This window comes from Dama dama, chromosome 13 (assembly GCF_033118175.1).
Source record: "Dama dama isolate Ldn47 chromosome 13, ASM3311817v1, whole genome shotgun sequence".
NCBI classification, from domain to species: domain Eukaryota; kingdom Metazoa; phylum Chordata; class Mammalia; order Artiodactyla; family Cervidae; genus Dama; species Dama dama.
The window spans coordinates 36,515,595-36,803,952 of NC_083693.1; the positions used below are offsets into that span (position 1 = coordinate 36,515,595).

The 288,358-nt window shown below is 44.0% G+C and overlaps 3 protein-coding genes, 1 non-coding gene and 1 pseudogene across 4 annotated transcripts; 1 reads left to right on the top strand and 4 right to left on the bottom strand.

Moving 5' to 3' along the window:
- Positions 1-1,564: 1,564 nt before the first annotated feature.
- Positions 1,565-236,783, bottom strand: ENTREP2 (endosomal transmembrane epsin interactor 2). Its single transcript, XM_061159101.1, has 11 exons — positions 236,565-236,783; positions 121,681-121,737; positions 55,917-56,027; positions 36,084-36,218; positions 24,837-24,944; positions 16,258-16,418; positions 15,453-15,588; positions 8,722-8,797; positions 4,524-4,742; positions 2,917-2,991; positions 1,565-1,884 (listed from the first exon to the last, which is right to left on the bottom strand). Exons 1-11 carry the CDS (start codon positions 236,781-236,783, stop codon positions 1,565-1,567), a joined length of 1,617 nt encoding a protein of 538 aa, XP_061015084.1.
- On the bottom strand, positions 61,304-62,803 carry NSMCE3 (NSE3 homolog, SMC5-SMC6 complex component). The gene has a single exon (XM_061158874.1). The coding sequence runs from the start codon at positions 62,705-62,707 to the stop codon at positions 61,850-61,852; it is 858 nt and encodes a 285-aa protein (XP_061014857.1). The 5' UTR covers positions 62,708-62,803; the 3' UTR covers positions 61,304-61,849.
- LOC133068561 (U6 spliceosomal RNA) lies at positions 155,202-155,299 on the bottom strand (annotated as a pseudogene).
- Positions 200,624-200,730, top strand: LOC133068768 (U6 spliceosomal RNA). Its single transcript, XR_009695714.1, has one exon. It is a non-coding gene; the product is annotated as a U6 spliceosomal RNA (small nuclear RNA).
- An 8,576-nt stretch (positions 236,784-245,359) lies between the features above and the next one.
- On the bottom strand, positions 245,360-247,030 carry LOC133068387 (zinc finger protein PLAGL2-like). Its single transcript, XM_061159625.1, has one exon. The coding sequence runs from the start codon at positions 246,842-246,844 to the stop codon at positions 245,360-245,362; it is 1,485 nt and encodes a 494-aa protein (XP_061015608.1). The 5' UTR covers positions 246,845-247,030.
- Between the last annotated feature and the right edge of the window lie 41,328 nt (positions 247,031-288,358).

Genomic DNA, 288,358 nt, shown 5'->3' on the forward strand with positions numbered 1-288,358 from the left:
GGAAAAACCATCAATTTACTTTACCTACAGAGACAGTGGCTTTGGGGACTTCAAAAGCCCTCAGCCGAGAAAAATTAAGAGATTTTCATTTTACAGTCTGGATAAAGTGCTCATAAATTCATCTCTGGGATGTCTCGAGTGGAGAAGTTCCGGCTGTCATCAGAGGCCTGAGTAGATATTGGTACAGTTCTTACCTCTGGGAGGCAGTGATCAATGATAATGTGACTAAAACAAAGTGTTCACAGCTGACCATCACCCGGGCTTCCTACCTCGGGGTCCAGGGGCTCCTCCGGGTGTCTGGGCTGGAAACACTCCCCCAGCCACCCTCTCCCCACTCCCTGACACACCCCAACACAATGGCTCCAGGCTGCTGGACCCCTGGCAGTGGTGGGCGCCTACCTGGCCCAACCCCCACACTCCCCATGTTGGGCCCGTGGGCTCCTGGTTGAGGACTGTGGGATTCAGCTGTCTTGTCCCACAGGGGCCACCAGCCACAGTCGAGGATGATACAGGTGTCCCTGTGGCTGCAGAAAGTTGAGGATGGTGCTACCCTGGGGCCGTGGTTGGGAAGTAGCTGCTGCTGAGGTCACCAGAGCCAGTGGTTCAGGGAGGTGGCATGAAGATCCAGGGTCCCCAAGGAAGCTTTTGCACACTCAGGGTGGTTTATGGAAAGGGATGGACAGCCAGCATCTTCCAAAGCAGATGCAGACGCTGCTCAGCTGGGGAAGGGGCTGCTCTGGGTCATGAGATCCCTTGAGGCCAGTCTGGCCAAGGCGGATGCGGGAAAACCCTGGGGGTATCCACAGGGGCTTACTGTTCCAGGACAAAGTGCTCTGTGCCGAGCAGGTTAAAAAGACAGTGAAGAGGCTGCCAGAGAGGAAGCAGGGAAGATGCTCTGGTTGGTGGTTGGTGGAGCAAGGAGGGATTGCCAAGGAGACAAGGTGATGGGGGTCCCTCAGAGCCCCTAGTCACAGCCATCTGTCCCCCAGGGTGGCCGGGCCACTGGGGTGTCCCTCACTGTGTATGTGCTCACCAGATGTGGTGGCCATGTGGGCAGAAGGCTGAGCCCAGGATGCCATCTGGGCTAGAATTACTTAATTTTCTTAACAATCAGCATCTGAGACAGGGTAGATCATGGATACAAACCATAAGGGAAAATGGACTCACTGCCTGATGCCCTGCTTGACCCGCTTAAACACTAAATTAAGTCAGGGGTGGGGGGGATCCTGCTCCCCCACAGCCCCAACCTTGAAGATACTTCAGTTCAGCTAGATGCATGACCCTGTCACTGGATTCCTGTTGCTCGGCTCGTTCAAGGCGCCATCTGCCTGACAGTACCAAGGATTCACGAGGGACACGGGAGAGTTGTCTGCTATGTCACTGGGCTAAGTAGGAAGTGTCACCCTCAGAGAATAGCAGACGGGGTTCCCATCCAGGGCAGAGCAGCTGTTTCCCGCCTGAGCCACCCTGGGCCGCAGCCTCTCCCCACAGGCCCGGTGCCCGGGTGGGGACTCAGGTACCACAGTTCATCCGCATCTGTGTCCACGCCCAGACAGAGGCACTGTCACAGCTGGCCCAAGACATGGGTGCTGAGGACGGCCTCTTCCATGAGGCACTCCTCGGGGGGCACAGCCGAGCGGGCAGAGCCCACCACGTGCCTCACCTCCACGGGCAGGGAGCTGCTCGAGTGCTCCAAGAACTTGGCCACCAAGACCCTGGCGTCCTCAAAGGCTTTGCTGTCCACTAAGGAGCGCAGCCGCTCTTTGGAAACTGTCTGTAAGGCCTCTGGCGTTGACCGCGGGTCCACTTTCCAGGCGTCTGATTTCCTGGGTGAGAGCTGGTGCCGACAGGCGCAGGCGGCCGTGATCGAGTGAGACAGGGTCGCTGAAAATTGGGGGAAAGACACAATCTGAGAACAACAGACACAAAACAGAAGGCAGCCGTCCAGGAATTCCTTGAAAAGCAAACACAGGGATGCTTTGGACAAATGCTCTGCCCAGATTCCTGTGTCCTAGCCTGGCCCTCACTTCCTATGTCCCTCTGTCCCTGGCCCCTCACACCCCTGAGTTCAGCCTGCGTTAACCTAGAGGGGCTGCAGCCTCCTGGAGCTGAAGGGCTGGGGATGGGAGGGTGGGATTCAAAGCTGGCTGGTGAGATAGGGGCCAGGCAGGGGTCTCAGTTCTCTGCTGGAATTCGCAAGCATTGTGTGTGTTGGGGGGGTGGGGTGTGGTGCCCCTTCTCAGCCTTCCCCAGCTCCATGACCTTTGCCCTTGAGGGCTGGATGGCATCTGGACATGTCTGCCTGGAGAGCAGAGCTGGGGGTGGCAGAGGGCAGTGAGAGTCCCTCCCCATGTCAAGGACAGATAGCAGCCACTCCTCTCGAGGCAGCCAGCCCAGGGCCCAGGGACCCCAGGACAAGGGCTGGGAAATGATACCAGCTCCCAGCAGGATTGCAGCCTTTCTGGATGACCCACAGAAAGAACCCTGTCAAGGAAACCCAGCTCCAGGTGGTCAGCTGTGATGAGTTTCCAAGGACCAGCCTAAGACCTGGCCAGCCCCATCTGTGTTGCAAGTCACACAAGGGAACACATTCTGGGTGGTCTGGGGTGTGTTCTGTGTCAGCGAGCAATCCTGGTAATGAAGCATGAGAAACTGTACAAGACTCACACATGGGGGGTGGGGTCTCTCCCCTCCAAATAGAAACTCATAAATACAGTAAAACCAATGATAAATCAGGTAGAGCGGGGAACGGTGGAGGGCAGCCCATCTTCCAAATCCACAGGGCTGGGGCTTCTACATGCCTGGACCACTCTGGGAGGGGCTGGTTGGGTTTAGACACAAGGCAGCTGAGGACCACTGGTACTCCCGCCCCCTGCACAGAAGTTATCAAAGGGTTTCAGAAAAGGGGTGTCTCACCAGTCCCCAGTGCTGCCCGAGACAGTCCTGCTTCGAGGTCCTGGCTGCAGGATGGGGTGTGTGAAGAGGCGTCACCTTAACCAGAAAGAGAGTTCAGTTAACACACAGCCCAGGGGAAAGGAATTCCCGATAATACTGTAGTGACCCTCCTGTGTCTAAGACAGATATCAGAGGCAAGGCCAGCAGTGGAGACCCCTGAACATAAACCCGGGGCAGGTGGTCCCTGGGCCCGTCACTTCCTCAGCACAGCCTCAGCAAAGGGCAGCCGGCCGGCACCACTGACAAGCCCAAAGCCCTTCATCCCAATCCCCATCCACATCTGGGGGTCCAGGTGCCTGGGAGGCACGTGCTTTTGAACAAAACAGTAACTGTCAGAGGTGACAGCATGGACAGGCAAACACAGGAGTGACAGCTTGTAAGCAAGCCATCGCTGCTCTTCAGATCCACCCCTCACACGTCAGGGTCTGCAGAGCACGAGCTTCACTGGAGGGGTGGGGAGCGGGGACCCCAGTCAGGTGGTGGTAGCCCTAAGGAGCTTAGAAACATCTGAGCCAGGAGCGCGTGAGCAGTTGGTGCATCCTCAGGAGAAGGTTCTGGGGGTGGCGGTGGGTGTGAGCTGGCGCGGGGGTGGTGTAGGAGGGAGGAGAGGGGTGCTCACCAGGAGCGGCAGAGGCACAGCCTGTACTTTCCAGCAGGGCACCTCAGGCAGTGGCCTGGGTAGACACTGGCTCCATGCAGGGATGGAGTTCTCCTGGGGGCAGGATGGGAGCTAATCCACCTGGCGTTCAGCTGGACAAGACCATTGACCGGTCCAGGCACCACTGGCTTCCTCTGACTTCTTTCACTGTGTGGACAAGTCCCCACAGTGATGGCACTTGTGGTCAAGGGCTCCCCAACTTTTAGTGGCACAGACCCAGGAGGAGGTGGGGGTCGTTCAACTTTAGGATATATGAGACCCCCCAGGGAGTGCTGTTGGGCTGCAAGGTGCAGGACCCTGGGGCCAGGTCCCCCATCCTGGGGGTGCATAATGTCACGTGGACAATGCTGACCCAACCCAGGGTGCCCATGATGTGTCTGCTGGGGGTGGCATCAGCTGGTGGACAACCCCGTCCAGGGCTGTCACTGAGATGCAGCCATGTCTTATCTGGCCTCTTGTCCCACCAGACCCCTCAGCAGACACAGGCACTTCCCACAAGTGTGTAACCCAGGCTGGTCCTGGAGGGGAGTCACCCAGGCTGACAGATGGATACAGACTGTGGGCTCTGCCTGACCTGAGACCTTCATGGGCCCCAGAATTTGTGTGAAGCCTGCAGGCTAACACTGAGGCTGCCCAGGCCCGAGGCTGCAGACCTACCCAGAAGGCTGTCATCTCCCCAAACCTCCGCCCCCCTGCCCCTCTCTCTGACTGAGCAGTAAGCTCAGTGGGGGCACAGCAGGAGTTGCAGGCTGGCCACCCCCCTTCCAGGCTTCAGACATCAAGTTCACACTGCCCGCGTGGCCCAAGGCAGGGCCCAGGGGACATGACTCCATTCCCAGGGGACATGAGGCCTGTGGTGTCCAGGCAGAGCTGGGCATGTCCCGGGACACAGGGGCTAGGGCCGCTGTACCTGTCGCCCTGGACGTGCACGAAGTGGGGTCACTGATGGAGCGGGCCATGCGCCTGGGACCTGACCGTACCCGCGTGCCCTTGTGGGGGCCCTCAGGGGACGTGTGGTGGGGATGCGGGGTAGGCAGCGGGGTGCTCATGGGGTTGTCGGGGGACGGGCAGCTCAGGCCAGGAGCAGCGGTGCCCTCAGAGACCAGGAGGCTGGAGCTGTCAGTCAGTGCTGCAAAGAAAGGGACCTGAGTTAGTGCTGGTGACCACCGAGCCCCCCCACCATGAGGGACAGTGTCCCCCAGAGTCTTCCCAGGGGGCAGGCACAGTCCAACCTCCAAACTCCAAGCCTGGAAAAAACCTTGTCATTGTGTGAGGCTGACAGTGCTCTGTGTGGAAAGGAGGGGGACCAGAATCACTCCAGGAGGGGCATGGGCTCAAGAGACTCCAAGTCAGAAAACCTTCCACCCAGAGCATCCTGGGGCGGGGAGTCTGAAGCACAGGAAGGGTCTCTTGTTCCATGGGCAGGGCCTGTGCAGAGAGAGGTGGGGGCTTGGAGGGACCCTTACACCCCCAGCCAGGTCCCAGTGGGCCCGAGAACCTATCTGCCCCCACACAGGCCCAGAGTGCAGCCCCTCGTCAGGCAGGGGGTCAGTCCAGCCCTGACCACTCTGGAGGTGGCCTGGCACCAGGTATTGAACAAGCTGCCCTGATACCCCAGGTGTGAGAACTGCTGCTCAGGCCAGGCTCCATCCCTTGCTTTTCCACAGGTGGCCCTGAGGCAGGACTGGACCAGGATCCATCTAAACAAGGTCCCCAGCAGACCTGTATGCACATCAGGGCCTGAGGACCACCTCAGTGCCCTGCCTCCTGACTGAAGTAGATGTTCAAGTAGAGTAGCCCACCTGGGGGACACATGATAAAAACCACAGCAGCCTGAACTCCTGCAGGGAGGTGAGGGGAGGCTTTGGGGTCTGTTCTTTCCTCTCCTTCCTGTGGGTGCTGGGGGAGCCTCTCTATTCTCAGAGTCCCAAGTGCCCCACATCCATGCATGTCCCATGCCCAGGGCCCACCTAGTCACCCCCAGTCCCTGGCCAAGGACACACAGCTGAGAGAGGGTGGGAAAGAGGTCACAGGCAGCCAAGTGGGAGCTGGCTGAAGTGACCCCGTCCAGCAGCACCTGTGCTCAGCCACCCCATGCCCCACTGTCCACCGCTGCTGCCCAAGAGGTGGTTTGAGACCATCAGTCCCATCTGTCCATTTGGAAGAACAAAGATGAGCCAGACCTCACAGATCACATGCAAAAAAAAAAAAAAAAATTCTTCAGGATCATTAATACTTTCCTTCTTTAAGATAATGTAAGAAGAAAATATGTGAGAATAAACCTGCAGCCATGGGATGGAGAAAGATTTTATAAACATGATATTGACAGAAACCATTTGACAACGAACCAAATTTGACAACAAAAGGGATACATTTGACAACAAAAGGAATGGCAAACTTGTGTATGGTGAGGCCTCATTAACAGGCTTTGAGAAACAAAACCTGAACTGGGGGAGCAAGCCTGTTATAAATAGGAAAACTGTCACTCTTACACATTTCCTTACTTCTCTATTTAGCAAATATTTTTCTTATTTGTTGCTGTTTAGTTGCTAAGTTGTATCTGACTCTGTGACTGCATGAACAGGAACCTGGAAAACCTGAACATAAACTCCATGCCAGGTTCCTCTATCCATGGGATTTCACGGGAAAGAATACTGGAGTGGGGTGCCAATTCCTTCTCCAATTTTTCTTATTAATCTAAAAAAAAAACTGCTAGAGAAAAAAATGGACCCCAAAACAGACCCTTTAAGGGTGGTTAAGGTCCCCAGGAGTGACAATGTCTGGGTAGGGGGGTTTGTCACAAGCACCCTTGGTGGGAACATGAACTTGTAATAAAACCTTTCCAGGACACAGCCTGGTCAATATCCCCAAGTCTAAAACACATGTTCCCCTGGACTTGGCAATTTTCCTCGTTGGATTTATCCCAAGAAAATAACTGAGCAAAGGCCCAAAATCGAGTGTATAAATCTAGGAAAGAAAGAACACTTTCCTGTTTCATTAGAAAAGTTTAGACCTAGACATTGTCATCATAAACACTATCAAAATCTTTTCAAGATTACCCAGCAGTGTATTAAGTCTTTTGAATAGTATTCATTCCTGTGGACTCTTTGATCCCAATTCCCCCTTTCCCTTTTACCGCTTTATTGGGGTGTAATTTGTATGCAAAAGCCCTGTATCTATTTAATGTATATAATTTGATGAGATGGGACATACGCACACAAAATTGATCCCAAGTTTCTCAATGTCAGTGAAAGTCCAAGTGATTGCATTCCTCAAGGACATACAGTCACAGAGAGACAAATGTGACTTATCTCTGAATATATGTCGTTAATAGAAACCTGATAAAATTACAACAACATTGCAGGAAAAACTCATGGTCCAAGGCTGGTAACTCTCATTTCTGCACACCGCCTCCCACTGCTTGGCTTGTGTCGTGTGACTATATTATGGGCTTCCCAGGTGGCTCAGAAGGTAAAGAACCTGCCTGCAGTGCATGAGTAATGGGTTTGATCCCTGGGTCAGGAAGATCCCCTGGAGAAGGAAATGGCAACCCACTCCAGTATTCTTGTCTGGAGAATTCCATGGACACAGGAGCTGGTGGGCTACAGTCCATAGGTCACAAAGAGTCGGACAGGCCTGAAGTGACTTAGCACGCACGCATGCAGTAAGTGCATTCAGCAAGGTCGTCCAATTTGAGGTGAATGCATGAGTGAATCCCCTGAGTCACAGTCAGTCACACATACTGACCATGAACATGCAGAAACCAAAGGTGTAAATCCAGTGCCGATGACAGTTGCTCTAGAGAAATGAAACATGTAACACGCACACCAACAAAACCCTGCCCAGGATCTGTAGGTGAAAATGATACTGTGAAACCACAGATTGAAATTCACAGAGACAGACTGTGTTTGTGCCTTGAAAGACTCAGCTTTAGAAAGATGAACTTACTCTACACAACAGGAGCAGACTCAGATATAGAGATCAGACTTGTGGTTGCCAAGGGAAAGAGGGAGTCAGAGGTGGGAAGGACTGGGAGTTTGGGATTAGCAGATGCAAACTAGTAAAGGTTCTAATGTATGACACAGGGACCTATATTCAATAGCCTGGATAAACCACAATGGGAAAGAATATGAAAAAACAACGTGTGTATATGTATAACAGAGTCACTTTGCTGTACAGCAAAATTAACACAATATTGTAAAAAAAAAAAAAAAAAAGATGGTGATTCTGTTCAAATAGCTGCACAGGTTTAATGTGATTCCAGTCAAGATCCCCAAAAGATACAGGCGAACTGATTCAAAATTGGCTATGAAAAGACTCTTGCTCCTTGGAAGAAAAGCTATGACAAACCTTGACAGTGTACTCAAAAGCAGAGACATCACTTTGCCGACAAAGGTCTGTACAGTCAAAGCTATGGTTTTTCCAGTAGTTATGTATGGATGTGAGAGGTGGACCATAAAGAAGGCTGAGCACTGAAGGATTGATGCTTTTCAACTGTGGTGTTGGAGAAGACTCTTGAGAGTTCCTTGGACTCAAGGAGATCAAATCAGTTCATCCTAAAGGATATCAATCCTGAATATTCACTGGAAGGACTGATACTGAAGCTGAAGCTCCAATCCCTTGCCCACCTGATGTGAAGAGCCGGCCTGTTGGAAAAGACCCTGATGCTGGGAAAGATTGAAGGCAGGAGGAGAAGGGGACAACAGAGGATGAGATGGTTGGACGGCATCACTGACTCAATGAATGTGAGTTTGGGCACACTTTGGGAGATAGTGAAGGACAGGGAAGCTTGGTGTGCTGCAGTCCATGGGGTCACAAAGAGTCGGACATGACTGAGACTGAACAACCACAAATGAAGGAAAGGGCGCTGGGGTGAGGGTGGCGGACAAAGCCCCCGGGAGAAAGTGTGAGGTTCCCAGGTCTGACCACCAGGGCAGAGAGGAGGATGTGTGGAGCCTCCCCTGTACCTAGCAGGAGTGGCTCCAGCAGTTCCCATCCCTTAAAGAGGAGAAGACAGAGGACGTAACAGAAGAAGATAAGAAAAAGAGAGAAGACACACCTGGAAGACTACCATCTTAAGTGTTTCAGACTGAAGAGGGTGTACTTACCTTGTGAGCTGAAGCCCGCAGTGACGTCGGGGTCCCCGGGGCCGGGTTCAGTCACCTGCGGGTCCGCGCTCGGGAGCTGCAGTGAGAAACAGGATGTGGGTGGTCTGCTGTCTTAAGGGTGTATCACAGCCGCCTCTAGAAAGGCAGGTTGACTCCAGAGCTCGTCTTCCCATGTGAGCAGGGCTCCAGTCTTCTCCCCTGAATGTGTGGGGTGGGTGGAGGGAGACGCCATTTCCAAGACCGAAGCTCCTTCCTTGGACCTTCTGCACTCAGAACAGTGTGCTCACCCTGAGAGCCCACCCTGAGCCCACTCGCCTTACACTTACAGGCACTGTCTGGGACTGACGGAGGTCACACACGGTCCTTGCCTCACCAGAGGCGGCAGGACAGCCCTTCCCTCACCCCCATCCCCTCTCTCCCTGCCCTCATTCTGGGAAGAGAAGGACCGTGGCACCAACTCTCATGGCATCGCAGTGCTCTGGGCTGGCAGTCTGCACACGGGTGGGCACTGAACATGCTCTGCACTCCCCAGGGTTGCATGCACCCAGCCCTCTCCTGTGCCTTCTGCTCACACGTGGGGTCAGGAGGCTGCTCCTAAGGCCAGGGGTCCAGGTGTACACGAAGTGTGTGCCAGATTGAGGCAGGCCCCCAAGCCCAGTGGAGAGGGTAGCTGTGAAACACGAATCAGGGTGCACGGTCCTCACACTTTTGCAGCTTTCTTCGTGAATGACTGTTAGGCCCAGAGAGGCCTGGGGAGTGTGAGGGGAGAGACCAGCTTCCTCTGCTGGGCAGGGATGGGGCATGTCTACTTCCTGCCAGCCCCCTTTGGGCTGGGATCCGCCCCAGGCCAGTGCATCCATGCCATCCCTGCTTCAGGGCACAGCAGCCTCTCCCCTCCCCAGCCACGCACCTGAAGGCGTGAACTCCATGTGTACTGACCCTGTGCCTCTCATGAACACCATCTCTGGGTCCTCGTGGTATTTCAGGACTGCTGGCCAGTAATGAGCTGGTGGAGGCCAAGAAGGTCAGGCGGGCTCTGTGGCAGGCCTGGTTCCAGCTCAGTAATTACATTTCTGTCTCCCTCCTCTCAATCGAAAGCTTATAGTGGGCGCCCACCTCTCCTCCGTCAAGCAGGCTGGGGGATGGGCTACTGGCCCCCACCCCACTCCACCCCACCAGAGGGGTGAGCTGCACACCCACAGGGATCGGACAGGGAGGTGCCTCAATGGTCGCTGGGATCCCACGTGTATGTAATACCATCCAGCACTCAGCACTCCCTTTCTACCCAGGAAGGGTTGGTTGGGGCAAATTCACAACATCCACACCAGGTAACCTATGTGGGAAATCTGTGTCATGAATCTCCAGCCAGGGACATCCCTGGTGGTCCAATGGCTAAGACTCTGTGTTCCCAGTGCAGTGGGGCCCGGATTCAATCCCTGTTCAGGGAATTAGATCCCACATGCAGCAACTAAAAGTTCTCATGCTACAACTAAAGATTCCACATGCTGAAACAACAACAAAAAATTCCACATGCCACCAAAGAAGATCAAAGATCCCACATCCGGCAACTAAGACCTTTTTTGTGATTTTTGCAGGAAGCTGGTTTTTTTTTTTTAATATTTATTTATTTGGCAACTAAGACTGGGCGCAGCCAAATAAATAAATATTAAAAAAAAAACACAACAAAACAGCCCCCTTCAAAATCACAAACAAAGGAACAGTGCCCAGAGGTTCGTTTCCTTTCTAACTCTTGCCTGTATCTAACCTTTTTGACTCCCTTTTCTTTTTTTGTAGGAGTGGGTGGCAACTTCAGGCCCGAAAATAAAAAGCTTCTGGCAACAAAGAAATATAAATAAAACAGGAGAAGTAAAATACCCGGCAAGACAAGGTCAGGAGGAAATTGGATTCATGTCATGTTTTGCAGAAGTGGCACTGGCTTCCCTCTGGCTCACAGTCAAACCTGGTGTCAAGAGGAGACAGCTCCTGGGAGCAGGGCATCCATCACCCTGGTGAGCAGGGTGTCAGGGTTGAACTTGGACGTGCCCTGCCCCCACCACCCCACGTCCAAGGCCACCTGGCCACAGCTCAGCTGTGGGGGAACGGCTGCTCACTTCAACCAGCATTGTCGGTGAAACACAGAGGCAGTGGAAGAAATACATTTGCAGCATAGAACTGGAGCTGAAATCTGAGTTTAGCAATAAAGGCTCATAACAGGTCCCACAGGACAGAGGGTGAAAGGGCTTGGAAAGGAGAGGCTGCATGAATGACGTAATGTGGATGCTCCAACGCCTGCATTTGTTTATTCCCAGATGTGTTGTTTTGACCACTTATCGTAACTGAAAAGTCAATCAACATTTAGGCAAATAAGTTCCCCCATCTCCCTTTCTTGTAGAAAACTGGGGCTAAGAGGACATGCATGGAAACTCTACCCTATGTCTGTAACGAGTTTCCAACTCCTGGCTGAGGTCAGGCAGCTGTATCCTAGGTTTACAGAGCACTGTCCTTGCGGGGGCCGGGGGGAGGGCAGACAGTTATCAGCAATTGAGGAAAAGGGGTACTAAGGTTTTGGGCTCATGTTCCAAAACAATCTTTCAAGATACTTGACTTACAGATCTTCAAATGTAAAGTTCATTTTGTCTGAAAATATAAACAATAACTTTGAGGCCTTGGGGTTGGACACAGCTCTGTCATGTCCCTTGCCTTTCTCACAACTTTTGGCCGTACCCACTGTATTGCCACCAAAATCCCTAAAGCCCTGCTGGGTCACATTCACCCCAGATGCCTAGCTGCTCAAAGGAAGCTCTACAGTGTGGCATCCAGGGTCATCGATCTTCATCCACATCATTCCCATGAACCCTCTTCCCACCCCCTAGGCCTCCACAAGGAGCTGCTCTGGCTCACAAGCCCATTCACCCACGATGGCCCAGCTGGCCCTTCCTCCGAGGCCACAGAGAAGTCCATTCATCCCTGTCCTGTGACCCTGAGAAAGGGGACCCCATTCACCTCTGGATCTAGGAACCTGTGAACCAGAGCACAGTCTTATGGACCCCCCAGAACACACGCAGGACATCAACCTGACAAATTTCCCCACTTTCCTGTTGTAGAAAGAAACCCCCTGCTTCCAGTCCTGTCCCAAGCTCAGGCCATAGAGAAGACAGCTCATCGCAGACCAAGTCAAAATGGAACCTGAATGAGGCCGAAACACACGATCAAAACAAACATGCTGAGTTTGGAGGTAGGGGGGCACGTTTCTTTCCAAGTCAAAAATCCATTGAGATGCGCGGCCTCTGCTCTGCTCAGACCTACACGGTGTCTGCTTGTCTTTCCAGGGGCGGTTGTCTTCCTCTCTTTATCCAAAGGAGCACAAATAGGCAATTTATACACATCTGTCCTAACAAGGGTGTAATTAACCTTCTCATCTTCCAGGGAGAAGGGCTCGTGCTGTAAGGGAGTTGCTCCTGACTGTCGAGTTAGGGGGAGGGCTGCACGGGAGACCGGGCAACTGGCAGGCGCAGTGTTCCTCCCATGAATGGGAGGGGTTCCTGGACTCCCAGCTGCCCGCCCCCACCCCCTGCAACTCCCCCTGCTCCCCTGGGGCGTCTGTGGAACTGGAAATTGCTACTAGGCCACAGGGTCAGAGAGAATCAGCCGGCGGCCCCTGGATTGGGAGGAGGAGGGTGCAGTGGCCCTTTCATCACAGATGCTGTCAGCCAGGCCCAGGGAAGGGGGGGCCACATCCAGTGACAACAATCAATTGTACAGGCGCTTGTAATCTGGCAGTCTCTGAGTCAACGCAAGATCATGTGAGATGGGTCTTTGCCCTTGAAAATTTCCTCCCCAAAATCCTGTGAAAGAAATCTCCACTTAGAGAATTCCTCATACTTTTGGAAAATGATGTCATATGGGTCTTAGAACAGGTATTACCATCATCATTCTCGGATACAGTCTATTCTTCAGGGAAAAAAGAGAGTAAAATAGCGATAAACACTCAACATCCTTCTAGGTCCAAGTGTGGGAGTGCCTCAAAGGTCACCCTCAAACCCAAAGCTGCTTCCCAGCCCATGAGCAGGCCCAGCAGGGCAGCAGCATGGCTGGGGCTTCTTGCTGGCTCCTGTCCTGCTGCTGTCCACGGGGTGGTGCACACAGACCTGAGAATCACTACCCGCTCCCCTCCTCTGGACATGGAGGGACTAAGGAGATGCAGGCCGGGGAGCCCAGAGCTCTGTGTGGCAGAGGGGTTGCGGTGCGAAGAGGGAAGTGGAGGGGGAGGTGGCAGGGGTCCCTCCCACCCCAAGGTGGCTGAAGAGAATCACACAGCCCTGTGCGCTTCCTGGGGTGTCCAGTTCCCCAGCCGCCCTGCCCAGTGCCCCTGCTGGTTACAGGCTGAGCTGCCTGTCTGATCCCAGGTCTGCCCCTCCTGCCTTCCAGGACCCTCCCTCCCCAGGCCCTGAGGAGCCCCTGGCCCCATGCTCCAGGCCCTGGCACAACACTTTCGTAACCCCCCTCACCCTGTTCCCACACCCCACCCCCACCCCCAACTATTTCTTATCCGGCCTCTTCTTGAAGCATCTTGCCAGAGCCATTGACCCCGGTTCCCAAATGTGTAGCAGCTTCAGTGGGGATTTGGGAGCCAGGCTGATCCTCAGATTCTCAGCAACCCCCAGAGTGCGGGGCAGGGGGGGTGGCGGGGCGGGGTGAGCCAAGCATCTGCATTTGATTGACAAGTATTCCACAGAGTCAGGAGGCCCCCTGGAGCCTAGAAAAAGTATCCACACTCCTGGTCCCCCTCCTCAGGTGCCATGCCCCCACTCCCCAATGCCATCTGGTCCTGCCCACTCCCCCACCCCCATGGCAGCTGGTCCTGCCAAAGTCACCAATAGCCCTTAGATGGTGAGCCAAGTGGATGGGGCTCAGTCTTTAACAACCTCCAGGCAACACTTGGCTGGTGCCTTCCTCGCTGAGAACTGGTTTCTGGAACCCCCAACCATGCCGTCTCTTCGGTTCTCACCCCCTGGCTCCAGGGCTTCAGTGACCACCTCTGCAGCGAACCCCAACCTCTCTACCCCAAGTCCAGACCCTATCAGCCACAGACATTCCCTGGGATGTTCTGATGATCCTGGTACCCAGCAAGGACCAGCAAGTAGATTGTTGTCCCCCAATCTCACATTTGCCCCTCCCTCTGAGCCTTTGCAGGAGCTGCCCCCTCCCCTGGGAGCACACCCCTCCTCCCTGACCTGCTGGCCTGCCAATGGCTGAGGCCTCAGCTCCCAGGATCCCTGGACCCACCCAGGGACCAGCATCCCTGCCCAGTGCCCCACAGTACCTGGAGCTCCGCTCAGGGCTCTGACCACTCTCACAGGAAGCGGGTTCCCTTGACAATATTGACTGATAAGTTTTTATCATGAAGAGAAAAATAAATCATTTCAGGAAGGCAGAATGCTCTGCTTTGCTTTAAAGGGAAAAGTTCCAGAGAATTTGGTCGTTAATGAGTCTAGAGAAGACAGTCACCCACGTCACACTGCTGCCTCCTCCCTCTGGGGCCGTTCCCCGGTCTGTCCCTCTCCCAGACAGGAAAACGGCCAGGAGACCCAGCCGAGTCCTTCTGCTGGGCCGACAGTCTCAGGACCTCTTGGTGGGAGCAGGCCCTGAGAGAGGCCCTGGGGTGTCAGGAGCCTCTGCCTCAGCTTGGTGGGTGGCACTCACACCCCAGGAGTCTGAGGAGAGCCTGTGGTGGAGACGGCCCCCAGGCGCCGAGCCTCTTCCCTTTTCTTCATGTCACACAGCCACCAGCCTGTAGGACTTAATCCCCTGAAGACAGGACTGTGTCCAGTCACATCCCTAGAGGCTGAGCCCAGCACATGGGGTCCCCAGGGCCACTCCTCAGGGGGTGGTGGGAACACACGGGCCCTGAAGCCTGGCCTGCTCACCGCGGGACCCGTCTCACAGGGTGACAGCATGAAGTTGGGCCTGTACCACCTCGGGGGGGATGGGGGGGTGGCTCCATGGCTGCTGAAGCCTCACGGCCGTGCCCCTAGAACTTCCGGTCCCATCTGTGTCTCCTCTGCCTGGTGTACGGGGCCCAGAAGTGGCTGCAGCCTGCTCCCTGGATGGCTGTGTCCCGCATCATACACACACTGTCCAATCCCTGCACTTCCCCAAGGGGCCACTATGTGGCCCCATCACTACCTCTGTATTTGGGCCAATGCAACCTTTCCCTGTGTTCAACGTGTCTCTGCCCTGGCCAGTGACCCTCGATATTCAGCAATGAGAGCATGATGACAAGGATGGTGATAACAATACCAAAGAAGTGCAAGTAGCTTTTGCCAAGTCAGACCCTGCCATGTGCCCAGCCCTGTCCATTACAACTGTTCTGGTCCACCTGAAGGGCTTGGTACTATTATGATCCCACTTCACAGATGAGGAAACTGAGGCCACACGTCCTGAGAGTGCACCTTCTGGGCTCAGGCCCCTCTCTGGCTGTAGCCACTAGGCTTCTGGCAGGAGCAGGGGTTCAAACCAGCTCTGTCATGTGTCTGGCTGACCATGACAGTGGCCTGTAGCCGAAACAGGCCAGAGCCCTCTGCATACTCAGGGCTCCCTGCCCCTGCCTCCTGCTCAGACAGAGCTGAGACACCAGTGCCCACAGGTTTGCTGAATGGCTGGGAGAGATTCCAAAGAAGGCAGAAAGGCTGGGAACAGGGAACTGGCCTGTTGGAGGGCCAGGGACTCACCTGGTTGGTGGGGCTCGGGCCTACCACGGCCTCATAGGGTGGCGGGAGCTCAGCGGGGTACAGCAGGCCTGGGCTGTTGATGGCGACGCCGTACAAAGTGCCGAATGGGGAGGAAGCAAAGTCCAGGTGGAGGCCCCTGAGTGGCAGAAGGAGGAAGTTCACCCTCTGGGGAGGGAGCCGACTGTTCCCATTGCCCTCAGAGCAACTGGAACAATTCCCACACAGAATTCTTGGGTATGTGAAAAAAAGCCTCATTCACTAGGTGGTTCTAATTCTTGTTTATTGCTCTCAAAGGGTACTGGTACTTTCACCAACTTTATGGCCTTTTCCGTGACAATGAAAACCATATTACAGCTGATTTCATCTTTAATTAAATGTGACTGTAACCTGACAGGAAATAGGCAACCCACTCCAGTATTCTTGCCTGGAGAATCCCATGGACAGAGGAGCCTGTTGGGCTACAGTCCATGGGGGTCACAAACAGTCGGACACGACTGAGCATGCATGCATGTCCAACCTGAGAGCTGTACTGTGTTTTCTGAGAGTTGAATAGGACTAGTCCTGCCTGGGTTTCCCCTCGGATACCCTGCAGTGAGGCCAGAGGAAGCACACGGGTCTCTGAGCATCCCACTCCACCACCACCCCACCCAGGGCTCTGCTGTCAGGACCAACATTCAGGCCTTCATCTGCCTCCCCTCTGCTCACCTGCATGGACAAGGAGCATCTCATGCCTCCCCCATTCCCAGACGGCTTCCCATTTTTGGGTCCCAGCATCCCTTAGGGAGGGGTCCCCAGAAACACCCACCTGTGGGCCTCGGCAGTGGGTGTGCAGGTGTACTCTGGAGGGTAATAGGGCGGAGGGGGCAGCGGGGGCACGAACTCATCGAAATCCAAGGTCTGGTGGAGCACGGTACCATGGGGGGTCAGGCAGGCCGGGCTGGCAGAAGGTGCCCTTTGTGGAAGGAACTGGAAGACAGAGAGGTTCTGAGTGATTGGTCGGCCGGTGTGGCTTGTGTCTCATGAAGCTAATTGCACCCAAGCTTTAATGACACAGTTGGAACTGTGGGACTTCAACCTGTCAAACAGTGTTAGTTGTTCAGTTGTATTCAACTCTTTGTAACCCCACGGACTGTAGCCTGCCAGGCTCCTCTGTCCATGGAATTCTCCAGGCAAGAATACTGGAGTGTGTAGCCATCTCCTTATCCAAGGGAATATTCCTGACCCAGGGATCAACCCACACTGCAGGCTGATTATTTACTCAAGGTAACTGGCTAAACACACATGTGAAACAATGGCTTTGTGAGGATCCCTTCCCTCTGGAGCCTCATCGTGCTCCGTTCCCCTGCTGTTACACAGACATGTGTCTTCTGAGGCAAAGCACAGTCTGGGAAGACATCACTCCTATCTCTGCCACTAACTCGGGCTGTATGTGGCTCCTGCCTTCTCCACACAGAGCCCGGTCAATGTCCCTTTAGCCAGTGTGAGCCGAGGCTTGTGCGTTTAATCATCTGAGACAGAGGTGCTTCCATGGCCAAGGGCAGTGTGGATGTGTCTGCCGGCCCTGACTTTGGAAAGCCACTTGCCCCACGGCCACTGCACGAGGCTGAGCAGCCAGGATGAGGCCAAGGGTCCTGGGGGTCTCATGGGGTGAAGACTCAGAAATTAGAGAAATCAACAACACCCTCAAGCATGAAACGCAAAAGGCAAAGTGCTTTCCTGTGGAAGGTCCAATTCCATCACGAATGAGAGAGGTGAAGAGGGCCAGGTGATCCTATTAGCAGGTTTAAAGGAGTCAAAGTGGTCATGCGAGGGAGGCTTTTTAAAGGTTTAACAGAGGTCTCCATTTCTGCCCTAAAGTCCAGATGGCTTTTCCAGGGGGTGTTGGCCTGTCTTCAATGAAGCATCTCAGACTTAGCAGCAGTCACCCGACTCCTCGGCCTCCGTGGTGGGAATCCCATAAGTCACCCCGACATCTCCCCGACACCTCTCAAATCTGTCTGCCAAGGCAGCATCTATCTGGGAGCCCGAGGTTACTGGCCCTGGACTTTGGTCTGAGACAGGCGAGTGGACAGCTGCACCCCACGGTCTCCCCAGCAGCTGGTGTCCTGTTAGGTTCTACCCACAGGGGCGTGAGAGGGAGTCAGACAAAGAAGCAGTCAGGGAATAGGGGTTCCTCAGACTGCTCCTGCTCCTCCTCCCCTCTGTCCTCTGTTGTTCACCCCTGGGAAGTAACCAGATCCCTGTAGGAGCTGTGATGAAATCCCAAGGGCAAGTCTTTTTCCCTCCCTGGCCCTGGGTCCAGTTTGTGTCTTATCTCTGAGCCTCGCCTGGTACCCCAGGCCCAGCAGATGTTCTATGAGCATCTACTTCACAGGTGAACAATACCTCATGGCTGCCACCTCCAGGCAGCCCCCAGGTTATCTTCTTTCGAGAGTGTCTAACTCACCTCACTGCCTTGGTTTTCTTCCTCTTGTTCTACTTTAAAAAGTTACGTTTAATCCAATGAGATGAGGTTACCCACCTTTAAAACTCTTTTACGCGCTTCTGCTCCCTGAATCCCGACAGGTTTCCAGCCTCCTTACCCACTAACCCATGGGTACCCCCTAATCCTCCATCTGCCCTTTGAACCAACCCCAAATACCAAACAAGGTCTGTTCTCTCTCCCTGGATCCTGTCTCCTCTCACCCTCAACCTCCCAGTTATCCTCAGGATGTGCAGAAATGCTCGCTGCCCACCACTTCTTCTGTGGCCCCAAGTCTGCAGGGTGATGGCCAGGTGTGGAGCTGAGCCTGCAGCTGGGTATGCTGGGGAGGAAACGGGCCCTGAAGAATCACTTCTTTCCCATGTGGTTCTGCTTGCCCTGGGACACCTGTACAAGCCTTGGGTGGTCCGTGTGATGACAAAGGGGTACCTGTGCCTGGTGAGCAGTGTGAGGTTGGTACCTGTCTGAGGTGTTCACATATCTGGCGTGGGCAGCACTGACCAGCTCTCATCATCCTCAAAAGAGGATTTTGCATTTTAGTCTCTGCTGGAGAGAAACCCATACTTCTCATGGGTATGCTCTGGGGGAAGGACCCATGTTAGGCACATGCTTCCCAGGTGGCGCTAGTGGTAAAGAACCCACCTCCCAGTGCAGGAGACAGAAGAGATGTGGGTTTGATCCTTGGGTTGGGAAGATCCCCTGGAGGAGGGCATGGCAACTCACTCCACTATTCTTGCCTGGAGAATCCCATGGACAGAGGAGCCTGGAAGGTTGCGGTCCATAGGGCCGCATAGAGTTGGACAGAAATGAAGCAAGTTAGCATGCACGCATAACCTTGGTAGAAAGAGCAGGATTATTGCCATGGAAAAGGCTTCTGAATGGACCTCTTGTTAGTAAGCTGGAGCTCTCCCTCCCTGCACTCTGGACCTAGGAGTGACAGTCCCCCAGGCATCCTGCTGCTCTCTGGTCCTTCTACCCCTCCCTCAGGTGAGCAGGGACGCCTCCTCAAACAGGTTCAGACCAGTTTTAGTTACTACTGTAATTTACCGTGAAATATGAATGCAGACAAGAAAACTTGCTTGTTCTGTGAAAACTGAGTTGGAGGCTTTGGAAAAGACTTCATAGCTAAGCAGAAACTGCTGCCAACGTGGGTCTTGGCCAAGAGGTCGTCAGGCTCATAAAACATCCATGCAGATGGCTTCACACGGCTGAGTCCAGCTGAAAGGAACTAAATCTGGAAATCACAGAGGGTGTGATTTCCACGAATAACCTGATACACCAAAGAGACCTACAGCCAAAATGAAGAGCATGGCACCATACCAAGACAGGGCGACAAATGCTCATTTGCATTTTTAAAGTCAAAATATAATGTTCCTGGTATAAGTGCACCATTTTTACGTAAGTCTGCTGTAACTGGCTTTTTAGGTCAAGCAGACACCCATCGATCCTCATCTGATAGCTAGGTAACACCTAGGACCTGAAGACCTTTGTGATAAACCCAAACCTCAAGGAGAGTCACTGTGGGTCCGGGGAGGGCCGGATGGGTAGAAGATGCAGGTGAATTTGACTGATCTGGGAGCTCCTAGGGGGCCCTCTATCCCTCTGTATCCAGCCAGCACCTCTTCCTAGCTCCGTGGGCAAGCCCACTGCACCACGTTTGTGAAGGCATGGTACTCTGCCTGCCGCATCTGAAGCAGCGCCACTTCAGCAAGGCACAGGACAAGTGGAGAACATAAATGACAGCAACAAAGGACGATGCTAACAAGCTGGTGCTGAAGGGAGATGCCTGTAATAGCAGACGATGTCACTAAGGCTGGGTGGCAGGCAATAAAATAATGGGGAGGAAAACAGCTTACTGAAAAAATGGAAAACTGAGATTACACGTAGGAAATAAAACTAAAAACATGCAATTATAGGCCTGTGGAGGTAAATGCTTTCTCCATGAAACTATATCATTAAATGGAATTTTATCATCAGATGGTCTTTTGGAAATAATGGTCCACTATCTTCAAATGTATTATAGGAATTAAGTTAGATGAATTCTGACCATAGGCATAACAATTTGCATCTCATGTAGACATGTCTTCATTATATGAATTCTCCCCAAATTATTCATTATTCCAAAATGCTGATCCACAGAAATAAGAATAAAATTGTGGGCTCCTTCCACGTGGGATAAGGCCTTTGTTGTGAGTCACAGTCTGTTGACGGGAGTGCCCCATGGCTTTTCCTGCAGAAAATACACCTGTAAAACATTCCTTAACTTTCTAGGTCTGTGTTTTTACAGCAGCGCCAGAACTTAAACGTACTTGGGTAGCAGTGTGTGTGCAGACAACCCCTAGACTTTTTTTTTAGTTTTTATCCCAACCCCCTAGAGTTGTCTGACCTACATTTAAATTGGTGGCAATATATCTAGTGACCCTCTTTTACATAAATGATAGTACCAAAAGATGAAGTTAACAAGCTGGTGCCGAATGGAGATGCGTGTAATAGCAGACGATGTCCCTGAGGCTGGGTGGCTGGCAATAAAGTAAGCGCAGAGGAAAAGAGCTTACTAGAAAATCTTTTGAGAATCTTTCAAGAAAACTAAATTTTATTGTAATAGAAATAATTCTCTTTTTGTACTCATATTTTTTTTGGTTCACACAGTAGTAGAATATGCACTTACAATTCACATACCCCTGGTATAAACTGGTTTGGGGATAGATAGATACAACTGTGGCTGACTATATTTTTCTGGGCTCCAAAATCACTGCAGATGGTGATTGCAGCCATGAAATTAAAAGACGCTTACTCCTTGGAAGGAAAGTTATGACCAACCTAGACAGCATATTAAAAAGCAGAGACATTATTTTGTAAACAAAGGTCCATCTAGTCAAGGCTATGGTTTTTCCAGTGGTCATGTATGGATGTGAGAGTTGGACTATAAAGAAAGCTGAGCACCAAAGAATTGATGATTTTGAATTGTGGTGTTGGAGAAGACTCTTGAGAGTCCCTTGGAATGCAAGGAGATCCAACCAGTCCATCCTAAAGGAGATCAGTCCTGGGTGTTCATTGGAAGGACTGATGTTGAAGCTGAAACTCCAATACTTTGGCTACCTGATGCGAAGAGCTGACCCATTTAAAAAGACCCTGATGCTGGGAATGACTGAGGGCAGGAGGAAAAGGGGATGACAAAGGATGAGATGGTTGGATGGAGTCACCGACTCAATGGACATGGGTTTGGGTGGACTCCGGGAGTTGGTGATGGACAGGGAGGCCTGGCGTGCTGCAGTTCATGGGGTCGCGAAGAGTCAGACACAACTGAGTAACTGAACTGAACTAAACAACCGCCCCTAGGAAAGCAGAGGACCCAACTGCTGGGAGCAGAAATGGTGAGTGGGTGAACTGCAGAGGCTGCAGGGGAGTGGGTGGGGAAGAAGAAGGTACCCTGGGCAGCGGGCAGCGCATCTTCCAGGCAGGATGGAGAGCCACGCTGGCTGGCCAGATGGTTCAGTGCAGGTTGGTCCAGAGAGTTGTAACTGTATGTACAAGGAGAACCATTTGCAGAGGCAGTGGCAGAAGCCAAATAAAAAATGAGCAGCAACTCAGAGAAATGCCCAAATAACTGATGTGACTTCCATCTCAGGGACCAAAGCAGATATTCAAATACCTCTCTCTCTGTTGACTTAGCTGGATGGCCATGATTGTTTCAGGTTGAAAGATCAAGTCACAGAGTAACATACATTGTGTGAGCCAGTTCGGGCAAAAATACAAGGATTAAATGAAGGAAGAAAGGGAAGGAAAGAGAAATGGAAGAGAGGAGGGAGGAAGGAAAAAAGAAGGGAGAGAGAATATTCATGTATTTTTTAATGTTGTTTAGTTGCTAAGTCCTGTCTGACTCTTTGTGACACCATGGACAGTAGTCTACCAGGTTGCTCTGTCTATAGGATTTCCCAGGCAAGAATACTGGAGTGGGTTGCCATTTCCTCCTGCAGAGGATCTTCCTTATCCAAGGATTGAACCCACATCTCTTGCATCTCCTGCACTGGCAGGCAGATTCTTTATAGCTGAGCCACCAGGGAAGCTCATATGTTTAAGTCCTAAGGTGTAAAGAAAGAAATGGAAGATTCACTGCAAAGCTTCCTCAGGAGGATACAGTGGGTTTAAGGAAATGGTCAGCTTTTTCTTTATCTATCTCTATATTTTCCTTGTTTCAATGATCCTGTTACTTCTTTAACTAAAAGATCTGACAAAATGAAGTAAGAAAATTACAGTCAATTATACCTCAATAAACCTGTGGTGGGGGGCAGTAGGAAACATTTACAAAAATTGAGAAGAGCTTCTGAGGCATCCTCAAGAATAACAGAGTCTCACCTCCATCCGTTAGGATGTAACTGTGACCCCCTCAGGCTGTCCCACATCTCAGAGGATGCAGCCCGTGTGACCAGCCTGGCCGAGCCACGACCCACGTGGTCCAGCCAACTAGCAACGTCACCACCAAGCTTTTTCAAAGCCCACTGACACATGTGATCTGATTTATCTTCTCAGTGGCCCTGTGAGGATGGTAGGATGTAAATGGTCTTATTTAGAGCAGAGAAAAGTGGGCCCAACAGGCAGTGATGTGCCCAAGGTCAGGCACTGGTCCCATGGGCACCATGGTCATAGGCTCCCTGGTGGCTTTGCAGGTCAGCAGTGTAGTGGGCCTTCCAAGGAGAGCAGAACCTGGTCTGTTCCATTGCCCATGGTCACAGAAGGAGAAGGACTCACCAGCAGGAGAGTCAAGGATTTCTGTTTCCAAGCCAAGACTTTGAAGCAAACTTACCTGCCCAGTACTTGGCCAGGAGACATACAGGGGCTCTGGTGGCAGCTGCCGTAAGTGCAACCCTACTATACTTCTGGTTGATAAAGTACATCGGGGACCACTGCCTTCACAGTCATGGCTGCTAGGTCCTGAAGCAAAGTGGGACACATTCCCTCCATGCATTTAAGACTCAAGACACATTCTAGGTATCCAATCAGTGCCCTTTCCAGAGTGAGGAAACTGAGGTTGAGGGAGGTCTGCAGGTGAAGCCAGGGGACCAGACTGAGACCCAGCTGACCTCAGACCCAGGACGTCTGTATGTACAAGGGGAGAACTGTTTGCAAAGGCAGAGACAGGACCCAAATAAAGAACAAGTAGCATCTCAGAGAGATGGCCAAATAACTGACATGACTTCCATCTCAGGGACCAATGCAGATATTCAAACACCTCTCTCTCTATTGACTTAGCTGGATGGCCATAATTGTTTCAGGTTATAGGATCAAGTCTTAGGGTAATATACATGGGTGGCTCATGTCCCCCAGGGAGGAATGACAATGACCCTGTATGTTACAATCCAGTGTGCATGCTGTTACAGCTATGACAGACTTTCTTATTTGGTTGGTAATTTCTATTTTAATTCTGAAAACTAGGAAATGCAAACTTTCAGTGTTTCCAGCCCTGCGGTTCCGTTAGTTTGATTGGAGTGATATTTCCAGATTGACAGGAAAATCTGCTGAGGTGAGTGGACCCCCACGGCACTTAACCTTCCTTCACACAACATACTAGAGAGAAATGTCTACATGAGGGCTCAGCGAGTGAGGCCAGGAGTTCATCGCTGCTGAAGAGATGCTTAATTAGGTGTCTTTTGGAAGACCGCCGCCTCTCGGAAAGGTCGGCAGGCTGTGACAGCTGTGTGGAGGTACAAGGGGAAGAACAGGCCGCACGTGATTAGAGCCAATGAATTTTTAACACCTTGGTGATGATGCTCTCTGGCCCCTGCGTCATGAACTGATGAATTGCTACAGGCTGGGTGGGGAAGAACAAAACACGCAGGCTCCTACAAGAACACCTTGCCTTTTGTTTCGTAAGATGCTTGAAACATTGGGGAGGAGGCCTGGAGGGGCCTGGAGGGGCCCAGGGGAGCAGGGAGGGAGGGTTCCTACCCTTAGCATGAAGAACAGCATCTTCTCATTACCTCCTCTTGACTTGCTGACTTTAGTGGTAACGTACTGAGCAGTGGGTCATGTTCCATTCACATAAATAACGAAGAGCCGTCACTATTACTGATTGTGTATTAATCAGCATGTGACCTCCACTCTTGGCCTCATCCCTCCCCTGGGGACCAGCACTTCTTCATCTCTTAAGACCCTGGCTGGAGGCGCCGATGATAGCCGATCAGTGACCTGCTACTGGATTATGAGCTGAGGTTATTAATGAGCAAGTGTGCAAGGCACAGTGGAGCAGTTTTTTCAATTTGAGAAGAGCTCATATTCTAACAATCCTGCTTTATTACAAGTGAATTCTGGGGGACTTCTCTGGCAGTCCAGTGGTTGAGACTCTGCACCTCCAATTCAGGGGCCTGGGTTCAACCCCTGGTCAGGAAATTAGATCCCACATGTTGTAACTAAAGATTTGCATGCTGCAACTAAAGATCTCACAAAGAAGATCAAAGATCCCACAAGCTGCAACTAAGATCTGGAACAGCCAAATAAATAAATAGATAATTTAAAAAAAAATGAATTCTGAAGCCTGGAGACAGTTGTGTAGCTTGGGAGGCTGTCTCGGGCTACAGGACAGTCACCATAGTTACTCAGGGGCACAAACCTGGGGCTCCCTCCCTAGAGGCAGGTAACAGTAGCTGGACCCCATCAGCAAGGAGCTCCAACTGCACCTAAATAAATACATCAGTGGCATCTAATGTGTGGGTTTCTGTCTTCCAGAGGGCAGCATGGAGGGACCTTCAAGGATCTCTAGGCCCCATGCACTGTCAGGGCTCATTGTCCTGGTGGGAAGCCAGCAGTGTCCATGCTGCATTGCTCTCAAACTGATTGGGGAAGGGGGCCAGAGGCCACCATTTTGAGTGTGCTGGGGGGAGGGGGAGAGACAGGGGGCCACTTACCATCTGCAGGACATCAGCGGAGACCATCTGCATGCAGCACATGGCTGTGGCCAGTGCACACACAATGGTGGACAGGACGTTGAGGGCACACACACTGAAGAGGAGTTCCTGTGGGAAAAGATGCAGAGGGCGTCAGCACTGTCTTGGCAATGCAGACGGCAGGATCCTCAGCACCACGGTTGAGGTCCAGGACAAGGGTGGCCAACTGTTTTGCGGGGCTTTATTTTTTTTTCATTAAAACTGGCCTTTTATAGACACATTTGTGTACTCTCCCACATGGTTGATCAAATTAGATACTAAATGATGTATTTTACAATTTTGATAATTATTAGGTAGTTATAGCCTGGTTCCAAATAGGAAAAGGAGTATGTCAAGGCTATATATTGTCACCCTGCTTATTTAACTTCTATGCAGAGTACATCATGAGAAACGCTGGGCTGGTGGAAGCACAAGCTGGAATCAAGATTGCTGGGAGAAATATCAATAACCTCAGATATGCAGATGACACCACCCTTATGGCAGAAAGTGAAGAAGAACTAAAGAGCCTCTTGATGAAAGTGAAAAAGGAGAGTGGAAAAAGTTGGCTTAAAGCTCAACATTCAGAAAACGAAGATCATGGCATCCGGTCCCATCACTTCATGGCAAATAGATGGGGAAACAGTGGAAACAGTGGCTGATTTTATTTTGGGGGACTCCAAAATCACTGCTGATGGTAACTGCAGCCATGAAATTAAAAGACGCTTACTCCTTGGAAGGAAAGTTATGACCAACCTAGACAGCATATTAAAAAGCAGAGACATTACTTTGTCAACAAAGGTCCGTCTAGTCAAGGCTATGGTTTTTCCAGTGGTCATGTATGGATGTAAGAGTTGGATTATGAAGAAAGCTGAGAGCCGAAGAATTGATGATTTTGAACTATGGTGTTGGAGAAGACTCTTTAGAGTCCCTTGGAATGCAAGGAGATCCAACCAGTCCATCCTAAAGGAGATCAGTCCTGGGTGTTCATTGGAAGGACGGATGTTGAAGCTGAAGCTCCAATACTTTGGTCACCTGATGCGAAGAGCTGACTCATTTGAAAAGACCCTGATTCTGGGAAAGATTGAGGGCAGGAGGAGAAAGGGACGACAGAGGATGAAATGGTTGGATGGCGTCACTGACTTAATGGACATGGGTTTGGGTGGACTCCGGGAGTTGGTGATGGACAGGGAGGCCTGGCGTGCTGCGGATCACGGGGTCGCAAAGAGTCGGACACAACTGAGTGACTGAACTGAACTAATTCGCTCAAGATTCATCCAAGTTGTTCCAAGCATCAATAGTTCATCCCTGCAGGACTTTACTGGAGAGCCAGTAGAGGAAAGGGATGGGAAGGGTGAGGGGGAGTAAGGAGGATCACAGGAACCAGGAGCCCTTATTCTTGTTCATGGCAAAACCATCCATGCCATTGTTGCTGTTGTTTAGTTGCTAAGTCCTGTCCAACTCTTTGCGACCCCATGGACTGTAGGCTGCCAGGCTCCTCTATCCATGGGGTTTTCCAGGCAAGGATACTGGAGTGGGTTGCCATTTCCTTCTCCAGGTGGTGTTACTAGTTAAAAAAAAACGAAAACAAAAAGCTCGCCTGCCAATGCAGGAGACTTAATAGACGTGGGTTCAATCCCTGGGTCTGGAAGATCCCCTGGAGTAGGAAATCACAACCCTCTGCAGTATTCTTGCCTGGAAAATCCCGTGGATAGAGGAGCTTGGTGGGCTACAGTCCATGGGGTCACAAAGAGTCAGACACGACTGAGGTGACACAGCACACAATTGATTACATTCATTAGGACTGATGTCGAAGCTCCAATACTTTGGCCACATGATGCGAAGGGCCGACTCACTGGAAAAGACCCTATGCTGGGAAAGATTGAGGGGAGCAGGAGAAGGGGACGACAGAGAGTGAGATGGTTGGATGGCATCACTGACTCAGTGGGCATGAGTTTGAGCAAACTCAGGGAGATAAGGGAGGACAAGGAAGTCTGGCCTGCTGCAGTTCATGGGGTTGCAAGGAGTTGGACACAACTTAGTGACCAAACAACAAATTATTGGTTTATCAATTTTCTAAGAATTTTTTTTTTGAAACGAACTGAACATAAATTAGAGTGAACATAGTTTAATTTTGGTGATTCAGAAGGTATTAATAACTGTTTTCTCGCTGGACTTCAGCTTGTTCTGAGTGTGTGCATCCACTGTCCTGTGGCAAGCCATGGTCCTGGGTAGCATGCCTATGTGTCCACTGCAGATGGTAGTGGGAGCTGGCCAAGAATCTCTGATCCACTGTAATGACCTGCGTGACTTTGGGAAGCTGTCTCATTTCACTGTGCCTCAGTGTCCTCATCTGTAAAATGGAATAACAGGGCTTCCCTGATGGCTCAGTGGTAAAGAATCCACCTGCCAATGCAGGAAACATGGGCTTGATCCCTAATTCAGGAAGATTCCACATGCCATGGGGGCAACTAAACCCTTCGCCACAACTACTGAGCCTGTGCTCTAGGGCCTGGAAGCCGCAACTACTGAAGCCCCTACACCCTATAGCCTGTGTTCTACAAGAGAAGCTACTGCAGTGAGAAGTCTGAGCTCCACACCTAGAGAGTAGCCGCTACTCACTGCAACTAGAGAAAAACCCGCACAGAAATGAAGACCCAGCACAGTCTAAATAAATAAATAAATGGAATAGCAATATACCCAGCTATCTCAGGGCTGTGAAGGTGAAATTAGTTCACAAACATGAAGGGCTCAGAGCAAGGCTCAGCACACAGTGAGGTTCAATAAACACCATCTACGATCCCATGACGGATGGCCAGTCACCTGGGGACTTTCATCTGCTCACAAACACTGGAGGATGAATTCAGTAAAGGGCTTTAAGGCCTCGTCCACAAATGCTTAAGAAAAACAGTCACAGAAATGACTGGATGCCCACTCCACAATGCCCTTCCGTGGCCTAAACAAATTCTATATCATTGCACCTACCGTTCAACTGAGGCGAGAGAAAAATTCTGACGTCCACGCACCTTTTACTGCTCTGCTGTGGCTCTGCCTCTGGAAGGTTCTGTCCACTTGTTTGAGTGACAGTAGTTTGATTAAAGCTCAGGAATATAAAGAATGAAGCCAAAAAGAAGGAAGAGGCACTCAGGAAATACACACAGAAGTAATTTAAATGATCTTATTAGCCTTTAGCCATCTAGGGACTGGGGTACTATTTATAATAAGAAGTAACATTTCCAATCTGCATTTAACTTATATTAAAACATTTCCTCATGTGCCCAGACTAGACAGTGTTCCTTAAATGCCTTCTAGGATCTGTTCAAAGATAAATGAAGGCACACAGAAGCTTTTGAGAATTTTGAACATACAAATATTTGGATTGAGGAGCCACAAGTGGCATCACCAACTCAATGGCCATGAGTTTGAGCAAACTCTGGGAGACAGTGGAGGACAGGGAAGCCTGGTATGCTGCAGTCCATGGGGTTGCAAAGAGTTGGATACGACTGAGTGACTGAATAACAACAGCAAGGCGGCTTCCATGAATGAGGCAGGTGAGGATGAGAAGCAGAGAAGGATGTGATGGATAGGGGACTTGGTGATTAACAGGAGGGAGTAATAAAGGAGAAAAAACAGTCACCCCATGGCCTGAGCAGGGGCAGCTATTCCCGAGATGGGCAGGCTGCATGGGGTGTGGAACTGCTGGGAACAGTGAGGAAGAATTCAGTGGGGTTCATCGAGTCTGAGAGGGCTGCGGTTCTCTGCATGGAGGGAGCTGCATGGGCCTGGGCTGGACTCTGGGACATGGATATGGCCAGTGCAGGGGTGGGGACAACACCAGGGATGCAGCTGAACTTGCCCAGCGAGGGTGTGCTTGGCCAGGAGAGATGAGAGTCTGAATCAGAACCCAGAAAATGAAGTGAAAGTGTTAGCTGTTCAGTCATGTTGGATTCTTTGTGACCCTGTGGACTATAGCCCGTCAGGCTCCTCTGTCCATGGGATTCTCCAGGCAAGATCCTGGAGTGGGTTGCCATTCCCTTCTTCAGGGATCTTCTTGACCCAGGGATTGAACCCAGGTCTCTGCATTGCAGGCAGATTCTTAACCATCTGAGCCACCAGGAGAAGCCCTGAGAACCCAGAGCTGGGTCCTAATGCAGAAAGAGTTTATAAAGAAGGTCTAGATGAGGATAGTCAGAGAGAAGGGAAACCAGAGCAGTGGGCATATAAATGCGCAAATGCACCAGGGCATGAGGTTTCCACACACCTGGCCCAACACGCCCAGCAGACAGTGACGACAGGGATGACACCACGTCTCACAGATGTGTGCCAGAACCTGGACTCACAAGATGAATGGGGCTTTACAAAACTTGCTTGCAAATTGGTTGCAAAGCAAAGGTCAACAAACTAAGACACAGGCGTATGGGATTATCCAACCACAGTGCAGTTACGTTTGCTGTGAATGACAGGAAAACAACTGATTAAGCCCTCTCTGCCTCTGCAAATTCACAACACACGGTGGAATGACTCAGGGATTAAAAAGTGAATCATAATGAAAATGAGAGAATCCTTGGAACCACATAAAACATAAAACTTGTGCTGGCTCAGTCGTGTCTGACTCTTTTTGACCCCATGGACTGTAGCCCACTAGGTTCCTCTGTCCATGGAATTCTCCAGGCAAGAATACTGGAACTGCTGTTTCCTTCTCCAAGGGATCTTCCTGACCCAGGGGTTGAACTAGAGTCTCCTGCATTGGCAGGTGAATTCTTTACCACTGCACCTGGAAGCCTGTGGGTACATATACATATATATTTATATATTAAATTAAATATATATTAAAGAGTAAAATTTTAGCAAATGCTGCATCTATTAAATATGCATGCATGTATTTGTACATACACATATGTGTATGTATATACAAATATATAAATACACATAAATTATAGCATACACACATCTCAATAGATGTAGTATTCGTGCTAAAGTTTAAAACTCTTTAATGGTAAATTCTAAGCAAAAGAGTAATAAAATGGGATTCCCTAAACCTGGAAAATACTATTTAGTCCCAGAAAATTTCAATAAACATTATCCCTAATTATTGAATACATTTCCTTTGAAATCAGGAAGGAATAAAACAGATAAACAACAAGGACCTAATGTATAGCACAGGAAACTATACTCAACATCTTGTAATAACCTATAGTGGTTGAAAGAATTTGAGTCACTTTGCTGCACACTTGAAACTACATTGTACACAACATTGTAATTTACATCACACAACACTGTAAATAAACTACACCTCAATAAAAATAAAGTAAAATAAATCAGGAAGAAAACAAGATGTCTGGCTCAAGCCCTATTCAATACTGTGCTGAAGAGTCCTTGCCAGTTCGGGAAGATAGGGAAAATGAAGAAAAATCAATAAGCAATGTAAAGACTGGAAAGGAAGAAGCATACTGCCGTTATTCCCAGATAAAGTAACCCACTAAATAGAAAACCCCAAGCAATCTATGGGCAAACTGTCAGAGTAAATGGAATTATCAGTAACTGGACGCATGATCAATGAACAGAAGTAAATGCGTTTCTCTATACAAACATTTTAAAATCAGAAAATGTACTTCAAAAAACTCTACCTTTCCTGTAGTTGGACAAAACTATATGACATCTAGGAATGTATCAAACAAAAATTATACCAGTTTTCTTGAAAAACACAACAGAAGGATAAATAAATGGAAAGATACACCAAAAATGATCATTCTCAGAAAACTAACCTAAAAATACAATGCAGTTACAAATGCATGGCTTTGTGTGTCTAAGACAGAGAGAGAAATGGGTAAGGGGGAGGCAGAGCCAGGGGAGAGTCCACAAAGGACAGAGAAGAGCCAAGATCACTTTGAGAAGAACAAAGAGGGGGCTGATCCTACCAAACACACGCTTAATAAAGAAACAGCATTTAATATAATGTGCTATTGACACTGAGTCAAGCCGTACACCAACACAGAAGAAAAGAGACCCCAGAAATAAATGCCTTCAGATACAGATACTCAATATATAGCCACATGACTAAATGACCACTAACCTGAGCTGTAACAGATGATGATGATCTATCAGTGAAAAACAAAACTAGGTCATATCTCATGCCACATGCATAACTAAGCCCCAGGTGGATAAATGAACTAAACATGAAAAGCAAAGTTTTAAAACTTATGGGAAAAAAATCCAGGAAGTTTGTCTGACCTCAGGATGGGAAAATATTTGTTAAATGCAATATAGAAAAGACACTCCCAACAGGAAATGAATCTGACTGCACTGAAACTGAAAACTTGTCTCTGAAAAATGACATCCAAAATGAAACGAAATGACATCCCGAACAAAACTGAATGACAAGTCCCAGAGTGCATGAGATTTTTATGACTAAGGTCATTGTTTAGAACAGAGAACCCAACAGGAAGACAGACAAAACAGGTGATTCACTGATGAGAAACACAAATGGCCAATACACTAACAATACAAGACAAGTCAAGAAGAATCTATGGCAAGAACTCTTGGCAAGGATGTGACTGAAGCAAAGGTACCTCTTCCACCATGAGAATGTTACCCCTTTGTAGAGAAATGGGATGTTTTGTCAAAGGGAAGATGGACCCTCTTTACATCCTGGCAGGTGTGCCCGCTGAAAAGACATAGCCCAGGCTGATGACTGCATGACTAATCATTCTAGTACTGTTATAATAGGCTTCCCTGGTGGCTCAGTGGTACAGAATCTGCCTGCCAATGACACAGGTTTGATCCCTGGGCTGGGATGATCCCCTGGAGAAGGGAATGGCAATCCACTCGAGTATTCTTGCCTAGAGAATTCCATGGGCAGAGGAGACTTGCAGGCGACAGTCTATAGCGTTGCAAAGAGTTGGACACAACTGAGTGACTAACACACACAGGTAAATCAACTATACTTCAACAAAAAAATAAAAATAATAAATAAATAAGTAAATAAAAAGACTGTGCAAAGCAGGTGACAAAGGATGGCCCTCAGAAAAGCCACATTGGGGTCAAGTGTAAAAGACCATTGTTAGGTATCACTCCTCTACTGAGTTGTCTCTCTGGCAGGAATTCTGCTCCCTCAGTCAAGGTTCTGTCCTGTGACCCCTCTGATCTTGGGCTTCTCTGCAAGGGCCTGGGGACAGTAAGCCCCTCCAGACAGTTATGCTCAGTTCAGCCATGGTCATCTCCTCCATTCCTTGAGCTTCTATAACCAGTGTGTGTTGATTTCTGAATGAAGTCAGATCCCTAAACGCATCTCTGAACGCCTGCACGGGCCTGTCTCCATCTTTCTGGTCTTGCTTTCACGTCTTTCTTCACCCACCACTCATCTGTCACATGGACATTTAACAGCTTGAGGTACTGATGTATGACAGACGAATGACAGAGTGAGCATATTTTAAACACAGAATCCAATGAGTTTTGACACATGTGCACACCTGCATAGCCACCACCACGATCAAGGGAGAGAATCTACCCATGACCCCAGGATTACTTCCGGCTCCTTTGTTACAAGTAATTCTCTACCTTCACATTCCCTTCTGCCAGTTTTACACGTTCTTTCAAATGGCCTTGTCATTCAATTATTATTGAAACATTTCCCATCCTGCATACTTTCCTCTTAATGTCCTCTTCCCTGCAGCATATCGGTGCTAATTCAGAGCCCTGAAGATAACTAAGTGCTTTAGATACAACCTCCGGTCTCAGGGAGTGGACTCCGCGCTGTCTCCTCCAGGTTGTGTATGCAAAACCATAACCTGCTCTCTGCCCCCCACTCAAGGCAATGGGGCTCCTCTGAAGCCCCTTGTTTTGTCTGGGGAGTAGAGTGAACATCAGGTCTATTATTATTCATCCTGGGACCACCCCAGACCAAACAGTGTGGTGCCGGCCCTCTTCATGATCTCCTCTTCTCAGACCCTGACATGGTGCCTCGAAAGATCCCACAGTCGAGGGCAGAGGGCTGGGGTCCACCTGCTGTGGGTCCTTATCTGAATGTGCTGAAGGCTGGAGGGTCCTCGTGTGAGGGGCCCACCCATGTGGCCCAGTACTCAAGCCCTGCAGCCTCCACCCCCACACTCCCCCAGCTAACAGAAAGATAACTTTCATCAGCTATATCACAGCACATCCCCTGCCAATGGCTTCAGGGTGTCCACTTGGGGAGGGTCCAGGGCAGCGGTCTGGGAGGAAGAGGGGTGCATCTTGAAGCTGTGTTTGACGAGCATGTTGCTTTAGACATTAAAAATGTCCACTGTCAGGACATCCCTGGTGGTTCAGGGTTAGGACTCCATGCTTCCACTGCAGGGGGCTGTCCTAGCCTGAGGACTGGAGAAACACCGAGTGATGGAGAGGGGCTCATTCATCCAGGTGAAGGCTTGACCCTCCACCCCTCCCTACCAGGAGAAGGGGTTCTGCCTGTGGGTGAACTGCAGCATCAGCTCTTCCCTGATGTCCAGCCTGCTGCCCACCCTGACCATTCTAGACTTGTTGGCCTCCACACTCTGTCACAAAATATCAATGTTCACTTATTCTCAGGAGCATTTTTATTTCTTCAGTATGGTTAAAAACATACTCAAGATTAAACAATCAGTCTATTTTTCAGGTCCCTAGGTTTTTAGGAAACTGTCTTGCTGGGTTTTTTTTTTTTTTTTTTCTTTAACTTCCTTAGCGACAAAGAAAAGAATCTTCAAGAGAAGTAAGCTTATAAGCTCAATAACTGATTGATTCCTGGAAAGTTTTATTTCCTTATCCATTGATAAGGTTTCTTTGGATAATTTGTTTTACTATAGCTCCATAAATTAAACCAGGTACTTGAAGCAAACAAACAAAAAAAGATCTTTACCTCTGTTTTCAATTAGAAATACATCATTATAATATAACTGTAATGATAACTGGGGATATAGCAAAGAATAAAGTTAGGATGGATATAACATCAACCCATGATGAGTCATATTCCATCAGTTATGATTCCAGTTTTTGTAACCTTTTAAAACTTCTGTTAATATTGATCAGAAAATATGTCACAATCTTGTGTTGGATTTGACTTGGCAAAGACCACCATTAACCTACCAAAACATCTTTTTATCATTTATTTTGTCACTTAATCTTCCAAAAGCCTAGACATTATTAGGAAGTGAAAGAGAGTTAGTCATGTCCGACTCTTTGTGACCCCATGGACTGTAGCCCATCAGACTCCTCTGTCTGTGGCATTCTCCCTGTGATCTGGGGTTTAGACGTGGTGGGAAAGCTTCAAAGAGACCCAGGGAGCAGGGGGTTTCAGAGCCTCCAAACCCCCGAGAACAATCTGAGGGACCAGAGAAGCAGCACTGCCATCATCTTCCGGGCTCCAGAGACATTCCTCTTCAGACTGGAAGAAGAATCGGGGACCACACTCCTTGTGACACAGGGCAGGGGCTGGGGGCCAGGTCCCTCCCACATCGGGCTTCAGGTACCTCCTCTCTCTCTGTGGCCACTGCTCTTTTTGTCAGCCAGTTTCCCAGAGCATGGGAATTCACAGAGAGCTCCCTTGACCGACTGGTCACCATTTCCGGCATCTGAAATGTCACCTACAGTGGACCCACCACAGGCCCCTGTTCCAGACAGTGACACTGCCCTCTGTGCCCGCCAGGTGTTAGGTGGTCCTCCAGAGCCTCCAGACCCTCACACACTGCGTCCCCCACACACATACTACAGGGCCCCTATTATATACTGTAGCGCTAGTGGTAAAGAACCTGCCTGCTAATGCAGGAGACACCAAGAGACTCAGGTTCGATTTCTGGGTAGAGAAGATCCCCTGGAAGAGGGCATGGCAGCCCACTCCAGTATTCTTGCCTGGAAAATCCCATAGACAGAGGAGCCTGGTGGGTTACAGTCTGTGAGGTCGCAGAGTCAGACATGACTGAAGCCACTTAGCGCGCATGCACCATAGTACCACCCATCAAGGGCTCCTTGCACTGTAGACTTATTTTTCAGAAAAAGTGTAGCAGTTTAGTTTCAGGGAAAAGAGGAGAAGAATTGGGTTCATTGTTCAGATGCGTGTGTAAGTGGCCAATTTTGATTTTCAGGAGCAGGAAAAACTTGTAGTGAGAAAAAGAAAGAAATAATATAAACAATTTTCCATGCCATTAAAGAAAAATCAGATGCTGTACATAAGAATAGACTTCCATGGGAAACTGTAACATTTCTTGCTCCAACTATCTTTAAAAAGGCAAAATAAGTACCCATCTGTTCTCTGATGGTATAATAGCAAAAATGTTGGCTCAGCCATAAAAAACAATGAAATAATGCCATTTGCAGCAACATGGATGCAACTAGAGATGATCATACTAAGTAAGTCAGAAAGAGAAAGACAAATACCAAATGATATCACTTATACGTGGAATCTAAAATATGGCACAAATGAACATATCTGTGACATAGAAACTGATTCACAGACATAGAAAATAGACTCGTGGTTGCCAAAGGGAAGGAGGAAGGATTGGGAGTTTGGGATTAGCTGATGCAAACTATTATATATAGGATGGATAAACAACAAAGTCCTATTGTATAGCACGAGGAGCTCTACTCAATATCCTATGATAAACCATAATGGAAAAGAATATGAAAAAGAATATACCTATAACTAAATCAGTTGGCTGTACAGCAGAAATTAAACACAACAGTGTAAGTCAACTAGAGTTCAATAAAATCAAACACTGGAAAAGCAGTGACACGTGTCATATCAATATTTGTGACGGCCTCTTTCAACCATTCAGCAGTGCTTCACAGAGTTTGGAGGCAGAAAGTGAAATGGTGAAAATGGAAAATTCAAAACACAAAACCTTTAAAGCGGAAACTTCTAATTGTTTAAGGGGCTTCCCTGGTGGCCTAGATGGTAAAGAATCTGCCTGCAATGCAGGAGACTTGGTTTGATCCCTGGGTCAGGAAGATTCCCTGGAGGAGGAAATGGCAACCCACTCCAGTATTCTTGTTGAAGAATCCCATGGACAGAGGAGCCTGGTGGGCTACAATCCATGGGGTCGCACAGAGTCAGACATGACTGAGCGACTTTCACTAACTCTTTACAATGCTCTCCAGAAAGATGTCCCCTGTTGCATGTGCTCAGCTGCAGGGACCAAGAACTGAAAGGAACACCGTTAAAGGAATCTTCCCAGGAGAAATCTCAGGGATGGGGTGGGAGGCGGGAGCAAGTGAAGCCTGGATCACCTTCAAGGTCAGTCGCACGGCGTTGCAGTCCTCGCGCAGCGGGTTCAGCTTCAGCGTCTCCCCGAGGTTGCTGCAGCCGGACACCTGGTGCTGGGTCTCGCAGCAGACACATACCTCCACACTGTCGAACTTGATCTGGACGGGGGAACACAGATGGAGCTCAAGGTTAGAACCTGGTGTGTGGTTCCTAATGATGAGGAACATGGGACAAGCATCCTATCTCATTTTCTTTACATAATAAAGTCAAGATGAATTTTTAACAGACAAAATCCACCAGAAATACCATTAGGAATTACTTAAAATTCCTATTTTCAAAAGCAATTAATAAAAAAATAAATTTGAAGAAACCTAAGCTATAAAGTTAGGGTTTCCCAGGTGGTGCAGTGGTAAAGAACCCACCTGCCAATGCAGGAAACATATGTTCGATCCCTGGGTCAGGAAGATTCCCCTGGAGGAGGAAATGGCAACCCAGTCCAGTATTCCTACCTGAAGAATCCCATAGACAGAGGAGCCTGGTGGGCCACAGTCCATAGGGTTGCAAAAAGTCCGACACAACTAAAGAGACTTACATAGTAGAGATTAAAAGAATATGGGTAACTCTAGAGCCATAAATTTGAAAATCTAGAGGACACAGATAATTTCCTAGCAAAATACAAGCTATGATACCTAATCCATAAGTAAACCTAAAGATCAATAACCATAAAAGAGATTAGAAAGTCCAAAATGGTATTTCAGGCTGAGTTTGTTCTGACCTTTAATGAAAAGATAATTTCTATGTTTTAAAACAATTTCAGAGCAAGAGACAAAGAAGAAAATACCACAGTTACCTTATAAAGCTAGTTTCACCTTACCCACAGTTCTGAAAAGGAAAAACAAAAGCTCCCCACTCCTACCACAAACCAAAAGGTCAGTTTCTCCTTTCAAAAATGAAAATATTCTAAGCAAAACAGTGGCTCCTTAAACCCAAAGCAGTATTAAAGGAATTATATTCCACTGCTGTACTAAAAAGTACTCTTGAATGCAAACTATACAGCCCAAGTCTAAATGCCTTAAACAAGAAAGGGAATTTATAGATTCATAAAACAAAAGAGTCCAGGGTTTGGAATTCAGGCATGGTGGCAAGCAGGTACTGAAATGCTCTCAGCACTTTCTCAGTCTCCACCTGCCCTTTCCCTAGGGTTGGCTGTGTGCTCAGAAGGAATCTCCTAAAAATACATCCAAAAGCTGGAAGCTTAGCAGCCTTAGTGGTCAGTATGTACGTTCTAAATGCTACAGCCCCAGGCCTGGCTGGCCGTGCAGCATAAGGGAGAGAGGAAAACTTAGTTCTGTTAAACATCATGTATTTACTTGTTCCCAAAACCTAGGTTACCCTGAAAAATATCCAAATTTCATTTTAGAAATAGGATTCTGGAAAAGTGGTAAATCAATCAAGAAAATCTGTTTCAGGGACAAATCAAAGGAGAAAAATCATACGATCTTATAAATAGATCTCAACCAGTGCCTCAAATTTAGCAGGCATTCATGGTAAAAACTCTCAGTCACTTTTTAGAATAGGAGAAAATGACTTAAAGCTGATAAGGCTTTTACCCGGCAAATATCAAAAGCAAATACCATTTAAAAAATATTTATTTATTTGTTTGGAAGGGCTGCTCAGGGCCTTTGTTGCTGTGCATAGGCTTCGTTTGGTACTTGTGATACATAGTCTTAGATGTGGGATCTTCCTGGACCAGAGATCGAACCTCTGTCACCTACACTGTCAGGTGGATTAACCACTGGACCACCATGGAAACCCACAAATACCATTTTAACTGGAGAAATATGAAGGCAGTTCCACTAAGATCAGGAATGACACAGAGTTATCCACACCCATGGCCACAATTCTGCACTGTTTTAGGAGCGCTTGCTAATTTAAAGATAAGAAATGACTGCAAACTGTGTAAATACTGGAGAAGATAGAACTGTCTTTCCAAAGGCAATCGAATATCTAAAAACAATCTAAGAGACTACACTAAAAATGATGGGAATTAAGAGTATTTGTTAAAAAAAAATCCAGAAGAAATGCCCCATGTAAGTGATTTAAACAACCATGAGGAAAGAGACACAGATGTATAGAACAGACTTTTGGACTCTATGGGAGAAGGCGAGGGTGGGATGATCTGAGAGAACAGCATTGAAACATGTATATTATCAAGTGAGAAACAGATCGCCAGTCCAGGTTGGATGCGTGAGACAAGTGCTCGGGGCTGGTGCACTGGGATGACGCAGAGGGATGGGATGGGGAGGGAGCTGGGAGGGGGGTTCAGGATGGGGAACACATGTAAATCCATGGCTGATTCATGTCAATGTATGGCAAAAACCACTACAATATTGTAAAGTAATTAGCCTCCAACTAATAAAAATAATTGGGAAAAAAAATAAAGATAAGAAAAACTTGAAAAAAAAAAACTACAACAACAACAACCATGAGGGCACGACTTTCTGAGTCTGCTTATGAGTCTATCCACAACTCTACTCTTTTTCCATCTAACAAACACTTTACTTGTTTCACTAAAGAGTATTTGTTGCATTGGTTATAACAAATATGATACTGTGCTGTGCTTAGTCACTCAGTCCTGTCTGACTCTCTGTGACCCCATGGGCTATAGCCCACCAGGCTCCTCTGTTCATGGGTATTCTCCAGGCAAGAATATTGGAGTGGGTTGCCATGCCCTCCTCCAGGGGATCTTCCCAACCCAGAGATCAAACCCAGGTCTCCTGCATTGCAGGTGGATTCTTTACCACCTGAGTCACCATGGAAGACCAAGAATGCTGGAGTGGGTAGCCTATCCCTTCTCCAGGGGATCTTCCCAACCCAGGAATTGAACTGGGGGGGCTCCTGCATTGCAGACAGATTCTTTATCAGCTGAGTCCCCCAGGAAGCCCAAATATGATACTAGTAACAACCAACTGAAAATAAAAATGGCAAAAATATTCTATTTAAAGTAATGATAACAAATAAAAGACAAGAGATTAAACATGGAAATTTAATGACCTATGTGAAGCTATGTATAAAATGTGATTAAATGGCAAAAACTCAGGTACAGGAAATGTGGGTCATTCTCTCTGGCACCCATACTACAGAGCCCTCCTCCCAGACTGGAGAATCTTTTTGTGCATCTTCCACTTTTCCCAGAAAGGGTTCCCTGGCCAGCACTCCAGAGAGAGAGCAGGTAGGTGTCCCAGGCTCCACCCGTGGGACGTGATACATCTACAGGGCACTCTAAGTGGGAGCTTGAGGCGTGCACTGAACCATTTTCAGCCCAGCTCTTTAAGTAGCAGACATGAACTTCCAGAAGGGCAGGAGCTGGACTCTGGGGGCAGAGTCCAGAGCCCATGGTCAGCTTGGCCAGCCACAAGCCCAGGGCTGATGACAGGGTCACTCCCAATAGCAGCTCCTCAGTGTGGTTTGGAACACTGCTCCTTTCCTGGCTTTGTAGCCTCCAAATCTGAATTCTGGTCTTCCTGGAGACTGACCTTTAGGGGGTCCTATAATAACTCCTTCAGAAGGATAACAGCTCCAGTTGTTTCTTTGAAACTCAGAACTGGAACTGATACATATGGCCTGAAACTGTGGAGGGCACAGTTGGCTCCCACGTGGAAATATGTGACATCTCCGAAATGCTGGTCCTTGCCAGAGACACACAGATGGCTCAGTGGTAAAGAATCTGCCTGCCAATGCAGGAGATGCAGGTTTGATCCCTGGGTTGGGAAGATCCCCTGGAGAAGGAAATGGCAACCCACTGCAGTATTCTTGCCTCAAGAATCTCATGGACAGAAGAGCCTGGCGGACTACAGTCCATGGGGTCGCAAAGAGTTGGACACGACTGAGCACTCACCCACTCTGGAGTCCAAGCAGAGTCCCAGGGGAGTGGATGTGCAAAAGTGTTTTAAAGACTATTTGGAATAATAACCATTCAATAATTAAGCCCCCAAATTGGGAAAGAATGATAACCGGAGAAGTGGATGTCTTAACAGACATAAAACTCAGCTGAGGACATCTAGGTGGCTTGAAATAGTTGCCATCTCTTTCAGATGCTCAACTGGACTGAGGTCCCTGGTCTCCCTCACCCACCGGTGACTCTGGTAAAGATTCCAAGACCTGGAGAGAAAAGTCTAGTTGGAATAGCTTGGCTGAGCACCAATGATGCACATATCGGGGCGGAGGTAAGCTGCCTCCAAGAACACAGGACAAATATCCTTCCAAAAGCTGCTCTGGCTTAGAGTCCAATCAACCCATAAAAGTAAGCTATAGGGTCTTCCCTGGTGGTCCAGTGGCTGAGAATCAGCCTGCGAATCAGGGGACACAGGTTCAATCCCTGGTGAGGGAAATAAAATCCCACATCCTTTGGGACAACTAAGCTTACAAGTCACAACTACTGAAGCCCATTCACACCCTAGAGCTGTGCTCCCCAACAAGAGAAGCCACTGCAATAAGAAGCCTGCGTACCACAACTAGAGAGCAGCCTCTGTTTGCTGAAACTAGAGAAAGCCTAGGCAGCAACAAAGAACCAGTGCAGCCAAAAATAAATAAATAAATAAATTTAAAATGAAGCCACAAGGAAAGCACCAAGCGGGTGTCTTCCTCTCTCCTTCCCATGGAAACATACACGCCCTGAGCTCCCCCTGAAGTTGGCACAGCCCTCAAGCAGGAGTCAGTGCCTGGGGCTCCACTGAGTCCTTGAGCTCTTAGCACCGGGACAAAGTCTGGCTCTCCTGAGCGAGCCTGTGTCCCCACATCTCAAAAGCCTCGAGGAATGATTGCATATGAACACAGCCCCACCTAGGCATTGACACGGAGGCTACTAACATAAATGGCTACATAGCTTTCTGGGGAGGGAGAAAGGAGAGACTGGGCTTGGGGGGCGGGGAGAAGGATGGTTCAGCACATCGAATGACCCGTTATCAACCCCAGGGGATGGACGCTGGCATTAATCTTGTCCTTCCGTTACTTCACTGAGGCTGTGATTAATTCTGAGACAAATTCTGGAAGCCTTCTGATGAGGTCCCTGACCTCCGCATCTCGGTGTGTGGGGGCTGGCAGATTTATCTCAGGATGTCCCTCCGTGCTCGGGTCACTGGAACTCACATGACAGAACTCTGCGGTGATTTTGCATGAATCTCTTTGCAGCATTGAAAAGCCAGCCTGGCCCCCCACCCCCCTAATTTATGGCCCGTCAGCCTGACAGGGAGGAGAAAGGGCCCAGTGGAAAGGGAAGGCCCAGGGGGCCATGTGTGTGATGCTTCAGCCATGCCCAGCCTTACACTGAGCGGGGTGGGGGTCCTCAAGGCTGGGTTTGACCAGTTTTCCTCCAGCACCTGTGGCTTCAAACAGGCCAGGACCCTGAAAGTTCCCACTAGGCTTGTTCTTCCGTTGTTGTTGTTCAATTGCTAAGTCATGTCCGACTCCTTGTGACTCCATTGACTGCAGCAACGCCAGGCTTCCCTGTCCTTCACTTTCTACAGGAGTTTGCTCAAACTGGTGTCCATTGAGTCAGTGATGCCATCCAGCCACCTTATCCTCTGTCGTCTCCTTCTCCTCCCGCCCTCAATTTTTCCCAGCATCAAGGTCTTTTCCAATGACTCGGCTCTTTGCACCAGATGGCCAAAGTACTTGAGCTTCAGCTTCAGCATCAGTCCTTGAGTTCTTCCCAATTCATTAAAATTTAAATTTCCATCTTTAAACTGACAGATTTTTTGTCCTCATATTGCTTTCATGATGCTGCTTTCCTCTGTCAAGGAAGCTTGACAGTGATGGTGGACCAATGTTTCTGAATCCCACTTTGCACATAATTAAGTGCACTGGAACACAGGCGTGCTGCTGATGACAGCAAAGCGCTGCTCTGTTCTCTGGTTCTCATTGCACTTTAGAACATGCACCACAGGATCAATGGGGAACATCTACTAACAAAATTTCCTTAAAACCCAAAGTCTGTTGAGGATCTAAGGTTCTGTGTGTTTTTTAAAATTGTGTGTGTGTATAAAACATCTAAGGCAAACAATATCTAATTCCCCGAAGACAGAACTTTTATTATAAAAAGCATACAATTAAGCTTTTAAACCTTCCCTGACCTTTCGGGGAAAACTAGGACCTGCTTTTTATTCAGATCATCAGACATATCACCTTTATTTTGGTCTTGATTTCATCACAGTCTATCTGTTTGCTAATTTAGCTGTTGTCTCTGCAACAGATGCTCAAATTATTTGTGGAATAATAAATCTAACAGAGGGCACAGACTTTACATTTTTCATCACATTAGTGCCGCTGCAAGAGAGACAGGGAGAGAGAGACAGACAGAAACAGAAAGACAGAGAGAGATAGAGAGGGACAGAGACAGGGAGAGACAGAGAGAAAGACAGAGACAGACAGAGACAGGGAGATAGAGAGATAGAGATAGAGAGTGACAGAGACAAAGAGACAGACGGAGACAGACAGGGAGAGACAGAAAGAGAGAGATAGAGAGGGGGGGAGAGAGAGAGAGACAGAAGCAGAGCAAAAGGGACAAAGAGACAAGCAGAGAAAGAGACAGAGATAGGAGAGAGAGCACTAATCTACAAGTGGAGAATCTGAAGGGGCCATTGTAACCTTCCTGTCAGGGAGCCAGTTGTCCCCATAGGACATGGCAACAATTTCTGCCATCCTAGGAGTCTTTACAAGATCTTTTTGTTCAAATGACACTTTCAAGGGCAGCAGAAGTTGATAAATTATGAATGTTCACAGCAGCCTCCCTGCTGATCAGGGAAACGAGGCTGCTGGTCTTGAGATGTTCCCACCACAGGAGAGGCCTGGAGCCAGCTGGACCGCGGGGGTGGGGACTTCATCTCCTCCCTGCCTTTTGTTAACGATGCAGAAGTGTGTTTTGGGGGCCAGACTCTGAGAAGTCATTAGTTAGCATTATAATCAATGCAGAGCCCTGCTTGGCCTACAGAAGCGGAGAGAGGGCAGAACACAGTTAACAGGAACACAAGGCGCATTTAGCATTTCTGTTCTGCAGAGACCCAAGTGAGGATGTTTGGAATAACAGAAACATCATAAAGAACTAAAATGAGGTTCTGGGGCCAAATTAACTCAGGAAATAGTGGTTTAGAAAATGAACCAGGGGCTTCGCTGGTGGCTCAGTGGTAAGGAGTCCACCTGCCAGTGTAGGAGACACGGGTTCAATCCCTGGTCTGGGAAGATCCCACACGCCATGGAGCAACTAAGCCCATGCACCACAGCTACTGAGGCTGTGCCCTAGAGCCCGTGCTCTGCAACAAAAGCAACCACAGCAATGACAAGCCTGCGCACTGCAACTAGAGAACAGCCCCTGTTCGCAGAAACCAGAGAAAGCCCGCACAGCAACGAAGACCCAGCACGGCCAAAATAAAATTAATTGTATTTTTTAAAAAACAAAACTGAAACGGCCTCTCTCCTGCGTGGCTCATCTGTCAATCTTCCCCTGCTTGTCACCACCACATGGGAGGGGACCAAGGACCCAGGTTGCCTGTATTCTTGTCCTCCCCACCACCCCAACCTCCCTCCTTCTTTCTAAAATAATCCATCCATCACATCGTCCACACCAAACACTCCCAAGAGCCACCAGGAGAAAAGGGGGAGGAGGAGTGGAGGGGCTGCTTTCTCTCCTGGGCCCCAGCTGTGGGGGTGACCACAGGGCGGTGGGGTTACCCCGGCTTGGCCTCCCACCCTGGGACTGCTGTATGACAGACACAAATGCCTGTCAGCCTGTGTTGGTTCATTCTTTGAGCGTAAGGAACCATCCATCAAGAAGAGCATTTTCATTGTTTTCTGGTCTCTAGTCCAACATAAAGGTATGTGACCTTCAGTGGTGACCTTCAGAGTTACGAAAAAGTCTTGCTCAGAGTGCCGCCGTGCTTCTCTGGGTGAAACTGGAAGCCTCCCTCAGCACCAGAGCTCCGGCGAGTCCTTAAGGAACGACTTCTGCTCATTGTTTCAGTGGTGTGGACACACCAGAGACAGGGCTAGAGATAAAATATCTTATCTTCAGGGGACAGATAAGAACCAAGATGGGAGGACGTGAGCAGGGCACATGGACACTGAAGTTTTCAAATTTCATTTTAATCTTGGGGTGGGGGCAAGGGGAAGAGGATACTCACCTAGTGTGAGGGTGAAACTGGGGAATGGCACATAAGAATTTCAGTTCCTGGCTTTACTTGAAGTTTCCCAGGGTTCCCAAGGCCCCTGGGTCCTGGGCTGGAGTGAGATTGCTTCTGGCTTCGTCCTCAGTTGCTGAGGGAAGGGGATGTGTTTTCTCCTTTCTGTGAGGTGAGGGGCCCTCCCCTCTGCTCTCCATCTGCTACAGCCAGACTCCTCACCTTGCACTTTGGTGCCCATGCCCTTGGTCTTGGCGAGTTTGCTGCTTTGACAGTGGGCATCTCACAGGCTCTGGGGGATGTGGTCACCAGAGTAACTGGTGCTCCCATCAGGTAAGTCACTAACACCCTCAAGAATCAGCCCATCTCAAGTACTGTTTTTCCTTCTAGAGAGCACGCTTCTAGCAAATATTGGTGACATTCTTGTTCTGTGACTCAGTTATGTCCAACTCTTTGCAATCCCATTGGCTGCAGCACAGCAGGCTTCCCTGTTCACCATCTCCCAGATTTTGCTCAAACTCATGTCCATTGAGTCAGTGATGCTATCCAACTATCTCATCCTCTGTCAGCCCCTTCTCCTCCTGCCCTCACTCTCTCTCAGCATCAAGTTCTTTTCCAATGACTCGACTCTTCGCATCAGGTGACCACCGTATTGGAATTTCAATTTCAATTTCAGCATCAGTCCTTCCAATGAATATTCAGGGTTGATTTCCTTTAGGATTGACTGGTTTGATCTCCTTGCTGTCCAAGGGACTCTCAAGAGTTTTCTCTAGCACCACAGTTTGAAAGCATTAATTCTAGCAGATATTAGAGGTCTGCTAACTGTGATACTGGCTGAGCTGGCCTGGCTGCAACAGGTGCCCCTGGGGCCAGGGTGAGGTGTGGGAGACAGAAGGGTCACCTGGGAGGCTGGCCCTGGAGCACATGGACCTCAGCTCCCTGCCAGGCCAGCCCCCTCCATCTGAGGGCACATGTTCTGGAGATGGTGTGGCTGACAGCACTGGGGAGGATGCTGGAGGGGGTTCATCACAGCTGATGCCTGCCCCTCCCAGCTCCCTCCCTGCCCTGTTCCCTGACACATGCAACCCCAGCTCAGAAGACAGATGGGTCCACACAGGAGAAGAAGCTTACATTGTGTTGATACTTGGGGGTCTCCTGAGGAGTGCTGGGTGATGGACCAGGGTCCCTGTTGTCAGGACAGACATGGTTAAGCTCCCAGGAAATGCAGCAAGTATGCTGCATTTCCATGAGCGGTCATGGGAGGCAGGGCAGTGAATCAATCTTGCCCATGGCTTTCACTCAGATCTAGGTATTGGAATAAGGCAACATGATCCAGTGGTGGCTGGAGACTGGAGGGATGTGAAAAGGTCCCCAAGCGTCCCAGCCATGAAGTCACATGAACAGAACCATGAGAGGACAGTGCCAGGCAGGTGTCAAGTCCAGCGGGCAGAAATCCCTGGGTCTGAGTCCTTCCAAGTCCACAGAGGCTAGGGACACACGGCCAGGGCTGAGATGGCCAGCTCCGTGTACTGCACGCCCCTGGGCTTCCTGCTCTCAAACTCTAGTTACCCTCAGACCTGGTCTCTGCTGCTCCCCAGCATCACTCAGGCCCCAGCCCACCTGTCACCTGCCCAGAGAAGACTGGGCTACCTCCACACACCAGACTGCTCCTTTTCTTATAGTCCTTCCTGTTACCTGTTTCTTCTGTTAGCTCCTCTGTCACCCACCTCTCTGCCTATAACGTGAGCCACACAGAGGATACGGAGCCAGAACTCATTTGACTTGTCACAGCACCCAGGACATTTCAGACATGGGGCTCTGCTTCTGTGTTTCTGTGAAAATATATCATCCAACGAATGTAAGAGGAATGGATACAGGACAGGTGAGGATTTATATGGAACCACTGTTGGCTGGGCTTCCCTGGTGGCTCAGGGGTAAAGAATCCACCTGCCAGTGCAGGAGATGTGGGTTCAATCCCTGGGTCAGGAAGATCACCTGGAGAAGGAAGTGGCAATCTACTTCAGTATTCGTGCCTGGGAAATCCCATGGACACAGGAGCCTGGTGGGCTACACACCATGGGGTCACAAATGAATCAGATACAACTTAGTGACTCAACAATAACTATTGGCTTACTTTAAACATATCAGTTCTTGTTTCGCTGAGAATGTCTTCTTTGCTGGGGAACTTTGGGATTTGGACTTGACTTTCAAATTGCTGTGTTAGCCATGACATCCGTTTGCTGATGATAATGACAAATTCACATGCAGATGAACTAAAAGAGAACTGTGTTACTACAGAGGGGACAATTCTGTGTCAAGTTTTCTTTCATCTTTAAAGCCGGGCATTTTCAACAACCCCAGCCGAAGGCTGTATCCTCTCCTCATTTACTATTCATCATGATGAAGCTGAATCAGGGTTGCCCTGGTTACGGTGGAGCTCCTCTGAGGTCTGTGGCTTCGTAATTAGTGTTGGCTTGGTTACTGGGTGCTTTCAATTTTGAGATTAGAGTGCTGGTAATAAATGCGGCTACAAGCATCATGAAAAAATTCTAACAGGCTCTGGAAAGAATAAGATAGTCATAAAATCAAGGTCCTCCTCCAAAATGGACCATTGAGGAGCTGTGGTCCTGACAAACTTAGTAATGAGAAATAAAATGGTAGAGGTTTCCCAGGTGGCTCAGTGGTAAAGAACCCATCTGCCAATGCAGAGACATGGGTTCGATCCCTGGGCCGGGAAGATTCGTTGGAGGGATAGCAACCCACTGCAGGATGCTTGCCTGGAGAATTTCATGGACAGAGGAGCCTGGCAGGCTGCATTCCATGGGGTCACAAAAGAGTTGGACACGACTGAGAGACTGAGCATGCAAAAGTAACAGAAAACTTTTTACACACTGCTATATTTAAAATGGATAACCACAAAGACCTACTGTATAGCACATGGAACTCTGCTCAATGTTATGTGCCAGCCTGGATGGGAGGGGAGGGGTTTGGGGGAGAATGGATACATGTATGTGTATGGCTGAGTCCCTTTGCTGTCCACCTGAAACTATCACAACATTGTTAATTGGCTATGCCCCAATACAAAATGCTTCTGATGTTAAAAAAAATTAAAGAAGTAAGAAAAAATAAAAAACAGTAACTGAATCATGAAACCATTAATTAGATGACTTCCGCTAAATGAATTGGGCTCTTACACGCAGAATGTTAAGTCTGTTATCAAGATCCTGCTTGGACCAGCATTCCGTAAATGTTCTTTGAGTCCCTGCCATAACCTCATTCTGGACCCCAGGAGAAGGTGGGGTCCTGGGGAGCGTGGAGGACTGGCAGAAGGAAGGATGACAAGGGATGTGGCCTAAGAACAAGGGTTTCCAGAAAAGAAGACAGGGTGGTGCCCTGAGCAGGCAGGAAGCAGACTGGATGGTCAAAACTCAGTCTCACCAGGCTGAGATAAGGGTACCCGGCTGCAGGAATCCAAAGTGTCTGTGAGCATCTGGGGACAGGTGTCCTGTGTCCGAAGCCTGGTCTTTAAGTTGCCTGGAGTTGAGGTTGGTCTGCTGCCAGGGGGTGAAAGGGACGAAGGGCACATTTAGGGTGGGAGAGTCTGAGATGTTATCCCCGTGCCTACACTTGTAAGGGACATGCAGAGTGCGAGGGCCTCTAGGATTCGTGTGTGCCCCAAGTGGTCCCTAGAAGAGCTAGGAGAACTCTGAGCAGCTGGATCTGTAGGGGAGGTCCCAGGGAGGATCTCAGACCTCAGCAGCTAGTGTCAGCCCAGGCTACAGCAGGGTTGGCCAGGAGCCAGCACAGAGCAAGTGCCACCCTGCCCACTTCCCACTTCCACTGCTGTGATGCCCAAGTCTGGGCCCCAAGACCCAGATGCCACCAGGGATGGAAAAGTAGAAGATGGAGAGGGGAGAAGTGCTGAATACGTCCTGGAATGAGGCAACATTAACCCTGGAAAGACTGTTCTCAGCTGATAAGAGACCAATATCACAATGCAGTGATAAGGGTCATGTTTATTTTTCCTACATCAAGGGACACAGGCCAAATCAAAGGGAGGTATAAAAAATGAAGAATGTGTTTCTGCAGTTCTGAGGCACCCTGTAAAAATGTCAACACACCACGTAAAACATAGGTCAAAAGAATTGAGACCAAACATCGTTCATAAGCATAAATATAAATAGGCTAAACTTACCAATTAAAGGAAACAGAGATCTTTAAAACATTAAGCTATATGAAATCAGCCAGACACAAAAACACACATATTGTATGATTTCACTCCTTGTGAGGTCCCTAGAGGTATCAAAAATCTCAGAGGCAGAAAGTAGATGGTGTTTTTCAGCAGCTGGGGGAGAGAGGAGGCGGGTAGTTAGTGTTTAGTAGAACAGTTTCTGTTTGGGAGGACGAAAAAGTTATGGAAACGGACAGTGGTGACAGCTGCACATCAGTGTGACTGTACTTAATGCCACTGAATTTCATGATTACAAATAGTTAAAATGGTACATGTTATGTTATGTGTATTTTACCACAATAGAAAAAAAAAGAGGAAAAGGACTTCTACCTTTATAAGCTGATTAAAATGCCACTTAATTATTAACTCATATGTGTAATCAAGAAAAAAATCAAGATGAGATGTTCTCCCCACACCTACACTCATAAGGGACCTGTGGGATGAAAGTGGCCCTAGAATTTATTATCATTGTTACCATTGATATAATAGACAAAACTTTTCTTACAGAGAAATATAAACTTTTAAAAATATTAGACAATATTTATGGAAGAATACTAAGAACTATTTTAACCCACAAGGTTCCTAAGTCCATAGGATTCTCCAGGCAAGAATACCGGAGTGGGTTGCCATATCCTACTCCAGGGGATGTTCCTGACCCAGGGATCAAACCTGCGTCTCCTGTGGTTCCTGCACTCAGGCAGATTCTTTACTGTTGAACCACCAAATTTCCTATTTATACTCATGGCTTTAAAATTGTTCAATGCCCAAAGAGATCACAAACATGAAAAAATGAAAGATCTGCTAAATAACTAAGTATCATTCAAATATCAGCAACCCCAGACAATTTGATTGATGAATCTTTTCAAAGAGCCATGAAACAGATAGTCCCCTTGGCATTTATATCATTGCATGTATGTTAGTCCCTCAGTCAAGTCTGACTCTTTGTGACCCCATGGACTGTAGTCTGCCAGGCTTCTGTGTCCATGGGATTCTCCAGGCAAGAATACAGGAGTGGGTTGCCATGCCCTCCTCCAGGGGATCTTCCCGACCCAGGGATAGAACCTACGACTCCTGTGTCTCCTGCATTGGCAGGTGAATTCTTTACCAAGAGCCCACCTGGGAAGCCCTGGACTCTGCTGACATTAAAATTATGGTAAGGGAATAATATGAACTCTACACATACAAATTTGACAATTTAAATGAGATGAATCAACTTATTAAAAATCACAAACTACCACAACTCAGGAGAGGAAACAGACAATTTGAATAGCCTTATACTATTAATGAAGTTATTTTTATAATTTTAAATCTCCCCCAAAAGAAATCTCCAAGCCTAGATGGTCTCATTAGAAAATCCTATCAAATGTTTAAAGAAGAATCAATACCAATTCTAAATAATTTCTTCCAGAAAGAAGACAAATGTTTGTGTGTGTAGCTCATTTTCTGGTTGACTTCTTTCTTTCTTCATATACTCTAGATACTAGTCCTTTTTCAGATATGCCACTGCATATTTATTTCTCCAAAGTGTATATACAGATGGAAATGAAACCCATGAAAAGAGGTTTAACATCATTTGCATCATGAAAATGCAAAATGAAACCATAGCATATCACTACACATCTCTGAGAATGGCTATATATATATATATATACTGTCAATGCCAAATGCTAATGAAGATGTGGAGAAACTGAATCACTCATACATTGCTGATAAAGATGTAAAATGTACAGAAGTGTGGCTGGAAAAGTCTCTTAAAAAACTAAACATACAGTTATAATATGGAAATTGTGTTCCTGGATATTCATCCCCGAGAAATGAAAACTTATGTTCACACAAAAATACATACGTGAATGTTCACACCAGCATTATTCATAACAGACAAAACCAGAGGTAGTGCAGGTAATTAGTTAAACATGCTGTCATCCTACATACCACGCAGGGCTACCCAACAATGAAAAGGAATAGACCACTGATATACACAACAACACCTTGGATGAACCTCCATGGAATCATGCTGAATAAAAAAAGCCAGTTCAAAATGGTTTCATACTGCATGTTTTCATTTACACAACATTTTGGAAATGTTGTTTTTTTTTTTTTTAGAAATAGTGAACAGATTTGGGGTCTCCAGGAGTTAAGAGTGGGCAAAAGGGAAATGAATGTGGTTATAAAAAGATCAGCATGAGGGATCCTCACAGTATTGAAGCAGTTCTGTGTCTTGACTGTGGTGGTGGATACGTGAACCTACATGAGTGACAAAATGTCATAAAACAATAGACACACTCTCACACCCATCCAGACAAATGAATATAAATAAAGATGAGGAAATCTGATTGTATCAATGTTAGTATTGTGGATGTGATATGTTATCATTGGAAGGAATTTGAAAAAAGGTATAGCAGATCTCTGGGCTTCCCAGGTGGCTCAGCGGTAAAGAATCTGCCTGCCAATGCAGGAGATCCAAGAGACGATGGTTTGATGATCCCTGGGTTAGGAAGATACCATGAAGAAGGGAATGGCAACCCACTCCAGTATTCTTTTTTTTTTTCCACTCCAGTATTCTTGCCTGGGAAATCCCATGGACAGAGGAGCCTGGCAGGTTACAGTTGATGGGATCACAAAGAGTTGGACAGAACTGAGAACAACACACAACAACAAGATTTCTATTATTTCTAATAACTTCATGTGAACTCACAAATGTATCAGTAAAGATAAAAAATTTTCAATTGAAAATTTAAAAAATTTTATATGAATCCTAACTCTTCCATTTCTATTCCAGAAACAAAAGCATTTTTGGGTGACATTTCTATAGGTGTTCATTGTGCTTTAAATAAAAAACAAGTCTCTGTGTCCGTTTTAACATGGCTTTGAGAAGAGATTTTTTTTCAGATCCAACATATAGGATGTAAAAGTAAGGATTTGTGGGATTCTGGTTTATATAAACTATCTGATTGATACAGACTTTCACTCTTCGCCCATTTCTAAAATAAGAGGCTTAGCCATGGATGATTTTTAAATTCCACTCTTGCTAAGTCTCTGTGTCCATAGTCTTCAACTTACCCATTCGTTATCCACCATGAAAAGTGTTTTTCTATTTTAAAATTTTTGTATCTATGTGAGATGATGGATGTTCACAAAACTTACTATGATAATCATCTCATGATATAACTCAAATCACGATGCTGTACCGGGAAAGAAGCTAAAAAGAGTCAATATATGTATATGTATAACTGATGTACTTTGCTATACAGCAGAAATTAACAAAACATTGTAAATCAACTAGATTCCAATAAAATTTTTTTTTAAATCACTATGCTGTACACCCTTATACAGTGTTATATGTAAATTATATCTCAATAAAACTGACAATAAAAAAAGGTCTGCCTAGAAGGGTGGGATGGGGGAGGAGAGGAAGGTTCCAGAGGGAGGTGATATATGTATAATTATAGATGATTTGTCCTGCTGTATGGCAGAAACCAACACAACATTGTAAGGCAATTTTACTTCAGTTAAAAAAAATAAATTTTAAAAAGCTCTATTGCATCACAAGGTACTAAATACTGATTTAAATCCATATCAATCAATGTAAAAAGTTAAGAAAAAATATGCTCTATAATATTTGTCACAAAGGGAAAGCACCTTTATTTTCTCAGCTTATATGGCTGTCCACCTGGAAACTAAAAGGTAATTTTGGGAACAGTTTTAGAGTCAACAAAATATTTCAAAATATGAAATATTAAAAAATCAATAGCATTTTGGCTTCCAAGAAGATGATGGAGCTGTGCCTTTCCCTACTCTTCTGAGAACAACTAAAAACACTGGACACTGTTTATAAAAATGCCGGCAGCAGTTCAACACAGCGCCTGACCTCTCAGAAATGATGGCCAGTGCATGGGGAGCTATGAGGACATTGTTGTTGTTCAGTCATTCAGTTGTGTCTGATTCTTTGCAACCCCATGGACTGCAGCACGCCAGGCTCCCCAGTCCTTCACTATCTCCTGGAGTTTGCTCAAACTCACGTGCATGGAGTTAGTGATGCCATCCAACCATCTCATCCTCTGCCACCCCCTTCTCCTGCCCTCAGTCTTTCCCAGTATTAGGATCTTTTCCAATGAGTCAGCTCTTCACATCAGGTGGCCAAAGTATTGGAGTTTCAGCTTCAGCATCAGTCTTTCCAATGAATATTTGGGGTTGATTTCCTTTAGGATTGACTAGTTGGGACTCTCAAGAGTCCTCTCCAGGACCACAATTCGAAAGCGTCATTTCTTTGGGTTCAGCCTTCTTTATGGTCCAACTCTTACATCCATACATGACTACTGGAAAAACCATAGCTTTGACTACACTGACTTTCATCAGCAAAATGTCTCTGCTTCTTAATATGCTGTCTAGGTTTGTCAGCTTTTTTTCCAAGGAGTAAACATCTTTTAATTTCATGGCTGCAGTCACCATTTGCAGTGATTTTGGAGGCCAAGAAAATCAGAGGCGTGGCTCTAAGTTAAAGAAACAAATGCCAGTGCCCCATACTCTGCCACCAGGGTCACATCAGGGGTCACTTGGCACTTGCACCGAATGTCACGGGACACATATTGATCTCCACCCCAGCCACACACCACATACCACATGCATGTTTCAATACAACCAAACCAGAAGCCAACTCATGATAAAAAATAACGGTTTCATTCAACAAACAAAAATCACCCCCTCCCAAGTCCACAGCAGACCATCTACAATTTTCCAGGATTGAAAAGATAATTCTCTTTTTAAATTGGAAAATGAGAACTAAATTGTTTGGATGCACTCATTATCAAGCTTATATGTTATCTCAGCACTTAAAACAGACTTACAAAATTGATTTTCAAAAATTTAGTGGAAAGAAAAATCAATGCAACAAATGTTAGAATATAATCACTACTTCAGTTCAGTTCAGTTCACTCAGTCTGACTCTTTGTGACCCCATGAACTGCAGCAAGCCAGGCCTCCCTGTCCATTACCAACTCATGTTCATTGAGTCGGTGATGTCATCCAACCATCTCATCCTCTGTCATCCCTTTCTCCTCCCATCCTCAATCTTTCCCAGCATCAGGGTCTTTTCAAATGAGTCAACTCTTCACATGAGGTGGCCAAAGTACTGGAGTTTCAGCTTCAGCATCAGTCCTTCCAATGAACACCCAGGACTGATCTCCTTTAGAATAATGGTTGGATCTCCTTGTAGTCCAAGGGACTCTCAAGAGTCTTCTCCAACACCACTAAAAATAATCAATTCTTTGGCGATCAGCTTTCTTTATAGTCCAACACTCACATCCATACATGACTACCAGAAAAACCATAGCTTTGACTAGATGGACTTTTGTTGACAAAGTAATGTCTCTGCTTTTTAATATGCTGTCTAGGTTGGTCATAACTTTCCTTCCAAGGAGTAAGTGTCTTTTATTTATTTATTTAGTAACTGCCTTTTAATTTCATGGCTGAAATCACCATCTGCAGTGATTTTGGAGCCCCAAAAAATAAAGTCTGACACTCTTTCCACTGTTTCCCCATCTACTTGCCATGAAGTGATGGAACGGGATGCCATGATCTAAGTTTTCTGAATGTTGAGCTTTAAGCCATCATTTTCACTCTTCTCTTTTACTTTCATCAAGAGGCTCTTTAGTTCTTCTTCACTTTCTGCCATAAGGGTGGTGTCATCTGCATATCTGAGGTTATTGATATTTCTCCCAGCAATCTTGACTCCAGCTTGTGTTTAATCCAGTCCAGCGTTTCTCATGATGTACTCTGCATATGTTAAATAAGCAGGGTGACAATATACAGCCTTGACGTACTCCTTTTCCTATTTGGAACCAGTCTGTTGTTCCATGTCCAGTTCTAACTGTTGCTTCCTGACCTGCATACAGGTTTCTCAGGAGGCAGGTCAGGTGGTCTGGTATTCCCATCTCTTTCAGAATTTTCCACAGTTTATTGTGATCCACACAGTCAAAGGCTTTGGCATAGTCAATAAATCAGAAATAGATGTTTTTCTGGAACTCTCTTGCTTTTTTGATGATCCAGCAGATGTTGGCAATTTGATCTCTGGTTCCTCTGCCTTTTCTAAATCCAGCTTAAACATCTGGAAGTTCACGGTTCACGTATTGCTGAAGCCTGGCTTGGAGAATTTTGAGCATTACTTTACTAGCGTGTGAGATGAGTGCAATTGTGCAGTAGTTTGAGCATTCTTTGGCATTGCCTTTCTTTGGGATTGGAATGAAAACTGACCTTTTCCAGTCCTATGGCCACTGCTGAGTTTTCCAAATTTGCTGGCATATTGAGTGTAGCACTTTCACAGCATCATCTTTCAGGATTTGAAATAACTCAACTGGAATTCCATCACCTCCACTAGCTTTGTTTGTAGAGATGCTTCCTAAGGACCACTTGACTTCACATTCCAGGATGTCTGGCTCTAGGTGAGTGATCACACCATTGTGATTATCTGGGTCGTGAAGACCTTTTTTGTACAGTTCTTCTGTGTATTCTTGCCACCTCTTCTTAATATCTTCTTCTTCTGTTAGGTCCCTACCATTTCTGTCCTTTATTGAGCCCATCTTTGCATGAAATGTTCCTTTGGTATCTCTAATTTTCTTGAAGAGATCTCTAGTCTTTCCCATTCTGTTGTTTTCCTCTATTTCTTTGCATTGATCGCTGAGGAAGGCTTTCTTATCTCTCCTTGCTATTCTTTGGAACTCTGTATTCAAATGGGTATATCTTTCCTTTTCTCCTTTTCTTTTCGCATCTCTTCTTTTAACAGCTATTTGTAAGGCCTCCTCAGACAGCCATTTTGCTTTTTTGCATTTCTTTTTCTTGGGGATGGTCTTGATCCCTGTCTCCTGTACAATGTCATGAACCTCCATCCATAGTTCATCAGGCACTCTGTCTATCAGATCTAGTCCCCTAAATCTATTTCTTACTTTCACTGTATAATTATAAGGAATTTGATTTAGGTCATACCTGAATAGTCTAGTGGTTTTCCCCACTTTCTTCCATTTAAGTCTGAATTTGGCAATAAGGAGTTCATCATGTGAGCCACAGTCAGCTCCCGGTCCTGTTTTTGGTGAGTGTATAGAGCTTCTCCATCTTTTGCTGCAAAGAATATAATCAATGTGATTTCGGTGTTGACCATCTGGTGAGGTCCATGTGTAGAGTCTTCTTTTGTGTTGTTGGAAGAGGGTGTTTGCTATCACCAGTGCATTCTCTTGGCAAAACTCTAGACATCTAAAACAGTGCTACACTAATAGGGACTGGTTTACTAGTAGAACCAATATTGATTTGGGAGAATTTTTAAAAAATGAATCATCATGAATTCCTCAGACAATGCTAAAACATCAGAATAAACCCAAGGATACAGTAAAATTATTTTTGAAATCACTTTCATGTAAAATCAAAGTCCATGACCTTTATCAAACAGCTTGCCTTTCATTACTCACCAACTGACAGCCTTCCAGGGAGCTGACGAGCTGAGCGTTCTGACAGGAAAGGATTGAACCAGCCAAGTTCAGCATCACACACACTGCCGAGAGCAGCATGAAGAAGGTTATCTGGAAACAAACCAGATAAGGAATTGATCATTTACTGGGAGAGACCAGAGGAAAAACTATTTGGCTTTCAAAAAACTTTCAGACCATCAAATAATCGCACGAATAACATTTCTGTTTCCAAGGAAAGCATTGTTAAAAAATTTAAAATCATATTACCTTAAATCAAATAGAAAAGGTAGTGTCTGAAAAGACATAGCCAGAAACCATGATTTTATTTGAAATATAAAAATATTTTAGAAGCTAAACTTGAAAATACTATACATTCCATTTTTTATAGCATTACTGATAACATACTAAAAAATAAGTGATATGTAAATTACTGAAGAAAATCAAGTGATAGAAATATATTTATTAGAAAGTCTATGTCTTTTAATTTTTATTATGGAAAAGTTGATACACATGTAAAACCAAAGAAAATAGTATAATGAATCCCACCCACATACTCATCACCCAGCATCAGGGGTGATTAATCCAGTCACCATCAGTTTTATCATTTATACTCTCTCCCCTCCAAATTATTTTGTAGCAAATATTAGACAGCACATGACTTCATCCTTAAATATGTCAGTGTCTATTTCTAAAATAATAAAACTTTTTGAAAACATAAAATGCTGCCATCATGTCTGATAATAATGCATTAACATATTTAAAATTCACACTTAACTGTTTCAACCTTTCTTCATATTTTGTTTGAATCAGGTTACACAAGATACAAAGGAGTTCCATACAGTGAAACTGGTGGCTCTGAATTTTAGATATTTTTAAATTAATGTGCTTTTCCTTCCACTATGGGCCTTTTCTTCCTTGAAATCTGTTCACTAATCCTTTAGAGTTTTCTATAGCCTACACTTTGCTTGTCTCCTGTCACTTAATGTTTCTCCATCTTCTGTAAATTTTGTAATTTCATGGATAGATCCAGAGGTTGATCAGATTCAGACTAACAGAAGGTAAATAATATCACTCTGTGATCTTAGCAGCCATTTAAAAAACTTTATTTAAATTTATTCTTAATTGGAGGGTAATTGCTTTACAATGTTGTTAGTTTCTGCTGTACAACAGTGTGAATCAGCCCTAAGTGTACACATACCCCCTCCCTCTTGAACCTTCTTCCCCCCAATCCCACCCCTCTAGATCATCACAGAGCACTAGGTTGAGTTCCCTGTGCTATACAGCAATTTCCCATTAGCTATCTATTTTACACACGGTAGTATATATATCAATGCTACTCTTTCAATTCATCCCACCTTCTCTTTCTCCCATTGTGTCCACAAGTCTGGTCTCTACATCTGTGTCACCATTCCTTAGCAGCCATATTTCAGGATTGCTGAGGTCCATTCATCTATTAGGGTTTCCAAATTAGTGCTAGTCTAAAGCCATCGTTTCTACTCTCTTTATTCATGGAAATCAAGATATAGAAGGAGACGCTTCCTCATCAACTGTTTTCCTTAAAGTATAGGTTCGTATAGGGAAAGGATACATGTTAGATTCTTTCCATTTATCTTCCAGATTTCAAAATAATTAGCTGATATGTTGCCAGACTTGCAAAATAAACTCAAGCCTATGTGGGTTAGTTAATATTCTTGCTACACTTAAATCTAATGAAAGAAAACTTTAAAAAGTATAATCAAGAAGGGGGAGAGTATCATGAAAACTTGCACTTTGAAATGGGGAAAAAAAAAAATACTGGATCCTGTCTAGTGCACCTTTCTGAGTTGCCTGTGCTTGCTGTCTTTGTTTTACAACTCAGTAAGATGTAGAATATTCATGCTAGTGCAATGATTTTTGACACTAGAAATATAACTGAATTTTATCTGGTGGAATGCAATGATTACCCCTCCATGGATGCTGACCACTTTTACATCTTTTGTAAATTCATTTCTGCATTCTTGATTGCCTATGTGTGTACATTCTGTGAATTCTCTTTTAGACTGGTAGTGACATCTTACTGGTTCCTTCATTAAAGAACGAGTCAAATACAACCTTTTTCACACAATTAAAAAAAATTAGTTGGGTCCCTAGTTTTCTTCAAAGGTATTGTTTGTTCAGAGTGTGTGTATGTATTTGAGTCATTATGAAGGATAAACTTAAACACGTTGGATATGTTTCAGTCACTGGAGTCATTAGCAAGAGAGACTCAATTCAAGTTGACACAATACTAACTTACTTTGGAAGTTATCATGTTCCAGGGTCATCATACACATTTCTTGCCCTAGTCCTGAAATCAGACATTTCACCAGTAAACCCTGATTCCTTTCAAAGAGAATGGTGCCGAGGAATAGATGCTTTCAAACTATGGTGCGGGAAAAAACTCTTGAGAGTCCCTTGGACTGCAAGCAGATCTAACCAGTCAATCCTAAAGGAAATCAACCCTGAATATTCATTGGAAGGACTGATGCTGAAGCTGAAACTCCAATACTTTGGCCACCTGATGAGAAGAGCCAACTCATTGGAAAAGACTCTGATGCTGGGAAAGATTGAGGGTAGGAGGAGAGGATTTGACAGAGGATGAGATGGTTAGATAGCAACACCAACTCAATGGACATGTATTTGAGCCAACTCTGGGAGACAGTGGAGGACAGGGAAGACTGATGTGCTGCAGTCTATGAGGTCGCAGAGCTGGACAAGAATTATCTGAAAAACGTTTAGATAACACACTTTTCAAGCTAAAGGTGCTCTTGCCACTTGGGTGGTCACTGTTTTAAGCATTTTCAGTTGTTAGGTATAACATATCATGTGTTCATACTGCAATCTTGGATTCAAATTCACAACTACAGGGTTTTTATTTAATCACATCAACCTTATATCTCTACTTCCTTTCAACCATGCCCCAAACCTTACTTCTCATTATAATTAACCATCTGATTTAATCTCATGATACCCACAAGTCTCAAAATAACAATGCTAATACTACCACCAAAAACATGATTATTGAAAACAAAGATTTTTCTGTTTCCTTTTATTCTTAGAGAACATTCTACCAGGATATGTAGCCAAATTATGGTGTCCTAGAGTCACCATGGTTCCCTTATGTGTGGTTATGCTACCAACTGGGAACCTAGGTTATTGTCTCATTTTTGTTAGGGATGGTTTTCTGAGTTTATATTGCTTGCAATTATATAAAAGAATCAAAGTCCTATCCATAAGAGTTTTAAATAAGTCTAGCTTTTATTCTATCTCATCCCTCATCCATTCTACTTCCTCCCTTCTCCTAGAGGTAGCTTTTTTTTTTTTTTTGGGCATGCTTCATAGCTTGTGTGATCTTAGTTTCCCAACTAGAGGTTGAACCCGGGGCCCCTCGGCAGTGAAAGCTCAGAGTCCTAACCACTGGACCACCACGGAATTTCCTTTCTTTTTTTAAACTTAGGTGAGGTCATGACATTTGGAGGGGCTACGTACCTTGAGTCCACTCTGGGATTCTACACTTTGCAGTACCTTCTATAGGTGTTGGCTCATAAAAAGTGAAGACCTAAGGGTTATTTAGGCCTCAAGCAGTCATAGACTCTGATGAAAGTTCAGGCAAAGTTTTGACAGATCGACTCTTCCAAAATAATTTTATTTCAATCTTCCAATTTATCCCTCCCCCAACACTGTAAATCAACTTACCCCAGTAAAAGTTATAAAATAATGGGGAAAAAAACCCCAATTTGATTCCATTTGGTGCCATGTGCCACTAAGTATACCTGTACTTCTTTTCTAGACACACACCTTAGGTTTGCTGTAAGCATATTTACTTCCTTTGTGCTCCTCTCCGTCCTCCTCCCCCTGATTTGACTGTGCCCCTCTGATCTTCATGCTTTCAGTGGACAGGCCACATTTCAACTCTTCTTCTCTCAGTTGTATTGTTCTTTTAAAAATCTTTGTTGGGCATCCAACTCCTACCTAATCTTTATCCTAAACCACCTGAATCCATTCAGGTGTTTTAACAATGAGAGTGACAACTATAACACAGATTTGATTTTTGCCTGAGAATGTGATTTAATTAGCCTTCTGTTTTATTTACCAATTGGGCGTTCAGATGCAGTTACATATCAACATACTTCTGTATTCTGTTCATTCCTGGATACAAACCAGTCAAATATTTTCTGAGTTCATCTCTTTCCTGTTTGCTTTCCTAAATGTAGCCACAGCCACCAACACTTCTGCTACCAATGTACTGTTTAACTTCAGTGTCATTGGGTTCATTAGGTGTACAACCTGCTCAAGTCACTACAAAAAGGGCTTTTACCAAATGCTTTTCCATTATATCACACTTCTTTCCAATGTCCCCAGTATTAGCTTCCTCAACTTCTGAATCATTCAGGATAGGACAGGTTACAAATAACTCCAGAATCTTGGTGTCCTAACACAGCAGAAATACTTTCTCCTGTTACATGACCAAAGCAGGTCAAATGGGTTTTGCCTCAGGTTCACTCGGGGCTTCCCTGATAGCTCAGCTGGTAAAGAATCCACCTGCAATGCAGGAGACTCCAGTTCAGTTCCTGGTTGGGAAGATTCCCCTGGAGAAGGGATAGGCTACCCACTCCAGTATTCCTGGGCTTCCCTTGTGGCTCAGCTGGTAAAGAATCCAAAAGCAATGTGGGAGACCTGGGTTCAATCCCTGGGTTGGGAAGATCCCCTGGAGAAGGGAAAGGCTACCCACTCCAGTAATCTGGCCTGGAGAATTCCAAGGACTGTATAGTCCACGGTGCCGCAAAGAGGTGGACACAACTGAACGACGTGCACTTTCACTTTCAGGTTCACTCAGGCTGCTGCTGTTTAGTTGATAAGCCCTGTCCGACTACTTGCTACTTCATTGACTGCAGCCCACCAAGCTAGAATTGGGATTTCCCAGGCAGGGAAGGCCAAGGAAAAAAAAGCCAAATTTAAACAAATTTGTGCCCATAACTTTACATAAACTTCCATACCTAATTATCACACTACCATACATGGTAACAGGCAGCATCAACCCGTTTTATAGGTGAGGAAAGGTCTGTGTACAACAATTAATCTACTTAAATTTCTAAGTTAGGCAGACTCTGAACCCAGATAGTCTGACTCCCAAATAGGCATGGTTAATCACTAAGACTTTTATCAACTTTTCTATGACCCACAGAAATATAGTTTACATCATGGTCCAATACGTCACACATATAGGTAAAGCAACTTCAACAAAACACTATTTACCTCAATGATATGTAGCAAAAATTGCTTTCTTTTTCCCTTACAATACAGGTTTTCAATCATGAAATTTATTTCTCATGATTTAGGGTTAAAATAAATGCACAATGCTAAATTGCTTCAAAAATAGTATTTATTGTAACTATAGTAGCAAAAAAAATTGAACAAAATGGTCAGCCACACAGCACAGTAATTATCAATGTAAACTGCAATACGCATAGAATGACTCAAAATGCTTATATACATATAAAACAGATGATAGCTGCGTTAAGGTAAAAGGGTATACAGGCAATTACATTTCCGTTTTCAATTTACAAAGACTTTTCCTTTAAAGAGTGGGGCAGTCCAGAGGCAGGACAAGGGCCAGTTCGCTTACATTTCCTTGGCATTTCCAGATCAGGGTAGGAAGTTTTCCAATTCGCTTTATAAAGCTAGCAAGATCTTTACACCAAAAAACACAGACACTGAAGCAAATCAAAACAAAAAAAAGTCACCCTCTAAATGAAATTTTATAATCAAAATGACTTACAACATTACAAGAAGAAAAGTTTGCAAACACGTCCTGGAACTACCACGCATTTAAGCAAGCAAGATGTTCCCTCCCACCTCCAGCCCTTCCCCCGGCGTGGAGGTTGGGGGAAGCGGGCCCTGTGGTGTGTCTGATTTCAAGAGACAGGAGCAGCGGTTGGGGTAGGGGCAGTGGCTGGACTCGGGCCCGCAGGCTGGGGTCTGGCCCTGGCCTCCTCGTCCGCCAAAGCCTCGCAGTACTGCGCCGGCCAGTCCTTGGGGTCCTGGTTGTGGACTTTAGCCACGAACTTGAGCACCTTCATCTTGCTGGTCTCCAGGTTGGTGCGCGGGCCCCACTGGAGCTCGTAGTCCACAGGGTCCGTGTGCGGGATGCGCCGGTAATCCAGGTATCGCTGCCGCACGAAGTCCTCGGTGATGAGCTTCTTGGGGTCCCCGAAGATGAGATGCTTCTTGGCGGGGTGTACCCCGAGGCGCCGCAGGAAGTCCCAGACCTCGGTCTCCTTGATGCTATTGCCCTTCATGAAGATGAGCCCCAGCACGATCATCAGCAGCCCAGTGGTGGGCGTGCCCTGGTCGCCGCGCACCTCCGCGTCCTCTTCCACCGGTTCCAGCGTGTTGACCAGAATGTAAGTGTTGCTGCGCGGCTCCAGCTCCACCAGCCGGTACCCGAATACGTACTCCAGGCGCTCGGCCGCCCGCCGCAGCAGCTCTGGGAGCACGTCCTTGTAGTCGCCAACCACGTGCCGCAGGATGTCGGTGCGGCGGATCGGGATCTTCTTCTGGTCCTTGATCAACAAAAACTGTACCAGCTCCGCCACCTTCAGCTCCAGCTGCTTCTGCGAGCGCGGCCCCGGCGCCGGGGAGGCCTGGGCCCGCCGCTGCGACGCGGCGCCGCCCGGCCCGCGAGACGTGCTCGGGGCCTCCTCGCCGCCGCCATCCGGCTCCCGCTCGACCTGGGAGCTGGGCCGGCCCCGGCTCTTCGGCTTTTGCGACATGTCGCGGCGGCCGGACCCCGACAGCGCGGACTCCCGGTAACGGGCGGCGACGGCAGGGATTGAGGGTCGGTTAGCCGTGGGCGGGCCCGGAGGAGAAGTGGTTGTGTCACAGAAGCTGCGCGCTTGCGTCACGGAGGCTGCGCGTTGCGTCATCGAGGCCGCGCCGTGTGTAGGGGTCGCTCCCGTCTGGCCAGCGGCCGCGGGATGCGGCAGTAAAAAGCCGGTACTCCTAAGCAGCCTTGCGGGTTTTATTATGATTAAGTGTCGTCCTTATTACCAAACCTTGCAGATGGCGAACAGGAAGCAGAGCTCCTGAGCGACTGTGCGGCTTGGCTCAGGATCGCACCCAGGCCAGGGCTGTAGAAACTTGAGTGTCTAGAGCTCTGAAATCAGGGCTTGTAGGTGAAGGAAACTCCCAGGATGAATGTGGGAGAAAAAGACGGCGAAGAGCGTGGAAAGGAAGTAAGAGCAATTTCTTTCCACACAAAACTGGGCGTAAAGAGAATTAAAAGACCCTGAGGACTACTAGTTTGCCTTCGCCAGCCCCTTCTCACCATTTTCCACCAGTTACTTTCTCTAAAGCCCGAGTCTGTTTAGAAACAATGGTAAACACAGCCTCGTCTCGCAAGCAGGGCTCTCCGTCTCTTCACCTTTCAGCATTGATACTCTGTGTAATCAACTCTGTCAGCCGGATAGCTATGGCAGTCACCCCAGAAAGCACGATAAGTGGAGGGTTTTTGCTTGGTCCGGGGAGTTTTATCTCTTGGAAACACGTGCTCATGGAAAGTATGTGCCTTGGGCTCACAACCACAAATTTGGCAGAAATGGCTAAGAGAATGCTACCAACAGAGAAGTCGGTCTCAAGAGATGACCATTTAATTTGCGCATCTCTGACCAAGAATTGCTAACATGTGAGTCTCTAGCCTTAGAGATCAATGAGAAAGGGAGAACTCCAGGTTATCACCCCTCATAATCTGTGAAATGTCCACTTTATATTTTTAATTGTGCCGCTTTAGTAGCCAACGTGAGTCATTTCATTAACTCAAACCATCTGTAATCTGCTGCCATTACATCCACAGATCCTAGCAAATGTGTTCCTTTTCTATTTATTGACTTGCAAAGGCGAAACTTAATTTCGCTCTTTGTCTTCTTAAAGCTACCAGAAAGTGGGTAAACTCTTCAAAGAACCAAATCAAGTTGAGTTCCTCTTTAATGCAAATATATTCAAAGGAAAGCAATTCACAACACATTATTTGAATAATAACATCAAAACACAACCTTATTAAAATTTCATTAAATGTTGGTAGCATAAAATTTTGTTGTAATTTACTATGAAAATGCAATCTGATAATGGCGCTGGAAAAGCAATACTAAACGTAAAATGATATTCTGTGTTGTGATGCAAGTATGCTAAAATCTGGTAAACTATGAATAATAACTTTCTGTTCCACAGAAGATCTAACAATATATCCCCAAGCATCAATCTTAATGGCAGAAGCCTGCTAAGAAAAACAAATGTATCATCAAGGCACTCATTTTTTTTTTACAATGGGACAATCCATCTGCTTCAGTTTCCTTGCAAATTAAAATTTAAACTCAAGTGCAAAGAAACCTCCTACAGTTGAGAATTCTGCAAAAGGTCCCTTCAGAAAGATCAATTGTATCTTGAGTTTAAAAAAATCTACCAAGAGGTGACAGAAATGGGAAATAAGAGGAAAGCCGTTGTCAACAGCTAGGCTGGGGTATTTTTTAGTGTTTTGTCTTGCTCAGGTTACTTCAGTTAGCCAGTAATCCCACAGGTCTAGTGACCCCTGTGACTGTGAAAATCAGCAGTGTCCATTACCAACATCTTTACCCAGATAGCAGATTGTCATACTCAAAAGGGATGAAAAAAATAGCAGTTTTAAGTCTTAAAACACCTCTCTACACAGTGTCTGGAAAATAGAGTCGTAAATTAATAGGATTAGGGTGATGTTTTACGCACTGCCGGGAGACGTCACCCAGGCCACATTCCACCTCAGGCTGACACTGGAAGCTGTTGTGATGAGGGTGGTAGTAATAACACTAACAGTAATAAGAAATATAAACAGCAGCAGCTAATGATCACCACAAAGGTAACCTTGGATCAAACCTTCTAAGTAGTCTAGGTATTACCTCATTTAATCTCCACAACAGCCCTGCGAGGCCTATGCTTTCCATACAGATGAAGAAACTGAGGCACACAGAAGAATGTTAACTGTAGCAAGGACCTGTAGCAAGGAAGTTGAAGCTGTGGATCTGAACTAAGGCTGGCAGCCTGCCTCCAGAGACTGCTTTCAACCACGTGCTGAGCACACAGAGAACACAGATACCCCAGGACCTTGAAAAATAAAGGTTCAGGAGTCAGATGGACCTAGATTAGAGGGAAAGCTGCTGATACTCCCTTCTGTTTCCGAATCAACAAAATGAGACTACTAGTCCAGGCTTCAGGGGACTAAGAGTGAGAGGTCTGCCAAACACCTAGCACAGGGCCTGTGTTTCCTTCAGGGGTTTTATGTTAAAACAGTCCTCCCTTGGCTTCTGGCAGCTGGTGCCAGAACCCCCTCAGATATGAAAATACTTAGATGCTCAAGGCCCTTGTACAAAATGGCATAGAATCTCCATATAACCCATGCACGTCAGCAAACACCTCTAGATTATTTTAAAATCTATATGATATAAATGCTAGGCAAACAGTTATAAGTACAATTTAACTGCTATGTAAATAGTTACCAGCACTCAGCAAATTTAAGTTTTGAGTTTTTGGCACTTTATGGATTTTTCTTTTTTCTCATATTTTCGATCTGCAGTTGTGTGAATCCACAGGTGCAGAACCTGTGGCTATGGAGGGCCAACGGTATTTGGGGGCTGTCAAAGCTGTATGTAGAAAGAGGTTTACTGCAGTGAAGCACATGTACACGGAAATCAGGAAAAGTCTGGAAAAAACTACCAAGGTACTATTAATTTTCTTTTAAAAAGTGAAATTCAGTGTTGATTTTCTTGACTGGGAGATAAATTAAAAATATACTTTCAGTGAATTTTAACTTCATTGTGACATCATGCCTCAGAAGTTACACACATTCAAGTTGTAAGGAAATTCATCAAATTCAAGTGAATATGATATTTATAACTTTTTGTTCAGCCAGTGGAGGAATAAGAACAAGTGGTTAAAAAAGAAAAACATGTGCAAACACTTTATGTTAATGACTTAGTATTTTTATTACTTGACCCCCCCAAAAATTTTTTATTTGAGGCAAAAACTAAGCTAGCTGAAATTTCAAGTCCATTGAACAAAGAAATGCCTAGTACATACTGCTCTTTAGATGCCTTTAAGTAATTAATTGCTTTATTTCATCTCCTTGGTAGCAAATGCCTGCTAAGAAGCTCTAATCATCTCTATTATCTACTAGATTCTCCTCTTCATTCAGTGGAAGTTCTTATAGAAATAGAAGAAGATTTTAAATTTTATGACTTCAACCTAGTGCAAAAAGCAGGTAGGTAATATATATATTTCAATGCACTGACATATATACACCACCATGGGTAAAATAGATACCTGGCGGGAAGCCGCTGTATAGCACAGGGAGCTCAGCTCAGTGCTCTGTGATCACCTAGAGGTGTGAGATGGAAGGGTGGGAGGGAGGCTCATGATGGAGGGGAGATATGTATACTTACGACTGATTCACATTATTGTACAGTAGAAACCAACACAACTTAAAAAGAAAAGCAGGTAGGGACTTTTGGGGATGAAAAGCAATGAGAAAGCATGCAGTCGCCATGTATGAGCAGTTTCTCTGCCTTTTCCAGTGGAAGGAAGTGGATGGAGCATAATATGTAAACACAGTAGTTGGGGTGGGTGGGTAGGCAGATGCTATGTCAGCGCATAGATGGCAGGAAAAGCAATCCAGATAGTTTCATGCTTTTAATGAAACCCCTTGTATGTGCTCACGTGTAACTAAGATCCATCCTGGTTAAATCATGTGATAGGACTACCTAATAACACTTTGTCCCTCAGGAAAGAATATATTGATTAAATAGCAACAGAGCCTTCTATGGGTGGTGAAAGGAAGTGGAGAGATGGGCTCAATGAGGCAGCATCTTTCAAGTGTTGTAGCCATTTGGCCCAGAAGCCTCCTCTTGGATTCTTTTCAAGAGATATGCATACTCCAATCACCCAGAGTCTTTTACTTAGGAAAACCATCAAGGCTTACTAGGTTAAAAGGTTACAAACACATAAGGTCTTATTAGTGGCCAATCAGTTGCTGTTTATTTTGTTTGCTTCTGTCCTCTTTTCTGTATCCGTCCTTCCCCATCTCTCGGAGGCCCTCTTCTCTGCTTGCACGCAGCTCAGTTACTGGTCAGGAGTCCAAGCAGTTTCCTCTCAGGGGTTCACACAGGTTCTCTTTCCTCCTAGTAAACAAGCTGATGGGTGATGTACACCCAGCCAGCTTTGCCTTTGCTAGGGATTCACCTGTCTCAGGTGCAAGCCAATTCAGAGGAGACCTAAGAGATGGAGGAGCAGTCCCCATGCTGCTGTCTGAGTCCCGAGATCAGGAGTTCAGGGTCAGACTCCCGGGGAGAACTAGTTACTGAAACAAGTAAAATCCCCTCCTCCTGCTGTACCTTCCTGAGAGTAGATTACCCTCACTTGAAACTGAGCAAATTCTAAACCCATTCTGCCAGGGAAAACAGGGTGCTGAAGAATGAGCCTTATTTCATAGGAATGGAACTCGATGAGGTATCGTTACCTATGTTAACCAAAAATTCCCAGAATGGAGACCTACTGGAAGTAAAGAGGTGTTTGTTGGAGATATTTTGGCACAGCAAGCCTGGAGACACAGATCCAAGAAAAACTTGAATTGTGTTCCACCAGACGACAAAATGAGGGAGGTTTTACAAAGACAGAAAAAGACGAGGTTACATAAGTGGTCAAGAATTAGGATCAGAGGTGGCAGGAAGCAAGGGTGCTTGTTAAGTGAGGACTGGTAGGGATTGAAAATGACTACATAGTTGGGGGGGCGGGACTTTAAAAATACAAGGTTGTCACTGGCAGCTCCTTGCACATATTTTGAAAACTATTCCAGGCTGCCGACCCAGCCAACTCTAGAGCAGTCCACCTCTGGGTTTATCTTCTAAGACAGTAACTACTTTTGTTGTTTCAGCTTTTGTAAATTCGTTTTTATATCACTTGAGGCTAAAAGCAGCTCCAGAGCACCTCAACTGATACCTGTAGATGTAGGAGTCCCAAGGTACCAGTCCCTCCACCTGGCTCTGAGATCTGTAGCCATTCAGATGTAGGCTTGAGATGCTGCTGAAGCTCAGGTAGTGGAGCAAGATCACAGCCAAAAAATAAATAAAAAATAAATGGATGTATAAAATTAAAAAAAAAAATGATCAGGCAAAGAAAACTCCTAAGATGCACAGTGATTTGAAGGCAGGAGAGAGCTGAATTCTAGAACAGATGGCTACCACGGGGCAGAACTAATGGAGGAAACAAATAGTCCATATAATGGAAACATAATGAGAACACATAAGGAGATATTATTAGAGCACAACAAACTGCTTCTAGAATAGAATAATGCTTGATTTTTTTCATTTAAAACTTCAGTAGAGGCACCATAAAAGAGAATATTCCCTGCGGAAAACCAAATTACTATTTTAGGAAGCTCACATGAAAGACATGTCACATAATACAGAACAAAAAGTTAATGAAATGAAAATCACAAATGAAATATCAAGTTATGAAGGGTAGAATCAGGAGGCACAATAAGTAAATAATTTTATATTTTAAATAATTTACAAGTTTGGGGAGGAAAAAAAATGACAAGAAGCAAACAACATCAAAGAAGAAGCTATTTAGGTTTTCTGCTTGAAAGTGTTCTGAAATGGCAGACTTTAGATACATGCTGGCAGATTTTCTGAATTTCAAGAAGAGACAAAAATCATATAAGCATGAATCCACACAGACAAAAACAACAAACTCTTTCTAGAAATAATCAGCTTATCATCACATTTCTTGCTTTCAGTCTTGGAAACTAGTAGATAATGGAATCACAGTTACTGACTAGAGAAAAGATGGGACTCTATCCTAAGAATTCTCTACCAGGCAAAGTATTATCATATCAGCACAAAGGAATTGATTATAGGATGTGCAGGGTGGGGAGTGTATCTTCTGAGGGGGCTGCTGTGAAAACACTACAGCCACTCACACCAAAGAACACAACCAAACAAGGAACCATGGGAGGGGAAGACAGTGAAGTAACAGAGCACATTTTGTAATATTTATTTAAAAACCCTAATGGACAGTGATAATGTAAATTATAACACAGTTGTTCATAAGGATTCTCGAAACAGAAGAAGAGATATTTTGATAAGAGCCTGGGCCCAAACACTTTCAGCTCACCCCAGGAACAAGAAGCAGAGTGGGGAGACGGATTCTCCTCCAGGTGGGGTGGGGTCCTGAGGACACTAAGAAGCCCTAGGTGGGAGGTGTGCTGGTGATGAAGCTGTGATATCTTAGCTCCAGACCCCTCATGTTGGAGTGGGGTCTTTGGGAGCTCTGTTTCTCTTGTTAGAAGGCTTCCTGCTGGGTTTTTCCAGGGAGTGGCCATGGGGGAAGCCTTACCAGGGGTGAGGTGGGGGCTGTGGTCAGTATGGTCCTAGCAGTACCCTTGCCCTGGCAGCGACCTCCATCAGCCCCAACTCTCTCCCAGAACGAGCTCACTGTTCTCTCCCGAAGGTGTGAACAACAGCAGGGCATATCCCTACAGACAGGAAAAGGGTAACAAGAGAATATTACTGCAACCTTTGCCAAGACCTTTGAAAACAGATGGAAAGGGAAATTCTTAGAAAACCACAACCAATCAAAACTGATACAAAAACACAGAAGAGTTTGACTGGTTCTGGGAGCAGATAAATCTGTGATTCGAAACTTCCCCTCAAAAAAAAAAAAAAAAGAAACTTCCCCTCAAAGGAAACCCCAGATCTGGGTGCCTTCACTAGTGAATTCTACTGAACTTTAAAACAGAAATAATACGAATGATAATACTTCCAGAAAAGAAAATGGGGGACTATTCCCATTGTGTTTTATGAAGAAAGTATAAACTTAACATAAAAATCTGACATGAACATTTTGAAAAATCAAGATGAAAGCCCCTCATAAATAATCAAAACCCCTGAATTAAGAAAAAGAAATAAAATCACGAGATTCAACATGAGAATTGAAATCCAGGTAATTCAGTATACTAACAGAATAAAGGAGATCTCTCATATGGTCATTTCAAAAGACAGCAAGAAATTATAAGAGAAAAGTCAATATCTATTCATGATTAAAAAAAAAAAAAACTGACCAAACAAAGCCTTAGCAGTCTTGAAACAGAAACTTAAACAGTCACTACAAACAGTCTGCATTAGACATCACACTTTATTGTGAAATATTTAAAGTGTCTCCTCTGATGTGAAAATAAAGAAACCTTCTATCCATAACCATGTCTGTTCATTTTATTTGAGGTCACAGCCAGTGCAATAAAAAAGAAAGAAAAATTTTGAAGATTGGAAAGAAGCAAAATTGTCTTTCCTCTCACCAAATGTTATGATTCTATTGTTGTTGTTCAGTTGCTCAGTTGTGTCCAACTCTTCGACCCCATGGACTACAGCAAGCCAAGCTTCTCTATCCTTTGCTATATCCCGGAGTTTGCTCAAACTCAAGTCCACTGAGTGATGATGCCATCCAAACATCTCATCCTCTGTCGCCCCTTTCTCCTCATGACCTCAACCTTTCCCAGCATCAGGGTCTTTTCCAGTGAATCAGCTCTTTGCATCAGGTAGCCAAAGTATTGGAGCTTCAGCTTCAGCATCAGTCCTTCCAGTGAATATTCAGGGTTGATTTCCTTTAGGATTGACTGGTTTCACCTCCTTTGTTGGTAAAGTGGTCTCTGCTTTTTAATACACTGTCTAGGTTTATCCTAGGTTTTCTTCTAAGGAACAAGCAACTCTTAATTTTGTGGCTGCATTTAATCCAAAATTTGTGTCCATAATGTTATTATACTTAGCCACAAAAGACAAATATATATGAAATTTGATCCAGGTTGTACACGGATATCATTTTTTTCTAAAGGATACCCTAATTCATATTCTCCAATTTCTTCAACTCGATTACCAAGCTGAGAAAGCCATACTTTCTTAATTGTAATTTTTTTTCTGTTTTTTTTTTTTCCATTTATTTTTATTAGTTGGAGTTGTAAATTAGTTTACAATATTGTAGTGGTTTTTGCCATACATTGACATGAATCAGCCATGGATTTACATGTATTCCCCATCACGATCCCCCCTCCCACCTCCCTCCCCACCCCATCTCTCTTAATTGTAATTTATATGCAAAACATAAAATTTCCCTCCTCTCTGTCCTCCATGCAGTGAGCCCTGCCCCTACCCACCCCTTTTGCTTTGTATGTTGTTTATAGTGATTCACAATGGTTTCTGACAATGGTAGCTCATTTACCTTTTTAAAATTATTTCTAATGTTATTAATTTTAATTTCTTTTTAAACCTATTTTCATTTAGACATGTTTTCTTAATTTAGGAATGCCCAAAGTTCATCTGAAAAAACTCTGAGACTCTAAAGTCAAAGACCAGTTTTAGTTGGAACCATTCCTGAGAAACATGAAGCATTTCCATGCATGAGCCAAAAAACAGATAGTAATATGTGTTCAGAACACATAATACAACTCTGAAAAACTGAAATAACTGCACACGAATACAAATTAAAAATGAAAGACAATAATAACATTAAAAATGGACTCTTTCTGCCTTCTTTTTAGAGGCTACCCTGGGGGCAGAGAAAGAAAGAGCCAGTGCCAAGGGGTCCTATCCCTGGAGCAGGGCGGTGGAGGGGGCAAGATGACACAGCCCCTGGGGAGGGGACCAGGAGGGTTGAGGAGACTCTTGGAGGTTCAGGGTGAAGTAGGAGCAAGAGGGCTCTAAACAGAAGCACCCCCACCCCCGCCCCCAAGGCTGCTCAGACTGGTCTGCTCCTTCCCCAGAGAACCCAGGATCAGGCCCACTGGGTCATGAGCTCAGCTCCAGAACCACACTGGGGATCCTCAGCAAACGACCATGTGTACCATAAGGAGCCAGTCCAGTCTTTTATAACTGTGGCATTTGGAAAGGAATGTTGTGCAACTGGCTTAGAGAATGAATGAGATGTAAAGTAAATAAACCTAAAAACAGGGAACATTCCAAGACAGAATGTTCCAGAATAGACAAGGCATACAAACTGCTCAGATTCCAAAACCTTCCTTCTTTCTTGTGGAAAACACCCCTATTTGCACCAGCTCCCTTTTCCCATTTTCTGTGAAAGGCGTTGAAAAGGTTGGCAGAAAAAAAATGGGAAGTAGTTATTTTTGGCAGGATAGGGTTATAAATATGCCCATTCTGAAGCTATGGTGAGAGATCTTCATTAACTCCTCATCCATTTGAAAATGTAATATGAAGTAGTCTGCCTGTTCATGGACTTAAACTTTATCAACTTCCCGTAGAATATATTCCTACTTGTCTTCAGTGTAAGTGAACTGTGTAGGTCTGTTGAAACACTAGAAAAAAAAAAAAAACATAATAATAATAAGGGACTTTTCTGGAGATCCAGCAGTTAAGACTCTGCTTCCACTGCAGGGGGTGAGGGTTCGAGCCCTGGTTGGGGAATGAAGATCCCACATGCCAAAAATAAAATTAGAACCTGATGCTCCCTGAACCAGGATCACTCTACTTTAAAAAGTCTGTGAATGCAGACTGTCCATCTCAAATTTTAAGATGAAATTATAGATGAAATGCTCCTCGTGAAATCAAATGTATTTCTTGGTCATAAAATGGCTTTCTTCAGTTTTCAGAGAAATAGTTGTTTCTGTCTTTCCACTTTTCTTATTGAAGAAGAAGCCTCTAGCAATCCCTAAATAACACCAGATATCTGCAGTGTGAGACTGAAGACGACACATAATGAGCAAATGTCAAAAATGGAAAAACCCAGGGATAACAGACCCAGGTTTACAGTTTAAACACCACACAGCGTGTTAAGCAAAGATTCCAGGGCTTCAAAAGTCCTGTTTCCACAGGGATCCCCAGGGCGCTGGAGTTCAACTGACACCTATGCCGCCACTGAGTCCAGGGCAATACTCAAATATTTAAATAGTCTGGACAGGGACTTCCTTTGCGGTCCAGTGGTTGAGATTCTGTGTTCCAATGCAGGGGTTGTGAATTTGAATCCTGGTCAGGGAGCTATTAATAAGATCCCACGTGCCTCACGGCCAAGAAATCAGAACATAAAACGGGAACAATGTTGTAACAAATCCAATAAAGACTTTAAAAATGGAACACATCCAAAAAAAACTTAAATAAATAATCTGAACATACCAATTATCACTCCCACTACCTTCCATCAGAAATATCACTTGGCAGCCAGTGCTCTGTGACAACCTAGAGGGCTGGGAGGTGGGTGGGAGGTTCAAGAGGGAGGGAACATACATTTACCTATGGTTCGTTCATGTTGAAGTAGGGTAGAAAGCATCACAATATTGTAAAGTAATTATCGTCCAATTAAAAATAAAATTAAATTAAAAGAAATATCACTTGGCAATGAAAGATTGATATTAATAAGCTGGGTGGTCTGCAGGTCAGACATTTAGACACAGATTCTTCCCACTGATTTTATAATCCAGATTTGCATGAAATATAAACACAGCAAAAAGACATAAAAGGGAGAGATGATGTTTAGGGAAAAAACAACTTGCTTGTTGCTACAGAATGAATTGTGTCCTGCCCAAATTCTTGTGTTGAAGTTCTAACCCCTATTGTGACTGCGCCTAGAGAGGGCTTTCAGGAGGTAACTGAGTTCAGACAAGTCACAGGGGGAGGCCCTAACCTTGTAGAATTGGTAGCCTTTACAGGAGGGAAGAGCAACTGAGCACGGCCTCCCCACATGCACCAAGGACAGGCCATGTGGCCACTCGGCTGGAAGGCAGCTGTCTGCAAGCCAGGAATCGGGCTCTCACTGGAACTCAACAGGAACTTTGAGAAAATCCGTATCTGCTGTAAGCCCCACCCCTGACCCCTCTTGTGGTGTTCTGTTATGGCCGCCCCAGTAGCCCACAACATCCACTAAGGAGCTTTTATGTTTTCTGTTTTAGAAGAGAAACAATATATTGGGTTAAATGTCAACTAATGAGCAACAAAGTTTTCCTGTATTTCTGTCATTTTTTCTGGGAGACAAACAGTTGGATACTAATAAATGTCTTTCCCCAAGATTCCTATCTACAGATCACTTCTTTTATATACACTAGGACCTAAACAATTACCCCCGAACAGAAATCTGGACCTGTTTATTACCTAAACTCTCAAGAGTCTTGGACTGCAAGAAGATCAAATCAGTCAATCCTAAAGAAAATCAGTCCTGAATATTCATTGGAAGAACTGATGCTGAATCTGAAACTCCAATACTTTGGCTACCTTATATGAAGACTCAACTCATTGGAAAAGACTCTGATGCTGGGAAAGATTGAAGGCAGGAGGAGATGAGGATGAGATGGTTGGATGGCGTCACCAACTCAATGAACATGAGTTTGAGCGAGCTCTGGGAATTGATGATGGACAAGCAAGCCTGGCATGCTGTAGTCCATGGGGTCGCAAAGAGTTGGACACGACTGAGCAACTGAACTGAACTGACCTGTTTTGACACCTTTTCTAAGTTCATTCCTGGTGAAGGCTGGTCACAGGCAAAGCAGAGGTCTTCACATCTCAGCTGTAGGAGCTCGGTGACATCACCCTGGGCAAGGCAGCGTCCTCAAACAGCACAACCCGGGGGCCCCCACCAGCTGGCTGACTCAGTGGGTCACCCCCTTTCTCTCTGACCCCCTTTCCTCATCAGTAACAGAGGGTCAGAACTTTCCTGGGGTCGGTAGGAAGGTGAGCAACACAGACATGAAGCACCTGGGGCAGTTTCTGGCACAGAGTAGGAATCAATTTCTACAAAGACCCACTGTGTTACAGCAGCAGAAAATGCAATGGGAGAGAAGTCCTGGATTTGAGCCTGGACATACGAATGGTTCCCACAGTGATTCTGTAAAGAATGTCTTCAGCTCTTGTGTCCCAATGCCTGCTCACATGTTGTGTGGCTGTCATCACCACCACGGTACTTTGTCCTCATGGCCCGAGGTCCCCTCCCGCCCTTCCTCACAGAGGCAGCGTCAGGCAGAAAGCACAGGCTCTAGACCAGGACTCTCTGGGTTCAAACCTCTGTGCTCAGTCCACTCACCAATCCGTGGTGTTCAGTAGGAATAACTGTCACACAGGATAATGTGAGGAGTTGAAAACAGTAGCCTCACCCCTCAGCAAACCTGGCACAATGACGCTCCATGGATGTCCGCCTGGCTTCTGCAGGTGACCCAGGTGCCAGGAAAACACCCCTCCCCCAGGTCTGCTCCATGGGACATAGGCCCACAAGTCCCTCCCCTGGCTCCTCATGAAACCTACAGGGCAGACGTCTCAAGAGGTCAAATCAAAAAAGGAAGATGGAGACACAGCATTCTGTCTGAACTGAGAGGGGATCAGGGACAGAGGACAATTAGGTTCTGAAGGCTCCTGACCCATTCCCTCCCTCACCTTCCACGGTGGCCGTGAGATGAAAGAAGGTCGGCAGCATCCTGAGAATTCTCCCGACACTGCAAGTCACTCAATGGAAAAGCCTTTGGAATAGAGACTCATCCTGCAAGCCACAGAGACCGAGGGGCCAGGATGGAGGCCTGGCCAGTGCTCACGGGGTGGGCCTGCCCAGCTTGGCCAAGGGACAGTACATTGGGTTTGGGGAGGCAAATACAACCCTGGAGACTTTCTGGGGGCACCCTGGGCTTGCTGGCGTCCCCACCCTCTCCTGGGGGTAGAGAGCAGGCTGGTGGAGGACTACGACTGGTCAGCACATGGGAGCCCAGAACCACACGCCAGAGCATCACCATGGAGTGCTGGCAGGTGCACCTGCAACAGACACAGCTCTGCCACAGCGCAGGTAAACACACAGGACCAGAAAAACTGCAAGAGAGCCTGACAGTCAGCCAGAAAACAGAGACCAAGAAATGGGAGCTCCTGCAGCACCGCATGGAACCCCAGGCCCCAATCAGAGCATCAGTCCAACCCCAGGACAACTGGAGCTGATCCGGAGGGCCCATGATCACAGGAGACAGAGTTAGAGCTGATGAATCCAATTCCAGGGTGAGAATAGACCTGCACCGCCATGCAGCTAATAAATAGCTTGGAAAGTGAGGAATGGAGCAGACAGGAGTGAAAATCAAAGCGATGGCCTCGGGGGTAAAGTGTGAGATTAGTACAGAAACCATGTGCAGGGAGAAAGAGGGGGGATGAATGACAGTGAGCAGGGTCTGGGGGTGTGGGCAGCTTTCCCCCTTCACTCTAGAAACAAGAGTGTCTTCTCAGAAAGAAGCACTGACTTCAAGTTGAGAACTAACTTTGATCTCTCGTCAGTGCTGCTTCTGCTAATTTCACATAAAAATAACTTTAAAACATACACAGTGTCATTTCTCCATAGGTCCTGCCTTTACCAGTATAGGCATCAAGGGATTTCTGTATTTATAGCCACCCAACAGGAAAGAATGATTGTTTCTGGATGGTACAACCCTGCTTACTGCTTTTGCTATTGTCATTTTCTGTGTTGCCAGGTTTATTAGAAATGTTGTTAGTTGTTGTTTAGTAGCTAAGTCATATCCGACTCTTTGTGACCCCATGGACTGCATCTTGCCAGGCTCCTCTATCCATGGGATTCTCCAGATAAGAACACTGGAGTGGATTGCCATTTCTTCCTGCAGGGGATCTTCCTGACCCAGGGATCTAACCCTTGTCTCCTGCATTGGTAGATGGGTTCTTTACAACTGAGCCACCAGGGAAGCCCAAAGAGGTTACATCTTCCTTATTTGTAAAGCATGTGATTATATTAATATATGAGTAAAGGCACAAGTCTTTGTGCAAAACAAGCACCCCCCCCCCCCACAAAACAGAAAGAAACCTTAATTTAAAAAAAAAAAACCCACAGGTTGTAAAATAAGTACACAAAGTCAATAATGTTCATACACACCAAAGACAACAACTGGAGTATGTAACTGAAGACCACATTTACAAAAGCAAGATAGGCAAGTAAGCACTGTCACTGGAAACTTGACGAGAAATGTCTAAAGGCTATATAAACAAAACTGTGACATGCTCATGAAGAAGAAGTTTGAATAAGAGGGAAGATATGCTATGTTCCTGCACAAGAAGATTCAACATCACAAAGATGTCAGTTCTCCCAAAGTTTATCTATAAATTTAATATCACAGCAACTAAAAAAATCACATCATTGTTTCTTAGAAGTCAGGCAAATTGATTATACAGTCCATTCAGCAGAACAACTAAGCCAGAATTGCTAATGAAACAATGAGGCTCACCCTACAGCAGAACAATGAGGAAGGGTAACCCTACTGGATATTGTAGTGTTTTTAAAGCCTCTATTATCAAAGCTTTGACTAGACGGACCTTTGTTGGCAGTAATGTCTCTGCTTTTTAACATGCTGTCTAGATTGGTCATAGTTTTTCTTCCAAGGAGAAAGCATCTTTTAATTTCATGGCTGCAGTCACCATCTGCAGTGATTTTGGAGCCCCCCCAAAATAAAGTCTCTCACTATTTCCATTGTTTCCCCATCTATTTGCCATGAAGTGATGGGAACGGATGCCATGATCTGTTTTCTGAATGTTGAGTTTTAAGCCAACCTTTTCACTCTCCTGTTTCACTTTCATCAAGAGGCTTAGTTCTTCTTTGCTTTCTGCCAACTTTGCCAACAATGGTCTGTCTAGTCAAAGCTATGGTTTTTCCAGTAGTCATATATGGATGTGAGAGTTAGACTATAAAGAAAGCCAATGCTTTGGCTAACTGATGCGAAAAACTGACTCATTGGATAAGACCCTGATGCTGGGAAAGAATGAAAGCAGGAGGAGAAGGGGATGACAGAGGATGAGATGGTTGGATGGCATTACCAACTTGATGGGCAGGAGTTTGAGCAAGCTCTGGGAATTGGTGATGGACAGGAAAGCTTGGCGTGCTGCAGTCCATGGAGTCGCAAAGAGTCAGACACGACTGAGCGACTGAACTGAACTGATTATCAAAGCTGTGCAGTGATGCTGGGTGAACTGACTGACCAGTAGAAGGGAATCTACATATTCAGAGAAAGACCATTTGTCAGTTACCACTTAAAATCACTGAAGGAAAGAATCTGCCTGAATGCAGAAGACCAGGGTTCAATCCCTGGGTCGGGAACATCCCCTGGAGGAGGGCATGGCAACCCACTCCAGTATTCTCACCTGGAGAATCCCATGGACAGAGGAGCCTGATGGGCTACAGTCCATGAGGTTGCAAAGAGTTGGATGCGACTAAACAGCAGCAACTAAAAGCTGATATAACTGGATAGCACATGGAAAGGTTAAAATATATATCAGTTTGCACAAATTATAGCAAGATTAATTCCAAATAGTGGAAACATAAGAGAGAGAGAGATTCTTCCTCTGTGATCTACAGATGGAGAAACAATCCTGTTATTCATACTGCAGAGCAATAGGGAAAGGTTGATGCATTTCACTACATAACATAAAAATCCCAAACACCCACCAGAAATAAAAAGATAAATGATGCATTAGGGAGGAGGGTGTAACTTCTATCATGGACCAGAGAGTACCAGTCCTCTGTGTAAGGAGGACTGCACAGCTCTGAGAAGGACAGGAAGTGTCTCTGTACAGGGCCCCAGACCAACCCCGGGATGTACCTGAAGTTACAAAGTGAGGGCCAGGACAGTGCATGTAGCACGCATGCACACATGCAATGAGTACGTATGTACATGACTGTGTGTGTGCTAAGCTGCATCAGTCATGTCTGACTCTTTGTGACCCTGTGGACTGTAACTCATCAGGCTCCTCCGTCCATGGGATTCTCCAGGCAAGAACACTGGAGTGTGTTGCCATGCCCTCCTCCAAGGGATCTTCCGAACCCAGGTATTGAACCCTCTTCTCTTATGTCTCCTGCACTGGCAGGCGGGTATTTTACCACTAGCGCCACCAGGGAAGACCGGACAGTACACAAACACCTTCATTATTTTTTTTTCCATTTATTTACTTTTTCATTTATTTTTATTAGTTGGAGGCTAATTACTTTACAATATTGTAGTGGTTTTTGCCATACATTGACATGAATCAGCCATGGATTTATATGTGTTCCCCATCCCGATGCCCCCTCCCGCCTCCCTCCCCATCCAATCCCTCTGGGTCTTCCCAGTGCACCAGCCCCGAGCACTTGTCTCATGCATCCAACCTGGGCTGGTGATCTGTTTCACACTTGATAGTATACTTGTTTCAGTCTATTCTCTCAGAACATCCCACCCTTGCCTTCTCCCACAGAGTTCAAAAGTCTGTTTTATACATCTGTGTCTCTTTTTCTGTCTTGCATATAGGGTTATCATTACCATCTTTCTAAATTCCATATATATGCGTTAGTACACTGTATTGGTGTTTATCTTTTTGGCTTACTTCACTCTGTAAAATGGGCTCCAGTTTCATCCATCTCATTAGAACTGATTCAAATGAATTCTTTTTAATGGCTGAGTAATATTCCATGGTGTATATGTACCACAGATTTCTTATCCATTCGTCGGCTGATGGGCATCTAGGTTGCTTCCATGTCCTGGCTATTATAAACAGTGCTGCAATGAACATTGGGGTACATGTGTCTCTTTCAGATCTGGTTTCCTCAGTGTGTATGCCCAGGAGTGGGATTGCTGGGTCATATGGCAGTTCTATTTCCAGTTTGTTAAGGAATCGTCACACTGTTCTCCATAGTGGCTGTACTAGTTTGCATTCCCACCAACAGTGTAAGAGGGTTCCCTTTTCTCCACACCCTCTCCAGCATTTATTGCTTGTAGACTTTTGGATAGCAGCCATCCTGACTGGTGTGTAATGGTACCTCGTTGTGGTTTTGATTTGCATTTCTCTGATAATGAGTGATGTTGAGCATCTTTTCATGTGTTTGTTAGCCATCTGTATGTCTTCTTTGGAGAAATGTCTGTTTAGATCTTTGGCTCATTTTTTGATTGGGCCATTTATTTTTCTGGAATTGAGCTGCAGGAGTTGCTTGTATATTTTTGAGATTAATCCTTTGTCTGTTTCTTCATTTGCTATTGTTTTCTCCCATTCTGAAGGCTGTCATTTCACCTTGCTTATAGATTCCTTTGTTGTGCAAAAGCTTTTAAGTTTCATTAGGTCCCATTTGTTTATTTTTGCCTTTATTTCCAATATTCTGGGAGGTGAGTCATAGAGGACCTTGCTGTGATTTATGTCGGAGAGTGTTTTGCCTATGTTCTCCTCTAGGAGTTTTATAGTTTCTGGTCTTACATTTAGGTCTTTAATCCATTTTGAGTTTATTTTTGTGTATGGTGTTAGAAAGCATTCTAGTTTTGTTCTTTTACAAGTGGTTGACCAGTTTTCCCAGCACCACTTGTTAAAGAGGTTGTCTTTTTTCCATTGTATATTCTTGCCTCCTTTGTCAAAGATAAGGTGTCCATAGGTTCGTGGATTTATCTCTGGGCTTTCTATTTTGTTCCATTGATCTATATTTCTGTCTTTGTGCCAGTACCATACTGTCTTGATGACTGTGGCTTTGTAGTAGAGTCTGAAGTCAGGCAGGTTGATTCCTCCAATTCCATTCTTCTTTCTCAAGATTGCTTTGGCTATTCGAGGTTTTTTGTATTTCCATACAAATTGTGAAATTATTTGGTCTAGTTCTGTGAAAAATACCGTTGGTAGCTTGATAGGCATTGCATTGAATCTATAGATTGCTTTGGGTAGAATAGCCATTTTGACAATATTGATTCTTCCAATCCATGAACACGGTATGTTTCTCCATCTGTTTGTGTCCTCTTTGGTTTCTTTCATCAGTGTTTTATAGTTTTCTATATATAGGTCTTTTGTTTCTTTAGGTAGATATACTCCTAAGTATTTTATTCTTTTTGTTGCAATGGTGAATGGTATTATTTCCTTAATTTCTCTTTCTGTTTTCTCATTGTTAGTGTATAGGAATGCAAGAGATTTCTGTGTGTTAATTTTATATCCTGCAACTTTACTATATTCATTGATTAGCTCTAGTAATTTTCTGGTAGAGTCTTTAGGGTTTTCTATGTATAGGATCATGTCATCTGCAAATAGTGAGAGTTTTACTTTTTCTTTTCCTATCTGGATTCCTTTTATTTCTTTTTCTGCTCTGATTGCTGTGGCCAAAACTTCCAAAACTATGTTGAATAGTAGTGGTGAGAGTGGGCACCCTTGACTTGTTCCTGACTTTAGGGGAAATGCTTTCAATTTTTCACCATTGAGAATAATGTTTGCTGTGGGTTTGTCATATATAGCTTTTATTATGTTGAGGTATGTTCCTTCTATTCCTGCTTTCTGGAGAGTTTTTAATCATAAATGGATGTTGAATTTTGTCAAAGGCTTTTTCTGCATCTATTGGGATAATCATTTGGTTTTTATCTTTCAATTTGTTAATGTGGTGTATTACATTGATTGATTTGTGGATATTAAAGAATCCTTGCATTCCTGGGAATAAGCCCACTTGGTCATGATGTATGATCTTTTTAATATATTGTTGGATTCTGTTTGCTAGAATTTTGTTAAGGATTTTTGCATCTATGTTTACCAGTGATATTGGCTTGTAGTTTTCTTTTTTGTGGCATCTTTGTTTGGTTTTGGTATTAGAGTGATGGTGGCCTCATAGAATGAGTTTGGAAGTTTACCTTCTTCTGCAATTTTCAGGAAGAGTTTGAGTAAGATGGGTGTTAGCTCGTCTCTAAATTTTTGGTAGAATTCAGCTGTGAAGCCATCTGGTCCTGGGCTTTTGTTTGCTGGAAGATTTCTGATTACAGTTTTGATTTCCGTGCTTGTGATGGTTCTGTTAAGATCTTCTATTTCTTCCTGATTCACTTTAGGAAAGTTATACTTTTCTAAGAATTTGTCCATTTCTTCCAAGTTGTCCATTTTATTGGCATATAGCTGCTGGTAGTAGTCTCTTATGATCCTTTGTATTTCAGTGTTGTCTTTTGTGACCTCTCCATTTTCATTTCTAATTTTGTCTTCATTATTTTAAAATGAAAGCATAAAGTCAAAACCTAAGAATGGCTGCTCTGGGGGTAAGGGTGTGCGTGGCAGTGTGTGGGTGGGAGGTTGATTTGAGACACAGAAATGACAACAGGATGACAATTTGAGACACAGGATGACAACTAAATTCTTCCAAAAATCCTTGTTATACAGATTTGACTTTGTAATAACAAACATTCTATATAATTGTGAAATGAAATTAAACTTACAAAGTAAATCTCTAAAAAATCAAAACAAAATGGAGCAAACCAATATACTGGGTCTGTGGCTTAAATGCAGAGAGTGGTTTTAAAGCAACTGTAAAATGAGTAATTTCACTTTATCTCTCTAGTGGTAAACACCCTGAGGGGTAATCAAGGGATGTGTGGGCCCTACAGCCCATCTGGTCCAGCAAGAAAAGATAAGAGAGAGAGACAGAGAGAGATTTAAGTGACATAATAGCCATATACAAAAAGAGAGAGGAACATAGACAGATACACTTAGAGAAATAGGAACGTTGTATGGTTGATGATAAAGCACACCACTGGTTATTTATTAGGTGTGACATTGACATTGCAACTATATCATTTTCACAAAGAAATCATTTTCTTTCAGAACATATTTCAGTGTTTTGAATGAAACACTATGCTGCTCAGGATTGCTTGAATAATTCAGAGGAGAAATGGTGGGGGGACTTGGGAAAGACGAATGGCTAGGAGGTGCTAAAGCTGAGTGATGGGTGTGCAAACGTTTGATACATTATATTCTTTACTGGTACATATGTCTGTGCAGAATTATCCACAATTAAAATTTTAAAAAATACATGAAAGATGTAGGTTCAAATCTCAGCTTGGCTACATAGTCGCGTGGCCAATTTTTTTTTTTTTTTTACAATATCCTATGTTTTGGGAACCTCAGTTCCTTCAATTTTAAGAGAAGACACTTAAAATGAAGTCAGAAGACAAATTAACAATGTAACCAAGGCCAGTCCTGGAGAAGAACTGAAAAGAGGCTAGTTATTTTTTACATTTCTATGAACATAAAACAAATAAATATATAAGTATAATTCTGCCAAATTACTAAAAATATTTTGTTGTTTAGTCACTAAGTTGTGTCTGACTCTTTTGCAACCTCATGGACTGTAGCCTACCACGCTCCTCTGTCCATGGGATTTCCCAGGAAAGAATACTGGAGTGGGTTGCCATTTCCTCCTTCAGGGGTCTTCCCAACCCAGACATCAAACTCATGTCTCCTGTGTCTCTTGCATTGGCAGGCAGATTTTTACCACTGTGTCACCAGAGAAGCCCCAAAATATTTTACTAAACACAAAATCAAAGTAAGATTGCAAAGGATGCTTTCAAGGGGAAATAAAGAATTAAACATTTGGTTTGATAATTACAACATATACAGTCCATGGAATTCTCTAGGCCAGAATACTGGAGTGGGTAGCCTTTCCCTCCTCCAGGGGATCATCCCAACCCAGGGATCGAACCCAGGTCTCCCGCATTGCAGGTGGATTCTTAACCAGCTGAGCCACAAGGGTGACTTCCTGGGTCAGGAAGATCCTCTGGAGAAGGGAAAGGCTACCCACTCCAGTATTCTGGCCTGGAGAATTCCATGGACTGTATAGTCCATAGGGTTGCAAGGAGTCGGACACAACTGAGAGACTTTCATTTTTTGATAATTACACACAACAGCAATGCTAGACTAGGACTAAACTGATGCCCAATTGTATCTCTCAATTATTGCCAAACCAAAATACCAGTGTCAATGCAGCAATTCTGAGTAAGATCCACAGAGCTATGTACAAATATTAGCATAAATAATATTAAATTTGTGGGACCACAGATGCTATACTAAGTCTGATGTGCCTAAAACTTTGATGACATATTCTGTTCTATTGTTTCCTTAAAAAAAACACAAAAACACAGTAATCAGATTAGGTTAATTATAAAGCTACAGACAAAACATTCTTCCTTTTAAAATACCCAGTTAAATAGAATAATTTACAATGAAGAAATATTTTAATGAAAACAGTCAGGAACAGACTTCAAAGCATTAAGGAACTAGATCTGTACACTCCTGGGACTTATGATCCAAGACTCAATCAAATTTAAACTCATCACTTATGCAAAACGAAACACAAACCTCCCATTAAAATTATCATAACTGCTGGCTTGTTAAAATGCTCAAGTGCATTAGACATACCAGAGGAAAATTCAATATTATATCATTCCAATAATGTTTCTCTTTTAACCCAGAAAACATGGAATCTGACCATAAAGCAATGGGAGAGTATGTGTGTGCTAAGTTGCTTCAGTCATGTCTGACTCTTTTGGGACCCCATGGGCTATAGCCCACCAGGCTCCTCTGTCCATGGGATTCTCCAGGCAAGAATACTGGAGTGGGTTGCCATTTCCTCCTCCATGGGATCTTCCTGACCCAGGGATCAAACTGTGTCTCTTAAGGTCTCCTGCATTGGCAGGCTGTTTTTTACCACTAGTGTCACCCAGGAAGCCCAGGAAAGGCTATATATTCATGTAAAACTTCCTCTCCTGCTTGAGAGGCAACCACTCAGAGAGACAGAGGGTGTCACACAGCAAAGTCCAGAACAGCCACACTTGTGACTGGTATGGCATGGAGACAAAGAGAGTGCCAGCCTGACCCACAGAAAAGACCTGAGGCCGAGGTCCAGTGAGTAAAGGGGACCAGGCCCTGTGTCCTTCCAAGATGCTGTGTTGGGTATGCCTTTCTCACCGTGGGAGGGTGAGTAACTTTGAAAGCACAGTGAACTCCCCTCCCAGCTGCCTTCTGTTGAAAATGGGCTCTCTCTGGGTATACCAAACACCTACCTAAGCCTGGCTTTCAAGTTAGCACATGACTTCTGATTGCAGGGGTAAAGTTTCATCATTTCCAGATAGCTGTTCATGCATTGATGACAAGTTCTCCACCACACATGAGGTGTAATGATGTCTGCCCGTGGGACAGTTGTGAACCCACAAAGGTCAGGTGGAAACCAATGTCTGCGATGGATGCTCCCTTCTCCACATGCATCTACTGTTCCCTCCACAAAACTGATACCAAGAGAGACCAACATGCTAAGACACATGTGAAATTAAAACCTAAACTATAACCGTGTGTGTGTGTGAGTCGCTCAGTCGTGTCTGACTCTTTGCGACCCCACGGACTGTAGCCCACCAGACATCTCTGCCCGTGGAATTCTCCAGGCAAGAACACTGGAGTAGACTGCCATTCCCTTCTCCAACTATAACCATATGCCACCTAAAAATATTTGTTTAAAGCAATTGAAAATAATTATTCCTCACTTCTACACCCATGCTGATACTCAACCTGAGGGCAGGAAGGAGCACGATGTAAGCAGCCTTTGGCAAGAGCAAGCTTCCCGCAAGAGGCTTCAACCAGTTCCCACTGTGCTCTACTCATCTCAGGCCCAAGCACACCTTTCATATCTTCTTTTAAAATTATTTTAAGTTTTTTAAATTGGAGTATAATTGTTTTACAATGCTGTACAAAAAGTGAATCAGCCATAATTCATGTATCCCCTCCCTCTTGTATCTCCCCCCCCCTCCACCCCATCCTACTCCTCTAGGTCATCACAGAGTACCACGCTGAGCTCCCTATGCTACACAGCAGCTTCCTGCTAGCCATCTGTTTTACACATGGTACTGCATGTATGTCAATCCTAATTTCCCAGTTCGTCCCACCCTCTCCCTCCCCGCACTGTGTCCACAAGTCTGTTCTCTACGTCCGTGTCTCTGTTCCTGCCCCTTTCACATCTTTTGATCACACCAAACTTTTTTGCCCAACTTGTTGGTTCTTTCCACAGATCAAAGAGGTAGAAATGAAGAATAAATGCTTTTCCGATTACCAGATCTCCTCCCCAGCTTCCCCTTCAGTAATCTCGTGAACAAACTGTGTGAACAAGGTTCAGCTAAAGAAAGATCAGGAGGACTGACCAGCCTGCACACAGTGGGGGATGGCAAGGACTGTGACCCCCTATCTCAGTGAAATGAAATTGCTCAGATTTACATGAAGAAAGGAAGAGCACTGAAGGAGATGTAAGGGGAAGTAATTTTTTTTTTTTTACTTTTTGTATGTTTAATTCATCAAGAGTGTAACTCTCTCTTTAAATAATAGTAACAAAGTGTTGGGTGATCATAGTTTATGGATAAATGCAATGATTGACAGCAGTGTCACAAGGGAGGGAAGGAGGACATGGGGAAGGTGTTATAAGGCACCTGCACGAGGTGTGAATCAGAATAAGGTTATTTGAAGGTGAATGTAGATCAGTTTAAAATGTATATTGGAAACTCTAGGGCAACCACTGAAAAACTTGTATGAGACGTATAATTCTTATGCTAAAACAGGAGATAAAATGGAATCATCTTCAGTTAAAACCAGAAAAGGCAGGAAAAGATACAGGAAAAAAAGGATAAATAAATAAAAATAGAAAAATGTTACAAACATGGTAGATATGGATCATGTTAGTTAGATATACATCTAACTGTATCAATCCAACTATATCAATAATCACATTTAAATGAGACTGACCCACACATCCCTATTAAAAGACAGAGACTGTCAGAGTGGATACAAAAACAGAGTCAACAAGATGTGGTCTACAAAAAAATCCACCTTATTATTTTTTAATTATTTAATTTATTTTAATTGGAGGATAATTACTTTACAATATTGTGATGGTTTTTGCCATACATCGACATGAATCAGCCATGGTGCACAAGTGTCCCCTCGTCCTGAACCCTCCCCACCCCATCCCTCTGGGTTGTCTCAGAGCACTGGCTTTGAGTGCTCTGTTTCACGCATCAAACTTGCACTGGTTGTCTATTTTACATATGGTAATATGCATATGTAAATGCATATTTCAATGCTATTCTCTCAAATCATCCCACCCTCAACTTCTCCCACAGAGTCCAAAAATCTGTTCTTTACATCTGTGTCTCTTTTGCTGCCTTGCATATAGGATCGTTGTTACTGTCGTTCTAAATTCCATATATATGCATTAATATACTGTATTGGTGTTTCACTTTCTGACTTACTTCAATCTGTATAATAGGCTCCAGTTTCATCCACCTCATTAGAACTGACTCAAATGCATTCTTTTTTATAGCTAAGTAATATTCCATTGTGTATATGTACCACAACTTCCTTATCCATTCATCTGCCGATGAACATCTAGGTTGCTTCCATGTCCTAGCTATGGTAAACAGTGCTGCAGTGAACACTGGGATACATGTGTCTCTTTCAGTTCTGGTTTCCTCGGTGTGTATGCCCAGGAGTTGGATTGCTGGGTCATATGGCAGTTCTATTTCCAGTTTTTTAAGGAATCGCCACACTGTTCTCCATAGTGGCTATACCAGTTTGCATTCCCACCAATAGTGTAAGAGAGCTCCCTTTTCTTCACACCCTCTCCAGCATTTATTATTTGTAGACTTTTTGATGGCAGCCATTCTGACCCGTGTGTGATGATACCTCATTGTGATTTTGATTTGCATTTTTCTAATAATGAGTGATGTTGAGCATCTTTTCATGTGTTTATTAGCCATCTGTATGAAACCCACTTTAAATGTAAAGACTCAGGTAGATTAAAAGAAATGGGATGGAGAAAGTTATGTCATGCTATGGTAATTAAGAGAAAACTAGAGGATCAAGAATAATTTCAGACAAAGCGGACTTCAGAACAAGGAAAATTATCAGGGGAAAACAGGGGCATTACTTAATGATGTACAGGTCAATCCTCCAAGAAGACAGCACAGTCTTTATTTGCATCTAACAACAGAGGATCAGAATAAACGAGGCAAAACCTGAGAGAATTGAGAGGAAAAATAGACAAACCCGCTTTTACATTTGAAGACTTCAACACTCTCTTTCACTTATGGGCAAGTCAGGCCAGCAGAAAATCAGGAAAGATGGAACTGAACTAAATGGCACAATCAATCAATCTGACCTAATTGATCTACAGATGACTTCATCCAAAAGGGCACAACCCAGGTTCTTCTCAAGCTCACATGGAACAGCCACCAAGACAGACCACACTCTGGGGTGGTCCACACCAGGTCCACACATCTGGACAAATTTAAAGGGGCGAAAATCATACAAAGTATGATCTTGGATCACAGTGGAATTAAATGAAAAATCAGTGACAGAGAAGCAGCTGGAAGATGCTCACATATTCATATATCTAAAAACAATTTTAAATGTCATATGGCTTAAATTGAAATTAAAATACATTTTGAACTAAATGAAAATGAAAATACAGCTTGTCAAAATTTGTCAACTGCAGCTAAAGCAGTTTTAACGGATAATTTATAGTGTTAAATGCACTCAATAGAAAAGAAGAAAGATCTAAGAATCAGTAATCTAAGTGTGCACTTTAGGAAACTGGATAAAGAGGAGCAATGTTGGCCTAAAGCCAACAGAAGAAAAGAAATAAAAGCTGGGGCAGAAATCAATGAAATTGAAAATAGGAAAACAGTGGAGACTTGAAGATGATATTGTTAAGAGAAGGAAAAAAGATAAGCCAGAGACTAAAAGAAAATATTTGTCAAACACATGTCTCATAAGGGCCTTGTATCTGAAATGCATGAAGAAATTAAAAACCCAACCATAACAAAACAAAAAGACCTGACTTCAAAACTGAGCAAAAATTCCAAACAAACCTATTATAAAAGAAGATATATGGATGGAAAGTAAGCATATGAAATAATGCTCAACATCACTGGTCATTCAGTTCAGTTCAGTTCAGTCCCTCAGTCGTGTCCGACTCTTTGAGACCCCATGAATTGCAGCATGCCAGGCCTCCCTGTCCATCACCAACTCCCAGAGTCTACCCAAACCCATGCCCATCAAGTTGGTAATGCCATACAGCCATCTCATCCTCTGTCGTCCCTTTCTCCTCCTGCCCCCAATTCCTCCCAGCATCAGGGTCTTTTCCAGTGAGTCAACTCTTCACATGAGGTGGCCGAAGTACTGGAGTTTCAGCTTCAGCATCAGTCCTTCCAATGAACACCCAGGACTGATCTCCTTTAGGATGGACTGGTTGGATCTCCTTGCAGTCCAAGGGACTCTCAAGAGTTTTCTCCAACACCACAGTTCAAAAGCATCAATTTTTCGGCGCTCAGCTTTCTTCACAGTCCAACTCTCACATCCATACATGACCACTGGCAAAACCATAGCCTTGACTAGACAGACCTTTGTTGGCAAAGTAATGTCTCTGCTCTTTAATATGCTATCTAGGTTGGTCATAACTTTCCTTCCAAGGAGTAAGCATCTTTTAATTTCATGGCTGCAGTCACCATCCGCAGTGATTTTGGAGCCCCCCAAAATAAAGTCTGACACTGTTTCCACTCTCTCCCCATCTATTTCCCATGAGGTGATGGGACCAGATGCCATGATCTTAGTTTTCTGAATGTTAAGCTTTAAGCCAACTTTGTCACTCTCATCTTTCACTTTCATCAAAAGGCTTTTTAGTTCCTCTTCACTTTCTGCCATAAGGGTGGTTATCATCTGCATATCTGAGGTTTTTGATATTTCTCCCAGCAATCTTGACTCCAGCTTGTGCTTCATCCAGCCCAGCCTTTCTCATGATGTACTCTGCATATAAGTTAAATAATAAGCAGGGTGACAATATACAGCCTTGACGTACTCCTTTTCCTATTTGGAACCAGTCTGTTGTTCCACGTCCAGTTCTAACTGTTGCTTCCTGACCTGCATACAGATTTCTCAAGAGGCAGGTCAGATGCTCTGGTATTCCCATCTCTTTCAGAATTTTCCACAGTTTATTGTGATCCACACAGTGGAAGGCTTTGGCATAGTCAATAAAGCAGAACTCTCTTGCTTTTTCTGATGATCTCTGATGAACTCTTTTGCAACATCTGATGATCCAGCAGATGCTGGCAATTTGATCTCTGGTTCCTCTGCCTTTTCTAAAACCAGCTTGAACATCTGGAAGTTCATGGTTCACGTATTGCTGAAGCCTGACTGGTTATTAGGGAATTGCAAATTAAAACAAGAATAAGATACCAGAGAATACCTTTAACAATGGTAAAAATCCAAACCCAACACTGCAAGTTGCTGCAGACCAACAGGAACTTCACATGTTACTGGTGGGGATGCAAAACCATATAGCCACTTGGGAAGAGCATTTAGAAGTTCCTTACAAAACTAGATAGTCTTACCATATGATCCAGCAACCACACTCCCAGGAATCTACCCAACTGATTTGAAAATATCTGCGCATGAATGTTTAAAGCAGGTTTATTCATAATTGCTAAAAACTTGAAGCAACCAAGAATATCCATCAATAGGTGAACAGATACACAGACTGGGACACATCTACACAGTGCAATATTATTTGGCAGGAAAATGAACAATCAAGCCACAAAAGATATGAATGAGTCTTACATGCATATTGCTAAGTGAAAGAAGCCTGGAAAAATGAATACTATATACTGTGGTCTCAATATTTGTCTCCCCCAAATTCATATGTTGAGATCCTAACCCTCAAATGTGAGGATACTAGTGGGTGGGGCCTTTGGGAGGGACTTAAGTTATGAAGGTGGAGCCCCCATGAGTGGGGTCAGCCTCATGAAAAAGGAGATCTCTGACCACATTGGGACACAAGAAGTCTGCGTCCTGGAGCCAAGACTTCATTCAGTCACGCTGGATCCAGGATCTCAGACTTCCAGCCTACCGAGTGTGAGAAATAAATTTCTGTTGTTTATAAGCCACCTGGTGTGCCATATTTTGTGACAGCAGCCAGAACAGACTAAGACACTGATTCCAATTACACAACATTCCGGAAAAGACAGAACTTGAGCAACAGTGAAAGAATGAGTAATTGCTGGGAATTTGCAGGGAGCAGGGGGGGTTGAGTAGGTTAATAACCACGACAGATTTTTTAGGGTAGTAGAACCACTCTCAGGATGCTGTAATTGTGGATACATGACACTACACATTTGTCATATTCTGCTGAGCAGTAGGGCACAAAGAGTGGGCCTTAACATATGCAAAATTTTAAAAGTTTTTAGGAAGTAAGAGGATTCCAGAATGCAATGCAGAACGTGGCCAAAACAACCTGTTTTATAAAAATAAGAAACCATCTCACTGGAAGGGGTGGGGGAGAAGGGAGCTATCCTGAGTAACCCTGGAAAGGAGTGAAGCCTATAAACCTAGAGGCAAAGGAAACTGCCTGTCATGTTAGCTCTAGTTGATAGAGTTGCTTCCAGGGGGTATGGTCCTGAAAGCAACAGGGGTCCTGGCACCAACAATTCAGTAAACGGATTGTGGGTGGTGAGAACCCAGTGACTCACTGCTGGGATGGGACCTCGCCCCTCTCTCACCTGGCCTTTAAAAAGTGCTTTACTGAAACTCTGGGGAGTTTGAAATTTTTGCAGCAAGGCCCTGTAATAAACCCTTCTCTGCTCCAAACTCCAACATTTCCATTTGGCCTCAAAGAGTGACGTCAGGCACACTAGCTCGTGTTCAGTAACATTCTGTCAGCTGAGAGGACCAAGAAGCAAAGACTCTGAGAAGCAAGGACAAATCTCATGCCCTGATTTTGGTTTCTAATACCATTCTCCAATCAGCAGAGCCAGGGCTCCTCGGAAAAGTTGCTGATTCTAGGACTGGGGCAAGAATGTATAAGATGAGCCTGGGGGAACTTCCCTGCTGGTCTAGTGGTTAAGACTTTGCCTTCCAGTGCAGGGGAAGTGGGTTCAGTCCCTGGTTGGGAAGCTATGGTACGACATGCCTCAGGGCCAAAAAAACCAAAACATAAAACAGGAGTGATATTGCAACAAAAATTCAATAAAGTCTTAAAAAAAAAAGATGAGCCTGGAGCACTTTGTAGTGACAGAAATATTAAAGTCACACACAAAAAAATAACCTTACAGGGATGTGGGTTTGACAAGGAACGCGGAGCCAACTGGGACAATTTTAGTCACAAGATCAAATAGTGCTGGTCTTCACGCCAAAGTATAAGACAAATGTCCACGAGTTCATACTGATATAAGTGAACGATTGCTCATTCGGCAAAACTATTAACAATTAAAGCAAAATGTACCTTAATAAAACTTACACCAATATCAGCTAATGTAAGAAGTCAGAGAAAGCCACTGGATTTCACATCCCATCCTCAAAGACATAACTAAAAACAAGAAATTTCAAAAGGAAGATGGAACAAAATGATGATATCATGACTCCAATGTAATTCTACAGCCATAATCTTACATGCAAATAAAGAATCTGAAATGCAAAATCTGTGGATACCTCTAGATCAACCGACACTAGGTGATTCATACTGATAATTACAGGTAGCTTCTAGTGGAAGTCAACACTGTTTTTAAATGGGGGGAAAAAAAGGAATAAGTGTTCATTTGGCTAAGTAGCTTTGAGATGGCTTTTTCTGAAGGGAGGAGAATGAGTTGGGTGGTTTCTCAAGCCCCTTCAGCCTGTGATGCTGTGATAAATACACAAACGCTGTGAGCAGAGGGCTGCTAGCGGCCAGACCACACACAGCAACCCTGTGCTTTCTGCCATCTTTAGAAAACCAAGCTGTTACATTTTTCTAAAAACATAGTTTCCAAAATGCATCCTACTTGGTGTACAGGGGACAAGGCAGGATTCTCTGCTAGAATATGGGGTTGTTGTTATTGTATTATTTTCAGAGAAGGCAATGGCACCCCACTCCAGTACTCTTGCCTGGAAAATCCCATGGACGGAGGAGCCTGGTAGGCTGCAGTCCATGGGGTTGCTAAGAGTCAGACACGACTGGGCGACCTCACTTTCACCTTTCACTTTCATGCATTGGAGAAGGAAATGGCAAACCACTCCAGTGTTCTTGCCTGGAGAATCCCAGGGATGGGGGAGTCTGGTGGGCTGCCGTCTATGGGGTCGCACAGAGTCGGACACGACTGAAGTGACTTAGCAGTAGCAGTTATTGTTCTAGTCGCTCAGTCATGACAGATATCCATAAACTGTAGCCCACCAGGCTCCTCTGTCCTTGGGATTTCCCAGGCAAGAATACTGGAATGGGCTGCCATTTCCTCCTCCAGGGGATCTTCCTGACCCAGAGATTAAACCTGAGTCTCCTGCATTGGCAGGCAGGTTCTTTACCACTGAGCCAACTGGGAAGTCCAGAAAATGGAGAACATCCAAAAACACACCTGTCAGGAAACTGCCCCAAAGAAGCAGTGAGAGCCTGATGAGACCAGGGGGCAGGGGGGCAGGGTGGTGAGATGAAATGCAGGTCAGTGTGGCCCCCCAAAACTGAAGAGCCTGGGACAGTGATCACAGGACAGTCTCTTTTCAGAACAGAATGAGAATGGACACCAGGAAATCCAGCAGAAACAGGAAGAAGTCAAAGCTCTGAGCTGAGAGCAGTGGGTCCACACAGGGGCCCACGAGGACCCTTAGAAGAGGTTCCTGCAAACTAAGCCCTGGGCCTCGGTGCAGTGTGGCCGGCAGTGCAGAGGCATCCAGCCCCTGGCCTAAGACAAGGCAGGTGGAGGTGGTCTGCCTCCTTTAGGGACACCTCGCACCCTCTGCTGACCTTCTGTGGACTTCCGAGTTGAGAGGCGGGTGGGGATTGGGCAGCCTGCAGGCACCAGGATCTCACTTCGCTCCCCCAGCAGACTTGGCTCTGTTTCCTGATTTGTATGACTTTTTTAGTGATAACATTTTCCCTACAGCTTTGCCCATTCCCTTCTGTCTTTTAAAAATTTTTATTGGCGTATAGTGTTGTGTTAGTTTCGAGTGTACAGCGAAGTGAATCAGCTATACATATATCCATTCTTTTTAGATTCTTTTCCCATGTAGGCTATTACAGACTATGAATAGTTGCCTGTGCTATATAGTAGGTCCTTATTAGTTATCTATTAGTGTGTTTTGTCAAATAAATTGCCCATTTTCTCTTGGTCCCTATGAAAAAATGAGCAAACCTGCTAGCTTTCAGAGGTTATCTTATGCTATGGGTTGAATCGTGTCACCCTATGACTCTCAGGTGGACGCCCCAACCCCCATACCTCCGAATGTGACCTTGTTTGGAAGTAGGGTCTTTGCAGATGAGGTTGCCTGGGAGGAGGACAGGCCCTACGCTGATATGACCTTAAGAGAACGGGAAACTTGGACACAGAGATGGATGTGCACACAGAGATAGGGCCATGAGAAGAGGGAGGCACAGATGAGGGGTGGGTCCATAGGCCCAGGAATGCCAGAGATGCCAGCAAACCCCCAGAAGCTGGGGAGAGGCCTGGACCAGTTCTTCCCTCAGGACTGCTGGAGGGAACCAAGACTCCTGACACCTTGATATTGGACTTCTAGCCTCCAGAACCGTGAGGCTGTAAATTTCTGCTACTTAAGCCCTCCAGTTTAGGGCTTTGTTAGGGGGGCCCCACCCGGCAAGCTGATACAGCCTGCAAGGTTACCTTTAGGTTTACACAGATGTTCCAACAGCTTCTGTGGGACATGACAACCCAGAAAACAAGTGGAGCAGGCCTTGGAGGCCCTGGTCACTGTCACACTTCAAGGTGCCCGTGCAGTACTCACGAGCCCCCTCCCAGGTCTCCTACCAGGGCCCACATGGTGGGGCTGACGAGCCCTCAGCTGCAAACGGCCCCCTGCAGTCATTGCTTCTCTCTCAAGCTGAAAAGAATTCTACACCAGCTTCCCTTCTTATAGTAATCAATGCTGAAAGGCAGGCTTTTGTCGTCAGAGGATGCTAAGGGCTGTTAACACGGTCTGTGCTATTACGTTCAGCACCTGAACAAAAGATTAAATACTAAAATAGAGCTTTACGTTGAATTTCAATCGAGTTTATTAGGATACTTTCATGGCGACATCTTGTACTAAATTAGGGACAGTGTTTTCTCTGATTGAGAAGTGGAGGCTCACCCCTCTTCTCCCGCACAGGGGCCAGCCTCTGTGACCTGTTGATCAAACCAGGACCTAGTTAACTTAAAAGCTTTTGCACAGCAGAGGAAACCAGAAACAAACAAAAAGACAACCCACAGAATGGGAGAAAATATTTGCAAACTAAGCGATGATTAATCCCCCAAATATACAAACAGCTCCTGCAGCTCAATATTAAAAAAAAAAAAAAAAAATCAACAACCCAATCAAAAATGGGCAGAAGATCTAATACACTTTTCTCCAAAGAAGACATACAAATGGCCAAAAGGCACATGAAATGATGCTCAACATTGCTCATTACTAGAGAAATACAAAACTACAATGAGATATCAGTTCATACTAGTCAGAATGGCCACCATCAAAAAATCTACCAACGATAAATGCTGGAGAGGTTATGGAGAGAAGGGAACCCTCCTACACTGTTAGTGGAAATACAAATTGGTGCAGTCATTATGGAAAAATAGTATGGCGGCTTCTCAAAAGACTAAACCTGCATTGAAGGAGGATTCTTTACTGCTGAGCCACCAGGGAAGCCCTTTGGACATGTGCCCTGTGCTTTGCCGATAACCAGAACCAATCATTTTCAAGTGAACAACAGAGCCACCATTGATATGTTTTAACATTAAAGGTAAATGATGGAGGGACTTCCCTCGTGATCCAGGGGTTAACACTTTGTACTTCCAATGCAGAGAGTGGGCAGGTTCAATCCCTGGTTGGGGAACTAAGATCCCACATGCTACAGGGTATGGCCAAAAACATTTAAGAAGTAAATGGTGGAATGCTAACAGTAGCCTGAGTCCATGTGCCCTTGGAGGGACCTTGCTCACAAGCAGGCTGCACGGTCAGCATGGGCCTCTCACCGAGCCAATGTCATTTCTGTTTCCATAGAGACGTCCAGCAGCTGGTCTCTGGCAGGACGTTACTCAGAGTCAGGTCTGCCAGATGCTAAAGGCTGTGAGAAGAATGTCTGGATGGTGCCAACGTCGTGCAAGCCTAGCTGCACCCCTAGGAGCTCCCATGTTCCCCCCCACAGACTAGAAACTGAGGCACAGACAGAGCAGCAATGTCCTTGAGAGTCTTGGTGGTCAGCGGGGGTGGGTGGGGGGCTGTGACTAGACAGCCCGTAGCTTGTGTGCACACACAGGACGTTGTGACCCTAACAGTTGTGTTGACTTTCAGTAAATCATTCAACCCCTTTGAATGTCATTCTCCTCATCTGCCAAGTGTGGGTGAGAACACCCCTTCTCCTGCAGGAACCCCCTGAGCTGTCAGGCACCCATGTGGAAAGCATCTCATGGTGCCTGTGCAGAGCGGTGCTGCTGGCAGGAATGCTGACACCTCCCCCGGAGCCACAGGGATGCCCGTGAGTGCAGCAGGGTACAGGCAACATGGCACCAAAGCTCCTGGCCCAGGGCGGTTTTCAGAGACTGGAGAGCCATGCCCAGCCTCTCTGGATTTTAGGAGTGCAGAGAAGGCTGGTCTGAGGTGGGGCTGGGCTTAGAGTGGGAGACAGACCAGGAAACCTGGCTGACACAGACTGAGCAGGTGGGGTGCAACGGCCCCCAGCTCGGGGCCAAGAGCAAAAACACGGGGCCCAGAGACAGAGGTGGCAGGTGGCTTCTGCAGGAAACTGGTACCCAAGTCATCAGCGATCCCTGAGGCCCAGGTGACTTAGCCCGCACCCCAACCACTCAACTCATGCCCTTTATTTTATTTCGCTTTATTTTATTCAAGTATAGTTGACTTACAGAGTTGTGTTAGTTTCTGCTATATAGCAAAGTGATTCAGTTATACACACGTATACACTCTTTCATATTCTTTTCCATTGTGGTTTATCCCAGGATATTGAATATAGTTCCCTGTGCTAAACAGTAGGACCTTGTAATTGTATATATTAGTTTGCATCTGCTAATCCTAAACTCCCAGTCCTTCCTTCCTCCACTCTCCTCCCCCTCAGCAACCACAAGTCTGTTCATTTCCAGGTAAGTTCATTTGGACTCATGTCCTTTAAATACTTGCTCACTTCCTGTGCAGAACACCAGGAGCACATGGCTTTGCTTTTCATAAAAAACTTATGCCCACCTCTTTAACTGCAGTATATTTTTAAAATACCATTTTCCAAACAAAACAGTTGTAAGAGGCAGAGTCAATGTTTAAAACTGAGATGGTAGAATGAATGACTGATGCTGAGCACACAAATTTTCAGCCAATGAGCTGGGCTCCATCGTACACATCTGGGACCATGCGAGCACCTGGCATAGAGGTCTTTACATCATTGTTTCGAGGCCCTTGAGGTGCTGCGACTTCAGCAGGAATGGGCCGATGCCTAATTCACTGGCTCCATCTCGACTCCATCCCTACAGAAGCCTCAGTAACTGGGGCTATATCTCTGATTTATTACAACGATACTTGGGCACCTGGCAGTAGGTGAAGCTCCCATGTAGATAGAAGGGGCTGGTGCTGCTGAGATCTGGGAGACAGGCCTTCCGAGAGGTTATCAGTATGAGGTTAGGGGAGAAAAGTACAGGGAAAACTGGGAGGAAACACAAAAATAGGCTCTGACATCTTGGGGCGGAGGGGATGGGGTAGAAGGAGTAAACAGACTTCACGGGACGTGAAGAGAGAATCTCTCTGAAGACAGGGCTGCCCAGGGACCGACTGGCAGCTGCAACGTGGGGGTGACCTCAGGGGTGAAGGTGCCCTTCTTCTGCCACATGTCCCGATAATATTTCAATCATTAGGTCTGAACTAAATACAGATTTAATTTACCAAAGAATGTTTTAATGACAATGGCAGCAGTGCCCAGCCACATTCCAATTCATGCAAAACTTCAAGATAAATGACATCTTTTGACTTGCAGAGAAAGACGTCTAATCAGGAAGATTTTTCAGATATAAAGAACTGTCACTGTCAGGATGTATTGTCATCAAAATTAAGTCAGGCATTCACACAAGGAAACATTAGCTTTTAAACAATCGGCTGTGTACAATGAGGTCCTGGATCCCCCAAAGATGGAATAAGGCAGCTAAGGTGTCGTGTGTGACTGGCTCAGTCGTTCCTACCCTTATGTCATTGGCCATGGCCACCAGTTTGCCCTTATTTATTATTATTATTTTGGCCATGCCAAGTTGGCACGTGGGATCTTAGTTCTCCAACCAGGAATCAAACCAGGACCCCTGCATTGGGAGTGCAGAGTCTTAACCAATGGACCACCAGGGAAATCCGAATCCCTCTGCCTTTATTTTATTATTATTTGTCTGCACGGCATGGCATGAGGGATCTTAGTTCCCTGATCAGGGGTCAAACCCACGCCCTCTGCAGTGGAAGTGCAGAGTCCTAATCACTGGATGACCAGGAAAGGGATGGATGGCCATCCCTTTGCATTTAGGTGTAGCTGCAAGATGAATATTTTTTCCATAAAAGGTTATTTTTTATTTCATTTTATTGTATACTGATTTTCCAGCTGGGTACACATCTAAACGACAATTTATATTAGGATAAGATATTTAAGTTTCTCTTTGGATGTTTAACAGTTTCTCTTAAGGGTCACCTCAAGGTTTTTAATTGAGAAAATTATTAAGAAGGAAGCTGTCCGTCAACATAATCACGGTGACCAGAAGAAGATAGTAAAATAGCCAAAATTGTGCAACTCTGCCCAGAATGAGGGAAAAATCACCCTATATGCAAAACAATACACATACTAGATTTTGTGGTAGTGTGAAGAAATGCCTCATGAAGTCTGCTTGGAGGGTCAGGGAATAGGTCTCAGTGGGTTCTGTGGGATGAATAGGAGTTTTCTAAGAGGACTGATACCACGAAAGCATTATTGGACAAGGTTAGCATGAGTCACGCATGGAACCTGGACATGGAACACCACACTGAGGGTGCTGCAGGTTGGTCAGGGGTGTGTTTGCTGATAAACTTGGTGTTTTCCTTAAACAAGGGCGAGGCTCAGGAGGTCATTAAGCAAGGTGGCAAAGGGACCAGATCCATAGTGAGGAAACGGATCGGGCAATGATGGGCAGACTGTTTGGAAGGATGCTACACTGCTTTCTGGTCAAATTTGTTTGCATCGTCACTGGGAAAGTTCAGTCAGATCATATCCCCCTAAACTAACCTCAAGTTCACGAGTCCCTGGAAAAACACAAAGCAAAACATTAAAGGCAGTCCTTGGAAATTTCCGTAAATGGTCAGGAGGCCCAACGGGCTGGTGCACAGGGCATTGCTGGATGAAGTCAGCAGCTTGGGCAAAGCATCGCAGGCCAAGGGCAGGAGCTGGACTTCCTTCAACAAGGTGATGAGAAACCATCAAAGGTCTCAGAAGATAGGAACTCATTTTTATTCATAAAAAAGCACACTGGTCAGGCGTCCAAGCTCACAGGAAGGTTTAGCAAGTAGAAAAGGCTTCCCTTTCCTCTAGATCAGGGGTCCCCCACTTCTGGGATCTAATGCCTGGTGATCTGAGGTGAAGCTGATGTAATGATAATAGAAATAAAGTGCACAGTAAGTGTAATGCACTTAAATCATCCTGAAACCACCCCCCTACCAAGTCTGTGGAAAAATTGTCTTCTATGAAATTGGTCCCTGGTGCCAAAAATGCTGGGGCCCCTGGTCTATATCATGCAGCAGACCCCAGACCTGACCCCTGGCCAGGGCCCTCCTGTAGGACACTAGGTTCCTGACTGTGGTGGCTGCGTACCCTAGGAGATGGTGGCAGAGGATGGTGGCTGAAGCAGGAGCGCAGATGAGGGTGCAGACAGCTCAAAAGACTAAATAACAACATAGGTTAATCCACTCTTTGCCCTAGGAGTCCTAGTTCTGGGGCTGATGCTGCAGATGATGTTCTTTTTTTCTGTGAATTCTGCCCACGTCCATTTTTCTTTTGCATAGGTCTGGTCCTTTTCTTATCAATGTCTATGAAGCATTGTGATCTGAGATAGATCTATTTGTGATCTGAGTCATAAATATTTTTCCCAGTTTGATATTCTGCCTTTCAATGTGCTTGCTTTTTAAAAGTATTTATTTAGCTGCACAAAAGCTTTTTACTTTTATGTTATCACATTAAAAAAAAAGTTTTTATAGCTGCACAGAATACCATTTGAGTTGGTGAAAATGAATGTGGCCCAGATTTAGAAAGATCTCTAAATGGGCTTTCCTGGTGGCTCAGACAGTAAAGAATCTATCCACAATGCAGGAGACCTGGGTTTGATACCTGGGTGGGGAAGAATAATGCCCTGAAGAAGAGAATGGCTACCTACTCCAGTATTCTCGCCTGGAGAATCCCATGAACAGAGGAGTCTGGAGGACTACAGTCCATGGGGTCGCAAAAAAGTCTGACATGACTGAGCGACTAATACTTTCACACAGTTTTCTAAATGCATTGTTAAGTGGGAATGGCAAAGGGGCAAATAGCATGCTACTTTTTGTATAAGAAAGAAGAGAAAATGGGAATCTGTGTACTTATTTGCTTCTATTTTCATAAAGAAACTGTGATGGTGAATTTTGTGTCAATGTGTCTAGGCAACAGGGCTCAATTTTTTGGCCAAGCACCAGTCAAGATGGTGCTGTGAAGGCATTATTTAGATGTAATTAACAGCAAAGTCAGTGGACTCTGAATAAAGCAGAAAACCCTCCAAAATGTGGTCAGGCCACATCCAATCTGACACTAAAGCTGAAGCTCCAATACTTGGGCCACCTGATGCGAAGAGCTGACTCACTGGAAAAGAACCTGATGCTGGGAAAGATTGAGGGCAGGAGGAGAAGGGGACGACAGAGGATGAGATAGGTAGATATCATCACTGACTAAATGGACATGAGTTTGAGCTAACTCCAGGAGACAGTGAAGTTCAGAGGCAGAGGAGACTGGTGTGTTGCAGTCCATGGGGTTGCATAGAGTAGGATACAGCCTAGCAACTGAACAACAATGACACATCTAATCAGGGTTACTTTTACTCTAGTCTACACTAAAACCCATTTTGTTTGTAACTTATGACTTCTGATTAGAATTATACTTGTTTGTCTCTCTGATCCTGCCTAATAGACTATAAGCTTCTTGATGATGAGATCTGACTTAGGTCATCTTTGAACCCAAGCAAGAAGTAACATCGACCTTCCAAAGGCTGGGAGAGCAACATGTATCTGCCAAGAAGTAGCTGCCAATCAGACTTCCCAGGTAGCTCAGTGGTAAAGAATCCATTTGCCAAACAGAAGACCTGTATTTGATCCCTGGGTGCAGAAGATCCCTTGAAGAAGAAAATGGCAACTTGCTCCAGTATTCTTGCCTGGAGAATCCCATGGATGGAGGAGCCTGGCAGGCTACAGTCCAGGAGGTCACAAAGATTTGCACATGACTTGGCGACTAAATGGCAGCAGTAGCTGCCAATCAGTAGATTAAGGTAGGTTACGGGACATGAAAAGAAATAGAAGAATTTGCACTGGGGGTCAGACTAGCAGAAAATCAGGTATGAAATCCAGAAAATCAGAAAGAGATGGTATTAACAGAGGGATCCCAGAGTCAGGGAGCAGGGCCAAGATCTTGGGCCTGGGGAGGAAGAATGTGCTGGGGGTGGGCGTGACACGAAGTCCTAACTGTTTCCTGGAACAGCTCAGGGCAGAGAGCAGCTGGAAAACACCAAAGTTCCTGGATGCACCTCTTTCCAATTCTCTGAAACACATGAGACCGACATCACCTCTGGGCTTCGGTGCCTCTGCCCCTCAGCATGCTTCATGCCTGGGATTATTTGTTAGCTGGTGTCCTTGTTTTCTGTCTGGCCTCCCAGCTGTCCATCCCAGTGAGAGCTGACCACTCTTGTCCATCCCTGCATCTTAACACCTGGGTCTTGCCCAAAGGCATCTCCAGTGAAAACACCGGTTTGCTGAATGAACAAAACGTGGTCCATTTCACAAACTCCTGCACGCTTATCCTAACATCTCATTCTATACAAAAACCCGCTTCTTAGTGATATTGAATTTGGGAGTAGAGAATAACTCAATTATATATAAATCTAAAGACAAGATAGAAAAATGCCTCCTGTAAATTGAATGGTATAAATAAAAGTGTAATCATCAGTTTGTTTGTTTTTTTTCTTTCCATTTAATTGTCAACTAACAGTTCTGACCAACTACTTCATTAGCAAACAGGATCATTCAGCACCTTAGACAGCACCCCTCCTGCACCTCGAGAACAGCCTGGGGCTGAGGTGCCACTGCAGGGTCTGCTTTTCCAGGGCTCACATTAATCGGCACAACTCCCTCTGCCCTGCAAAACCTGCTTCTACCAGGAAATGCCAGAAGGGTGTGCACCTTCTCACATGGCACACATAAAAACAAAATCTTACCATACCCCCATATAAAGTAAAATAGGAAGATTCGGTTTTATACCCAGACGATTGCGAAGACAAAACATGAGTCAGCCTGTGAAATCCAGATTAACATACCTATTGAAATACACAGAACAGTTTAATCGGGAAAGTTACAAGCTCTGTGGCATGCAAATTGGCACCCATCATGAATACATGAATATTGGCATTTTATATTTCATGCACGGGACTTATTTACACAGCACTCTGGCAAACGGAATGTAAACTAACAATACAAACGATAACACAAATTGGAAACATCCCAAGCTGCCATATACAGGAAGAAGGCAGTGTTTTAACTTCCCTGAGTATGAAAAACTTACAGTGATAACAATTAATTCACAGCAAGGCAAGAGGGGAGGAAATGGCACACCAATGCAGAATAAATTAATAGCAACTATTTTCTATTGTCTGCAGACACTGAAGACCATCTTATCTCTGACCACAGACATCTCTGTTTAAGGTTTCCCCACATGTGGAAATATAAACACTACCAACCAAGTTGTAGATTATTTATTATTTCATACAACTTTTCAAATTAAGAGACCAAATTAATGTACTCATTTTACAAAATCAAGTGTAAAGATATATTGTCCATAGTTGAGGGATTAAGAAATTGAGACTAGAATATATCATTTTATGTTATGTAACCAACCAGCAGAAAGTAAAGATGGCATACAGCAGCATTAAAAGATAGCATCTATCAGAGAGAAAGTCAAGTATTAATGAACAAAGAGGGTAAATCAAGAAGTGATAATATAGTCATATATTTATGTGGTGACATGGACACACTCACCAGAAAAATTAAAATCAAATTATCAACATTCCAAGGGGCGGAGGCAGTTGAGGCAGAGAAGGAACAAGAAACATGACCTCCCTGCTAGCTCTTCAGGACCAGATGCTCCAGCCTTTCTCCTACTGGGGCTTCCCTTGTGGCTCTGCTGGTAAAGAATCCATCTGTAATGTGGGCTTCCCTGGCGGCTCAGACAGTAAGGAGTCTGCCTGTGGTGCAGGGGTCCAGGGTTTGATCCCTGGGTCGGGAAGATCCTCTGGAGAAGGTAATGGCAACCCACTCCAGTATTCTTGCCTGGAAAATCCCATGGTTGGAGGAGCCTAGCAGGCTACAGCCCATGGGGTCGCAAAGAGTTGGACACGACTGAGCGACTTCACTTTCACTTTTTTCACTTTTCCTACTGTGTTATTTGCCTCTTCTCTATTAACCTGTCCTATTTGGAAAATTCTGCCTGCTCTCTTTTTCCTGACATCCATCTTCACCCCATCAGTGACTCATCTTCTACCTTTATGGTATTTTCCCAAAGCACAGAACTCTTTCAGCTTTAATAGTTTCCTTCATGGTGTATCTTTTCCTTATGCTTTTTATCTTGGCTTACTGTGTAAATTTGTCTTTTATTCATACGGAATTTAATTTCATGTCTTGTGCAAGGCAGAGTCTCACATTGTTCTGTAGCTTTTTTCACAGGAATGTCCAGCAGTACACATAGGTTTTATTGAATAGCTGTCCATCCTTGTCCAGCCAATGTAAATAACATCATTTCTGAGATAAATCAGATCCAGTATTCATGATGTGTATGTGAACTCACTACACTGTTCCGCTGATCCATTTGATGACTAACACCATACTGTTTTAATTACTACACCTTTTTATAATTGCATTTCTAAATGAAGTATAGTTAATTTACAATGGTGTGCTAATATATAGCAAAGGTGTACAACAAAGTGATTCAGCTATATACACACACATACATATATATTGGTTATATATACACATATATTCAGTTATATATATACTCTTTTTTAGGTTCTTTTCCATCATAGGTTATTATAAGATAGTGAATATAGTTCCTATAGGTCCTTGCTGTTTATCTATTTTACATGTAGTAGTATCTGTTAATCCCAAACTCCTAATTTATCCCTTCCCCCTTTCCCCTTTTGCAACCATAAGCTTCTTTTCTACATATGTGAGTCTGTTTCTGTTTTGTAAATAATGGCTTCATAATCAATATCTGGTACAGTGAGTCCTACTTGGTAGACCTACTTTGAAAATGGCTTGGCTATTCATGGATCTTTTACTCTCCTGAACTTTGGGAGCAGCTAGTTAAGTTTCACACATACACAAAAATCTCTCTGAGATTTTGATAGGAATTGTATTTAAATCATAGGTCAGTTTAGAAGGACTTCCATCATTATGACAGCAAACTTCCCTGGCTAGAATACACTCTCTTCATTTTATCAGGATTTGTATATTTCTTACTGACGGTCTTATGTATCTTTTATTAAATTAAGTCATAAGTTTTAATTAAATTTTTGAGTTACAGTTTTCAAATTGCTTTATGCTATTATGCCTAAATGCTTCCTGTTTTATAATTTGATATCTTATCTTCTTATTGTTTCTAGTAGTCTGGAGGTTTTCAAGGATTTTCTATGTATAAAACCAACTGTACTTCAGTTGTGATGCATTTTAACATAAATTCCTACAATTTACTATAGTTTTTTTTTTTGTGCCATCTATGCTTGTTAGTGAAATCGGTTTATAATTTTCTTTTTCTCTACATTCCTTGTCTAGTTTAGCTATTACATTAAACCAGATTAATAAAACCACTTGACTAGTTTCCCCCTCTTTTTTTATTACTGTTTCTTAAAGGTTTGCTAACAATCACCTGTATCTAAGCCTGGCATCTGTCAGGGAACAGGGAAGTACTGAATTCCAATTCAGGTCTTTAATGGCTATTACTTTATTTGGGTTTTCTACTTTTTTTTTTTTTTTAATTTTTATTTTTTTTTTCCAGTGGGTTTTGTCATACATTGATATGAATCAGCCATGGATTTACATGTATTCCCAATCCCGATCCCCCCTCCCACCTCCCTCTCCACCCGATTCCTCTGGGTCTTCCCAGTGCACCAGGCCGGAGCACTTGTCTCGTGCATCCCACCTGGGCTGGTGATCTGTTTCACCACAGATAGTATACATGCTGTTCTTTTGAAATATCCCACCCTCACATTCTCCCAGAAAGTTCAAAAGTCTGTTCTGTATTTCTGTGTCTCTTTTTCTGTTCTGCATATAGGGTTATCGTTATCACCTTTCTAAATTCCATATACACGTGTCAGTATGCTGTAATGTTCTTTATCTTTCTGGCTTACTTCACTCTGTATAAAGGGCTCCAGCTTCATCCATCTCATTAGGACTGGTTCAAATGAATTCTTTTTAATGGCTGAGTAATATTCCATGGTGTATATGTACCACAGCTTCCTTATCCATTCATCTGCTGATGGGCATCTAGGTTGCTTCCATGTCCTGGCTATTATAAACAGTGCTGCGATGAACATTGGGGTGCACGTGTCTCTTTCAGATCTGGTTTCCTCAGTGTGTATGCCCAGAAGTGGGATTGCTGGGTCATATGGAAGTTCTATTTCCAGTTTTTTAAGAAATCTCCACACTGTTTTCCATAGTGGCTGTACTAGTTTGCATTCCCACCAACAGTGTAAGAGGGTTCCCTTTTCTCCACACCCTCTCCAGCATTTATTGCTTGTAGACTTTTGGATAGCAGCCATCCTGACTGGCATGTAATGGTACCTCATTGTGGTTTTGATTTGCATTTCTCTAATAATGAGTGATGTTGAGCATCTTTTCATGTGTTTGTTAGCCATCTGTATGTCTTCTTTGGAGAAATGTCTGTTTAGTTCTTTGGCTCATTTTTTGATTGGGTCATTTATTTTTCTGGAATTGAGCTTCAGGAGTTGCTTGTATATTTTTGAGATTAATCCTTTGTCTGTTTCTTCATTTGCTATTATTTTCTCCCAATCTGAGGGCTGTCTTTTCACCTTACTTATAGTTTCCTTTGTAGTGCAAAAGCTTTTAAGTTTCATTAGGTCCCATTTGTTTAGTTTTGCTTTTATTTCCAATATTCTGGGAGGTGGGTCATAGAGGATCTTGCTGTGATTTATGTCGGAGAGTGTTTTGCCTATGTTCTCCTCTAGGAGTTTTATAGTTTCTGGTCTTACATTTAGATCTTTAATCCATTTTGAGTTTATTTTGGTGTATGGTGTTAGAAAGTGTTCTAGTTTCATTCTTTTACAAGTGGTTGACCAGTTTTCCCAGCACCACTTGTTAAAGAGGTTGTCTTTTTTCCATTGTATATCCTTGCCTCCTTTGTCAAAGATAAGGTGTCCATAGGTTCGTGGATTTATCTCTGGGCTTTCTATTCTGTTCCATTGATCTATATTTCTGTCTTTGTGCCAGTACCATACTGTCTTGATGACTGTGGCTTTGTAGTAGAGTCTGAAGTCAGGCAGGTTGATTCCTCCAGCTCCATTCTTCTTTCTCAAGATTACTTTGGCTATTCGAGGTTTTTTGTATTTCCATACAAATTGTGAAATTCTTTGGTCTAGTTCTGTGAAAAATACCGTTGGTAGCTTGATAGGGATTGCATTGAATCTATAGACTGCTTTGGGTAGAATAGCCATTTTGACAATATTAATTCTTCCAATCCATGAACACGGTATGTTTCTCCATCTGTTTGTGTCCTCTTTGATTTCTTTCATCAGTCTACTTCTATTCTATTTCAACTTACATTGTTTTTGACTCTCTTTTATGAAAATTAGCCATTTCATTTAAGTTCTCAAATATATTGGCATAAGGTCGCTAATAATCATAAAATGTCTAAAATCCCTATGCTACTGTTACATTCTTTTTCTTCTGTTGCTCATGTTTCTTCTCTTTTTATCTCTTTCTATAAAATAACAGAGATTTGTGTACTTACAGCTCTTTTCAAATAATTTTTTGGGTTTTCAGCTGACTACTATTACTTGGATATCGATTTCAATACTTTTCTTTTAATCTTAAATTATTCTTTTTGTGACCTTATGCATTATATGTTAATGAACAGATACAAACAGAAAATTTAAAACAAAGCCCAAATTTAGTAGAATGAAGAAATTATAGATCTGAGTAGAAATAAATGAAATTGAGACTAAAAAGACTACAGAGAAGATCGATGAAACCAAGAGTTGGTTCTTTGAAGAGATCAACAAAATTGACAAACCTTTAGCTGACTCATCATGACAAAAGACAGGAATTTAAATCTATTTCTGGTGTTTGTACAGTTTGAAAACCGAACTATGAAAAGAAAAAACAAACCTAGAATTTCCCCATCCTCCAAAAAGTTTGCAATACTTAGTAACACTCAGTAAGAGATAAAGGAATTCATCAGAATTTCATTTATTTAACCAACATGGGAATCTTTACTGTGACCCACATGCTGACCTGGGCACGGAGGATGTGTCAGGTAAAAGTTTAAAGTGACAGTTACATGACCAACAACATGAACAACAGCAACGAACTATAGTTTCTTCATTACTTATTATGTTCTAGGTACTGTTCTAAGTATTTCAGATGAAATTTTTTCTTCAAATGATCCCACAAGGAAGAAAGGAAGGTATTACTATCATAATCCCCATTTTACAGCTGGAATCCCTGCGAATGGAGATGGTAACAGCTAGCACGTGGCAGGTGTATAATGCAAACAGTTATTAACAGCCATGAGCACATCAAGTAAAGAGTTCTAGTATCTTTCACAGGAGCCGTATTGTGTTTCTAACAGTTGCCAAAGCAGATCAGCTACTGTGATTACTTACATGGCTTTTTTCCCTGCTTACGATATCACACTTTAAAGTCCTCTGACTTGCAGAATGCCGGCTTCCTCCTTCCTTGTGGTCTTTGCTGGCTGCCTTTTCTTGTGGCCTGTCCTCTGTCATCTGTCCGATGTGTATTGTCAGCTCATTCATCATCTGACAGATTTACTAACTCACCCATCATCTCACCATTTACGAGCCTGTCCTCAGGCGCTCTTCCTCCACACCCCGGCTGCCACTCATCCTGATGCGCCTACCGCCTGTCTGTCTGCCAGCCAAGCCGGGACTGTTCCTGAGAGCTTCGAGGATCTCATTTGTCAGATAATTTTCTTCTTTTTTCCTTATTAATTTGCCTTTGATTATTTCTGAGATTTTCTTCTCCTTGTTCCCCTGGGACAACCATTTTATTCATTTGTTTCTTATCACATGATACAATCCAGCCCTTGTCATTTGGAAGGTTTTTGGATTTTATTACTCAAAATACATAAGCATTGGAATTCTGTCTTTTGTTTCTATGAGACTAAACCCAGGCAGGTTTTGCTCCATGCAGAGTGACTCAGAATGTGCACGAAGATGACAGTTAAATTAGCACGTACTCAGTACAGGCTCCCCAGGTGGCTCAGTGGTAAAGAACCTGCCTGCCACTGCAGGAGATTCGGGTTCGATCCCTGCTCTGGGAAGATCCCACATGGCACAGAGCAACTACTAAGCCTGTGCTCAGAGCTTGGAAACCACAAGTACTAAAACCTGTGCACCCTAGGGACTGTGCTCTGAAACTAGAGAAGTCTGTACACCACAATGAGAAGCCTGCACACCACGGCTAGAGAGTAATCCCCGCTCTGTGCAACTAGAAAAAAGTCTGCCCAGCAACACAGGCCCAGTACAGCCAAAAATGAATAAATAAACAAAATTGTTAAGAAAATCAGGCCTAGGAAGTTCTAGAACAAATGGGAAACACTGCTGGACATCAACAGTAGTACACATACTTTGGTAAAACCATTTGATGTTATTCCATGAAAATGAAAATACATCCCCTGACCAGTGCTTCCACATCCAGGCCCGTACGCCAGCAGAACCCTTGCCCACATATATGAGGAGATTGGCATTAAAACATTCACAGCAGCTCCATTCATAATAGCAAACAATTACATCAATGCCCACTTGTCCACTAAAGGAGAACAGGCAAATATACTGTGACATGTTATATATTAGCATGATAGAATACTGTACCATTAATTATCAGAATAATTCATCTAGAGCTGCACATGCAAACATGGATGAACTTACAACTGCATGACTGAAAGAAAGCAAGTCATAGATGACTACAGATTGTGATTCCACCTATGTAAAGTTCCCAGGTGGTGCTAGTGGTAAAGAACCTGATTACCAATGCAGGTTAGACATAAGAGATTTGGGTTCGATCCCTGGGTTGGAAAGATCCCCTGGAGTAGGAAATAGCAACCATTCTGGTATTCTTGCCTGGAGAATCCCATGGACAGAAGAGCCTGCCAGAGACTGAAGTCCATAGAGTTGCACAGAGTTGGACACGACTAAAGTGACTTAGTGCACATGCAAAGTTCAAAAACAAACAACAATAATGTACTATTTAGGAACATGCACATATAGGGCAAAAGAATGATGAATGTGGAATCCCTACTCTGAAGAGAAGCTGGAGATGAAATGTGGGAGGCCCCAGCCTGGGCAACTCAGGTTTTCTTATGTTCAAGACAGTTATGCTTCACAGCTTCCCTCACATTCCATTGCATGGTCATAAATTCAGGTTTAATTACATTCAATACATTTTATTTATTAATAAATCAATGTTAATATTTAATAAATATCTCACCATTTAAATGGAAAAATATTTTAAATGCAACTGCCAGTAGAATAAAAAAAATAGCTGTTTACCTTTTAAATATTTGCATAAAGTAAACCACACTGAAAGCACAAAATATTTTTTTTTTTTTTTAGAAAAAACACAACATAAAAATCAGGAGTGCAGGCAAACATTTAAAAACAGAAAGATCAAAAGAATAACAAATAATTCACAAATAAATAAGAGATTTCACAATAAATAGTTAACCTCGTTTAGACAGACTGATTTGTATAAGTCATATCTAAAAACAAAATGTCACAGAGAAATTAAAGTAAAAATGAAGGGAAAGATATCAGGTAAATTTGATCAAAAGGAAAATAACTTTGGTGCTTCAATTTTAGATGAAACAGAATTCAAGAAAATAAAACATTAAATTGGGACAAGACCAGTTTATATTAGCAGATATTGTGATCCACAAATAACGAACACCAATATATTTCAGGGTATAAAATCCAAATAGAGTCAGAAGTGATGGAAATAAGAAGCTGACAGAGGCAGAGCTGTAGTGGAGGATATTCACGTGGATCATGAAGTGAAAGGCTGTTTGTACACGAAGACAAGATGAGCCTGACAGTGGCTAGGTGAAGGGTGGGGGGAGGCAGAGCTCGGGTTATTTTTTAGTCGTGTCCCTGCATTTTTCAGTTTGCTACGGCACAGCGGGGGGCAAAAGGCACCACTGAGACCTGTGTTTGGTGATGATGCCACACATATAAGACAGGTAGACAATTTCTTCCTAAAGTCAATCTTCAAGTAATCAATGCAACTGATTTTTAAAAACTTCTGCTAGTCATTAGATAATACTGCCTATACAGTGCTATTTGAAATCAATAGCAATCCATTTTTCTAACCAATTGCTGAACCACATAAAGTGAAGAGCAAAACAATTAAATTTGAAACCTCTAAGTCTTTTTCTCATTCCCAATCAGAATCTCTATATCTTAATACAAATTGAAACCTACAGCAATTTGATTCAACACACATAAAAATCAGGGTAAAATATAGGTGTTCTAATATTACCATCACTTACTGTAACCACATAAAATTATTCAGGGATCAGAGATAAAGTCCATGAGTAATATTCTTCATTAAAAGAGGCTGGACATTTGAAAGAAAATCTGATAACTAATAGCCTATGCGTAACAATTTTTTAAAGCTGGGTAAGTGGAGATACTTCCTTAGAATTGCATATTAAATTCACTTTCAATTAATGTGGTTCAGCATTTTCTTCTTATGATTTGTATGCTTGGTAATACTTTTAAAATTAACTGTGCCTCCGACAGACACACCACATACTTCTCAGCCGCCGTAATTTTTCTAACGCTGTATCTTTATAACAGTAATTGCCTTCTTTCTGAAAGAATATGCGTTTGGAATGTAGTGACACTTCATTTATTACTTTTCTTATATTACAGCTACCTCAGCATATTAGATTTTTTTCCCCCTTAACGACTTTTTTCTATTAGGAGACCATGAAGACCCCGGGGGCAGAATAAGTCCATTAGGGAGGAGGCCCTTTAGAGGTGGCAGGAATTTCTAACGTGGACATCAGACAGTTCTTGTCAAGAAGGGACTGAACAGGACATCCTCCATTTCCTGTGAACTACAGATGCTTTTTTAAAAATAATTTAAAAATTTATTTATTTAGCTGTTTGTGGTGTGCTGGGTCTTCATTGCTGTGCACAGCTTTTCTCTAGTTGAGGTGCACGGGCTTCTCAGTTTGGTGGCTTCTCTTGTTGTGGAGCACAGGCTCTAGGTGAGCAGGCTTCAGCAGTTGTGGGGCTTAGGTGCCCCGTGGCACCTGGGATCTTCCTAGAGCAGGGATCGAACTCATGTCCCCTGTACTGCAAGGTGGATTCTTAACCACTGGACCACCAGCAAAGGTCCTAGAATCTAAACTTGAAGGCAAGACCATCACCTTGTGCTTCTTTGTGTCTGACTCCTTGCACAGTCCCCATGGCTTGCACGAGGTATTTTACTGCAACCACAGGCTCTGAGCCTCATCACTGGACAGTTCTCTGACCTCCTATGTGCTGACCACATCTCTTATGTGTCCCGGACAGACACAATAAGGAATCAGTTACAAGTCAGAATCAGCCCAAGGTGACACATATAAAGGTCATCTCCTGAAAGTCACCAGGAAAGACATAACCAAGCCTCCACAGTGGGACAAACTTTTCTGGGAACATCTTCAAACTGTGCTGGTCCAAAAGCTGGCTTACTAAGTGTCTTACCATAATCAAGACATTGACCATGGTCTGAGGGTCCAGCTACCTACAACTCCCCTCAAGACATATTAACCACTACTGGATGTGGGTTACAATGAAGAAGGAAATGACAACCCATTCCAGTAGTCTTGCCTGGAGAATCCCATGGACAGAGAAGCCTGGCAGGATACATTCCATGGGATTGCAAAGAGTTGGACACATCTGAAGCGACTGAAAATGCATGTAGCTTACAAGGAAACCACCCAAGCCATATGTAGTGTGTGTGTGTGCACTTGTGTATGTGTGTGTTCTTAGTTGCCAGGTTGTGTCCGACTCTTTGCGACCCCATGGACTATAGCCCACCAGGCTCCTCTGTCCAAGGGATTTCCCAGGCAATACTGGAGTGGGTTGCCATCTCCTCCTCCAGGGGATCTCCCCAACCCAGGGATCAAACCTGCATCTCCTGCATTGCATGCAGATTCTTTATCTGCTGAGCCATTGTGGAAGCCCCCAGCCATATGTAGAGATACACAGAAAGGGTCTAGGACTCCCCCCAAGGCAGGCATGGGGACCCCTGCAGATGGAAGCCTGCCCCCCACAAGGTCCTGAGCTCCCTAAATGGCCCATGTCCTCAGTGCTCTTCCAACAAACCTGCTGCCGTCTGATCTCTGCCCTATCAGGAGAAAGTAACATTCCCAAGACTAGTAAGAGTTCACTCTTTCTGAGAAGATTCTCAACAGTCATTTGGAATCATTTGGAGGTGACCCCTATAGTCCATGGGATCACAAAGAGTCGGACACAACATAGCAACTAAGAACACACACACACACACACACACACACACACTACATACAGCTTGGGTGGTTTCCTTGTTACCAGGGAAAAGTCTACTACAGTTGTTTCCAGGTGCAGTTTGAAATGATGCATTTAATTCATTATGCTCTCAAGCATTCAAGAACCTTATTAGGTATCTCTGCCTACCTTGTTTCTAATCTTCCTATCCAAGCTCACTGTCTCTTTCAAAAAGTAAGTTTTATTACATTTTTAATTAAGAATGTGTCTGATGCATTTCTCCAGCAAAGATGTACAGATGGCCAATAGGTGCATAAAAAGATGGTTAACATTGCTAACTATTAGAGAAATACAAATCAAAACTGCAATGAGGCATCACTTCACATCAGTCAGAATGATCATCACTAAAAAGTCTACAAATAACGAATGCTAGAGAGGGTGTGGAGAAAAGGGAACCTTCATACACTGTTGGTGGGAATGCAAATTGCTGCAGTCACTATGGAGAACAGTATGGAGATTCTTGAAAAAACTAAAAATAGAGGTACCATATGATCTGGCAATCCCATTCCTGGGCAAATATCTAGGGAAACTATAATTCGAAAAATACATGTGCCCTAATGTTCACAGCAGCACTATTTACAATAGTCAACACATGGGAGCAATCTAAGTGCCCATTAACAGATGAATTGATAAAAAAGATATGGTATATATACACAATGAAATATTACTCAGCCATTAAAAAGAATGAAATAATGCTATTTGCAGCAAAATGGATATAAGTAGAGATTATCATATTAAATGAAGTAAGTCAGACAAAGATGGTATCACCGCATGGTATCACCTATATGTGGAATCTAAAATAGGATACAAATGAGCCTTTCTACAAAATAAAAAGAGATTCACAGACATAGAGAGCAGACTTGCGGTTGCTAAGGGGGAGGACCATGAGGGAGAGAAGGTTTGGGAGTTTGGGATTAGCAGATGCAAACTATTATATCTAGAATGGATAACAACAAGGTCCTACTGTATAGTACAGGGAACTATATTCTATTAATATATCCTGTGATAAACCATAATGGAAAAAAAAAAGAATGTGTCTGATGGATCAAAATAATTTGCACTAGAAAGTGATTTCAGGCAAATATGGGCACAATAAAGGACAGATATGGTATGGACCTAACAGAAGCAGAAGACATTAAGAAGAGATGGCAAAAATACATGAGAACTACACAAAAAAAGATCTTAATGACCCAGATAACCACGATGGTATGATCACTCACCTAGAGCCAGACATTCTGGAGTGCGAAGTCAAGTGGGACTTAGGAAGCATCACTACAAACAAAGCTAGTGGAGGTGATGGAATTCCAGTTGAGTTACTTAGAATCCTAGAAGATGATGCTGTGAAAGTGCTACACTCAATATGCCAGCAAATTTGGAAAACCCAGAAGTGGCCATAGAACTAGAAAAGGTCAGTTTTCATTCCAATCCCAAAGAAAGGCAACACCAAAGAATTTTCAAACTACCACACAATTGCACTCATCTCACATGCTAGCAAAGTAATGCTCAAAATTCTCCAAGCCAGGCTTCAACAAGAACTTCCAGATGTCCAAGCTGGATTTAGAAAAGGCAGAGGAACCAGAGATCAAATTGCCAACATCCACTGGATCATAGAAAAAGCAAGAAAATTCCAGAAAAACATCTACTTCTGCTTCATTGCCTACGCTAAAGCCTTTGACTATGTGGATCACAACAAACTGGAAAATTCTTCAAGAGATGGGAATACCAGACCACCTTACCTGCCTCCTGAAAAATCTGTATGCAGGTCAAGAAGCAACAGCTAGAACCGGGCATAGAACAATGGACTGGTTCAAAACTGGGAAAGGAGTACGTCAAGACTGTATATTGAAAAAAAAAAGAAAGAAAGAAAAAGACTATATATTGTCACCCTGCTTAACTTATATTTGCAGAGTACATCATGCAAAATGCCAGGCTGGATGAATCACAAGCTGGAATCAAGACTGACAGGAGAACTATCAATTACCTCAGATATGCAGATGGTACCACCCTTAATGGCAGAAAGCAAGGAGGAACTAAAGAGCCTTGTGATGAAAGTGAAAGAAGAGAGTAAAAAAGCTGGCTTAAAACTCAACATTCAAAAAACGAAGATCATGGCATCCAGTCCCATCTGTTCAGTTCAGTTCAGTCGCTCAGTTGTGTCCAACTCTGCTACCCCATGGACTGCAGCACACCAGGCTTCCCTTCCATCACCAACTCCTGGAGCTTGCTCAAACTCATGTCCATCGAGTCGGCGATGCCATCCAACCATCTCCTCCTCTCTCATCCCCTTCTCCTCCTGTTTTCAATCTTTCCCAGCATCAGAGTCTTTTCCAATGAATCAGTTCTTTGCATCAGGGGCACAAAGTATTGAGTATTCAGGACTGATTTCCTTTAGGATTGACTGGTTGGATCTCCTTGCAGTCCAAGGGACTCTCAAGAGTCTTCTCCAACACCACAGTCCCATCACTTCATGGTAAGTAATTGGGGAAACCATGAAAACAGTGAGAGACTTTACTTTCTTGGGCTTGGAATATTAAAAAGCAGAGACATTACTTTGCCGACAAAGGTCCGTCGAGTCAAAGCTGTGATTATTCCAGTAGTCATGTTATGGATGTGACAGTTGGACCATAAGAAAGCTGACCACTGAAGAATTAATGCTTTTGAACTGTGGTGTTGGAGAGGACTCTTGATATCATGATCTCACCTTGAGAGTTCCTTGGACTGCAAGGAAATCAAACCAGTCATCCTAAAGGAAATCAGTCCTGAATATTCATTGGAAGAACTGATGCTAAAGCTGAAGCTCCAATACTTTGGCCACCTGATGCAAAGAACTGACTCATTGGAAAAGACAGTGATGCTGGGAAAGATTGAAGGCAGGAGAAGGGTACGACAGTGGGTGAGATGGTTGGATGGCCTCACTGACTTGATGGACATGAGTCTGAGCAAGCTCTGGGAGTTGGTGATGGACAGGGAAGCATGGTATGCTGCAGTCTATGGGGTCGCAAAGAGTTGGACACAACTGAGTGACTGAACTGAACTGAAGAAGTGATTTAAACAAATGTCATGTTTTAATAAAAATGATTTTTTGCAATGACTATTTCTAATTTCACTTGGCCTTGAGTGGTTTCAGTATGCTATAATTTAATTAGTTCATTTCAGTCTCAGCTTTCTGGTTAGACTTATCTTCCCCTGATTAAATTTAATACCATTAATAAATTTAAAGACAAGTGTGCTAGTCTATTTTCATAAACAACATAGGAGCTTTAGATTCTTCAGCTGCTTTATTAGCAGAGTAAAATACTGCCTTATAAATATGGGTATACTCTACTTCCTCTTGTCCTCAGCACCAACGAATGAAGGCTTTATCTTTAATGTGACTGAGCAAAATACATTCTCCTGACTGTATTCAAAAGGTCATGATCTTGACTGTGAGAAAGCCCCAAAGTGGATTTATAGTGAATTTTCTGAATAAATGATGACTCCAAATACATTTATATTAAACACGTTAACCTTTAATTCATCTACATTTTAAAATAGCATATTAAAGTTATATTTGTGCTCAATTCAATGGGCTTGAAAGAAAGCCCTACAGGCTTCCTATAATTCATATTAAAGGTTAAAGTGATTCATACATTTTTTTCCCCCACAAAATATGGCCAAACTTACAAATCTGCAGTGAGCCCAGGACTGAATTTCTAATGGGCACAGCAGGAAATACTGTTTCTAGTATGAAAATTGAAAGATACTTTAAAAAAGAAGTTAACATATTTTAAGCTTTCCTTCACTGGAAAATAATCACCATAGCAATGAAGAGAGAGAGAGAAACCCTCATGCCGGCTGAAGCTCATTTATCATCCACTTCCAATTCCTTGGTATTTGCATGTTTCGAGACAAGTAGTGGGGCCAGAGCAGGGCCCGAGGAGTCAGGCTCACAGACCTCCTGGAGGCTCTGCCTCTCGAACTGAACCCTAATCTAGTAATACACATTCCTACTGGGGCTGAAACAATTTAGCAATAAAGCTAAATCATTATTGGAGTAGATTAAAAAGCTAGACTCTTCAATCACTGTAACATAAAATGTAAACAGTACTAAACACATCAGTCTAGATATGGCACTCATATTCCTATAGATTATTAGTTTTCAAAATATGTCTAATTTACTCTTAAGAACTGTTCAGTTCAGTTCAGTTCAGTCGCTCAGTCGTGTCCGACTCTTTGCGACCCCACGAATCACAGCACGCCAGGCCTCCCTGTCCATCACCAGCTCCCGGAGTTTACTCAAACTCATGCCCATCGAGTCAGTGATGCCATCCAGCCATCTCATCCTCTGTCGTCCCCTTCTCTTCCTGCCCCAATCCCTCCCAGCATGAGGGTCTTTTCCAATAAGTCAACTCTTCGCATGAGGTGGCCAAAGTACTGGAGTTTCAGCTTCAGCATCAGTCTTTCCAACGAACACCCAGGGCTGTACTAAAGTGTAATTTGTTACTTATAAAAACAAATTCTAAAAATGTTTTTAACTCAAGGTTATTAGCTTCTCAATAGTATTAGTTATTACAAGCAGACTAGTAGCCAGGTCAATACTACCCGTTCAAGCTCTTTTTTTTATTAAGTATATAGCATTCCCGTCTTATCTGAAAGAAATACATCTCAAGACCTCAGGTAGACACCTGATATGGCAGACAGTACCAAATCCTATATATAACACTACGCCTGCATGTGTGCTGATTCACTTCAGTCGTGTCCGACTCTTTGCGACCCCATGGACTGTAGCCCTCCAGGCTCCTCTGTCCATGGGATTCTCCAGGCAAGACTACTGGAGTGGGTTGCCATGCCCTCCTCCAGGGGATCTTCCTGATCCAGGGATCGAACCTGCCCGCACTGCAGGTGGATTCTTTATCACTGAGCCACCAGGGAAGCCCGTATATCACTATACACTTGTGATAAAGCTTACTTTAAAAGCCAAGCATGGTAAGAGGTTAACAATAATAACTAATAATAAAATGGAATAGTTATATTAATGTACTGTAATAAAATTTATGTGAATGTGGTCTCTCTCGAATGTCTTACTGTACAAATTTAATGCCTTTTCCTTCTTAGCTAAGCCCTCATCATGCACTGTGGCCATAACTTTTGCAGTTTGAGGTGTGATAGCAAAAGTAGCATGAATTTCTCTTTCCTTCTTCACAATTTCACAGATAGAATATGATCTGTTCTTACTGTGGATCTTGGCAAATTTGGCAGACGCTTTTTCTTTCCCTAAGAAGTCTAGCACTTTTACCTTTTCACTTAAAAGAAGGAATTTATGGCTTCTCTCTGGAGTATCCAATTGTTGGCATCACTACTCTTGAGCTTTGGGGCCATCATTAAGTAAAATGGTCACCATTCCAGGGTCACTGGAACACAGCACCAACATACTATGACAGTCCATAATAACCCAGACAACTGCAGAGTGATGGACAGGCGAGATTGGCTGGACAAACGGACGATTCACATCCCAAGGGCAAGGCTCTTGCCTTGGGATTTCATCACCATAGTCAGAACAGCTCGAAATTGGAAACTTCTGAATTGTTTCTTTCTGGAATCTAATATCTTTGACTGCAGTTGAGGATGGGTAATTGAAACCATGTAAAGTGGGACAGTGGATGGGGGTGGGATGGGGGGGCTCCTATAATGCCTGTGATTATGTGTGAGACTGTTTCCAGCGTTGATATATAAGCAATCACAAGACATATCACTGAATCTCTGAAAAAATGAGCTAATCAGAGCTATATAATCTGAATCCTAATTGGAATCTAGCACAATGAGAAACCTTTTATGGTTTGATGTAAGGAAACAATTATCTCAATCATAGGAGACACTCATCACATTGAAAAAAACGAATGTGGAAAAAAGCCATGTGAACACACACACACACAACTGGTGAAGCGCCCGTGAGGCTTCAGCATTTGGAAAAGGCTCCTAGAAGATGCAATGGCAGAAAGTCACAGAAGAAATGATGGCAGAAAGTCAAAACATCTTCCTCTCCCCGCATAACAGGCATCAGCTGGGAAGGGCGGACTCCTTCCCACCCTGTCAGCCAGCCTGCTGCCCCCGCCTAGCCTTTTCCCCAACAGAAGCCCCCTACTCCCCACAGCGCATCAGTTACTCCAGGGGCTGGCTGGAGGGCAGAAGAGAGGGTAAGCAGATTATTACCTTTGTGGTGATGGATGGAAACTAGGTTGTTGGTGACTGGCACGCTGCAATGTACATGGAAGTACAAATATAAAGTTCACATGAAACTTATATGATGCTATAAACCAATGTCACCTTGATAAAAATAACTCTTAAAAAAATGAATCATTTAAATCAAGACTTCAGGATTTTTGAGCTGAGACTCTAGGCAAGGCATTTACCTTTCTAAGTCTTCCTTTTTTTCTGGAAGATGGAGATAAAAACAGTATTGTACTCACAGGGACACTGTGGACAAGCTCCGGTATCCCTCCCATGCAGGGCTTAGCACGTAGGAAATGTCTGGTATGTGGTCCCTGTTAACAGTATTTTAAGGATGGGCCCTACATGTCATGGAGCACAATGCGGGGCTTGGATCCAGACGCTTGGAGGAGGGGAACCCCCACATCCTGGGGGGAAGGAGGGCTTCCAGGGGGCAGCAACGAGCGAGCCCTAATGAGTGGCTGGGCAGAGGCCAAAGGGGTCTGAGAGGAAGTGTCAGTTGGGGACCACACAGAGGAATCCCAGAGTGTACAGGTTTTCGGGGTGAGGCTGGGTAGGGAGAAGGGCTAAGATCACGTCAATGCTCACGGTTCAGAGAGTGAGATTTTTTTTGCTAATAAATCAAGAGATTTCATCACCCTGGTCAACAGATAGATAAGTGTCCTTATAGCAGAGACAGTACGCTCTCCACCAAGACTCTGCCCTCCCTCCATGACGCGGGTGCCTCTGGGAGGGACCTGTCCAGGGAGGGACCATCTTTTCCAGCTTCCTCCCCAGCCAGATGCCCCCTGGGCTCTGTGACAAGCCTCCCCGCCCCTCCACACCCCCATGGTGTGCCATGCAAGCATGAGTCCCTTTCAGGCCAAGGAAGTCAAGAAGCACATGGTTCTCCACCATCCTCTCCCCTTCACTGAAATGCAGGGGACTCCATAGTCTGGAGAGTATAGGGCCCCTGGCAGAAGCAAGTGGGGTCTCTGAATCACTATGTGGGAGGAACAACCTGCTGCTTGGGAGGCCCCTCCAGACGGGAGCAGGAGGCAGATATGCATGGCATTAAAACACTGAAAGCCTGGGGTCTGTGACAGCAGTTGGTACCACCCTAATCCAATCCCTTATGTCCTTGAGTTGGTGAAGTGGTCAAACTAGGGGCATCTTCCTTCCTCCTCAGCTACTTGGAAAGCAGCTGGACCCACAAGACTGCAGAGCCAGCATCTGGAAGGTTCAGCTGTGGCTGCTCCCACTAGGGCCACCCTCCTGGGATGAGGCCCCCAGACCCACCCTGCTGCTGCTGACCTGCCCCCAGGACATACCCCAGCCACCTGCACGAGGAGTCCTGACCCTTCAGGAGCCCGCAGCACATGCATCCTTCACAGTGAGATGCCAAGTCCTGTGAGAAGCTCTGTCCCGAGGCGGGGCTGGGGTGGGCATGAGGGTGGTGATGGGGTGGGATGGGCCTTCCTCCCATCCCCTATGCCCACCTGAAGGAGGCCAGCTTTCCTCTGTTCAGAGGCCAGGCAGAGGGTTTGCTCTGTTCATACAATGGGGACTGGTCAGAAGGGCTGGGCAGGCTGTCCCTGTGTCCCTGAAGGGGACCCACAGCACGGCCCCCTGACCCAGTGTCTGCCGCCACCTCCCTTTGCACAAAAGCATTAGCATCTCAATATACAAGCTGAGACTGACTTGAAAATAATCCAGCAAAGGGCCTGGATGAAATAGGACCAGCCAGTGTCGATGCTGTTGAGATGGATTGGGGTATACAGGGTTCCTTATATAGTCTTTCTACTTGGGCACATATCTGAAAATGTCAAAATAAAAATTTAAAGGAAATTTCTCGATATTCTGTAGGAGAGGAGGCCCCCAGAAGGAAAGCACCCCTCCCTCCCAATGCCTTTTCAGGATGTGATTAATGGTTCCTCTCACAGAGGAGGAGGTGTTTACAAAGAAAAGATTTGTGGGCTTTTTTCCTATTTCCATTAATATTTAGTACATGTCATTATCTCCAAGTCTAATCACTTAAAGAAGAGATTTTAAATAATTGATTACTACAAAAGAGGAGGCCGTCTTTTTCACAATCCATCAAAAGCCGGAAAACCTCTTCGCTTAGTCCTGATGTGGAGACATAAATACATTAATGCGCATGCCGAGAAGCGCGCGCACACACAGATCAATAGACACAAATTCGCTCTGGGTACTTTGCAGAGGGAAAAACCATCATCCTTGTCCCACCTCCAGTGTAGCACACCCCCTTCCCAGCACAAAGCCCCAGTCCCCTTGAGACAGGGCTCCAGGGGCACCTCTTCCTTCCTTCTTTCATTCAAAGAAACACCTATGCAAATAAATATGATCACCATGCAGAGTTTCACAATCACCAAGACATGCAGAAAGGTAACATTTCTGGAACTCGGATGAGCTACGTCTGGCCATGTGATCACATCTATGTGTGCGAGTGTGTTTACCCGTTTGGAGACAGCACCTGTGTCCGCACTCTTTAAAATGCCCATGTTGGTGACATGTCCTCCAAGAAGGCACGACAACACAGACAAACAAGAAGAGGACAGCCCATGAGCGAGCACCTGCAGAGGCGGGAGGCTGGCTGGCGGGAGGCCGATGCCTTGAAAGCACTCATGGCTCCGGGGCCACACGAGACAAGATGCCACTTACCACGAGGGACAGGGGCCGCTTCCAGGAGACGACGCCGATGAGGCCTGACAGCAGCACCTGGAAGAGAGAACAGGCCATGAGGAGCCGCCAGGAGACTTGTCTGGAGCACAGCACGGGCGGAGCAGTCATGGTGGAGGGTTCATCCCTCCTACAGTCATGCCTGAGGCCACCACTCAGGGCTTGAGGTGACCGGCTCACAGGGACGTGGAGAGCAGACAGGCTTTCTGATCGAACCTCCCCAGCCTTCTCCTCAAGTCCTGAGAGACATGTGCCGTGTGATTCAGCATCACACAGAGCACCGGACACACTGCTTTGGGGATGGTGGTGAGGTCCCCACTCTCTGGTCACCTGCCACCCGCATGGAAGCCCGCAGGCCCAATCTGCCCTCCCTCACCTGGGCCCCTGCCCCTGCAGGGGCCTCCTCTTCACTCCTGCCCACCAAGGAGACTCCCATACTTCTCACCGTGGCTCTGAGCTGCCTGCCCCTGGCCCCGCCCATTCTCTGGCCCCCTGACCCACCAAGCATGTCCCCTCAGGACATCCCCCGCAGCCCCCCATCCACCCAGGCTCCCCTATGTCTGCTACCTCTCAGGAGAATCATTCTCAGCTCCTGGCCCACCTTTTTCCTGGGCTGCCCCCCCAGGCCCACATTAGACCCACGCTCCCTGCTGTCCACATTCTCAGTCTCCTTATGTCCAGGAAAGGCCACCAGATCATGGAGACACAGCTGCTCTTCACTGACTGCAATCTGCCTTCAGGGGGGTCACTAAATGGGACAAATGGGCTGTCCCTCCTTGACTTTCCATGGAGGACCTGGGCCAGGCTGGAGGGGCCAGGATGCACTTGCCCCCTAGAATTTCAAAAGGACTGAGCCCCAGGCTCGGAGGAGAACACGCAACTGAATGGACCCACAAGGTCCCACTGTTGACAGAGCCCAGTTCACCCCCGGCACCTTGGCACAGAGCAGAACCAAGTCTCATGTCCAGTAGCCTCCAGGCATCCACTGAGCGCCACGCTGGTTTCAGACATCCAGCAACACCCAGAACAGTGGTCTCACATGAAAAACATTAAACCTTAACCACACACACAGATAAGAATGAACTAAAGAGCTTCAGCGTGCGCTGCTCCCAAGCCTGTCATATCTGCCTCCTCTCTGCAGTGCACACGCTGCTTCCACACACAGCCGATGCTGCAAACATTACCAACAGCCGTGTTCCCACCTCTGAACCTCCTCATTCCGTGATGCCCCAGCCCAGCCCCCTCCATCACAGAACTGCGGGCTGCTGTAACCCAGACTCTCCCAGGCCAGGTCTCCATCACGCCTCTCCACGTGCTTCTGAAGCCGCTTACTTCCCTTCTCGCCCCACACTCCACCTCTCAGAACCTGCTCTGGTGCCCAATGCGTCCTCCTCCATGGACACACGACTCCCCCAGGTCACGTTCCGATGGTTAAGCTGGCATTCCTCCTAAGGGCACGCTGCTGAGACTCACTGTCACTCCATGCCCAACAGCACAGACCCTGACCTCTTATCTCCACCTCCAACCTTCCTCTGGAGTGTCCACATTTCTGCCAACCCCGCCATCCTCATCTTAGCCATGGTAGGACCCTCTGTTCTGAGGCTGGGTCTGCTCTTCCTCTCAACACCTCTCCCCTCTGCCTGCACTGGCTTTCAGGATTCACCCACCTGGATGGGGGCACTCCGCCACTTACCTACCTCTGCCCCCCACTCACAGGAGCCTTGCTGGATGTCTCCACCAGGTGCACGTCACCTTCCTGGCTGGACCAGATAATCCCACATAGTCTGGTGCCTGATCCCCCACAATCACTGCCCAAAGGGACCCTCCACTCCTGTCCTGGTCATTGTGGGCACCAAAGTCACAGCATTTCTCAAAGGGAACCCCTGTGGGCTATCTCCCCTTCACACTCAGCACTCCCCTCCTGTTGCTGGCCCCCTGCCTCAGCCCCACCCTTTCTCTTCCCTCAGATGATGACCAAGCTCTGGGGGCCCGGCTCTGACCCCACCATTCCCCCCAGGATGGGACCTCCAGAGTACCCTCTGTCTGCCCTTCATGACAACACTGACTATGCCCAGACTGAGCCTGGAGGGAGGCTGAATGTTCTCCGACCATCTCCCAGAAGATGTCCACTTAAGCTCTGCCTTCTCCTTCCCATTCTAATAGGTGAAATCTCACCTGTCCTCTGAGACACGGCCCAATACCTACTCACCCAGGAAGGGCCCAGGAATTCAAATGAACCTAGGGGCCCCACTGAACTCTCCAACCACCCAAGACCCCTCAAGACCTCTCGGATATGTGAAGACAGAACTCCTTCATCTTCTAAGATGAAGCTGCCGAAACTATCAAATCTCTACAGTGACTAGCCCACTTACAACAAGGATGTTACCGGCCTTCCAAAGAGCAAAGGTTTCTAAACACAAAGGAAATTAACAGCACTTATTTTAGGCCACAGTAAAAATTCTCAGCTTTTCCTATCTTCATCATGAAGTCATTTTTTCATTTATTTGGCTGTGCCAGGTCATGGCTGCAGTAAAGGGGGTCTTTGTTGCAGCATGCAAACTCTTAGCTATGGCATGTGGGGTCTAGTTTCCTAATCAGGGATCAAACTTGGGCCTCCTGCATCTGAAGCACTGAGTCTTAGACACTGGACAACCAGAAGTCCCCGTAGTGAAGTTATCATTCTCACAAATATACTCAAATAATTTTACTTCCAGCAAACATGAACAATTTGGCTTAGTCAGTATAATTTACATTTCTGAATGTTATTAATACTATAATTAGGAATGGATCCAAGCCCCTATACAAAGGCAAAGAATAAAACCACCACATGGAGTGAGGCAGGCAGATGCTGACTTTGTGTAATGCCGTCCCCTTGAGTGTAAGTAAGGTGTGCTATCCCATGACCCTCCCCAGGGACAGCATCCTGAAATAATGTTGCCCTGGTAACACCCTGACTGCAGCCTTGTGGGACCCTGGCCAGGTGATCCTGCTAAGCCATGTCCAGACTCCTGACCCTAGAGATCTGTGAGATGATAAATGGGTGTCATGTTAAGTTGTGAAGTTTGTGGTAATTTGCTCTGCAGAAGAAAATGAATTATTATTGACTGAATGTCTGTGTCTCACCAAACCCATATGGTCAAGTCCTAACCCACAAGGTGCTGGTACCTGGAGGTAGGACCTTCAGGAGGTGATCAGGGTTAGGCTGGGGCCTCATGATGGCACAGCAGGATTATACGAAGAGAAGGGAAGGATCTCTCTCCATACGTACATACCGTGGAAAGGCCACATGAGGCACAGAGAAGTGAACTGTCTACAAACCAAGAAAAGGGCCTGCCGTCCACAGAACCTGACCATAGCAGTATCTTGATCACAGACTTCCCACCTCCAGAACTACAGGAAAATACATTTCTGTTTAGTTGACCTGGTCTATGATATTTTTTATTTAATCTTTGTTTTATGTTGGGGCATAGCTGATTTTGGAGAAGGAAATGGCAACCCACAACAGTATTATTGCCTGGGAAATCCCATGGACTGAGGAGCCTGGTAGGATACAGTCAATGGGGTCACAAAGAGTCAGACACAACTGAAGAGACTAAAACAAGGAAACATAGTTCATTTACAATATTATGTTAGTTTCAGGTATACAACAAAGTGATTTAATTGTACATATACACATATCCGGACTTCCCTAGTGGCTCAGAGGGTAAAGAAACTGCCTGCCAATACCGGCAGATGTAAAAGATGCGGGTTCAATCCATGGGTCAGGGAGATCCCCTGGAGAAGGGAAAGGCAACCCACTCCAGTATTCTTGCTTGGAGAATCCCAAGGACAGAGGAACCTTGGGAGCTACAGTCCATGGGGTCACAAAGACTCAGTCACAACTGAGCGACTAACAAACACACACATACAAATATCCATTCTTTTTCAGAATTTTTCCTATATAGATTATTACAGTATATTGAGTAGAGTTCCCTGTGTTTTACCAGTAGGTCCTTGTTGATTCCCTATTTTATATATAGTAGTATATACATATTAATCCCAAACTCCTAATTTATTCCTCCAGCAACGTGCCCCCCCCCCACCAGATTTTTCCTCTTTGGTAACAAAAAGTTTGGTTTTGCTATCTGTAGGTGTGTTTCTGCTGTGTAAATAAGTTAATTTGCATTATTTTTTTTGTTCTACATATAAGTGAGATCATATGACATTTATCTTTGTCTGACTTACTTCACTCAGTATGACAATTTCCACGTCAATCCATATTGCTGCAAATGACATTATTTCTGTATTTTGTTACTCCAGCCCGACCTTACTAATACACTAACACATCCAATGAACATGAGTTTTAGCAAACTCTGGGAGATGGTGAAGGACAGCGAAGCCTGGCGTGCTGTAGTCCATGGGGCTGCAAAAGTGAGACAGGACTGAGCAACTGAACAACAACAAAAACAAACACATCCAGGGTAGGATGCTCTTTTTTCCCTAAACATCCCCTCTCCTTCCGTGTCTGCTCCCAGGAGGAGTGGATGTCTCTGCTCTCTGATACAGAAACACTGGCACCAGCTCTAATAAGGGCGGGGGGAACACTGGAGTGGGGAGGAGACTTTCCAAGAGCAGATGCTAGCCTCCCCCTCCCTGAGAATGGCTGTTCCCATCCCCATGGCAATGGGGGGAGTGCAAAGGGGGGAGGAAACCATATCTCTGCTGGTCTTAGCTTGAACTACTGTTTGCTCAGTCCCAGTAACAGGCAGGATGGTGCTCTGCCATCTCAGTACTTTTGCAGGTTTACTTCATCCCACTCCTGTGAGGAACAGTATCCTGCATCTAGCTGGCCTGAAACCACCACACCTCCTGTAACCCCTGTCCCATTTAAATTGCTAGGATTCTTATTAGCAGTCTGCGGTTTACAGCGACACTGAACAGGGTCAGAGAAGAGGAACAGACAATTGAGTAGCTGTGAAAGCAAAGCCGAGGAAACTATGAGAGACATGAAGCTGCTCAGAGAGGAGGGTTAACTCTCCCAGCACCTGCGAGGTGCTGTGAGGACGGACGCCAACTGGCTCTCCTCTCCACTTCCTCACCCAGCATAACAGAGGAGAGATAAAATTAGAAAGAACTTTCTGCTGTTGAGAGTAATGAGAAGGGAGATGAGACCATGAGAAGCAGCAGTATCTTCAGAGTAGAAGTCCTCCTGTTTGACTGGTGCTGACCCGGGACATGAAGCCGGGAATAAATGAGGCCTTTACATTTTGTCTGGAAGACTAAAAAGTTTCTTTGCTGCCTAAAATCAGGAACTTCCTCCAGATCTTCCAATCGGGTTCAGAGGCAAATGGTAATGTGACATTTCAGGTAGTGAAGCAAGTCCTTCCAGAATGCAGACCTGAGAGCCAATTAAACTATTTCACAAAACATATGGCTGGCTGCCCAACAGCTACAAGTGATACAGATTTACCACTAAAGAGCCATCATTCACATGTCTGGAGAAAGACGTGTTGCAATAAGGGTACAGATAGTATTCTGAGCTGCCCAAGCATGGGTGCCCAATTGCTAAGTTGTGTCTGACTCTTTGCGATCCCATAGACTGTAGCCTGCCAGGCTCCTCTGTCCATGGGATTCTCCAGGCAAGAATACTGGAGTGGGTTGCCATTTCCGCCTCCAGAGGAATCTTCCTGACCCAGGGATTGAACCCGTGTCTCTTACACACCCTGCACTGGCAGCTGAGTTCTTTAACAGTGAGCCACCAAATAAGCAAAGCTGTCAGTCGATGACAAAGTTGCCCCGTGTAAGAAAAAATGTGTAGCATCATATAAATATTATAAATAACTCACAAGTCAAAAGAAAATCAGAGCTGAGATACACACCACATGTTCTGCCGCAATGTGTGTCTCCTAGATGCAAATCAGCTCCTCTGTGTGTGTGTGTGTGTGCGTGCATGCATGCATGCACGTGCAGGCGCAGTCCTATCTGACTCTCTGCGACTCCATGGACTGTAGCCCACCAGGCTCCTCTGTCCATGGGATTTCCCAGGCAAGAACACTGGTGTGAATAAGCCATTCCCTTCTCCAGGGGATCTTCCTGACCAAGGGATGGAACCCTTGTCTCTTGCATCTCCTGCATAGGCAGGCAGGTTCTTTACCACTTGAACCACCCCAGGGTATCAAATTCACGTGTCTCGCCTCTGCCCATAAGATGCAGCCTTCACTGGTGCTATTTACTCTGAAATTAGGGTAGTTACTAGACCTAGTACTAGAGTTTCTTATGCGATTAGTTAGTAAATGAGCACATATATTACTATGACACTTCTTAAAATAATTTAAAAGTATTTTTAAATAAATTCTGTAATCCTATGTATTTTATTTCATGAATTTAAAACCCTCATTCTGAGAAGGGCTCCAAAGGCTTCCAGAGACTGCTCTGCCAACAGTTAGGAACCCTGAATTTATAAATTGATTTAGTGCAGATCTTTTAGTGGCAAATCCTTTTTTTTTTTTTTTTTGGTTTATCTGTAGATTTCTTACTTGACCTCATACTTGGAAAATAGTTTAGCCGGATACACAATCCTAGCTGGACAGTTTCTGCTGTGAAGAGTTTGAAGATGTTACTCGACTTTCGGGCTTCCGCTGTTGCCATCAAGGAGTTGGCTGCTGTCACACTGCTGGTCCTTGAGAGCTACTGCTGCTCTGACTCTCTGAGGATTTTTAAAGCTGTCTCCCTGCCCTTGGGGGTCCTGAGGTTTTTGCATGGTATGTCTATATATGCGGTTTTTGTTTTATAATCCTCTTTGAGATGTACTATGTCCTGAAGGTGCCTCCCAGGTGGAGTAGTGGCAAAGAACCCGCCTGCCAATGCAGAAGAAACAAGAGCTGTGGGTTCGATCCCTGGGTTGGGAAGATCCCCTGGTGGAGGGGATGGCGAACAACTCCAGTATTCTTGCCTGGAGAATTCCAAGGAGAGAGGAGCCTGGTGGGTTACAGTCCATGGGGTCACAAAGAATCAGGCACTACTGAAGTGACTGAGCATGCATGCACATGCTTCTGAATCTGTACATTTATGTTTCTCATTAGTTTGGAGATTTTTAGCCAACATCTCTTCAAATATCATCTCTTCTACATTCTCTCTGTCAGGGACTCCGACAGCCACACCCTGATCCTTCCTACTTCATCCTCCAATCCCTTACTTCTTCTTTCACCTCTTCCACACCAGTGTTGCTCAGTATTCCATTCTGAATAGTTTTTTCAGGCTATTTTCCAAATGACTAATTTCCCTGCTGGCCAGCTATTAAACATGTGCATCGAAAATAGCACAGACCTAAACCCAACCAGGATCCTCCAGCTCAAAGTGGGGGCCCTGGTTGACCTGCAAAACCTTAAAAAGAAAAGAAACTAGGCTAATGCCAACCATGGACTTCCGGGTGCTTCTTTATGTAGCATCATCATGGCAAGAGCCAATCAACATATCTGTGGTTTCAGTTCAATTCAGTTGCTCAGTCATGTCCAACATTTTGCAACCCCATGAACCGCAGCACACCAGGCCCTGCCCTGTCCATCACCAATTCCCAGAGTTTACTCAAACTCATGTCCATTGAGTCGGTGATGTCATCCAACCATCTCATCCTCTGTCGTCCCCTTCTCCTCCCGCCTTCAATCTTTCCCAGCATCAAGGTCTTTTCAAATGAGTCAGTTCTTCACATCAGGTGGACAAAGATTTGGAGTTTCAGTTTCAGCATCAGTCCTTCCAATGAATATTCAGGACTGATATTCTTTAGGATGGACTGGTTGGATCTCCTTGCAGTCCAAGGGACTCTCAAGAGTCTTCTCCAACACCACAGTTCAAAAGCATCATTTCTCCAGCACTCAGCTTTCTTTACAGTCCAACTCTTACATCCATACATGGCTACTTGAGAAACCATAGCTTTGATTAGATGGACCTTTGTTGGTAAAGTAAGGCTTCTGCTTTTCAATAGGTTGCCTAGATTGGTCATAACTTCTCTTCCAAGGAGTAAGCATCTTTTAATTCCATGGCTGTAGTCATCATCTGCAGTGATTGTGGAGCCCCCAAAAATAAAGTCTCTCACTGTTTCCATTGCTTCCCCATCTATTTCCCATGAAGTGATGGGACCGGATGCCATGATCTTCGTTTTCTGAATGTTAAGCTTTAAGCCATCATTTTCACTCTCCTCTTTTACTTTCATTAAGAGACTCTTTATTTCTTCTTCGCTTTCTGCCATAAGGGTGGTGTCATCTGCGTATCTGAGGTTGTTGATATTTCTCCCAGCAATCTTGATTCCAGCTTGTGCTTCATCCAGCCCAGCATTTCTCATGTCCTCTGCATAGAAGTTAAATAATCAGGGTGACAATATACAGCCTTGACGTACTCCTTTCCTGATTTGGAACCAGTTTGTTGTTCCATGTCCAGTTCTAACTGTTGCTTCCTGACCTGCATACAGATTTCTCAGGAGGCAGGTCAGTTGGTCTGGTATTCCCATCTCTTTCAGAATTTTCCATAGTTGGTTGTGATCCACACAGTCAAAGGCTTTGGCATAGTCAATAAGGCAGAAGTAGATGTTTTTCTAGCATTCTCTTGCTTTTTCTATGATACAGCGGATGTTGGCAGTTTGATCTCTGCTTCCTCTGCCTTTTCTAAATCCAGCTTGAACATCTGGAAGTTCACGGTTCATGTACTGTTGAAGTTTGGCTTTGAGAATTTTGAGCATTACTTTGCTAGTGTGTGAGATGAGTGCAATTGTGCAGTAGTTTGAGCATTCTTTGGCATTGCCTTTCTTTGGCATTGCCTTTCTTTGGGATTGGAATGAAAACTGACCTTTTCCGGTCCTGTGGCCACTGCTGAGTTTTCCAAATTTGCTGGCATAGTGAGTGCAGCACTTTCAGAGCATCATCTTTTAGGATTTGAAATAGCTCAACAGGAATTCCATCACCTCCCTAGTTTTGTTTGTAGTGATGCTTCCTAAGGCCCACTTGACTTCGCATTCCAGGATGTCTGGCTCTGAGTGAACGATCACCCCATCATGATTATCTGGGTTGTGAAGATCTTCTTTGTATAGTTCCTCTGTGTATTCTTGCCACCTCTTCTTAATATCTTCTGCTTCTGTTAGGTTCATACCATTTCTGTTAGGTCCATATCATTTCTGTCATTTCTGTGGTTTAAGAAGAATATATAATTGGAGACCAATTACACATGGAGACCAATTACAATTACACAATGATATTTTATAATATGCTCAGTAAACAAAGGGCTTCTCAGTTCACAAAGAGATCAGTTACATTAATAAGAAAAAGGAACTACTCAACTGGAAAAAATGGCAAAGGATTCAGAATAGGAAATTCACATTTTTAATGGACAATAAACATATAAACGGATGCTTAAGGCTACTCCGATTTTTTTCAGAGCAAGCCAAAAGATAAACATTTTTATCAGTCAGACTGCCAATAATTTTTGGTGAAGTTTGATTGAACCCAGTGGTGCCAAGGACAGAATGGAGGGTGGGGGAGAGTTCCTCTTGAACATTATGGATGTTGGTATAATTTGATGTAGCCTCCCTTAGGGCAATTTCATAAACCTCTCAAACTAGACAATGCACATACTCATGCTCAGTGATGGCAATTTAGCCCACGGAGCCCAATTTAGCTCTGGCAGCATATGCTGGAGATGTGCCACTGCAGAAACCTGTAACCAGTGGGTTAATATAAAGGGCTAGTTCAATAAAGCTTGATATTTATATATAACATGAATACACGCATTATGACATTTGAGGTAGCTCCGTGCATGCTGTTGTGAGATGCTGTCAGAGATAAATAACCGACAAGACACAGCCCAATGGGTAGAGAACAAATCCCATTTGTGTAAACAGAAAGGAGCGGATGCTGGTACATACAGAAACAATTCTATGGAAGGAAAGACAAGAAACCTAATGATGAGAAACTGGATTAGGGAAGAGGAGAAAGGATGCCAGCTTTTAAGTATGTAACTGCTGGTGACGATGATTTTAACCTACGCATGAATTATGTCAGGAATATTTTAAGCTTTGCATACAGTTGGGCTTCCCTGGTGGTTCATATGGTAAAGAATCTGCCTGCAATGTGGGAGACCCAGGTTCAATCCCTGGGTCAGGAAGATCCCCTGGAGGAGGAAATGGCAACACACTTCAGTATACTTTCCTGGAGAATCCCACGGACAGAGGAGCCTGGTGGGCTACAGTCCATGGGGTCGCAAAGAGTTGGACACAACTGAGCGACATTCACTCAATCACTCACTCTATTATTTTTCATTCTGAAAATGGGAACCAATCTGGGTTTTTGGCAAGAGGGCACTGCTTGTCTTTCAGGTCCTTCCCAAGTGTTGCTGTTAAGTCTCGTTATGGAAGAACATTTAGTGCCACTCAGAAAATTTCACAGCACATAAATGGAAAAGAAGAAAAGGAAAAGCAGGCTACACAATGGTTGGGAAGGGGGATGAATTTCCCTTCTATTAAGTAAATAAATACACATGCTGACATGCAAACACACAGAAGCCAGCACCAAATCCCAAGACACCTGTGATTATCTCCCGAAAGTGGGATTCTAACTCCCTCCACGTTATTTCAAAACCATGTTTTATACAGAAGACAGAAAACACTTTATTGAAACTCAGGCTAACCATGGCTGCTTCTGCCTTCTTGGGGCAGTGGTGGAGGGCCGGGGTACACCCATGTAAGTGGGAGGTAACCCCTGCCACGTCCTCTTCCTCAGGTCGGACAAGTGGGTGGGGCCAAAGTCCAGCACTTACACTTTTGGGCCCTTTGATTACAAGATATGTCAAGGTCTCTGTGGTCTTATGACTGAGTGAAGGGGGCAGGAAATCAGGATCCCAGCACTGTGTGGGGGCCCAACGCAGACTCACAGGTGTGTGTGTAGAGCAGGAAGGCCTGGTCTCCCAAGTGAGGGGTCAGCCAGGTGGCCATGGGCAGTTCCATGTGGGCTACCCCTCCGTGATGAAGAATGATGAGAATTTACGACATAAATGCAACTTCCAATGCATGCTTGACCCTCCTGACCCCTTGTTTCTCTCAGCCCAAGTGGGAAAGAAAACACCAAGTGGGCAGTTACATTGCCTAGTCTGGCAAAGAGTATTTTATGAACCATCAGACCCTGATGCTGGGAAAGATTGAGGGCAGGAGGAGAAAGAGGTGACAGAGGGTGAGATGGTTAGATGGCATCACTGACTCAATGGATATGAGTTTTAGCAAACTCTAGGAGATGGTGAAGGACAGGGAAGCCTGGTGTGCTGCAGTCCACCAGGTTGCAAAGAGTTGGACACGACTTAGGCACTGAAGAACAGTAACATGAACCATTTACAAATCATATTGATTCTCTTCTTTTAGAACAGATTATCCTCTTTACACAACAATAAAAACAATGTATTTGTTGATACAGAACATTAATTCCATTAAAATCACATTACATGTAATGAAAAGCTATCAGAATATAATTATGCAAGCGAATTCACAGATTCACATCAACTTTTGAATCCACTGGAATTACAATAGGACGCAAGCCTGTCTGGCAGATAAATTGCTCCTCTGTTTCCAGATGATTATGAATAAAGGCCACTGTGCTAATGTTATAAACCATACATGCTATTTGTGCAAACTCCATAACCTAGTACTGTGCCTTCAAGGTGCCTTGGCCTGGGTTTTCCCAGGGCAAGAGGCTGTGCTCCCAAATCCTTTTCAGTCAACCCCACCCCGAGCATGGGCCCTTCTTGGAACTCCTGCCTCTGCAGCCAGTGGACTGGACCCTGCAGGATCTCTGACTTCCTGGACACTCGCAATTGCCCCTCACAGCACCCTCTGCTGCCCAGACCTGTCCACTGCGGGGCCTGCAGGCTGCCCTCCTTAGGACCTGGGCGGATGCCTCCAGGTGCCCCTCTGCCTTCGGGCCAGCCCTGGCCCTTCTCGCCACTCAGGATGCACCAGAGACCTGGGGGCCAAGAGAGTCTCCTGTCCTGGAACTTGGTGAGGATGGGGGAAGAAGAGGCAAGGGGACTTAGGAGTCTGTGAGAGGCCACCAGAAGTGCTCCTTGTGCTGCTGACCATCACATGGGTGTATGTGAGCACCACCCCCACTGATGACCGTCCAGCTGAGCTCACTCTCACTGGGACCCTGGGATCCCACCAAGGCCCCTGGCCCTCATTCATGGCTGACACCCACCCATGGGTTTAGACCCTTCAAGGATCCCAAGCACAGGCTGGGGGACTTGGCCAGCTGTGCTGTGCTGGTGGAATGGAGGGAAAGCTCCGGGCAGATGCAGTGACATCCCAAGAGGGCCAACACCCCTGATGCCATCTCCTTCCATCCCCAGGTGGCTCAGTGGGTAAAGAACCCACCTACCAATGCAGAAGAGAAACACAGGTTCCATCCCTGGGTCAGGAAGATCCCCTGGAGGACAGAATGGCAACCTACTCAGTATTCTTGCCTGGAGAATCCCATGGACAGAGGAGTCTGGTGGGCAATAGCCCACGGGGTCGCAAAGAGTAGGACACAACTGAGTGACTGAGCATCCATCCCCACTGTCACCGCCCCTCCTGTGACTGGCCCTGCGTCTCTTCCTTCAGAACTCCCACATCTGGTCAGCAGTGGACTTGGGATCGCTAAGTTCAGAGAAACCCCTTCCACACTCATTGTCCCATTCCTGCCTTTCCAGAACACTCTCTTGCCTAGGCTGCCCCACCAGACCCGCACCAGACCCCCACAGCCACCCTTCAACAGGAGCTCCCTTATCCCCTCCCCCAAGCTCCCTATCCCCTCCCCGCTCCCCAACACACCATCCTTCCAGCAATAACTCACTCTCACTCTCTCTTTGCATTTAAAACCCTTCTCCTGGCCTCTCTCCCTTGTGGGTCTCCTGGAAAGTGCTAGAAAAAGACATCATCCAAAAAGGCACATATACCCCAGTGTTCACTGCACCACTATTTACAATAGCCAGGACATGGAAGCAACCTAGATGTCCATCGACAGAGGAATAGATAGAGAAGATGTGGTACATATATACAACAGAATATTTCTCACCCATAAAAAGAATGAAATTGGGCCATGTAAAGATGTGTGGATAGACCTAGATACAGTCAAACAGAGTGAAGTCAGTCAGAAAGAGAAAAACAAATGTCATATATTAACACATATATATGGAGTTGAGAGAGAAGTGGTACTGATGAACCTATTTGCACAGATGTAAAGAGAACGGACATGTGGACAGAGGGGTAAGGTGACAGTGGGCTGAATTGAGAGAGTAGCACTGACATGAATACACTGTCGTGTGTAAAATAGATAGCTAGTGGAAAGCTGCTGCATAACACAGGGAGCTCAGCTCAGCGTTCTGTGATGGAGCTACAGAAGTGGGATGGGTGGCAGGGGGTGGGGGGTAGGTCAAGAGGGAGGTGATATATACATACATGTATACACATAGCTGATTCATGTTGTTGTGCAGCAGAACTAACACAACATTGTAAAGCAACTATACTCCAACAAAAAAACAAAAAACCTCTACCAAAGAAACTATTCCACACTGAAATAAGACTGTCAGACTGTTTTAAGTTTCCAGGCCTACATGCAGTTATCTGAGTAAAGCAAAGAAATTTCCATGTGGGCAATATATATAAGTAGTATATATTATCTTGCAAATATAGCTCATGGCTATTTTCCATATAAATCATCTCATATCAAGATTTGATTTTCTCTAACAGCTCTAGTCTAAAAAGAAGAGTTATGAACAGGAGTAAAAAAGACACATGCACTCACTGTTTCTTTAATTGTATTTTCTGCAAAACTCTGCTGTTCTATTTTTAATATTTGATTACAGCATCAACAGAGCTATATTCCACAAAAGCAATTATGTTTTGCTCAGCAAAAAATCAGAACAGAATAATATGTGGCATACTAACAACTGCAAGAATAGAAGCAATTTAGAACATTTTGGAATAATGATTGGGGTAATTTTTCAGGATTTACAGCAAACACAGTTTAACAACACACTATGCATGGAGTCTACCGCAATGTTTAAGTTATGTGCTATACAAACCAAAAATGCACAGAGCGCCTACTATTTTATCAAAAAAATAACAGCACTTGAAACACCTAAGGTTTTATCTCACAATTCCTACTCATCAGCTCTCTCTGTGTAGAAAAAGCAGCATTTAACTTAAGGTGCTTTCCTTTTCTTTAAGGGCTTTGTCTAAAGGTCTATCAAGTAGTGAAGTGGAATTGTACAGCTAACACAGGAAAGGCAAACAGGTGGCAACCCCCTGCCCTATGACCAGAGAGACCACACTGATCTAAGATGGCAGTGCTCCCAGCAGACGCCACCTCAGGATCCTCGCCAACACAGTCTTCCAGGTGCCATGACTCAGAATTCGTGTTGGCAGGTCACATCTCGCCTACTTGAAGGTCCTCAGTGAACAGGCGGAGGCAGTTAGGGGGTGCCCCTAAAGGCAGTCATACTTGCAGAGGTCTTCCACGTCCAGGCAGCACAGAGGGGTCAGTGTTCTCATCAAGAGCAGCCTGAAGGGCTTCCCTGGTGGTCCAGTGGTAAAGAATCCGCCTGCCAATGCAGGGGGCATGGGTTCCATCCCTGTTTTGGGAACTAAGATCCCACATGCTGTGGAGCAACTAAGCCCGTGTGCCACAAATGCTGAGCCTGCACTCCAGAGCCCGTGCTCCATAACAAGAGAAGTGACCGCACATCAGCTAGAGAGTAACCCCTGCTCACCACAACTAGAGAACACCCAAGCACAGCAACCAAGACCCAGCACAGCCAGATAAAGTTAAAAAAAAAAAAACAACAAAACAACGTGAAATCTAGACAAACTATGGAAATCAACTCCTTGAAGCAGCTTCAAGCAATGAAATTCAGAGATGCCACAGGAAGGAGAGACCCTCCCTGCTGAAGGGATTCCAGCCTCCGCAGCTTCTTTCATCCTACAGACACAAGCAGGAGCCCTGGCATGACTGGAGGAGACCTGGGGTCCAGCACAGGGTTGGCTTTCCCCTCTGGTCAGGTTTCAAATTCCGAGGGCAAAAGACATGAATCTTAACCAAAGAGCTACTGAAAGCACAGTGAAGACAAAGATTTGTAATCTGGAAACCCCAGAGGGCTGTGAAGAACACAAAAGACTCTTGTCTGGAAGCCCTAAAAGGTCGGTGCTCAGAACAAGATGCGGTTTACCTGGGCTGCAGACCAGCTTTGATGCAGCAGAGCCTGGACGGTTGAAGGTGGTGGCCACCAGGTAAGGAAGTCAGCCAACCAACTTCAAAACTGCTACCATGCCCAAGAAAACAGAGAAAAAGATGAGCATGATAAATGAGAAGAAGACTTTCACCAGGCAATTCCAGTCTGATGGAACTAAATGGAACTAAAAAAAAAAAAAAAATACAGTATCTAAAATCGATAACTCAACAGAAGGGTGTGACAGAAAATGAGACACAACAGGAAGATGGGACTAGTCAACTAGAAGACAGGTCGATTAAAACAGACACCCAAACTAAAACAAAAAGCAGGGAGTTTGGAATGAATATGCACATGCTGCTGTATTTTAAATGGATAATCAACAAGGACCTACTGTGCAGCACAGGGAACTCTGCTCAATGTCATGTGGCAGCCTGGACGGGAGGGGAGTTTGGGGAAGAATGGATACAAGTATATGTACGGCTGAGTCACTTTACGGTCCACCTGAAACTATCAAAACACTGTTAATGAGCTATACTCTGATATAAAATTACAAGTTAAAAGAACAGTATTATAGAGGAAGTAGAACATAACAAAAGGCCTAACATTTGTGATTCAGGCCCCAGAAAGAGAAAACAAGAATAGGGTGGAAGAGAGAATGGCTGAGAATTTTCCAAAACAAACAAAATATCAAATCAGCCAAGCGGGCTTACTACAGAGACAGACAGACAGACTACATAAAAGAGAAAATCTTAAAAGCAGTAAAGGGTGTATTTTGACACACACACATTATCTTCAAAGAAGTAACAAAAAGACTGAAAGTCATTTTCTAACAGAAATTATGGAAACCACCTTTAAAGTTCAGAAAAAAAAATAACTGCCAAGGTAGAATTCTATAACCAAGAAAACATCCTTCAAAAAATGAAGATGAAATTAAGACTTCTTCTAACAATCCAACAGAATTTGTCACCAGCAAAGCTGCACCAGCAAAAAGGAAAGGAAAATGACCCTGAGGGAAGCCAGATACACTGGAAGGAATAAAGACTGATGAAAGGGGTGAATGAATACTGACTGCAGCCAAATCTTGGATTCTCTGAAAATGACAAGTGGTACTGACCAGTTAGTCCTAAAGGAAATCTACCCTGCACATTCAGTGGAAGGCCTGATGCAGAAGCTCCAATTCTCTGGCCACCTGATGTGAAGAGCCAACTCACTGGGAAAAAGACTCTGATGCTGGGAAAGATTGAGGGCAGGAGGAGAAGTGGATGATAGAGGATGAGATGGTTGGATGGCATTACCAACTCAATGGACAGGAGTTTGAGCAAACTGCAGGAGATGGTGAAGGACTGCAGAGATGGTATGGTGCAGTCCATGGGGTCACAAAGAGTCGGACATGACTGAGCGACTCAACATCAACAACAACAATATACACAAAATATATAGCACAGGAAAGGAAACAGTTCAACTGTGAATAACTGGGCCTCCTCCAAATGTGACCTTGGACTCTCTTTTTAATTCAAAATCCATATTTAACACTGGGCATAACGGTTTCTGCACTGCATACTCTACGCAGGGAATGCTGGCACAGGAGATTACAGTGGGAACTCAGAAAGAGATAGGATAGAGTGCTTTTTTAAAATTGAAAACCTTTCTCTGACTATATAAATAACATACACTCATGTTGCTGAATTTACATAACATGAAAAATTATACAGAGGAGAAAATAAAATTCACCCATACTACCACATCGAGAGAAACCAACAACAATCTTTAAGTGTATTTACCTTGCTTTTTCCTATTCACAAGGTTCATTTTATTTTATTTTAATAAAGACTTTGCTCAGAGTACAGTTTTACATTTAGAAATATACCGTGGACATCCATGGACACTAATCCTCCAATGATAGAGTGTCTCGTTCTTCTAATTCTACTGTACATTCTATTTCTACCATCAAAACCCACCAGACAAGATCTATCAACTTTTTTATTAAGGCATATTTGAGTTACAATATTATGTTAATTTCAGGTGTACAACACAGTGATTCACAACTTTAAGAGGTTATGCTTCATTTACAGTTATTTAAAATACTGGTTATACCCCTGAGCATGTAACCTTTAGCATGTTCATGCCTCTTTTCCCTGGTGACTCAGGTAGTGAAGAATCTGCCTCAATGCAGGAGACTCAGGTTCGATCCTTGGGTCAGGAAGATCCCCTGGAGAAGGGAATAGCAACCCACTCCAGTATCCTTGCGTGGAGAATCCCATGGACAGAGGAGCGTGGCAGGCACAGGCCATGGGGTCACAAAGACTCAGACACGACTGAGTGACTAACAATTTTGCTATTTTGGTCAAGTTTTCTATTTGTTTGTTGTTTCCTTTTTCTACTCATTTGAAAATTACACATCTATTTGCTATTCAAATTTTAAAATACCTATATGAAAACATATACCTAGCATGTGTATGTCAGCGGCACATATACCCATAAGTTCTATGCAAGAGGCAAGATGTTCTACTCTATCAAACCTCCCAGATTTTATTAAACCACCACAACTATTCAAACTTAATTCTGTACTTTAATTGCATCCTGCCGCATTATTTTTACCAATGCTTCCCTTGACTTATCTTTCATTGATAACTTTTTCCATTTGGCTTATGCACATCAAGTAATTTCTTCTTTTAGATGTGGCAAAGACTGTGAATCTATTCTATTTCTGACAATAACTATAATTTGCCAATTTATGAAAATGAGCTTGGAAATTTTACATATAGAAAGCCTAGAGCCACCAAGCTTAAAAATCTTATTCCCTCTGCATGCGTGCTAAGTCGCTTCAGTCATGTCTGACTTTGCAGCCCCATGGACTGTAGCCCGCTAGGCTCCTCTGTCCATGGGATTCTCCAGGCAAGAATACTGGAGTGGGTTGCCATGTCCTCCTCCACTTATTCCCCCTAAAAGAGATTAATGTTGTTGCATCACTTCCTAGCACTGGGTTTTTTAGGGTTTTATCCTATTATTTATTTATTTATTTATGTTTATTGAATTAAGTTGATTTACAATGGTGTGTTAATTACTGCTGTATTGGTCTTGAAGGTTAGATTCTAGGATCAATGTGTTTTTTTCTTACCTTATGCTTATCTTTGATTTTTTTTTTAATTGCTAAGATTCAGAAAAAATCAGAACTGAAACACCTACCCTCTGCCTACCCAATGCTTGACATCTACTCGCCATGCCCCTCAGGTCTTTCCTCCCAACTCCCCCATCTTTAGCCCAAAGGACTCTCCACAGTCTCACTCTCTCATCCAGGTCTGCTTACAGGAACCATGTCAGGTCATGTCTACAGATTCTGCATTTTACCCTCTTCTGTGCTCTGTTCCTGCTCTCAGATCTCACTGAGGCCAGGAGTCAGAGCCAGGATGAGCTTTCCTTCCATGTCTCTGTTTCTCTGTGTGCCCAAATCCTAACCCCAGAGGTTAGCACACGACATGACTCTGACACTGACAAGCACTTCAAGACGCCCTGCGTCTGAGCACCAAGCAGTCAGTGTGACGCCAGGAGGAGAGGCCACGCCTAGGACACAGAAGCAGAGAAGAGCTTGAGGTGGGGACCAACCCCAGCACTGCGACTCATCCTGCCTTGGGAGTGAGTCTGGCAGGGAGGCCGAAGAAACCTGTGGACACGTGGCTCCCAAGAGGGAGGCAGGGTGGACACTCACATGCAGCGGGGCTTCGTTCTTGTTCTTGGACCCTGTGTGATTCATTTGGTTGTTCATTGCAGCACTATTTACAATAGCTAGGACATGAAAGCAACCTAGATGTCCATCAACAGGTGAATGGATAAAGATGTGGGACACATATACAATTGAATATTACTCAGCCATAAAAAGGAACACATCTGAGTCAGTTCTGATGAGGTGGATGAACCTAAAGCCTTTATACAGAGTGAAGTAAGTCAAAAAGAGAAAAACAAATATATATTAACGCATATATATGGAATCTAGAAAGATTGGTACTGATGAATCTATTTATAGGGCAGCAATGGAGACAATAAATTGTGGAAAATTCTGAAAGAGATTGGGAATACCAGACCACCTGACCTGCCTCTTAAGAAACCTGTATGCAGGTCAAGAAGCAACAGTTAGAACTGGATATGGGACAACAGACTGGTTCCAAGTAGGAAAAGCAATACGTCAAGGCTGTATATTGTCACCCTGATTATTTAACTTCTATGCAGAGTACATCATGAGAAACGCTGGGCTGGAGGAAGTACAAGCTGGAATCAAGATTGCTGGGAGAAATATCAATAACCTCAGATATGCAGATGACACCACCCTTATGGCAGAAAGTGAAGAAGAACTAAAGAGCCTCTTGATGAAAGTGAAAGAGAAGAATGAAAAAGTTGGCTTAAAGCTCAACATTCAGAAAACTAAGATCATGGCATCCGGTCCCATCACTTCATGGCAAATAGATGGTGAAACAGTGGAAACAGTGGCTGACTTTATTTTGGGGGGCTCCAAAATCACTGCAGATGGTGATTGCAGCCACGAAATTAAAAGACACTTACTCCTCGGAAGGAAAGTTATGACCAACCTAGACAGCATATTAAAAAGCAGAGACATTACTTTGTCAACAAAGGTCTGTCTAGTCAAGGCTATGGTTTTGCCAGTAGTCATGTATAGATGTGAGAGTTGGATTATAAAGAATGCTGAGCGCCGAAGAATTGATGCTTTTGAAGTGTGGTGTTGGAGAAGACTCTTGAGAGTCCCTTGGACTTCAAGGAGATCCAACCAGTCCATCCTAAAGGAGATCAGTCCTGGGTATTCATTGGAAGGACTGATGTTGAAGCTGAAACTCCAATACTTTGGCCACCTGATGTGAAGAGCTGACTCATTTGAAAAGACCCTGATGCTGGGGAAGATTGAGGGCAGGAGGAGAAGGGGACGACAGAGGATGAGATGGTTGGGTGGCATCACTGATGCAATGGACATGGGTTTGGATGGACTCCAGGAGTTGGTGATGGACAGGGAGGCCTGGCGTGCTGCGGTTCATGGGGTTGCAAAGAGTCGGACATGACTGAGCAACTGAACTGAATTGAATGGAGAAGTAGGGGCTTCCCAGGTGGTGCTAGTAGTAAAGAATCACCCTGCAGTGGAGGAGACATAACCGATGTGGATTCGATCCCTGGGTTGGGAAGATCCCCTGGAGGAGGGCATGGCAATCCACTCCAGTATTCTTGCCTGGAGAATCCCATGGACAGAGGAGCCTGGCAGGCCACAGTCCATGGGGTCACAAAGAGTAAGACACAACTGAAGTGACTTAGCATGCACACAACGGAGATGCAGACAAAGAGAACAGACTTGTGGATACACAGTAGGAAGGAGAGAGTATGAAAAAATTGAGAGAGTAGCCCTGAAACATACACATTGCCATATGTAAAATACACAGCCAGTGGGAGTTTGCTGTGTGACACAGGGAGTTCAACTCGGTGCTCTGCCTAGAGGGGTGAGATAGGGTGTGAGGTGGGAGGGAGGGTCAAGAGGGAAGGAGGGGACTCCTGTATACCCAAGGCTGATTCATGTTGACGTTTGGCAGAAACCAACACAATATTGTAAAGCAATTATCCTCCAATTAAAAATAAATTCAAAAAAGGAAGGAAATCCGACTTTTCTGCTACGTTATTCAAAATGTGTCTATGTCCCTGTAAACACTCTGTGTAGGTTAATTGTGATTCTTCTAAAGTTTCCATTCTTTCCAGGCCTAAATCCTTTTCCCACAGCTACTTTCAAATAAACAAACTTTCAAAAAAAAAAAACGCCAAGAACCAGGCCACCAATACATTGGCCACTTAACGTGAAAGCCGACTCATTGGAAAAGACCCTGATGCTGGGAAAGATTGAAGACAAAAGAAGAAGAGAGCAGTAGAGGATGAGATGGTTGGACAGCATCATCAACTCAATGGACGTGAACCTGGGCAAACTCCAGAAGATGGTAGGGGACAGGGAGGTCTAGCACGTTGCAGTCCATGGGGTCACGAAGAGTTGGACATGGCTAAGTAACTGAACAACAACAACAACAACAAAGGACTTCAACTACACCACAATTCGTGAGAATCCCAGAGTGGGGGGCTGGGGATGGAAAGGTGGAACACCTGAGATCCAGCCTTCAGGCCGTCTAACTGGGTGTTCCTTAGGTGGGGCCCAGTTGAGCAGTTTCTCCAGCTACTGTAACCTGTTACCACCAACTTAGAGGCTGAAAGCCCACAAGCGCATCACCGCACAGTCCTGGAGGCGTGAAGTTCAAAATGGGGCAGTGGGGCTGCGTGCGTACATACGAAAGGTTGGTCCAGCCTCAGAGGTTGCCCTCCCTGATCCCTGTTCCCACCCTCACCCTCCTCCTCTGACTCTTCTGCCCCCTCTTTCCCCTCTGAGGACCTTGTGGTAAGATTGCCCCCACCCCTGATAATCCAGGAAAACCTCCCCATTTCTAAATCCACAACTTACTCCCATCTGAAGAGCCTCTTTTGCCGCAGCAGGTTAACACATCCACGGGTTCTAGGGACCGAGACACAGACATCGTGGGGGCAGGGGCGTCATGCTGCCCACACACCCTGGAATCTGCAGGCTTAACAAGAACCAGCAGAACACATGGTGAGAAGTACCAGACTAGGGTCACTACCTCGTCACAGGAGTCAGTTCTTTCAGGACTCTCTGAGCCCTCTTCACGGAAAAAGGGAAAAACCGTGATGAGCAAATTGATCATAATACAAGAAGAATTTGCTCAGTCTTGTTCAATGGTTTGCGAATCCATGGATAGCCCACCAGGCTCCTCTGTCCATGGGATTCTCCAGGCGAGAATATTGGAGTGGGTTGCCATTTCCTTCTCCAGGGGATCTTCCCGAACCAGGGATCAAATTTAAGTCTCCAGCATTGGCAGGTGGATTCTTTACCACTGACCCATCCGGGAAACCCACAAGCAGAATACTCCCTGGCTATTTATTAAGATAAAATACTGCAGTATGCACCTAACTAACCTACTTATAAAAATTCATAAGTGAAATATCAAATAAGAAAAAAGACACGTTTAAGAGTCAGTGGAGTAAAATAATAATCAAACCAAAAACCTGGGCTGTGATATTTCCAGGGTCACTAGAAGTCCTTTGCACAATGAAACCAAAAGTCTTACACATTCCTTCTCAGAGCTTTCATACTAGGCTTTTGAACAGCTAGACTCTCATACACTCAGAAAATATAATTTCTGAAAGCTTCACTTTTCCATTTCTCTTAAGCTTTTTCACCGAAAGGAAAAAAGTAAAATTTCTGAACTGTTCAAACATGTTATTAGGAAACAGAATTTTTAAACAGCCAGGGTTCTCAGTCCATGCCCGTACTCCAAATGTGTCACTATTTATTATAAATAGCACCCAGAATTGACAGATTTTATAACGTGGGAGTTTCCTGGACTGTCATTCATCAGCTGATGTAAAAGTTAGCGTAATGAAAATGTCAAGAAACAGCATCACATTTAGGAACCATGAAACACAAAAATGGAGCTGTCAGTCATCCTGAACACTTGCCAAATAAAAAGTTTTAAATAGAGTCATGGGTCATCAGAACCACACGCCACAACGTCTACTGCACAGAGATGCACCAGGATTATGGAAAGAACCCAAGATTTGTCAGGTGGTCGGTCACATTGGATCACATCACACTTGCTCTCAAAAGATACACTCAGGTCTCTTTTCACGTGAGCTGCCAAAACCCCAGTTTCCTCTCCTTTGTGCTTTCTCTGTGGAGGTCTGCTTTTTGGGTCTGTGCATCCTATGTTAAATCTGGGATTTTATATTTGTGTTTAGTGTTTATTCACTCAGTCATGTCCAACTCTTTGCGACCCCATGGATTGTTGCCTGCCAGGCTCTTCTGTCCATGGGATTCTCCAGGCCAGAATACTGGAGTGGGTTGCCATTTCTCTTCTCCATAGGATCTTCCCCATCCAGGGACTAAACCCAGGTATCCCACACTGCACACAGATTTTTTTAACCATCTGAGCCACCAGACTCTATTTCCCATTTAACTCCTTAAAAATGTCATCTTCATTGGTTCAGCCCATTCTCCCTTCTGTCCTGATTCTGACAAGAGCTGGTGGGAGGGACATCAAGCAGTTTGTGATTGACACTGACAGACAGACAGCAATGATCTGAAATTGTGCTTCCTGAGAAGGCAGCAAGGAACCAGCTAAAGGATGCCAACAGGACTCAGTGATATCCACATCCTACCAGGCTGAGGGCACCTCCATGATTGGGGCTAAGAGGTGAGGGAAGGAGGCCAGTGAAAAGGGGCAGAATGAGGGGTCACCCAAACCAGCTGGGCTGTCTGAATGGGGCCAGAATCCCCACCCGCCCAGACTCTCAAATCCTGTTGACATATATAAACCATTTTTGCTAACATTATTTTTAGACCTAAGCAACAGCAAACTCATCAGTTTGACTACAATCTTATAATCCTTGGCATTGCAGCCTGAGGAAAATCAGTAAATAAATTAAAAAGTAAAATAAATCTTATAAGCCTATTTTCACACACACACAAAATTATACTGCAATGTTTATAAGGGCAAGGAGTAGGAGGTGGAAGCAAAGATCAATCCATTCTCCTCTCACTCCAGGCCTAAGAATCCTCACTTTCGATTCTTCAAGTTAATGAAATGAACACAGACCACTCTGATGAGGAGGTCTGGAATAATGGAATCGTGGTGTGTTTGCATTTTCTTTCAGTGTGAACGGGCTAGTCTGATAGTTAGACAGACCGTGACAAATTGCAGGAGATTTCATCCTTTGTTGCTCGGAAATGGCTCCCTGGCTGTAATAAGCTGTATCATCGCCAAGCGCACCTAGCTTCAAGTGAGGAGCAGAGAGGATTGTGTTAAATATGAAATTAGTGACATGTTTTCTCAGTGCCTCAACCCTAATTCTAAATTAAAGACTCCTGTCAACTCGAAATAACTCCTGAACATTCATTCCTATTTATAACTGAAATTGGAATTTTTTTGCCATTAGGATAAAGCCCACCTCCAGCCCTGGGCGCTGGTCCTCCCCACCGCTCCCCCTGCCCTTGGCCGGACCAGTCCCTGAGCAGGCCATTGGCGCCGGGCTCTCCCATGGGTTCCTGTTCTGCTTCTCAGCTGCTCACCTGTCCTGCTTGGGATGCTCTGCCCCAAGGTCTCCTTGCTCCACCCTCATCTCTTCGCTACCCTGGTCTCCCCTTAACCCTCACCTCCTCCAGAAAGTTGTCCCTGAGGGACTGCTCCAGTGACATCATCCTCCCGACTGCACTTCCTCATACCTGGGTGAGGGGGTCTCCAACTGACCTGCTCCCGTACAACCGTAAACTCCACTGGAGCCAGGACTCAGTCCCTGGCACACACAGTGAGCCCTGGGGCCAGCGGCTGACCGAGGCTGCAGGGGTCACCACAGCATGCCCCTCCTCCACAAATGGGCTGGCAAGGGCACAGCAGCTTCACCTACAGGGGCCTGGGGGGAGCCTGCTCCACCCCAACCTCATCTTCCCTCTTCTCCTGCACCCCCAGCACCAGCCACGGTCCCCCAGACCCTGAAATCCTTGCTGTTGGGAGAAGCACCCCAGCCGGTGGGCCTGGAATCGGTCACTCCACTGCTGGTGCAGCACTGGCCTCCTGCCTCCTGCCCCCCACCCACGTTATAAACAAGTCTCAGTCGCTTCCCAGCTCCCCAGGCCAGGCGCCCCTGGGTTGTGGCACCCTATGTGTGGCAACCACTGGGACCCCTCAGCACCAGTGGCTGTGTCTCCCCAACAGCATCCAGGTGGGGATCTCCCTATCCCAGTGAACTGGGCCTTTGGGTGCATGTCCACTGCAGTGAGTGACCAGAATCTAGCATATTAATTCATCTCAAAAAGATCACAGCTGTTCCTTTCCTTCTGATGTTCATTTGCTTTTGAACCAATGATCAAAGCTCTTTGCCCATAGAGATGCTAAATGCCTGTGACAATGTATCAATGATTCTCTCTCCTGTGTGTGTGTTAGTTGCTTAGTCATGTCTGATTCTTCCTGACCCCATGGACTGTAGCCCATCAGCCTCCTCTGTCCATGGGATTCTTCAGGCAAGAATACTGGAGTGGGTTGCCATTCCCTTCTCCAGGGGATCTTCCCTACCCAGGGATTGAACCTGGGTCTCCCCCATTGCAGGCAGATTCTTTACCATCTGAGCGAATAGGGAAGTTCATTTCTCTCTGCTCATGTTCACTCACAGATCCAGAGGCCAATTTATTTAATGGTATAAATCTTCTTTCCCATTGCATAGTTAATAACACATTCTCCCAATTAGGAGAAGATCATTCCCAGAAGGTTCCTTTTCTGATGATGTGGCTCCTGATGAAATCGAGAGAGGGTTTCCCTGTAACTGGCTTAGAAGGCAGCCCCGCAGTCCATCCCCAGAAGAAGCCTCTCTGTTTTCTTTCTCTTCTACTGCTTGTCCCCCGGGGAAGACCCCTGAGACACACAAGGAAGTCTTCGCAGGAAAATCTGGGGACCGCCTATGCAGAAGGCCTGGGGGAAGGCATGGCAACCCACTCCAGTATTCTTGCCTGGAAAATCCCATGGACAGAGGAGACTAGTGGGCTACAGTCCACAGGGTCACAAAGAGTTGGACACAACTGAGCATGCACACATGCATACACAATCTGGATAAATTTCCAAGGCTCTACGGTGAGCAAATGAATCCAGTCTCAAAAGCATACATGCTGTTTGGGTCCATTTACTTGACTGTCTGTGAAAGACAAAACTACAGTGATGAAGAGCAGATCTGTGGTGGCCAGCATCCAGGGGCTGGGGGAGGTTCGTCTCTACAGGGTGAGCATGAGGGTGTTTTCTGGGGTGATGGAAGGAGTCTGTATTCCAGCACATGTAAAATGCAAGAGTGTTAACATTCATAGAACTGTAAGCCCGAGAAGTCAATTTTACTGTATACTAATTTAAGAATTAAAACTAATTTAGAAGCCAAAGATATTTCTTCAGGGAAAAATAAAGATCACTGAACACAATCTTTAAAAACAGAGAGTCTATGGAATCTAAGCCAGGAGGCATAATCCACTAGCGCTGTATTTTCAAGCCAGCAAATCCATGAGCTCAGAGGCCGGTAGCCCCGCTGCCCCCACCGAAGGTTCCAGGGTGGGAGTGAACTGGCCAACTCTAAGTCCTCGAAGAGAGAGGAATAATGAAAATTTCAAGGGAAGACACCCCAGCACCTCAAAACCCCACAGATGCAGCCAGGTCTAGATTTGGGTACATCTTTCTGGACTCACAGGAACATGCAGAGGTGGAAGACATCATCCCAAGACAGTGCAGCCTGGATGGTGCTGGGGGCCGGTTTTCAGCGCTGCTTGCCTAACTTTTATACTTGTCAATATCATCTTTTTGTTTTTCTTCTTTTTGGCTGATAAAAATAATCCAAGCCTTCAAAGCATCTTTGTAGGATAGTTCTTAGAAATTCTCCTTTGGTTCCGATCAAGCTGCCTTAAGGGAGGAGAGGAAATGCAGACATAACCTAAAAGATGATGCTGTTAAAGTGTTGCACTCAATATGCCAGCAAATTTGGAAAACTCAGCAACAGCTACAGGACTGGAAAAAGTCAGTTTTCATTCCAATCCTAGAGAAGGCAATGCCAAAGAATGTTCAAACTACCATCCAGTTGCACTCATTTCACATGCTACTAAGTAAGGTAATGCTCAAAATCCTTCTAGCTAGGCTTCAACAGTACATGAACCAAGAAATTCCAGATGTACAAGCTGGATTTAGAAAAGGCAGAGGGTCTAGAGATCGAATTGTCAGCATCTGCTGGATCACAGAAAAAGCAAGGGAATTCCAAAAAAAAAAAAAAAAAATCTACTTCCACTTCATCGACGCTAAAACCTTTGACTGTGTGGATCACAACAAACTGTGGGAAATTCTTCAAGAGACGAGAATACCAGACCACCTTACTTGCCTCCTGAGAAACTTGTACGCAGGTCAAGAAGGAACAGTTAGAATCAGACATAGAACAAAGGACTGGTTCAAAATTGGGAAAGGAGTATGTCGAGGCTATATGCTGTCACCCTGCTTATTTAACTTCTATGCAGAGTACAGCATGTGAAATGCCGGGCTGGATGAGGCAGAAGCTGGAATCAAGATTGCCAGGAGAAATATCAAAACCTCAGATATGCAGATGACACCATCCTTATGGCAAAAAGCGAAGAAGAACTAAAGAGCCTCTCGATGAATGTGAAAGAGGAGAGTGAAAAGGCTGGCTTAAAACTCAACATTCAAAAAATGAAGATCATGGCATCCGGTCCCATTATTTCATGGCAAATAGATGGTGAAAAAATGAAAAGAGTGGCAGATTTTATTTTCTTTGGCTTCAAAATCACTGCGGACGGTGACTGTAGCCATAAAATCAAAAGATGCTTGCTCCTTGGAAGAAAATCTATAACAAACTTAGACAGTGTATTAAAAACAGAGACTTCACTTTGCTGACAAAGGTCCATATACGCAAAGCTATGGTTTTTTTCAGCAGTCATGTATAGATGTGAGAGTTGTACTATAAAGAAAGCTGAGTGCTGAAGAATTGATGCTTTTGCATTGTGGTGCTGGAGAAGACTTTTGAGAGTACCCTGGACAGCAAGGAGATCAAGCCTACCAATTCTAAAGGAAATCAACCCTGAATATTCATTGGAAGGCTGATGCTGAAGCTAAAGCTCCAATCCTTTGGCCACCAGACGCAAAGAGCTGGAAAAGACCCTGATGCTGGGAAAGATTGAGGGCAGGAGGAGTAGGGGGCGACAGAGAATGAGATGGTTGGATGGCATCACTGACTCAATGGATGTGAGTTTTAGCAAACTCCAGGAGATAGTGAAAGACAGGGAAGACTGATGTGCTGCAGTCCATTGGGTCACAAAGGGACAGACACAACTTAGTGACTGAACAATATATTACTTAACTGTCCCAAACTGAAGCCCTGGAAGATGTCCCTGGCTTGTCCTGTAACTTCCTAGCATCTTCAATCCATACAAGAAGCCACTGGGGAATCAGCTCACTGAAGGACCTGGGGTCTCTTTCAGTTCATGATGAGTTCTCAGTGCCTGACACCTATGGGGGACTATCATACCTTCTTTCCTGAGCACATGAGTCAAAGGCCCAGATTTAAGAAAGAAACCATAACTGCAGTCTTTTTGCAGCTCATGGTAAAGTATAAAAGTTAAATGTGTTAAAATTATTAAAAGAAACTGATTACCTGGATTCCAAGAGGAGATGAGTAACCAGTTCTAAACACAAAAAGTAAATAACTAAATGCCGAAGGATATCCTACAAAGTCTTCTCTATCAGGGAGCCTGTTTTAAGAGTAGCTGAGCACTTTACAAAACGTGCCAGCTCTAATTTCTTTTATTATTCACAATTCTGGAGCTACATTTAGAGTATGGGTAATTAATAAAATCATCCCTTCCACTCACTCCGATTATCTCTCATCAGGGTCCCGTTTGCACTCCTCTCACTGACTGTAATCATTTATTTGAACCAGTGTCTCAGCGGTTCATCAGCTCTTCATTAGTGCCTGTAGGGTGGATAAAATGTGCTTGGATTTCCAAAATAAATGCAAATCACATTGGTTTGGCAGCGAAAACGTGAATTCCCAGAATATTTTTTCAAATAAGACAGTTCCCCACAAGATCTTGATGGCGCTAGTGGTAAAGAACTCGCCTGCCAATGTCAGAGATACAGGAGACAGGGGTTTGACCCCTGGGTTGGGAAGATCCCCTGGAGAAGGGAATGGCAACCCACTCTAGTATTCATGCCTGAAGAATCCCATGGGTAGAGGAGCCTGGTGGGCTATATAGTCCATGAGGTTGCACAGTCGGACATGACTGAAGTGATTTAGCATGCGTCCACCCCAAGACTTTGGATCTTGAGTGAAAAAAGTGGTGTCCTCCTAAGTGACTGAAAACTCACCTCCATCCAGCCCTGAATATCACTGCTAAAAACCCTCCCTATGGCCAAGGCCATCGGGCATCATTTGAGCCTCTGTCTCGGCATTCAGGAACGTGCCGCTTACTTAAGCAAGGACAAGGCGTAAAAGACAACAAGAATTCAGTACAAAATTGAAAAGCCAAACAGTCTCCTAGCCAGCAAGTCAAAAACACGGCTATGGAGGCCCTGCCCTGGAAAGTCAAAGTCTGAAGTTCTAGGAGCAGAGCTGGATACCATGGACCTGGACCAAACCCTGATCTGGACCTGAGCAGCCCTGCAGACCTGCCCATCCCATCACAAGCTGAACTTGGTGTTTTCACCTTTAAGAGGGGATAATGGCCCCCAGAGTGTGGAAGGGGGAGGATGCCAATGTTGCAGTGGAGAAACCAGGCAGGCACTACCTTGACCAGGTGATCAAAGTTAATATCACCAGTGATAAGTCAGGTGTTGATGGCATCATAAGAGGCAACGAGAGGATGCCTCTGAGGCATTTTCCCCTCCGCTCATAATCCCATCCCGATGATAAGCAAACATCAGACAAACCCACGTGGAGGGAACATCTACAAAACACCTGACTGGTACCCTTCAAAAATATCAAGGTCATGAGAAGCAAGGAAAGATTGAGGAACTGCCCCAGATTAGAGGTGTCTGAAGAGAGATGATGATTAAACGACTCATGTGTCTGGGATTGGACCCTGGAACAAAGAAGGTCATCAGTGGGAAAACTGGTGGACTCCAAATGAAGTCTGTAGATGAGTTGATATCACCATATTAACTTTTACTTTTCAACAACACATCATGGTTATGTGAGATGCTATGTTAGACTTGGGGGCAGTTGGGTGACGTGCATAGGAGCTCTGCCCCGACACGTGAACAATCCTCCTTAGAGCGGCAAAGGTACAGTCAACCTTGGAGTTTGGTTCTGCATTGGATAAAAAGCACACATCACTTTCCAAAAAATGAGGCTGGTTAGTCTTCAGACTTTAAAATCTATTTATAGACAAGCACAAGAGTCTGAAATACTATTCAGAGCAAAGGCCCAGGTGACAGCAGCGGGGAGGTAAAGAGACAGGTGATGGGGGCTGGATTTCCTCCCTCACCCACAAGCTCCTGTGCCGAGACAGCACATCACGTTAGAGAAGTTTAAACACGTGATTTAAAGCCATAAAACAATCACAAGAAGAAATAAAAGTAACAGGCAACAGAAACCATGAGGTCAGAGCAGGGGGCCTGTAGGGACGGTGGAGGTCCACACATCCCTGTGGTCACCAGATACAGGAACAGATAGTGAAAGTCAGAGTGACTAGAAAAACACAGGTCAAAAATCATTTTACACTCATCTCGTTGAGGAACAATCTTTGAAGTCTGACAATCCTCAGGGCTGGAGAGAGCATGGATTTTGTAAGATCAAGAGGTAGGAGGATGGCGGGGGGAGGTAGGGAGAGAGGCTGCAAACAGAGCGATTGCTCTGGGAACCAGTTGAGCATTACCTATAGCATCATCCATCTACACACCTTATGCCCAGAGTCTGACTCTTGGGTTTATACTCCAGAAGAAAATTTGGAACATGTGCACCAGGAAACCAGTGTGAGAATGTTCTCAACTGTTCATAACAGCAACAACCTGCAAACAGTTCAGATGTCCATCCATGAGGAGCAAATAAACCATGTGATGTTTTCACAGCACAGTCAAAGGTAACTACATGCTCCACACACCAGGAAGGAACTGTAACAAAATTACTATTCAGTGGAAGCCTAGCATGCTTCAGTCCATGGGTTGCAAAGAGTCAGATAGGACTGAGTGACTCAACAACAACAACAACAATTCAGTGGAAGGGGCTACCCTGGTGGCTCAGTGTTTAAAAAAAAGCTGCCTGCCAATGCAGGAGATGAGGGTTTGATCTCTGGTTCGGGAAGATCTCCTAGAGGAGGAAATGGCAACTCACTCCAGTATTCTTGCCTGGGAACTCCCAAGGACAGAGGAGCCTGGCAGGCTATAGGACAGTCCATGGGGTTGCAAAAGAATCGGACATGACTTAGCAAGTAAACAACAAGTTTAGTGGGAAAAGGTTAGTCCCAGAAGGTGAAAGACAGAGGGGTACTCTCTTTTTAAAGGTAAAAATGACAAAGTAAAAGCAGATTTTTCAGGATATATAGATACAATAAGACTCTATAAAAAGGGATGTGAGTGAATGAGATAAGATTCAAGAGGTGGGTTAACTTGAGTGGGAGAAGCAGGGGGGCAGGTTAAACGTAGGTTATTGTGAGGGCCCATTGTGATTGAAGAGGTGGGTTTTATAAGTACATCTTACGTTTCTAAAAATAATAACTAATTTAATAATGTTGGTCAGGCACAGTATGGTGAGGGAGTGTGTATGAATAAAAGGATTAGGGTTGGACCTATTTTGTGTGCTTCAAGTCCACTTTATTTTTAAAAGCAATATATCAAAAAGAGCAGTGTAAGCATACGATTTATATTCATGCAGGCAACAAGCAAAAGAACTAAACAATGACCCTGAGAACCAGAAGAAAGCCCGAAGCTGCAAAAACAAGGCCAGAAATGGACTTTTCATGTTATGTTCTTCAGTGTTTAGGAGGTCACCCTGCTGTAAGCCTGAGACCATAAGCGTGGGGGCATAGCCAGATGCTAAAGGCGGCAAGCAGAGAGGAGGAGGAGCCTGGGTCCTTAGTGGGACCATGAGATGGGAGAGGGTAGGATCAGCCTTTTCTTTTGGTTCATGTTGTTTCATGTCTGTCCTCATTTTCTATGGCTGTTGTGATAAATTATTGCAAAGTCAGCAGCTGAAAGCTATACAAATGTTTCATCTTAAAGCTACATGAATGGGTCATCTCACAGTTCTGTGGGTCAGAAGCTAGACATGGGTCTCAGGAGGTTAGACTCAAGGTGCTACTTGAGCTGCAACCTATCTCGAGGCTCTGGGATCTACCCATTTCCTCGCCTTTTCTAGCTTCTTCCCACACTCCTTGGCTCACAGCCCCTTCTTCCATCTGCAAAGCCATCTCTCTCTGACCCCTCACTGCAGCCACATCTCCTTCCAGCTCTCCCCTTCTGCCTCCCTCTTCCACTTAGAAGGACCCTGGGGTCAGCCAGATAATCTGAAACAATCTTTCTTCTCAAGGGCAGCTGATCAGAAACTTTAACTCCATCCACATCCCCTTTGCCTCATAACCTAAAAGATTCCCAGGAAAAGACATGGACATTTTTGGTGGGGAGTGGTTACTATTCTGCCAACCACAAATTCTTATAATAAGCATAAACTTCTTTTGTAATTGGAAACACAAGTCAAAGCATATTTAATTATTTTTTATTCACTTTTTTATTTTTTAGTGAAAACATACAGCATTTGTCTTTCTCTGTCTGACTTGTTTCACTAAGTAGAATACCCTTCTGACCCATCCATGTTGTTACAAATGGCAAAACTCCATTCTTTTTAATGGCTGAGTAATATTCCATTGTGCATATATGTCCCACATCTTCTTTATCCATTCCTCTGTCGATAGACATCTAGGGTGCTTACATGTCCTAGCTATTGTGAATAGTGCTACAGTGAACATTGGGATGTATGTATCTTTTGAAAAATGGTTTTCTCCAGATATATGCCCAGGAGTAAGACTGTAGGATCATATGGTTCTATTTTTAGTCTTTTGAGAAACCTCCATACTGTTCTCCATAGTGGCTACACCAACTTACATTCCCACCAACAGTGCACAAGGGTTCCCATTTCTCCATATTCTCACCAACACTTGTTATTTCTAGTCTTTTTGACAATGGCCATTCTGTCAGGTGTGAGGTGACATCTCATTGTTGGGACCATGATCCAACAAATTAGAAAAATCCAACAAATTAGAAAACTTTTGAAGCACACAGAATCAAGTATGCCATCAAAGATTTCCACATAGGAAAAAAAGCTGTTCTGTGGCTGGTTGAGGTGAAACCATGTCTAAGCACAGGTACTACCCAGCAAACGTGTCTACCCTCACCAAACACATGACTTCACAGTCTGGCAGGCCAAGGTCCTCTTGCTACCACCCGATTCCCATTCTGTTCAAGACATATCCAGGTTCTTTTTTTTTTTTTTTTCATATCCAGGTTCTTAAAGATCATTTTAGTTTCTTTAAAAAAAAATGAGACTAATGCAACTTCCAATTATTTAGTTTTTCCTTTTAATAAATATAAATGCAAGGTCCTCTCCTTGTCTTTCTTTTACTGAGTTATAGTTGATCTAAAATATTATTATTGTTTCAGGTGTACAAAAACAGGGAATGCTTCACAAGTTTCTGTATCATCTTTGCACATGAGCCATACTAATAATCTCAGTATTCCTCCAATTTTGATGCGTGCATGCTTGCTCAGTTATGTCTGACTCTTTGCAACCCCATGGACTACAGCCCAACAGGTTCCTCTGTCCATGAGATTTCCCAGGCAAGAATACTGGAGTAGGTTGCCACTTCCTCCTCTGGGGAAATCTTTCCAGCCCAGGGATCAAACCCACGTCTCCTCCATTGGTAGGCGAGTTCTTTACCATTGTACCACCTGGGAAGCCCAGTTTTGGTGCAGGAGCTACTGAAGTGATCACAAGATGCTTTCATTTCTAATTTAAGCCACCAGGTGTGCTTTTAAAAGCCCTGGCCCACATGTGGATCATCTCTCAGTCCAGACACAAGCCCTCCATAAAACAGCACAGTGAGAGGAAACAATATCCTTCATGGATGTGGAGGCTTGGAGTGAAGACACACAGTGGACATTCAGGAGCCCTTGTGGCACCCGTCAGTCTTTCAGCCCTGATGTAGGGGTGTTCCCAATATGGAATTCACCTCCTACAGGAACCCCAGGGTGGGTACCCGGGCACTGAGCAGGGCACCTCTGATGGAAAGTCGGCCCAGGTCACAAAATCCATTCTGTTCTGTGCCCTAAGTGCCAGGTACTCATTCCTCCAGTGCCCTGGCATTGAGCATTGACATTGACCAATGTAATCTTACACATGATGCTCACAGGTAATCAGAGGAACCATCAATAAATGACAATGTTCATCACAAGAATGAAAAGAACAGAGTTTTATTTTTCCAAGTCTGTAACAAAACAGTTCACACGCAAGCTCCTGAAAACTCTTTCCAATGATAAATGGTGTGTTGCCTCTGGAAAACTGAAAATGAGATGGCTTGACCAGGTGGATCAGATTTAATCTCACTTTCTCTGTCTGCTACTAGCTTACCTTGTTTGAAATTAGGTTTGGGAAAACTAATGTGAAAACACAAAATACACAAATACAATCTGGGTTTTTCTGAGATGATGACTTAGGGACACTTAACTCCAAGAATACCAACCCCTTGTCCCGCCAGGGCCCCCGAGGGTCCCCACAGATCCCACCTTCCCTGCTGGCTTGGCAGTAGACCCTCCGTGCCACCCCTGAATGCGTGCACCTGGTATTTGACCCCGAGGATTGCCAGATCCAACAAGACCTGCTGGAAATTTGGCGGGACTTTCCTTCATTAAAATAAACATGGTTCAGGCTTCCCTGGTGGTTCAGTGGATAAGAATCCACCTGCCAATGCAGGGGACAACGGTTTGATCCCTGGTTAGAAAGAATCCCACATGCCTCGGGGCAACTAAGCCCAAGTGCCACAACTACTGAGTCCCCATGCCCTAGAGCCTCTACAACAAAAGAAGCCACCACAAAGAGAAGCCCGTACACCACAACTAGAGAGTAGCTTCCACTTGCCTCAAATAGAGAAAAGCCCACGTGCAGCAATGAAGACCCTGTGCACCAAACATAAAAATAAATAAGTAAAAAATTTTAAAACAAACAGGCAAAAAAAAAAAAAACATGGTTCACTTAGGAAATTGCTCAAAAGAGATGAGAGAGGTCATTGCAGTCACTGAAGGATGAGCTGGATAAGAACAAGGACCAGGCACTAAGGCACCATTAGTGAAGGATAGGGAAGCCTGGCATGCTGCAGTCCATGGGGTCCCAGAGTCAGACACAACTCAGCAACTGAACAATCACCACCCCCACCCCCTGGACATAACCTCTGCCTGTGTTTTGACCAGTTTCCATTCAGGCCTGTTTTTCCCCCCTGCATACCTACATTGTGCAAAATTGGAATTTTACTGTAGTAGGACTCATGCTATGCTCATTTAACATAACATGAATATTTCCTTACACCACTGAATATTTTTTGAAAATACGCTATCAATGGGCATATAATTTAAAAATGGGTACTATAACCATCCGGCAGCCATGCAAGTAACTGCAGCCATGAAATTAAAAGATGCTTGCCCCTTCAAAGGAAAGCTTTGACAAACCTAGACAGTGTATTAAAAAGCAGAGACATCACTTTGCCAACAAAGATCCACATAGTCAAAGCTATTGTTTTTCCAGTAGTCATGTATGGATGTAAGAGCTGGACTATAAAGAAAGCTGAGCACCAAAGAATTGATGTTTTCAAACTGTGGTGCTAGGAAAGACTCTTTATGGTTCCTTGGACAGCAAGGAGATCAAACCAATCAATCCTAAAGGAAATCAACCCTGAATATTCATTGGAAGAACTGATGCTGCAGATGAAGCTCCAATACTTTGGCCATCTGATATAAAGAGCCAACTCATTGGAAAAGACCCTGATGCTGGGAAAGATTGAGGGCAGGAGGAGAAGGGGGATGATAGGATGAGATGGTTGAATGGCATCACTGACTCAGTGGACATGACTTTGAGCTAACTCCAGGAGATAGTGAAGAACAGAGAAGCCTGGCACGCTGCAGTCCATGGGGTCACAAAGAGTCGGACGGGAATTAGCGACTGAACAATAACAAAACCATCTGCTACTGCTAGAGATTCAGGTTGCTTCCAATTTCCAACTAAGAAAAATAAAGCCACAGTGAGTAACCTCATATACACATTTTACTGATATCCTTGATTTTAGTACAAACCCTTCAAAAGCGGATGACTTGACCAAAGGGTATAAATGTTTGTATTCCATAAGATAACAGCCATCAACATTTCCTCCAGTGGGTATGACAGTATTTGTCCTCCTATGTGCTTATCCACACTGAGGATAAATATTTGAAAGCCCTTTCACCAGTTGGGTGTAAAAGAAGGGGAAAAAGAGAGGGTGGAGGAAGAAGAAGAGAACTGTTTCAATTTGCATTTCTCTGATTACTCATGGGGTTCAGCCCTGTTTGTTTGCCTTTCCTATTTCTTCAATGACCTGCCGACTAGCGTCTGCTGCAGACATTTTCCATCCGATGGTAATGTTTTCCTATTGATTTACGGCTGCTTTTAGTATAATAAGGATGGATTGGCAGGTAGACAGTGTTATATCCTGACTTGCCAATTCTGATGATGGTGTTGGATGCACACAGGGTGCTAATGCATTTGTGGTCAGCTGTGTCAATTTTCCCCTTTAATACGTCTTTCATGGCAAGCAGAGTGTCGTGGTCCTTCAGCCTGGCATCTGACCCCAGCTCTTCCACTTGCCACCTGGGGGACCCTCTCTTTGCCTTAATTTCCTTGATTGAAAACGAAAGATAATGAGAGTCCATTTACTACATGAGGTCAGTGTGTGGGAAACAATTTGGGTGCTGGCCCTCAGTGACCCGTCTCCTGGTCCTGCCCAGGGAGCACTGGGAGTCTACCCTCAGCCTCCAAGTGAGACTGGAACCCAGTCCCCACAGCAGCACCATGAGATGATGAAGCCCCAGCTGATACCTTCACTGCAGCCCCAAGAGACCCTGGCCAGAGGACCTGGACAAGTTGTGCCAAGATTCTGACCCACAGAAACTGTGACATACGAGCATTGGTTGTTTTCAGCTATTAGGTCTAGGGATGATTTGTTACATAGCAGGAGATAACTAACATATAACATTTGGGAAGTGCTCGGAAGAGTGCCAGTAGCAGATTGCAAAAATAGTCTACTGCTTGGCCACTCCTCCCATGAAAAGATGGAGTCCTTGTCCGCTCCTGGAACTGCTTGACTATGGCTTGCTTTGACCAACGAAGCCGAAGCACAGGGTATGGAGAGACCTGACAGGCACCTGCATACAGGTCCTTGCCCTCTTACTACCCTCACAGGCCCCCCCCACCCTGCCAAGGAACCCATCTGTGGGCTGAGACCACATGGCCCAGTGACCTCTGATGTGCCCCCAGCTTACAATTGGCCACCACTAGACATGCGTGAGGTCCTTTAATGCAGACCCCTGAGTGGGCCCATTTACAGAACCGCCTGGCCACACCCATGCCCAGCACACATTCCCAACCCAACTCATGGGCTGAACAAAGGAGTCCATGGGACACTTACCAACTAATCGATTCATGGGAAACTTACCGTGGTGTATGATGCTCAGTGAAGACCTGACTTACACTTAGCAGTGTTCCCTTCTGAAAATGCAGCACCTTGTTTTCATATACTAGAATCTAGAGGGTTGGGGGATACTCGTCACTTCTATTTTTATTTTAGCAAACCTTGAACAAATGCTGCATGAGTTCTGTTTTAGTTTGGGCCAAAATAATGTTATATACAAGGCTTCCCAGGTGGCACAGAGGTAAAGAATCTGCCTGCAGGAGATGCAGGAGACTCAGGTTTGATCCTTAGATTGGGAAGATCCTCTGGAAGAGAAAATGGCAACCAACTCCCATTCTTGCCTGAGAAATCCCATGGACAGAGGAGTCTGGCGAGCTACAGTCTTTGGGGTCAAAAACAGTTGGATACCACTGAGCACACATGCACAGGGCACACGAGGACAAAGTCTAACTAATCTGACTGTACGGAAAATCAGGGAAGTCACAGCAAAGGTGTCAGAAAAGAACAGTGATACAAACCTAGGACCAGAGGTGGAGACAGTCACCTTTACTTGAGGGAGGACCCCAAGGCCACTGTCCTCTGAAATCAACACGAAAAAATCCCAAGTCCCTTTGTCAGTCAGTCATCAAACCCCACAATCTCTCTGTGTACAACCCAGGGCACCAAGGTTTTCCAGCCTCACTAGGTACTTCTCACTGTTACTGTCAGATAGAATCACCTCTTAGGTTTTCATAGGTTCAGTATTTTAATCAAGCTAGAAGTCTTACCTCATTATGTGAGGATTATCACAATGACCAAGGATTTACTGTCCCCTAGAGAACGGCATTCAGACAGGTAATGTGACATGGGCAGAGTGGCAAGCCCAGGGGCAGTGAAGCTGGGGTTCCACAGATACCTGACTTTGTGCAGTGAGTGCCCCACCCCTATGCAGCAAGACGTTTGGCCCAGGAAGAGGACAGGCCCCCTGCCCATACTCTGTGCTGGGGAGCCCAACCTCTGAGCAGTGTCTTCCGTTAATACAGTTAGCAATCCAGTCCCTGACTGAAGAGATCAGTTCCCCTTATTGGCACAAATGCCATCAAAGGCACGTTAATATGTGACCAGCCTTCATAAGTTAAAAAATGATCTACTTTCTAATGCTAAGTATAAATACCTAAAGACAATAGTTTCACACTAGCCATTCAATTCCAAAAACAGGAATGTATCCATGTGTCAGTTACAATTCTTAAATTGTCACATCTAACTAGAGTCAAGTTATTAACATGTTTGAGAAATTTAGCAATCACAAACAGACTGTCAGGCTTCTTGTAAGCTAACAACTCTTAACACTCACTGGAAAACTACACATACCGGCTGACCACCAGCAGAGACATGAACATCCAGGTCACCAGCCCCCCCCTCCTAATTAATAAGCACTTGGTGGTGAACAAAACCGAGAGGTTAGTCTTCTTAGGAGCTCTAAATTGACAAGAAGTAAAGCTAGCCAGCTTTTCAGTTATCTTCTCATCTCTTTCTAGCTTCCATTTAATGAAAAACCTGTCAAGTTACAACTTTATGTGCCTTGCTCTATAGCACTTATTTTCTACAAATGGGATTTTCTCAAGACAGTAACTATACTGACAACACTAGGCTGATTGCAAGAAATGTGTTTTTGCCGGTTTTCATGAATGTTGGACATGCCTGACACTATCCTATTTTGTAAATTTACTGCCTTGTTCGTGTGATCTTTGAGATAAATATATTGTCACGGAAGACCTCGACTACCCTTTCTCTCCCTTCATTTTATAAATGCCAACTTTATTTAACTCTGCTGTCACTTAAGTTTCTTAGCCACATGTAATAGTTGAGACTGTTTATAAGTCAAGGCTTATACCAATACCCAAAAAATCAGAAAATATGAGTTGGTTCTCCAAAAATTTTTTGATAGTCCAAAAAGTATACCAATATTTTACCCCAAATGGACTAACTAATCAATTGATAGGGTTTTTCTTTCTAATTGTAGTAAAGTACATATAACATAAAATGTACCATCTTAACCATTTTCTTAGGTAATGGTTCAGGGTGTTAAGTCCATTCACTCTATAATCTCCAGAATCTTTTTAAAAATTAATTCATTCACTTATTTTTGGTTGTACTGGGTCTCTGTTACTATGCAGGCTTGTCTCTGTGGTGAGTGGGGACTACTCTCTAGTAATGGTGCTCGGGCTTCTCGTTGTGGGGATTTCTCTTGTTGTGGAGCACAGGCTCTAGAGCACAGGTTCAGTAGTTGTGGGACATGGGCTTACTTGCTCTGATGCATGTGGGATTGTCCAGGACCAGGGACTGAACTCATGTCCCTTGCATTGGCAGGTGGATTCTTAACCACTGGACCACCAGGGAAGTCCCTCCAGAACTGTTTTAATCACGCAAAACTGAAAGTCTGTCCCCATTAAAGACCAAGTTCCCACCCCCCTCCTCCCCTGGCCCCTGACACCTACTATTCTACTTTTTGTTTCTGAATTTGGCTCCTCTAGGTATTTCGTGTAAGTGGAATAGTACAGTATTTATCCATTTTGATTGGTTTATTTGTCAACATAGTGTTCTCAAGGTTCATCCAGGTTGTAACATGTGTCAGAAGTTCCTTCCTTTTTAGAGGGTGAAAACAGCGTTCCGTGTTTTGTGAGACAAAGTTTTGTTTATTCATTCATCTGCTGATGGACACTTGGGTTATGTTCTCTTTTTGTTGTTGTGAATAACACTGCTATGAATATGGCTATGCAAATAAATATCTGAGTCTTCACTTTCTGTTGTTTTATGTCTATATTCAGAGTGGGAATTGCTGGATCATATGGTAATTATGTAATATTTTCAGGCTCCACCACACTGCTTTGTCTTCCCAGGTGGCACTAGTGGTAAAGAATCTGCCTGCAATGCAGAAGACATAAGAGATGCGGGTTTGATCCCCAAGTCGGGACGAGCCTCTGGAAAAGAAAATGGCAACCCACTCCAGTTTTCTTGCCTGGGAAACCCCATGAACAGAGGAGTCTGGAGGGTTACAGTCCATGAGGTCACAAAGAGTTGGACACGATTTGAGCATGCATGTCCATGTACCCAGTGGACAATGAATCTGAGAACAAGATAAGGTCAGTTATAAAAATGAAGAAATGGTAACTGTCTGTGATGCAACAATCCCAGTTCTGGTACACCCCCAAAGAAGGGAAAGCAGTGACTTGAACACCCACATCTACAGCAGCATTTTATTCACAATAGCTGAAGGGTGGAAATAACCCAAGTGTCCATCGACAGATGAACGGATAAACAAAGCATGGTCCACATACACACAACGGAATATTTTTCAGTCTTAAAGAGGAAGGAAATGCTGATGTGTCGAAGCATGGATGAACCACAGGACACCATGCTGCGTGGAACACACTGACCACACAAGACTTACGGACATGACAGGGGAGGGGGTTAAGAAGGAGAGGGTGGGATGAATGGGGAGAGTAGCATGGAAACATATACACTAATATATGTAAAACAGATAGCCAGTGGGAATTTGCTGTATGACTCAGGGAAATCAAACCGTTGCTATGTGACAACCTAGAAGGGTGGGAGACGGGAGGTTGGCTGAAGAGGGAGAGGACATATGTATGCCTATGGCTGATCGATGTTGATGTATGGCAAAAACCAATACAATATTGTAATTAACTTTCAATCTAAAAATAAATAATTAAAAAAATAACTCACAGTGTGTGATCCCACTTTGTTGAGGTCTCAGAGCCATCAAATTCATAGAGAAAGTCCAGTGGTGGTTCCCTGGGGCTGGGGGAGGGGAGGATGGGGAGTGAATGTTTACAGTGGGTGTAGCGTGTCAGTTCTGCAAGATGAGAAAGACTTGGAAAGGTAATGATTGCGCAGCAATGTGAACATTGTTTTTTTTTTTTTTTTAAAGTTTTATCGAAAAGTGAAAGTGAAAGTCGCTCAGTCGTGTCCAACTCTTTGCAACCCTATGGACTATACAGCCTATGGAATTCTCCAGGCCAGAATACTGGAGTGGGTAGCTCTTCCCTTCTCTAGGGGATCTTCCCAACCCAGGGTTGAACCCAGGTCTCCTGCATTGCAGGTGGATTCTTTACCAGTTGAGCTACAAGGGAAGCCCAAGAATACTGGAGTGGGTAGCCTATCCCTTCTCCAGTGGATCTTCCCGACACAGGAATTGAACCTGGGTTCAATCTGCATTACAGGTGGATTCTTTACCAACTGAGCTATGAGGGTTTTACTGAAGTATAGTTGATTCACAAAGTTGTGTTAACTTCTGCTATACAGCAAAGTGATTCAGTTATACACCTATATTGTTTCATATTTTTTTCCATTATGGTTTACCACATGGTTCCACGTGCTATACAGTAGGACCATGTTGTTTATCCATCCTATAGATAAAAGTTTGCATCTGCTAACCCTAAACTCCCAAGTCATCCCTCCTCCACCTCCCCACCCCCTTGGCAACAAGTCTGTTCTCTGTGTCTGTTTCTGTTCTGTACATAGGTTGTGTCATATTTTATTTTGTGTGTTTTTTATTTTATTTTTAATTGGAGGATAATTACTTTACAATATTGTGATGGTTTCTGCCATCCATCAGCATGAATCAGCCATAGGTATACATATGTCCTCTCCCTCTTAAACCTCATGTTTTAGATTCCACATATAAGTGATATCATATGGTATCTTTCTCCGACGTACTTCCTTGGTATGATCATCTCTACATCCATCAAACAATGTGAATGTACTTAATGCCACTGAGCTGTATACACTTAAAAATGGTTAAGATGGTGAGTTTCATGTTATGGCTATTTTACCACAATAAAAATAATAACAAGTGTCCTTTTCCCCCCATAAAACTGGAATAAAAGCAGACAAGGAAGAGACCCTGGGGCTCCCTGGGGCTGGGGTGTGCATGCCCAGGGCAGGAGGGGCAGCTGTTTTCATTATCAGCCTGTCAGTGCTGTCTGACTTGAACTCTGTTGTGCACTAGATGGATTTTTTAATATTAATTTTAGAACATAATGGGGAGCAGCGGAGATGAAAAGAAAAGCAAATTGAGGAAGCCGCATGCCAATAAGCCGGGTGTCAATCATGGACAGACGAGAGGGGATTATCCAGCAGAAGGCTCAGGAGTGCTCAGGAGTGGAGTGTCAGGACAAACCCTTCTCGCTTTCCCTTTTAATAAGGTCATGAGCTGGGGGGATCAGAGGAATGCTAAAGAGACGAGGGCCCTTGCTTCAGCAAGAGGTTAGTGTGTGGCCGGAGCAAACCCCACTGCGTGGTTGGGGGTCCTGGACCCAAGCCCTGACCTGGAGAGAGGACGGGTTCAGGACAAGAACACAAGGATTATGACATCAGCCTGCGACCTCACTCTGAGGTGAAATCATCTCAACTGTCTGGAATGCTAACTTTTAAAGTGAGCAGATGAACTCATCAGTGTTACAAATGTTCTGCATTTTGATACCAACATTCATAAATGCCACGAGAAGCAGACCACAGACAAAGGAAGGAAGAGGGGGATTCTGGGTGGCCACTGGCCCCTCTGAAGGCAGTGAGATACATGGGTGGGAGCCGCAGAGGGAATGGTCACCAGCCAACATCCCACCCTAGCAAGTCCAGAAGGGCAAGATGTCCAGAAACCACCAGATGAAAACTGGGTAACAAGGCTTTGAATGTGCAAGTAGAACAAAAGCCACATAAGGAACGGGATGCAGAAGTGGATTCTCCACTTGAAGGACTCTGATGTGAAAAGAGGAATAAGGGATTTCCCCAGCTCAGAGCTGGGAAAGTAGGATCACTGTGCAAAATCAGACTTGGCTCTGGCCTGACAACAGAGATCCCCATAGTTGGCTCTAGGACACCAGGAACTCCCAAGTCAGAAATACCATGGACAGCACCCTGCATTCTGCAGAGGCGTGATTTAACTGAACTGTAAACACCTAATATTCCACAACAATAAGGACAGAAGCAGCCATGAGAAAGAATGACTGATATTTATTTGGTTTAAACCACAGCCAGGCAATCCTCGTTACACTTTCATTGCATGCTCACTCGGTAATTCCTTGTTATCTGAATTTTATGATTCATTATAAATATTATCAACAAACAAACAAAAAAATAAGGATATTTGATTATACATCATGAGTTCTTCAGGATGACAGTTGCAGCTAAATGATGACGGGGGAAGGAGAGGTGGGATGAATTGAGAGAGTAGCACTGAAACATATACACTACCATGTGTAAAACTGCTGAACATGTAAAGATTTTCTTACATAACGCTAGTTCAGGACTCTAGCAACTGTTAGGCTATGCCCCCAAAAGTATAAATATCAATTTTTTAAAAAATTTCTGGGACTTCCCTGGTGGTCCAGTGGCTAGGACTCTGAGCTCCCAGTGCAGGGAGCCTGGGTTCAATCCCTGGTGGGGGAGCTGGATCCCATGCCACAACGAAAAGAGTTCACATGTCACAGCCAAGACCAAGTGCAGCCAAATAAATAAATATTTTTTAAAAAATTTCTTCTGGATTAAGGTCATACCTCTCACAGGACCTGCACAAAGGCCATCTCAGCAACCCTGCTTGACCAAATGCTGGGAAATATCTTCCCCCAAGGATCAAGCCCGGATGAGGCTGACACAGGAATTCGGGGGGTGTCCATGGTTAACCTCCCCCCATCCCATCCTGACAGTCTCCTTCCCCAAAATCCTGACACCCACTGCAACATGGAAAAACCTTGAGGACATCATGCTAAGTGAAATAAGCCAGTCACAGAAGGGCAAATACTGTGTGACTCCTCTTCTACGAGGTCCCTGCGTGTGCATGCTTGTGTGCGCAGTAGCTCAATCATGTCCCATTGTAGCCTGCCAGGCTCCTCTGTCCATGGGATTTCCCAGGCAAGAATACTAGAGTGGACTGCCATTTCCTCTTCCAGTGGATCTTCCTGACCCAGGGATCATACCCAGGTCTTCTGAACTGGCAGGTGGACTCTACCACTGAGCCACCTGGGAAGGAGTCAAATTCCTAAAGGCAGAAAGGAACAGTGTCAGGACATCCTTGGTGGTCCAGTGGTTAGGACTCCATGTTTCCAATGCAGAGGGTGTGGGTTCAATCCCTAGTCAGGGAACTAAGATCCAATATGCCACTCGATGCAACCAAGAATTTATTAAAAAAGAAAAGAAAAACTAGGTGGTGGGTGCCAGGGGCTGAGGCAGGGGCAAGTAGGGAGTTAGTATTTCATGGGGACAGAGTTGCAGTTTTGCAAGATGAAAAGAGGGAAAGACAGATGGCAGTGAGGTTTGCAGAGCAATGTGAACGTACTTAATGCCACTGAACCGTACACTGAAAAATGGTTAAGAGGGAAGACTTTTCTTATGTGTATTTTGTTGCTATTGTTCCATCGCTCAGTCGTGTCCAACTCTTTGCAACCCCATGGACTGCAGCACGCTAGGTTTCCCTGTCCTTCACTATCTCCCAGAGTTTGTTCAAGTTCATGTCCAGTGAATTGGTGATGCTATCTAACCATGTGTATTTTAACAAAATTAAAATTTTTTTTTTAAATCTTCCAGTCCCAAAGGCTGCCTTCCATTCAAATCTCCCAGGAGGAAACCAGCAGGGTCCCCTCCAGGGACCCCAGCTGCCAGCAGGAGTTCTCCTGGAAAAATTGCTCCCTCTGTATTTCTCTCCTCACTTGAATTGTCTTTACCACCATGGGAGTATCTTACTTTCTTTTTCCAAAATCAGTGCCCTTGAGTACTCAGAAAGAATAGTGAAAACCACTGATTTTCTACAAGCAAGCAGCAGGGGGTTGGTAGCAGGTATGTTCAATACAGCTTTAGAAACTGTAGAATGGATTTCTTCACATCACAAAGAAGAGGCTAAGACAAGAGCAAACAATTGATGCCGAATTAAATAACCCTTAAGAAACACACCACAGAAAATCACAACATGCTCATAAACACTGGCAGAGAAGAGCAAAGCTGACTGAGGAGGAAGGGGAGGCCGCAACCACCATGTTGGCTGCATTTCTGGTACCCAATTCGCCATGAGCACAGCGGTTCTGGGCCGGAAAGTCCTGTTCTCCAGATACACATTTCCTGTGACCAGGACAGTCTTGTCCTCAGGGCTCACTCCAGGGCGAACTGCACCTCAACTGACCACCTCCCTCTCTCACACACCCCTGCAGGCTAAGCCAGGGGGGTAAATTTCTGTCACTGGGGCCCCCAGCCCAGCCCAGCCCACCCCTCCCAGCACAGGTGATACTGCCAGGCAATCATGTTAAAGCCCAGATGCACCTCCTTCTCAATCCCTCCAGAAACTGCCAGAAGCCACGATGCACTGATGGCCACCAGAAGACCAAGTTAACGGAGTCACCTGTGCAGTCCCAGAAGCTACCAGCCAGCCATGGTCACATAGAAGGGGCTCTGCTTTCCAGGTGTCAGAGAGGAGATAATCCCTCAAAGATGCTGAGCAATTCCTTCATTGGAATTTTACTGTGAACTGTCCCAAGTTTATTATCTATAGAAGATGGCAGAGTAGAAGCACGTGTGCTCATCTTCTCGTGCGAGAACTCCAAAATTACAACTTGCTGCTGAATAACCATCGACAGGAGAAGGTTGAATCCCACCAAAAAAAGATACTGCACATCCAAGGGCAAAGGAGGAGCCCCAGTAAGATGGTAGGAGTGTCAAAATTGCATTTAGAATCAAACCCCATACCTGCCAGAGATGCTGGGAGGGCTCAAACAAAATCTTGTGCACACAAGGACACAGAGACCCCACAGAAACTGAGCCAGACCTGTATTTGAGTCTCCTGCAGAGGTACAAGTCATCAGTGGCCTACCACAGGGGCAGGGACTCTGGATGCAGCTACCTGGTCACACAGCCTGTGGCATAAGCCCTCTTGGAGGTCGCCATTAACCTCACCATAGAGCTGCTGAGCAGACGACCCAAAAACTGCAGAACAATTAATTATACCAAAGAAATTCTTTCACTGTTAAGAAAGTTCTAGGACCCACAACAGATTTCCAAACCTGGGATCTGGCAAAGGGACTGAGAACGCCCAGAGAATTTGACTTTGGAGGCCAGTGGGATTGATTACAGAACTTACACAGGACTGGGGAAACAGACTCTTGGAGGGCACAAACAAAACCCTATGTGCATCAGAACCCAAGAAAAAGGAGCAGTGATCACAAGAGACTGACCCAGACTGGCCTGTGAGTGTCCACCAGTCTCTGGTGGAGGCATAGGTCGGCAGTGGCCTGCTGCAGGGTTGGGGGCACTGAGTGCCGCAGTGCATGCCCGAAACCTTTTGAAGGGGGTCGCCATTATCTTCACTACCTCCACCATAGTTTGGTCTCAGGTCAAACAACAGGGAGAGAACACAGCCCCACCCATCAACAGAAAATTGGATTAAAGATTTACTGAGCATGGCCCCGCCCATCAGAACAAGCCCCAGTTTCCCCCACAATCAGTCTCACCCATCAGGTAGCTTCCATAAGCCTCTTATCCATCAAAGGGCAGACAGAATGAAAACCACAACCACAGAAAACTAATCAAATTGATCACATGGACCACAGCCTTGTCTAACTCAATGAAACTATGAGCCATGCCATGTAGGGCCACCCAAGATGAACAGACCATGGTGTAGAGTTTTAACAAAACGTGGTCCACTGAAGAAGTGAAGGGCAAACCACTTCAGTATTCTTGCCTTGAGAACCATGATCAGTATGAAAAGGCAAAAAGATATGACACTGAAAGATGAACTCACCAGGTCAGTAGGTGCCCAATATGCTACTGGAGAAGAGTGAAGAAATAGGTCCAGAAAGAATGAAGAGATGGGGCCAAAGTAAAAACAGTGCCCAGTTGTGGATATGACTGGTGATGGAAGTAAAGTCTGATGCTATGAAGAGCAATATTATATAGGAACCTGGAATGTTAGGTCCATGAATCAAGGCAAATTAGAAGTGGTCAAACAGGAGATGGCAAGACTGAACATCGACATTTTAGTAACCAGTGAACTAAAACGGACTGGAATGGGCGAATTTAACTCAGGTGACCATTATATCTCCTACTGTGGGCAAGAATCCCTTTGAATAAATGGAGTAGCCCTCACAGTCAACAAAAGAGTCTGAAATTCAGTACTTGGGTGCAATCTCAAAAATGACAGAATGATCTCTGTTGTTTCCAAGGCAAACCATTCAGTATCAGAGTAATTCAAGTCTATGTCCCAACCAGCAACGTTGAAGAAGCTGAAATTGAATGGTTCTATGAAGACCTACAAGGTCTTCTAGAATTAACACCCAAAAAAGATGTCCTTTTCATCATAGGGGACTGGAATGCAAAAGTAGCAAGTCAAGAGATACCTGGAGTAAACCAAGGTTTGGCCTTGGAATACAAGATGAAGCAGGACAAAGACTAACAGTTTTGCCAAGAGAATGCACTGTTCATAGCAAACACCCTCTTCCAACAACACAAGAGAAAACTCTACACATGGATGTCACCAGATGGTCAATACCAAAATCAGATTGATTATATTCTTGGCAGCCAAAGATGGAGAAGCTCTATACAGTCAGCAAAAACAAGACCAGGAGCTCACTGTGGCTCAGATCATGAACTTTCTTATTGCCAAATTCACACTTAAATTGAAGAAAGTACGGAAAACCACTAGGCCATTCAGGTATGACCTAAATCAAATCCCTTACAATTATACAGTGGAAGTGACAAATAGATTCAAGGGATTATATCTGATAGACATAGCACCTGAAGACCTATGGATGGAAGTGTGTGACACTGTACAGGAGGCAGTGATCAAAACCATCCCCAACAAAAGAAATGCAAAAAGGCATAATGGTTGTCTGAGGAGGCCTTACAAATAGCTGAGAAAAGAAGAGAAGCAAAAGGCAAAGGAGAAAAGGAAAGATATATCCATTTAAATGCAAAGCTCCAAACAACAGCAAGGAGAGACAAGAAAGCCTTCCTCAGTTATCAATGCAAAGAAATAGAGGAAAACAATAGAATGGGAAAGACTGAAGATCTCTTCAAGAAAATTAGAGATACCAAGGGAACATTTCATGCAAAGATGGGCACAATAAAGGACAGAAATGGTATGGACCTAACAGAAGCAGAAGCTAGTAAGAAGAGATGACAAGAATACACAGAAGAACTATACAAAAAAGATCTTAATGACCCAGATAACCACGATAATGTGATCACTCACCTAGAGCCAGACATCCTGGAATGTGAAGTCAAGTGGGCTTTAGGAATCATCACTACAAACAAAGCTAGTGGAGGTGATGGAATTCCTGTTGAGCTATTTCAAATCCTAAAAGATGATGCTGTGAAAGTGCTACACTCAATATGCCAGCAAATTTGGAAGACTCAGCAGGGGCCACAGGACTGGAAAAGGTCAGTTTTCTCCAATCCCAAAGAAAGGCAATGACAAAGAATGTTCAAACTACCACACAATTGCATTCATCTCACATGCTAGGAAAGTAATGCTCAAAATTCTCCAAGCCAGGCTTCAACAGTACATGAACCGTGAACTTCCAGATGTTCAAGCTGGATTTAGAAAAGCAGAGGTAACAGAGATCAAATTTCCAACATCCATTGGATCATAGAAAAAACAAGAGAGTTCCAGAAAAAATCTACTTCTGCTTTATTGATTATGCCAAAGCCTTTGACTGTGTAGATCACAAGAAACTGTGGGAAATTCTTCAAGAGATGGGAATACCAGACCACCTTACCAGCCTCCTGAGAAATCTGTATGCAGGTCAAGAAGCAACAGTGAGAACTGGACATGGAACAACAAACTGGTTCAAAATTGGGAAAGGAGTATGTCGAGGCTGTATATTGTCACCCTGCTTATTCAACATACATGCAGAATACATCATGCGAAATGCTGGGCTGGATGAAGCACAAGCTGGAATCAAGATTGCCATGAGTAATACCAATAACCTCAGATAACACAGATGACACTACCCTTATGGCAGAAAGCGAAGAAGAAATAGAGAGTCTCTTGATGTAAGTGAAAGAGGCAAGTGAAAAACTTGGCTTAAAACTCAACATTCAAAAAATGAAGATCATGGCATCCGGTCCCATCACTCCACGGCAAATAAATGGAGAAACAATGCAAACAGTGACAGACTTTATTTTCATGGACTTCAAAATCACTGCAGATGGTGATTGCAGCAAAGAAATTAAAAGACGCTTGCTACTTGGAAGAAAAGCTATGACTATTCTAGACAGCATATTAAAAAGCAGAGACATTACTTTGCCAACAAAGGTCTGTCTCGTCAAAGTTATGTTTTTTTCAGCAGTCATGTATGGATGTGAGAGTTGGACTATAAAGAAAGCTGAGTGCCAAAGAATTGATGCTTTTGAAGTATGGTGTTGGAGAAGACTCTTAAGAGTCCCTTGGATAGCAAGGAGATCAAACCTGTCAATCCTAAAGGAAACAGTCCTGAATATTCATTGGAAGGACTGATGCTGAAGCTGAGACTCCAATACTTCAGTGTCCTGATGCAAAGAACTGACTCATCTGAAAAGACTGATGCTGGGAAAGATTGAAGGCAGGAGGAGAAGGGGGCAACAGAAGATGAGATGATTGGATGGCATCACCAACTCAACGGATGTGAGTTTGAGCATGCTCCAGAAGTTGGTGATGGACAGGGAAGCCTGGAGTGCTGCAGTCACGGGGTTGCAAAGAGTCGGACACGATTGAGCAACTGAACTCAACCGTCTCAAGTTTTAAGGGCTAGCAAATAAACACTTAACACTGCAAGAGCCAAGTAAAACATGTCTGGAGGCAGACAGCCACCTGTGGGCCTTGGTTTCCTGACCTCTAAACTAAAAGATATCCTTCAGTGCTCAGGGTGAACATGAAAATGTAAGTGTTAAAAGAAAAAAAAAAAAGGATGGAGAAAGAAATGGCAATCTACTCCAGTATTCTTGTTGGAAAATCCCACAGACAGAGAAGACTGGTGGGTTACAGTCCATGGGGTCACAAAGAGTCAGACAGGACTTAGCAATACCAAAAAACCCCAGTCAATCCAATTTTTAAAGTGGGCAGAGTATCTGAATAGGCATTTTTCTAAAGGAAATACAGATGACCAAAAAGACACATGAAAGATGCTCAAGATTGTTAATCATCAGGGAAATGCAAATCAAAACTACTGTGAGATATCACCTCACACCTGTCAGAACGGCTGTCACCAAATAGACAAGAGATGACAAGTATTGGCATATATGTGGAGAAAATGAGACTGTTGGTGGGAATATAAATTGGTGCAGACACTCTGGAAATCAGTATGGAGGTTGCTCAAAATATTAAAGATAGAATTAACATATGATGCAGCAACTCCACTTTTGGGTATATATGCAAACAAAAACACTAACTTGAAAAGATATATATGCAGCCCCTTGTTCACTGCAGCATTATTTACAATAGCCAAGACATGGAACCAATCTAAGTGTCTATCCATGGATGAATGGATAAAGAAAAAACACACATATATACATAATATATAACACACATACATACAGTGAATATTATTCAATAGTCAATTCAATTATTCAGTATTATTCATGTTTAAAAAGAATGAAATTTTGCCATTTGTGACAACATGGATAGACACTGAAAGTATTATGCTAAGTGAAACAAGTCAGACAGAGAAAGATAACTTCTGTATGATCTTATATGTGGAATTAAAAAAAACAAACAAACAACAAAACAAGTTTATATATACAGAGAACAGACTGGTGGCTGACAGAGGTGGGTGTTGAGGAAGTTTGGTGAAATGAGTGAATAGAGTTGACAGATACAACTTGCAGTTATAAGTGTCCTGGGAATGTAATGTACAGCATGGGGACTACAGTTAGAAATACTGTGTTGTGTATTTGAAACTAGCTAAGAGAGTAGATTGTTAAAGTTCTCTTCACAAGAAAAAAACAGTGACTATGTTCCTTGATGGATGTTAGCTAGACTTGGGGTGAACATCAAACTTCCCAACCAATAGAAATATCGAATCATTATGCTGTTCCCCTGAAACTAATACAATGTTACATGTCAATTACACCACAATGAAAATAATCTTTAAAAAACAACAGAGAGGTCTCCCCTGGTTGCTCAGTGCTAAAGACTGCCTGCCAATGCGGGAGACACAGGTTGGATCCCTGGTCTGGGAAGATCGCACATGCTGTGGAACAACTAAGCCCATAGTAGTAGAAGTGTTAGTTGCTCAGTTGTGTCCAACTCTTTGTGACCGCATGGACTGTAGCCTGCCAGGCTCCTCTGTCCATGGAATTCTCCAGGCAAGAATACTGGAGTGGGTTGTCATTCCCTTCTCCAGGGGATTTTTCTCAACTCAGGGCTCAGTAGTTGCAGCTCCTGGGCTTGAGCCCACGCTCTAGAGCCTGGGAGCCACAGCTAATGAGTCCGGGTGCCCTACAGCCCGTACTCGGCAACAAGAGAAGCCACTGCAATGAGAAGCCCAAGCACCACAACTAGAAGTAGCCACCGCTTGCCACAACCTGCAAAAGCTTGCACAACAACTAAGACCCAGAACAGCCAAAAATAAAATAAAATTATTTTTTAAAAAAACAGAGAGGCAGGGTGGGGTGGGGTCCACAGGCATGGTCTGGGGGCCTGTGTCACCTGCACAGTGCTGACAATGACCCAGCCCTGAGGACCAGATGGGGATGGATGCAGCTCCTGGACCAGTGCAGGCTCACAGCAGGTGCAGGACCCTGTAAGCTCTGTGTTTGCTGCGACCACCACCGAGTTGAGCAAGATAGCCACACACCAGGCTCTTCCTTCCATACAGACTGGGCTCTGTGATGACCGTGCTGCTGGAAGACGCCCCCTCTTGGCTCCTGTGACCACCTCCTGCAGCCCCAGACATGGACACTCTCAGCTCTGTGGACAGCAGTCAACTCTGAACCAAGATACCGAGCAAAACAAGACCCGGTGGCAAGAGAGACACCATGGGAGCAGAAAGAAGGGACCCCGCATTCCCCAGAGGGGACATGAGGCCATCACAGGACAGGAGTCCTGAGACACAAGATGCCCGTCCTGATGTCCTCTCCCCTGGTTACCCGTTCAACCTGGACAGGCATGTCTCCCGTCTCCAGGGAAACCAGCCCCAGCGGAAAGACGACTGGTCCATGGCAACAGGCATCTGATTTCACTTCTCAGTGATGCCCTGCCAAGGGGGGTGGGGAGTGGGGGGTGGAATCTGTATCCTGTCCACATTAATATCTATCCATGAGCTAATAGTCTATTAAGGAATACTCACAGACAAGATAATCATATCTGGGGAATGTGACAGATGCGCAAATGAAAACAAATGTAAACTTACAAAATGTCAAGGGGCAACAGTATGAAATCCAGAGATATAAAGCACACATAGAAGTTTCAGGCAGTTTTACACTGTTCAAGATGCAACTTTAGCTCTGTACTGAAACTGGCAATTCTTTTTATCTTCAGAATAATGAAACTGATGGTTTACATAATAGGTGTGATCATTTGAAAAAGCATATTGTGAAAAAAAAAAGAAAGAAAGAAAAAGCATATTGTGTACTTTATTATATGCTTGTAAAGTTGTAAAGTTGACCTCCCACCATAAGACAAAAAGTCTATGCTCACATCTGTTCTGGGAAGGGGAGTGGTTAGCTGACCCCTTCTTATTTTCAGAAGGCATTCTGGCTAAAATATCACCAGAAAGGGTCATGACAATGACAAATAGGTCAGACATTGGCCACATTCTCTGAGAGCACATCCAAGCAAGTGGTGGTGTGTAAAAGCTCATTTCTTGACACCTTCACCAGCTGGGTTTTATTATCCTTTAAGTCTTTTTTTGATTTGAAAGTCAAAATACATCAATACTAACATAACACTCGCAGCCTATATTTATTAGCTGCTCATCATGATCCAAGCACTGCATTAAAAAAAATTCTGCATAAATTTTCTCATTTAACCCTCACAACAGTTCAGAGTCAGTCAGGAATTATCATGCCTATTTTATGGATAAGAAAACCAAGGTTTGGAAATTTAAAGCCACACATGATGCCCCAAATCACATGCTGGAGATTGCCAGGGATGACGTGAACTTGATATCTTATTTCCAAGCCCAGGCTGCCTGAATAACAGAAGTGCCATCTTGTCATCAGTTTCTCTGGTTAAATACTAGTGAGGCTTTTTTAAAATCAGGAATCAAATCACACTTCTTATGTTTACTGGCCATTTGTATTTGTTCTTTTTAAAAACTGCTTACCCATTACCTTTTTTTTTTTCCCCTGATTTTCTCAACTGGAATATTCACTTTTTTCTATTGATTTGTTAAACTCAACACTTACTAAATACTTTAAAACATTTCCTACCAAAGGCAATGTTTTCCCCCAAGCTTTCCACCTCTATTTAGTTTTCCTCAAGTGCCAGTAATACATTTTAATAACTAGCTGCACACATCTCCCCTCACTGTTGTTATTTTGTAAAAAATTTCCTTGAATACAGTTTTCTGTTTCTTCCTTGAATACTAGTCCATTTTGGGTTTTGCTTCTTTAGAAAATGTGATGGTATCTTTTCATAGAAAAACAGCTATTTCAGTAAGATTTTCAAATACATTAGAGGTGCACAAACACTTCTTATGTTTAAATGCTTATCTCTTCATCGCCTACCTTCTTGTTCAGTAACATTTTCTTTGCTTTTCTGCTGTGGGGGAAGATTATTCTTATCACATGATTTTTTTTTATCTTATTGATCTTTTCCAAGAATGGTTAGATTTATTCATAAAATTTTTCACATTCAATTTTATCTTTGTTCTCTCCTTCTATTTTTATCTGGATGTGGCTTATTGCTTTTTTTTCCCCACAAGTTTACTAGAGTGGCATGTTCAATTTATGTAAAAATTTTTCTTGGGACTTTCCTGGTGGTCCAGTGGCTGGGACTCTGCACTCCTAATGCAGGCGGACCAGGTATGATCCCTGATCAGCAAACTAGATCCCACATGCCACAACTAAAGATCCTGCATGCCATAACTAAGACCCAACACTACCAAATAAATTAATTAAAAAAAATTTCTTTTTACCTAACTAATGATAGCACTGAAGCTATAAATTGTCCTGTGAGCACATATAGTATAGAGTATTGCTGTTGTTATTTTCATTTTTATAGTTTTCACTATTTGGTATTTATTATTTCTGTGCATTTTCATACTCATACTGCAAATGAAGGTTTCCTAAAATGATGGTTTTGTTTTGTATACTTTACATAAATGTTATCAAGCCATTTTTTAAAAGTTTGGACTTTGATCCAAGGGTTATTTGGCCTAGTGGCTGTTTTTATTTATTCATTTTTGTTTGTTTGCCTTTTTTTTTTTAATTTGTTTGCCGTTTTAAAAATGAAGTTTACCTATGCCTTTATTCTAGCTTTACAGAATGGTGGTCATAGAACCATAATTTCTACATTTTATAATAAGCTGGTGTTTTCCTTGAGATCTAGAATGTAATCAATGTTTTAAATGGTTCATCAGTACTTAAGTGGATATTTCCTGATGCGATAGAATATTGGTATATACTTATTAACATGTCCTTTTATATTATTAAATTATTTCATATCTTTATACAGTTTGCCTTAACCCTTGGATCAAAATCCAAACTTTTAAAAAACAGCTTGATAACATTTATGTAAAGTATACAAAACAAAACCATCATTTTAGGAAACCTTCATTTGCAGTATAAGTACAAAAATGCACAGAAATAATAAACACCAAATAGTGAGTGAAAATTATAAAAATGGAAATAACAACAGCAATGCTCTATTAACTAAAGAAATGAGTAACTTTGAGATGAAAACTGTGATTTTTGTCAATTTCTCACAGCTTTTATTTGATGTGTTTTGAGATTGTATTTTTAGTAAAGGATCAAGACATTTTTATCTTCATTGCAGCATTTTCTTTTGTTTCCTTAAAATTACTCATTCGTTTTGATCCCCCTTGCCTTGATTTAATATGGCTTTTGAGCTGGACCTGTCTTGTACATCTCTGTCCTTTATTTTTAGCATCTTGGTACCTTTGTTTTAGGGGCTTCCAAGGTGGCTCAGGGTAAAGAATCTGCCTGCCAGTGCAGGAGACACTAGAGACGAGGATTCGATCCCTGGGTTGGGAAGATCCCCTGGAGAAGAAAATGGCAACCCACTCCAGTATTCTTGCCTGGGAAATCCCATGGACAGAGGAGCCTGGTGGGCTACAGTCCATGGTGTCACAGAGAGTCAGACAAGCCTGAAGTGACTAAGCACACAAACATGCACCATATATAAAAGTAAACACATAGGTCATAGACGAGCGTGTAAAAAGGTTTAACTTTTAGAAGAAATTATGAGAATTTCTCTATATAGTAACAGTATATGGAAGTGAAAGTGAAAGTCATTCAGTCATATCCAACTCTTTGCTACCCCATGGACTATACAATCCATGGAATTCTCCAGGCCAGAATACTGGAGTGGGTAGCCTTTCCCTTATCCAGGGAATCTCCCCAACCCAGGGATCAAACCCAGGTCTCCTGCATTGCAGGAAGATTCTTTACCTGCTGAGCCACAAGGAAAGCCCAAGAATACTGGAGTGGGTAGCCTATCCCTTCTCCAGGGGATCTTCCTGACCCAGGAATCGAACCGGGGTCTCCTGCATTGCCGGCAGATTCTTTACCAACTGAGCTAAAATATTTCTTTTTTTTTTTTTTTTTTTTTTTTATTAGTTGGAGGCTAATTACTTCACAACATTTCAGTAGGTTTTGTCATACATTGATATGAATCAGCCATGGATTTACACGTATTCCCCATCAATAAGACAAAAATCACTTAAGGAACTGTTTATGTATTTAACTACATCAAAGTTTAAACCTCAAAATTAAAAGTGACAGTCTAGAGTCTAGGAGAAGATATTTATAATATTACTTTAAAAGTATCCAGAATAGGGACTTCGCTGGTGGTCCAGTGGTTAAGACTCTGTGCTTCCACAGCAGGGGCATGGGTTCAATCCCTGGTCAGGGAACTAAGATCTCACATGCCATGCGGGGCAGCCAAAAAATAACAAAAAAGGTTTTTTTAAAAAAGTATCCAGACTATATACAGATCCTATAAATTGGTAGAAAAAAGCAAACCCCCCAACAGGAAAATTAACAAGGGACACAAATAGGTAATTTAATGAAGAAGAAATCCCACAGCAAATAACATAAAAATAAATGTAAACTCGTTAAATTCAGGAAATAGAAGCGAAAACAATGATTAATACCCTGAGGCAGATTTACTAGGAAGCTAATGAAGTGTAAGCGTCAAGACCCCTTCACTCACGTGGGCTCTTTACAAGGTCCTGGCTTCCCATGGTATTCACATAGTCATAACATTTTTGCAAATTTTGTAAAATTAAATTTTTCATGGACTTTTTGGAATCTAACAAAGAAGAAGCTGAAATGGTTTGGGGCACATCGATATGATTTGTCATCATGTTGGTATACTTAGGTTCCTGCTACCCTTCCCAGTAGAACTGGTAAACAGTGATCCCTCTGCTGCCCTATGCCAGCACACCCACACAGGGGGATGCAGCCTGGGGACTGAGGTTCTGCCACTGTACAACATGCCACACTGGGACATCCCTGGTGGTCCAGTGGTTAAGAATCCACCTTCCAATGCAGGGGACATGGGTTTGATCCCTCGTTGGGGAATTAAGATCCCATATGCCATGAGGCAACTAAGCCTGAGTGCCACAACTACTGAGCCTGTGTGGCACCACTAGAGAGAAGCCTGCACGCTGCAACTCAGACCTCATGCGGCCAAATAAAGTTTAAAAGTTGCATATAAAAAAATGCCACACAGCTCTTACTACTAGAAGGGCAAAGAAGCATCTTAAGATTAAACTCTGTACAAGAAAACTTGAAATGCCCTAAAATTTTACCATCCATGCATGAAAGAAACTTCATGGATGTTTCTAAACTCTACAAAAATCCTAAATGTGGTGAAATAAACTTTTCTGAAGCTGAAGCTCCAACACTTTGACCACCTGATGTGAAGAGCCAATTCACTGGAAAAGATTCTGATGCTGAGAAAGACTGAGGGCAGGAGGAGAAGGGGATGACAGAGGACGAGATGGTTGGATGACATCATCAACTCAATGGACATGAATTTGAATTTGAGCAAACTCTGGGAGATGGTGAAAGACAGGAAAGCCTGGCGTGCTGAAGTCCATGAGATTGCAAAGAATCGGACATGACTTAGTGACTAAACAGAAACAACAAATTTTTTCTAGATTATTGGGGCGGGGGTGGAAATCTTAAAGGAATGATGTCAGCAAAAAAAAGAAAAAAAAAACTAAGAAGATGCAAAATTCTACCTCTCAATAAAAACAAGGAAAAACTGCAAAAACTGTCATTATCAACTTTTTAGGAACTCTGAAAACTATCAAAGGCTTACAGCAACACAGGGAGTGTTTACTCAAAGAAAAATATCTAAATCTCAGTAGGAACAGTGAGCTTTGTGTAGTATTTTTACTACAGTCCCATCCCCCACTCCTCAGCAGCAGCCTTGAAAATAACAGCCCACAGTCATAGTATCAGAGGAAGCAGAACCGGCCTCTTTCACAAAGAAATGTCATTATTTCTTTTAATCCATCTGGTGCCTCCCTGGAAGACCAGATCAAAAGGCTTATTTTTATTTTATCTGACTAGGAATTCTCCCAGTGCTAAAGTTCCTACCCAGGGATATTCACTGCAAACATTTCCAGGCAAATGTTTTATTCACTATTGCCTGGGGTAATACACAACAGTCTGGGCCAACAATACCCTAATCAGAAAGCTAAGGATGAAAGGCTGAGGAACCAGAGGAGCTCTGAAAAGTTCAGAAGTATTCCTAGGAACCTAAAAGTTCATGCACACGTAGAGCTGCACCCATGATCAAAAAAGACTCAAGAAGGCACTAAGCTGTCACCTCTGGCTGACCCTGAGCTCTACACTAGTCACCTGGATGATTTTGAACAGGCCTCGACAGGCACACTGTCAATCCTAAAGGAAATCAACCCTGAATATTCATTGGAAGAACTAATGTTGAAGCTGAAGGTCCAATACTTTGGCCACCTGATGCAAAGTCAACTCATTGGAAAAGACCTTGATACTGGGAAAGACTGAAGGCAGGAGGAGAAAAGGGCAACAGGCAATGAGAGGGTTGGATGGCATCACCAACACAATGGACATGAGGTGTGAGTAAACTCCAGTAGAAGAGGACAGGGAAGCCTGGCGTGCTGCAGTCCACGGGGTCACAAAGAGTCAGACACAACTTAGTGACTGAACAACAACAACATGCACACAGAGCCCCTTGGCAAAGACAGGGGCATTGTTTTGGTTGCAATCATGTAAGGAAACATCATTATCAGACCATCAAGCTCTCAGAACGGACAGTATAGCAGCACACACAGCAAAAAATACAAACTTCACAAAATTATCTCAGAAAAATGACCAACAAAGAACAACTCCAAGGAGCAACAGCAAAGCCTGGAGGGAAGGGAGAATATGGTTTCCAGGGTTAATGACATAATAATAATATGCAAAATGCCCATTTTTCAATGAAAACAACAACAACAACAAACAAGGCACTGAAAGAAACAGGAAGATATAACCCAATACAGGAAGAAAAAGCAATCAAAAGAAACCATCTCTGAGGAAGCACAAATATTGGATCTACTGGACACAGACTTTGCATAAGCTTAGGTATTAAAGGCTAAAGGAAACCATGACTAAAGAACCACAGGAAAGCAAGAGACTGTCTCACCAAATAGAGAATACAATAAAGAGACAGAAATTAAAGAAGAAAAATAATAGAAGTTCTGAAACTGAAAAGTATACTAACTAAAATGAAAAATTCTCTTTAGGGGCTCAAAAGCAGATTTTAGCAGAAAGAGGAAAGAATAAATGAACCTGAAGGTTTTAAGACTGCCCAGTCTGGGACTTCCCTGGTGGTCCAGTGGTTAGGACTCTGAGCTTCCACTGCAGTGGGTACAAGTTCAATCCCTGGTCAGAGAACTAGGATCCTACATGCCACATGGTGTGGCCAAAAAGTTAAAAAAAAAAAAAAAAATTGCTCAGTCTAAGAAACAAAAAGCAAAAAACTGAACAGAGCCTCAGAGACCTGCAAGGTGCCACCACCATGCTCTGCATACACATTTGACGGATCTCAGAAGCACAGGTGAGGGAAGAGGCACAGAGAATATCTGAAGAAATAATGAACGAATAAGCTGTAGATCATCAGAACTGGTCAACTGCCAAGCACACACATGAGGCTAGTGTCCCAAGAGTTTTATTCTGCTTTCTGATAACCCCGAGAGGTAGGGTGCGCTGATCTCCGCATCATGGGAGGGGCAGAGTAGAGGTCAGACGTGCAGAGGACAGGAAGGAGGGGGCACTATCCCCAGCCTATCACCCCTGCCCCACTGCTTCTGGTCCCCATCATCTCCAACCTCAGGGGCACTAACAGACTTCAGCACACATGCAATAATAAGCCCCTTACTCCGGCACATTTAAGATGCCAACAACTTTAGGACATCCCAGGAGAAGAAGCAGGATGCTGACAAATGTCGATGTACCATCCACTGCGAAGACCCAGGCAGGGTCAGGAAGCATTGAAATGCAAAAAATAGCACATCCTGGGCTCAAAACACCTCGTGCACAGTAAATTCTCAACAGTGGCTATTTGAGAGTGATGGAATTAGGGAAGGGTTTTGTTTTTTGTTTTCTTGGCCCATCTGTATTTTCTAAATTTCCTACAGTGAATTACATTACTGCTAAGATTAGAAAAAATGACAAATAGGAAAGGAAAAAAATAAATAAGCCAACCAGATTTACCCTGAAACTAATGAAGCTTAAGTTCTAGGCCATCCTATAGTCCCAGGCTCCATCCAAGTCCCGTCAGGGTGGCACCAGCTTGTCTGTATCTATGGTTTCAGTCCCCCATTCTGCACATGCTTCAAGCCCCATAAAACCGTGATCTGTCTTAGAACCAACAAATACAGAATAACTAACACGTCTGACTGCTTCAAAAACAGAGAGAGGGCATCCCTGGTGGCTCAGTGGTAAAGAATCCACCTGCCAATGCAGGTTGCACAGTTTCAATCCCTGGACCAAGCAGATCCCATGTGCCCCAGGACAACAAAGCTTGTGCACCATAACTATACCGAATCTGTGCTTTAGAGCCCGGGAGCCGCAACTACTGGGCCCATGTGCTGCAACTACTGAAGGCCGAGTGTCCTAGCGCCCACGTTCTGAAACGAGAGAAGTCATCACAATGAGAAGACCACACACTGCACCTAGAGAGTAGCCCTCACTCTCTGCAACTAGAGAAAAGCCTGAATAGCAACAAAAACCTAGCACAGCCAAAAATCTAAATAAACAGATAAAACAAAAAGAGAAAATGTTCAATTTAGGTGAGAACAAAAATAGGTAATCAAACCTGCATTCTCCCTCTGCCCGTTGTAATCATCACCTCTGCTGCTGCAGATTGAACTGTGTCCCTCCCCTTCCATGTTCACAATCTGAAGCCCTTAGCCCTGATGTGATGCTGTTTGGAGGTGGAGCCTTGGGAGGTGATTATGAGATGAGATTGTGAGGGTAGGGCCCCCAGGATAGTCTTATTGCAAGTGCCCTTATTACAAGAAGAAAGTTCATTCTCCACCACGTGAGCCCTGAGAAAGGAGGCAGCTGCCCACAAGCCAGGAAACGAGCCCTCCCAGGATCTGATTCCGTGGGCATCTTGGACATCCAGCCTCCCACACTGTGAGAAATAAACATCTGTTGATTAAACCACCCAGCCTGTGGTGTTCTGTCCTGACAGCCCCAGCTGTCTCAGATACCCTGTCCTCCTCAGAATGCCCAGACCTGGTTATACACACACCCAGAGGTCACCTGTCACTCTTCAAGCCACTGCACACTGCTAGAATTTTATACACAAATGGAGAGCTGCCAACATTTTATAAATGCTATTCACCCAAGAATTCTCGTTTCTCTGGGGTCTGTCAAGTTCTTTAAAAAGTCAGCCTCTTTTCATCTGCAGTGAGATTTTCTTTTTAAATCCCTCTTTAAACACTTCCTTTTATGTGATGTCTTAGCCTTACTCACTGAACATTAAAGAAAAGCCGTTTTCCATTCATTGGTTTGTTTTAGATACACTCTCCCTGACCTTTGAAAACGGCAAAAGAGGGACTTCCCTGGTGGTCCAGTGGTTAAGACTCCATGCTTCCACTGCAAGGGGTACGGGTTTGATCCCTGGTTAGGGAACTGAGATTCCATATGTGGTGGGGCATGGCCAGAAAAAAAAAAAGAAAGAACCTGGGCCCACCTGCTTTGAATGTCCAAGCAGTAAAGGGACCAAGTAATAAACCTGCTTAGGATACCTGGCCCCAAGAACCCTAACACCATATGCAACAGAACCCTCAGACAAGTGAACTGCTACGTTGAACACCAAAATGAAATGACCCTAGTCCTGGGTTATAGTTTGTGGAAATTTGAATAGAATTTGTATCCTGCTATTGTGTGAAAACTGTTTAAATCTTATTTATGTTGAATTGGTTCATCGTGCTTTTCAAGCAGGTCTACTATATCCTTCTACTTTTCTGTATATTCATTCTATTAATTTTTGAGAGGTTGATATTGAAACTCCAACTAAAAGTCATAATTTATCTACTTAAAAAATAATTGTAATATATAGTGGAACTACATGTACAAAGTTAAATATTTTCCGAGTCTCCTGCAAATGCATTACCGTACTTTCATAACAAGTAACAACACTAAAGGTTAAAGCACTCTCTTTGAAAAGAAATAGGAAAACCCTAAAATTCCACAGCACCGAGTCTGCAAATCATGTATCAGCATTCTCATCAAACAAGAAGCAAACAGATTGGGGGAATTTTCCCTCCACAAAAGCCAGGTCTCCTCAACCCCATCCACGGAGGAAGGGGATACACGCTGGATGTGATCCACATACCCCGAGATGCCACTGGGGAAATAGGTGACACAGTTCAAGGCCTGGGCGAGTGAACAGGAGAGTCTTTCTGTAGCAAGACTCTAAAAGTATTCACACAGAAATGGAGTATTCACTCACAAAAACAAGCTAGGAGTACTTCCTCTGTACCCTGCCTATCTGTCTGCATCCCACAAGAGCATCCTGACCCAAACGCAACCCTCAGTTTAACGGACAACATCCCACCAGCAGGAGCATCTCCAGGTCCACCTCCTGGTCTTTCAAGCCTGGAGGCATCTGAGATTTGGGGCACATTCGTGTAATCAACACATATTCGTGAAGTGCTGGATTCGTGTCCAGCGCTGTTCCAGACCACCAGTGGACAAAACCACTGGCAATCTCACCTGCGGGGCTGACATGCTGGATGGGAGGCCTACTGGGGCTGCCGGGGTGAACCAAATGCACTAAAATAACGAGATGACAGCAGAATACTGCAGGAAGTAGGGGCACAGAGGAGAATGCAAACTTTACTAGCCCTGCCCCACAAATGCAAGGATCTACCTAGGAGAAAACAAGCTGCAGGGAGGAGAGACAGTAATACTAATACACCAGACACAGCCTGTAAGTCATAATGACTCAACCTTCTCAACAACTCTGTGACACAGATACTGTCACTACTTCCATCTCACCAAGGAGGCAAATAAGTCCCCGTGAGGCTTTATTGTCTGCCCAAGATCAAGTAGCAGGGCTGGGACTTGAACCCAGGCTGTCTGGATGCGAGCATTAATCCCCATACTGCACTGTTCTCTGAAATTCAGTAGGCATCTATTCATCTCCTCTGACAACAGGTATTCAAGAGACACCATGCAAATCTGAATTTCTAGCTTAAAAATAGAATGACTCTGGGTAAACAAGGTCCTATTGTATAGCACTGGGAACCATACTGAATATCCTATAATAAACCATAGTGGAAAAGAATATGAAAAAGAACATGCGTGTATATATATATATATATATATATATATTTGTATTATATTTATATATATGTGTGTGTGTATAACTGAGTCACTTTGAAGCAGAAATTAACACAACACTGTAAATCAACTATACTTCAATAAAATAAAATTTTTAAAAATATTACACTGATACAGCATTTAAAAATTTAAATATGAAAATAAAATACATTTTAAAAGAATGATTCCAACCACTCAAAAATTTTTCATAACCCTTTCTACTAAACTGTAAAGCATATTCATATTCTACTTCCTGATGAAAGATAGCAAAATGAAATTTATACTTTAATATTTATCCTTACAGTAAAATGTACAATGTAAAACTCTCTATACACACCCCTTCTAATTATACCCATGAAGAGAGGGCCACCTGAACACTGTTCCCCAGGCGTCATCAGTGGACTTGTTGCAAGTGGCATTTTGTATGTGTAGGTTTTTTCCCTTTATTTTCTTCCGCCTTTCTGTACGGCCTAAATGTTTGATAATGGGTATTTATCATTTTTCACAAAATTATTCTGATTTATTTACCACCTAATGATACTTTGAAAAGACCAAGTGAAAAACACCCATCAATGTGCCTCCCGTAGAAACACAAGGAAAAGAGCGAGCTAAGGACCTTAAGAGGAAGAACATTCCTCTAAAAGTAATCACAGGGTCAGAAAGGTCTTTCTCAGACAGGCATCATGGGTGCATTACAGGCAGACAGCACCCTGTGAGTCCAGGGCTCCTGCAAGGAGACAGCAGGCTGTGCTCCCAGGGGCCAGATGAAAGAGCAGGCAGGCCATGGATACAAAAATGTAAGTTCGGGAGAAGAGTCCATATGGAAGGAAGTACAGATCAGAACTTACACCCTGCAAAATCAAACCTGATTAGAGGGTAAATCTTCAAAAATTCTACCAGAACGCAAAAACAAAAAGAACGCTGCTTGACAAGGTCTCCTGTAGTGAGACAAAAGAGGAGAGGTCACAGAATACGGGAACAAAATGTGTCGATAAAAGGTGTTTCATAACGAGCTGCTATTTTCAAAAAAAAAAAAAAAAAACACGACTGTGGTACAAAAGCAGACAATTATTTTATGGAAGAAAGTCTCTCTCTACCAGCATGGATTAGAGAGATACTGCCTGAAATGCTCTCTACACTGCACAAAGGGACAAATTTTGTCTTACCATGTCAGGAAAACACATCTGTACATTTACTTGGAGCATCACATTTCTTGGAATCTACAATAAAAGACACTATTCTCACATACACACATAAACTCAAAAGAGATAAGAAGTTCCCTTTAAGCTAAACAGGAGCTCAAGTGTAACCTGAGGATTGTCAATAAACAGAATTCCATCACATGAACAAAAATGAGTGGCTTTAAAAGAAACAATGGTGATGTTATCAAGATGATGGAATGGTTTTCTACCATCATCCCCCAGAGAACACAGAGTGTGACCATCCATGCATGGACAAGAGTACCTTCGTGGGAGTCCAGGAGTCCAGCAGAGTACCAACAGAGCACTGAAGCAAAAAAACCAAGAGCAGAGGCACTGAATAGAGTAAGAGGAACAGTTTCAATGCGCCGTGTTTCAGTTTACACGAGGCAGCACTGTGCGGCGCCAACGAAGCCAGCCCAGCCCACCGTGTCTTCAGCAGATAAAGCAGAGGGTGAAGGGGCGCCGAGCTTCCCCAGCCGTGCAGGACACGGCCCAAGAAGTCCACTGCCCTCTTGTTCCACCCAGAATACGGAGGTCATCTGCTCTTAGCATCTCCCCTGGCTTTGCAGGACTGAGAGATGGCAGACAGTCTTCAGAACTCCCTGCCAAAAGGGAACACAAAATGTGGAGCAGGCACACCTGTAGAAAAAGTCTGAGGAAGCCTCAGATTTTCTAGCTGGACCACCTGATGGAGCTATTTCTCCCCCAAAGCCAGTCAGCAAAGACCAGAGGAACAAGATAAGGGTGACCACTCTTACCACTTCTATTCAACATAGTTCTGGAAGTCCTAGCCACAGCAACCAGACAAAAAAAGAAATAAAAGGCATCCAAACCGGAAAGGAAGAAGCAAAACTGTCTCTGTTTACAGATGATATGATCTTATAAATAAAAATTCTCTAAAAAAATTCTAAAGATTTCACTTAAAAAACTGTTAGAACTAATAAATTCAGTAAAGCTGCAGGATACAAAATCAATATACAAAATTCCATTTTGTGTCTGTACACTTTACAGTGAGTTACCTAAAAGAGAAATTAAGAAAACAATCTCATTTAAAATAGCATCACAAAATATACATATATAATACTTAGGGATAAATTTAACCAAGAAGGTTAAAGACCTGTGCTACTGCTGTTGCTGCTAAGTCGCATCAGTCATGTCCAACTCTGTGGGACTCCATAGACGGCAGCCCACCAGGTTCCTCTGTCCCTGGGATTCTCCAGGCAAGAATACCTGTGCAATGAAAACTATAAGACACTGATGAAAGAAACTGATGAAGGAACATGTAAATTAAAAGATATCTTTTAATTTATCTTATGTTCATGGATTGAAAAAATCAATATTGTTAAAACGACCAAACTACCCAAAGTGATGTACAAATTTAATGCAATCCCTATTAATTTCCCATGGCATTTCCCACAAAAACAGAAATAGCAATCCTAAAATTTGTATGGAATCACAAAAGACCCCAAACAGCCAAAGCAATCCTGAGAATGAAGATAAAATGGGGGCATCACACTTCCTAATTTCAAACTCTATTAAAAGGACAATAATCAAAACAGTATGACATTGGCATAAAAACAGGCACACAAATCAATGGAACAGAATACAGTCCAGAAACAAATACACACATATATGGTCAACTAATCTCAGATAAGGATGCCAAGAACACACAACAGCAAAGAGATAGTCTCTTCAAAAAATGGTGCTGGGAAAACTGGATACCCACTTTCAAAAGAATGAATCTCGAACCTTTTCCATACTACTCATGGAAACTAACTTGAAATAAACTGAAGACTTAAATATAAGACCTGAAACCAAGAAAATCCTAGAAGAAAATTTAAGGAAAAAGCTTTCTGAGATTGGTCTTGGCAATGATTTTTTGGGAAATGACACAAAAAGCACTGGAAACAAAAGCAATAATAAACAAGTGGGACTACATCAAACTAAAAAGCTCCTATGTAGCAAAATAAACAATTAACAAAATGAAAAAGCAATCTACAAAATGGGAGAAAACATTTGCAAACCATATACCAGATAAGGGATTAATATATAAATATACAAAGAACTCAAACAACTCAATAGCAAAACAACAACAAAATAATCCAAATTATAAATGGGCAAAAGACTGAATAGACATTTTCCCAAAGAAGACATAAAAATTGCCAACAAATACATGAAAAGATGCTTAACATCACTCACTGGCAAGGAAATTCAAACCCAAACCACAATGAGATGTCACCTTATGCTTGTTATAACAGTTATCATGAAAAAGAGAAGAGATAACAAGTATTAGTGAGGATGCAGAGAAAAAGAGAACCCTTGGTGCACTGCTGATGAGAATGTAAATTGGTACGAGCCATCATAGATTGTGGAGAAAGATTGTGGAGGCTACTCAAAGAATTAAAAATACAATTTCCATGTGATCCAACAATCCCACTTCTGGGTATTTATCTGAAGGAAACGAAATCAGTATCTTGAAAAGATATTTGTATTCTTACATTCATGCAGCATTACTCACAACAGCCACAACATGGAAACAACCTATAGTCCATCTATAGAGGAATAAAGAAAATGAGGAAAAAACAAGCTTGAGAAATACTGCTTCCCATGAGCCTCTCCCTCAACAGACGAGTGGAAAAACAAATACATCTAAAACATACTTAGAAGAATAAACGATCGATCAGTTCTCTTCCCTCTTTCACCCCAGGTATTGAGCAACACCTTCGTCCACCTTATCCTCATCTGCTCTTACTGAAACTTAGTTCTGTGTGAAATGAAAGGCAGAACTTACTACAGTATCCTTGGGGGGTTGGTTCCAGGACACCCTTCAGACATCCAAATCCAAGGATGCTCAGGTCCCTTATATAAAAGAGTACAGTATGGCTGGCCCTCATGTCTAGAGATGGCGAACACCTGCCTCATCTCCTCACCTGGGTGCAGAATCAGAGCATTGCCAACAGAAGGGTCAGCAGACCAACTAGTCTTGTCACCTGAGTTCTTGGTGGGCCATGGAGAAGCTGACGAAAGCTCTCAGAAAAATGAACACACACACACACACACACACACACACAAGACATAAGCTTCTGTACACAACTTCAAGGGTCCACCCATTCAAGCTCATTCTCTAACCCACAGATTAAAGCTCAGCACCCTGGACTGTGGCCTTTTGGGGGTTCCCTACTACTCACCCAGGCCTCCACCCTCTCGGGTTCATTGCTGAAACTACAAGAGACGAGACTCAATGAGAATGACATTGTACAAAGTAACTGAGGCCTCTCTGACCAGCCCTGCAGAGACCTCGACACCTATTCACTAGACACACATCTACTGAATTCAGCCTATGTCCTAGGTGCTCTTCTAGCCAAGGAAGACAGATGCCAGGACTCCTGCCCTCAGGGAGCAGACATCCTTGTGAAGGGGTATCCTTTTTTAGTTTTAAAATCTTTATTTAAAATTTTTAAAGTTTGATTTTCATTTCTATTCAGCTCAAGAAACTTTCTTCCTTTTTTTTCTGCCAGGCATGTGGGATCTTATTTCTCCAACCAAGGATCAAACCCATGCCCCAAGCAGTGGAAGCACGGAGTCTTAACCACTGGACCACCAAGAAGGTCCCAAGGGTATTCTTGATACTGGATGGTCAGTGGTATTGTTTCACAGCCACTGAGATTCCATTCCATAAAAATCCCATCAAGATGCATAAAGCATCTCTAAATCCTTCAAAATAAGAAGCTACAACCTCAGGACTTCCCTGGTGGTCCAAGAGTTAAGACTCCAAGCTTCCACTGCAGGGGGTTTGGGTTTGATCTCTGGTCAGGGAGCTAAGATCCCATATGCCGTGCAGTACAGCTTCCCCTCCCCTCAAAAAAGAAGACGACGCTACAGTCTCAAGGTTAACAGTTGAAAAGAAGAAAAAAGAAAGACGACTTGGCAGAGCAGGAGCACTCCCTCTTAAACTCATAAAGGGATGCTCATCCTCCCGGATCCCCACTCCCAGCAGAAACCTAGCCTCCCTCACCAAGCGAGAGTCGCACATTTCTGCCAGTCACAGCCATCTGGTACAATGGCCTTGTGCCACTGCAAAGACAACGAGCCAGTTTCAAATGGTAAAGGCGCCCAAAAATAAAGATGTAAAACCAGAGCCCCTGAATTGAGCCAAATGATACTTCCCCAGCAAACATCTGATGACAAATCAAGTACAGAGGTCTCATTAACAAAGAACTGTAATTCCAGATAACGGGAGAATTAGTGCCACAATGAAAGTCTACATGCCAAAGCTCTTTCATGACTCACTGTATTATAGGTCTCTACATGAAAAACTACAGTCTTGTGTTTCAAACAGACAAAAAAAGAGAAATTTCTAAACCCATCAATAGGAGAATGGTTACATAAATGATGTTTATAAAACAGAGTAATCTGAGGCCATTACAGATAACTGGGTAGGGACTTCCCCAGTGGGCAAAGTGGTTAAGAATCCTCCTTGGACACCAGTTAGATCCCTGGTCAGGGAACTGAGATCCCATGTGCTACAGAGCAACTAAGCTGGTGCTCAACTAGAGGGTCCATGAGCAACAATGAAAGATTTCGCATGCCGCAACTAAGACCCAATGAGGTCAAATAAAATTTAAAAATTAAAAAAAAAAAACTGGGTACACACTCACTACTACATATAAAACAGGTAACAAGGACCTACTGTATAGCACAAGGAACCCTACTCAGTGCTCTGTAATGGCCAAATGGGAAAAGAAGCTAAAAAAGAGGGGATATACGTATATGAATAACTGATTCACTTTGTTGTACAACAGAAGGTAACACAAGATTGTAAATGAACTATATTACAATAAAAAAAAATTAAAACTGGGTAAAATGATATTACAGCTAACCCGTGAACAACTTGGGGAATAGGAGACACTGACCCTTCGTGGAAGTCTTCACATAACTTTACAGTCAGCCCTCATACCTGCAGGTGTGAATCCTCAGATTCAGACAACCATGGATCCAGTAAGTGCTATATTACTGAAAAGAATCCACACAGCTCTAATCTGTGTCATTCAAGGGTCAGTTGTATATTACTTAAGGGATGTGTATTGTCTTATCTGCCTAAAGCTTTATTCTTCTCAAAATTCTCCTTCATCCTTTGTGATTCTACCTGGAATTTGCAATCATATCATTACCATGACTAATCCCAGGATTGAGTCATAACATAGGAAAAAAAGTCCTAGAGTCCCCACTAGGATTTTCCCATCAGGAAAACAAAAGTCTCTTGCACATCCAGTAATGGGACTGTGAGCACATGAGCTTATAAGAGCGTCCAGTGGCAGAAGTTGACATAAAGGTAGGGTGTGTGCATCTGTGTGTGTGTACACATGCTGTCCAGTATCAACATGGGAAGCTACACGCACACAGTTAACAACAGGGTGAGAGGCAAAGGCAAAGGAAATGCTACTGCTTTCTGAAATTCAAAAGAAATTTTAGGATTATCGCTGATATTTTTCTTTCTCTTTAATATGTTTTGAATGAAAGGAAAGGCACTGCAGTGTATCACTGACAAGACCCCAGATGGCACTCCATAACTCCACTTAGGAGTCAGTTACTTGGAACTGGAAATTATTTTCCCAAAGAAACCCTGCTACAAACAGTTGAGGTTAGGTCCCAAACAAAACCCATAAATGCTTATTTAAACCACCATTTACTCCAGGGAAACTATATTTTTAAAAAAGTCTTTTCTGTGTGCCAGACATTGTCTTCCAAAATAATTAACTCATGTGTTTCCTAAAACAACCACGAATGGGGTTTTACTTCCTAAAATGAGCAGCTGGGAAGCCTGTGATAAAGACCACCAAGAATTCCTGGTGGGCTTCCCTGATGGCTCAGTGGTAAAGAATCTGCCTGCCAATGCACAAGGCGCAGATTTGATCCCTGGGTTGGGAAGATCCCCTGGAGAAAGGAAAGGCTACCCACTCCATTATTGCTGCCTGGAGAATTCCATGGACAGAGGAACCTTGAGGGCGTCCATGGGATCCCAAAGAGTCAGACACTACTTAGTGACAACAGCAACAACAGAGATCCTGATGATAAGTCTTTACTTGGCTTTTCCCATCACTGTAACCTCACCTACAACTGTGATGCTCCCCTGGGGGGAGTCACCAGAGGAGACCAGGCTCCCCACCCGCATCCTGGATCCTGGGTCTCAGCAGATCTCCCCGTTGCCCTCCTCTCTACTGTCTGTACAAATGCACACCATCCCTAAGTCTCACCCTGCTGCCCCCTCCAGCCAGCCTCCGCTCCCTCCAGCCAGCCTCCCCTCCCTCCACCCAGCCTCCCCCTCCAGCCCACCTGCATCTCCTCTTTCTGGACTCCCTCTCGCCACACCCCCTTCACATCCTAGCCCTCCCTCCCACCATCCAGCTTCTGCCCCAGCTGCTCCAGGCAGTCAGTACTCTCCTCACCAAACCCAGAGGATGCCAGGCGGTCCTCACGTGTCCTGGCATCTTTGCCATGTGGGCTCTGCTGTCACACCTCGCCCGGCCCCAGGACACTCCTCTCCTCTTCTTCTCCCACTTCTGGAACCCCTCCCCCATCTCCTCTTCTCATTCCTCTCCTAGTTTCCCTTAGGACACCACTGATTCCCGGAGCTCTGTCCTCAGCCATGAGTTCTCACTGAAAGGTTGTTGCTGAGCCATGAAAGACGCCAGGATTCTTGGCCCCCAGAGGAGAGGAATTCAATCCTGGGCCAGTGGACTGCTCAGAGCTTTTGTGTAATAAAGTTTTATTAAAGTATAAAAGAGATAGAGAAAGCTTCCAACATAGACATCAGAAGGGGGCAGAAAGAGTGCCCCCTTGCTAGTCTTTAGCCGGATGTTTCATGTCTGTTAGGAAGCTATCAATCAGATAAGAGACACACCTCGAGGCTGAGGGAGGTTCACCAGGCCCCTCTCCCACAACTTGCATTTTTGAGACAGGATGGCACAAGGTGTGTTGTCCACCAGCCATAAAACAATTGATATGAATACTGGTTTGTTGAGCTATTATCAGCCCAAGGTATGAGAAAAGAAAAAAAGTTAGTCTTAGGTGGGACCATTTTGAACAAAGGCAAATTCCAAAGCAAATACATAGTTTCATTAACATAGTTTAAGAAAAACACTTCCATAAGAAAAATCACATTGGTTAGCTCAAGGCTTGAGAAAAGTTAAGTTCAGGTGGAACCAGGTGTCACCACGGCAACACAGAATTTTAAGAGAAACCTCCTTTTACTTTTGTATAGAGAAGGAAAAAAATCTGACACTGGTAGTTTGTTTCCTCCTGCTGCTTAAGGGAGAGATAAAAGAAAATGTCTGACACTTGCTGCCCATTTCCTCCGTTTGGAGACCCCTGACCTTTCTGCCTGTTACCCTCTCATCATTATGTATGCTTTTCTTGGGTAACTGCATCTGCTTCCAGAACTGGAGCCTGCAGCACCTAGACAAAGATCCCCAGACCTTTATCTAGGGACCTGTCAAGAAACAGTCATCAGGATGAGGAATCAGATACCTCAGCCCTAAGGACACCACACTGAATTCAAGATTTCTTCTTAGGCTTCCCTGATGGCTCAGTGGTAAAGAATCTGCCTGCCAATGCAGGAGACACGGGTTCGATTCCTGGTTGGGTAGGATCCCACATACTGAGGAGCAAATAAGCCTGTGCACCACAACTACCGAGCCTGTGCTCTAGAGAGCAGGAGTCATAACTACTGAGCCCAAATGGTGCAACTTCTGAAGCCTGCATGCCCTAGACCCTGCGCTCCACAATGAGAAGTCCCTGCAATGAGAAGCCCGCACACTGTGACAAGGAAGTAGCCCCTGCTTTCTGCAACTAGATAAAGCCCAGTCGCAGCAACAAAGACCCAGCACAGTCTAAATAAATAAATAAAATTATTTTTTAAAAGTTCCCTCCTCTACCTGCCTCCTGGCTCTGACCCTGAGCCATGTTAGGAAGGTCACATGTCATCAGCATCACTGCCTTCAGGCTTCCAAGTGCTCTCATGCACACGCTCCATGAATACCAGTGGACAGGCAGGATAGGCATGGTGTTTTGATAAGGTATGGGATTTGTTTTGATCAGGTATGGTTAGACCTGCAGACACAGAATGCCCCTCACGAGGGAAGAGCTTTTCACTCACAGTTTTCTAGAAATAGGAGGCACAGCAGGCTATGCAGGGCCCCAAGGGGAAGCACCAGGGTCAGTCAGGAGGCAGGGGAAGGGGAAATAAGGCCATTGTTGTGGTTCCCATAGGAAAGAATGGGCTGGGCGAGGCAGGGTAAGCAGGATTAGCCTTGATGGGTTTGAATAATTGGAGAGGGGGTAGAGGCTGTCCCCAGATGTCTGGTACCTGGCCCCAGGGGTGGACAAAGCAGGTGGACAGGCAGAGAGTATCCAAAGTGTGAAAGCCCTGCTTTCACAGGGCTTTGAAAGGGGAGAGGGTTGGGGATTTTCAGTGTGGAGAGGCTGGTCTGGATTTGCAAGGCTCCCTTGCAGGGGGTCACCTGCTATCTATAGGGACTCCCCAGTCCTGGGAGGGGCAGTCTCCCCAAGGTGGACAAGACCATAGAATTAGAGAGGGTCATTGATGTGACCAAATTCAAATGGGTTACTAAATTTTACATTAGAGCTTACACAGCATTTACATACATTAGCTCCATGTATTTTTTTTTATTGAAGTCTAATTGATTTATAATGTGTTAATTTCTGCTGGACAACAAGATGACTCAATTATACACATGTATACATTCTTTTTAACATTCTTTTCCATTATGATTTCCCCCAGGAGACTGAATATAGTTCCCTGTGCTATACAGTAGGACCTTGTTGTTTATCCATCCTATATATAATAGTTTGCATCTGTTAATCCCAAACTCCCACTCCATCCCTCTCCACCCCCTGCAACTTCAGCAACCACAAGTCTGTTCTCTGTACTGTGAGTCCATTTCTGTTCTGCACATAGGTCACTTGTGTCATATTTTAGATTCTACATATAAGTGATATGGTATTTGTCTTTCTCTGACTTACTTCACTTAGTATGATTATATCTAGGTCTATCCATGGTGCTATAAATGGCACCAATTTTGCTCTTTTTTACAGCTAATATTCCATTGTATATATGCACCACATCTTCTTTATCCATTCATCTATTGATGGACATTTAAGATGCTTCCATGTCTTGGTTATTGTAAACAGTGATGCAGTGAACATTGAAATGCATGTATCTTTTCAAATTAGAGTTTTCTCCGGATATACACCCAGGAGTAGGACTGAAGGATCATATGGTAGCTCTCTTTTTAGTTTTTCAAGGAATCTCCATACTGTTCTCCGTAGTGACTGCACCAGCTTACATTTCCACCAACAGCGTAGGAGGGTCCCCTTCTCCAGGAGCAAGCAGTTTTACCCACCCATGAAAGAAACATATTTTAAATGCCTCATATCTTTTTCACCAGAACTCCTCACAGACATTCCAGACTTCAAAACGGACCATGAAAATGTAAAGTAATTCAGAATTTCACATTAAAAGCATTTAAAATTTGGAAAGTGGGCAGGGGAAGAATAACAGCCATCTACCACCATGACGAGGCTTTGGGAGGTCAGGCAGATTTCTGGCTCAGAGCTTGAGAAAATTGAAAGAGTAAAAGCAGGATTGACTGGGGAAGAACTAAACATGGGAGAAGGAAGGGCCAAGGGATTAAAAGCCTGCCTGAAACCTTCCATTTTTAATGTTTATCCTATATTATGGAGAGCAGTTTTGAATTTATTTCACTACACTGTGACCTACGGAACATATTTTATTCAGAAAACATCATTGGTAAACAAAAAGCTCAAGATGTGATCTTTGTTTACAAAAACTGGCAAACATATTTTAAATATATTCTTCAAGAATAAAATGCAGTTATACAAGCAGTAAAGAGTGTTTCTAACATGTGGTAATCACAGCTGAGACGCATGATGAAAAAAATCCACTTGGTTTGGGCATCTCTTTAGAATCATAGGCAGAAACATGACCATACCTTCCCACTGGCAGACACACAAAGCAGCACCTCCCACACACTTGCAGTAGCTCCAATACCAGCTGTTCTAGAAGCTTCTGTGAGAAGCTGCAGTCACAGGCAGACTTGGTTGCTAATGTGCCAAAGAGCAACCTCTCCCACCCTAAAGTTAAAGTCTCTCGAGGTCCAATGAGCTGAGCAAATTAAGTGAGCTCAACTAGTGCTTAGCCTGAGTTTCCACTTTTACAACTTTCTGTGATGCCGTGCAGTCATCCCTTGGTATCAACAAGGGGCTGACTCCAGGAACCCCATATATATACCAAGTCCCTCATATAAAACAGCACAGTATTTGCACAGAACCCACACCCATCCTCCCATACACTTTTTAACTTGATGAATTGAACTTTATTTTTTTATTGAAGTATGGTTGATTTACAATGTTGCATTAATTTCTGTTCTACAGCAAAGTGATTCAGTTATACATATACATATTCTTTTTCACATTCTTCTCCATCGCAGTTTATCACAGGATATTGGATATAGTTCCCTGTGCTATACAGTAGGACCTTGTTGTTTATCCATCCTATAAATAATAGCTTGCATCTGCTCATCCCAAACTCCCAGTCCTTCCCTCTCACTGCTCCTCTTCCTTGGCAACCACAAGTCTGCTCTCTCTGACTGTGAATCTGTTTCTGTTTCACAGATAAGTTCATGTGTGTCATTTTTTCTTAGATTCCACATACAAATATCGTATGGTATTTGTTTTTCTCTTTCTGACTTACTTCACCTAGCATGATAATCTGTAAGTCCATCCATGTTGCTACAAATGCCATTATTTCATTCTTTTTTATGGCTGAGTAATTTTCCATTGAATATAAGTACCACATCTTTATCTATTCCTCTGTTGATGGACACTTAGGCTGTTTCCATATCTTTGCTATTGTGAATAGTGCTGCTATGAACACAGGGGTGCATGTATCTTTTTTAACTACAGTTTTATCTGGATATAGGCCCAGGAATCTCCCATACACTTCAAATCATCGCCAGATTACCTTTAATATCTAATACAATGTAAATATTATGTAAATAGCTGCCAGAGCATGGGAAATTCAAGTTTGCCCTCTGGAACTTTCTGAGGGCTTTTTCCCTGAATATTTTCAATCTGTGGTTGGTTAAACCTGTGAACACAGCACCCACAGACACACAGGGCTGACTGTACTAGCAAATACAGATTTATATTGTTCTAACAAAAAAGGAGAAACTGGAATTTACCCCAACTAGATTTCAAAACCTACAAAATCCAAAATCTTCCCAAGAATTGAAAACAATTCTCAGATTGACATGCTTATCAAATATATAAATTCCATTGGTATTTCAAAGAAAATGAATAAAAGACATTAAACAGAAGGCCAGGGATTACAGCCAAGACCCTGAACTATCCCCTGAAACTGAGTGACATATTCACCACCCAAAGACAGCAGACCCTCCCACATTACTCTTCGCTCTGTCAGAGCAAGAGGAGATGAGCCTGATTTAGCGTGTGTTTTATGCACTGTACGGGCTTCCCTGGTGGCTCAGTGGTAAAGAATTTGCCTGCAATGCAGGAGACACAGGTTCAATACCTGCGTCAGGAAATCCTCTGAAGGCAGGCATGGCAACCCACTCCAGTATTCTTGCCAGGAGAATCCCATGGATAGAGGAGCCTGGCAGACTACAGTTCATGGGATCACAAAGAGTTGTACTAACTCCAACTAATACTGTGCACTGTAGACAGACTATTTCAGTGAATTCTCCTTGACCTTGGGTTTCCCACAAGATAGGCTCCTCACCACCGCTCAGCAAGTGCAGAAACTGAGGCTGTAACTCGCCCACAGCTGTCCAGGCAGGAGGTGCTGGACAGGTCCAATGAGGCCTCGATCCTTTTCCTAGGCAGCATGTCCATCTGCTCCCAAATCCACAGTACATACAACTTCAACTCCAGGAGAATTCCAACCAACTTGCATTTTCCTCTAATCATAAAAAGTATGCCTTTTTTTTTTACAGTAAGCTTTAAATATATCAGACATGGTGACCCTACAGAACTCTGGGTTTCAGCTTCAGGTGAACTTGTGATCAGTAGAGAGGGAGAAGCAAAAGCTAGAGAAGTGAACAGGAGAAAACTGCCAGACCAGACTCAGGGACAAGAGATACTGCCTTCATTATTTCCAAGTGAAATACTTCTTAGGCTATACCTGTTGATCTGGTGAGAAATTCAATTTCACTATGTAGTGTAAGAACCCCAGAGTGGGGACTTCCCTGGTGGTTCAGTGGTTAAGACTCCATGCTCCCAACACAGGGTGCACAGATGGATTTGATGCCTGGTCAGGGAACTAAGACTCTGCACACTGCCTGGCACTGTCAAAATAATAATAATAATAAAAAGAATCTCAGGGTCGGTGAGGTTATGAAGTCCAGAAAAATGTGGAGATAGGTCCACCATGGCCATTATTAAGCTTTTCATAGTCCAGACCTATATGGTCCATCCCTAAGGCACTGATCAGGGCAAGGGTTCTGTCTTCAGACACTGACCATCCTCACTATGGAATTCTCCCTCCTCCAATAGCCAGTCAGACACCCCAGGTTAAAAAAAAAGAGTCTGGCATTCCTCCCTGAGAGCAAGGGAACCTCCCACTGTAGCAGATCAAGACTCAAGGCTCTCCTTGAGGGGAAAGAGAAGGGAAAGTCCACTCCGGCTTCAGGAACGAGCTGGGAGCAGACACGGTGGGTACCAGCAAAGAGAACAGGTCTACATTTGGGTCTGTTTCACTGATAAGCTGCTTCAGTGGTGCTCTGCCAGGGCCCAAGGACTCGAGTTCTAGAGAGTATGTGTCAGGCTGAACTGCACACTGCTGCCCATATTGGACTCTCAGCTGTGCCTGACTCTCTGCAACCCCACAGACTGTAGCCTACCAGGCTCCTCTGTCCATGGGATTTCCCAAACAAGAAAACTGGAGCGGGTTGCCATTTCCTCCTCCAGGGGATTTTGCCCCGCCCCGCTCCAAGGATTTAACTCTTATCTACAGTGGTTCCTGCATTGGCAGGTGGGTTCTTTACCCCTGAGCCACCTGGGAAGCCCCATATTGGACTCTATGTGACCCATAAAAAGGATGACTTCTTACGTTCACAGCTAGTGGAAGTAATGGAATTCCAGTTGAGCTAGTTCAAATCCTAAAAGATGATGCTGTACAAGTGCTACACTCAATATGCCATCAAAATTGGAAAGCTCAGCAGGGGCCACAGGACTGGAAAAGGTCACTTTTCATTCCAATTCCAAAGAAAGGCAATGCCAAAGAATGTTCAAACTACCACACAATTACACTCATCTCACACACTAGCAAAGTAATGCTCAAAATTCTCCAAGCCAGGCTTCAACAATACGTGAACTGAGAACTTCCAGATGTTCAAGCTGGATTTAGAAAAGGCAGAGGAAGCAGAGATCAAATTGCCAACATCTGTTGAATCATCAAAAAAGCAACAGAGTTCCAGAAAAACATCTACTTCTGCTTTATTAACTACGCCAAAGCCTTTGACTGTGTAGATCACAACAAACTGTGGGAAATTCTTCAAGAGATGGGAATACCAGACCACCTTACCAGCCTCCTGAGAAATCTGTATGCAGGTCAAGAAGCAACAGTTAAAACCAGACATGGAACAATATACTGGTTTCAAATTGGTAAAGAAGTACATCAGGGCTGTATATTGTCACCCTGATTATTTAACGTATGTGCAGAGTACATCATGCGAAATGCTGGGCTGGATGAAGCACAAGCTGGAATCAAGATTGCCAGGAGAAATAGCAATAAACTCAGATACGCAGATGACACCACCCTTAAGGCAGAAAGTGAAGAACAGCTAAAGAGCCTCTTGATGAAAGCGATAGAAGCGAGTGAAAAAGTTGGCTTAAAACTCAACATTCAAAAAACGAAGATCATGGCATCCAGCCCCATCACTTCATGGCAAATAGAAGGGGAAACAATGGAAACAGTGACAGACTTTAATTTTGGGGACTCCAAAATCACTGCAGATGGTGACTGCAGTCATGAAAGTAAAAGACGCTTGCTCCTCGGAAGAAAAGCTATGACCAACCTAGACAGCATATTAAAAAACAGAGAGTGCTCGCCTCGGCAGCACATACACTAAAATTGAAACGATATAGAGAAGATTAGCATGGCCCCTGAGCAAGGATGACACGCAAATTCGTGAAGCGTTCCATATTTTTTGTCTTAAACACTTGTAAAATACCACTTTAATTATAACAGTTTGCAATAAACAACCACAACCCGAAAAGAAAGAAAGAAAGAACAGAGACATTACCTTGCCAACAAAGGTCCATCTAGTCAAAGCTATGGTTTTTCCAGTAGTCATGTATGGATGTGAGAGTTGGACTAAAAAGAAAGCTGAGTGCCACAGAATTGATGCTTTTGAACTGTAGTGTTAGAGAAGACTCTTGAGAGTCCCTTGGACTGCAAGGAGATCAAACCTGTCAATCCTAAAGGAAACAGTCCTGAATATTCATTGGAAGGACTGATGCTGAAGCTGAAACGTCAATACTTTGGCTACCTGATACAAAGAACTGACTCATTGGAAAAGACCCTGATGCTGGGAAAGACTAAAGGCAGGAGGAGAAGGGAGAGACAGAGGATAAGATGATTGGATGGCATCACCGACTCGATGGACATGAGTTTGAACAAGCTCTGGGAGTTGGCGATGGACAGGAAAGCCTGGCGAGCTGCAGTCCATGGGCTCGCAAAGAGTCAGACACGACTGAGTGACTGAACTGAACTTACATTCAACCCAAAACCACACCAGCACAGGAGGCCCTGGATGGAAACAGAGGGACCATCACTCTCTCTCTTTTCCAACAAGGAACACATGGGATGTCTGAGCCAACCCAGCTCTGACCTAATCCTCCTCTCACAATTCTGAATATTGAGAACTGACTTTCTCATGTGGGTCTTTGAGACAATGGACGGGCCCATAATTTAAAAGGGTTCTGTGGCAACATCGGGTTAGACTTGATAAATGTGGCTCAAATTCCCTGCTGGTCCAGTAGTTAGGACTCTGCTTCCACTGCAGAGGCCACTGGTTCCATCCCTGATAGGTGGGACCAGGATCCCACAAGCTGCTGGGTGAGGCAAAAAATAAGTTCTATAAATGTGGCTCTTGACTCTCCAAACCTGTAAACGGAACACTGAGCCGCCAGGATATTACGATGATGGTTTTGTACTTAGCTCTTTTATTTATATCCATTCTTGTTCTGAAAAATATGTCAGGGGTTTATTTCACCATGAAGAAAGGGTTGCTTTAGCAACAGTACGGAAGTACAGGATAAAGAATACTTCTCAAACGTCTATAAATGACCCGGATTAGGCTTCTCAGTTTGAAAAATACCTAATCCCTTTCAGCAATGAAGTGCTGAGATCATAAGGAGAAATCCAAAGTTCTTTTAAGGGCTGAGAGCTGATTTATTTTTAGGGAGGAGATGAGTTAAACCTCTGGTTATCTCAGTCGATCAGAGGCGACCCTACAAACAATGGGGTGAGCATGGGGCGTCACAGAGGGGAAGCTTAAAAGTAGTGGGGTCTGAGTTGTGGTTACTACACTCTAGCTAGAAACAAAGTTGTCACTGTTCCAGACAAAATGAGAAAAATAAGGGCAGTTCTCAGCACAAGAAAAGGCACCAATAATCTGTAGGGGGCTTCCCAGGTGACACAGTGGTAAAGATCCTGTGTGCCAATGCAGGAGACATAAAAGACTCGGGTTTGATCCCTGGGTTGGGAAGATCCCCTGGAGGAAGAAATAGCAGCCCACTCTAGTACTCTTGCCTAGGAAATCTCATGGACAGAGGAGCCTGGTGGGCTATAGTCCATGGGGTCAGAAAGAGATGGACACAATTAAGTGACTAAACAGCAACATAAGGCAAGATGTAACACTACAAATTGCACAAGTGATCTCCCTAAACAGCATGATCCAAAAAGTGCTAAAACCACCTGGGGTTCCATGTAGATGATGTTGTTCAGTGGCTCAGCTGTGTCCAACTCTTTGCAACCCCATGGACTGCAGCACACCAGGCTTGCCTGTCCTTCACCATCTCCTGGAGTTTGCTCAGATCCATGTAGATGATACTACTGCAATTTGTAGGCATTTTCTCTAAATACAAGTACAAAGAGGCTCTCTCTGAAATAAATGAAAAGTAGACAGCACGTGAGGCCCACAGCTTTGAAAAGTTATGTGGGACTATTCTAGACACTGCTGGGCTGGAAATAGAACCTGTCTGAGGACATGAGGAAAAGGTTCTTAAAAACCCAAAGCCCAGACAGAAATCCAGCTGGCATCTCCAGGACAGAATCAGAGCTGCTTTCCATCCGTCTGGCTCTTGGCCTGATGATCACAAACCTCCAGGCACTCAGAGACCTGGGCTGACCAGAAAAGGCAACACCTGCTGACAAGGACAGACCCCCTGACAGGGACCCACTGGACCCATGGCAGCGGGCAGGGGGCACCCACAGCGATGCAGAGCTGTGTCTGTGGGGACTGAGGCTCATTTCCTCTGTTCACAGGCCTGTTCCACAAACCCCACCTGCCTTGGGACATGTATGGTCCAGGGGACAAGGTGGAGTTACCTACCTAGGACTCTGTCTCAGGAACCTCTGCTCCAGTGAGACAGACAGACAAATGCCTGTTAAAATCGAACATCAGATGGTACAAGAGATGAACAGAAGGTGAAGCCAGGAGAGCGGGTCTGGATGTGGGAGAAGGGAGGATGAGAAGGGGTAAAGGGTCAGGGAGAGCCCCCTCTGAAAGTGACCAAAGGGTGAGGCCTGAAGCATGAGTAGGAGTTAGGAGAACCAGAGTCCGGCTGGAGAGAAGTCCTAGAAAATGAGGGGGGAAGGTATTCTAGACAGGGATCCAGGCACAAGTGTCCTGTAATGGGGGCAGCGGCCGTGTGGACAGGAGAGGCCATGCGATGGGCACACAGAGCTGTCATTAACTCAACCCATCAGTCTGCAGAGACCGATGAGGTCCAGGGGGCCTCACAGGCCAGGGAAGGAGCAGAAGGAGCAGTTTCTCCAGGAAGGGCAGGAAGTGAGATGAGGGGGCGTCACTGTAGGGGCCACACCATCAGAACCACCACACATGCACAAAAGCAAAACCAGGCTTCTGGCAGTAGAGCACCTTGCCACATTTCCTGAATGAATGAATGGATATTTAAACATAACTTTAAATATTTTCATATTATATATTTTATTAAAATATTTTTATTTGGAATAATTTCATTCTATACACTTAAATTTGAACAACTCATCCATGGCCCTTTACTTTTATAAAATACAGTAATTCTTTTTTATAACAAGAAAAATTCTTGTTCTCTGCAGAACAAAGAATGAAAACATTCCCCAAGCCAGATAAACAGATATTAGAGTGAGGATATTGGCACATTCAGTATCAACTGGCACAGAGAACAAAATAATTCATGGTTAGTTTAAATTCAAATTCCTAGAGGGAGAAAGTGGAATGGTGTCTGCCAGGGGCTGGAGGATGGGGAATTAAGGAGTTGTTTAATAGATATGGAGCTCTAGTTCTGCAAGATGAAAATGGTTCTGGAGGTTGGTTTCAGTTCGATTCAGTTCAGTCGCTCAGTCGTGTCCTACTCTTTGCGACTCCATGAACCACAGCACGCCAGGCCTCCCTGTCCAACACCAACTCCCAGAGCCTACCCAAACTCATGTCCATTGAGTCGGTAATGCCATCCAACCATCTCATCCTCTGTAGTCCCCTTCTCCTCCTGCCCTCAATCTTTCCCAGCATCAGGGTCTTTTCAAATGAGTCAGCTCTTCGCATCAGGTGGCCAAAGTATGTTGGTTTACAACAATGCACATGTAATTAACATTACTGAACTGTACACTTAAAGATTAAGATGGTAAATTTTACATTACATGCTGTGTTGTTGTTCTGTTGCCTAATTGTGTCTGACTCTTTGCAACCCCATGGACTGCAACACACCAGGCTTCCCCGTCCTCCGCTATCTCCTGGCGTCTGCTCAAATTCACGTCCATTGAATTGGTGATGCCATCCAACCATCTCATCCTCTGTTACCCCCTTCTGCCTTCAATCTTTCCCAGCATCAGGGTCTTTAATGAGTCAGCTCTTAGCATCAGGTGGCCAAAGTATTGGAGATTCAGCTTTGCCACATGTTAAGTGTATTTTATTACAATATAAATTAAAAAAAATTTTTTTCAAATCAAAAAAATCAGTTTTTGCTAGGCAGGACTGGCTACCGGTCAGCAGAAGAAGACTGCACATAATTGCTCCTAACTCTACAGGCAAGCAGCAGCAGAGACCCTGGCTAGAGTGAGGTCTGCCTTGAGGCAGGAGGGGCACAACTCTGAATACAGGCCTGAATTTCCTTGGGTCTAACATTGACATTTTAGTCAGTCCTCATGTTAAAGTGCCTCATTCAATCAACATTAAATAACTCTGCTACCTGCCAAGCAGATGTGTAGACTAAGAAAGCATTGTGGCTGGGCTATGCATGCATAAACGTCACCAGGCAGGAAGTGTACTGGTTCCCAGTGACACAGTTCTATGTCAGTGGCACCATATAGTTGAACACAAGCTTAAAGTTGAATACCTAACTGGCCCTTCAGATTTCTCCAAAAATACTTCACTATGATATATAACTAAAACTAAATATTATTGAGTGAACAGAAGGTTGCCTTTGATACAGTTAAGCTGCTCAAATGAAATAAGCAACAACCGCCATATCTTTTGGGTAGATCATAAAATGTCTGAAGTTAGGGCAGGCTGATGAAACTGACTGATGCACTGGGACATTTCTCCATCCAAAGTTCCAGTTGACTTACCAAAGCAGCTGTTCAATTTCCACAGACACATAATACAGTCACAGAAGAAGTGAAATTCAGAGATTAACCAAAGAGGGAATGCAGGCATCCAGCAATTTTCAATATGCCTTGAAATTACACTGTCAATCCTAAAACAGCACAAAAGGTCAAAAAATAGAGCGTGGAATCTAAAAAGTATCCTGATAAAGTCTCCTGCCGACACAACCACCAAAGGCCAAAATAAATAACAAAAAAAATTATACTATGAATGAGAAGAGAGTGTAAGACTCAAGCTTTGTGTTACTGAAGAAGAAAACAGTATGAAGTGTGGGGATAAATGCAGCTACCATTGGATAGATATTTCATGAAAGCTACATTTATAACAGTGTTTTGTTTTTCCAAAAAGATGCCACTTAATAGCCAATGGTCTTTATAATAGAAGGTATGTCACTGGTTTTGTTGTTGTTGTTCTTGAATCGCTAAGGCGTGTCTGACTGCAACCCCATGGACTACAGCACACCAGGCTTCCCTGTCCTTCACTGTCTCCTGGAGTTTGCTCCAATTCATGTCCACTGAGTCAGTGATGCTACCTAACCATCTCATCCTCTGCTGCCCCCTTCTCTTCTGCCTTCAATCTTTCCTAGCATCAGGGTCTTTTCCAATGAGTCAGCTCTTGGCATCAGGTGGCCAAAGGATTGGAGGGTCAAATTCAGCATCAGTCCTTCCAATGAATATTTGGGGGTTGATTTCCTTGAGGATTGACTAGATTGATCCCCCCACTGTCCAAAGGACTCTCAAGAGTCTTCTCCAGGACCACAATTCAAAAGCACTGGTTTTACACTATGGTTACTTACAAATCACTTTTGCCACAATGAAGGACAGTTAGTTACTGAAGGCCACCCTGTCCCTCACTTTTTATATATTTATTTTTTAAAATAAATTTGGCTTTTATTGACCTTTTTTATTGCTGACATCAGGCACCATTTGGTATCTTAGTTCCCTGACCAGGAATCAAGCCTTAGGAAGTCCCTCACTTTTTATTATTAATGTGATGTAAAGTCTCCTGATGAAGGTACAATACAGATTTCTAAAAAATCATTCAAATATGGGCACTGTAAGTTCAACCTCCAGTACTACTATTAAATAACTAACAAGTGAAAACAGCTTCTAATATTGATCCTAAGCAGATCCTAAAACATTGTTTAACATGTTTAAGACTGGTATCACTGACCATGCTCACCCAAGAAGAAAAATGTGATGAATCTAGGAAAACACTGACAGTACCTATAATTCTACTTCACTTTGCTGTTATTCAGTTGCTAAGTCCTGTCTCACTCTTTGTGACCCCATGGACTGTAGCCCACTAGATTCCTCTGTCCATGGGGTTTCCCAGTCAAGAATACTGGATTGGGTTGCCATTTCCTTCTCCAGGGGATCTCCCTGACCCAGGTATTGAATCCAGGTCTCCTGCATTGGCAGGTGGGTTCTTTACCACTGAGCCACCAGGGAAACCCCTGCATATACATAGTAAAGTTCATATAAAAAGCACAAGATGCTTTAGAGATAGGACAACTTTTATAATACTCATCTGAGGAAGACAAAACAAATCAGAAATAATTATCCTTCACTTCCTCCTAATGTTGACCAAGGAAAAAAATGAAGGAAAGCCAACACATAATTAAAACAAAGTTGACAGTCAATGAAAAAGTCCGAGCCAAAGATGAGAGAGAGGCTGAAAACTTCCTTTGGGCACTTACTTCATGATACTCACTCATCTACTGCAAAAGCAAGTCTCATCAATAATTTAGCTCACTTAGAAAGAATCTTTCCCATTTTATCTGGATGTCATCTTACATGATATTTGGAAGTCTGACAGTTACCCAAGCAAATAAAAATACTAATGCTCTAAATACTAAGATGACCATTAATAATACATGTGCATTGAAGTTTTCTTTTATTTTTTTATTGAAGGATAATTGCATTACAGAATTTTGTTGTTTTCTGTCAAACCTCAACATGAATCAGCCATAGGTATACATATATCCCCTCCTTTTTGAACCTCCCTCCCATCTCCCTCCCCATTGCATCTCTCAAGGTTGATACAGAGCCCCTGTTTGAGTTTCCTGAGCCATACAGCAAATTCCCGCTGGCTATCTATTTTACATATGGTAATGTAAGTGTCCATATTACTCTTTCCATACATCTCACCCTTTCCTCCCCTCTCCCCATGTCCATAAGTCTATTTTCTATGTCTATTTCTCCACTGCTGCCCTGTAAATAAATTCTTCAGAACCATTTTTCAAGATTCTGTACCTGTACATTAGAATATGACATTTATCTCTTTCTGACTCACTTCAGTCTGTATATTAGGTTCTAGGTTCCTACACCTCATCAGAACTGACTCAAATGCATTCCTTTTGATGGGTGAGTAATATTCCATTGTGTATATCTACCACAACTTCTTTATCCATTCATCTGTCAATGGGCATCTAGGTTATTTCCATGTTCTAGCTATTGTAAATAGTGCTGCAGTGAACAATGGGATACATATGTCTTTTTCAACCCTGGTTTCCTCAGGGTATATGAGTAGGAGTGGGACTGCTGGGTCATATGGTGGTTTTATTCCTAATTTTTTAAGGACTCTCCATATCATCTTCCATAGTGGCTGTATCAATTTACATTCCACCAACAGTGCAAGAATGTTCCCTTTTCTCCAAACCCTCTCCAGCATTTACTGTTTGTAGACTTTTTGATGATGGCCATTCTGACAGATGTGAGGTGATATCTCACTGTAGTTTTGATTTGCATTTCTCTAATAATGAGTGATATTGAGCATCTTTTCATTTGTATGTCTTTTTTGGAGAAATGTCTGTTTAGGTCTTTGTCCCACTTTTTGATTGGGTTGTTTGTTTTCCTGGTATTGAGTTGTATGAACTGCTTGTATATTTTGGAAATTAATCCTCTGTCAGTTGTTTCATTTGCTATTATTTTCTCCCATTCCAAGGGTTGTCTTTTCACCTTGCTTATAGTTTCCTTTGCTGTGCAAAACCTTTTAAGTTTAATCAGGTCCCACTTGTTTACTTTTGTTTTTATTTCCGTTACTCTAGGAGGTGGGTCATAGAGGATCTTGCTTTGATTTATGTCATCAAGTATTCTGCCTATGTTTTCCTCTAAGAGTTTTATAGTTTCTGGTCTTACATTTAGGTATTTAATCCATTTTGAGTTTATCTTTGTGTTTGGTTTTAGGAAGTGTTCTAATTTCATTCTTTCACATGTAGCTGTCCAGTTTTCCCAGCACCATTTATTGAAGAGGCTGTCTTTGCCCTATTGTATATTCTTGCCTCCTTTGTCAAAAATAAGATACCCATAGGTACATGGGTTTATTTCTGGGCTTTCTATCTTGTTCCATTGATCTATATTTGTTTTTGTGCCAGTACCATACTGTCTTGATGAATGTAGCTTTGTAGTATAATCTGAAGTCAGCAAGGTTGATTCCTCAGCTCCATTCTTCTTTCTCAAGATTTCTTTGGCTACTCGGGGTCTTTTGTGTTTCCATATAAATTGTGAAATTTTTAATTCTAATTCTGTGAAAAATGCCATTAGTAATTTGATAGGGATCGCGCTGAATCTGTAGATTGTGTTTGGTAGTATAGTCATTTTCACAATATTGATTTTTCCTACCCAGGAACATGGACTATCTCTCCATCTGTTCATGTCATCTTTGATTTCTTTCATCAGTGTTTTATAATTTTCTGTGTACAGTTCTTTTGTCTCCTTAGGTAAGTTTTTTTCTTAGATATTTAATTCTTTTTGTTGCAATGGTGAATGGGATTGATTCCTTAATTTCTCTTTCAGATTTTTCATTGTTAGTATATAGAAATGCAAGTGATTTCTGTGTATTGATTTTGTATCCTGCAACTTTGCTAAATTCACTGATTAGGTCCAGTAATTTTATGATACTGTCTTTAGGGTTTTCTATGTACAGTATCATGTCATCTGCAAACAGTGAGTGCTTTACTTCTTCTTTTCCAATATGGATTCCTTTTATTTCTTTTTCTTCTCTGAATGCTGTAGCTAGGACTTCCAGAACTATGTTGAGTAATAGTGGTGAAGGTGGACACCTTTGTCTTGTTCCTGATCTTAGGGGGAATGCTTCAGCTTCTCACCATTGAGAATAATGTTTTCTGTAGGCTTATCATATATGCCCTTTACTATGTTGAGGTAGGTTCCTTCTATGCCCATTTTTTGAAGAGTTTTAATCATGAATGGATGCTGAATTTTGGCAAAGGCTTTTCCCGCATCTATTGAGATTATCATATGGTTTTTATCTTTCAATTTGTTAATATGGTATATCACATTGACTGATTTGTGCATATTGAAGAATCCTTGCATTCCTGGAATAAACCCAACTTAATCATTGTGCATGAGCTTTTTGATGTGTTGCTGAATTCTGTTTGCTAAAATTTTTTGAGGATTTTTGCATCTATGTTCATCAATGATATTGGCCTGTAGTTTTCTTTTTTGTGTTGTCTTTGTCTGGTTTTGTTATTAGGGTGATGATGGCCTCGTAGAATGAGTTTGGAAGTGTCCCTTCCTCTGCAATGTTTTGAAAGAGTTTTAGAAGGACAGGCATTAGCTCTTCTCTGAATGTTTGATAGAATGCTCCAGTGAAGCCATCTGGGCCTGGGCTTTTGTTTTGGGGGAGATTTTTCACAGCTTCAATTTCAGTGCTTGTAATTGGGTTGTTCATAATTTCTATTTCTTCCTGGTTCAGTATTGGAAGATTGAACTTTTCTAAGAACCTGTCCATTTCTTCCAGGTTAACCATTTTATTGTCATATAGTTGTTCATAATAGTCTCTTATAACCCTTTGTATTTCTGCATTGTCTGTTGTAAACTCTCCTTTTTCATTTCTAATTTTGTTGATTTGATTCTTCTCTCATTTCTTCTTGATGAGTCTGGCTAAAAGTTTTTCAATTTTATCTTCTCAAAGAACAGCTTTTAGTTTTACTAATCTTTTCTATTGTTTCTTTCCTTTCGTTTTTATTTATTTCTGCTCAGATCTTTATGATTTCTTTCCTTCTACAAATTTTGGGGGTTTTTTGTTCTTCTTTTTCCAATTCTCTTAGGTGTAAAGTTAGGTTGTCTATTCAATATTTTTCTTGTTTCTTGAAGTAGGATTGTATTGCTATAAACTTCCCTCATAGAACTGCTTTTGCTGCATCCCATAGGTTTTGAGTTGTTTTTTCATTGTCATTTGTTTCTAGAAATTTTTTTATTTCCCTTTTAACTTCTTCAGTAACCTGTTGGTTATTTAGAAGCATTTTGTTTAATCTCCATGTGTTTGTGTTTCTTACAGTTTTTTTCTTGCAATTGATATCTAGTCTCATAGCATTGTGGTTGGAGAAGATGCTTGATATGATTTCAGTTTTCTTAATTTACTGAGGTTTGATTTGTGACCCAAGATGTGGTCTATCATGGAGAATGTTCCATGTGCATTTGAGAAGAAGGTGTATTCTTCTGCATTTGGATGGAATGTCCTGAGGATATCAGTGAGATCCATCTCATCTAATGTATCATTTAAGACTTGTGTTTATTAATTTTCTGTTTTGATCATCTGTCCATTGGTGTAAGTGGGGTGTTAAAGTCTCCTACTATTATTGTGTTACTATCAATTTCTCCTTTCATGTCCATTAGTGTTTGTCTTATGTATTGGGGTGCTCCTATATTTAGGTGCATAGATATTTAGAATTGTTATGACTTCTTGGATTTATCCCTTGATCATTATGTAGTGTCCTTCCTTATCTCTTGTAATCCTCTTTATTTTAAGGCCTATTTTGTCTGATATGAGGATTGCTACTCCAGCTTTCTTTTGCTTCCTATTTGCATAGAATATATTTTTCCATCCTCTGACTTTCAGTCTACATGTGTCTGAGGTCTAAAGTGGGTTTCTTGTAGACAGCATACATACGGGTCTTGTTTTTGTATCCATTCAGCCAGTCTATGCCTTTTGCTTGGAGCATTTAATCCATTTACATTTAAAGTAGTTATTGATATATATGTTCCTATTGCCATTTTCTGAATTGTTTGGGGTTGATTTTGAAGATCATTTTTCTTCTCTTGTATTTTTTGACTATATAAGTCCATTTAACATTTGTTGTAAAGCTGGTTTGGTTGTACTGAATTATCTTAACTTCTGCTTGTCTGAAAAGCTTTTTATTTCTCCATCATTTTGAATGAGATCCTTGCTGGGTACAGTAATCTTGGTTATAGATTTTTCCCTCTCAGTACTTTAAATATATCCTGCCATTCCTTTCTGGCCTGCAGAGTTTTTGCTGAAAGATCAGCTGTTAAGTGTATGGGGTTTCCCTTGTATGTTACTTGTTCCTTCTCCCTTGCTGCTTCTAACATTCTTTCTTTGTGTTTAGTCTTTGTTAGTTTGATTAGTATGTGTCTTGGCGTGTTTCTCCTTGGGTTTATCCTGTATGGGAATCTTTCTGCCTCTTGGACTTAACTGACTGTTTCCCTTTCCATTATGGGGAAATTTTCAACTATAATCTCTTCAAGACTTTTCTCATACCCTTTCTTTGTCTCTTCTTCTTCTGGATCCCTATTATTCAAATGCTGGTGTGTTTGATATTGTCCCAGGGATCTCTGAAAGTATCCTCAGTTCTTTTCATTCTTTTTACTTTATTCTGCTCTTCAGAAGTTATTTCCACCATTTTATCATCCAGCTCACTGATTCATTTTTCTGCTTCAGATATTCTGCTATTGATTCTTTCTAGAGTATTTTTAATTTCAGTAATTGTGTTGTTTGTCTCTGCATGTTTATTCTTTAATTCTCCTAGGTCTTTGTTAATTGATTCTTGCATTTTTTCCATTTTGCTTTCAAGGTTTTTGATCATCTTTACTATCATTATTCTGAATTATTTTATTTATTTATTTATTCCTCTTCATTTATTTGGACTTCTGTGTTTCTAATTTGTCCCTTCATTTGTGTAGTAGTTCTCTGACTTTTCATTATTTTTTTTTAACTTATTGTGTTTGAGGTCTCCTTTTCCCAAGCTTCAAGGTTGAATCCTTTCTTCCCTTTCATTTCTGCCCTCTAAGTTTGGTCCAGTGGTTTATGTAAGCTTCTTATAGGGTGAGATTTGTGCTGAGTTTTTGTTTGTTTGTTTGTTTTTCCTCTGATGGGCAAGTCTGACTGAGGTGGTGATCCTGTCTGCTGATGATTGGATTTGTATTTTTGTTTTGTTTGTTGTTTAGATAAGGCATCCTGCATAGGGGGCTATTAGTGGTTGGGTGATGCCGGGTCTTGTATTACAGTGGTTTCCTTTGTGTGAGTTCTCACTATTTGATACCCCTAGGGTTAGTTCTCTGGTAGTCTAGGGTCTTGGAGTCAGTGCTCCCACTCCAAAGGCTCAGGGCTTGATCTCTGGTCAGGAACGAATATTCCACAAGTGGTTTGTTATGGCATTAAGTGAGATTAAAAGAAACATCCAAAAATGAGAAACCAAAGATGAACCCCAGACAAAAGGCAGTTACAAAATCAGGCAAATAATTAAAATAATGGAATACACACATATACATATACACCCATGAACAAAGTCAAAACAGTCCAACAAAAATAAGGTACAATAGATTCACCCGGTAAACAAAGGAAATAAAAAATTATATTTACCAGTTAAGAACAAAACTAACTAAAGCACAAACTGGAAAACAAAAACAAGCAAGGTGCCAAGTGGGAAATAAAGCAATGAAAACAAAGCTAACAAATATGTTGAGAAGAAAGGGAAGAAAGAAAAGAAAGGAAGAAATAGATATGCAAAGTTAAATAGAGGTAGATGAAGAAGATTTATATATATTAAAGATTAAATGCAAGGGGAAAAGAACAGTAGGAAAGGCAAATAAAGGAATAAATATAGAAAAATATAATAGGTTTAAAAAATTAAAAGTTTAAATTGTAAAAAAGAGAAAAGATATTTTAAAAAATGGAAGAAGAACGAAAGAGGAGAGAAAAAGGAAAACTCCACAGAGCTGCAAAAGCCCAACATAGATGCAGAGGTTTATAACAACAGTAAAAAGTGTGACTGAATATACACATATATACATACACCCATAAGCAAAATCAAAACAGTCCAACAGAAATAAAGTACAATAGCTTGACCTGGCAAACAAAGCAAACTTAAAATTATATCTACCAGAACAAAACTAACTGAAGCACAAACTGGAAAACAAAACTAAGGCAAGATGACACCTGGGGAATAAAGCAATGAAAACAAAGCTAACAAATATGTTGAGAGGAAAGGAAAGAAAGGAAATAAAGATGAATAGCTATGCAAAGCTAAATAGAGGTAGGTTAAGAAGATTTATATACATTGAAGATTAACTGCAAGGGGAAAAGAGCAGTAGGAAAGGCAAACAAGGAATAAATGTAGGAAAAAAACAATAGGTTTAAGAAAATTAAAAATTAGCCATCTGAGCCACCAGGGAAGCCTCAAGCAGCACCAGGACGCCGATAAAACAGGACCATCTGACACAGCTATATCCTAGAGTTTTGATCAGTGTTATCCCTGAAGGTTAAACTATATTGTGGACAGTGATGATACTGACAATTTACCAAGGATTTCCCATAAAGCACACAATTTCTGATGCAGTTATATTAATAAAATTTTACCTGTACAAAGTTAAAAAAAAAGAAAATTAAAATTATAAAATAGAGAAAAGAAAAAAACAGAAGAAGAAAGAGAAAAGGAAAAAAAGGAAAACTCCACTGAACTGCAGAGGCCCAATGTAGAGGCAGAGGTTTATAACAACAATAAAAAGTGTGACTGAATATACACACATACACCCATAAACAAAATCAAAACAGTCCAACAAAAATAAAGTATAATAGATTTCTTACCTGGTGAACAAAAGGAACCAAAAATTATGTCTACCAGAACAAAACTAACTAAAGAATAAACTGGAAAACAAAATTAAAGCAAGGTGCCAAGTGGGGTATAAAGCAATGAAAACAAAACTAACAAATATGTTAAGACTAAAGGAAAAAAAGAAAAGAAAGAAAGATTAAATATGCAAAGTTAAATAGGAAAAGCAAACAAAGGAATACATGTAGAAAAATAATAATAGGTTTAAAAAATTAAAATTAAAAAAAGAAAGAAAAAAAAAAAAAAACTTCCCAGAACTGCAAAAGCCCAAAATAGAGGCAGAGGTTTATAACAATAAAAAACGTGAAAAAAAAAAAAATTGAAGAAGAAAAAAAAAGCTCAAAAGCTTAGATTTCATACTGCCAGTAAAATTGACAAGGGCAACACTACAATGGCGGGGGCGGGGAGGGGGGAGAGGAAAAAAAAGGAAAAAAATCCAAAAGAATACAGAACACGTCAAAACATAAAAATAATAAATGTTTTTCTTGAGTCACTGGTGTTAGAGTCGTTTCCTTCGCTGGGAGTCACAGTCCACTTCACCTCCCTAGGATGCCCTCTAACATTGTGCTGATCTCTGGACCTGCTGTGAGGGCAGTTCAGATTCTAATCTGATCTACTCCTTTGTGTTCTTGCCCCCAATGTTCACAGCTATCAGAACTAGTGCGTTTTCTTTTGTCTGAGCTCTCAATGACCTTTTATATATTCCACAGACACAGAGTCTGACTAGTTGATCGTGTGTATTTAGCCTGCAGCTGTATAGCTGGTGGGAAAGTTTTAGGTATTCTTCCTTAGTCACACTGCTCCTGGGTTTCAATTGTGATTTTATTTCCACCTCTGGATATGGGTTGCCCACTGGGGTTTACTCCTGGAGGACTTGGGTTTGCCCCTGTGAGGGCCGGTGTGGAGATGGTGCAGCTGCTTGAGTCTCAGGGGTTCTGGCAGCACCAGGTACTCAGGGGAGTTGGCGGCTAGGGCAGCAGGAAATATAGTGCTCTAGAAGGGTATGGCAACCAGTGTTGGCCCATATGCTCCAGTATTTTTGCCTGGAGAATCCCCCTCCCTGACAGAGAAGCCTGGCAGGCCACAGTTCACAGGGTTGCAATGAGTCGGACACTACCGAAGCAACCCTGTGCACATAGGTCCAAGACTTCTTTTTGCCTGTGGCAGCTCTGCCCCAGTGAGAGTTGAGCGTGAAGGTGGTGCAGCTGCTTGGCTTGAGGGGACCCTGGCGGCTCCAAGTGTGCAGGGATGTGAACTGCCTCCAGCACAAAAGTTTTGGCCCTATCAGTCTTTTTTCAAGCCTCTTGTAGCTGGCAATCAGACGGCCTCTTTGGCCAGTCTTTCTCTGTAGCTCTGCCCATTCAGGCACTTAGAGGACTTCCATGGCTGGGGTCCTTCTCTGTTGTTCAGCGCATCAGGCACATTGAGGGCACCCCTGCTCCTGCCTGGGGTCCTACTCTGTAGATCAGCATGGCAGGCACTTAAAGGGGCACCCCGGGTGGGGTCCTACTCTGTAGATCAGCACATCAGGCACTTAAAGGGGCACCCTGGGTGGGGTCCTACTCTGTAGTTCAGTATGTCAGGCATTTGATGGGCCAGGCACTCTACTGTTCAGCTGCCAATGCTGTTTGTGTTGGGGGAGAGAGGCTATGGTGATGGCTCCACACCCTACGTGTGACTCAGCAGTATCGCCTTGCTTCCATGGCTGCCAGGCTTTCCTCCACAGGCGTTTCCCACCACAATCTCCTCCCTCACATCCCCTTGATCTGTCTCTCCACAGTCAACAGCAGCCCTCACCCTAGGATTGCTCCACAACCCCTAAACTCCAGCTCCCATCCGCTGCACCTTCCAGAGGACCTGCGTCCCTGTCCAGGGTGTGTATGGCTGCCGCAAGGACTGTCTGATTCTCATTCCATTTAGGCTGCTACAGATCAGCTGTTTCCTGCTCAGCCTTAAATGTTTCTCCCCTGACTCAGACAATTGCCCCAGTGTGGGATCTGGACCCCTGCTTCAGTTCACTCAGTTCAGTGATCCCATAGACTGCAGCCTGCCAGGCTCCTCTGTCCATGGGATTCTCCAAGCAAGAATACTGGGGTGGGTTACCATTCTCTTCTCCAGGGGATGTTCCTGACCAGGGTTCAAACCTAGGTCTCCCTCATTACAGGCAGATTTTTTTCCCCTATCTGAGCCACCAGGGAAGCCCAAATCAATTATACTTCAATAAAAATAATAGTAATTAAAAAACTCACTAGAATGTAAGCACACTCTAATTTAAAACAACATTCATCACCAAAAGTTAACATGCCAATCATGATGTTCTTTGGCTCATTTATCTTTCTCCAAGGCCAGACCAAGAACAGACTCATTCATTCTTTCTTTCATTCATGCAGCAAACATGTACTGTCTCATACATTCTAGAAGGGAGCTCAAACATCACACTTTCTGAGCTCTTTTTCACAGATGAGGAAATTTGGGTCATACAGAGTAAGTGACCTGCCCACAGGCACAGAGCTAATAAACATGAGAAGTCACAGAAGCAACCACATGTCCTCAACCCTTCCTGACACCCTGGCCATCCAGGCAGGCCACCTCCCTCGTGGCTACATGTGCCTCCAATGCAATCCTCCCCCTGGCAGAGAACGCTACTGCAGGAGGTGCTTCCTCCAGTTTGGGGCCTCCTACCACTGCTTAATCATCCCTCCTCCATCTGAAGAATGTACCCAAGGTAGAAGCAAGACCTCATCCAGCCCCTTGCAGCTGGGCCTCGGCTCCAGACACAGCTTATTGTGTCTTATTGGCATAGTGCCTACCATGCGGAGGCAGCCGTGGCTAGCGGGGCTGCTGACACTCGACCCTCAGCAAGCAGGGTGTCTTCTAGGCGGTAGTCACAGAGCTATCTTCACTTGTCACAGCCCAGTGCCATATTCACTGGTCCAGGTTAAATGGCACTGGTCCAGATTACATAGAGTTTTGTGAAACTGGCTACAACAGACTCTGGTTTTTGCAACTAAGAACTCTGACTGCTGTTCCACCCATGGATCTTTCCAGTAGTCAAGTATGGATGTGACAGTGGGACCATAAAGGTTGAGCCCAAAGAATCGATGCTTTCGAACTGTGGAGCTGGAAAAAACTTTTGAGACTTCCTTGAACAGCAAGGAAATCAAACCAGTCAATCTCAAAGGAAATAAACCCTGAATATTCATTGGAAGGACTGATGCTGAACCTGAAGCTGTGATACTCTTGGCCACTTCATGCAAAGAGTCAACTTATTGGAAAAGACCCTGAGGCTGGAAAAGACAGGGCTGGAGGAGAAGGGGCTGACAGAGGATGAGATGGTTGGATTGCATCACCGACTTAATGGACACGAGTTTGAGCAAACTTTGGGAGATAGTGAGGGATAGGTAGCCTGGTGTGCTGTAGTCTATGAGTCCGACACAACCAAGCAACTGAAGAACAACTCAATTACCCAGATGCTCAGCAAATCTGTCTCGGAGCTATGTTCAAAGTAAAGGGAGCCTCTACTCAGACCCTCGCTACGCACCGCCACTTCCCATCTATCTACCCACGTCACAAACTGAAAAGTATAAATGCTGCTTTTCTATCAAAAAGACAATGATGGAAAGAAAGAATGGGTTTGTGCCAAAATGTTCCTGGAGGTGTGTCTGGGGAACCTGCATTTCTTTGCCTTACCAAACAACTTTTATTCATCCTTTTATAAACAAAATGTCTCATTCATAATTGCAAAAACATTTTCTTTTGATGCAAAAAAGTTCTTTGTTCACATTTTCAATAAATGTATATGGGTTAAAAAAAGAACAGTGACAGGGCTAGTGTACTTCTAGCAACATCTACTGAACTGTCAAATGCCTCCATACTTTAATATGTGATAATATTAATTAATTAATTGCCTGCACAGGCGCTTTGGTGCGGCACACACTTTTTCTAGTTGTGGCTCACGGGCTTCTCATTGCAGAGAGTGGGCTCAGTTGCCCAGTGGCATGTGGGATCTTAGTTCCTCGACCAAAGAGCAAACCTGTGTCCCCTGCATTGGAAGGCGGATTCTTAACCACCAAACCATGAGGGATGTCCCCTTCCTTACTTTAAAAATAAAAATTAGGAAAATGGCACAGTGAAAACCAATACCAAATATCTTTCCCCCCAAATTTAACAATACAGCATAGCTGGAACCAAGCCACCAGGCTACACAGCAAGTTCCCACTGTTTCACGTGCCCTCCTTGGAAGAAGAAAGCAAACGAGCAAATTAACAAAATTCTGAAATCTCAGAACAGCTATCAATTTCAGAGAACAGCAGAGGAGAACAACTGATGCAACCTCCAGAGAATGAGGAGAACATGCCCCAACACCTCGCAACACGTCACCTAAGGAAAAGGAAAAATGCTCTAGAGAGTACACAAGATGCTCTTTCCAATATAATGGGAAGGAAATGTTTAAACATGACACTGCAAAAAAAATAAATAAATAAAAGTAAACATGACATTGAAAAGAGAATCACTTTCTCAACTGGACAGGATGAAGGGGGAGGGCAAAGGTATCTAAGTGCCTTCATCTTCTTGTCTGTCTTAGAAGGCAAGCACCAAGAAATCTAGAAACAGTTTTCAACTTGGTATTTAAAGTTAGATTGTAACAACAACCAAAAAAAAAAAAACTAACTAAAAATAAGAATATAAGGAACAAACCTCAGCAAACAGAAAAGGTGATCATTTTTTCATTTTCATGCAAACAACAGATGTAATTTAAGAACTGCTAAGCCATGAAGGAGATTATATATAATAAATACATATTTAGATGAGTAGCCAGTGGAAAAACTAAAACAAGACTCTAAACCACCCAATTTACCAGGGGAAATATCATAAATTTACACGCATGTGTGCTTAGTCGCTCAGTCATGTCCGACTGCAACCCCATCGACTATAGCCCTCCAAGCTCCTCTGTCCACAGGATTCTCTAGGCAAGAATACTGGAGGGGGTTGCCATGTCCTCCTCCAGGGGATCTTTCTGACCCGAGGTTCCCACCAGCATTTCCTGTGTCTCCTGTATTGGCAGGCAAATTCATTTACCACTGAGTCACCCTGGAATGGAGAATGAAATGGCAACCCACTCCAGTATCCTTGCCTGGAAAATCTCATGGACAGAGGAGCCTGGTGGACTGCAGTCCGTGGGGTCGCAAAGAGTCGGGCATGTCTTAGCGACTAACACAACACAATACACACCCTGGAAACTCCAATATGAAGTCAGACAATAAAATTTAAAAAAAGAAGGAAAATGCAATTTTTTTAAAAAAATGAGGAACTTCCCTGGTGGGCCAGTGGTTAAGAATCTGGAACCATCAAGACATGATCAGATACATCTGTGTTTGCTGTGAGGACACACGAGACCTCTGCTTCGCTGCACATACATGTGCTTAGTTGCTCGGTCATGTCTGACTCTTTGGTTCTGTCCCCGCCCCTGGAGGTGGGCAGGCCTCTGACTGCAGAGGCAACAACACTCTGTGACCTCTGAGATGAGGCTGGAAAAGGCCATCAGCTTCCACCAGTGCTCCTGGGATGCCTGCTCTGGAGGAATCCAACCACACTGAGACCACAGACCAGAGGGGCCACCAGGAGGCACGTGACTAAGCTCCCAGCTGCCAGCCAGTAGTAACCCCGGCAGTGAGGGAGGCAGTTTGGGACGTCCAGCCAGCTGAGCCTTAGGACAACTGTAGCCCTGGCCAGCATCTGATGCGGTCGAGATGTGAAGACCCACCCCACAGAGTCCCTCCAACTTCTCCAGTGAGAACATAAAATACCTATTTCCAGCTACTACCTGTGGGTATAATCTGCTATGTAGAAACAGTAAGTGGGACTGCAAGTGAATTCTGTTAGAAGGAGAAAGAATAACAAAGAGAACAAGAAAGAAAAAGAGAAAGAAAAAGACACAAAAAGAACCTGGGGGAAGGAGCACCATCAAATTTCAACACATAAAGAATCAAAAGTGCATCCATTAATTCACTGAACAAATGGATATTGAGCACATACAGGTTCACACAGGCCAGGGGTTTTGATTCTGGTGAGACAGCCAAACAAACAGATTTAATTTCAGGTAGCTCAGAGTGCTCTGAAGGAAAATAAAAATCAGGATAAGAGACTGGAATGAGGGTGGTCAGAGCAGGCCTCCAGGAGGAAATAAGCAAAGAGGGTTTCCAGCATCAAAGAAGGGACACACTGACTGTGTAAGTCCCTTCATGAAATACCGTGAAATATCACACCACCAAGAATAAAGAGTAGAGGAACTTCCCTGGTGGTCCAGTGGTTAAGAATCGACCTTCCAATGCAGGGGGCATGGGTTTGATCCCTGGTCTGGGAAGATTCCAGATGCCTTCCAGCAACTAAGCCTGCGAGCCACAGCTGAAGAGCCTATGCACCACAATGAAAGATCCAGTGTGCTACAACTAAGGCCTGATGCAGCCAAAGAAATAAATAAGAAAACTCAAGAGTTCAAAAAAAAAGAGGGGTGTGTAATGCAATGAGCTAGCCCGGGACTTATGGGTAGCAACTTTGCTGTCCAGTTTCAGACCATGTGAGCAGCTCCCCTGAAGTTCTCAGCTAATCTGGGTGCCAGAGAGGAAAGAGAAGACCATGGAAAGATACAGAAAAAAAGCTGAGATCAGTGACTGGCTAAGGATCCACATGGGAGAAGTCTTTGGAGATGAGTCCCTAGACAGGTTCCAAGGGCAAAAGCAAGAAAAGAGATGCAATGCAGGTGACTGCAGTCTGTCTGCAGAACTACAGATGGACCTCAGGACCCCAGGCACATGCCCTCTCCCCAGAATTACAGTACTGGTTTCTGCTCTGAGGCAGAAACCAAAACAGTGCTGTATGCACCAAAGAAACGAGCTTTCTGCCTCGTCCACTTCCAAAGCGAGAATTCACAACCCAGAGCACACACTTCAAGCGCATGAGAGGAGAAGCCCAGCCCAATACCCAATACCCAAGCTGCCTGCCCTCAGCTTTGCCCACACCCAGACAGAGGGGTCAGGGCCTTGCTTGATGGGAGGAAAGGAGAGTCAAGGAAAACATGTCAAGCACCACTATGAATCTAGTCCTAGTCTTCAATGATAAACCCCAAAGGACACCAAGAACCACCAGACCATTAAGGAAAATCAAAGCCACAAAAGAGGCAGACTTGGAAGAATAAACAGAAAAGCCTGAGAGCAAACAGAGGATTCAAAAGTAAGAAGAACCCTTCTTGACTTAATGAGTACCCTCAGGCAGAAATGGAAAACAATGCAAACAGAAAGTAAGATGAACATTAAGAAAAATTAGCAGGAAAGATAGAAGACAGCATCACAATCTTAATTATGGTGATTGTATACTAAAAAAGAAGACAAGACCCTAGAGATTTTCAGAGATGTAAAACAGGCTAGGTCTCCAACAAAAGATGAGTCACACTGGATCAGACCTCTTACCAGTGACACCTGGCATACTGTGTGCTTTGTAGCTCAGGAGTATTTCCTGCCATGTCAATAAACAAGGATGTCACATTCAACACTGACTCTAGCCCTCCAGGGCACTCAGGAAGGAGAATAACACCTGTGATCTGGCACCTATGAGGCTGCAGCCACTCCCCACAGTAAGCCCTGAGGAAAATCGCAGGATGTTGGCCCCAGGTAGCTGAGATGCATATGAAAGGAATGATTTCAGTGAGCCCAGACTCTTGCATCTTGCCATATGTAGAAAAGTGCTAAATTCCTTAACTTGGGACATCTGGTTATCCTTAATTAACAATCATGTTTTGATGTTCAGACTACCTGCCCTTTGTTGCAAAACTTCTATATAACCTGGCTCCTCCCCTCGCCTCCCTGAAGCAGTTCTTTTAGGGTTACATGAGATGCTGACTCCCAGGCTTAAGACCTAAAAATTTCCACCAAATAAAACATAGCTCTCAACTCTTAGGTTGTGACTATTTTTTAAGTCAACAGTCATGTACAGCTCTTTGAGCCCCATGGACTGTCACTCACCAGGATCTGCTGTCCACAGAATTTCCCAGGCAAGAATACTGGAGTGGGTTGTCATTTCCTCCTCCAGGTGATCTTCCTGATCCAGGGATCAAACCCATGTCTCCTGCATCTCTTGTATTGGCAGGCAGACTTTTTAACCAGCTAAGCCACCAGGAAGACCATGGCGTACTGTACTTGCCATCAAAGAAATAACAACACAAAGATTGAAAACATTTAATTGTGAGGAATGGGGAAGGCAGGAGCTGAGGGATCAGTTTAGCATTTCAATTTGCACCCTTCCATGCTGTTAAAACAATTTTAATTTCCATAAAATTAAGTTGACAGCACTTTTGTCATCATCACTAAAATCATCACCACCATCAAAAAACAGAGAGATGAACTGTGCTGCTTCCACCACAATATGCAACATCAGGCTCTTTCTCTTAAACTCTGACTCCATTCTGCTCACTTGAGAGGCACACCATCTGAGGCACAGGTAAGAGCTACAGGTGTAACTCTATTTTTTAATTTTTATTTTACTTATTTATCTTGGCTGTGCCATGAAGCGAGTGGGATCTTAGTGCCCTAATCAGGGATTAAACCCATGCCCCCTGCAGTGGAAGGGCAGAGTGTTAACCACTGGACCACCAGGGAAGTCCCAACAGGTATAACTCTTCAGGTCACCAGACAGGCGCCTTGCTCCAGGGCTTTTCTGGCTTTTTGTTTCATTTTCTTTTGGTTTTTGTTATTCTTTATATAGCAAAAATAAAATGAAGGGTATTATATTTACACATATATGTATGTATATTTACACACTCTCTGTTTTCAAGAAGTCAATGTCGAGAAGTCATGTGCCACTAGTTATGACAGATTCCAGCTCAGCTAATCCACTCACACCTCTTAGGTGTTAATAGTTCCTCATCTTGAAAAGGGTCAGCTCCAAGCCTCACACTCTGCCTTGGCACAGAATGGCAATGGGAGGCGTGAAGAGAGGACTCGAGAGCACCAGTGCTAAATTTGATGAACTAGCAGGTGGAAAGCAGATGCCAAGTTTCTTCGCCTTTTTCTTAGACAGGGTCAAACGTTAGTGTCTACAAAGGCAGTGTCCCTTTGTAAACAGTTGTGAAAAACTCTGGGGTGTAGTTGGGGGAAAAAAAGATGTAGTTTCTTTTTAAAAAAATCACAAGATTCTGATAAGCAGGACTCTTTGTGGCTAAGCTGCTTATTAATATGTTAAACAGGGACCATTCTCTGAGTGCTTTCAGATTCTAGGTTAGAGGGTTCTCAATACTTCCCTTGCGGTCCAGTGGTTAAGACTCTGAGTTTCCACTGAATGAGGCCCAGGTTCAATCCCTGGTTGGGAACTAAGATTCCACATGCCACCAGGTGTGACCAAAAAAAGAAAAAAAAAAAAAAAATCACCGTCTGTATCCACTATCAGCCAATAGTGTACAACAGTGTAAAGCCAATATGTACAATTTCTAATTATAGATGAGAAGACAACACTTCTCTTATCCTTAGATCACTTCAATATTTTTCAAGAGAAAAATCTATGCTTGAAGTTTCAAATTCTCTATTTTTTTTTTTTCTGTAGAAGGATGAGCTGTAATTTTAAGGGTTTATTCTTGAGCCACTAAGTTACATGTCTCTGTGATAGATAATTACGTCACAGGCTCTGGGAATAAAGCTGATGACGCAAAGGAAGTAGTTTGTTTACATTTACCACATACTTGACTGAAGGCTATGAAATGGAATATTTCCTGCCATACTGGTAAACAAGGATGTCACAGTCATCAGGGATTCTGGCCTTCCAAATGTAATTTCTGAGCCCAGGAAGAATACTACTGGCTATCTGGCAGCCATCATCCACTTCCCCAGTAATAAGTACTGAGGACCTGTGTGGGGTGGGGTGGGGAGGATGAAAGAAAGCACAAGAGGCAGCTAACCCCACATATCCCTCTCCCTTACTGTGAACTAGGAATTAAGGAGGTGAATAATCAAGAAGCAGAATTTGGCCCCAGAGAGCTGAGCCCTGACACTTGCATCTTCCCATAGGTAGAAGAGCCATAAATTCCTTAGTTCAAGATATCTGATTTTCTTTAATTAACAATAATTTTTTGGTATTCAGATTACCTGCCCCTTGCTGCAAAACTTCTATATACCCTGGCTCCTCCCCTCCCCTTAGAAGGCATTTCTCTCAGGGTCACTTCAGATGCTGTCTTCTGGGGTTGAAATCCTAACAATTCCCACTGGATAAAACAACTCTTGACTTCCAGGTTGTGACTATATTTTTTAGTTGCCAAGGCCTTCCCTCTCCCCCCACCCCAAATGCCAGTATCCACAATTCCTCATGGTCTTTAAGGCTCGTGTCTACCTAAGCATGCTGAACCGTGAAACTTTCATCATCAGTTGGACATAGGGAAGGTAAGAACAGCCGTGATGATCAAATGAGGCTATCAAATCAGGTCAGTGAAGTGCCTAAATGCAGAAACCAAATGCAAGCAGGCTTGCATTGGGCACACCAGGGACAGGGGCCTAGAAATCTCACCTTCCCTAAATAGAGGGGTAAAGTCAAAAGCAAGACATAAATGTTTTCTTTCACACTATCATTCAACATGAAGGTTTCAATTAATGCAAAAGGAAAGGAATAAGCAGCATATACATTTTTTGTTGACATGAAAAATATTGAACACAAAGAAGCAAAATTATTTACAGATGATATGAATGCAGAAATGGGAAGCACAAATGAAAGCATGTTAGTTGCTCAGTCATGTCTGACTCCACGACCCCATAGACTGTAGCCCACGAGGTTCCTCTGTCCATGGGATTCTCCAGGCCAGAATACTAGAGTGGGTTACCATTTCCTCGTCCAGGGGATCTTCCCAACCCAAGGATGGAATCCAGGACTCCTGCATTGCAGGCAGACTCTTTACCGTCTGAGCCACCAGGGAAGTCACAAGACATTTACTTAAAAATAGAATAAATGATTTCAAAGTAAGACAGAAACAAAAGTCGACAGTTTCTCTGTATAGAAGCTGTCAGTCCTGGAAGAAGGGAAATCTTAGTGATGACACAGAGCCACACCACAAAACTTGAGTACATTTAACAGGAAGGGTACAGCAGCTATAGGACAGGACCTCAGAACACTCTACCTGTTCAAATATTGAATTCATATTAAAAACGTTCAGCACTGAAGCAAACCACGAAGACACAGCATTACATCATATCATATCTCGAATAACCAAGAATATATGAGTTTTACCTTGCCTGGTATCAAGAGTGAGGACTCAGACACCCAGACAGACTTGTGGCTTTGAAGGGGGAGCAGGTGGGGGAGGAATGGATTGGGAGTTTGGGATGAGCAGATGCAAACTATTATCTATAGAACGGATAAAGAAGGTCCTACTGTATAGCACAGGGAATTATAGTCAATATCCTGTGATAAACCATAATGGAAAAGACTATGAAAGAGAATATGTGTTTGAGTCACTTTGCTATACAGCAGAAATTAACACAACATTGTAAATCAACTATGCTTCGGTTAAAAAGTAAAAAAGAGTGACACCTGCTTTTTAAAAAATTATTTATTATTTGGCTGTGCCTTGTGGCATGTGAGATCTTAGTTCCCCGATCAGGGATAGAATCTCTGCTCCCTGCACTGGAAGTTCGAAGTCTTAACCACTGGACCACCAGGGAAGTCCCAAGGCCTGCTTTCTTTTTATTTGAATTTGCTTAGTATATCTTTTCCAGTCCTTTTATTTTTAGTCTTTCTAAATCTCTCCATTTTCAGTCTATCTCTGGATCTTGCTTTGTTAAGTCAACCTGAAAAACTTTTTAAACCAGGCTAATTAAGTCTATTTACATAATGTGAATACAGTCTGGATGTTTGGCATCAGCTTTGCAGATTTTTAACCTTATATTTAAAACACTGACGCACAAACTCCGTCCTTCCGTCCGTGGGCTGCCCACTGCCTACTTTCTCTGCGTCTCTGCAGGTTCGTAGGAAGGATATTGGTTCTAGTTGCTAATTTTATATTACCACCTTATATAACCCCCTGAGCACCCTCCTTTTCTAGGCATTATTACCTCCCTCCTAAGAGCAATAATGCAATTAGCTAGTAATTGCTTCTTCTTTCTCCCCTTGCTCTTCCTAAACCATCCATTTTATTTATTTTTAAAATTTTTTATTGTCATAAAAGTCACATAATATAAAACATACTATTTTAACCATATTTAACTGTATAGCTCAGTGGCACTAAGTACATTCACACTGTTATACAACACTCACCATCATCCATCTCCTGAGTTTTCCACCTTCCCGAACTAAAATTCTGTCCCCATTCAACACTAACTCCCCACTTCCCACTCCCCAGCCCCTGGCACCTACCAATGTACTTTCCGACTCTATGAATTTGACTATTTTCGGTACCTTGCATAAGTGGAATCAAACAGTATCTGTCTACACCTGATGTATATTGAAATGCATATTTAAAAATGCATATTAAAAAACAGAGACATCACTTTGCTGACAAAGGTCCATATTGTCAAAGCTATTTTTTTTCCAGTAGTCATGTATGCATGTGAGAGTTGGATCATAAAAAAGGCTGAGCACCAAAGAATTAATGCCTCCAAATTGTGGAGTTGGAGAAGACACTTGAGAGTCCCTTGGACAGTAAGGAGATCAAACCAGTCAATCCGACTCTTTGTGACACCATGGTCTGTAGCCCACCAGGTTCCTCTGTCCATAAGATTTTCCAGGCAAGAATATTGGAGTGGGTAGCCATTCCCTTCTCCAGGGAATTTTGCCAACCCAGGGATCCAACCTGGGTCTCTCACATTTGCAGGCGGATTCTTTACCACTAGCACCATCTGGGAAGACCCCATCTTAATATAATAGTTTGCATTTGCCTTATCCCAACCTCCCAATTCTTCCCTGTCCCAACCTCCCCCCTACCTTGGCAACCACAAGTCTGTTCTCTATGTCTGAGAGTCTGTTTCATAGATAAGTTCATTTGTGTTGTAAAAAGCAGCAACATTCTTGACTGAATTTATACAATTTCCAGAGACTGACTCACAACGTAACATTCAAAATGTCCAGGATATAATCCAAAATTACTAGGCCTACAAAGAATCAGGACAATGTCAACTTCCACAGGAAAACACAATGGGAACAATCCAAGACTTTAAAGATGTGATAACAAAAATGCTCCAGTAAGTAAGGGAATGAATGAAAAGCTACAAAAACCAAAGGAAAAAAAATCTAGTTGATATGAAGGAGAACCATATGGAAATTTTAAAAACAGAAATACAGAATCACTGAAGTAAAAAATTCACCAGATGAATTTAATAGCAGAATGGAAATGAAAGGAGAAAAAGTCAACTGACATAGGAGCAACAATTTAAATCACCACGGATTTCTCATCAGAGAACACAGAAGGAATTAGGAGAATATCTCCATTCTGCTTTTCATTTATTTCCAAGAATGCATAATCTGAGTCTGACCATGAGGATAAATCAGATGGACCCAGGTTCAGGGTCATCCTACAGCATATAGGCTTGTACTCTCAGGACTTTCCTGGTGGTCCAGTGGTTAAGACTCAGTGCTTCCAATGCAGGGAGGGGGTCCAGTTTGATCCCTGGGCAGGGAATTAAGATCCCACATGCTGTGCAGCACAGCCAAAAAAAATTTTCTTTTTTTACTCTTTAAAAAGGCTTGTACTCTTTAAAATCATGGAAAACATGAGACATAAAGGACGACTGAAGACAGTGAAGAGATACAAGACACACATATATTGCTGGATAGAATCCTGGGCCAGGAAGGGGAAAGGAACACTCTTTGGACAGTTGGTGGAATTGTAATGGTGTCTATGACTCAGACAACAATGTTCTAATGTTGAGTTCCTAGGCTGATGGAGTTTATACTGGTTACATAGAAGAGTGTCTTCAAGTAGGGGAGATATACACTGAAATGTTCAGAGGTGATGGGACATCACATCTGCAGCCTGCTCCCAAGAGGTCAAGAAAAATAATCTAATGATACTGGATTTTTTTTTTCCATTCAGGAAGAGAGACAGTGTACACAAGTCTCTGTGCAAGCCATGGAGCAATATAGTAAAAGCAGTTACAATCGGGGAACCTAGCACAGGATACAGCACAGGAGTTCTTAGTTCTGTTCTACAATCTTTTCTAAAGGTTGGAAATTTCAATTTTCCCCCTCCAAACTGACTTTTTAAAACATTGCTTCACCTTTTACAGCATAGAATTTGTTTGGCTTTGAGAACTGCAACACACAACACAAATGACTAAGACTTTCCCTCTTATCTTTAACATTCATTATTTTACAGGGATATGTTGGTGTTGATCATTCTCCATTGATTTTTATTTTCCCCTATCACATGGTGGACACTTTCAAGTCTTCTTCTATTTTTAGGTTAGTTTTCTGGCAGTAATAGTTCTAAATATTTATTTTATTCCATTGCTTTGTTCTTCCTTTCTTCCTTTCCTGGATACTCTAATTATACATAGATCTCCTTTGCCTGTGTCCTATACTTTCTTTTTTAAAATACTTATTTATTTACTTATTTGGTTATGCTGGGTCTTCTTTGTGGCATGGGAGATCTTTGATCTTAGTTGCAGCATGTGGGATCTAGGTCCCTGACCAGGGATTGAACCCTGGCCCCCTGCATTGGGAGCTTGGAGGCTTAGCCACTGGACCACCAGGGAAGTCCTTGTCTCCTATACATTCTAACTCAGTCTATTTCTTCGTTTACTTGCTATTGTTTTTTCTCCTTCTCATCCTGTATTATTATTTTTGGGCTTTGGTAACCACTTTCTCTTGTATCCCTTCTGCGTGTAATTTAGTCTTCCATTCTAAAATTCATTTTTCCCTAATTCTTTCCTCAGATCAATCTGTTCTCATTTCATAATTTTCTGTTATCAAGCCATGTTTTTGTAGTTTCTAAATTTATGCTGGATGCTACACTTTCAAATTGTTTTTTTCCTTTAGTTTATCTTGAAATATTACTTTATGATTTTTTCTGGTGAGATCTAATTTTCTATAGTACCATTATGTTCATTTCATCATTCTTTTCTGAAACAATTTTGCATAAGATTAGATCATATTCCATTTTTCATTCCCCATGTATGAATGAGGTAGATTTTCCTGATTTGGGAAGAGAAAGCTCCTAAAGAATAAGGGTTGAGCTAGGACAGCTTTGGGCTTCCCCAGTGGCTCAGCGGTACAATCCAACTGCAATCCAAGAGCCTTGGGCTCGATCCCTAATTTGGGAAGATCCCTTGGAGAAGGAAATAGCAATCCACTCCAGTGTTCTTGCCTGGAATATCCCATGAACGGATGAGTTTAGCAGGTTACAGTCTGTGGGATCGCAAAGAGTCAGATGCAGGCACACAGGACATCTTCATCAGCTGGGCTCTACTGATCTTAAAGACTCAAGTATGAGATCTCTACGTATCCACTTATTTGCTTCTCAGCATTTAATCCAGAACCTGGGGACACTCATCCCCACCCTGGCCCTTTGCTCCAGCTCCAGACACTCAGCCCTTGTTTCCAAGGCCATTCTCTCTGCCCAGGATCTTCTGCTGCTGCTGGAGCAGTTTCTGGGATTTCCCCGACCTGCACCATCGTAATCTATGCCTCCTTGCTGTTGGTGTTCCTGTCCAGGTCATTTTGGTTTCTGTTTCTGGTCATTCTGCTCAGTGAGAGGCACTGACCTTGTAGGAGCAAGAACTCACAGTGCGTTTCTCAGATGCTCCCAGGTTTGCATCCTCGTCCCTGCAAGGTGGCTGTTCTCACCCCCAACCAGAGACTCCAGAGCACCTCTCTGGCGTTCATCCACTTTTCGGGGTAAATAACTCGCGGTGATTCGGGGTTCCTAGAGCCTGTCAATGCTCTCATTCACTCCCCACCACCCCCTGCTGTTTGTCTGCAGCTCTGGCTGCCAGTGGACTGGCCGCATCTATGCCCTGACTTGTGGGAATCGCACATCTCTTTCATTGATGTGTCCTCACTTAGGTTTTTCTAGGATGACCATGTGAGCTGGTTTAGCTTTCTGTTTTGTTTTGTTTAGGCCACACTGTGCCACATGTGGGATCTTAGTTCCCCAACCAGAGATTAAACCAGTGACCCCTGCATTGGCAGCATGGAGTCTTAGCCACTGGACCACCAGGAAACTCTCATGAACTAGTTTTCAAAAAAATTTTAGGGGAGACTGAAAATCTCCTCCCAGAAGAGATGTTCTGAAAGGTATAAGAAAAAGGACAAAGAAACGAAGATGCAGCCATGTTCCTGAACTGGAAGCTTCCATATGATAAAACTGTCAATACTGCCAAAATTGTTCCATCAATGTAATGCAACTGCAATCCAAACTTTAAACAGGTATTGCTGGAAACTAGACACAGACATTTTAAAGTTAATACAGAAGAACCAAGGCACTTTTGAGAAAGAAAACAGTATGGAGGGAGACGCCTGACCAGATAGTGAAATTTACCAGTATGTTGCCCTAACCAAAGGGGTGTGTGCATTGCTGAGTAATGTCTGACTCTATGCAACCTCATGGACTGTAGCCCACCAGGCTCCTCGGTCCATGGGATTTCTCAGGCAAGAATACTGGAGTGGGTCACCATGCCCTCCTCTAGGGGATCTTCCTGACTCAGGGATGAAACCCTGGTATCCTGCATTGCAGGCGGGTTCTTTATCACTAATGCCACCTGGGAAGCCCCTCTGTTAACTATATATGGTGACAAATCTTAAGTACTTTTATTGTGGAGATCATTTTGCAACACATAGAAGTATTGTATCATTATGCTGTATGCTTGAGACTAGCATAATATCGTATGTTAATTATATCTCAATGAAAAAAAAATAAAAGAGTAAAACCGAATAGAATCCCAAACAGAAGCACAAGTACATAGGAACTTGGTCTGCAAGCAAATAAAGTTAGGCCTTTTTTTTCATACTGTTGTTGTTTAGTCACTCAGTCGTGTCCAACTCTTTACAATCCCACTGACTGCAGCATGTCAGGCTCCTCTTTCAGGATTTTCCAGGCAAGAATACTGGAATGGATAACCCATTTCCTTCTCTATACACAAAACAAATTCTGGATGATTTAAAAATTAAATGTAAAAAATAAGATGAAAATATAAGAAGGAAATGTGAAGGAATGTTTGTGTGACCTCTGTAATGACAACCCTCTTTACAAGAAAAGAGCCCAGACACTGAGGAAAAGAAAGCTAACAGATTTGACTACATGAAAAGTTTTTAAATTTTATGTATAGCAAAAGACACCAAAAATTAAGCCACATGAGAAATGAAAAACTGCAAGAAAATATTGGATTGGCCAAAAAGTCCATTTGGGTTTTTCCATGTGATCTTACAGAAAAGTCTGAATGAACTTTTTGGGCAACCCAGTACTTGAAATGTATCAGAGAAGTAACCATGGAAAGTCAGATCAAATGAAAACAATGAAATATCTTTTCTTCCATCAGATGAATAACATGTGAAGGAATGCTAATAGCCTGGGCTGGGAAGATGATGGCAAAGGGGCAGTCTAATGCAATGTTTCTGTGGGCAGGGATGACTACAATCCTTCATAGAATGACTCTGGCAATATCTAATGGAATACCAAATTGGAAACCCCTCCAACTAGCCATTCCTCTTTGGGGAATGTATGCTCAGAAAACCAGCACTGGCCTCTAAGGCTAGATAAGCAGCATGGTTTGTGGAGACACAGAACTGACACAACGAGACTACTCCCCAAAGGAAAAGAACTGAATAGATTATAAAATGCATCCTATGGATTCTTACATAGTCATTAACAATGACAGAAATAGTAAGAATAATCAGTATGGCTGGGCATATTACACACAAAATAAAAAACAGAGTAAGTGGTGTGTGACATAATCTTTTCATAAAAAAAAGTTAAAAGAAAAGAAACATTCCACACATTACATATAAATCTTAATATTTTTGTGATTGTAAAGCAAAGTGTAGAAAGGTCACATGAAACAACACTGCTAATGCAGGTCACCTGTGGGTACAGAGCTGGGAGAGAAGAAGGCACTGTAATCATTTTCTTTACACCCTTTTTTGTTTTCAATTACTGCAACAAGCACCTGTTGCTTTGGAGTATGGTGTTGCTTTTAAAGGAAAAAAATATATACACACATTTGTGCATCAACAGTCAGCTCCTAACGGTTATGTCTTTGTCAACACATGTGACTGGCCATGTGGATAATTCACAGGGTACCCAGTTGTCTTTGATGTCTTGGGAGTGAATAAAATGTCAACGAAGAATAATGAGGCTGTTCTGTAAAAGGTTAACTGTAATACTCCTTGAGAGACAGCAAAAGTGCTGGAGACTTCCTTCCCCTCCCCTTTAATTCCATTTTTTAATATTTAAATTACATGTACAAAACTATTTAGTCTGTTCTACGATATAAAGTTCACTTAAAATAAGACTGAATTCATTGTGGACTTCCCTGGGTGGTCCATGGGTTGAGACACAGTGACTCCACTGCAGGGGGCACAGGTTCAATCCCTGGTTGGGGAATTAGTATACCAAATGCTGCAAAATTTTTAAATAAATGATGAATTCATTGATCATTAAACACACACACACAGACACAGCCTTGGTAGTCTTCTAAACTGTTCCTGTAGATCATCATCCCTCAAAAGGGGCCAAGCATTTATCCCTGGGGAAGCCAAGCCACCCAAATGGAGGGGACCTGGGACATGATGGCCACTTGAAGGCAGGTCTCTGAAACAGCACTGCTCCCCCGACCAGATCTGCTGCCCCCTCCCCTGTTTCCAGCCTTGATGAGGACCCCCCCAGGCCTCTCCCTGACCCTTAAGACTTTCTCAATCTCTGTAATTTCGTGCTTCCCCAAAGTTCTCTTGCATCATCATCTTTCCACACATATTTTGTGCTTTTCCTAAGAAACAGGTGTTTCTTCCCTACAGAGGCTTTACCTTTGACTCTTCACAGCCAACTCAAGTCCAGCCCCTTCAGCCACTGCTTGGGGATGGGGGTGGACAATTAAAGTCTAATGGCTAGAGCTGTGGCCTCAAGTCAGAGCAACTAAGTGCAAATCTGACACTGGCCAGGTGTGACCTTGGGTAGACATGAAATTTCATTTTATGTGCCCAGTTGACTGAGGGATGCCCAGAGAGACATGACAACATTCTTTTGGGGTATGTCACAACAAGGGGGATGTCTCTTATAAGAGATTAGCATTGCATCAGGAGACTGAGTAAAGAAGGTCACCTTTATCCATGCAGATAAGCCTCATTTAACCCAGCGATGGCCTGAACAGGACAAGAGAGGCAGAACTAGGGCAGATTCATGGTCTCTGAGCTCGGATACCCACCTTCTCCTGCCTTGGACATCAGCACCCCTGGTCCTCAGCCTTTGGGGCCAGAATGGGGACCACATCACTAGCCCTCCAGTTTCTGGGCTTCTGGACTTGGACTGAATGACGCCAGCAACACGCCAGGGTCTCCAGCTTGCTGATATGTGTGTATATTGGTTCTGTTTCTCTAGAGAGCCCCAACTGATACAGCAATTTCCTTAATCCAGCTCCCCTTTAATCCAGCTCTGCACAAGCTGCCAAGACTTCTCAGGGTGTAGGTCTAGCCCTGACACAGCCTATAGTTCTACAGCACCCTGCTAGCTAAGGCTAGTCAGAGGTCCAGTCCAAGTGCAGAGAACTGCACAAGAGCGGTGGATGAAATATGCTATCACAGCACAGAAAACACTTAGTGTAAAGCCTGGCACACTGTACATGCTCAATAAACCTAAGTTGTTTTCTTGGTTGTTGTTTTTCCTTAGAGGGGTTATTTTTACATTGGTTCTTCACCAGGGACACACCACAGAGATGGCCTAGAGACCTAGAAAGTACTGAAGAACCCATTTTCAGGAAAGGCAGCCACAAGTCATGCAGAGCAGATTTTGGTGAAAAGTCAGTCATCCTGGTCACCATCTTAAGACAAAAATGTCCTTGCAAGGTGGTTTCCACAGTGGGCAGGCAGGCAAGCAGCCAGTGTTACTGCCCACAGCTGCGACAACATGCTGACCTGTCCCAGCATTGCTGGAACCATTCACTGTCTGTGCAAAGGGGTATAGACTGTTTGGAAAAAATTTTAACGCATTACTGATCAGAGACACATTAATATGTCTTTTGTTATTCAAATACTATTGACTGGAGTGTTTCAATACTCACATAACAAATCACCGGCCAAAGGCATTAGTTTCTGCAAAAATCTCCAGGTCAATACAAAGTTAAAGGTACTTGTGGCAGATTCAGTTTGAAAAAAGCCCATGAGACAGGAGATGTAAGGAGGTGTGGAAAGCAGAAGGTGGACCCAGGGCACAATCTACCACCTCTAAAATAAAAGCAGAGGATGTTGCTCACTGTCCTCCCCTGAGCCTAGAGGCAGGTCTGCACACACAAGACACGTGGGGAATTACTCTGAATTGCAGGACGTTAGACTACGAAGTTAGAGTTGTGGAAGGGAATAACCCTGGGAAAGCAAGCTGAATTAATGGTTTACATATTTATTTAACGCTTTAGACTAAAATGCACTGAATGTACATTTTTCACATAAACAGCTTTTCTACCATGTCTGATGGCTGTTTCCCCTTCCAAGCTCATTATTAAGAGGCAGCTCTTTCTCTATGCCCTTTGGAAGAACCAAAGCCACAAAGCCTCCCGGCCCAGGGAGAAGCCTCCCGGCCCAGGGAGAAGCCTCCCGGCCCAGGGAGAAGCCTCCCGGCCCAGGGAGAAGCCTCCCGGCCCAGGGAGAAGCCAAGAGCAGCTCGTTTACCAAGCTGCCACCTGTGGGCCAGAGCAGACACAAACTCAGACCACATGAAAACAATGCACATTAAATCATGCTGAACACTGAGCCACAGATGTGTCTGAAGGTTGTATTTAGGGGCCCCCGTTTGAATCATGACTCCTGGGTCTTGTTTCCAATCCCCTCTCTTTACTTTGAGCACTGGGAGCCTGAGATTCATGCTCTGTTGTTCTAATCAGCTCTCCAAGACTCACTCCTGATCTGAAATAAGCTCTGGAAATTCACACACCCGGGTGTCACTGAGTCGGTTCTGCTTCGATCTTATCTTACAAGGCCTGCAGCAGACGTGGAGAACAAAGGCCATTACAAAAGAACAACAAAAGCGGAGATCGACAGAATTATTAAATTTCAGAAGTCAAGGACAAATAGCAAACATTCGTTCCAAAGGCTTGGTTTGGATTTCTGGAGATGGAGTTAAAACACACCGAATTTACTGTTTAAGCCTATAAGACGTATTCCGGCACCGCAAACCAAATGCAGGTACAGACGTCAAGAGTTCTCAGAACAAGGCCTTCTCTTTAGAAAGAATGTTTGCTCAGCATAGATCTTTCCTGTTTCCATATACTCACTCTTTAATTAATATAGGAAAAAAAACAACTTTAATAAAAAAAAAAAAAAAGGCCTCCCCCGCCCCTCCATTACTTCTTGGAGACAACCACTTCCTTGAATGGGATTTCCTGGTGGCTTTGCTTCTAGGGAGGTTTGTCAGTCACTGGCCTCTCTAATTTGGGGTCAACAACCTGAAAATCTGTCACCTCCCGGCGAGAAAGCTCATTAAACACGCCCCCCCCCCCCAACGCGGCCCACGGGTCGCCTGCACAGTCGCACTGTCCACTGCGCTCGCGGATCAATCCCCACCACACGCGGGACGCGCCACGTACGCTACACCGACCGGGTGGGCTGCCAAGGCGGGTTCGCGCGGTTCCCGCTGCAAGGACTGACCCGCGACCCGACGGCACGCGCCCGGCACCGGAGACTCCAGCCGCGGAGGCCAACCGCGCGGAGCCGCGTCTCCGCACCGGGCTCGCACCCCGCTCCCACCCCGCTCGGGGTCGCCCAGAGCCCCACCACCCCCGGCGGTTCCTGGGCCCCAGGGCGCAAGGGGCCTCAGGGCCCAACCGCCGGCCCCGCCGCCCACCCTCAGCCGAAGGCCCCTCCGGTGTTTGAGGGCGCCCGGGCTCCTGTCTTCGCAGAAAAGTAACTCCGGGACCAGCGCAAGGGGAAAGGGAAAGCGACGCTCCCAAGGCGGCAAGCGGTGAGTCGGATCCCCGGAGTTCTCCTGCCCGAGTTTTAAGCCGCACCCCGGGCTGTGGCAGCTCGCCCCGCAGCTCGCACGCCGAACTCGGCGCCCGCGGGTGGTGGGCCCGCGTCCCCGGCCAGGAGCCCCCGCGCCCCGCGCTGACACTCACCGAGAAGCCGGCCCAGAAGGGGCAGGAGTGGCGGACGCGGGCCGACGTGGTGAGCGCCAGAGCGGCGAAGCTGACGGCCACGATGAGGCATCCGAGCGCCATCTGCGTGGCCCCGAGCGCCAGCACGATGCGGGAGCGGCCCGGGCACTCGCGCAGGCGGGACAGGCTGCGGGGCAGCGCGGCGGGGCGCGGCGCGCGGGGACCGCCAGCCGGAGGCATCGCGCCTGCACGCCTCACCCGCTCGCGCCCGGCCCCGCGCGCCGCCCCTCCTCACCAAGGGTCCGAGGCAAGTTGCACCGACTGAGGGGTCGGCGTCCCCCCGAGTCTCGGGGGCTGCGGCGGCCGCGCGCTTGGAGCGGGACGGGCGGGGCGGGGAACCGGACGCCCGCAGCCCCCGCTGGTGCCCGCGCCCATGCCGCCGCAGCTCCGCAGGGCCGCCCGCCGGCCGCGCCGCGCTGCGCCCTCTCCCGTCCGCCCCGCGCGCTCCCCAGATCGGGCGCGGGCTCGAGCCGCCGCCGCCGCCGCCGCTGTCCCCGGGCGCGAGCCCTGCCGCCGCCGCGCGCAGGGCCGGGGCCGAGGCCAGAGCACGAGCCGGGACCGAGCGGCGCGGGAGCGGGCGGGCGCAGGTGCGGTCCCGGTGGCCGGGCCTCGGCGCTCGCGCCCCTCACCAAGGAGGGGAGTGAGAACCGCCGGCGCGTCAAGGGCGACGGCGGCAGGAGCCCGGGGCCGGCGATGGGGAAGAGGCCTGGGAGCTGGGGCGGGCCGGCCGAGCCACCGCCGAGCCTGGGGCTGGCCCGGGAGGGGCGCGCGCGGGGGCTGCGGGGGTCGCGGAGGAGGTGACTTCCCAGCGCCTAATCCCAGGCGTGGCAGGCGGGAGCCTCTCTCAAATGCGGAATTCCTGGATTCAGGATTCTGCTGCTCTCCTGCAGTTCCAGGAATTTCTTAAGCCAACTGGAGAACTCGGTCCTGGAGGACTGGGCATTCAGAACATCCCCAGTTCACAGATATCTCTTGCCTACCTTCCGTTTGCAGGGCTTTTGATACAAGTGGAAAATTGGGGCTGAAAATCAATTGCACAAAACGAATTTTGATGAACAGTGTCATGAAGGACCTACAAAATCATCTCTCCCTTTTGACAGTATTAGGTTTTAAATACCTGACTGTTGGCTTCCTAGTGTACCGAGAAAGCTTGGAAGTTCAGGTTATCACGAGTCACCTTGCGGCCCCGTTGATGTGACCACTTTAAGACTGCCAGTGTTGAAAAGGGTTGTGTTGACATATGAGAGGCCCAGGAGTGTCAGGCAGTCTGAGGATATCAAGCACAAAAAGGCAACGTTCATAGTAATCAGAGCGGGAAATGGTGGGTCAGTTTACACAGCCTCAAGGCGGGACTGAGGGAGTTTCCTGTTGGATTTGGATCAGAAACGCTGCAGTCTCGCCCGCAAATATCTCAGTTGCTGGTGGTGGAAATTACACCTTTAGAGATACAGATTCCTTTGGGGCTGACGAGGTTCTATTAAAATGCAAATTCCTCTGGAAGGGCCAGTAGCTCAAACCTTTTATCAGCCAACACCTTAGCAGGCATGGGATTTATTTTCCAATTTAACAGGACGGTCCAGAGACGCACAGGGGTGGGGATTCCACAGATGGAGTGGCTGACCTCAGAATGCTGGCCTCTGGCCAGAGCTGCTTCTCCTCCAATCCTGTCTAACAGGATGAGCTTCTGGCAGGCATCATTCTGAGCTCTGGAGTACAAATACAAATTTCTTGGAGACATTCTCTACCTAGAAATGCACAGGGCAGCACTTTTTAAGGGCTTGAAATTATACCATCAAGATCCTGGACTGCTTGGAAGTTAGGTTCTCACTGTAGTCACCTCACTCTTTCATTCACTTATTCATTTCTCCAACAAAAGTTCACAAAGAACCCGGCCCCGTTTTAGGCTCTCAGAGAACATGGGTATTCATGTTGGGTATTCCTCTGGCTGATTCATGTTGATGTATGGCAGAAACCAACACAATATTGTAAAGTAATTATCCTCCAATTAAAAATAAATAAACTTTCAAAGAGAGAACATGGGTGAATGAAACAGCCAACTCCCTGCCTACCTGGTGAAAGGTGGAAAACAGACAAGCATAACGAATAAGTTACGTAGTTGATTGATATTATGTGGTATTCAAAAAATATGTTAAACACCCACAGTGTGCCACCCACTGAGGATATAAGGATGAGCAGACAAGCTAGGGAACTTTCAGGCTAGTGGGGGAACCGGCAGTATGTGGGTAATTGCTCCAAGGCCGTGGAGAAGGAAATGGCAACCCACTCCAGTACTCTTGCCTGGAAAATCCCATGGACGGAGGAGCCTGGTAGGCTACAGTCCATGGGGTTGCGAAGAGTCGGACAGGACTGGGCGACTTCACTTTCACTTTTCACTTTCGTGCATTGGAGAAGGAAATGGCAACCCACTCCATCTCCTATTCTCTGTTCTTACCTGGAGAATCCCAGGGACGGGGGAGCCTGGTGGGCTGCCGTCTATGGGGTTGCACAGAATCGAACACAACTGCAGCGACTTAGCAGCAGCAGCAGCAGCAGCAGCAGCTCCAAGGCCAACTGCAAATATGTTCAGTGTTACGGAGAATTCTACATGGTACCAAAAAAACAGATAATAAGGAGCTTTGGAAAGAGCTTTCTGACCACAGTATAGAAAATTGACTGCGGGATGCCCAGGGAAATGTGGAGAAGTGAGATGCTGTTGCTGCCATCTAGGCAAGAGGGGACGGTGTTTTGGATTAGGGTGGAGATGGTGGTGATACCGAGAATTGGATGGATTTCAGAGGTGTATGGGAGGTGTCAGTGATGAATTAAACATGGACTAGAAATATAGGGGCTACCAGTTGGCACACCGTGGGAAGAATCACCAAATGCTGGAAACCTCCAGTGAACTCCCATCTACATATTAGGTGTGCTTCCAGGATGTATATAAATCCTTCTGTTTATAAATGACATGGGAAAAGCTCCAGGCAGCTCAGCAGGGAATTTTGCTGTAGGTGGGTCGGGAGAGAGATCTACCTCCTTAGTAAAATTTGATCAGAGGGAGAGACTGTTGAGAAATTAAAATTACTTTTTGCTCTTCTAAAAATTAATTCTAGGACATCCCTGACTGACCAGTGGTTAAGACTCCATGCTGCCAATGCAGGGTGTGTGAGTTCCACCTCTGACTGGGGAACTATGATCCCACATGCCGTGAGGTGCAGCCAAAAAATAAAAAAATCAATTCTGTGTTTTAGAAAATCTTAAAATTGTATTGTATTAAACCCAGTAAATAATTAAAAGGAGTCAATTTCCTAGAAGTGAATCATAAAGATAGAAGGGGGAGGGAGGTAGGGAGGGTAAGAACTGGCAGCTCATTGACCCTCTTTGCCCTTCACTGTTTTTCTTTTATGAAAGGCTGTAATAATACATATCCTGGTGTTCTGGAAGATTCCTGGAGACCCCTGGAACGACCATATAGCAACTTTTTCTTTTCCCTAAATCAGATGAGACTGATAGACTGGGATCATTTTTCTTTTTTTTTAATTTTATCGAAGTATACTTGATTTACAATGTTGTGTTAACTTCTGCAACAAAGTAACTCAGTTGTATATATATGTATTCCTTTTCATATTCTTTTCCACTATGGTTTATCCTAGGATATTGAATATGATTCCTTGTGCTGTACAGTAGGACCGGTTGTTTATCCATTCTGTATATAATCTTTGTCTCTGCTAATCCCAAACTCCTGATTCATCCCTCTCCCACCTCCCCACTTGGCAACCATAAATCTGTTCTCTATGTCTGTGAATATGTTTCTGTTTCATAGATATGTTGATTTGTGTCATATTTTAGGTTCCATATAAAAGTGATATTATATGGTATTTGTCTTTCTGATTTACTTCATTTAGTATGATAATCTCTAAGTTCATTCATGTTGCTGAAAATGACATTATTGCATTCTTTTTAATGGCTGAGTAATATTCCACTGTATATATGCACCACATCTTCTTCATCCATTCATCTGTCAGTGGACATTTAGGTTGCGTCCATGTCTTGGCTATTGTCAGTAGTGTTGCTATGAACATAGAGGTGCATCTGTCTCTTTGAATTATATTTTTTTCTGGGTATATGGCCAGGAATAGGGTTGCTAGATCATATGGCAACCCTATTTTTAGTTTTTTGACAATCCTTCCTACTGTCTTCCATAGTGGAAGCACCAATTTACATTCCCATCAAGAGTTTAGGAGAGTTTCCTCTTCTCCACACTCTCTCCATCATTTATTATTTGTACACTTTTAACAATGGCCATTCTGACCAGAGTGAGATGGTACTTCATTGTAGTTTTGATTTGTATTTCTCTAATAATTCATGATGTTGAGTATCTGTTCATATGCCTGTTGGCCATCTGTATGTCTTCTTTGGACAAATGTCTGTTTAGGTCTTCTGCCCATTTTTCAATTGGGTTGTTTGTTTTTTTTCTATGAGCTGTTTGTATATTTTGGAAGTTTAGCCCTTATTGGTTGCATAATTTGCAAATATTTTCCCCCAGCCCATTGGTTGTCTTTTTGTTTATGGTTTCTTTTGCTATGTAAAATCTTTGTTTGATTAGGTCTCATTTGTTTACTTTTGCTTTTATTTTTGTTGCCTTGGAAGACTGACCTAAGAAAACACTGGTATGATTTATGTCAGAGACTGTTTTCCCTGTGTTCTCTTCTAGGAGTTTTCTAGTGTCTTGTCCTATATTTAAGTCTTTTTTTTAAAATTTTTTTATTTTTATTTTTTTTCATTCAGAAGTTTTTAATAAACAACTTCATTATAAAAACTTTTTTTTGAAAATGTAATTCTGTAAAACATTGAAAAATCTACTTTAACAAAGATAGGCCTTGTGCATTTTCTAATGGCACTTATATTTTACAATTAAAAACCTTGTTTTATATAAAGCCAAAAATACTCCGAGGTTACTCACTGTGTTTACAAAAGTGCTAGGTTTTGTCTTGTATTTTTCTCTTTAAATAATCTGGTATTACGAAAGAGTGGCTCCAAAGCCTTGACCACTGGGAGAGAGGGAGTGGGGTGTATGAGAAGTGGTGTTTCAGGAGTTCCAGTGCCAAATGGTGAGAGCTGGAGAGGTGCATTATGGGGAGAATCCGCTAAGGAAGTAGGCGAACATCTGAAGAAATTGAACTAGAACATTTCTTTTCAAACCCCTCCACACAGGCACTTGATTACCATGGTGGATCCTCCTCCTGTCAGAAGCAGTACACCCCTTTCCCTCGCCACAGACCCTACTTTCCAGTGGTGAGGTCACAGCCAGTTCCTTCCACAGCAGGTTCAGAGCTCCAGGAGAGGCCAGGGTGGGATCCCAGAGGAATCTGGACTTTTCTGGCCAACACCTGCCTAAGGCAAAGTTTATTACATAAATATCCTTGTTAAAAAGCAAAATATTGATCCTGTACAATATAAACTGTTAAAAAAAAGTCATACTTAAAAATAGCTCCTAGATAAGAGGGGAGATGGAGGGGGGCTGGAGAAAACAGCTACCAAAAAGAAGGAGGCGTAGGGACTTAAAGGGCTACTAGGGTAAAGTTTAGGGCAGTAGAAGTTCAACTTAAGACAATATCTACGAGCAAAAAAGGAATCACACCTGCTTCCCGGATTTCCATGAACAAAATGCCATTTATAAAAGGTTATGGGAAAAAAACTCATTGTTCCTCTCCCCTCTCCCAAGATGTGCAGATACTCTGAGCTGACCCAGCTGGCATGCTACCCCCTGGCCCCCCAGGACTGCACTCAACCCTGACTAGCTTCTGTGCAGAGGGGGAGGTGCCTGCCACTGTTCAGGGCAGCTCATCGCTGACAGAGGTTGGAAGCGGTGGGGAAGGGGACATCACCCCTTTTCCTGATCCCTGTTTGGTCTCTCCCAACATGCCATGGCTCCTGTCCTGGGCAGAAACCCCTAGGCTCTCATGGCCTCAGTAAGGGTACTGAAGTGGGTTTGGTACTGAGTAGGATAAAGCTGTTCTTATCCTTTGAACAACAGGTCAATAAGGACGTTTTTTTTTCTTTTTTTTTTTTTGGAAAGGGAGGTTTAAGAAATTGCTGGATATCTACAGTCCAAAAAAAAAGGTGAAGGCAGATGTTCCTCTGCACCAGCAAAGTTCACAGTGATAGGAAAATTCTTTGTGGGTGGGAAGGGCATTGAAGGAAGAACAGGAGGAACAGGCCTGAAAGGAAGAAGAGGGGATAAGGGGCAAGGCCCCAAGTTACAAGGTTTTAAAGTTGCTTTGCCTGTCCTATGAGTTTCCCAGCATCACTAATGGGGGAGAGAATTCAAGGGACAGGAAAGAGCAGGCAAAGAGAAGAGACTCCTCTAACAGTCCAAGACTTTATATTCCATAGCCAGAGGCCCCTTTACCTCTGTAAACAAAAGGTGCAGAAAAGGTGGCAAAGAGGGGTGAGGGTTGCTGGGTCTAGTGATGAAGGTCAGAGACGACAAGGACAATGGCGGCACTGAGTCCCAACTGGGTCCTCACTTACCATTTCCTATATACGAGTCCCAATAACATGCATAGCATGCAGAAGGTGGCTGCTACCAAGGTGGATGCTTTTAAAAGTAAACCTTAATTAGTCCCTGGGACTCACTGAAGCTAATTTTTAGAAGCAAATCACCTAGTCTGATTCTAATCTTGCCAGACATCTTTATATCTGGTTTTCTCTTTTTTAAAAAAAAAAAAAAGGTATCCCAAGCTAGCCTGCCTAAATGAAAACATGTTTATTCATTCCACATTGCTTCCAATCAAGGGCCAGGAAGCTACATTTTAAGGCTTTCGCCTCAAAGAAAGAGTACTGGCCTGCGCTGAAGCAGAAGCGTGGGTCTTGGACCTGCTCAGTTCCTGATGATAAACCAAAGTGATTTCCAGACAGGAGGGGGACGGGGAGAACTGAGAAGAGGCTGAGGCAGTTTCTTGGGAGTCTGTCCTGAAACCCTAGTGAAGAAGCCAGAAGCCAGTATGAGGCACCTGCTGAGAGAAGTGCCCAGAAACTGCTGGCTGCCATCTGTAGGAGTTAACAGTAAAGAGGTAGAAGTGTGTTTCTGAATCAGAGTGGAAGTGTCTCAAGAGGGCCCCATACTGGTGGTCCCTGAGTGGCCTCCCTTCCACGAGTGGGAAGAACGAAGCCCATGCAGAACTGAGATGAAGCAGGGGTGAGGTTCAGTTGGGCAAAAGCTGTGCTGTCTGCAGCAAGGGAGCCCCACAAGTCAAAAGAATTAATCGTTTATTGCAAGAAAACTTGCTGAGTACTGAGGGCAAAAGTGAGAGGGGCCACAAGAGGAAGGTGGAAATTCTTTGATGGAGAGCACAGAAGCCTATGCACAGTGGCCTTGAGTCCAGAGGGACTGCAAAGTGGAAGAGAGAGGAGGAACACTGTGGAGAAGAAAAAAGTTTGGTATGGGAGGCAATGATGTTTACCTCCCATGATACATCCCATACATGATGTATACCCCCCATACATGATACAATGGATGATTAGTACTTAATTATCTGCCCAGTCCTAACTTTCTGAAAACTCTTCTTCCAACAATTCCACAACTTCCTGAAAACGGGACAGGCAGGAGAGACATATGAGAGGCTCACACCCTCTCCTTTGCTATCCACACCAGCCTAGAACCCGAATCCCTCCTTCCAAGACCAATAACAACTCATGATATTCAGGGTAGGGATTAAGGAATGGGGGGGAGGGGGCAGGGGGAGTGGAAGTGGGCATACCTTTCATTTCTTCCCCTCTCTCCAGTTCAAAAGGAGGATGAGGGGGTCATGATGTACTTGAAGAAAAACAGAATTGCAGACCTGTGAGAAAACTGCTCCAATCTTCTTGCCTGTCTCCTGTGGACTCTGCCAAGGAAGGCAAGAACAGACACAGTCATGGAAGATGGCAGAGACTGAAGCAGTCCAAAGTCAGTTTATTTCCCCACAGGGGAAAAATGTGACCTCAAATGAAGAGAAGTCGGGACCCGACTCCGCCTTGTAAACAGGGCTCCAGTTAACACCAGGTACCAAGTGGTTCTGGCTGGTGCCAACTGGAATGGACTGGTGGGAATGGATTCACGGTGTGTAAACAATGTTCACTGCAATCATTCTAAGGCTAACAGCTCAGCAAGGGAGGTGAAATGGTGTGTCTGAAGCGACTGTGTAAACGGTACCGTTGCTGGAAAACACTGACTGAAAATGGAGACGTTGAGACAAGAGGGATGGAGGTAACGGGGAGCAAGCAGAGGCTTCCCCCCTGCCTGATGACTGGAAGCAGGGGATGGACCCTCTGCAGGAGGGCCTGACCAACTGCTGTGGGGTCTGCAGGCTGGGACCAGAAGACGGGCTTCTTGGGCTACTTCTCTCGAGGTCATCCGAAGTAAAACCCTGTGTGTCTTCAAGAGACCTCTCCCTTCTTCAAAGAGAAGGAGGTTCCGATGCTTTGGAGAGGGAGAAGGCTAGGTGTGGCTCCCGATTCAGATTAAAAAAAAAAAAAAAAGTAAAAATACCTGAAGTCCTATTGTATGACATCTTTTCATGGGGTTAGGGCTCAAGATTCTTCCCGGAACTAATCCTGGAGCTTAAGCCCCCAGACCAAGTGCTGCATACAGATGCTGGAATCGTTTCTTTCTGAACCCGGCTCTGAAAGCTTAGCTGCCTTCACGGGGGATGCCGATGGGACAGGTTCTGAGGCTCCCTGACAGAGCCGGGATTGAGCTGAGGGCCTCCTTGTGGCTACTGGAATGCCTGGTGGAAACGAGGCAGGGTCGTGGTGCTCAGGCCAGAGGTGAAGACAGGTGGCAAGGAGTGCAGTGGCCCAAAGTTCAGCGGTCCCCCAGCTCCTGGGGAATCTTGAGGCTGAGCTTGCAAAGTGGTGAGCAGGGGCTGAGCCTCAGCCTGGGAGTAGCCCATGACCAGGCCTCCTGTGGCCCCAGGTGGGTTACATGGGGGTAGGTTGAGAGGAAGAAAGCCCAGTAAGTGGGAGAAGTCCACATTAGCAGCGCAGAGAGCCTCAGAGAGGTTGGCGGGGCTCTTGGTGAGCAGTGCTTCATCTAGGAGGGCCGCAGCTGCCGCCGGCTGAGGTGAGGTGGGCTGGGGTTCAGCGGATGAGAGAGACAGGCTTCCAGGAAGCTCCGCCAGAAAACTATCCACCTCCACTTTGGGCAATTTGTCGGGCAAGTATGAGGTAGATCCAAGCTGGTATTTTGGAGGAAGCTGAGCTGGAGAAGAGATAGGTGAGGATTCCAGAGGGTAGCTCATGCCCATGGGCAGCGTGTTGTGCACCAGGGAGTGTGGCACGCCCGCACTGGGCATGGCAGGGATGTGGGCACCGTACATGCCCATGGGCAGCGTGCCAGGGAAGGCCTTGGCCCCCACCACGTCCCGGGAGGCCACACACAGCACGGGGCTCAGCTCCTCCTTCACGCTGACTGCGGAGCTGCAGCTGAGCAGGCCGAGCATGTCCACCGGCTCCGTCTTGATCTTGAGCAGCTCTTGCGAGTGGCTCTTCTTGACGTGACGCGTCAGGTGGTCTTTGCGGCCGAATCGCTGGGCACAGTACTGGCACAGGAAGTCCTTCCGGCCTGTGTGGACCACCAGGTGCCGCCGCACGTCCTTACGAGTATAGAACCGCCGGTCACAGTGGTCACAGGGGTGCTTCTTCTCCTTGGCACCACCTGCTACCCGGCGTGAGTGGGCCTTCAGGTGCTCCAGCAGGGCCTGGGTACTCTCGAAGGTCTGCAGGCACAGCTTGCAGCTGAGGTCCCCACTGCTGGCGGCATGCATGGCCAGATGGCGCCTGTAGCCCAGCTTCGTATTGTAATTCTTACCGCACTCAGAACAGTGGAGGGCCTCCTTGTTGGGGTCATGGGTCTGCAGGTGGTTCCGCAGATGATCCTTGCGGTGAAACATCTTATTGCAGTACATGCACTGGTGGGGTTTCTGGGCTGAGTGGGTGGCCATGTGCCTATACAGCTTGTACTTGGAGGCAAAAGCCTTGCCACAGTGCAGCTGAGGGCAGCTATATGGTCTCTGTTCTGGATGGGGGAGGCTGTGAGGCCTCAGCTTCTCCCCATTTGAGAAGGGTGTCCCCGAGATTTCACACTTCACTTGACTCTCCGCCTCCCGGCCCCGAGGCCGGGGCACTAGTTTCCAGCCCACTTCCTCCTCCTGCTTTGCATCTTGAATCCAGGGGGGGACGCTGGTGAAAAATGTGGTCATGGCAAGGCTAATGGTGAAGGGCCATGTTATTGAGAAAGCCTCCCCATCAGCTCCACAGGGCTCTGTGCTCTGTCACAGCCTCCAACGCAGCCTTCAGAAAACAATCTCTTCACCGCGCTCCGAGCCCCGCGCTGCGGGCCGGGCCGCGCTCGGGCTCCGCCAGGCCCGCTCAGGCCCCGGTAGTGGCGGCGGTCAGGCCATTGTGCCATATTTAAGTCTTTAAACCATTTTGAGTTTATTTTTGTGTATGGCAGGAAGGTGTGATCTGACTTCATCAAGAATGTCTTTTCTCCATTGTATAGTCTTGCCTCCTTTGTTGAAGATTAATTGACCATAGGAGGACTTCCCTGGAGGTCCAGTGGTCTAGACTCCACACTCCCAATGCAAGGGGTACGGGTTCGATCCCTGGTTGGAGAACTAATATCCCACATGCAGCACAGTATGACCAAAAAATAAATTAATTAATAATTGACCATAGGTATGTGGTTTTATTTCTGAACTCTCTATCCTGTTCCATTGATCCACACATCTGTTTTTGTGCCAGTGCCATGCTGATTTGAGTACTGTAGCTTTATAGTATTGTGAGACCATTGTTTATAAGCAAAGAAGGTGGCTGAGCTTTTTGTGAAATGCAATCATGCCTGCTTGCACCATGGGTAGATAAGTAACACTAATGCCTCCCTTACAGGCCTCTTGTTGCAGATTCCTGCTCTTTTCAAAATATACTTATGCATAAATGGATAAGGAATGAACTTGTTCCTTTGCATCTCCTATAAGAGATAAGAAAGTTGTACTTGGATCTCACAGTCCCTGTCTCTGGAAAAGTAATAATCAGTAGAGACTCCACTTCCAGGAACAGTAGGCTAGCAGATTCTCCTGCCAAAGTCAACCAAGAAAACAAATGAAATATTTTTTAAAATATATTTTTTAAAACATCCAAGAATTAGGGAGATAATGAGAGAATACCAGGCCAAGACCTAGGAAGAATCCAGAGAGTGAATGCAGCACTTGGGCAGCCTCTGCCCTGAGCCCTTGTATTCTGCCTCTGGCAACCATGGAGGGTTAAAGCAAGGAGTTTTGAGTCCAGGTCCCTCCAAGGGGGCTGGGGGAGGGGCAGTGGTGAATCTAGGAAGCCAGCACCCTGATTTAAGATGGCCTCCCAAATGGCTGTGCCTGAATAATAAGGGAGTAAGCCTACCTTATCTCTGGTTGCACATGTCCAGAAATCCCAAACCTGAAGTTTGGATTAAGGTAGTCTTGCATTGCTCAGGCCTCTCAGTTCATCAGTTCAGTCGCTCAGTCATGTCCGACTCTTTGTGACCCCATGAATCGCAGCACGCCAGGCCTCCCTGTCCATCACCAACTCCCGGAGTTTATTCAAACTCATGCCCATAGAGTTGGTGATGCCATCCAACCATCTCATCCTTTGTTTTCCCCTTCTCCTGCCCCCAGTCACTCCCAGCATCAGGGTCTTTTCCAATGAGTCAACTTTTTGCATGAGTTGGCTGAAGTATTGGAGTTTCAGCTTCAGCATCAGTCCTTCCTATGAACACCTGGGACTGATCTACTTTAGGATGGACTGGTTGGATCTCCTTGCAGTCCAAGGGATTCTCAAGAGTCTTCTCCAACACCACAGTTCAAAAGCATCAATTCTTCGGCACTCAGCTTTCTTCATAGTCCAATTCTCACATTCATACACGACCACTGAAAAACCATAGCCTTGACTAGACGGACCTTTCTTGACAAAGTAATGTCTCTGCTTTTTAATATGCTATCTAGGTTGATCATAACTTTCCTTCCAAGGAGTAAGTGTCTTTTAATTTCATGGCTATAATCACCATCTGCAGTGATTTTGGAGCCAAAAAAATAAACTCTGACACTGTTTCCACTGTTTCCCCATCTATTTGCCATGAAGTGATGGGACCAATGCCATGATCTTAGTTTTCTGAATGTTGAGCTTTAAGCCAAATTTGTCACTCTCCTCTTTCACTTTCATCAAGAGGCTTTTTAGTTCCTCTTCACTTTCTGCCATAAGGGTGGTGTCATCTGCATATCTGAGGAACTGACAAAAGCCATTGAAAATCATCTTTGGAGAAAAATAACACCAAACTCTACATCATCCTAGGCCTCAAATTATTTCTAAAAATAGCATGTTAAAGATTCACTTTCCTTTAACTCCATCACTATGATAAAGGACATTTATGAAAAACCCACACATAACATTATACTCAGTGGTGAAAATTGGCTACTTTCTCACAAGATCAGGCATGAGATAATGATGTTCATATTCCCCGCTGCTATTCAACATTGTACTAGAAATTCTGGCCAGAGCAATCAGACAAGAAAAATAAAGAGGAGACATACAAACTGGAAAGGACGAATTAAAACTTTATCTGTTCACAAGTGATGTTATCCTATATTTATAGGAAATCCTCAAAGGATCCACATGAAAGCTACTAGAGATGATAAATTCTGCAAAGTTGCAGGATACAAGATCAACACATGACTGTTAATCGCTTTTTTATTTGCCAGCTAAGAATAACCTGAAAAGAAAATTAATAAAGCAATTCCATTTCAATACAACTAAAAGACTAACACACCTGGGAATAAATTTAACCAAAGAGGTGAAAGATTTGTACACCAGAAATTATAGAAAATTGCTGAAATAAGATAAAGTACACCTGAATAAATGGAAAGACACCATGTTTGTGGATAGAAAGTCTTTATATCAAGATATAAGTACCCAAAACACTACAAATTCAATGTGGTCCCTGTGAAAACTCAGACAGACTTTTTTGCAAAAATGGGAAAGCCAATCCTCAAATTCTTCTGGAATTGCAGTGGGTCCCAAATAGCCAAGCAGTCTTGAAAAAGAAGAATGGAGTTGGAAGACTCACACTTTCAGATTTCAAAACTTACTACAGAGCTACAGTAATCAAAGCAGTGTGGTAGATGCATAAGGACAGATAGACCATTGGAATAGAATTGAGGGTCCAGAAGCAAATTCATCCACCTAACACCAGTTGAGTTTTGACAGGAGCGTCATCCAATGTATAAATAATCTCTTCAACAGATGGGGCTGAGACAACTGTATTTTCGTATGCAAAAGAAAGACGTTGGACCTCAGTCTCACATCATATATGAAAATTAACACAAAATGGATCAAAGACCTAAATATAAGAGTGAAAGTCATAAAACTCTAAGAAGAAAATGTAAGTATAAATATTTATGATCTTGGATTTGGCTCTAGAGTCTTAGCTCTGACACCAAAACTGTGAGGGACAAAAGAAAAACTAGATTAAATGGTACTTCAAAAATTTTGTTCGTCAAAGGATACTTTCAAGGAAGTAAAAAGACAAACTATTGAATGGGAGAAAATATTTGCAAATGATTAATATATAGCCGATAAGGATTTAATATCCAGGATATATAAAGAACTCCCACAATTCAAAAGCAAAAAGACAACTCAATTTTTAAATGGAGAAATGACCAAACTAAGTATTTCTCCAAAGAAAATGTATAAGTGGCCAATTATCACATGAAAAGATGTTCAACATCACTAATTAGAAAAATGCAAATCAAAACCGCAGTGTGGTACCACTTGGCATGCGTTAGGATGGCTATCATCCAAAACAAAACAAAAATAAAATAGCCAAGCACTGGTGAGAATATGGAGAAATTGAAATCCTTGTGCACTGGTGATGGGAATGTAAAATGGTGCAGCCACTGCGGAAAACAGTATGGAGACATGTCAAAAAATTTATTGTAAAGTTACTGTACCTAGCAATTCCAAGTATACACCAAAAAGGATTGAAGGCAGGGACTTAAAGAGATATCTGTCCAACTGTCTCCTGAACCTTGAAGACATCATGCTGAGTGAAATAAGCCAGTCAACAAAGACAGAAATATTCCATGACTCCACTTATACGAGGTGCCTAGAGTAGTCAGATTTACAGAGACAAAAAGTGGAACAGCGGTTGCCAGGAAATGGGGGGGAAGAGAAATGAGGAGTTAGTGTTTAATTGGGGGCAGAATTTCAATTAGGGAAGATGGAAAAATTCTGTAGTTAGATAGTGGTGATGGTTGTACAACAATGTGCATGTACTTAATGCCACAGAATTACACACTTAAAAATGGTCAGGGCTTCCCTGGTGGTTCAGTGGTGAAGAGTCTACCTGCCAATGGGGGAGACACAGGTTCCGTTTCTGGTCTGGGAGGATCCTGCGTGCCTCGGAGCAGCTGGGTCCATGTGCCACAACTATCAAGCACTTTTGCTTCACTATTGAAGCCCGTGCTCTGCAAGAAGAGAAACCACCACGATGAGAAGCCCACATACCACAACTAGGGTATAGACTCTGCTTGCCGCAGCTAGAGAAAAGCCCATGCACAGCAACAAAGACCAAAAATTATTTAATTAATTATAAAACAAACAAAATGTTCTGTGATTAATTAATATTCTACAAAAAGAATATTAAAAAAGAATATGTGTTTAACTGAGTCACTGTACAGTACATATTAACACAACATTGTAAATCAGCTGTACGTCAATTAAAAAAATGAAAAAAATTAAATAGGGACTTTCCTGCTGGTCCAGTAATTAAGACTCTGTCCTTCTATTGCAAGGGGTGAGGGTTCAATCCCTGGTCAGGGAACTAAGATCCCACATGCTGCAGGGAACAGGAAAAAAAAAGAAAATAAATCCAAAATTAAGTTTTTAAGACTTCTGAGTTACTGACTAGGATTTGTGCGAAGCCCCTGAGAAATTAATGAGGTTGGATTACTCAGGAAGGGCAGTGAGGCTAAGAAGTAGGTTCCACTTAAATTAACTCAACCAGCACCATTAAGTCAGGTTATTAGAAACATATATTGTCATGATTTCATTAGAATAAGCAGTTATTCATATTCACACATACTGACTCAAACAAAATTATGCATGAAAGAAATGTTTTGCCTTCAGGGAAAATGTATCAAAATTACGAGTCAAGCCACATGAGATTTGATAATTCTCATCCATCAACTGAACAGAAAATAATGGAGTTGAATTTATCATTTGATTTTGAAGCATGAGAGTCACCTTCAACCAGAACTCCTTGAATAGCTTTTTTATTTTTTAAGTAAGAAACAAAAGTAAAACACTTTGCTCATGGATAAATAGGAAGTCTCTGGAAAAATAAACATCACTGCTCTTCAGCGTCAATTATATGATTGGCCCCACTTTTCACAGCAGAGATGTAATTTAGGGGATCTGTTGGCCTTTTCTGTGTAGGTCAGCTGTGCGCTCAGTGACAGCCTTGACCATCCAGCAAATCCCACTCTCTCTCTGCTCTCCCCGATGCATTCCAAGCCCTATGATCCAGAGAAACACTGTTGTTGTTGTTCAGTCACTCAGTCATGTCTGAATCTTTGCAACCCCATGAACCGCAGCAGCCAGGCTCCACTGTCCTTCACCCTCTCCCGGAGTTTGCTCAAACTCAAGTCTGTCGAGTCAGTGATGCCATCCAACCATCTCATCCTCTGTCACCCCTTTCTCCTCCTGCCTTCAATCTTTCCCAGCATCAGAGTCTTTTCCAATGAGTCAGCTCTTTCCCAACAAGTGTGCTCTTCACATCAAGCGGCCAAAGTTTTGGAGCTTCACCTTCAGCATTACTCCTTCCAACGAATATTCAGGACTGATTTCCTTTAGGATTAACTGGTTTGATCTCTTTGCTGTCCAAGGGACTGTCAAGAGGCTTCTCCAGCACCACAGTTCAGAAGCATCAATTCTTCGGCACTCAACCTTCTTTATGGTCCAACTCTCACATCTGTACATGACTACTGGAAAAACCATAGCTTTGACTAGATGGACTTTTGTCAGCAAAGTGTATGAGACTAGTGCTGTAATAATATTAAAAGACCCCAGAAAGCTCCCTTGCCTCATCTGCCAGATGACAACACAGCAGGAAGATGGTCATCTGTGAGCTAGGTAGCAATCCCTCAGCAGACACTGAGTCTGCCTGCACCTTGACCTTGGACTTCCCAGCCTCCAGTACTTTGAGGAATATATGTCTGTGTTTACAAGCCACCAAGTCCATGGTCTTCTGACTGTGGCAGCCTGAACAGACTGAGACATGCTCTGACAATATAGCTATAATGACCGTTTTTCAAAACTGGGATTGAAAGGGAAGAACAAATGCAAAAGCTTTAACTGTGTCTGGTAGTTAATTTGTTGTGATAGGGTTTGCATTATTATGATGAGACTACACGTAATACCAGATTAAGCAAATGAGGAATTTGGGGACATTCTATCATTTTTTTGTGTCCTTGAGAACCTGGGTTTTCAGTGTAGAGACAGGGAGATGGAATATAGATGTTACGTAAAATTCATGTAGTCCTGGATTTGAATTGGAAATAACAACTTTGTGTAACTGTATTAGTAAGGACACTCATTGCAGTGCCTTTAAACTTACCAAATATGTTTAAATCCATACGATCATGATAATGTTTTTAAAGAACTCATTGGTTGCTCCCAGTCGATGATAGGGAAATAATTCATAATCTTAAAAACTGGCAAATGACAAGAAGACAATCGGGCATTTATCCTTTCTTTCCTACATAAAGTGTACGTTTGGGTAATCAGATAGTAGGTGAGGGGAAGTATCATTTTATAATAATATCAATTATTATTATAAGAGATAGTTGAAAAGAAATATTGAATTAAGATGTCACCACTTTGCAGCCCACAGTGAATTAACACATATAGAAATTGAGCACTGACAGCTGCTGACATCAAAAAAAGGGTGAAAACTAGACCCCGACAGGCCTCCTGATGGAAGAATGCATCATTTTTAATCTTGTGAAAGGGATTAAGCCTGACTTCCAATCCCGTCTCTGGATCCAGCTGCCAAGTGGCAGGACACCCACAGGCAAAGAAACACACTGAACTGAATTAGGAGAATGCACTCAGCAAACGCTAGACTACTGGACAGTCTGCCTCTTCCACAGATAAACCATAGGGAAAAGAGAGGGATGGAATGAAATCTGGGAATTCAAACAGACTTCAAAGACATATTTTTAAAAATTTGATAGGTAAGGCTAGTATGTAGTATCTAGAGAGAGATTGTTGTTTGTTCTTTAGTCACTAAGTCATGTCCCACTCTTTGTGACCCCATGGACTGTAGCCCACCAGGCTCCTCTGCCCATGGGTTTCCCAAGCAGCAGTACTGGAGTGAGTTGCCATTTCCTTCTCCAGGGGATCTTCCCGACCCAGGATCAAACCCACATCTCCTGTTTGGCAGGTGGATTCTTTACCACTGAGCCAGCGGGGAGCCCTAGGGAGAGATACTTGAGTGATCAAATTACAAAGTGAGAGGAAGTGAGGACTACATATCAGAGAGCAGTCATTGATACTTTGAGGGAGGAGTAAGGGTTTGTCATGGTGATGGGGCAGTTAGAGGAAACTCCATTGTTTCTGGTGGTTAATTTCTTTAAAAAAAATTTGTATTTATTTTATTTGGCTGCTCTCATTTTAGTTTCGGCATATGGGATCTAGTTCCCTGGGCAGAGATGGAACCCAGGCCCCCTGTATTGGGAATGTAGAGTCTTTGCCATTGGACCACCAGGGAAGCCCCTCTTGTGGTTAATTTCTTAGGCTGGGGGCGTGGTTACAAGGCCACTGACCTTACAGTAATTCACCCAGATCTACGCTTGATGTGTTTGGATTTCGGTGTCACTTTTCCATTCCCTTCTTCCCCAGAGAATGTTTATTTACAGAAGATGGAAAAACCTCACACTCTGGACTTGTCAAGTTCGTCATGACCTTCCTGTCCCATGACTTTTGTGCCTGGATCAGAGAGTAAATTTTGAAAACTCCATTTTGTGTCTTTCATCCCCTGCAGTGTTCCTTGGCGCATCCTCATTCATCCCAGGCAAGGAGTGGCGTGTCACCTGCCAGATGCTGCCTGACAAGAAGGCACCCCATTCAGCTCCCCCGACCCCCACCTCTGCAGCCCTGTGGATGCTCACATATGCTGTCTGCCGCACTGTGTTTTATGGCTGTTCAGATGTCAACTCTTTTTTTTATTATTTTATTGAAGTATAGTTGATTTACACTGTTGGATTAATTTCTCCTGTACAGTGAAGTAACTTAGTTATACACACATGTATATTATTTTTCATATTCTTGTCTGTTATGATTTATCATAGGTATTGAATAGAGTTACCTGTGCTTTACAGTAGGACCTTTTTGTTTATCCATCCTACATATAATAAGTCTGCATTTGCTAATCCCAAACTCCCAATTCATCCCTCCCTAAACCCTTTAACCCTTGGCAACCACAAGTCTGCTCTCTGCTTTGTGGGTGTGTGTGTATGTGTGTGTGTGTTTTGGCTGTGCAGCGTGTGAGATCTTAGTTCCCCGACCAGGTGTGTGTGTGTGTGTGTGTGTGTGTGTGTGTATGTGTGTTTTGGCTGTGCAGCGTGTGAGATCTTAGTTCCCCGACCAGGTGTGTGTGTGTGTGTGTGTGTGTGTGTGTGTTTTGGCTGTGTAGCCTGTGAGATCTTAGTTCCCCGACCAGGGATCAAACCTGTGCCCTTGCATTGGGAGCAGTCTTAACCACTAGACTGCCGGGGAAGTCCCCACAAGTCTCTTCTCTCTGTCTGTGATCTGGATGTTGACTCCTTATTCCTCCCAGACTTAATCTGCAGCAGATCCATCAGAACAGGTGGCTGTGAAGTGGGAGAAGCAGTAAGCTTGGAATCAAACCCGTGGCCCAGCTGGCTGCCCCCCGCCACCAGCTGTATGACCAGGGCCACCCCACGGGCTATTCAGCCTTGGTTTCCTCATCTGGAAGGTGTGTGGCTCGGGGGGGCGGAGGGTGCCTGAGAGTGGCTGTGGGGCTTCGATGAGGAGATGAACAGAAAAACCACTTGTAACCTCAGCTATGAGGCTTCCCAAGTGGCTCAGATGATCAAGAATCCACCTGCGATGTAGGAGACCTGGATTAGATCCCTGGGTCAGGAAGATCCCCTGGAGGAGGACCTGGCAACCCACTCCAGTATCCTTGCCTGGAGAATCCCATGGATGGAGGAGCCTGGTGGGCTACAGTCCATGGGGTGGCAGAGTTGGACACGACTGAGTGACTGAACAGCAACAATAATAAAGACCTAGGAAAGGTCAGAGGCTCGTCCAGCATCTTTCACGAGAGACAGGCGCAACCTCAGGCAGAATGTAGTTCTTCTGGGTTGCAGGGCAGCGTCCTTCCCACTGGGCCCCCCTCTCTGCGGTGCCTCAAGGCTCTGTCTTGGCTTCATGGACCAGAAACGGAACTTACAGCCGGGCCACCTGGGATGGCTGGCTGTGCTCTGCACAAAGACCCCCATCAAGGGGGCTGGGTGAACCAGGTGGATCTAACTCACCCCCAGTCACCCGGCCAGGCCTCCTGGCCTGGAGCATATCCTGTTCCCATCCTCTGCTTGGCACCCTGATGCTGAGGTGCTGGCCTCAGCCCTGGTCACCAGAGTGCCTAACTGTGTGTGCCATGGCTTCTCTCCTCGAACCCCTTTCAAGGTGTCCTTGTATCCAGCCCACAACTGATGGATGGTGTGCAGACAGGTGAGTTTTTGATGAAACGCGTCAATAGAATAGAGAAGCCAGATCCTTTTTCCGTGTGTCCTCTGAGTACTATCAGTAGGATTAGAAACTGTAATTGCTTGTCCGGGCCACTAGGGTGCCATTCAGGAAATTACTTCCTCAGTAAAATTTAGTAAATTACAGTTATAATTTAGGAAAAGTAGGCTACTCTTCGGTGAATTAGTATTTCAGGGTGGTGGAATCATTTACTGTACAGAGTGGTGTCCGAGTGACCTAAAATCCTTAATGGTCCTTCCAGATGTGTGCTCAGTCCCTTTTTTGCGACCCCATGGACTGTATGTAGCCCACTAGGCTCCTCTGTTCATGGGAATCTCCAGGCAAGAATACTGGAGTGGGTAGCCATTTCCTGCTCCAGGGGATCTTCCCAACCTGGGGTCGAACCCATGTCTCCTGAATTGGCAGGCGGATTCTTTACCACTGAGCCACCTGGGAAGCCCCAACAGAGAAAGCTTCCATGTTGGAAGAAAAAAAGGCAGTTTAATTATAATTCACAGAGAAGGGAGAAACCAAGGGTCCTTGGAGGTCCAAGGGGCCCTTGTGTTCTTTAAGGAAAATAGCTCAACGCACATGAACTACACGTGTAAATGTCTCTAGAATGGACCCAAGGTGCTGACCTATACACAGCCTCACAACTTCCAGGAAAAATTAACGTGGAGGGAGGAAAGAAGGAAGGAAAGGAGAATTTTTATGACTGATATAATAGAATATTTAAAGACGTGATGCAAAAGGTTTTTAAGAGATCCAGATATTCATAAACATGCCGATAAGGATGACTATGCTTTATAAACTCTCTAACATAAATTCTAATTAATATGCAAATAATGCCCCAGAGGATCTGTAATGTGATCCTCTCAGAAGTTTAACAAACTGCTGCGTCAATTAGCTATGAATACTTTCTCCATTAATCTTACACATTAACTAAACCTTCAAATGTTACTGTCGTTCTGCCAGTCTCCCCTCAGTCATTATTAAATACAACTTCTCATTTCTTTCTTTTTAAACAACATCCTTTTTTCTTACATTATTCAAAAATGGTATAACATAGTAAGAGATTTGAGAAAAATATGTCTTTGCTAACAGATGCCATGGCAAGTAGATTCCTCTGAAAAGAATTAGTTTTCTCGAAACCAGTGCCTACATCGTTTTGCAATCTTCTCTTCAAGTCACTTAATTTTGGAAGACTCTTGTAGGGGGAGGTTTTTTCCATCTTTCGTGCCCCAGAAGGCACCATATGGCACCCACAGTTCATTTCTGTCTACCCCTCCCTTGTTCCTCCCCATAAGAGAGGAGTGACTTACCTGATCAATGAGTGGACCATGTTACCCATAGGACAACAGTGCCCCTTTCATCTGCTGTGCATTGAATTAAGTCTCCCAAGAGGGTATGTTGGGACTTCTCTGGTGGTCCAGTGGTTAAGATTCTGAGCTTCCAGTTCAAGGGGCTCAGGTTTGATCCCTGATTGGGGAATTATGGCCAAAACAAAGAAGAAAAAAAAACCCAAGAGGGTATGTTGACATCCTAAACCTTGGTACCTATGAATGTGACCTTGTTTTCTGTTTATTTTTAAGTGAAAGATAATTGCTTTACAATATTGTGTTGGTTTCTGACATACAACATGAATCAGCCACAGGTATATGTATTTCCCTTCCCTCTTGAACCTCCCTCCCACCTCCCACCCTATTCCCAGTTGTCACAGAGCACCGGGTTGAGCTCCCTGTGCTATATAGCAGCTCTTTGTTTTACATATGGTAGTGTATATGTTTCCCACTAGCTATTTGTTTTACAAATGGTAGTGTATATGTTTCCTTGCCAGTCTCTCAATTCATCCCATCCTCTCCTTCCCCTCCCCCATCCCCGTGTCCACAACTCCATTCTCTACATCTGTGTCCCTATTCCTGCCCTGCAAATAGGTTCAGCTCAAATTTCACTTCCATCTTTATCACTTTTTGTTCCTTTGTTGCATTCTCATCTTTGTTGGCCAGTTCCTTCTTTTGATCACCCAGTGTCGTAAATTGCCATGTGGGCTTATCGCTGAGAAGCAAGTAGGCACCCCAGCTGCACACTTTGCTGTCTGGGCAGGGACCAAATGATTGGATCCATAAACCAGACTAAAAGTAAAATGCGATTCAAATTTATATCTCACCAAAGTGATCAGCTACCATACACCATACAGGCAAAGGAAGGAGTTTCTAGGCAGAAGTAACAACATGTGCACCATGGTTCAGATGGTAAAGAATCTGCCTGCAATGCAGGAGCCAAGGGTTCAATCCCTGGGTCAGGAAGATCCCCTGGAGGAGGGAATGGCAACCCACTCCAGCATTCTTGCCTGGAAATCCCATGGACAGAGGAGCCTGGTGGGCTACAGTCTATAGAGTCACAAAAAGTCAGACATTACTGAGTGACTATTTCAACAGCATGTGCAAAGGCCCTGAGACAAGAAGGAGTAAGGCATGTCCTAAATACCAAATACCAAGGTGCAGAGAAACAAGGAGTGCAGAAGGATATGGAGAGTGTCCAAGGACAGTCCAAAGACCACAGGGAAAGTGTTGCAAGATGTCCGTTGGTGGATGAATTGATAAGAAAGTTGTGGTACATATACAGAATGGAATATTATTCAGCTATGAAAATGAATATATAATGAGATGGATGAAACTAGCGCCTATGATACAGAGTGAAGTAAGTCAGAAATAGAAAGCCAAATACTGTGTAGTAAACATATATATGCAGTCTAGATGTATGATACCAACAATCGTATGTACAGGGCAGCAAAAGAGACACAGATGTAAAGAACAGAGTCAGTGTGAGAAGGCAAGGGTGGGATGATTTGAGAGAGAGAGTAGCATTGAAACATATATATCACCGTATGTAAAATAGATGACCAGCACTAGTTTGATACATGAAGCAGGGCACCCAAAGCCGGTGCTCTGTGACAACCTAGAGGGAGAGGGCGGGGAGGGTTGTGGGAGGAGAGTTCAGGATGGAAGGTACACACATATACCTGTGGCCAATTCATACTGATGTTTGGCAAAAATCATCACAACATTGTAAAATAATTATCCTCCAATTAAAATAAATAAATTAAAAAAAGAGAGAAGACCATGATCCAATTTTTAAAAATTTGTTTTTAATTGAAGGATAGTTGCTTTACAATGTTGCTTCTGCTGTACCCTGATGTGAATCAGCCGTAAGAAAACAGGCGGCAAGCAGATGGGAGAAGGTAGATGTAGGGCAGGAAGCTGTGGCAGGGCCTGGATGTGACACAACCCTGGTGGGAGCAGTGGACTTGGGGACAGTGGGTAGATCCCAGAAGCATCAGGATGTAGCGCAGCGATCTCCCTGTGCAATGCCAGAACACAGCTGGAACCTGTTAGAGATACAGGTCCCCAGCCTGTCACTGCCCCTGCCCCCCAGTCTCTCAAGTGGTTGGAGCTCTCAGGAGGTTCTGACTCTCAGCCCCATGTGAGATCCACTGAAAAAAGGTGACAGAATGCCAAGAAGGAACTCCAGGGCCAACTTCCGATCGGGGGAGACACTACCTTGGTGACCAGGTGGGGGCTGTGCTCTCCTGGGGCTGGATTCCAGAAGCAAAAAGGTAAACAACCCTGTCAAACACTAAACAGAAAGACAGCAAAAGCCCTTCTTCAACTTGGATTCACATGAAACTCTGCTTATTTCATGAAGGACGCGATTGACAACCTAAAAATTAAGTATTTATATATGGCAAGATTTCTCACCAAAAATTAAGATGAGCAACAGGAAAGAATGCACTTGTAACATTTACAGCAGAGGGGGAAGGGTCACTATCCTCCTTTTTTCTTCTTTTTATCTGTACTGGGTCTGAGTTTCAGCATGCAATTTCTTCCCTGACCAGGGGGCAGTGCAGAGTTTTAGCCACTGGACACCAGGGAAGTTCCAACAGGTCACTCTCCTTAACATGAAAAGAGCCCAAAGAGAAAACTTAATAGAAAACTAGATTGAGGATGTGAGAGGGCATTTCACAGAGAGAAGAAATACTGGCTAATCCCAAATGGAGAGATAAGTGATCATGTCAGTAACAAAGGAAATACCATTACGGCAACAGGGTAAGTCTTCCTGCCCATCTGACAGCAAAAAAAGAATTTTTTAGGGCTGATAATATCCAGTATCAGAATTTCAGAAAATTGGGTGTGTGGACTGCATTCTGTACTATTGGTGAGACTGTAAATTGTTAGTTTTTGGTTCTGGCAATTTGATAGTATCTTTCAAAACTTAAGCATGCACTTTCTCTGTGAACTAGTGGAGAAAAGGGGGGAATTTTCATGAGACACACGCCACAATATTTTTTAAAGAAATCGACGATTAGTTTAATTTCTATGCAGGCACATTCTTATTCATAACATATTATGTCAAGTCATTCTAAGCTTACTTTCAGAGTAATTGTGTTATAAATCCCAAGGTCGTGATACGTCTTATCCAAGGAATTCTCCCGTATAGAAATAACAAAGAGTATTGAAATGGAGTAACCTGCTCAGAACATTTTAGATATTTTACTTTGAAATTCAGTGTGGAATTTAAACAGTATTTTTATTTCTTTCGGCGTCACAGCAGAGAGCTGTTTCCCTAGGGGAAAAAAGAAAAGCTTTTGTCCCCGATTAAATCCAGTCCATCCTGAAGAAGCTGATTAGAGGAGAGACAGGAATGTGGTGAGTGTGGTAGAGGGAGTCCTGGATAGGAGACGAGACTGTCCTTACTAGCATGTGAGAAAGACAGGTAGTAAGGACTTCCCTGGTGGTCCAGTGGTTAAGACTCTGCCTTCCAATGTAGGGGACTCAGGTCTGATCCCTGGTCAGGAAATTTAGGTCCCACATAACATTGGGTGTGGCCAAAACTTAAAAATATCTAAAAAGAAAGGCAGGTGCTGGCTGTGCCCTGTGACTTGGGCTCACTACACAGGGGACATGCACCACAGTATTTATAGGGGTATTCAAAGGCAGGCAGACCCCAGTCACTCTCAGAAATGTACAGATAGAGAATGTTTAAACTGAAAAGCAGCGGGTAGTTAAATAAAGTTTGAATGTCCCTGAAGGACATGTCCCTGAAGGGGCACCTCCTGAGCCACCCATCCTCAATCTGTATGTGTATCCTCAGTGAACAAATTAGAGACCAAACTGTGAAAGGCAGATGGGAATACTACTTTTTATTTATTTATCAATGGCTGCTGGGTGTTCATTGCTGTGCATGGGCTTTCTTAGTTGCGGAGAGTGAGGAGTACTCTTCGTTGTGGTGCACGGGCTTCTCATTGCAGTGGCTTCTCTTGTTGTGGTGCACAGGCTTAGCTGCTCCAAAGCATGTGGGATCTTTCTGGACTGGGGATAGAAGTCGTGTCCCCTGCATTGACAGGCAGATTCTTAACTACTGGACCACCAGGGAAGTCCCCTGTTCCTCTTGATTTTAGCCAATGTCATGGGTATGAGCTGGTATCTCAGTGTGATTTTGACTTGTGTTTCCCTGACAACCAGTGATGCTGAGCATCTTTTCATCTTTTAAAATTGATAGTTAATTAATTGCTTTTAAAATTTTGCTGAAGTATAGTTGATTTGCAATGTTGTGTTAGTTTCTAGTGTACAGCAAAGTGATTCAGTCCTACATATACAATCCTTGTTCATATTCTTTTCCATTAGGATTTATCACAGAATGTGATTCCCCATGCTGTACAGTAGGAGTTTGTTGTTTATTTGAGTGATAACCGTAGACATTGTGAAAGTACAGAGTGTACACAGTGGAAGCCGTGTGGCCTTTCATGCCCACGTCCTGGCCCCTATGGGCCCTTGTCTGCATGTCATCCCAGGGACAGATATGTAACTCATCCAGACACATATTGTATGTGTCATGCTATACACACTCTTCTAGGCCAGGCTTCTTTCCCTTGACCGTATACTTTTGCAAATTGATTCATATCAGTAGATCTAGATCTGACTCATTTTAAAAATTGTTTTAAGTAAAACAGATACAGAAAACCACACAAATCAAATATAGGATTTAATGACTTGTTATATGGTAAACACGACCTTGGACAAGGCAGAACTTTGCCCACGGTCCCCAAGCCCCTCCATACACCACACACTAACCACATTTTGCTCCCTCCCAGCATTTCTAGCATACTATTTTGGTGAAAGTTTTCACTTTCGTCTCAGGTGCAAAGGATTTGTTAACAAAATAAACCACTCATATATACAAATAAATAATACCAATTTGAGAATTATCTAGCTTACTTTTAATATACCAACATTAAAAGAAAAGATAAATAGAAACAGCAGAGGATACATCACCAAATTGGGTTTTGACCAACATCCAGACTCAAACAGCACTGGGAAGTCCTGTGTCCCAGCACATCTGGAGTCCCAATTGGGAAAATATCCCAGGCATCACATCCGCTCCGTGGGTGAGATGTCAAAAATTGCAGTTTGGGGTTCCTACTTATAATTCCAGGATGCAAACTGATATCATCCCACTTATAATCCCAGGATGCAAACTGATATCATCAGTCTGTGAGCAAATAGCAGCTCTGGTTTCATGTTAATGCTGTTTGTTTTGTCATGTAACACTTGGAATGTTGTTAAGCCTGGGGCTTGGTTGACCAGGCCCCCTCCAGGGGCTCAACAATCTCAAGATTCATCCCCCATCTTGTCTATGGTGCCGCAAGTCTGCTGCTCACTCACAATCACTCACAGTCAGGGCAGTGTCCAGGCAAGTTAGAGGCAACGTCAGAAGCCTGCTCTGCTGTATCTCTAAAGCCTAAACAAGACTATTTAATTTCCCTAACACACTGGCTGTATGCGTGGCCTTTCGTTGGAATTGCATGTGTTTGCTGTTTCCTGTTAGAACATTGGTTTTCGAGAGTTTTTTGGACCCCAGGGATCTTAAGCCTTTCTCTGACCTTGAGGTTCCAGCTGCCTCTCTTGTTTTTAGTTTGTGATGTTTGTTTGGTTTTGCTGCAGGAAGAGCCCAGCATTTCCCTTCTGTCTTGTGGCTCAGATGTCACACTTAGAACAGCAGTGTCTACCCCCCAGGTTATATATACACATATTTACTAAAAGGGCTTCATTTTGTATTAATACATCTCAGCTTTAACCCATCTGAAATAGCAAAACGGCTATTTCAAATAAAAACAAAAATTCACCTGAACCCTCTCAAGATTTTCTGGCAGAGACAAAAAGCCCTCTTTGTAAGTTTCTTTCTTTTTTTTTTTTGTAGGAGACATCCAGAATAGGTAAACACACCAAGGAAGAAAGAGAATTAGGGGCTGTCAGGGGCTGGGAGAGGGAGAAATGAGGAGAGCTTGCTTTGGATACAGGGTTTTATTTGGGGGGAATGAGATAGTCTGAACTACAGTGGTAATGGTTACACAACATTGGGAATGTACTAAATGCTCCTTAACTGCACAATTTAAAATGGAAAATGCTTAACATTTTATTATTTTAAACTTGAAACATAAACACATAGAATGTGACTTTTAAAAAAAAATGTGAATGAAAAAATAAGTAAAAACAGAAGAAATAACAGAGGAAAGGAAGTAACGTTAGGGTGTGGGAGTAGGTTGACTTTGAGGATCCGGAGCTGATGGGATGCTGGTTGCAGGGCCGGACCTGCCCATGGGGCTGGTGCTTCCTGAGACAGCGTTGGGTCTCCGGCAGGGGTGGTAGTTCCTCACTGGGCTCTGGGTCTCCTGTAGGAACAGGTGTTGATGCTCTCTGCGGGATTTGTGGATCTGCTCCTCGCTCTGAGTCTCCTGTAGGAGCAGGTGTGGGTTCTCCTGCAGGAGCTGTGGGTCTTGACCCGGCTGTGGGTTGTTTGCGGCAGCAGGAGCAGGTGTGGCCCAGAGGCAGCAGAGCAACCCCCCGGCCATGACCATTGTGGTGACCTTCTGCTCCCAGATCAGGCCCAGACCCGTGTCTGCTCAGATCTGCCAGAGGGCTTGGGGTAAGCCGCAGGCAGAAGGGCGCTGCCTGCACTCTCCATCCCGCCCAGCCAGCTCTGACAAGGCGTGTGGACACCAAATGCCCGCCAGACTTCTAACCCCTCACCAGCCCGCTCTTGCTGGAGGCCGACCCACAGGACAGAAACCCCCACCCCCACACAGCCAGGGAAGGGACATGAGGCTACCCGGGTGGGATCAGAGTGGTGGCCTGGGTTCGCCTGCGCGGGGGCTCCATTTCAGTGTGAATGTCCAAAGTTAAATGGATTCAGCAGTTCAGCTGGCAAGGAGCGCTATGTCCAATGAACTGCGAGGCAGGCAGGTTCTGCACTTCTCGCACTGACCACACGGTGGTGCTGAACTCGCCTCTCTAACCCAAACGCCACTTGAAAGGTCCACCTCATGCGTGTCGCACGAACATCATGCACGTTCCACTTCGTGCACGTTCATGTGACCCACGTTTCGCATCATGCACAATTTACATCATGCACGTTTGCGTCACGCACATTTTACATCATGCACGTTAACTCCATGCACTTTCACATCGCAAACGTTTTACGTCATGCGTGCATCCGTCTCACGTCACGTCATGCACGTTTAGGTCACGCACGTTCGCATTGCACACATTTTACATCACGCATGCTTTGAGTCATGAACATTCACGTCATTCACGTCGCGTCAAGCACGTTTTACGTCATGCACGTTCTACATGTAGCGGGCTCTGAGGGCTGCTGACAAGCTGTGTCTGATCAGCCAGCGCAGGTCTTCAGCTGAACTGTCCCGCGCAGCGTCTCTGCAGTTGGGAGCTCAGTCTCCTTACTGCTTGCTGGGTTTGTCTTCAGGACAACACAAGGCTGCGTCCACGCTCACAGGAGCTGGGTTTCCTGCCCATCCAGGTGATCCCGGGAGGACAAGGTGAGGAGGAAGTGGGGAGAAGCTTCCTGTGAGCGACTGATAGCTGAAGGTGTCACTCTTCAGAGGATGCGGGAAGGGTGTGATGTGGAAAGTTGGGTTTTTAGTCAGTTCTCTGTGGGTGTAGGAGGCCTGTGGCACATGGTGTCAGGCCTGCCTGCGCTGTTTGTGGTGGAGCTGCCATGCTGTCTTACCCACGGGCTGCACCGGTTCACCCGATTCCTTTATGACAGAATACTGAGTGGTTTGTGGACAAGCCCGCTTTGTTTATCTGCTTACACGCGGTGGACGTTTGCATTTTACTTTCGGCCGTTGTGAACAGAGTCGCTATTAGAACGTGTGTGTGCTGTGTTCAGTTCTTTAGGTTCTTGTCCTGGCATCCTGAGCGCGGGTTGGAAAAGAATTTCCAGATGCAGAGCATTTCAGAAGGGAGCGAGTGTATTAAGATTGAGGAGCAGAGATGATGTGGACGCAGCAGATTCAGCCGGGAGAGGGGGAGAGACCGCGGGGTGCTGTTAGAACAGGGGGCAGCTGCAGGGGAGCCAGAGCTTTTTCTGGGTTAGTAGCCATTTATTACAGCCTGGGGACAAAATTTCTGCTCAAACGGTGGCATTTTAGGGGATTGGGTAGGGCACTGTAGAGTGAGCCCCGGGATGGTCATTTTTGCCTAATTTGGGGATCAGGGAACTGGTGAGTAAGAATCGGGGGCAGTTACAGTGGGACTCAGGCGGTTCCGTGATGACCTTAGTTCTGGACTTCGTATCTGTGGTCTTGGTGCAAGGCCTCCCACCTGTGCCCTTGGGTCAGGATTCCACAGGTTTCTCTCTAGGAGGGTTCAGTTCAGTTCAGTCGCTCAGTCGTGTCCGACTCTTTGCGACCCCATGAATCGCAGCACGCCAGGCCTCGCTGTCCATCACCAACTCCCGGAGTTTACGCACACTTATGTCCATCAAGTCGGTGATGCCATCCAGCCATCTCATCCTCCGTCGTCCCCTTCTCCTCCTGCCCCCAATCCCTCCCAGCATCCGGGTCTTTTCCAATGAGTCAACTCTTCGCATGAGGTGGCCCAAGTATTGGAGTTTCAGCCTCAGCATCAGTCCTTCCAATGAACACCCAGGACTAGTTGTAGTAAATATCGGGACTTCCCAGGTGGCTCAGTGCTAAAGAACCCGCCTTCTATTGCAGGAGACACAGGAGACCGGGATTCAATCCCTGGGTCGGGAAGATTCCCTGGAGAAGGAAATGGCAACCCTCTCCAGTATTCTTGCAGGAAGAATCCCATGGACACAGGAGCCTGGTGGGCTACAGTCCATGGGGTCTCAAAGAGTCAGACACGACTGAGCAACTGAGCAACAACAACTTAGTAAGCATAGGTTGCACCATTTTCACACAAGTAATGTTTAAAGGTTCCAACTTCTGTGAATTGTTGCCAACATTGGTTATCTTTAATTTTCTTGATTTTGAGTTGAGTGTGGAAGAAGTTATTGTGGTTTTTTTGTTTTATTTTTTAGGTAAAAAATTTGTATTTTTTTATTGTGGTAAAAAGTTAATAAAATTTACCATGTTAAACATTTTTCTTCTTCAAATTGAAACATACTTGCTTTACAATATTGTGTTAGTTTCTGCTGTACAATGAAGTGAATCAGTTACATGTATACATATATATCCTCCCTCTTGAGCCTCCCTTACACCCTCTCATCTCACCCCTCTAGGATGCATTGTGTTTTTTAACTTGCATTTCCATCCTGTCTTCATCTGCTTGGTGTCCACTTAACATGTCTTGTGTGAAGGAAGGTCTATTGAAGTCTTGTTAGTTGTTGTTGATAAGTCATAAAAGTTTTTACTATACCCTGGATACATCATTTACTTAAAATGTTCTATCAGAGTCTAGTTGATGTGACAATGTTGTATTAGTTTCAGGTGTACAGTAAAGTGATTCAGTTCTACATAAATATGTATCTATTCTTTTTTGAACATGTTTCCCATTTAGGTTATTACAGAATATTGAATAGAGTTCTCTGTACTGTAGTGTAGGTCCTTGTTGGTTATCTATCATTATTTTAAATACAGCAATGTGTATTTGTCCATCCCAAACTCCTAATCTATCCCTCTCCCACTCATGTCCCCTGGAAATCTTAAGTTCATTCTCCAAGTCTGTCAGTCTGTTTCTGTTTGGAAAACAGGTTCACCTGTACCCTTGGTATGTCTACGTCTGTCCTCACCTGGGTCCCCCCTCACATCGCCAATTACAGGAATTGAATGTTTGCTCTGTTTGCTCAGCCACCCCTCCAACATCTCAGTGGCCAATGCTCACATTTCGCTGAAACCCAAAGGCAGATCAGTCAGTTCAGTCGAGTCCAACTCTCTTTGACCCCATGGACTGCAGCACACCAGGTTTCTCTGTCCATCACCAGTTCCTGGAGCTTGCTCCCACTTAATGGCCATCAAGTCAGTGATGTCATCCAACCATCTCATCCTCTGTCATCTCCTTCTCCTGCCTTCAGTCTTTCCCAGCATCAGGATCTTTTCCAGTGAGTCAGTTCTTTGCATCAGGTGGCCAAAGTATTGGAGCTTCAGCTTCAGCATCAATCCTTCCAATGAATATTCAGGACTGATTTTCTTTAGGATTGACTGGTTTGATCTTCTTGCTGTCCAAGGGACTCTCAAGAGTCTTGTCCAACACCGCAGTTCAAAAGCATCAATTCTTCAGTGGTCAGCTTTCTTTGTGATCCAGCTCTCACATCCATACATGACTGCTGGAAAAACCATAGCTTTGACTAGACAGACCTTTGTCGGTACAGTAATGTCTCTGCTTTTTAATATGCTGTCTAGGTTTGTCATAGATTTTTTTTCAAGGAGCATGCATCTTTTGATTTCATGGCTGCAGTCACCATCTGCAGTGATTTTGGAGCCCAAGAAAATGAAAGTCTGTCACAGTTTCCATTGTTTCCCCATCTATTTGCCATGAAGTGATGGGACCAGATGCCATGATTTTAGTATTTTGAATGTTCAGTTTTAAGCCAGCAAATGCTGTATGTTTTGGAGTCTTAATTTCTCATTAAATTTTGCATTTCAAGAGCCATCTCATTTAGCACCCTGCTTTCCATTCCTGTAGATCCAATAGTTGTTCAGTTTCAAAAATGTACATAAACATGTATGTTGTGAAATGATGACCACATTCAAGCTAATTAACACATCTGTCATGTCACTTGTTTGCATGTTTTTTGTTTTTTTTTTGCTGGTGAGAACACTTCAAATACACTTTCCTAGCAAAGTACAATATACTCTATAACTGTTTCACCATGCTGTACTTAGATTTCTACAATTTCTTCATCCTGCAGAACTGAATTTTTGTATCATTTGAACAACATTCCCCATCTCCCTCACAGCAAGTTCCTGACAATCACTATTCTGTCCTGTTTTGTGATTCGGACTTTAGTAGTTTCCACATATAATTGAGATAATACAGTGTTTTCCTTTCTCTGTTGGCTTATTTCACTTAGCATAGTGCCCTTCGGGTTCATTCATGTTGGCCAAATGGAAGGATGTTCTTTTATAAGGCTGAATAGTATTCATTCATATATATCACATTTTAAAATCTGTTTATGCTAGACACCAGGGCAACAATGGTGAGATAGCACCTCAGATTTCTAGATGCTTACATAAAAACGTATATTTACATAAACAGTGATAAAAGAATTGAAATTACCCTATATTGCTGATGGGAGTATAAAAAATATATCCAGATAGGAAAACTAATTGGCTTTTACTTATAAAACTTTACCCATTTAGGAAAAAAAAAGTAAACATAAAACAATGAAAATTCTGAACTTCTAAGATACCCCTTCTCTCTGAATTCCTCTAGCCATCTATGGTTAGCTTCTATTGTATGCAAATACTGTTTTTAAGTCAAAGATAAGGAAACAGGTGAATCTCAGGGTTATTCTGAGACGCCCAGTGCCCAAATCCCAGGGTGTTATGAAGATAAACTCCAGTAATATATTAGGGGCTTCTCTGGTGGTGCCAGTGGTAAAGAATCCGCCTGCCAATGCAGGAAACGCAGGAGACGAGGGCTTGATCCCAGGGTCAGAAAGATCCCCTGGAGAAGGAAATAGCAACCCACTCCAGTATTCTTGCCTGGGAAGTTCCATGGGCAGAGGAGCCTGGCGGAGTCGTCTTATGGAGTGGAAAGAATCGGACACAACTGAGCTGCTGAGCACACAGTATTAAACAGTGCACAGTAACCTGTTTTCAAACACATGGCAGATGCTCAGTAATTGTTGCTGTACTAACTGTATACATATGTTGTCCAATTAGAGACTCATGTTACAGCCTTTATCAGCCTTCTATAAACTGTAAAATGCCAGCCAAACATGCAAGGCCACGATGGTGGTCCTTAGTGGAGCTCACAGTAGTTGTGTCGCGATAAGGGTGTTGGTATGAGGGGTTCAGGTGTGTTCTGCCCGCTTACCTGCATGCAGTGACACTAAAAACGGGTCTGGGGGCTGCATCGGCACAAAGAAGAAACTGGATAAAGATGCCAGATCATGGGTCCCTCCCCAGACCTGTAGAGTCAGTTTCCTCCACAAGTCCTGGAATGGTTTGTCTGCATGTTTAAACTTGAGAGGAAAGATTTACATAAGTGCTTATCCCTCTAGGCTTACAATGAAGAAGATGATGTGGTGAGATTTAATAACTATAACCTGTGTCCCCTCTCGCAGATCCTGTTGGCCTGGGCGGGAGGCTGTTTTTCTGAAATGAAGTAGAGTTGACCGTCGGTATTGTATTTGATTCAGGTGTGCAGTGTAGTTTCAGTTGAACATAATTTACACAAATTACAAGTGAATTTGTTTTAATTAGCTGCTATGGGCAGTTCCAGGGTGAAACCAGGGTTACTCAAGAGGGCTCGCAGATATTTTTGTGGTGAATTGAGTTCAGTCTTTAGTTGAAGAAAAGGTAATAGTCTGTGTGGGCTTTCCAGGTGGCTCAGTAGTAGAGAATCCGCCTGTCAGTGCAGGATACGTGGTCGATCCCTCAGTGGGGAAGATCCTCTAGAGAAGGAAATGGCAACCCACTCCAGTATTCTTGCCTGGAGAATCCCATGGACAGAGGAGCCTGGCGGGCTACAGTCCATTCCATGGGGTCAGCAAGAGTTGGACACAACAACGACAGTAGTCTGTGTGGGCGGGTCTGGTCCGTGCAGCCCACACTCCCCTCTGATGCCGCAGGGTGAGTGGTCGAGTGTGTGTAAACAGGGCAGGAGAAAATCATGTTCTGGTCTCCATGGGGGTACTTGTGTTGTCCTGACTCTGTCAGGTGGCCTTTCCTGCACTTCAAGGTCTTTCTGCCTCCGAGTGTGGGGGAAACACGTGAATAGGCTGTGCTGATGCCATTAGAAATACACAGGTGTGATTTCTCTACATAGTATCGCTAGAGAAAGAACGTTCAAAATGGAGGAGGAAGAGGAAGAAACGCCAGGGTCTCCCGTAAGTATTGTGACCCAGGTTGGTGGCTCTGTCACCTTTTATTGCAGAAACCCCATGTGTTTAGAACTTGCAAACACTTCTGTAAATCCAGTGGGCCTACCCATCAGATTTGTTTTCAGTACTTTTCTTCCTAGTGCTAGCCAAGGGTAGATCTTTTCAACATTTCTCTCTCATCCACCACCTTCTCTCCATCATCTCCACCCAGGCTCCCTATACGACATGAAGGGTTCCTGCCATGATGTGCAAATGTTAAAATTGTTCCCTTTTTGGTACTGATGAACCTATTTTCAGGGCAGGAATAGGGATGCAGATGTAGAGAACGGACGTGTGGACGTGGAGGAAGGAGAGGATGTGACGAATTGGGAAATTACCATTGACATATGTGTGTGTGTGTGTGTATACAGAATTGTTCAGTTACTAAGTCACATCCGACTTTTTGGGATCCCACGGGCCGCAGCTCTCCGGGTTTCCCTTTCCTTCACCGTCTCCCAGAGTTTTCTCAGATGCTCAAATATGTGTGTGTGTTTTATGTATATGTAGCTGATTCACATTGTTGTACAGCTGCTGCTGCTGCTAAGTTGCTTCAGTTGTGTCCGACTCTGCGCGACCCCATAGACGGCAGCCCACCAGCCTCTGCCGTCCCTGGGATTCTCCAAGCAAGAACACTGGAGTGGGCTGCCATTTCCTTCTCCAGTGCATGAAAGTGAAAAGTGAAAGTGAAGTCACTCAGTCGTGTCTGACTCCTAGCGACCCCATGGACTGCAGCCTACCAGGCTCCTCCGTCCATGGGAGTTTCCAGGCAAGAGAACTGGAGTGGGGTGCCGTTGCCTGCTCCATGTTGTACAGCAGAAACTAACAAAACACTGTAAAGCAATTAGACTCCATCGATGCTTTTGAACTGTGGTGTTGGAGAAGACTCTTTAGAGTCCCTTGGACTGCAAGGAGATCCAACCAGTCCATCCTAAAGGAGATCAGTCCTGGGTATTGATTGGAAGGACTGATGATGAAGCTGAAGCTCCAGTACTTTGGCCACCTCATGCGAAGAGTTGACTCATTGGAAAAGACCCTGATGCTGGGACAGATTAGGGGCAGGAGGAGAAGGGGACAACAGAGGATGAAATGTTTGGATGGCATCACTGACTCGATGGAGATGGGTTTGAGTAAACTCCGGGAGTCGGTGATGGACAGGGAGGCCTGGCGTGCTGTGATTCATGGGGTCGCAAAGAGTCAGACACGACTGAGCGACTGAACTGACTGACCCCCAGAAAAAAGAGTAACAGATTATAAAATTTCTTTTTCAAAAAAGTTCCCTTTTTGTCTTTCAAATCAACGTGGGAATGTGTTGATATACAAAATTCCCACCGAATGTGCGGTTGGGTCCTGGGATGTCACTGACGAAGTAGTTTAGGTTCTGTCTGGAGGCAGCATGGGTCTGTGTAGACAAGAATTATGAAAATGCACCAATAAAGCAGATGGCTGTGCTGTCCAGAATCCGGAGTTCTAAAAAAGAAACAGAACTCTCAGTTGCCTCTGAGCTTTACTATTTAAAATACGCAAGAGTACAAGATACAAGGGTTAATATGTGGCTTTAAATGTGCTTAATCCTGATCTCATGACTAGATTAATGGGTTTTTTAAATCTGTTTTTTGTTTGCTTGCTTTTTTGTAAAACCAACGCAGCAGTGATGAGCCCTGCATACATGGGGCAGGTGATATCAATTTGTCCCATCATAGCTGATGTTCATTTTGTTCATTTGGCTCAGAAGCCTGTCTGCCAGATTCCTTGAAAAGCTAAGAATTTTACAATTATCATTAGTAGAGTGCCGGTGGGATTTACTGAGAGATGCGCCTGAACCATTGGGTTTAATCTGAAAAGTCCCCCATCTAGTTCATGTCCCTTTACCAGTAGGTTGCTGTGGAAAATGACACCTCTCAGTTTTGTTCATTCTTTTGTCCGTAAACATTCTGTAAATTTCTTATTCCACAGTCATGTCACAGTTTTTCTCCTCTTTATTACTTTTTGTATCTTCAAGAAAAGAAAACAAGAGTCCTATAGTATATGTTCAGGTATCTTAAAATGCCATAATACAACCAGCACAAAAGAAAAATGAGATCATTTCAAGGAACTAGGGGTTTTTGGATGCAAAGAAAATCTTCACAATGTTTCATCTTGTCCTTCTTGTCTCTTGAGTTAACCTCATCTTTCACTCTAGATCATTCTAGAGACTCATAAAATACTGTTGCCCATATCTTAAAGTCAAATAGTCATTCCTTAATTTGATAGAGTTCCTTATTTTTGGAAGTAGAGTTAAGGATCTGTGAATTAGAAATGCTTCCTGCGTATTTTAAAGTATCTGTCAGGGAATGGTATTTGGCGGAATAATTTTCTGTAACGTACAGTGTCTTCTCTTCTGTGAACACAGTACAGGGTTGGGAATTGTAGAATCCCTAGGGTGATTCCCGTTCCTTTTTTTAATAGGTCTTGACCTATGGAAGCTGAACCTGATCACCTTTTTTGAGCAAAGGAGACAGCAGTCATCACTCAGGTAGGTGGGAATGAATGAAGCACGTGGCACAGGTGTGAGTTCAAAGAGAGGGAAGGAAGCTTAGTTTTTAAATAAGGGCTGGGAAGCTCTGCTTCAGTGGAAATTACTTTGAGAATTTATTTATCAAGGTTTACATCTCCTGTGTCGCAGAGGTGCATCTTCTGAAAAGGATGAGCAGGGAGTAGGGGTGGAGCCATGGCAGGGCTTTGTTGTTGTTTTAAATATTATCTGAACTGACATTAGCTATTGGAGTCTGATATTAGAAGAGGGACTGTTCTGTGTGGGGCTACTGAAGCGGTTTAAGCCATGCTATCAGAGGTTGATGAGTGCCTCTTGCGTTTATGTTTCTTGGGTGGTTCTGGTGGCCACTCGCTGATCCAAGCTGCTCTTGGGTCGTGCGCTGCACCATTAGAGGAACTGGGTTCAGGTCCTCGTGAGTCTCTCCTGCGTTCCATTTGTGCCTGTGTGAAGTTCTGGGCTGAAGGAAAGGACGCAAAGGGGAAGGTTGTCAAAACCCTGAGGGGTAAGGACAGGGGAAGGAGGGAGAACTGGTCTGTGCTACAGTTGTGGTGCCAGCTCCCAGCTTGCCTGAACTTGGAACTTAGGTGAGGGGCGTCATTACAATGGGATTTGAGCCTGGTGGTCTGGAGTCCAGGGATGGTGGAGGGAGGAGCCAGGGGCTTCCGGTGCTGGCCCTGGGAGGGGCTGGTGTGGGCGGACAATCCTGTGTGCAGTGCTTAGTGTGCGGAGGGGGTCTCTGATAGGAAAGGCTGGTTGGTGTTCTTACCAGGGTGAAGTCTGCTCAGGCGAGGGCGCAGTTGGACTGTGTGTTAACGTCCTGAGTGAGTGGGGGTGGGGAGAAGTGGGGAGAGCTGTTCATTGAGGCCTCAGGCCACGCTGCACCTGGATGAGGTGTTTAGGGACTAGATAAAGACACTTCTCAAAGTAGAAGGTGACTGTGTGGTGTTCAAAGCTAAACTTAACACACGTTCAAGTTTCCAAGAGTTAATTCCAGTTCTCACAGCTTCAGATCAAAGGTAGTTTTGGAGCACTTCGTCTGCAGGGGTTGGGGGAGAAGTTTTCTAGAGGATACCACATCAAAGCAAGGATGATACTTGATGGTATCTTAACCAGAAAGCTTGGTTTTGGAAAGCCCAGTTGGCTGTGTGTTGGTTCATCTTAATTTTTATTCTCAGATTAAAATGCCTTGACTCCGGATTAAGTTTGCTTAAATAGATTCCCAAACCACTCGTCGTTCATGCGTGCATGCTAAGTCGCTTCAGTCGAGTCCGACTCTTTGCAACTCCGTGGACCAGAGCCCACCAGGCTCCTCTGTCCATGGGATTCTCCAGGCAAGAATACCAGGGGTGGGTTGCCATGCTCTCATCCAGGGGGTTTTCCTGACCTAGGGATCAAACCTGAGTCTCTTGTCTCCTGCATTGGCAGGCAGGTTCTTTACCACTAGTGCTACCTGGGAAGCCCAACCTCAGCCTAATGACCTCCTTGTTTAATTACTTTAACACTGGAAATGCAGTAGGGGGGATATTATACTATTCATCCATTTGCAAGGTAAGTCAGCAATTGTTCGATTAATGTAGAAATGTAGTCACATGAGAGAAACAGTTTCATTCCCCAGACCACCAGGTAATCCACATGTGTACAGATTAAAGGTCCACAGTCTGTGATAGCAGGAGAAGAACACATGCAAACATGGAAATGCATCACTAGGAAATGTTTCTGTAAAGTCCTTTTATTCATATGTACCATGGAATATGGTATGATGATGTCTGTTGGAATGCAAGAGATCTGTTTCTGCTGGTGTGGAAAATATCACCTTCCTATATCATTGGTTAAAGATGGCAATTTGATTGATAGAAAGTTTGACTTAACAATATGTATGTCAATATTGAACCATGTACATAATATTTTGGGCTTCCCTGGTGGCTCTGCAGTAAAGAATCCACCTGCCAATGCAGGAGATGTGGATCCAGTCCCTGGGTTGGGAAGATCCCCTGGAGGAGGAAATGGCAACCCACTCCAGTATTCTTGCCTGGAGAATCCCATGGACAGAGAAGCCTGACAGGCTACAGTCCATAGGGTCACAAAGAGTCAGGCATGACTTAGCAACTGAACAATAACAACATAACATTTTAGTGTTTGTGTATCTGTGCATGTGTAATATACAAGTTCAAATGTAGTTTAAATGACACAGTTCATAGCAAGGAGGATATACTTGGAACTGAGGATGTTACATCTGGAAATAAAACTTTAATTGCCTTCAGAGGTGGTTGATAAGTGGGCATTTTTACTTGACTTTTATTGTTTAAATATTTAATAATTTTGTCTTTTATAATGTTTATTATTTTATAATTTGATCCTATATGTAGTAGTTTTTTTTTTATCACTGCCATAAAATAAGACCACACATTTAGCAGTTTAAAAAATTTTCTACAGTTCATAAGTTAGAAATCCTGCTGTTTTGGCTGAACTTGCTGTTTAGCGTTTTTCAAGGTCAAAACTCAGGGTGTCATAAGGCCTAGGTTCTTATCTGAAGCTTTCAGAGGACAGTCCATTGCCAGGACCGTTCAGGTGCTAGGCAGAGCCCATTACATCCTGGGGGCTTCCTCATGCTCACATCTTACATCCTGTATCCCCAAAAGAGAGAAGAAATATAGTGTGTCATTGTTTTACTCTTTTTTTTTTCCCTCAAATCCTTTACTGTATATTCAGTTGAAGGGATAGTCACAAGAATTTTAGGTGAATAAGGTAATTTGTTATGTAGGTATGTAATTTGTCTTAAGGACTCAAATTAGAAACTGTTTACTATTGGGTTATGATTTGAATGCAAATCATGGAATTAGTGAAGAGGAGAAAAAAATGAGTGCCCCTCACGCCACCTCTGCAACTGCCATCACCTCACCTCCGTCTCTTTCCTCCGTCATTCTCTATTCCTCAGTGTGCCCTCAGTGCCTTCACCTGCGTGATGTTTATCTCTAGAACTAATTCTTCCCCACCTAGGCTTCTTTATTGCTCTCCCACATCCATCCTGTGAATTTTAGACCTCCATCCCATTGAAACCCCCATCCCCCTGATTCCAGAGTTCTAGGCCCAGCCCTCCTCCATTCCAAACCCTTCATCCTTCATGTCTTCCTTTTCCCTTGCCCTCTATTCTCCCCATACTCCAATGACTTCCACCCATTTCTCGTGTTATACTGTATGTCCAGTGCTCAGTGCCCCAGTCATCAGGTATCAAGTTGGAGGAAATGGATGCAGGGTCACGTGACCCTGCATCCATTTCCTCCAACCCTATCATTCCTGACTGCAGTTTCCTCTGCAAGCCTTTGGTACAGTTTGAGAAGAATAGGTGTTAATTATTCTGGAAATGCTTGTTATAATTCATCTGTGAAGCTTTCTGCTCCTAGACTTTGATTTGTTGGAAGTTTTTTATTTTTAAATTTTACATTGGTGAATAGTTGATTTACAGTGTCGTATTGGTTTCAGGTGGACATCAAGGTGCTTCAGTTATATATATACAGATATCTATTCTTCTTAAGATTATTTTCCTATGTAGATTATTACAGAATTTTGGATAGAGTTCCCTGGGCTATACAGTAAGTCCTTCTTGATTATCTATTCTACATACACTAGTATGTGTATGTTAATTCCAAACTCCTAAATTATCCCTTCCCCTAGCCTTTCACCTTTGGTAACTATGTTTTCAATTATCTGTAAGTCTATTTATGTTTTGTAAATGTGTTCATTTGTGTCATTTTTCAGATTCCATATGTAAGTGATATGATATGATATTTGTCTTTTTCCCTCTGACATATTTAGTGTGACAAACTCTTGACCTGTATGCAGGTCAAGAAGCAACAGTTAGAACTGGACATGGAACAACAGACTGATCCCAAATTGGGAAAGGAGTATGTCAAGGCTGTATATTATCACCCTGCTTATTTAACTTATATGCAGAGGACTTCATGAGAAATGCTGGACTGGATGAAGTACAAGCTGGAATCAAGATTGCCGGGAGAAATATCAATAACCTCAGATATGCAGATGACACCACACTTACGGCAGAAAGCAAAAAAGAAATAAAGAGCCTCTTGATGAAAGTGAAGGAGGAGAGTGAAAAAGTTGGCTTAAAACTCAACATTCAGAAAACTAAGATCTTGGCATCTGGTGCCATCACTTCATGGCCAGTAGATGGGGAAATAATGAAACAGTGAGAGACTTTATTTTTTTGGGCTCCAAAATCACTGCAGATGGTGACTGCAGCCATGAAATTAAAAGACGCTTCCTCCTTGGAAGAAAAGTTATGACCAACCTAGATAGCATATTAAAAAGCAGAGACATTACGTTATCAACAAAGGTTCATCTAGTGAAAGCTATGGTTTTTCCAGTAGTCATGTATAGATGTGAGAGTTGGACTATAAAGAAAGCTGAGCACAGAAGAATTGATGCTTTTGAACTGTGGTGTTGGAGAAGACTCTTCAGAATCCCTTGGATGGCAAGAAGATCCAACCAGTCCACCCTAAAGGAAATCAGTCCTGAATATTCATTGGAAGGACTGATGCTGAAGCTGAAGCTGCAATACTTTGGCCACCTGATGCAAAGAACTGACTCATTTGAAAAGACCTTGATGCTGGGAAAGATTGAAGGCAGGAGGAGAAGGGGGCGACAGAGGATGACATGGTTGGATGGCATCATTGACTCAGTGGCCATGAGTTTGAGTAAGCTCCGGGAGTTGGTGATGGACAGGGGAGCCTGGTGTGCTGCAGTCCATGGGGTTGCCAAGAGTCAGAGACGACTGCGCAACTGAACTGAACTGATGACAAACTCTGAGTTCATTCATGTTGCTGCAAGTGGCATGATTTTATTCTTTTTATGGCTGAGTAATATTCCATTGTATGTATGTATCACATTTTCTTTATCCATTCGTCAGTAGACACTTAGGTTGCTTCCATGTCCTGACTATTGTAAATAGTACTGAAGTAGACATTGGGGGTGCATGTGTCTTTTTGAATTACAGTTTTCTTCAGATACGTGCCTAGGAGTGAGTTTGCTGGTTCATATGGTAGCTCTATTTTTAGTTTTTTAAGGAATGTTCCTACTGTTCTCCATAATGGCTGCACCAGTTTACTTTCCTATCAGTGGTGTAGGAGGGTTCCCATTACTCCACACCATCTCTAGTGTTTATTGTTTGTAGACTTTTTGATGATGGCCTTTCTGATTGGTGTGAAGTGATAATTCATTGCAGTTTTGACTTGCATTTCTCTCATAATTAGTGATGCTAAGCATCTTTTCATGTGCCTCTTAGCCATCTGTATGTCTTCCTTGGAGAAATGTCTATTTAGGTCTTCTACCCATGTTTTGATTGGGTGGTGGTTTTCTTTCTTTCTTTTTTTTTTTTTTTTGAGCTGCATGAGCTATTTGTATATTTTGGAGATTAATCCCTTATCACTTGCTTCATTTGTAAATATTTTCTCCCATTCTGGGTTGTCTTTTCATCCTGTTTATGGTCTCCTTTGCTTTGCAAAAGTTCAAGTTTAATTAGGCCCTGTTTATTTCTGTCTTTATAATATTTTTCTTACTCTAGGAGTTGGTCATAAAAGATGTTGCTGTGATTTATGTCAGAGTATTCTTTCTGAATTTTCCTTGTAAGAATTTTATAGAATCTGGCCTTACATTTAGGTCTTTAATCATTTTTTAGTTTATTTCTGTGTATAGTGTTAGAGAATATTCTTATTTCATTGTTTTACATGTAGCTGTCTAGTTTTCCCCACACACTTATTGAAGAGACTGTCTTTTATCCACTGTATATTCTTGACTCTTTTGTCATAGAGTAGGTGACGATATGTGTGTACGTTTAAGTCCAGGGTCTCTATCCTGTTCCATTGATCTATATTTCTGTTTTTGTATCAGTACCATAATATCTTTGTAATAATGGTAGCTTTGTAGTAAGTTTGAAGTCAGTGAGTCTGATTCCTCCAACTCCATTTTTCTTTCTCAATATTGCTTTGGCTCTTTGGGGTCTTTTGTGTTTCTATTCAAATAGTAAAAATTTTTTGTTCTAATTCTGTGAAAAGTGCCATTGGTAATTTGAAAGGGATTGCACTGAACCTGTAGATTGCTTTGGGTAGTATAGGCATTTTCACAGTATTGATTCTTCCGATCCAAGAACATGGTATATCTCTCCAGCTGTTTGTGTCATCTTTTATGTCTTTCATTCAGTGTCTTAAACAGTTTTCTAAGTACAGGTCTTTTGCCTCATTAGGTAGGTTTATTCTTAGTTATTTTATTCTTTTTGTTGCAGTGGTAAATAGGATTGTTTCCTTTATATCTCTTCCTGATCTTTCGTTGTTAGTTGGTTATGCATTTTAAATATAGCAATATGTACATGTGGATCTGAAACTCCTTATTTATCCCTTCCCTCTGCCCATCCCACGTGGTAATCATAAGTTCTTTCTCTGAGTCTGGGAGTCTTTTTCTGTTTTGTAAATTAAGTTTACCTGTATCATTCTTTTTAGATCCACATATAAGCAATATCATATAGTATAATACAATTTCTCTTTCTCTATCTGACTTATTTCACTCAGTATGACAATCTCTAGGTCAGTCCATGTTGTTGCAAATGGCATTATTAACAACTGAGTAATATTCCAAGGTACATATATACCACATTCTCTTCATCTATTCCTCTGCTGATGGACATTTAGGTTGCTTCCAAGCCTTGGCTATTGTAAACACTGCTGCAGTGAACACTGGGGTGCATGTGTCTTTTCAGATCTTGTTTTTCTCCAGATATATGCCCAGGAGTGGGTTTTTAGGATAATATGGTAGCTCTGCATTTTTTAGTTTTTTAGGAGTCTCCATATTATTTTCAATAGTGGCTGTACAATTTACATTCCCACCAACAGTGTTGGAGGGTTCCCTTCTCTCTATACCTTCTCCAACACTTATTGTTTGTGAGTTTTTAAAAAATTATTTAGTTAGTTATTTTTGCCTGTGTTGGGTCTTCATTGCTGTGTGGGCTTTTTTCTAGTTGCAGTGAGCTGGGGCTACTCTTTGTTGAGGTGGTAAACCTTGTTGCGCAGCAAGGGGCTCTAGAGCGCAGACTCAGTAGTTGTGGTACACGAACTTGGTTGCCCCACGGCATGTAGGATCTTCCTGGACTGGGGATTGAATGCATCTTCCTTGCATTGGCAGGTGGATTCTTAACCGCTGGGCCACCAGAGAAGTCTGTCTGTGGATCTTTTGATAATAGCCATTTTGATTGAGGTGAGATGATAAATCTCATGATAGTTTCGATTTCCATTTCTCTAGGAGTTAGCGATTTTGAACATCTTTTCATGTGCCTCTTGGCCATGTGAGTGTCTTCCTTGGAAAAATATCTATTTAGGTCTCTGCCCATTTTTTGATTGGGTTGTTCATTTTGATGATATTAAGCTTCATGAGCTGTTTGTAAGTTTTGGAGACTAATCCCTTATTGGCCACAACATTTGCAAATAGTTTCACCTACTCTCTGGGTTGTCTTTTTGTTTTGTTTATTGTTTCCTTTGCTGTACAAAAGGTTTTGAGTTTAATTAGGTCCCATTTGTTTATTTTTGGTTTTATTTCCATTATTCTGAGAGTCAGATCTAATAAGATCTTGCTGCAGTTTATGTCAGAGAGTGTTCTGCCTGTGTCTTCCTCTAGGAGTTTTATAGTGTCTGGTCTGACATTGAGTTCTTTGATCCATTTTGAGCTTATTTTTGTTTGTGGTGTTAAAGAGTGATCTAATTTCATTTTTTGAATGTAGCTGTTCCGTTTTCCCAGCACATTTATTGAAGAGACTGTCTTCCCACCATCGTATATTCTTGCCTCCTTTGTCTTAGATTAACTGACCATAGGTATGTAGGTTTACTCCTGGGCTTTCTGTCCTGTCCCATCAGATCTACATTTCTATTTTTGTGCCAGTACCATACAATTTAATGACTATAGCTTTTTTGGAAAATTAATTTTTTTTTCTCTTCTGGGTCTTCATTGCTGTGTGGGCTTCTCTCTAGTTGAGGCAAGGGCTATTCTCTCCTCATGGTGCATGAGCTTTTCTGCCATGGCTTCTCTTGTGGGGTGTGGGCTTTAGGGTGCTCAGGCTTCAGTAGCTGCAGCACGTGGGCTCTGTAGCTATGACTCCCTGACTCTAGAACACAGTTCAGCAGTTGCTGTTCTTGGGTGGTGGTTTTCTACCACATGTGGGATCTTCCTCATCCAGGGATTGAACCCGTTTCTTCTGCATTGGCAGGTACATTCTTTACCACTGAGCCACCAGGGAAGCCCAATGATTGTAGCTTTGTAGTACAGTCCAAAGTCAGGGAGCTTGATTCCTCCAGCTCTGTTTTTCTTTCTCAAGATGGCTTTGGCTCTTCAGGGTCTTCTGTGTCTCCATACAGATTTTAAAATTTCTGTCCTCATTGTTGTGTATAGTGCTGTTCGTAATCTGATAGGGATTGCATTGAATCACTGGATTGCATTGGGTAGTATAGTGATTTTCACAATATTGATTCTTCCAATAAGAATATCGTATCTTTTCCATTTGTGTCATCTTTGATTTCTTTCATTAGCATCTTATAGTTTTTGGAGTACAGGTCTTTTGTTTCCTTAGGTAGGTTTATTCCTAGGTATTTTATTCTTTTTGTTGCTGTGATAAATGGGATTGTTTCTTGAACTTTTCTTTCTTATCTTTTATTGTTAGTATATAGAAATGCAACAGATTTCACTGTAATAATTTTGTAACTTGAAACTTTAGCATATTCATTGATGAGCTCTAGTAGTTTGCTTGTAGCATCTCTAGTATAATATTTTCTATATATAGTGTCATGTCATCTGCAAACAGTGACAGGTTTTCTTCTTTTCCAATATAGATTCCTTTTACTTCCTTTTCTTTCCTGATGGCCATAGCTAGGACTTCCAAAACTATGTTAAATAAAGGTAGTGGGAGTGGACATCCTTATCTTGTTCCTGATCTTCAAGGAAATGCTTTCAGTTGTTCACCACTGAGTATGATGTTAGCTGAGGTTTCTTGTATATGGCCTTTATTATGTTGAGGTAGGTTCCCTTTTTGTTTACTTTCTAGAGATGTTTTCTTATATATGGATGTTCACTTTTGTCAAAAGCTTTTTCTGCATCTATTGAAATGATCATTTGGTTTTATTCAATTTCATTTTATTTTTAATCTATGTCTTTTAGTTTTGATATTTTGGGGCAGATATTTCATTTTTGAACTTTTTCCCCCTCTATAATTATCTCAAATAAGGGAATTTATGTGTGGTATCTGTTTTGGCATGTTATAAAGTGTTTTATTAATTGAAATATAATTGACATAGAAAATTAATTTCAGGACTGCAACACAATGATTCAACATTTGTGTATATTTCAAAGCAATCGCCATTATTAGTCTAGTTTCCATGGGTCACCATATAAACTTAAAAAATTAATTTTTTATTGAGAACTTTTCCCATTTAGTTTCTTAGCTACTTCCAAATTGGCAATATGGTAATTTTTACTACAGTCACCTTGCTGTACATTTTATGTCCATTATTTTATAACTAGAAATTTGTTTCTCTTTTCCCCCTTCACCCATTTGACAACCCCCTACCACCATTCCTCTCTGGCAACTATCTATGAGTTCTGTTTTGTGTTTTTGGTTGCATGTGTAGTGAAATTATATAGTGTTTGTCCTTCTCTGACTTACCTCATTTAAACTAATAATAACAAGATCCATCCATGTTTTCACAAATTTCATTATTTTCTATAAATATTCTAAAACAGAAAATTTCTATTTTCATTTCTTTTCTATGGCTGACCAATATATGTATGTATATAAGTGTACTTACATATTGACACACACATGTATCTTCTTATATATGTGTGTACAGATACCAGTATCAGTGCTGCTTACTTTGTGTGTGTGTGTGTGTGTGTGTGTATAGATATCACCTATCAGTGCTGCTTACATTGTTTCCATATCATGGCTATTATAAAAGTAAATCCCCTATGTACAAATGAGTCCAATTTGTTTGTCAGTCCAACAAAGTTAGCCTGGGTACCCAACTAACACAATCAGCTATGTGGTACTGTACTGCAAAAGGTTTATAATACTTTTCACACATACTGCAAAAGGTTTATAATACTTTTCACACAAAAATACATTAAAAAACCCACAAAAAATAAAAGTTTTCATCATACAGTGTACAGTACTTTGAAAATTACAGTAGTACAGAACAACAGCTGGCATACAGGGGCTGGCATTGAGTGAACAGGCAAGAAGAGATACTGACTGGAGGAAGGAGAGGAGGTGGGACGTAGGAGGTGGTAGAGCTGAAGGATCATCAACGGTATGAGATGGAGGGCAAGCTGCAATGTCACTCATGCCTGTTGTTAAAGGCTCAGGTTCTGGTTCCTTGCTGGATTCAGTTCTGTCTACATGTTGAAAAAATACTCGTGCGATGTTTGGGTAGAAGCCCCTTTTCCTCATCACGATGACACAGTCGGGCTGGATTGCCTCCTGTCGGCTGCTGCAGCCCTTGTGTACCATTCTACATTTGGTCCTGGGCCTCAATAACTAACAGTGCCTCCTCAAAGAAAATCTCCCGGCCATTTCCTGTGTAGTGAATCTCTTTGGTTCTTCAGCTACTTCTTCCTCTTGTCTCTCTTCATCCTCTCTCTGGGAGTCCAGTTCCATCAGGTCTTCATGAGCCATTCATGTTGCACAGCAAGGAGGTCAGTGAAGTTGTCCTTTTGCAGATCCAGCTCCAACTTCTCACTGAGGGTCACTGAGTTGCTGAAGATCTCTTTGGACTCTTCATCAGCCTTTTCAAATTCACACTATCACAAACAAGCTGTCAGCAAAGGTTCTCCCAAACCCTATTCATGTTGCCAGCCATAACCTCACTTCAAGCAAAGTCATTGTTTTTTATGGCCTTGTGGTTGTTATGCTGCTGCTGCTAAGTCACTTCAGTCATGCCCAACTCTGTGCGACCCCATAGACGGCAGCCCACCAGCTCCCCCGTCCCTGGGATTCTCCAGGCAAGAACACTGGAGTGGGTTGCCATTTCCTTCTATAGTCCTTACAGAATTGTCACAGCGTTGTTCCTGTTTCATCACTCACCTTTGCTACCTGATGAAAAATGTGATGTTAATAATATTTCTTGAAAGTCGATATAACTCCCTGGTCTATAGGTTTGATGAGCAATGTAGTGATAGTATTCAGTAGCAGATGCATTACTTTGACACTGGGATGAAAGTTGTCCTTGAATGGTGGGTAGCCTGGAGCATTGTTGAGTAGTAAAAGAATGTTGAATGGGAAATCCTTCTTCAAGCACCTCCGGGATAAAGTGGTGGAAAAACCAGTCCTGGGAAGTGGCCTGTGTAACCCAGGCTTTGGGGTTACTCTTCCACACAACAAGAAGAGAGCCCTTGACTATGTTCTTAAGGGCTCCTGGGCTCTCTGAATGGTAAACTGAGAGAGGCTTCAGCTTCACATTGCCAGAAGCACTGCCACCAAACAGAAGTCAGCCTGTCCTTTGCTGCTTTATAGTCTGACATCAACTTTTTCTCCTTACTGGTGTAACTTCAGTCTGGCATCCTCTTCCAGTACAGTCCTGTCTCATTCACATTAAAAATCTCGATGGTAAATGCACCACTTTGTCAGACATTTGTTGAAGCATTTCAGGAAATTCCCAGGCAGCTGCTGTATCTGAACTTGCTGCCTCAATACCTACTTTTTTTTTTTTTCCCATTTATTTTTATTAGTTGGAGGCTAATTACTTTACAGTATTGTAGTGGTTTTTGTCATACATTGACATGAATCAGCCATGGATTTACATGTATTCCCCATCCCGATCCCCCCCTCCCACCTCCCTCTCTGCCCAATCCCTCTGGGTCTTCCCATTGCACCAGGCCCAAGCACTTGTCTCATGCATCCAACCTGGGCTGGTGATCTGTTTCACCCTAGATAATATACATGTTTCCATGCTGTTCTCTCGAAACATCCCACCCTCGCCTTCTCCCACAGAGTCCAAAAGTCTGTTTTGTACATCTGTGTCTCTTTCTGTTTTGCATATAGGGTTATTGTTACCATCTTTCTAAATTCCATATATATGTGTTAGTATACTGTATTGGTCTTTATCTTTCTGGCTTACTTCACTCTGTATAATGGGCTCCAGTTTCATCCATCTCATTAGAACTGATTCAAATGAATTCTTTTTAATGGCTGAGTAATATTCCATGGTCAACACCTACTTTTACGTCTTGAAGGTTGACGATGGTTCTAGCCTTGAACCCATGAAATCAGCCATGGCTGGCGTTAAAGGATGCACCCTCTGATTCTTCACCGTGTTTCCTCTTCAGGTCTTCATACTGGCTTTTAGCTTTCTCTTGGATCAGCATTAAGATGAGCTCAGCTCGACACTGATGCAGATTGTGCAAGCACACAGTGAGGAATTTCTCCATCTCCTCCTTAACTTTTCCATAATTTTTAAATATTATTGTTGACATCATTGGCGCAGGAAAATCCACATGTTCTGTGATCATGTTCTTGTTCTTTAGAATAGTGCCAGTAGTTGAACAGTTTATGTTATAAAAATGAATGATATCTAGTATATTTTTGCCTTGCTTCACTCTTATTTTTATTTTTGTTTCTGTCATTATCCCTTGGCACTTCTTAGCAGTACCAGCTACATCACTGCTGCTTTTACCCTTGCCTCCAGACATCCTGGGCTTGAAATAAAGATGCTGAACTAGTGTCCACTATACAGGACTATACAGTAAAGTACACATGGACTTAACCAGCTGTAGAGGATGCACCCACTTGACAGTGTACCCCAGACGTGAACTGACTTATGTCATTGGACATGTGAACGCACATTCGCATCTCTGAAAGCTTGCAACCTGAGGGCTCATATGTAGTGACTTACTATAATGAACATGCACATATGAGTCTCTTTTTTCATATAAATACCCAAACATGCAATTGCAGGATTGTGTGGTAGTTCTACTTATAACTTTTTGAGGACTTTTCATGCTGCTCTCCACAATGGCTGTACCATTTTACATTCCCACCAGCAGTGTGCTCGGACTCTGTTATCCACATTCCTGTCAACAGTTATCATCTCTTGTCCTTTTGATAATAGCCATTCTGACAGGTGTGAGGTATTATCTCATTGTGGGTTTAATTTGCATTTCACTAATTATTAGTGATGTTGAGTATCTTTTCATGTGCCTATTGGCCATTCTTATGGCCATCTATTTTGGAAAACAAACAAACATTTAGATTTCTCCCCAACCCATTTTTTTAGCAGGATTGCTTTTTTTAAATTATTGAGCTGTGCCAGTTTTTTTATATTTTGGAAAGTACCAAATATTTTATATATTTTTGCTGTTTGGTGGGGAGTCATATATAAGATCATATTTTCTGAAAATAAAATTTTACTTCTTCCTCTCTCTTTTGGATGCCTTTCTGTATCCTATTTTCATGTCAGATTACTCTAACTCAGACTTCATTACTGTCTTTATTTAGAGTGGTGAGTGTGAACACCCATATCTTGTTCCTGATTTTAAAAGAAAAAGCTTTCAGTTTTTCACCACTCTTACAAGGTTACTTGTAGGTGTGTATTATATTGTCTTATTTTGAGGTATGATCCTTCCATTCCCACTTTCTTGAAAGCTTTTGTCAGAAGAAGGTATTGAGTTTTGTTAGTTGCCTTTTCTGCATCTATTGAGAAGATCATGTATTTCTATTTCATTCTATACCATTGTTTTTCTGCATCTATTGAAAGGATCATGTATTTATTCTTCTACTACCATTGTGTATCACTCTCATCAATAGATAGGTTTAGATTCAGATAGATAGATACATAAATATTGTCATCATCCTTCCATGATAGAGAGAAATTCCACTTGATTATGGTGTATGTACTTTTTAATTTGCTCTTACATTTGGTTAGACTTTTGCTGAGACTTTTTGCATTTATAGTCTTCAGACATATCAACCTATAGATTTCTTTTCTTGTAGTGTTCCTTATCTCACTTTGGTGTCAGAGTAATTCTGTCATCAAAAAGAGCTCCTCAGTTTTTTGGGAAGAGTTTGAGAATGTTGGGTGTTGATTATTTTTAATGTTTGGTAGAATTCACCAGTGAATCCTTCTGGATTGGGGCATTTCTTTGTCAGGAAGTTTGTTTTTATTGTTTCAATGTATTCATTTATTATTAATCTATTCAGACTTTCTATTCATGATTCAGTCTTGGTAGGTATCATGCCTACCAATTCTGAGAATTTATTTATTATAACTTATCTAATTTCTTGGTAATTGTTAAAATATGGGTTTCCAGGTGGCACTAGTAGTAAAGAACCCACCTGCCAGTGCGGGAGACAGAAGAGACACGGGTTCAGTCCTTGGGGTGAGACAATCCTCTGGAGGAGGGCATGGGAAACCCACTCCGTATTCTTGCCTGGAGAGTCCCATGGACAGAGGAGTCTGGCTTTTACGGTCCCTTGTATTTCTTTGTCTCCTCTCTCATTTACCAGATATTTTGATTTCTCCTTTTTTCCCCTTTGTTAGTCTAACTGAAAGTTTATCAGTTTGCTTTATTTTTTAAAACGCCAACTCTTAGCTTGATTTTTAACTCTTGTTTTCTAGTCTCTTATTATGTTAGCAGCCCCTGCTTGCTGCAACTAGAGAAAGCCTTCTCAGCAACAATGACCCAGCCCAGTCAAAAATAAATAAAATTTTTAAATTATTTTTAAAAGATTTTTGAAAAGTAGACCTAATGGATATACACAGAACATTTCATCTAAAGACACCAGAAAACACATTCTTCTTAAGTGCAGAAAAACCATCCCTAGGATATATCATTCTTGGGCCACAAAGCCAACCTTAACACATTTAAGATTAAGATCCCATGATTGCTTTCCACCTACAATGAATGGAACTAGAATTCAGTAGGAGAA

Bases quoted from the DNA above. Each gene is read 5' to 3' on its own strand.
- NSMCE3 (XM_061158874.1), bottom strand. From the start codon at position 62,707: ATGTCGCAAAAGCCGAAGAGCCGGGGCCGGCCCAGCTCCCAGGTCGAG.
- ENTREP2 (XM_061159101.1), bottom strand. From the start codon at position 236,783: ATGCCTCCGGCTGGCGGTCCCCGCGCGCCGCGCCCCGCCGCGCTGCCC. The intron at 56,028-121,680 runs GTAAGTGGCATC...GTTTGTTTCCAG, and splicing joins AGCGGCCCCTGTCCCTCGTG to ATAACCTTCTTCATGCTGCT. The intron at 8,798-15,452 runs GTGAGTCCCTGG...TTCTCACTGCAG, and splicing joins GCCCGAGCCCCACCAACCAG to CTCCCGAGCGCGGACCCGCA.
- LOC133068387 (XM_061159625.1), bottom strand. From the start codon at position 246,844: ATGACCACATTTTTCACCAGCGTCCCCCCCTGGATTCAAGATGCAAAG.